The sequence below is a fragment of the Dryobates pubescens genome, chromosome 2 (genome assembly GCF_014839835.1).
Source record: "Dryobates pubescens isolate bDryPub1 chromosome 2, bDryPub1.pri, whole genome shotgun sequence".
Lineage (NCBI taxonomy): Eukaryota > Metazoa > Chordata > Aves > Piciformes > Picidae > Dryobates > Dryobates pubescens.
The window spans coordinates 2,919,035-3,206,742 of NC_071613.1; the positions used below are offsets into that span (position 1 = coordinate 2,919,035).

At 48.2% G+C, this 287,708-nt stretch overlaps 3 protein-coding genes across 4 annotated transcripts; 1 reads left to right on the plus strand and 2 right to left on the minus strand.

The window, feature by feature from the left end:
* Positions 1-7,092: 7,092 nt before the first annotated feature.
* On the minus strand, positions 7,093-118,731 carry LPGAT1 (lysophosphatidylglycerol acyltransferase 1). The gene is made up of 9 exons (XM_054169291.1): positions 118,533-118,731; positions 118,076-118,241; positions 117,385-117,652; positions 79,479-79,597; positions 68,021-68,116; positions 59,123-59,396; positions 42,293-42,419; positions 23,145-23,251; positions 7,093-7,292 (listed from the first exon to the last, which is right to left on the minus strand). The coding sequence occupies exons 3-9, from the start codon at positions 117,620-117,622 to the stop codon at positions 7,141-7,143; spliced, it is 1,113 nt and encodes a 370-aa protein (XP_054025266.1). The 5' UTR covers positions 117,623-117,652; positions 118,076-118,241; positions 118,533-118,731; the 3' UTR covers positions 7,093-7,140.
* A 43,474-nt stretch (positions 118,732-162,205) lies between these two features.
* On the minus strand, positions 162,206-201,614 carry INTS7 (integrator complex subunit 7). Its single transcript, XM_054169296.1, has 20 exons — positions 201,509-201,614; positions 201,155-201,284; positions 200,187-200,333; positions 197,250-197,387; positions 195,811-195,857; positions 195,152-195,351; positions 191,968-192,090; positions 189,706-189,823; positions 187,645-187,779; positions 186,281-186,378; positions 185,481-185,720; positions 183,661-183,798; positions 181,446-181,652; positions 174,141-174,335; positions 170,816-170,919; positions 170,404-170,472; positions 168,004-168,136; positions 166,077-166,175; positions 163,410-163,595; positions 162,206-162,531 (listed from the first exon to the last, which is right to left on the minus strand). Exons 1-20 carry the CDS (start codon positions 201,597-201,599, stop codon positions 162,244-162,246), a joined length of 2,886 nt encoding a protein of 961 aa, XP_054025271.1. The 5' UTR covers positions 201,600-201,614; the 3' UTR covers positions 162,206-162,243.
* A 377-nt stretch (positions 201,615-201,991) lies between these two features.
* Positions 201,992-236,681, plus strand: DTL (denticleless E3 ubiquitin protein ligase homolog). Of its 2 annotated transcripts, none has more exons than XM_054167972.1 (15): positions 201,992-202,046; positions 202,250-202,375; positions 204,184-204,282; positions 204,614-204,675; positions 204,768-204,888; positions 205,367-205,432; positions 206,572-206,687; positions 207,330-207,403; positions 209,470-209,573; positions 211,134-211,238; positions 214,069-214,181; positions 218,546-218,635; positions 221,240-221,378; positions 228,003-228,865; positions 236,613-236,681. In XM_054167972.1, exons 1-15 carry the CDS (start codon positions 201,992-201,994, stop codon positions 236,679-236,681), a joined length of 2,202 nt encoding a protein of 733 aa, XP_054023947.1. The 2 variants fall into 2 exon arrangements, with proteins under 2 accessions (XP_054023947.1, XP_054023953.1); XM_054167978.1 differs by having other exon boundaries at positions 201,992-202,037.
* Positions 236,682-287,708: the final 51,027 nt, after the last annotated feature.

Below are 287,708 nucleotides of genomic sequence, written 5' to 3' on the forward strand. Positions count from 1 at the left end.
TAGGAATAGGAATAGAATAAACCAGGTTGGAAAAGATCTTCGAGATCATCAAGTCCAACCTATCACCCAACACCATCTGATCAACTAAACCATGGCACCAAGTGCCTCAGCCAGGCACTTCCTAAACACCTCCAGGGATGGTGACTCCACCACCTCCCTGGGCAGCACATTCCAATGGCCAATCTCTCTTTCTGGGAGGAGTTTCTTCCTCACCTCCAGCCTAAACCTCCCCTGGCACAGCTTGAGACTGTGTCCTCTTGTTCTGGTGCTGCACATGCCTGGGAGAAGAGACCAACCCCCACCTGGCTACAACCTCCCTTCAGGGAGTTGGAGAGAGCAAGAAGGTCTCCCCTGAGCCTCCTCTTCTCCAGTCTAAGCAACCCCAGCTCCCTCAGCCTCTCCTCACAGGGCTGTGCTCCAGACCCCTCCCCAGCTTTGTTGCCCTTCTCTGGACACCTTCCAGCAACTCAACATCTTTCCTAAACTGAGGGGCCCAGGACTGGACACAGGACTCAAGGTGTGGCCTAACCAGTGCTGAGCACAGCAGCACAATGACTTCCCTACTCCTGCTGGCCACACTGTTCCTGATGCAGGCCAGGATGCCATTGGCCTTCTTGGCCACCTGGGCACACTGCATCTCCCAAGTAACTAACATAATATACCAAGCCTGATCATCTCAGGTGCCTGTTTTGCCCACATTTCAGATACCTTGTCCATTGTGAGCCCAAGACTTCTTTATAAGAAGCCTTCCATTCACAACCACCTGGAGGGTGACTGTACTCTCTCTGCTTATCCATGGGCTAAGCAGGCTATTTTATAATGCATTTGAAGCTCACAGCAGCTCTCAGAAAGGCAGGGGGAGGAGGAGGGGAAGTAACACCTGGAAAGGGGGCCATGAGGATGAGCAGAGGGCTGGAGCACCTCTCCTATGAGGACAGACTGAAGGAGTTGGGGCTGTTCAGTCTGGAGAAGAGAAGGCTCTGAGGTGACCTAATTGTGGCCTTCCAGTATCTGAAGGGGGATACAAGAAGGCTGGGGAGGGACTTCTCAGGATGTCAGGTAGTGATAGGACTAGGGGGAATGGAATGAAGCTGGAGGTGGGGAGATTCAGGCTGGAGGTGAGGAGGAAGTTCTTCCCCATGAGAGTGCTGAAGCCCTGGAACGGGTTGTCTAGGGACGTGGTTGAGGCCCTGTCCCTGGAGGTGTTTAAGCCCAGGCTGGATGAGGCTCTGTGCAGCCTGATGTAGTGTAGGGTGTCCCTGCCCATGGCAGGGGGGTTGGAGCTAGATGATCCTTGTGGTCCCTTCCATCCCTGACTGATTCTATGATATGGAACCTACCTGCAGCGATTCTCCTGTGTCCTGAGCTAACCTGCAGCAAGCCTTGCAGGAGATTTTATAGGATGAATTTTACACTCAAGAAGGGGCATTTCTTTGTACCCCAGAGCGAGCACACAGGACATTCACATCCCTTTTCTAATTTGCTGCCTCAGCTCACTTGGGGACATGTGAAAACGCAGCACATCCCCTCAGACACACTGTGCCAGTTACTAGACAGTAAAAGTACAAGGTAGGAGTCCTGAGAAATAAGAATTTATTTGTGTCTGATCAGCATGTCATGATATGGTCACAGCTCATACAGCTGACATTCTTGTAGCCAAAAGAGGGCTGGGGTTTGGTTTGAAAAATACATTTCTTTCTTTCTTTGTTTCTTTCCAGCAGGAAGGAGTTTTTTAAACCATTTCAAACCAGGCAGGAATGAAAAACAATGGCTTTTTCAGAGGGAGAACGCAGCTGCTCAGCACTGGATCTTCCACCAGTCTCTCAAGACGCAGGTTTCAACTTTTCCCGCCCACTTTCTCCCTCCCTCTCCCCAATTCCCCTCCCCACCCCGTCACAGAAAAACACCACACAGGAAAACAAGACAAAACCCAGAAGGGCAGCAGAGAGGTAGAGGTGACTACACCCACGGTGCTGCTCTGGAAACTGTGCAAGATGTGTTAACCATGCCCCCAGCAGCTCCTCCTTCCTCTATTGCATGTGGCTGTGTTGCACACCAGCGGTAAACACGACAGGCGACGGGGAGCTAAGAGCTATTGTCGGCGAGAGGTGCCAGGACCACAGAGTGAATGGTGCTGTTCCACTTGATACTGCTTTGCCTTGCTCAATTTGATGAAGTGATGACAGCCTTGCTTGCAAAACAGTTGAATTTGTGTGCTTCCAGGATGCTGGCAGCCCAGGCTCAGCGGGGTCCCAGGATCTGCTCTTGCTGTGCCCTCAGACTTTAAGAGGACTCATTGCTGTGCAGCGACCTGTGGAGAAACTCTACGGCCTACGTGCTGGCAGCTTCCAGCAGATGCTGACGTGAGTGAGGGCTGCAGAAGCTGCTTTCCCACCTCCATGCTACAGCTCCACTTCTCTCCTTACCACTTCTGGCACAGAAACACTTGTCTTGGTGTCCCTTCTGATGAGAGCTCCAAGCAGCAACATTATCTGTCCCAAATTAACACTGCTGCTGCATACCCAACCGAAGCGTTGCTGCTTGTTGTGTTCATGGCAAGCGTGACAGAGATTCTGTCCTCCAGTAGATATGAACACAATAAATACAATCAAAAGGATCTCATCTACTGAGGGTCTGAAGAACAGGAAATAACCCTGGGAAAAACCAAACAAAGCCAACTTTATTTTTGACACACACCCCCCCAAAAGGAAAAAGACACCTAGGAAGCTCTGCAGAGAAATGCTCCCTCTGGTATCTACGCTTCTGAAAGACATCTTGCCTGCTGGAAAGATTTCATTCACAACCCAGTGAAATCAGTTTGGTAAAACACTCCCAAACAGGACCAGCTCCTGGCAAACCCACTGAGTCTCCACAGGCTTCTGCATCCATCTCATCACACAAAACAACAACGCTGCTAAACACGGGAGGGAAGGAGAACACCGGAGGTGAAATTAACTACCAAACCCCCTAATTCTCATCACACCAAATGGACACCATTGTTGGAGGGTAATCTTAATAGGACAGTGGTTCAGTGACTAATTACTTCATTATCCAATGCTGAAAGGCCTAACTTTAAATGCATAGAATCCTTGTAAAGACTTCTTTTGTGTCACAGCCAGGGAGCCTACAGTTGTTGCAGAGGCAAAAACCAAGCTGCCTGCAGCGCCCATAATGTCTGCAGACATTTTTCTCTCGAGCACCTTTCCATCTCGCTCTTCCAAACTGTGCTGTCTTGAAGAGAAGGTGTGTAAAAACTAGCAAATATGCAATTTTGCAAAATAACCTTTTATTTCATATGGCTCCATTATTTCCAAGCAATACAGTATCCCAGGGGTGTCATTGTTTTGTGTGATTGCATCAGTCTCCAGCTGACTATGAGGAGAATGCACCCGACCCCAGCCTCAGGATCCAGAAATCCCAGTTTTAAGTACCTTTGGTCCCAAGAATTCTACATCAAGGCAAAGTGGAGCAGCTGAATCCTGTCACACACAGTGATTGGTATCTGTATCATCATCTTGTACAAAGAGGTGAAAAAAGTTAACAGCATTTCATGGCAGTGTCAGACAACGGAAGCTACATCGTTTGCAAAACAAGTGAGCAATGGGTAGTACCACAGTGATCCTTGTGTTCTCACTACAAGTGGATACATCTTGGTTGTGATGCAGAGGGTGAAAAAGAGAGAAGGAAACTTTCAGTTTCCCAGTTGAAATGTTGCTGTTCAAAATTTGGTGAGGGCAACTTAAAAACCAAGTCCCTCCAGCAAGACACGTCACGGCAGTAACCCGGGGCCAGGAGCTGGGAGGCAGGCGGCTCCCCAGAGGCTGCTGAAGAAAACACCTGGCTGTGAACGGGCAGAAACTCCTCACAATGGAATTCAGCAATGCTAAACCATTAGGCCTTTGGCTACTAACAACTTGTCTGTGAACAATTACACACAGGAAGGTACAGATGTTTTGTGTGCAACCCCATCTTTATCTGCAATGCACTTCCATTGCCACACTCTCACTTCTGCCAGCAAAAGCTCTCCCTTAGTGGGTTTTTTTCCTGTGAGTTTTTCATTCTCTCCCTGTTATAAATCCTTCCACCACATTCCCCCTAATACAAATGTGAAGTTATGTTAGCCCATCACTTTGTGATCCACTGCACAGCTTGTTAACAGAACTTTGTCTATCAAATGCATTTTGAACTCTTCAGAGGAGGAAGCCCAGGGGGACAGGGCAGCCGAATGCCCTCTAGCTCTGCAGCGCTGGCCAGCTGCCAGAAGGTAAAACCAAACTGCAGCTGGCATGCTAAGCTCCACCCAGGCCTCACCACCAGCATGTTATTTTTAGCACAGAATTTCCTACCTATTGTATCCATTTCATGGCTGGGGTTTTTTTTCCCTTTCCTTAATAGAAAAACTTGTATCCACTCTTCTCTCTTTCATGAAGCAGCATCCAAGTTCATGCTGGGAGGGTACTTTGGAGTTCCTGAATCACAGCTTCATTCCGCTGTCATCTACTGCAACTCAGCCACAGGGAGACACAACATCAGGTGCTCTTCACATTTTCCCAAGTGCAGGCAGGAAAGAAGCCCAAGACCTAACACTGTGTATTCACCTTACCCAAACAACAGTCAGTGCTTGAAAACAAATGTCTGTCGACAGTAAGGGACTGCTGAACAAAGAGAAAATGAACAGGACCAGGTGAACCGAATCAAACATCACTGTGCAGTGCTGATGTCTGTAGGCAGTATGTGCACACACACACACAGAGGCAGTGTGGACTGCAATCCACGCTGGGAAAAGAAAGAAAGAAAAAAAAAACAAGGGAAAAAACCAACAAACAAAACTGCATTTGAAAAAGCAACGTGTGGAGCTCACAGGGTCTACAAAGAACAATCTCTTGCTGTGAGTTACTGCTGTGCAAGCTGCTTATACTAACTTCCCTTTTTATACCATTGCCGGCTGTCCCAGCTCAAAATAAAACCAGCTGTACTACGGCCATCTCTGCAGTTGTGAGCAAACCACCTGGTGGAGGACAGAAATAAGAAGCTTGCCATCTGCATTTTGCACTTTTGAGAGGCAGCTTACACCCATGGGCAGCAGACAAAACCCACTTCCACGGTACTGGTGCTGGGCTGCCACAACCCTCTCCTGTAAAATGGCAGATTAAGTACATTCGTTCCATCAGCTGCACTGCAGCAAGAGCAGCAGAAGGGAAAAAACCAACTTTGAAGCCTGCCTCCTCATCAGGGCACACTGTTTAATGCATTTTATGTTGCACCAGAACTCAAGTGCGTGACTGTGGGTAAAGGCATGGGATTTACAAACGGTATCTTACCTAAACCATGAAGCTGTGGGCAAACGCTGTCCTTTGCCTTCCAGCTGCAGTGGCTCTTCTCAGCCCACGAGGGAACTCAGTTCAGGAGAGGCTGTTTTACAACCATCCACACTGAGCTGCTCTGAAATAAACCCACTGCTTTTGGGGGGCCAGGGAAGGCATGTTTTCCTAGGTATTTTTCCACTAAGTCAGGGAAATTGGCATCGCCTCATGTTTTGATACAATGCTCCTCACTACACCCCCCCAAAAAGGGAACACTGCCTAGGTTTTGTATTCCACACATTACCCGCTGTGATTCATGTTAGCAGGAGAGGGAGAGAGAAGGGAGATCAATACTACTTTGTTCTCAGTGAAATTGCTCTGTAAAAGGCAGTATGCCAGCATCTGAAGTTCTGGCTATCCTGCTTGTATTTAGAGAGATTAGTTGTATTTTAGGAACAGCTCTCTCAAATCTGTGTATAATCACATTGTGTTCAATGCCAGCCAGATCTGCCAGAAGCAAGACTGTACATCATCAACTGCCTTTCAAAAGTATCCTATGCCCACAGCTGAAAGTGTCTTCTGTCCCAGTCTGCCTTTAAATTCAGCTCATCCTTCCTCCAGTAAGACTTTAGCACGGTGGTGAGCTAATTAATGCTGCCCTCCAAGGAGTTATTGAGTCTTTATCAGAGCTTTTTTGTTTGCTCTTTGCCTTTTCTTTGTAAGAAAGTAGTTTTTCTTCTGTTATTCCTTAGGAAAACATTGAGCTGGTTGTTGGCATTGAATTACTTAAATTCTCCCACAATTATATTTAGCACTGCTGCTGCAACTTAGCAGGGGAGATAAAGGCCTCTATAAACCACTCAAAGGTCACCTTGGTTGGATTGCAGTGTACAAAAGACAAAGGTGGCTAAAAATCACCAGCAGCACCGGCAGACCTTCAGGAACAGCTAGCATTGCTCTGACTTCCAACTCACGACACATAAAGCTTTCCCCTGTTCCCTAAGGTTTAGGTCTTTCCTTCACTGCATTTCCACCTACAAAAGTGCATTTTGAAAGCTGATAATGATCACTGAGATGCGTTCTGAGCAAAAAGGGATCATAAACCCAGCGACTTCACGTTTCCCAAGCTTCCTCCTCACACGAGACACCGGCAGCACACAGAATCCAGAGAGCTGATGGCGAGACCACGGCAGGGATGGGCTGGTTCATCAGATGGGGACAGCTTTTAATCACACTATGATGCTGCAATGGTTTTTTTGGAGGGCTGACTCCTCACAAAACACACCTGATGCTGGATCTTATTCGGGTCTCGGTTTTAGACCCATGGGTCTAATTACAACGACTGCTGTAGCCACAGAGATGCTGCCACCAGCTCCATCAAGGACCGCTGGCCCCGGCACAGCGAGCTGCAGCAAAGTACAAGTTGTGCAAATGAGGGATCTCTACCACACCAATGCTTCACAGACTACTGAGGAGACAAGAGGCTGAAGGTTCTGAGCTCTAACTACAAGGCCAAGAGATACTCGTGGCGGCAGAATGTTTCTCGTCACAGACATTCCTCTAGGAGCTGTTATACAATTGCACCTTTTGTCCAAATGCTGAGTTGGCTTAAGTGTGGGTGAGAGAATACAGCTTTAAAAATACAGACCATTCCCAAAACAATACATCACCAGGGCACCGAGCTTCACCTTCAGCGGAGTTGAGGACTTCCCCAAAGAGAAGTAAGAGTCTGTCCAGTATTTTCCTTTACTCTTGAATATTCACATTTGCACGTACAACATGACACTTGTCTGCCAGAGCCTGGACTCCCACTCTGTCCTCAGGTCCCAGTCCGCTTTTAAAACAGGCAATGGTAAAAATAGCGCAGGATGCAGTACCACATACCGCCCGAGAGGAAGGCCAGGGACTGGATGGCAACCAGCCACAGGTTGCTGAGGGTCATCTCCCGAGAAATGGCTTTTGCTTGACCCTGCAGTGGGGGAAAAGCCCCTGAAAAAGAAGCAAAAGCACATCTAATCCTTCTGCAGCAACAAGGGAAGAATAGAAAATAGAATGGGAAGGGAAGGGAAGGGAAGGGAAGGGAAGGGAAGGGAAGGGAAGGGAAGGGAAGGGAAGGGAAGGGAAGGGAAGGGAAGGGAAGGGAAGGGAAGGGAAGGGAAGGGAAGGGAAGGGAAGGGAAGGGAAGGGAAGGGAAGGGAAGGGAAGGGAAGGGAAGGGAAGGGAAGGGAAGGGAAGGGAAGGGAAGGGAAGGGAAGGGAAGGGAAGGGAAGGGAAGGGAAGGGAAGGGGAAGAGAAGGAGAAGGGAAGGAGAAGAGGAGAAGGGAAGGAGAAGAGAAGGAGAAGAGAAGGAGAAGAGAAGGAGAAGTGAAGACTAACCAGAGTGGAAAAGACCTTTGAGACCACAGAATTATTGAATGCATAGAGTTCATCAAGTCCAACCTATCAGCCAACACCTTCTAATCAATTAAACCATGGCACCAAGTGCCTCTGTGAAGAATTTCTTCCTCACCTCCAGCCTAAACCTCCCCTGGTGCAGTTTGAGACTGTGTCCTCTTGCTCTGGTGCTGATTGCCTGGGAGAAGAGACCAACTCCCACCTGGCTACAACCTCCCTTCAGGGACTTGTAGACAGCAAGAAGGTCTCCCCTGAGCCTCCTCTTCTCCAAGCTAAGCAACCCCAGCTCCCTCAGCCTCTCCTCACAGGGCTGTGCTTCAGACCCCTCCCCAGCTTTGTTGCCCTTCTCTGGACACCTTCCAGCAACTTAATGTCTTTCCTAAACTGAGGGCCCCAGAACTGGACACAGGACTCAAGGTGTGGCCTAACCAGTGCTGAGTACAGGCCACAATGACCTCCCTGCTCCTGCTGGCCACACTCCTCCTGATCCAGACCAGGATGCCATTGGCCTTCTTGGCCACTTGGGCACACTGCTGGCTCATGTTCAGCCAGCTGTCAACCAGTACCCCCAGGTCCCTTTCTGCCTGGCTGCTCTCCAGCCACTCTGACCCCAGCCTGTAGCACTGCATGGGGTTGTTGTGGTCAATGTGCAGCACCCAGCACTTGGACTTGTTGAATGCCATCCTGTTGGACTCTGCCCGTCTGTCCAGCCTGTCAAGGTCCCTCTGCAGCGTTCTCTTACCCTCTAACAGATCAACACCTGCTCCTAATTTTGTGTCATCTGCAAATTTACTGATGATGGACTCAATCCCCTTGTCCATGTCATCAAGATACTGAACAGGCTGGGGCCCAGCACTGATCCCTGGGGCACACCACTGGTGCCTGGCTGCCAGCTGGCTGTGGCACCATTCACCACCACTCTCTGGGCTCAGCCTCCAGCCAGTTCCTAACCCAGCTCAGAGTGCTGCTGGCCAAGCCAGGGGCTGACAGCTTGGCTTGGTTACTTTGGTATGGTTCTGTTAAACTTTCCAAAGCTTCTCCAGCATTTATCAGTTACCTTCAAGAAAACAAAACACCCCAAACCCTTGAGAACAATTTTCATTTCATTTGGATAAGCATGAGCTTCAAAGCATTCCTTAAAATCAGCTATGCCTATTGTAGTCAGCATTTTGCAGGAGATCCAACTCTCAGCTCTCTCCTGTGTTATTTTTGAGAGTTATTTTAACATCTGTACAATCAAATTTAATGGAGTCCATATTAAACTTGGCAGCTCCTTGGATCTGATTTGGTATACTGGGAAGCAGCAATACACACACATTCTCAAGGCTCCTCTCGAAGATACAAACAGGCACCACTTTTATTTTCAACAGCAGCTGCACATGTTGGAACATTTGTCCCCCACAGCAAACTCCTGGCCAAGCTGTCAGCCCCTGGCTTGGACAGCAGCACTCTGAGCTGGGTTAGGAACTGGCTGGAGGCTGAGCCCGGAGAGTGGTGGTGAATGGTGCCACAGCCAGCTGGCAGCTAGGCACTAGTGGCGTCCCCCAGGGATCAGTGCTGGGCCCCAGCCTGTTCAATATCTTCATTGATGATCTGGATGAGGGCATTGAGTCAGTCATCAGTAAATTTGCTGATGACACCAAGCTGGGGGCAGGAGTTGATCTGTCAGAGGGTAGGAGAGCTCTGCAGAGGGACCTTGCCAGGCTGGGCAGATGGGCAGAGTCCAAGGGCAGGAGATTGAACACATCCAAGTGTCAGGTTCTGCACAGTGGCCACAACAACCCCAGGCAGAGCTACAGGCTGGGGTCAGAGTGGCTGGAGAGCAGCCAGGCAGAAAGGGACCTGGGGGTACTGGTTGACAGCAGCTGAACATGAGCCAGCAGTGTGCACAGGTGGCCAAGAAGGCCAATGGCATCCTGGCCTGCATCAGGAACAGTGTGGCCAGCAGGAGCAGGGAAGTCATTGTGCCCCTGTACTCTGCATTGGTTAGGCCACACCTTGAGTCCTGTGTCCAATTCTGGGCCCCTCAGTTTAGGAAGGACATCAAGACACTTGAACGTGTCCAGAGAAGGGCAATGAGGCTGGGGAGGGGTCTGGAGCACAGCCCTGTGAGGAGAGGCTGAGGGAGCTGGGGTTGCTTAGCCTGGAGAAGAGGAGACTCAGGGGAGATCTTCTTGCTGTCTGCAACTCCCTGAAGGGAGGTTGTAGCCAGGTGGGGGTTGGTCTCTTCTCCCAGGCAACCAGCACCAGAACAAGAGGACACAGTCTCCAGCTGTGCCAGGGGAAGTTTAAGTGATGGGAGGTGAGGAGAAAGTTCTTCCCAGAAAGAGTAATTGGCCATTGGGATGTGCTGCCCAGGAAGGTGGTGGAGTCACCATCCCTGGAGGTGTTCAAGAGGGGACTGGATGTGGCACTTGGTGCCATGGTTTAGTTGTCAGGAGGTGTTGGGTGACAGGTTGGACTTGCTGATCTCTGAGGCCTTTCCCAACCTTATTGATTCTATGATTCACTGGGCAGGCACTCAGTCAATCCAACTAAAGGAGCACTGTAATTTGCCACTCAGCTCTCCAGAAAGATTTTACTGAAATGCCTCTGTATAAAGCCTGGCAGGAGATTCAATTAGCACAAGTCACAAAAGCCCAAAGTTCCAGACCACTGAATTGTGTGTGCCTGAATACATCAGAGCTTGAGGATCACAAGGAAATTGTTTGCATAGATTTCCATCAGCATGTTAAATAATTTGAATGACATTTCCCTGAGATGCAGAAAGCCTAGATGGCATGAAGCACTTTGGTTGCTGTTAATCCTCCAACAGTGGCTAGAAAACCTCTAAATAGACCAGAGGAGATGATGTGCAGCACTATGGAGTCACAACTACTCATAGCAGAACAAGAAATGAATGATTCAAAGAATAAAGATACAGCAGTGTCGATTTTTTAATCCTCAGAAGGACATGATTTGGGCAATTAGATATCAGCAGTGACTTCTCTCTCAGCTTCCCATTTGCAGTCACTGCAATCAAGCATTCCAGACAAAGCTTTTCTTCAGGTATGATGCTCTTAAATAATAATGATAAAAAAAAGCTGAAACTAAAGAATACAAAATGACCCTGGGTGGAAAAGACCTTTGAGATCATCAAGTCCAACCTATCACCCAACACCATCTAACCAACTAAACTAAGTGCCTCATCCAGTCTCTTCCTAAACACCATCACCACCTCCCTGGGCAGCACATCCCAATGGCCAATCTCTCTTTCTGTGAAGAACTTCTTCCTAACACCCAGCCTAAACCTCCCCTGGCACACCTTGAGACTGTGTCCTCTTGTTCTGGTGCTGCTTGCCTGGGAGAAGAGACCAACCCCCACCTGGCCACAATCTCCCTTCAGGGAGTTGCAGACAGCAAGAAGGTCTCCCCTGAGCCTCCTCTTCTGCAGGCTAAGCAACCCCAGCTCCCTCAGCCTCTCCTCACAGGGCTGTGCTCCAGACCCCTCCCCAGCTTTGTTGCCCTTCTCTGGACACCTTCAAGAGTGTCAAATCCCTTCTTAAATTGAGGGGCCCAGAACTGGACACAGGACTCAAGGTGCAGCCTAACCAGTTCTGAGTACAGGGGCACAATGACTTCCCTGCTCCTGCTGGCCACACTATTCCTAATGCAGGCCAGGATGCCATTGGCCCTCTTGGCCACCTGGGCACACTGCTGGCTCATGTTCAGCCTACTATCAACCAGTACCCCCAGGTCCCTTTCTGCCTGCCTACTCTCCAGCCACTCTGACCCCAGCCTGTAGCACTGCATGGGGTTGCTGTGGCCAATGTGCAGAACCTGGCACTTGGATGTGTTCAATCTCCTGCCCTTGGACTCTGCCCATCTGTCCAGCCTGTCAAGGTCCCTCTGCAGAGCTCTCCTACCCTCCAACAGATCAACTCCTGCCCCCAGCTTGGTGTCACCTGCAAATTTACTGATGATGGACTCAATGCCCTCATCCAGATCATCAATAAAGATATTGATCAGGATGGGGCCCAGCACTGATCCTTGAGGGAACACTATAAAACGCTCCCCCCAGAAAATTCCCCCGATGAGTCCTGCCCTCTCCCTGATAGGTACTTGCACACATGGGCAGGTTTGCCACACCATTTATTTCTAAGTAATTCTCACTGCTAAGCTTCCATTTGTCCACCCTACCCTACCCTTTGTTCTTCCCTGGTCCATGTGCTATGCTGTACCAACTCTGACCTTCGGTTTCAGTCTTTCCTTTTCCCTTGGTACAGACAGCAACTCTCTCCTCCCCCTCTCCCAGGCCAGCTTGTGTCTTAGAAAACTAATCTTCACCTTCCTAGCTGAGCCAAGCATTTTCACTTGTCCATTGCAGACACAACTCTCCTCCCCTCAATCATCTTAGCACCCATTATCTGTCCCTCTTCCCAGTTCAAATCATCTTTCTTGAGCAGGGATGTTGGACCTATGCATGGAATTTCCAGATGAGGTTTTGGGTTTGATATGATGAGAAGTATTTCTGTAGCACCAATGAAGCCTCTCTCCTGTTGCCCTGTTGGATGATACTGGGATGTTGGTTGGATGCTGGCTGCTCTTTTAGTTACATCACAGCAGCTGGCTTATGATCAGAGGGAATGAGGAGCATCATTACTTCAGTATAGAATTTCTCATTTCCAACTGATAAGCTTTTAATTTCTAGGCTCTTAAAAATTAACTCTCCAGGTGCTTTGGTCCTGCTAAATGTAACCTCCTTTGTGTGCTCAAGGTTATCCTGCTGAAACCTTCAGAGGAATCACAGAACAGTTTCATATTCAGACTTTAAACAGATACTTTTGTTTAATTTTAAGAGGTCTAACATTTCAGGTTTTCCCCAGATCAGTTTCAGTTAATAGCTGAGGGGGGAGCAACTGATGTAGTTTGCCTGGAGCTGAGCAAAGCCTTCGACACTGTCCCACACCCAATCCTGGTCTCCAAGCTGGTGACACATGGGTTGGATGGATGGACCACTAGATGGATAAAGAGCTGGCTTGATGGCCTCACCCAAAGAGTGGCTGTCAATGGTCCATGTCCCAGTGGAGGCCAGGGACAAGCGGAGTCCCTCAGGGATCAGTCCTGGGACCAGGCTTGTTCAACATCTTTGTGGGTGCCATGGACAGTGGCATTGAGTGCACCCTCAGCAGGTTTGCTGATGACACCAAGCTGTGTGGTGCAGCAGACAGTTGGAGGGAAGGGATGGCATCCAGAGGGACCTGGACAGGCTGGAGAGGTGGGCACAAGCCAACCTCATGAGGTTCAACAAGACCAAGGGCAGGGTCCTGCTGCTGGCTCAGGGCAATCCCAGGCACAAATCCAGGCTGGGCAGGGACTGGCTGGAAAGCAGCCCTGAGGAGAGAGACTTGGGGGTGCTGGGGGACGAGAAGCTCAACAGGAGCTCTCAGTGTGCACTTGCAGAATGGAAAGCCAATCAGATCCTGGGCTGCAGCAAGAGAAGTGTGGCCAGCAGGGCAAGGGAGGTGATTCTCCCCCTCTCCTCAGCTCTGCTGAGACCCCACCTGCAGTACTGCCTCCAGGTCTGGAGCCCCTATAACAAGAGGGATCTGGAGGTGCTGGAAGGTGTCCAGAGAAGGGCCAGGAGGATGATCAGAGGGCTGGAGCACCTCTCCTGTGAGGACAGACTGAAGGAGTTGGGGCTGTTCAGTCTGGAGAAGAGAAGGCTCTGAGGTGACCTAATTGTGGCCTTCCAGTATCTGAAGGGGGCTACAAGAAGGCTGGGGAGGGACTTGTCAGGCTCTCAGGTAGTGATAGGACTAGGGGGAATGGAATGAAGCTGGAGGTGGGGAGATTCAGGCTGGAGGTGAGGAGGAAGTTCTTCCCCATGAGAGTGGTGAAGCCCTGGAATGGGTTGTCCAGGGAGGTGGTTGGGGCCCCGTCCCTGGAGGTGTTTAAGCCCAGGCTGGATGAGGCTCTGGGCAGCCTGATCTAGTGTGAGGTGTCCCTGCCCATGGCAGGGGGGTTGGAACTAGATGATCCTTGTGGTCCCTTCCAACCCTGAGTGATACTATGATACTAAGTTCCTAATACAGCAGAAAGGGAAAAGGTGGTTCAGGCTTTGTTCCTTCCTGGAAGAAGACTAACGTCACCCTTGCCCACAAAACAGGTTCCAAGAAGTACTCAGGTAATTACAGACCCATTAGCCTAACATAAATCCCTGGGAAAGTTATGGAGCAAATCCTCCTGGGGATTAATACAAATAAACTGGAAAAGGTGACAGGGAAAAGCCAACATGGATTCATCAGTGGTAGGTCATGCTTGACACACCTGATTGCCTTCTATGACAAGGTGACAGGCTCAGCTGATGCAGGGTGAGTGGTGGACAGTGTCTGTCTGGATCTCTCCAAGGCTTTTGACACATCTCCCACAGCCTCCTTGAGAACTGACATGCCATGACCTAGGCAAGTGGTCTGTGTGTTGGGTGGGGAACTGGCAGACAGGCTGCATGCAGAAGGTGGTAATAAACAGCTCTTTCTCAGACTGCCAGCCTGCCACTAGTGGGGTCCCCCAGGGGTCAATGTCCAGCCCAATGCTGTTTAATATTTTCATTAATGATTTAGATATTGGAATGAAGAGCACCCAGATTAAGTTTGCTGACAACACAAAAATAAGTGGGGCAGCTGACACCTCAGAAGGGAGAGCCACCCTCAAGAAAGATCTTGATGGGCTGGTTGAGTGGGCAAGAGGGAACTGTATGAAGGAACTGTGTGAGGCTAAATGCAGGGTCTTGAACCTGGGAACACATAACCCAGGAATGCAGCTCAGACTGGGAGCCACCTGGCTTGAGAGCAGCACTGTGGAGAGGGACCTGGGGGTCTTGGTGGGCAACAGGTTCAGTGTTGAGTTGCATTAATAAGTGTATCACCAGCAGGGATAACAATGTCATGCTCCCTCTCAGCGCTGGGCAGGCTGCACCTCGAGCACTGTGTACAGCTTTGGTCCTTACTACACAAGAAGGATGTGGACAGGCTGGAAAGCATCCAGAGAAGGGCCACAAGAATGACCATAGGACTGGAAGACCTGTCAGATGAAGGAAGGCTGAGACAACTGGGTTTGTTCAGCCTTGAGAAGGAAGGCTTAGGGGAGACCTCATAACCCTGTACAAGTACATAGGGTGGCTACCATGAGTAGGGAGACTCTCTTTCCACAAAGAATCCCATGGTGAAGACAAGGGCTGATGGGGACAAGTTGCTTCTGGGGAGATTCAGATGATGCCAAAAAAACCTTTTTTCCCCATTTGAACTATTAAACATGGGAATAACCTCCCAAGGGAGATGGTGGATTCCCCTACATCAGACAAAGCCCAGACTGACAGGGTGCTGGGCCATCTCATTTAAACTACAATCTCACCCTGAAAGGTTGGACTAGATGATCCTTGAGGGCCCATCCAATCTGTGGATCCATGAATCTCTCTTCAAATAAAAACTTGCCAGAACAATGTTTTCCTACCAATGGGATTTTCAATGCAAACTTTGAAGGTTTCACATAGCATCAAACATTACTCCAGCTCTCTGGGCCCAGTTCTGGGGCCCTCAGTTTAGGAAAGATGTTGAAATGCTGGAAGGTGTCCAGAGAAAGGCAACAAAGCTGGGGAGGGGTCTGGAGCACAGCCCTGTGAGGAGAGGCTGAGGGAGCTGGGGTTGTTTAGTGTGGTGGGTTAATGCCCATTCTGAAAACAAAGAGGGGAGGGCTTGTAGTGCTTTGCCCTCCCTGCAGGGCATTTTCCCCTGGGAAATGGAGTCTGTTCCACTCCCTGCTCCTTGCCCAGCTAGGGTATAAAAGGGGAGGCATTGGGGTTATTAGCTCTCCTTTTGGCTCCTGCCTCTCCTGGATGAGAGCTACTGCAGCTGCCCTCCTGCTCCTCTGCCACGTGGTTGGGCCTGATCCTTCTGCAATGGGTTAGGAACTGGCTGGAGGCTGAGACCAGAGAGTGGTGGTGAATGGTGCCACAGCCAGCTGGCAGCCAGGCACCAGTGGTGTGCCCCAGGCATCAGTGCTGGGCCCCATGCTCTTTAACATCTTTATTGATGATCTGGATGAGGGCATTGAGTCCATCATCAGTAAATTTGCAGATGACACCCAGCTGGGGGCAGGAGTTGATCTGCTGGAGGGTAGAGAGGCTCTGCAGAGGGACCTTGACAGGCTGGGCAGATGGGCAGAGTCCAAGGGCAGGAGATTGAACACATCCAAGTGCTGGGTTCTGCACATTGGCCACTACAACCCCATGCAGAGCTACAGGCTGGGGTCAGAGTGGCTGGAGAGCAGCCAGGCAGAGAGGGACCTGGGGGTGCTGGTTGATGGTAGGCTGAACATGAGCCTGCAGTGTGCCCAGGCAGCCAGGAGGGCCAATGGCATCCTGGCCTGCATCAGGAACAGTGTGGCCAGCAGGAGCAGGGAGGTCATTCTGCCCCTGTACACTGCACTGGTTAGGCCACACCTTGAGTCCTCTGTCCAGTTCTGGGCCCCTCAGTTTAGGAAGGAGGTTGACTTGCTGGAATGAGTCCAGAGAAGAGAAACAAAGTTGGTGAGGGGTTTGGAACATAAGCCCTACGAGGAGAGGCTGAGGGAGCTGGGGTTGCTTAGCCTGGAGAAGAGGAGACTCAGGGGTGACCTTATTGCTCTCTTCAACTACCTGAAGGGAGGTTGTAGACAGACGGATGTTGGTCTCTTCTCCCAGGCAGCCAGTACCAGAACAAGAGGACACAGTCTCAGGCTGCGCCAGGGGAGGTTCAGGCTGGATGTTAGGAAAAAGTTCTATACAGAGAGAGTGATTGCCCATTGGAATGGGCTGCCTGGGGAGGTGGTGGAGTCGCCATCACTGGAGGTTTTCAGGAGAAGACTTGATGGGGTGCTTGGTGCCGTGGGTTAGTTGTTTAGGTGGTGTTGGATTGGTTGATGGGTTGGACGCGGTGATCTTGAAGGTCTCTTCCAACCTGGTTTATTCTATGTATTCTATGTATTCTCCCTGCTGCCTCCGTGGCTCTTCGGAGAAAAGCCTGGTTTTGTATTCTTCCTATTTGTCCCCCTCCCATCCATCCTTGTTCCTTGCCCTTGTGAACCTTACCTGTTATTGATATATATATACTTTGGTTTGTTTAAAGAAAAAACTCTTTACCTCTCTACTTCCAAGCTGACTCCAAATTATTGTTCGATGGATTTGCTCCTTCCTTTTTTCCCCTCTCTGTTAGGAGGGAGGAGGGGAGAGCCGGGGAGAGAGTCTCAGCCTTGTCCCCATCTGAGCTCTTAACTCCCCGTTAAGGCTTAAACCACCACACTTAGCTTGGAGAAGAGGAGGCTCAGAGGAGACCTTATTGCTCTCTACAACTACCTGAAGGGAGGTTGTGGCCAGGTGGGGGTTGGTCTCTTCTCCCAGGCAAGCAGCACCAGAACAAGAGGACATAGTCTCAAGCTGTGCCAGGGGAGGTTTAGGCTGGAGGTTAGGAAGAAGTTCTTCCCAGCAAGAGAGATTGGCCATTGGAATGTGCTGCCCAGGGAGGTGGTGGAGTCACCATCACTGGAGGTGTTTAGGAAGAGAGTGGATGAGGCACTTGGTGCCATGGTTTAATTGATTAGATGGTGTTGGGTGATAGGTTGGACTCAATGATCTCAAAGGTCTCTTCCAATCTGGTTAATCCTATCCTATCCTATCCTATCCTATCCTATCCTATCCTATCCTATCCTATCCTATCCTATCCTATCCTATCCTATCCTATCCTATCCTATCCTGTCCCATTCCATTCCATTCCATTCCATTCCATCCCATCCCATCCCATCCCATCCCATCCCATCCCATCCCATCCCATCCCATGGAAACTAATGTCCTGGCGTGCCTCTGAAGGCAGGGAGCTGGGTGTAATAGCTCTGAAATGAGAACTGAGAGTTTTGATTTTAACTGGACCTTGGCTAATATTCCAGTCCTGGTAATTCTAGATGATCTCTCAGGTCTTTTCCAACCTGCTTAATTCTATTCTGTTCTTTATGAACAGAGACAAAATCCTAAACAGTAGGTATTTAATAAATCAATAAACAAATAATGCTGAAACAGCCCTAAGTCTTGAAAACACACCAGCTGGAGTATGTAACATGTCAATACAGGGCTGGCTCTTGAGCAGCTCCAGGGATTCCCCTCACATGAAGCCCCAGGACTGTTCCAGAGGGTTTCCAAAAACTCTCAGCAGCACTTCTGCAGTAAGTAAACAAAAGCACTGCAAGTAAGTTCTCAACTGGCACAAATGGTAGTAACTTTAAATTATGTTAATTTATGCCTAATAAGGTCCTACACCGTAGCATTTGCATTTAAAGTATGTCTTATTAATTCATACTGATTACATTGGCAAATTATAAGCAATTACCCCATTTTGGAGATGCATTTCAGTGAGTAAAACTGATTATATTCATTATACTCCCTGAAATTCTGGTCTAGTGAGATTTTTTGGGGGGTATGACTTATTTTAATAGCAACTGTGAAATGATGTCTTGATAACAAGAACTCTTCACCTTCTCCTGACTACAGGTGTAGTTTTAAAGAGATTCACAAAATGGGTTCATAGAACTGTCAGGGTTGGAAGGGACCTCAAGGGTCAGCCAGTTCCAAACCCCTGCCATTGGGCAGGGACACCTCACACTAGATCAGGTTGCTCAGAGCAACATCCAGCCTGGCCTTAAAAACCTTCAGGGATGAGGCTGCCACCACCTCCCTGGGCAACCCGTGCCAGTGTCTCACCACCCTCATGGGGAACAACTTCTTCCTAACATCCAATCTCAATCTACTCATTTCTGGTTTTGTTTCATTCCCCCTAGTCCTCTCATTACCTGACAGCCAAAAAAGCCCCTCCCCAGCTTTCCTGTAGCCCCCTTCAGATACTGGAAGGCCACAATTAGGTCTCCTCAGAGCCTTCTCTTCTCCAGACTGAATAGCCCTAACTCTCTCAGTCTGTCCTCATAGGAGAGGTGCTGCAGCCAGATAGTTATTTCCCTTCCCTCTGGTGCAGAGGCTGCTCTGAGATAACTTGGGGAGGTGGGAACACCTAGCAATCATAGAATTGTCAGGGTTGGAAGGGACCTCAAGGATCATCCAGTTCCAACCCCCCTGCCATGGGCAGGGACACCTCACACTACAGCAGGTTGCTCACAGCCACATCCAAGCCTGGCCTTAAAAACCTCCAGGGATGAGGCTTCCACCACCTCCCTGGGCAACCTGTGCCAGTCTCTCACCACCCTCATGGGGAAGAACTTCTTCCTAACATTCAACCTGAATCCTCCCATTTCTATTTTTTCCCATTCCCCCCAGGCCTGCCACTACCTGACACCCTAAGAAGTCCCTCCCTTAGCTGTCTAATCAGGTCCAGTAGGTGCATTTGGATGTGTCAGTCTTTAATGTAGTCACTCTGAAATACTGAACTTGGTTGATCTGAGAGGCCAAAGAGTTTTTCCCCACCTCAAGGTCTGTGAGACTTGCTAATGAAGAAATAACTTCTCTTCATAAAAAAGCTGCCTTGTTTCACCTCCCTACTCAGCCTATGCTGGACAAAACTCCCTTGCAAATTGAAACTGCTTGTTTTCCTCACTGGCTTCTCTTTTTCACTTTGGCACAGGACACACTTAAGTAGCAACTAGATGGAAAAACAATGTTGAGGGAACACTGCTCCAGCTCTAATTTCAAAGTATTTGCCTGATCTCTTAAGTCACACATGGCAATATCCATTCAGTACTGTTATTAATGCTGTATGTCTACTAATGCTGGAAGTGTATTAAGATAGAAGTGATCCTCAGTAACAAAGAATGACAGAATCAATAAGGTTGGAAAAGACCTCAGAGATCATCAAGTCCAACCTGTCACCCAAAACCTCATGACTAACTAAACCATGGCACCAAGTGCCACATCCAATCCCCTCTTGAACACCTCCTGGGATAGTGACTCCACCACCTCCCTGGGCAGCACATCCCAATGGCCAACAACTCTCTCTGGGAAGAACTTTCTCCTCACCTTGAGCCTAAACTTCCCCTGGCACAGCTTGAGACTGTGTCCTCTTGTTCTGGTGCTGCACATGCCTGGGAGAAGAGACCAACCCCCTCCTGGATACAAGCTCCCTTCAGGGAGTTGTAGATAGCAATAAGGTCTCCCCTGAGCCTCCTCTTCTCCAGGCTAAGCAACCCCAGCTCCCTCAGCCTCTCCTCACAGGGCTGTGCTCCAGACCCCTCCCCAGCCTTGTTGCCCCTCTCTGGACTCGTTCAAGTGTCTCGATGTCCTTCTTAAACTGGGAGGCCCAGAACTGGACACAGGACTCAAGGTGTGGCCTAACCAGTGCTGAGTAGAGGCCACAATGACTTCCCTTGCTCCTCCTGGCCACACTGGAGAAGAGAAGGATCAGGGGTGACCTCATTGCCCTCTACAACTACCTGAAAGGTGGTTGTAGCCAGGAAGGGGTTGGTCTCTTCTCCCAGGCAACCAGCACCAGAACAAGAGGACACAGTCTCAAGCTGTGCCAGGGGAGGTTTAGACTCGAGGTGAGGAAAAAGTTCTTCACTGAGCGAGTCGTTCGTCATTGGGATGTGCTGCCCAGGGAGGTGGTGGAGTCACCGTCCCTGGAGGTGTTCAAGGGGAGATTGGATGTGGCACTTGGTGCCATGGTTTAGTCATGGGGTCTGTTGGGACAGGTTGGACTTGATGATCCTTGGGGTCTCTTCCAACCTTAGTTATACTGTGATACTGTGATACTATTCCTGATGCAAGCCAGGATGCCATTGGCCTTCTTGTCCACCTGGGCACACTGCTGGCTCGTGTTCAGCCTACTATCAACCAGTACCCCCAGGTCCCTCTCTGCCTGGCTGCTCTCCAGCCACTCTGTCCCCAGCCTGTAACTCTGCATGGGGTTGTTGTGGCCAAAGTGCAGCTCCTGGCACTTGGATGTGTTCAATCTCCTGCCCTTGGACTCTGCCCATCTGTCCAGCCTGTCAAGGTCCCTCTGCAGAGCTCTCCTACCCTCTAACAGATCAACTCCTGATCCCACCTTGGTGTTGTCTGCAAATTTACTGATGACTGGTTCACTCCCCTCATCCACATCATCAACCATCCTTGCAGCAAGGAGGCCAGTACTGACAGTACAGAGCTGCAGATTAAGACTCCAGACACTTTATGCTATGTAATTCTTACAGACCCTTCCAATCATATCACCTTCCTGTTGAGCTTAGGAGAAAACAGAAGATGGCTTTGGATCAGTCCTGCAGACTACAAGTGCCAAAGGAACAGACTCAGTAACTGCACTAAGCAGACAGAATAACCTGCCTCAGGTAAGAGTCTTGTTTAACCCCTCTCAGTCAAGAACTTGTTCATTTCAAACCCCTAAGGTTTTATATCCCCTGCCAACAACAAAGTCTGAACAGTTTTATTATGCATCTCTGCATCTTGCTAAATGAATCCACTGAATGCATTCCCCTGGGCAGCAAGTTTCAGAGCTGAACTACACGATACTGAAGAGGACATCCTTAGATCAGTTTGCACAGAACTGTCAGGGTTGGAAGGGGCCTCAAGGAGCATCTAGTTCTAACCCCACTGCCATGGGCAGGGACACCTTCACCCTTCCCAGCGTTCTTGTAGGCCCCCTTCAGATACTGGAAGGCCACAATTAGGTCACCTCAGAGCCTTCTCTTCTCCAGACTGAACAGCCCCAACTCCTTCAGTCTGTCCTCTCAGGAGAGGTGCTCCAGCCCTCTGCTCATCCTCCTGGCCCTTCTCTGGACACCTTCCAGCACCTCCAGATCCCTCTTGTAATAGGGGCTCCAGACCTGGAGGCAGTACTGCAGGTGGGGTCTCAGCAGAGCTGAGGAGAGGGGGAGAATCACCTCCCTTGCCCTGCTGGCCACACTTCTCTTGATGCAGCCCAGGATGGGATTGGCTTTCTGGGCTACAAGTGCTCACTGGTCTCTCATATTGACTTCTCATCCACCAGCATCCCCAGGCCTTTTCTGCAGGGCTGCTCTCAAGCCAGTCCCTGCCCAGCCTGTATCAGTGCCTGGGATTGCCCTGACCCAGCTGCAGGACCTTGCACTTGGTCTTGTTGAACCTCATGAAGTTGGCTTGGGCCCAGCCCTGCAGCCTGTCAAGGTCCTTCTGGATGGATCCTTCCCTCCAGCTTGGTGTCATCAGCAAACCTGCTGAGGGTGCACTCAATGTCACCCACAGAGATGTTAAACAAGCCTGGTCCCAGTTCTGATCCCTGAGGGACTCCACTTGTCCCTGGCCTCCACTTGGACATGGACCATTGACAGCTACTCTTTGGGTGCAGCCACCAAGCCAGTTCTTCATCCACTGAGTGCTTCATCCAACCTATACTTTACCAGTTTGGAGATCAGGATGTCCTGTGGGGCAGTGTCAAAGGCTTTGCTCAGGTCCAGATAAATGACATCAGCTGCTCTCCCCTTGCCTATTGATGCTGTGACCTTGCCATAGAAGGCCACCAGGTTTGTCAGGCAGGATTTGCCCTTGGAGAAGCCAAGTTGGTTGTACCAAATCAACTCTTCATTATTCTTCTGCCTCAGCAGTGCCTCCAGGGGGATCTGCTCCATGATCTCACTGGGCACAGAGGTGACACTGCCTGGCCTCTAGTTCCCTGGGTTATCCTTCTTTCCCTTCTTGAAAATGGGAGTAGTTTCCCCTTTCCCAGTCAGTGGGGAACTCCCTGGACTGCCAGGACTTTTGGAATATAATAGAGAGTGGTTTAGTGACCTCCTCCCCAGTTCCCTCAGCACCCCTGGGTGTATCCTGTTGGGTCCCATGGACTTGTACACTTTCAAGTTCTTCAGGTGGTCACAAACCTGATCGTCACTCACCATGGGCAGTTCTTTCTTCCAGCCCCTGCCATTATCTTCTGTGATTTCAGGAGCATGGCTGGAGCCCTTACCAACTAAAACTGAGGTAAAGAAACCATTGAGAACCTCAGCCTTCTCCACATCACTTGTGAGCAGCTCTCCCATTTCCTTTCTGAGGGGGCCCACACCATTCCTAGTCTACCTTTTACCATTAATGTACCTATAGAAACTTCAGTTCTTCCCTTTGATCTCCCTGGCTAGATTTGACTCTAACTGAGCTTTAGCTTTTCTAACCAGGTCTCTTGCTGCTCAGAGAGCTTCCTCATATGCCTCCATTCTAGATGTCTTTTCTTCAGCTCCTTGTACAGTTTTGAATGAGCCAGCTTCCAAACACTACCCTATGCTAATGTTTTCTGGGCAATGTACCTTTCCTAGATAATTTTTCAGTCATACTTTTCTGCCACATGAAATTACTCTAAATAACTATATCTGCTGCATTCATGTTAAGAACATATATGCATTCTTACACCCATTTGAGATCCTGGTTAAGAAAAGACATGAGCAAAGCACAGCTCTCTCTGCCAGATATCATCCTACCTGTTTCATAGAAGTGTGTCAAGAGATCCTCCTTTTCAATGAATCGTTGGTACAGCCAGTGTGTAAGAGCTTCAGGCTCTGCAGGTACATCTTTAACAGGAAAAATCCTACCAGAGAAAACAAATACAAATTAAACTTCAGAAATACCTTCTGTATGTGAAGAACAATGCTCTTCCCTCCTGCTCCAAAACACAGAGGACCAGAGTTTAGCATAGATCTAGTGCAGTGTTGACTCTCTCTGATACACAGATGGCAAATATTAGAATCATAGAATCAATAAGGCTGGAAAAGACCTCAGAGATCAGCAAGTCCAACCTGTCCCCCAACACCTCATGACTACTAAACCATGGCTTAAAGTGCCATGTCCAATTCCCCCTTGAACACCTCCAGGGATGGTGACTCCACCACCTCCCTGGGCAGCACATTCCAATGGCCAGTTACTCTTTCTGGGAAGAACTTTCTCCTCACCTTCAGCCTAAACTTTCCCTGTCACAGCTTGAGACTGTGTCTTCTTTTTCTGGTGCTGGTTGCCTGGGAGAAGAGACCAACCCCCACCTGGCTACAGCCTCCTTTCAGCGAGTTGTAGAGAGCAAGAAGGTCTCCCCTGAGCCTCCTCTTCTCCAGGCTAAGCAACCCCAGCTCCCTCAGTCTCTCCTCACAGGGCTGTGCTCCAAACCCCTCCCCAGCCTCATTGCCCTTCTCTGGACACGTTCAAGAGTCTCAATATCCTTTTTAAATTGAGGAGCCCAGAACTGGACACAGGACTCAAGGTGTGGCCTAACCAGTGCTGAGTCCAGGGGCACAATGACCTCCCTGCTCCTGCTGGCCACACTGTTCCTGATGCAGGCCAGGATGCCATTGGCCTTCTTGGCCACCTGGACACAGAACTGGAATACTGCATGTTACCAGCAATGCACAGAGAAGGCAGAGGCATAACAGCTTCTGTCTGATGTTGTACTGCAGCATCTGATAAAAACATCAAAGTTGCTGGGTTGTTTTTGTGTTTGCTTCTTGTTTGTTTGTTTGTTTCTAAAATAGAATCCCACCACACCATATTGCTATCCTTAAAAAACTCACAAACCAAGGATCAACAAAGTTCATGCGCTGAAACAGAAAGAAACACAGAAAAAAAGACTGGAAAGCTTCAGCCACAATTCTGAAGCAGCCGTTCTTCAACAGGCAGAAACCACTTAATGACATCACTAAGTACCAACAGCTCTTCTGTACCCCAGAAAATGGGTCCTTTGTGCCCTTTAGAGGATACCAGCATCTTTGTCTGAAATCTTTCTAGGGCAGGTTTGACACTGAAAAGTGGCTGTGTAACTAAGTGCACTCAGATAGTGCTGCTCTATTTTTAAAACCCCAGTGGAAGAATGACCAATGTTCTGGTATTTCTGCACTGAATCTCAGGCTTGTCCAGAAAAATCAGGTACCTGGGGCAGAATTCACAGAGCACCCCCCTCCAAATAACTGATTGTATCTCACTGTGTGTTTGTTGGCTTGGTTTTTTCAAGATAGCATTTCAGGACTTGTAGGAATGGAATGGAATGGAATGGAATGGAATGGAATGGAATGGAATGGAATGGAATGGAATGGAATGGAATGGAATGGAATGGAATGGAATGGAAGAGAATAGAATAGACCAGGTTGGAAAAGACCTTTCAGATCATCAAGTCCAACCTATCACCCAACACCATCCAATCAACTAAACCATGGCACCAAGTGCTTCACCCAGGCTCTTCCTAAACACCTCCAGTGATGGTGACTCCACCACCTCCCTGGGCAGCACATTCCAATGGTAAATCTCTCTTTCTATAAAGAACTTCTTCCTAATATCCAGCCTAAACCTCCTTGATAGATGCCAAGTGCCTTTTGATATATACAAAACCTTACATACCTGTTGTGTTTCACTTGGAGGTCACTGCAAAAGAGACTTGTGTATCAAGCTACCCTGAAAAACTCATCCTCTGAGATGCACAACCTTTAAATCATCATGGAATCAATAAGGTTGGAAAAGACCTCAGAGGTCAAGTCCAACCTGTCACCCAACACCTCAGGACTAAGTGAAGCATGGCTTCAAGTCACAGAATCAGCAAGGTTGGAAGAGACCTCAAAGATCATTGAGTCCAACCTGTCACCACAGACCTCATGACTAGACCATGGCACCAAGTGCCACATCCAATCCCCTCTTGAACACCTCCAGGGATGGTGACTCCACCACCTCCCTGGGCAGCACATTCCAATGGCTAACAACTCTCTCTGTGAAGAACTTTCTCCTCACCTCCAGCCTAAACTTCCCCTGGCACAGCTTGAGACTGTGTCCTCTTGTTCTGGTGCTGGTTGCCTGGGAGAAGAGACCAACTCCCTCCTGTCTACAACCCCCCTTCAGGTAGCTGAGCCTCCTCTCCTCTAGGCTAAACAATCAAGAGGGGACTGGACGTGGCACTTGGTGCCATGGTTTAGTCATGAGGTCTGTGGTGACAGGTTGGACTCGATGATCTTTGAGGCCTCTTCCAACCTTGGTGATTCTGTGATATAAGCATCAGTATGCTCAACCTGAACACAACACCCCCAGTGGCTAGATACATCTGCCCAAAAACAGGGCCAAGAGGTAGGTGAAGGTAATAAATGAGGAGATGGAACAACTTTATCTACCAGCTATGGTACCCACATGAACTGAAGCTGCTTCTGTAACCTTTGGAGCAATTCTACCTACATGTCTCACACTGCAGAGTTCTCTGTGCTCCAGTAAAGGCAGTCTCAAAATCAGCAACTCTTAGGTAAAATACAGCCTGAAGAAAAGTCTTTGGCCAAAGACAAACATAATGAAACAGCTGGTGGTCCAGTCAAGTCCCCAGCATGGACATTAAGAACAATGACAAAGACAATATTATCTTGAAGCCCAGATGTTTTACGGTGGATTAAAATTAAGCCACGGAGAAGCAACTTGTTATGAGCCTTGCTCCCTGTCCCCAAACACAACTGAGCTGCCAGGCACTATTTTTAACTCTCTTCTATCTGCTGTGGATAGATAAAGACTCAGCAACTGAGTATTATGTTTCAGGGTGTATTTCTGAAGGACAGATGCTTGCTTACGCAAGTTTGAAGACGGCTCAGAGCTAACAGAACGTGTGTGTGGGCTCAGACCAAGAGTCTAAGATTACCTGGCTTCACAGACACTTTACACAGTTTAGAGCAGCCAAACAGAGAGGGACCTGGGAGTGCTGATTGACAGCTGCCTAAACATGAGCCAGCAGTGTGTCCAGGTGGCCAAGAAGGCCAATGGCATCCTGGCCTGCATTAGGAATAGTGTGGCCAGCAGGAGCAGGGAGGTCATTGTGCCCCTGGACTCTGCATTAGTTAGGCCACACCTTGAGTCCTGTGTCCAGTTCTGGGCTCCTCAGTTTAGGAAGGACATTGAGACACTTGAACGTGTCCAGAGAAGGGCAACAAGGCTGGGGAGAGGCCTTGAGCACAGCCCTGTGAGGAGAGGCTGAGGGAGCTGGGATGGTTTAGCCTGGAGGAGGCTCAGGGGAGACCTCATTGCTCTCCACAACTACCTGAAATGTGGTTATAGCCAGGAAGGGGTTGGTCTCTTCTCTCTAGCAAGCAGCACCAGAACAATGAGCACACAGTCTCAAGGTGCACCAGGGGAAGTTTAGGCTGGAGGTGAGGAGAAAGTTCTTCACAGAGAGAGTTGTTAGCCATTGGAATGTGCTGCCCAGGGAGGTGGTGGAGTCACCATCCCAGGAGGTGTTCAAGTGGGTATATAGACCGTGGCACTTGGTGCCATGGTCTAGCCATGAGGTCTGTGGGTGACAGGTTGGACTCGATGATCTTTGAGGTCTCTTCCAACCTTGGTGATTCTGTGATACGTTGTAAGGGCCGGAAATTCTTCAGCTCCACCTTCATGTCTCAGTTACCTAATGGGTAACAGCTCAATAACCTGGTTAAGGCTGGTATTTTTCCAAGAACACGCCTTCTAGTCTGAAAACACCATTGCAGGGTCGTATGAGATACTCATCAGAAGCAATTTATGAGTTCAATGGAGGAGCACAGCAGCATAAGTGATACCAATATGGTGAGAGGCTAATGGAACACAGAACACCACTTTCCCGCCTGAATCCACCCAGGCTCTTGTATGAATCAATACAGCACCGCAACACCTGAATCTCTGTATATAAACTCTGCTTCTTGGAACTTGAATCAGCTATCAGCGTTACACTCAGCGTGAATGAATGCCTCAATGCAGAGTGGAAACCAACTGATGTCCCCAAAATGCTATGCTAGCTGTCACAGCTGAGCTAGAGTAAGTACTAGACTATTTACAACCATTTTCAAACATAGGATAGGATGGGATAGGATAGGATAGGATAGGATAGGATAGGATAGGATAGGATAGGATAGGATAGGATAGGATGGAATAGAATAGAATGGAATAGAATGGAATAGAATAGAATAGAATAGAGTAGAATAGAATAGAGTAGACTAGACTAGACTAGACTAGAGTAGACTAGACTAGACTAGACTAGAATAGAATAGAATTAACCAGGTTGGAAAAGACCTCAGAGATGATGCACTGAGTCCAACCTATCACCCAACACCATGCAATCAACTAAACCATGGCTCCAAATGCCTCATCCAGTCTCTTCCTAAACACCTCCAGGGATGGTGACTCCACCACCTCCCTGGGCAGCACATTCCCATGGCCAGTCTCTCTTTCTGGGAAGAACTTCTTCCTAACATCCAGCCTAAACTTCCCCTGGCACAGCTTGAGACTGTGTCCTCTTGTTCTGGTGCTGGTTGCCTGGGAGAAGAGACCAACCCCCACCTGGCTACAACCTCCCTTCAGGGAGTTGTAGAGAGCAAGAAGGTCTCCCCTGAGCCTCCTCCTCTCCAGGCTAAGCAACCCCAGCTCCCTCAGCCTCTCCTCACAGGGCTGTGCTCCAAACCCCTCCCCAGCTTTGTTGCCCTTCTCTGGACACCTTCCAGCAACTCAACATCTTTCCTAAACTGAGGGGCCCAGAACTGGACACAGGACTCAAGGTGTGGCCTAGCCAGTGCTGAGTCCAGGGGCAGAATGACCTCCCTGCTCCTGCTGGCCACACTGTTCCTGATACAGGCCAGGATGCCATTGGTCCTCTTGGCCACCTGGGCACATCACTGGCTCACGTTCAGCCTACTATCTACCAGTACCCCCGTGTCCCTCTCTGCCTGGCTGCTCTCCAGCCACCCTGACCCCAGCCTGTAGCACATCTTGGGGTTGTTGTGGCCAAAGTGCACCCAGCACACAGATTATCCAGAACAACCTTTACAAGCAGAACATTCTTATTCACTAATGACTGCACTAACTTACATACGAACAGTTAAAATCCACCCTCTTTACTCTGGAAACAATCCCTTCCTATACTGGATCAGATGAAGATAACCCCCCCTGTATTTATACCAAACATACTGCCAATATCTTTGTTCTCTGCCTACCAAATGGCTCAGCTGGCATCTCAGCTTTAAAAGAACACCCTCACTGAAGAGACTGCGTTCAGGAAAGGCAACTGAGAAAGTCTACTGTTGTACTTTCTAGAGATAATCCAATACAATGGCATACAGACATTGCTCTGACTGGAGCAGGATCATCCCCAGCCATCAGCTGCAAGATCTACCAGGTCTAGTGTGGAAAGATGTATCTCTGAGATGTGCAAACAGGTGTCAGTGTGGTCACAGGAAAAGCATCATCCTGGCTCTACCCTACCTTTGGGTATCCAGCATCAGGAATGCCACTAAAAAACCCAATGTGAGGTTGTAGCCAGGTGGGGGTTGGTCTTTTCTCCCACGCAAGCAGCACCAGAACAAGAGGACACAGTCTCAAGCTGTGCCAGGGGAGGTTTAGGCTGGAGGTTAGGAAGAAGTTCTTCACAGAAAGAGAGATTGGCCATTGGAATGTGCTGCCCAGGGAGGTGGTGGAGTCACCATCACTGGAGGTGTTTAGGAAGAGAGTGGATGAGGCACTTGGTGCCATGGTTTGATTAGATGGTGTTGGGTGATAGGTTGGACTCAATGATCTCAAAGGTCTCTTCCAACCTGGTTAATCCTATCCTATCCTATCCTATCCTATCCTATCCTATCCTATCCTATCCTATCCTATCCTATTCCATCCCATCCCATTCCATCCCATCCCATCCCATCCCATCCCATCCCATCCCATCCCATCCCATGGAAACTAATGTCCTGGCGTGCCTCTGAAGGCAGGGAGCTGGGTGTAATAGCTCTGAAATGAGAACTGAGAGTTTTGATTTTAACTGGACCTTTGGCTAATATTCCAGTCCTGGTAATTCTTCAACTGGCATATCAATTTCAGGCACTTATCTTCTGGGTTGAGGGCTTCAATTGGATGCAGAGCAGTAATTCTTAGAGACCTGTTTAAGAAAGCCTCTTGACTGTGCCGGCAGGCGCAGGAAGGCAGCCTGCACACCATCCTGCAACACGTGCTGAGCAAGCGTCACAGTATCACAGTATCACAGTATAACCAAGGTTGGAAGAGACCCCAAGGATCATCAAGTCCAACCTGTCACCACAGACCTCACAACTAGACCATGGCACCAAGTGCCACGTCCAATCTCCTCTTGAACACCTCCAGGGACGGTGACTCCACCACCTCCCTGGGCAGCACATTCCAATGACGAACGACTCGCTCAGTGAAGAACTTTTCCTCACCTCGAGTCTAAACCTCCCCTGGCACAGCTTGAGACTGTGTCCTCTTGTTCTGGTGCTGGTTGCCTGGGAGAAGAGACCAACCCCTTCCTGTCTACAACCACCTTTCAGGTAGTTGTAGAGGGCAATGAGGTCACCCCTGATCCTTCTCTTCTCCAGGCTAAACAACCCCAGCTCCCTCAGCCTCTCCTCACAGGGCTGTGCTCAAGGCCTCTCCCCAGCCTCGTTGCCCTTCTCTGGACACCTGCAAGTGTCTCAATGTCCTTCTTAAACTGAGGGGCCCAGAACTGGACACAGGACTCAAGGTGTGGCCTAACCAATGCAGAGTACAGGGGCACAATGACCTCCCTGCTCCTGCTGGCCACACTATTCCTAATACAGGCCAGGATGCCATTGGCCCTCTTGGCCACCTGGGCACACTGCTGGCTCATGTTTAGGTGGGTGTCAATCAGCACCCCCAGGTCCCTCTCTGTTTGGCAGCTCTCAGCCCCTCTGACCCCAGCCTGTAGCTCTGCATGGGGTTGCCGTGGCCAAAGTGCAGCACCTGGCACTTGGACTTATTAAATGCCATCCCATTGGACTCTGCCCATCTGTCCAGTCGGTCAAGGTCCCTCTGCAGAGCCTTTCTACCCTCCAACTGACTAACATCTGTTCCCAACTTGGTGTCATCTGCAAACTCGCTGATGACTGACTCAATCCCCTCATCCAGATCATCAATGAAGATGTTAAAGAGGATGGGGCCCAGCACTGATCCCTGGGGCACACCACTGGTGCCTGGCTGCCAGCTGGCTGTGGCACCATTCACCACCACTCTCTGGGCTCAACCTGCAGCCAGTTCCTAACCCAGCACAGAGTGTTGCGGTCCAAACCACGAGCTGACAGCTTAGCCAGCGTCACATCTGGATGGCTCTTTTGGTAGGTGCTGATGGGCCTGGCCACCATGAGCTTGTCAAATGTAGTTTTTAACCTGCTGCTATTTAGGCTTTTACTGTTTCCCATGGTGTGGTGGTTTAGGCTGGGTGCTGTCCCAGATGCCACTGCGCAGGCCACACCTGGGAGGTCCCAAGGGGTGGGCCCAGCCCAGGGGGTGGTCACAGGGACCAGGTATTCCATTCCCATAATGCCCTGCTCCCCTATAAAAAGGCCATGTGGGGTCTGCACTTTCTCTTTCGTCCCCTGCTGCTGCCTGGGTAACATGGCGTGAGCCGCCTCCCTTGGGCCTGCTCAGGCCCAAGGCTGGGTTGGGGGAGGGAGGAAAGAGCCCTGGGGGGGTTTGGGTGTACCCCCAGGTGGGGATGGGATGTTCTTGGGTATGTTCTGGGATCTCTCTCTTTGTCATGGTGCTTGTGGGTACCTGTAAAACTTTCATTGTTGTTTGTTATTGTTTTCCTATTTAAACTTTCATCACTTTTGCAATCCGTTTGCCTGAGTCGTTATTTCTGCCTGTGGTGGGGAGGGGATCTGCCCCAACCCATTACACATGGTGACACAGCGTGTGACTGTTCCTGAGGGTGTCGCCAGGATCGTTTCCCTTTCTGCTTGCAGTGAGTTCTCCACCTCATGCCTTGCCCCTGTTTCCCATGTCCTGCCAGCAGTGGATGAATCATTCCTCAGTGACGCTCTCCATGACCTGTGATTTTCACAGACAGCATTTTCAGATCCTGCCTTAGCTGCTCCTCTTGCCCTCCCAGCCTGATGAGGCTTCAACTGCTCGGTGTCTCCTTACTCAGAAGCCTTAGCCTGGTATCTTGTTACTTCAGTCTGTGCCTTTTCTGTCTCTGCTCTAACTAGGGTATGAGTTGACTGACATCCTGGATTCCCCACAGTGATTTCAGGATCACTTACAAGAGTAATAATAGCTAACCTTGGAGGCTGTGCTAGTGTACATGTAGCTGTGGTCCTTTCTCCTTCCCCAGTGTTCACTGCCTTGCATACACTGGTATTTGATTTAATCTCCAACTATTCTCAGGCCCTTCTATGACTCTTCTCTGTGACTACTGGGAACAATTCTACACAGAAGAAGTCATACTGCTTCTGTATCATTTTTCCAGATTTAGCATATCATCCAGCTATGGTATGCTAAGGCTTTGCAATGTATCTGGAATTAGAGCTGCAGTTGGGTGGGTTTCACCTTCACTGGTGTGGAGAAAATTTAGTTTTAGATACTTCTGTGTAGCTTCAAAAATACTTTTCTGGTTTCCTTAAAGTATCTATTTATCCATGGCAGGATAAGCAGAGAGCAACTGAGCCATGTGTATATGTGAATTTGCTCACGTTGCATCATCCTTTTCTATTGCTTATACAGAAATTTTCCTGTTGGATTCTCTTCAGGGCATTACAGCACCTGATTTTTTTTCCCCAGATCACCTTACTCTGCTCATTAGGTCTTATATTTTTAGCCAATGTGATGTGATGTAATGTGATGTGATGTGATGTGATGTGATGTGATGTGATGTGATGTGATGTGATGTGATGTGATGTGATGTGATGTGATGTGATGTGCACCCTCTGGATTTGGAGAAGTCATGTATTGATCACAGAAATCACCAAGGTTGGAAGAGACCTCAAAGATCATCAAGTCCAACCTGTCACCACAGACCTCATGACTAGACCATGGCACCAAGCACCCCATCCAGTCTCTTCTTAAACACCTCCAGGGATGGTGACTCCACCACCTCCCTGGGCAGCACATTCGAATGGCTAACAAATCTCTCTGGGAAGAACTTTCTCCTCACCTCCAGCCTAAACTTCCCCTGGTGCAGCTTGAGACTGTGTTCTCTTGTTCTGATGATTTGAACAGAGCTGTTGGTACCAGTGAAAACCTGTGAAGGTTGAAAATATGCTTGGGAAAGTAAGGGTGGCAGACGAGGAAGAGTAGGGAGCAACCCTTCCCTCCCAGAGGATTTCTCTTGTTAATAGAAAAGTTTATGGCTCAACTCTAACTTTGTTGAGCCTTTCCAGGATTGGGAAGCCAGATAATAGACAACCAGTCAGCTGAAATCAAATTCTTACAGCTTGCTTTTTAAATCATAGGTATGGTCAGTGGGAAACTCTCTCTCAGGAGCTTTGCATGTGTGTCCTCTCTTGTCCTCCTGACACTGATGTCTCCAGCCTCTTCCTGTGTCAGATCTTAATTGGAAGTTATTATCATAGTAATATCATAGTATCAGTCAGGGTTGGAAGGGACCACAAGGATCATCTAGTTCCAACCCCATTGCCATGGGCAGGGACACCTCACACTACATCAGGCTGCCCAGAGCCTCATCCAGCCTGGGCTTAAACACCTCCAAGGACAGGGCCTCAACCACCTCCCTGGGCAACCCAGTCCAGGGCTTCACCACTCTCATGGGGAAGAACTTCCTCCTCATATCCAGCCTGAATCTCCCCACCTCCAGCTTCATTCCATTCCCCCTAGTCCTATCACTACCTGAGATCCTGACAAGTCCCTCCCCAGCCTTTTTGTAGGCCCCCTTCAGATACTGGAAGGCCACAATGAGGTCACCTCAGAGCCTTCTCTTCTCCAGACTGAACAGCCCCAACTCCTTCAGTCTGTCCTCATAGGAGAGGTGCTCCAGCCCTTGCTCTTCCTCCTGGCCCTTCTCTGGACACCTTCCAGCACCTCCAGATCCCTCTTGTAATAGGGGCTCCAGACCTGGAGGCAGTACTGCAGGTGGGGTCTCAGCAGAGCTGAGGAGAGGGGGAGAATCACCTCCCTTGCCCTGCTGGCCACACTTCTCTTGCTGCAGCCCAGGATCTGATTGGCTTTCTGGGCTGCAAGTGCACACTGAGAGCTCCTGGTGAGCTTCTCGTCCCCCAGCACCCCCAAGTCTCTCTCCTCAGGGCTGCTTTCCAGCCAGTCCCTGCCCAGCCTGGATTTGTGCCTGGGATTGCCTCAACCCAGCTGCAGGACCCTGCCCTTGGTCTTGTTGAACCTCATGAGGTTGGCTTGTGCCCACCTCTCCAGCCTGTCCAGGTCCCTCTGGATGCCATCCCTTCCCTCCAGCTGTCTGCTGCACCACACAGCTTGGTGTCATCAGCAAACCTGCTGAGGGTGCACTCAGTGCCACTGTCCATGGCACCCACAAAGATGTTGAGCAAGCCTGGTCCCAGGACTGATCCCTGAGGGACTCCGCTTGTCCCTGGCCTCCACTGGGACATGGACCCATTGACAGCCACTCTTTGGGTGTGGTCATCAAGCCAGTTCTTTATTCACCTAGTGGTGCACCCATCCAACCCATGTGTCACCAGCTTGGAGTTCTGGAAAACCACCAAAACCCTTTGTGCTGGTTAAACAGGGCCTGCTGCAAACAGCTGTACTTTGTGACCAGCTCCCTGATCCTTGTCACACAACCTCCTTCCTCCTCTCACTGGCACTTCTGTTTGGAAACGCAGAGCTACTTTCTCATGTGCTGAAAAGTGTCCTGGGAGGTTTCTGTGCAATGTGGCTCCCTGAGAGCTGGTCAAGCTGCAGGGTGGAGGATGACCCATCAGAGTTGTGCAGCTGTATGACTTGACTGAGGACACAGTCTTAAGCTGTGCCAGGGGAAGTTTAGGCTTGAGGTGAGAAGAAAGAGCAATTTGCCATTGGAATGTGCTGCCCAGGGAGGTGGTGGAGTCACCGTCCCTGGAGGTGTTCAAGAGGGGATTGGATGTGGCACTTGGTGCCATGGTTTAGTTAGTCATGAGGTGTTGGGTGATAGATTGGACTTGATGGTCTCTGAGTTCTTTTCCAACCTTATTGATTCTATGATTCTATGACTGCAGGAAACCTAAATGACTCCTTTAAGTCCATATTCCTTGCAGAGACCACAACATTACACTGATGTCAGAGCATCTGGCATTGTCATGTCAGAATGTGGTTGTGTATTCTGCAGGTCACAAATTCAAGGTGGTTTGTCAGTAATTCTTAATGTTGATCACAGTTGGTTATTGGTTACTTTTTGTCCTTAACAGTGTAGTCAAGGGTTACATCAGTGACTGAGATTTGAAGAGGGCTGTGCTGAGCCCTGAGATGTCCTATGTAAAGTGCATTTCTTTAACCCTTTGACACAAACCAATAATTACCTTCAGAATATGTCAAGAATAGTTTTGGCCAGATGCCATCTCTACTGTATGGAAGGAGAGCTGGGATTTAAACATGTTTTCCTGCTTTTGGAGGAGTCCAGAGTGAGGAATTGATGTATGACAGCAGTGAGGGGGAAGAAATACCATCTTCTGTGATACTCTATGGTACAGATTAGAGCAGAGGAGACTGTTAGAGCATCTTTTGCTCTGCTTGCTCAGTCACTCTTTCTGCTGTTTCTCTTGATCACAACCTCTCTCCTTCTGCCCTAGCAGTCTTTCAGATCTAGTGTCTTCCTTTCCTTGTAGCCTGTCCTCTTTTCATCCTCCTCAGGGAGCAACAGAGGAGTGCAGAGGACACAGCAAGCAGCTTTATGTTTTCTTTTTCAGGTGTTTTTCTACCTGATGGAAATGGTAGAGAATAATCACTTTAATTCAGCAATCTTTTTGTTTATTTGCCTGAAAGCTCAATTTTGACAATGAGTTTAATCTTGCTTTGCAAACACCAATTTTCAGGACAGATGACATGCTTTTCAGAAGTTCATAATTAGGCTAAGCTGTGGCCTGGTTTTCCTCAGGGTGTCAAAAGAAGCTTCATGGGAAAACTAAGGACAAATGGCAAGTTTCAGATTCTTCAAGACACAGAAATGTGAGAACTTAACCCTTCTAGCAATCAAATAGGTTTTTGATCCTGACAACTTGACTCAGAACTTATTTGAAAGAGCTGTAAAAACTGTGTTTCAGAAAGCAAACAGCACTGGGATCAGTGCTGGGCCCCGTGCTCATTAACGTCTTTATTGATGAGCTGGATGAGGGCATCGAGTCCATCATCAGTAAATTTGCTGACGACACCAAGCTGGGGGCAGGAGTTGATCTGCTGGAGGGGAGAGAGGCTCTGCAGAGGGACCTCGACAGGCTGGGCAGATGGGCAGAGGCCAAGGGCATGAGATTGAACACATCCAAGTGCCAGGTTCTGCACATTGGCCACAGCAACCCCATGCAGAGCTACAGGCTGGGGTCAGAGTGGCTGGAGAGCAGTCAGGCGGAGAGGGACCTGGGGGTGCTGGTTGATGGTAGGCTGAACATGAGCCTGCAGTGTGCCCAGGCAGCTAGGAGGGCCAATAGCAATCCTGGCCAGTATCAGGAACAGTGTGGCCAGCAGGAGCAGGGAGGTCATTCTGCCCCTGTGCTCAGCACTGGTTAGGCCACACCTTGAGTCCTGTGTCCAGTTCTGGGACCCTCAGTTTAGGAAGGAGGTTGACTTGCTGGAAGGTGTCCAGAGAAGGGCAACAAGGTTGGTGTGGGGCTTGAAGTACAAGCCCTATGAGGAGAGGCTGAGGGAGCTGGGGTTGCTTAGCCTGGAGAGGAGGAGACTCAGGGGAGACCTTCTTGCTCTCTACAACTCCCTGAAGGGAGGTTGTAGCCAGGTGGGGGTTGGTCTCTTCTCCCAGGCAGCCAGCACCAGAACAAGAGGACACAGTCTCAAGCTGTGCCAGGGGAGGTTTAGGCTGGATGTTAGGAAGAAGTTCTACACAGAGAGAGTGATTGCCCATTGGATTGGGCTGCCTGGGGAGGTAGTGGAGTCACCATCCCTGGAGGTGTTCAGGAGGAGACTTGATAGGGTGCTTGGTGCCATGGTTTAGTTGATTAGGTGGTGTTGGATGATAGGTTGGACTCAATGATCTTGAAGGTCTCTTCCAACCTAGTTTGTTCTATTCTATTCTATTCTATTCTATTCTATTCTATTCTATTCTATTCTCAAGGAAAATACCTAACTAACTTCTTCTAGGTCAAACAGCACTGGGATTTTGGGGGGGCACTTCAACAGTCAACCTCTCTGTTAAAGCAGTAAGCACCCAAAAACAAGGACTGGAAGGTGTAAGGCACAGTATCACAGTATCTAACTAGAGGCATGACTATGAGGCCTGACTTATAATGAGTCCATTGGAAAGGTCTGGGTTTACTTCTCAGAATGGTTTAGCTTTATATTTGGATTATTTTGTGATGTGCATTGACCATAATTCCAAACTCACAGCAGTTGTGCTCAAGACAAATAAATTCCAGTGGTTCAGTGTCTATGTAGTAAAACTGGCTACTAATCTCAGCTTCCACCATTTCCCCACAGCAAGCTGAGTTTTAGGATTATTTTCTTCTTACACCAGTTACTTCTTTAGTCTGAATGACTTGGTGTTTCTCAGCTGGTCTTCAAGTTTCTCTGGTAGTAAGAGTTCCCTTGTGCTGCTGTTCTGTTGTCAGACCCCAAGAGCTAAAACTTAAAAAGCCCTGGGAATGCAGTTTGTTCAATGCTTAGCTTCCCCTCAATCAAGAATGATGTGAGCTTGGAGCTTGGCTTTGGGGTTTTATTGCATTAACTTCCCACTGGGCCATGCCCTTCTGAGACCATGCCCTGCATTTGAACCATGTGATAGCGATTGTGTAGAGGCCCTGATGTCAGAGCCAGCTGTACTCACCCCCATGGCAGAGCTTGCTTGCCTTTGTGCTGCACAACAGTGCCATGCTATTTCCAGCTAGCTCAGCTGTCTGGGTGCCATAATGCAGATGAATTTGATGTCACCTTTCTTTCTCACACCAGTTTTTTGTCCTGTGCTGCTGCTGAAAAAAGCATTCAAGCTACTGAGGAAGCTCTTTTTTTGTGTGTCTACATTGCTAGAGATTCACTGAAATAAAGTGGACTCCTGGCTGTAAATAAGATGCTGGCTGCTGAATGACATTTGTGGAAATGTCTACAAAGGGCATCCAGTTTGACAACATAGAATCATAAAATTGTTTTGGTTGGGAAAAACCTCTAAGACCATCAAGTCCAGCCATTGACCTAAGATGACCATGGTCATTAAGCCATGTCCTGAAGTGCCATGCCTACACATTTTTGAACACCTCCCTGAACTCCCTGGGCAGCCTATTATATCTGGCCACTCTTTCAAGAAAGAAATCTTCCCTAATATCCAATCTAAACCTCCCCTAGCACTATCTGAGAACATTTTCTCTTGTTCTCTCACTTCTTAGAGAGAAGAGACCAACATGTATAGAATCATAGAATCAATAAGGTTGGAAAAGAACTCAGAGATCATCAAGTCCAACCTGTCACCCAACACCTGCTGACTACTAAACCATGGCACCAAGTGCCACGTCCAATCCCCTCTTGAACACCTCCAGGGATGGTGATTCCACCACCTCCCTGGGCAGCACATCCCAATGGCCAATCTCTCTTCCTGGGAAGAACTTTCTCCTCACCTCCAGCCTAAACCTCCCCTGGCACAGCTTGAGACTGAGCGAGTCATTCGTCTTCACTGAGCGAGTCATTCGTCATTGGAATGTGCTGCCCAGGGAGGTGGTGGAGTCACCGTCCCTGGAGGTGGACGTGGCGCTTGGTGCCATGGTCTAGTTGTGAGGTCTGTTGGGACAGGTTGGACTTGATGATCCTTGGGGTCTCTTCCAACCTTGGTTATACTGTGATACTGTGATACTGTGAGACTGTGTCCTCTTGTTCTGGTGCTGGTTGCCTGGGAGAAGAGACCAACCCCCACCTGGCTACAACCTCCCTTCAGGGAGTTGTAGAGAGCAATGAGGTCTCCCCTGAGCCTCCTCTTCTCCAGGCTAAGCAACCCCAGCTCCCTCAGCCTCTCCTCACAGGGCTGTGCTCCAAACCCCTCCCCAGCTTTGTTGCCCTTCTTTGGACACATTCAAGAGTCTCAATGTCCTGAAATTGAGGAGCCCAGAACTGGACACCCCAAAAAAACCCCAACCAAAACCAACAAATGCAAACACACACACAAAACCCAACACAAAACCTCTCAAAAAACACAAACAAAAAGAACCAAAACCAGACAAAAACCCCCATTTAACCAGTGATTGAGAGCCTCTATAAGAACACACATGAACACCCAACAATAAACAATTTCTGGGTTTTTTTAAGAATTTTAGTATTTCAGGAACTCTAACATGAAGTGAAATGCAAGGAAGGCAACATCACCTTTATGCTTGTACTTGAAAATAGGTTTTGAATATGCACACTTAGGAGAAGGAAGTTAATTCATCTTACACAAACTTTCCCTGTTTCTTAAAAAGATGTATTTCTGGAAGTACTTGAGTAAAATGCTACCTGCTAGGCCTTAGACACCATCCCCCACAGCAAACTCCTGGCCAAGCTGTCAGCCCCTGGCTTGGACAGCAGCACTCTGAGCTGGGTTAGGAACTGGCTGGAGGCTGAGCCCAGAGAGTGGTTGTGAATGGTGCCACAGCCAGCTGGCGGCCAGGCACCAGTGGTGTGCCCCAGGGATCAGTGCTGGGCCCCAGCCTGTTCAATATCTTCATTGATGATATGGATGAGGGCATTGAGTCCATCATCAGCAAATTTGCAGATGACACCAAGCTGGGAGCAGATGTTGGTCAGTTAAGAGGGCAGAAGGGCTCTGCAGAGGGACCTCGACCGACTGGACAGATGGGCAGAGTCCAACAGGATGGCATTGAACAAATCCAAGTGCCAGGTGCTGCACTTTGGCCACAGCAGCCCCATGCAGAGCTACAGGTTGGGGTCAGGGTGGCTGGAGAGCTGCCAAACAGAGAGGGACCTGGGGGTGCTGATTGACAGCTGCCTAAACATGAACCAGCAGTGTGCCCAGGTGGCCAAGAAGGCCAATGTCATCCCTTGGCCAGCAGGAGAAGGGAAGTCATTCTGCCCTGTGCTCAGCACTGGTTAGGCCACACCTTGAGTCCTGTGTTCAGTTCTGGGCCCCTCAGTTTCAGAAGGACATTGAGACACTTGAAGGTGTCCAGAGAAGGGCAACGAGGCTGGGGAGAGGCCTTGAGCACAGCCCTGTGAGGAGAGGCTGAGGGAGCTGGGGTTGCTTAGCCTGGAGAAGAGAAGGCTCAGTGGAGACCTCATTGCTCTCTACAACTACCTGATGGGAGGTTGTAGCCAGGTGGGGGTTGGTCTCTTCTCCCAGGCAACCAGCAACAGAACAAGAGGACACAGTCTCAAGCTGCACCAGGAGAAGTTTAGGCTCAAGGTGAGAGAAAGTTCTTCCCTGAGAGAGTCGTTTGCCATTGGAATGTGCTGCCCAGGGAGGTGGTGGAGTCACCATGACTGGAGGTGTTCAAGAGGGGATTGGATGTGGCACTTGGTGCCATGGTTTAGTCATGAGGTCTGTGGTGACAGGTTGGACTTGATGATCTTTGAGGTCTCTTCCAACCTTGGTGATTCTGTGAAAAGTCTAAGTATGTCCAACTTGCAGCCACCCCAGAGACCTGAGAGAGTGCTAAGGTGACCTGAATAAAGCACCACAAATACTATGCTATCTTAGATAACTGAGGGTGTGAGCATGGTCACCTTCAGGAAAACTCGAAGTCGATTTCCATAAAAAGCAGGGAGAGATTTGAACACAGCTGTGGAACGCAGCTCCAGCGAGCAGCCTGTACTCTGCATCATACAACACTGACACAGCAAGGATGATGGAGAAGGTCATTCCCAGTTAAACTGACACCCAGGGAATTCACACAAGGGTATTTGAAAGCTTACTGTAAAAGCCTCAAAGGTCTCTGCATCAGCAAAAGGGAATTAAGACAAAATAATGCAACTCGGGGATAAAATGTGACCAACTTCTTTGGCATAGGAAGTGTGTTCAAATATTTCCTGGGGATTTCAGACTCGTAATCAACTGCAGTCAAAAAGTAAAATGAAACTTCTCTCTCCATTAATTTAGGTCCTGAGACAACTGCTGAGGAGAAAAGCTTAAGGAATATCCCACCCTAGGTGCTGCAGCAGGTACTGTAATGGGTTAACCTGACTGTGTCCCCACAACACAGAGGTGAGGGAAAGTAAAACACAAGAAAACCTCTGGGTTGAGATACAGAGTTGAGATAAAAGGAGTTTAAGATAAAATAACATCATGCCCAATTACCTTAGTCAATGATTCAATGCACCTTAGCTCAGCCTATTTGCAGAAGTGGTGCAGCAAAATGCAGGACCAAAACCTGGAACGCAAAAGCAGCAACCGGGAGAGGAAGCCTCCTGTGTCCCAAGCTGAGCTTCAAGCCCCTTAACACTTTGCTCCTGCCAGCACTTTCATTTTGAAGCTGGCATGAGGCAGGATGGTTCTGAGTAGCAGCAGCAAATATTCAACTAAACCCATGACAGGTGCTAATGACATTTGCTACTATTTCCAGAGTGTTGCTCTACTCAACTATTAACAGTATGCCTTAAGGAAAAAAAAGGGAGATTTCTTTGCCAGGGACTTAAATACAACATAGAAAAATCTCTCAGAAAACCTGCCACTTAGTAACACTGATTTTCCATTTCATGCCATTATAGAAAACAACGAAACAGAACAAAAAAAAAGCAAAACCAAACACCAACACCCAAACCAACCAACAAAACAAACCACAAGTTGGTTTTACCCATCACCTTAACATTAAAGTGGAAAAGATAAGCCAGCCATTAAATATATTCCCCATAATTAGATTCAGTCACAGGACATTGGAGAGTGGAGTGGAGTGGAGTGGAGTGGAGTGGAGTGGAGTGGAGTGGAGTGGAGTGGAGTGGAGTGGAGTGGAGTGGAGTGGAGTGGAGTGGAGTGGAGTGGAGTGGAGTGGAGTGGAGTGGAGTGGAGCGGAGTGGAGCAGAGCAGAGTAGTATTAACGAGGTTGGAAAAGATCTTTGAGATCATCAAGTCCAACCTATCACCCAACACCATCTAATCAACTAAACCATGGCAACAAGCACCCCATCCAGTCTCCTCCTTAACACCTCCAGTGATGGTAGACTCCACCACCTCCCTGGGCAGCACATTCCAATGGCCAAGAGGAGGCTCAGAGGAGACCTTATTGCTGTCTACAACTGCATGAAAGGAGGTTGTAGCCAGGTGGGGGTTGGTCTCTTCTCCCAGGCAAGCAGCACCAGAACAAGAGGACACAGGCTCAAGCTGTGCCAGGGAGGTTTAGACTGGAGGTGAGGAGAAAGTTCCTGCTGGGAAGAGTAATTGGCCGTTGGAATGTGCTGCCCAGGGAGATGATGGAGTCACTGTCCTTGGAGATGTTCAAGAGGGGATTGGACATGGCACTTGAAGCCATGGTTCAGTTAGTCATGAGGTGTTGGGTGACAGGTTGGACTTGATGATCTCTTTCCAACCTCACTGATTCTGTGACATCAACAACATCAATGTAGTAAGATATGCAATGGTCACTAAACTTTGCAAAAGAGAACTGTTGTGTTTAGATAACATGAGCTACCCAGCTGTGAGAGACACACATAAAAACAACTTAGTGACTCATTCCTCAGATGCTGAGACACAATGTCACTGATTTCTGAAGACTTGTTTTTGAATATCTTAGTTCAGGGTAAGAGCAGAAGGTTTGCTTCCTACCTGTAGTGAACGTGAGTAACTGTTGGCGGTCGGTAGCCGAGGATCCAAGTTTGGATGTCTATGGGTTCACCTTTGGGATATGCAATGGTGGTGTCTATCACCCACTGGAGGCCTTTTGATTTATTCTCTAGGGAACAAAAAGAAATGTGCTTTTCAAAATAATCAGAAAGTGCATGTCACTCACTTGATAGCTTTTCCATTTTCATATTACTTCAGGGAGCATAAGGCACAAAGAAGGTAAGACAGACAAACCCCACATCCAGATTTCACTACAGAGCACAGAAATACCTTCACCAACTTCAGGTACATCAAGATTTCACTTTCACAGTTATTTTTGCTGTTCTTACATATTGTAATACACAGAACAAGTTCATTCATGGGGTATGAATAGAATAGAGTAGAATAGAATAGAATAGAATTGACCAGACCAGGTTGGAAGAGACCTTCAAGATCATCATGTCCAACCTATCAACCAATCCAACCCACCTAAACAGCTAACCCATGGCACCAAGCACCCCATCAAGTCTCCTCCTGAACACCTCCAGTGATGGTGACTCCACCACCTCCTCAGGCAGCACATTCCAATGGGCAATCACTCTCTCTGTGTAGAACTTCTTCCTAACATCCCAAACCTCCCCCGGTGCAGCTTGAGACTGTGTCCTCTTGTTCTGGTGCTGGTTGTCTGCCTGGGAGAAGAGACCAACCCCCACCTGGACCAACATCTGTCTGTCTACAACCTCCCTTCAGGGAGTTGTAGAGAGCAATGAGGTCTCCCCTGAGCCTCCTCTTCTCCAGGCTAAGCAACCCCAGCTCCCTTAACCTCTCATCACAGGGCTGTTCTCAAGGCCTCTCCCCAGCCTCATTGCCCTTCTCTGGACACCTTCCAGCAACTCAACCTCCTTCCTAAACTGAGAGGCCCAGAACTGGACACAGGACTCAAGGTGTGGCCTAACCAGTGCTGAGCACAGGGGCAGAATGACCTCCCTGCTCCTGCTGGCCACACTGTTCCTGATGCAGGCCAGGATGCCATTGGCCCTCTTGGCTGCCTGGGCACACTGCAGGCTCATGTTCAGCCTACCATCAACCAGCACCCCCAGGTCCCTCTCCACCTGGCTGCTCTCCAGCCACTCTGACCCCAGCCTGTAGCACTGCATGGGGTTGTAGTGGCCAATGTGCAGAACCTGGCACTTGGATGTGTTCAATCTCATGCCCTTGGACTCTGCCCATCTGTCCAGCCTATTGAGGTCCCTCTGCAGAGCCTCTCCACCCTCCAGCAGATCAACTCCTGCCCCCAGCTTGGTGTCATCTGCAAATTTACTGATGATGGACTCAATGCCCTCATCCAGATCATCAATAAAGATGTTAAAGAGCATGGGGCCCAGCACTGATCCTTGGGGCACATCACTAGTGACTGGCAGTCACATAACATGTTGTGGTAGTTGTAGGCTATGCCTTTAAAACTGAGCTGCAGATGTCCAGCAGAAAAGTAGAAAACCATAAATAAGTCACTGTTGGGTGTAAAAAGGGAAGCAAAAGATTGTTATAGACAAATTCATTGGATAAATGTCTGGGGTAAAAGGAGCAGTACCATTACAATTCCTCACTTGTCATCCGTTTTCTCTTCTCCTCTGATCCTGGCTGTTCTGCTTTGCCCAGGGAGAAGATAAGGTGCTGCTTCTGGCTGACCTTGAGATATGACTAACCCACTGTTTCTCTCTCAGCTCCTCTCTCTCTTGGTACAGAGGGGTCTGGGAGGTTTGGTGGGGGGACAGTGGAGCAACTTCCCTGGTCTCTGACCAGGGGGGGTTTCATGTTGTTTGCTAATTGCAAATACCTGTATAATATTGTAACTCCTGTATATTTTGTACACATCCATTGCAATCCCATTGTAGAGCTTCATTTGCTTCTGAGTTAGTCTGGTTGAAAAGTTAACGTTGGGGGGAAACTTCAACCCACCACACATGTTGGCCAAGTGTTAGGTGCTCCTCCCCAGTCAAAAGGAAAATGTCAAAGGTAAAAAAACACCTTTTCTTGGTCTGTGCTCAAGGCACATTTATAACTGACACACATTTACAACATTTACTGTGTAAGAGCTTGCAGTAGCAGAGCACCGATGAAGCAACAGCCATGCAGATCCCTTTGGACAACTAGTCTGACTACTGACTTGGGACACGTGGATGAAGGCAATTTAATTCATGTAACTTAGTTAAAAACTCATAAAAGTTGTTACATATTTATGAAGAAAATTATCTCCAAGGTTCTTAAAGATCTGAGCTATGGAATAAAGAAGACATACACCACTTTGTGCATTAAACACAAGAAAGGAAGAAAAACACAAGAAAGGAAGGGCAGGTCCTGCCTCTCCAACCTGATCTCCTTCTATGATCAGGTGACTGCCTGCTGGATGTGGGGAGGCCTCTGGATGTAGTCTATCTGGACTTCAGCAAGGCCTTTGACACCGTTCCCCATAGCAAACTCCTGGCCAAGCTGTCAGCCCCTGGCTTGGATGGGAGCACACTGCGATGGGTTAGGAACTGGCTGGAGGCTGAGCCCAGAGAGTGGTGGTGAATGGTGCCACATCCAGCTGGCAGCCAGGCACCAGTGGTGTGCCCCAGGGATCAGTACTGGGCCCCATGCTCTTTAACATCTTTATTGATGACCTGGATGAGGGCATTGAGTCCATCATCAGTAAATTTGCAGAAGACATCAAGCTTGAGGCAGGAGTTGATCTGCTGGAGGGTAGAGAGGCTCTGCAGAGGGACCTCGACAGGCTGGAGAGATGGGCAGAGGCCAAGGGCAGGAGACTGAACACATCCAAGTGCCAGGTTCTGCACATTGGCCAAAACAACCCCATGCAGAGCTACAGGCTGGGGTCAGAGTGGCTGGAGAGCAGCCAGGCAGAGAGGGACCTGGGGGTGCTGGTCGATGGTAGGCTGAACATGAGCCTGCAGTGTGCCCAGGCAGCCAAGAGGGCCAATGGCATCCTGGCCTGCATCAGGAACAGTGTAGCCAGCAGGAGCAGGGAGGTCATTCTGCCCCTGTACACTGCACTGGTTAGGCCACACCTTGAGTCCTGTGTCCAGTTCTGGGCCCCTCAGTTTAGGAAGGAGGTTGACTTGCTGGAACGAGTCCAGAGAAGGGCAACAAAGTTGGTGAGGGGAGGTTAAGGGAGCTGGGGTTGCTTAGTCTGGAGAGGAGGAGTTATACTGTTATACTGAGACTCAGGGGTGACCTTATTGCTCTCTACAACTACCTGAAGGGAGGTTGTAGACAGGCAGAGGTTGGTCTCTTCTCCCAGGCAACCAGTACCAGAACAAGAGGACATAGTCTCAGGCTGTGCCAGGGAAGGTTTAGGCTGGAGGTTAGGAGGAAGTTTTACACAGAGAGAGTGATTGCCCATTGGAATGTGCTGCCCAGGGAGGTGGTGGAGTCACCATCATTGGAGGTGTTCAGGAGGAGACTTGATGGGGTGCTTGGTTGCATGGTTTAGTTGGTTGGGTGGTGTTGGATGATAGGTTGGACACGATGACCTTGAAGGTCTCTTCCAACCTGGTTTATTCTAAAGCAATTAATAGAAGTTTTCACCATGGAGATTGTGTCCACAAGGTCCCAGAATAATTATCAGTATGTCTGCTGCTAAAGATACTTCATATGTAGACAGTTAAAAAAGGGTCAAAGGAGGTGAAAATATCTGCTGTAAAGATTGTTCAGGAGAGTCAAATTTAAATATGAACACAGGTAACTACCAGCAGTAGTCAAGGTCAGACATCAGCCCAGCCACGACCTCTCTGGCATGTCTTCAGTTCACAGGTTTGCAAAGAAGCAGAGCAGCAGATGTGGAAAGCAAAGCAGGAAGAGAGGACACATTTCCAGTGTGGCACTTTGAGTTTAGCTTGTTCATTTAAAGTCTGTTCTGTGGGAACTGGAGCTGCCTTATAGCTGAGCTCATACTACGTTTGGGCTTGTATAGTAATATGCTTACTTAATGTTTAATACATTAGTATAGTAATATGCTTACATCACAGCCAGCAATACCTTAAAGTTGGCTATCAAAAACCTGTTTGCAGAAGCATGTAAGTCTTAGTCTAAAGTACAAGACTCTTCAAGCCTGAAGCTGAGATAACTATGAAAGTAATGTGGTAGAGGCTGACAAGAACACTGTCAGCATGAAGAAAGTGCTCAGGAACAGACTGCTCATCATCTTTCTCAGTACAAGAATAGACATATTCAAAATGAAGCCAGGAGGCAAAGCTTTCAGAGCAAACAGAGAGGAATCATTCTTTGGGCAGAGAGAAAGAAACAGCCTGGAACCCCTTGCTGAAGAATGTCAGGGATCCTGAGAGTTAGGTTCAAGAGAACTGGACAAGTATGCAGAAGAAATTTCTTGAAGGTTAACATCAAGAATAGTGTGGCCAGCAGGAGCAGGGAAGTCATTCTGCCCTGTGCTCAGCACTGATTAGGCCACACCTGGAGTCCTGTGTCCAGTTCTGGGCCTCTCAGTTTAAGAAGGACATTGAGACACTTGAATGTGTCCAGAGAAGGGTAACGAGGCTGGGGAGGGGTTTGGAGCACAGCCCTGTGAGGAGAGGCTGAGGGAGCTGGGGTTGCTTAGCCTGGAGAAGAGGAGGCTCAGGGGAGACCTTCTTGCTGTCTACAAATACCTGAAGGGAGGTTGTAGCCAGGTGGGGGTTGGTCTCTTCTCTCAGGCAACCAGCACCAGAACAAGAGGACACAGTCTCAAGCTGTGCCAGGGGAGGTTTAGGCTGGAGGTGAGGAGAAAGTTCTTCACTGAGAGAGCTGTTAGCCATTGGAATGTGCTGCCCAGGGAGGTGGTGGAGTCACCGTCCCTGGAGGTGTTCAAGAGGGGATTGGATGTGGCACTTGGTGCCATGGTTTAGTCCTGGGGTCTGTGGAGACAGGTTGGACTTGATGATCTTCGAGGTCTTCCCACCTTGGTGATTCTGTGATTCTGAACAAGCAGAAACTCCTGCCTGGCTTGGGAAACCTACCACACCAGACGCAGAGGCTATGAGATTATGTGGGAAAAGTATGATCCGTTTGATGTGTTCATGCTTGTGCTCTCATACCCACTTGCAAGCCATGGACAAGAGGTTGGGCCAGACAGATGTTTGGTCTTGCCCAAAATTGCCACTCAAATTTTACAGAAGAGAGACCACACATGCAGTAATCTGCGAAGCAGTCTGAGGCGCACGCTACCAGCCACAGCCCCTGCTGCCAACCAGGACCTGCATGCAAGGACTGACTCAGGAGTTTCTGCCTGCATTTCATGTATGTTGCATTTCATTTAATGTGCACCCAATTTAATGAAGTATGAGAAGGTGATTAGAGCCACACTATCACAAATGGTGTCCCCCAGGGATCAGTGCTGGGCCCCATGCTCTTTAACATCTTTATTGATAACCTGGATGAGGGCATTGAGTCCATCCTCAGTACATTTGCAGATGACACCAAGCTGGGGGCAGGAGTTGATCTGCTGGAGGGTAGAGAGGCTCTGCAGAGGGACCTTGACAGGCTGCACAGATGGGCAGAGTCCAAGGACAGGAGATTGAACACATCCAAGTGCCAGGTTCTGCACATTGGCCACAGCAACCCCATGCAGAGCTACAGGCTGGAGTCAGAATGGCTGCAGAGCAGCCAGGCAGAGAGGGACCTGGGGGTGCTGGTCGATGGTAGGCTGAACATGAGCCAGCAGTGTGCCCGGGTGGCCAAGAAGGGCAATGGCATCCTGGCCTGTATCAGGAACAGTGTGGCCAGCAGGAGCAGGGAGGTCATTCTGCCCTGTACTCAACACTGGTTAGGCCACACCTTGAGTCCTGTGTCCAGTTCTGGGCCCCTCAGTTTAGGAAAGATGTTGAGTTGCTGGAAGGTGTCCAGAGAAGGGCAACAAAGCTGGGGAGGGGTTTGGAGCACAGCCCTGTGAGGAGAGGCTGAGGGAGCTGGGGTTGCTTAGCCTGGAGAAGAGAAGACTCAGAGGAAACCTTATTGCTGTTTACAACTCCCTGAAGGGAGCTTGTAGCCAGGTGGGGGTTGGTCTCTTCTCCCAGGCAGCCAGCACCAGAACAAGAGGACACAGTCTCAAGCTGTGCCAGGGGAGATTTAGGCTGGATGTGAGGAAGAAGTTCTTTGCAGAAAAAGTGATTGGCCATTGGATTGTGCTGCCCAGGGAGGTGGTGGAGTCCCCATCCCTGGAGGTGTTTAGGAAGAGACTGGATGGGGCACTTGGTGCCATGGTTTAGTTGATTAGATGGTGTTGGGTGATAGGTTGGACTCGATCTCAAAGGTCTTTTCCAACCTGGTTAATTCTATTCTATTCTATTCTAAATATCTACCAATTATTTTAAGAAGCAGCTAGTGTTGTCATCATCATGCCTGCTCAACAATGGGCTTGTACTGCTTCATTACAGATCACACACACTGCCTGATTTAGGCCAGACACTATTTCCTAATTGTAGTAGCAGCAGCATCCTTCCAATTTGACCAGGGGCAAATGCCACAGGTCAAGCTGAAACACTCTGTTACCCTCTGGAAACACAGTCTTTAAAACCCCTGAGAAACAGGAGAAATGAAAACAGAAGGTCCCATGAGATGCTCCAGGGTTGCCAGCATGATGACAGAATGATTGTCAAGCCTCTCCTATGAAAAGCAGCAACTGCAGAAGCCTTGATTTCAGAGGTAGCAATGGATGAGGGAACAACCAATGGGAAATTAATAGCAATTCCACAGAAGTATTCATTTAAAATGCATTTCAAAACAAGTCCATTCCCTTTATTTTTTTTCCCTAGGCATGAAGTAAAAATGGATAAAGACAAGTAAATGGTGTAAGCACACATCATTAATTGCAATTAAAAATATGCCTGATGAATCTGGGCACTTTATCTTATCATTTACTGTAAAATGCTTCCAAATATTTTACTAAGTATTTAGCTAATATTTCCAAGTGTTCTTTCAGCAGATAATGGTGCAAATTTCATTACAGTAAGACTCCTGCAGTCCTTTTCTATGCTAATTTTTAACCTCCTGCTTTTGTGGAGTAGAGCTGGTGCATGGATTCCTCAGCCCAGCTCTAAACTCACCTCCATCCCCTTCCAGGGCAGGGTGAAAAGAAAAACCTGCCTGTGACAGCCAAGCAGGAACCACTGGCTAGGCAAAAATAAATTCATTCTTCAGTTATCAGGCTCCACAGACCCTCCTTTAGAGAAAGCACTGATACCTCCATGTGCAAGTACCAAGACATGCTACCAAATCAGTCCCAGGCATATTTCTGCACGCTCTGCTTTAAAATAAGCCTTACATAATCATCCCAAGATCTCCCAGTGCCAAAAAAAGCCTTTAGTCACCAAGGATTTAAGAAAAGAAATGTTGAAATCAATCTTGGTGGTAACTTTTGTGGAGGGCTATTTTACTATGTTGTCCCCTGCTGCTGAGCATATTTATCTTAAAGTCAATTAAAAATGTGAAGAGACAACTGCACACACCCCAAGGAGGCAGGACCTCAGCATGCCCAAGGATGTTACTTTCAAGCCTAAGCAGACTTTAGAACAAAACCCAAACCCTGCTATTTTTCAAATGGAGCACCCTCACAGGACCTCAGAATGGAAAGATTGTCCCATGAATGGCATTCAACAAATCCAAGTGCCAGGTGCTGCACTTTGGCCACTACAACCCCATGCAGAGCTACAGGCTGGGGTCAGAGTGGCTGAGAGCTGCCAAACAGAGAGGGACCTGGGGGTGCTGATTGACAGCCGCCTAAACATGAGCCAGCAGTGTGCCCAGGTGGCCAAGAAGGCCAATGGCATCCTGGCCTGCATCAAGAAAAGTGTGGCCAGCAGGAGCAGGGAGGTCATTCTGCCCTGTGCTCAGCACTGGTTAGGCCACACCTTGAGTCCTGTGTCCAGTTCTGAGCCCCTCAGTTTAAGTAAGACATAGAGACACTTGAATGTGTCCAGAGAAGGGCAACAAAGCTGGGGAGGGGTTTGGAGCACAGCCCTGTGAGGAGAGGCTGAGGGAGCTGGGGTTGCTTAGCCTGGAGAAGAGGAGGCTCAGGGGTGACCTCATTGCTCTCTACAACTCCCTGAAGGGAGGTTGTAGCCAGGTGGGTGTTGGTCTCTTCTCCCAGGCAGCCAGCACCAGAACAAGAGGACACAGTCTCAAGCTGTGCCAGGGGAGGTTTAGGCTGGAAGAAATTGTTCCCAGAAAGAGAGACTGGCCATTGGAATGTACTGCCCAGGGAGGTGGTGGAGTCATCATGGCTGAAGGTGTTCAGGAGGAGACTTGATAGGGTGCTTGGTTGCATGGTTTAGTTGATTAGGTGGTGTTGGATGATAGGTTGGACTCAATGATCTTGAAGGTCTCTTCCAACCTAGTTTGTTCTATTCTAGTCTAGTCTAGTCTATTCCTATTACTATTTCTATTTCTATTCTCCCTTCCTCCTGGGACAGACAGCTGACCTTCAAATTGATTCTTTTCCCAAAGATTATTTCTCAGACATATTCATTACCCCAAGATCTCTCCATAAGAAATTACCTGGAATAAAACAAAAAGCCTCTTTTTTTCAGCATAAAGAAGAAACCCTTCCCACATGTTATTCAAGTCACATTCCTTACAGAGCAGTGAATCAAAAAGTTTGATTAAAAAGAGGGAGGGGAAAAGGAAGGGAAATCAATTGCGAAGTCCAGCGCCCAGCTCTGCAAAGGGAAAATTGAATTTCTCAGAGAAAAAGCATCAGAACTAAATGTACTGTGCTGCATTTAAAAACAGCATGATAAGATTTCAATATGCCTCTGACCAAGCTCATAGCAACCTCTTATCAGACAAAAAAAAGTATTGCTGCATGGTAAGATCCAGCAGTATGAAAAAATCCCCAATGTACCAGAGCAAAGCTGACCCAAAGTATCGCAGAATCACCAAGGTTGCAAAAGACCTCAAAGATCATCAAGTCCCACCTGTCACCACAGACCTCATGACTAGAGCATGGCACCAAGTGCCACATCCAATCCTCTCTTGAACACCTCCAGGGATGGTGACTCCACCACCTCCCTGGGCAGCACATTCCAATGGCTAACAACTCCCTCTGGGAAGAACTTTCTCCTGACTTCCCCTGGCGCAGCTTGAGACTGTGTCCTCTTGTTCTGGTGCTGGTTGCCTGAGAGAAGAGACCAACTCCCTCCTGGCTACAACCTCCCTTCAGGTAGTTGTAGAGATCAAGGAGGTCTCCCCTGAGCCTCCTCTTCTCCAGGCTAAACAACCCCAGCTCCCTCAGCCCCTCCCCGTAGTAAGCTCTGGAACATGTCTCTTCAGTGAGCAATTGCTCCCAACCCCTTTGAATTGCCAGCTCTTTAACACTTAGAACACTTTGCAAGCTTTTATACCTACAGAAGACTGATTCTTAGCATGTGGTGGGTTTTAGGCTGTGCCTTTAAAATTTAGTTGCAGGTTTTGAGCAGAAAAGGGGAAAAATATCAATAAATGACTATTGGGTGTGAAAAGGAAAACAGAAGATTATTCTAAACAAATTCCTTGGGTAAATACCTGGAATAAGAGGAGCTGTGCCACAACAATTCTTCCCCTTTTTTCCCTATTCCATTCTGATCTCTGGCTGTTTTGCTTCACTCAGGAGAGATAACCTGCTTGTTGGCTGGCTTTGCCTAAGTCTAACTTCTCTGCTCCTTTCTCTTGCCCCTTTTGTACAGGGGGGTAAGGGGCAAGCAGGGAGGAAGAAACTAGTAGCTTCCCCTGGTCCTTGGCCGGGGAGGGTCCTTGTGCTGTTTATAACTGTAAATATCTGTGTAATACTGTAACTCCTGTCTATTTTGTACACATTCATTGCATTGCACTGTAGAGTGTAGGTTTTGCTTGTAAATACAGCTGCATTTGCTTCTAACTGAGTTGGTCTGGCAAAGTTAACGTTGGGGAGGGGGGAAACTTCCCCCCCACCACATAGCTGAAGAAACACTGTACTCCCAGCTGGGTCAGAGACTAAGCATTCTGTTAAAACATTCAGCAAATGAGCAAAACCCAACCCTAAAACAACCCCCTCCACACACACATTAGTACCTGCAGGGTTAAGGGGATGATGGTTATGCATCAAGTGCTTTTATGCTGCCCCTACTTCTCTTCTGCTCTAAAACCTTCTCCTGGAAGGCAGGTGCTGGCAGCAGTGCTCTATTTCGGGGTGCACAGCACATCTGCCTAGAGGGACACTTTCATCAGACACCAGAATCAATTTATACCCTCTTTCCAGGCACAGACACCACTTAACTACATTGTCTGTACTTTCTAGACACCACTTAAGTACATTGTCTGTACTTTCCAGCTTCACAGTCACTTGAGCCATCAACTGAGAGTAGTGCCTCTCCTGTGTGTTTCTCCATCCTTCTATATTTAGGAATATTTGCCATGTTTCATTAAAGCTGAAGGATAGGATAGGATAGGATAGGATAGGATAGGATAGGATAGGATAGGATAGGATAGGATAGGATAGGAAAGGATAGGATAGGATAGGAAAGGATAGGATAGGATAGGAAAGGATAGGATAGGAAAGGATAGGATAGGAAAGGATAGGATAGGAAAGGATAGGATAGGAAAGGATAGGATAGGAAAGGATAGGATAGGAAAGGATAGGATAGGAAAGGATAGGATAGGAAAGGATAGGAAAGGATAGACCAGGTTGAAAGAGACCTTTGAGATCATCAAGTTCCACCCATCATCCAACACCATCTAACCAACTAAACAATTGTTTAATCAAGTCTAACCAACTGAACAGGTGTTTGAAAACCCAGGAAGAGCAACAACTGTTTTAATGATTTCATTCAGTATTTGCCAGCAAGAAATGAAATCTCACCCTGATGTTTGTGACTTCAAATATGAAAGGCAGCCTGGAAACCTGTTAGAAGGAAGCTAAGAAAACAGGAGCTTCTTGTCTTTGGAAAGCAACTGATAAAGCACTGATCAGTTTGACTATTGATATTGATTATCTAGCTCAGGGACAGCTGTTCCTCCCCTCACTTTACAGAGGAAGAATCAGGTAACAAAATGTGAGACATTCATAATTAAAATGACAAAGGGATTGGCTATTAAGAATATAATAATGAAGACTAATGACATTTTGGGCAGGCCTCTGACCTTTGCACTTCACTGCATAAGCAGATCTCTACCCAAGCAACGACAGCAATCAGATTAGAGACCTTATCAAAGCAGGACAGGTGATGTAGAATCCAAACACTGTTGCACAATTCTTGAACTATTATTTGAAGGCTGTAACCTCAGTGACAGTCAACACACAAAAGCAAGCTGGGGAGAGAGATGGGTAACATGATGAAACCACTGTATGCAACCTGGTTTGTACCAAACGAGGGAGCAGTTTAGCATATAAAGAACAAAACACCTTTTGCTTTTGTCATGTTTCCTTCTTTCACCCAGTACTATACAGCACACCAGCTGAGAAGGTGGAATGGTGTAAGAACTGAAAGGACAACTTTAACTTGGCCCATACTAGTGAAACAACAGTACTAAAGAACACTGCAACTGTGCATCATGACCCAGTGTTAACTGCCCAGGAAACTCAACAAGAAAGGACATAGTTTTTGATAAGGAGTTACTCCATCTATAAGCCAATTAAACTAAAACTGGATTGAGGAGGGAAGTGAACTCCCATCATTACCAGTAAAGCTCGTCAGCAACAAAAAGATTGGAAGAATGATAAGTTATGGAGAAGGCGGCTTTTTATGGTGAGGTCAATTACTTGGTAACCCGAGCCACCAGGAACTATTTAAATAAGAAAACAGGGGGGAGAAGGGGGGAGAAGGGGGGAGAAGGGGGGAATTAACCAGGTTGGAAAAGACCTTTGAGATCATCAAGTCCAACCTATCACCCAGCACCATCTAATCAACTAAACCATGGCACCAAGTGCCTCAGCCAGTCTCTTCTTAAACACCTCCAGGGATGGTGACTCCACCACCTCCCTGGGCAGCCCATTCCAAGAAGTAGTGCACAGGCAAACTGTGACTCACGAAGCTCAAGTGTGATGCTAATGAAAAATAAGCCACTTCCCAAACAAAGGAGCGCAGCAATAACGTGCAAAGAGTTTGCACACAATCTCTGTGTAAGACAGTGGCAAAGCCCTATAGGTGCTACATCTGGTTCTCGCACCCACAAGCCAGCAATGGTAACCCAAAGACACAAGACAGCTGGATTTCACTGAGCCACTTTTTTCATGCTAAAAAAAGGAAAAGATAAAAGAGAGAAAGAAATACAGATGATCACTAACTGGTTCAGCTTCTAACTTTATAATATAACCCAGAGTGCAGTGAAATCATTTGGAAGGCAGACAGTTAAAGGAAGACATAGAGGAAGAATTAACCTTTTGTACTTCTCTGAAAGGAAAGTTTTACCATGCTATAAACATTATAGTGAGCTTAAGAGTATCTCAGCTTGAAGTACCTCATCTTCCTATCTATGAAATACCAGGCTCCCCTGGCACAGGAAAAATTTGCTTCTCTCTTTCATGCCTTTTATTACATTTTCCTGTCCATGAATATAAAAGAATGATAGCTAAACCCAAACATTTCTTTCCCATTCTTGCCTACTAATGTTTCCTTCTGTACTTTGAGTAGGATGGACAGGGTGTGGTTCCACTGTACTCTGAGACAACTCCTGTACCTCAGTTCACAGTTAGGTCAACTACTATCAAATGCTCATTTCCCCAGAGTCTGAATCAAGCCGCTAAAAACTAACCAACCCACCCACCCACCCTCACCCCACCTAAACCAAAAAACCCCAACCAACAACAGCAAACCAACCAAAGACACAACAACAACAAAAATAACCAACCCCCAAATCCACAGCAAGCTAAGCTGACAGCAAGCCATGTATGCAAAGATGTTAAAGACCCAGCACTGATCCTTGGGGCACACCACTAGTGCCTGGCTGCCAGCTGGCTGTGGCACCATTCACCACCACTCTCTGGGCTCAGACTCCAGCCAGTTCCTAACCCAGCTCAGAGTGCTGCTGGCCAAGCCAGGGACTGACAGCTTGGCCAGGAGTTTGCTGTGGGGGATGGTGTCAAAGGCCTTGCTGAAGTCCAGGCAGACTACATCCACAGCCTGCCCCACATCCAGCAGGCAGTCACCTGGGCATAGAAGGAGATCAGGTTGGTGAGGCAGGACCTGCCCTTCCTAAATCCATGCTGGCTGGGCCTGATCCCTTGGCCATCCTGTAAGTGCTGTGTGATTGCACTCAAGATGCCCTGTTCCATGATCTTGCCTGGCACTGAGGTCAGGCTGACAGGCCTGGAATTCCCTGGCTCATCCAACCGGCCCTTCTTGTGGATGGGCACCACGTTGGCAGCTTCCAGTCCTCTGGGATCTGTTCTGTGAGCCAGGACTGCTGAAAAATGGAGAGTGGCTTGGCCAACTCATCTGCCAGCTCTCTCAGCACCCTAGGATGGATCCCATCCAGTCCCATGGACTTGTGGCGATCCAAGCGGCTGAGGAGAGCTCCAACTACCCTGCTCCTGGAACACAGGGAAACTATGCAGCTCCCTGGCTCCAGCTGCCAGCTCTGCAGGCCTAAAACTCAGTATTTAACAAGTGCTTCTGGTCCCCTTCCAGAAGTAGAAGGCCTGCAATTCACATTTGGGGAACTTCTTACTTTTCATAACTTTTTTCCCACAGAGACAAGAATAAATAGAACAGGAAGAGGCCAAACTTTTTCTCCTTCGAAAAATAACTTTGAACAAGGACTAGAGTATTCTGTTTCTCTTTCATACCTAAAATACTCTAAGACAAGGAGGGCTCTTTTGCAGCCTTGCTTTTCTGAATGCATTCTGAAAGAAAAGAATTCTAGTGTGCTCCACAGCTTGATTTTTCACTTCATTTAAAATCTTCCCCCCCCCCCACTCTCCTGAAAGAATATCATTTCCCTTCATTTCCTTAGGATGACAAGATTAACTTCAGCACTAAAAATCTGGGAGCAATTTCTGTGTGAGGTTTCCTGCTAACCCTGGAATTTCACCTTTGGCACTGAACAAACCCCAAGTCACCTGCGTGTGTTGCTCCACAAGGATTGCTTTTTGCCTATTTTTTGTATGATACTTTGGCTATGGAAACACCAGCACTGCCCATCAGTACAAAATCACCATTAACCCCTAACACATTGTCTCTACAATAAGTAATAGAAATGTTTAGAATAAACCAGGTTGGAAGAGACATTCAAGACCATCAAGTCCAATCTATCATCCAACACCACCTAATCAACTAAACCATGCAGCCAAGCATCCTAACAAGTCTCCTCCTGAACACCTCCAGGGATGGTGACTCCACCACCTCCTTGGGCAGCCCATTCCAATGGGCAATCACTCTCTCTGTGTAGAACTTCTTTCTAAGCTCCAGCCTAAACCTCCCCTGGCACAGCTTGAGACTGTGTCCTCTTGTTCTGGTGCTGGTTTTAAATAAGAAAACATGAGCAGAGGGGAGGAGGAGGGAGAAGAGGAGGAGGGAGAAGAGGAGGAGGGAGAAGAGGAGGAGGGAGAAGAGGAGGAGGGAGAAGAGGAGGAGGGAGAAGAGGAGGAGGGAGAAGAGGAGGAGGGAGAAGAGGAGGAGGGAGAAGAGGAGGAGGGAGAAGAGGAGGAGGGAGAAGAGGAGGAGGGAGAAGAGGAGGAGGGAGAAGAGGAGGAGGGAGAAGAGGAGGAGGGAGAAGAGGAGGAGGGAGAAGAGGAGGAGGGAGAAGAGGAGGAGGGAGAAGAGGAGGAGGGAGAAGAGGAGGAGGGAGCAGGGGAGGAGGGAGCAGGGGAGGAGGGACACGATGAGGAGGGAGCAGGGGAGGAGGGACACGATGAGGAGGGAGCAGGGGAGGAGGGACACGATGAGGAGGGAGCAGGGGAGGAGGGAGAAGGGGAGGAGGGGGGAGGAGGGGGGAGGAGGGGGGAGGAGGGGGGAGGAGGGGGGAGGAGGGGGGAGGAGGGGGGAGGAGGGGGGAGGAGGGGGGAGGAGGGGGGAGGAGGGGGGAGGAGGGGGGAGGAGGGGGGAGGAGGGGGGAGGAGGGGGGAGGAGGGGGGAGGAGGGGGGAGGAGGGGGGAGGAGGGGGGAGGAGGGGGGAGGAGGGGGAGGAGGGGGGAGGAGGGGGAGGAGGGGGGAGGAGGGGGGAGGAGGGGGGAGGAGGGGGGAGGAGGGGGGAGGAGGGGGGAGGAGGGGGGAGAAGGAGGGAGAAGGAGGAGGAGGGAGAAGGAGGAGGAGGGAGAAGAAGGAGGGAGAAGGAGGGAGAAGGAGGAGGAGGAGGGAGAAGGAGGAGGAGGGAGAAGGAGGAGGAGGGAGAAGGAGGGAGAAGGAGGGAGAAGGAGGGAGAAGGAGGGAGAAGGAGGGAGAAGGTTAAGTAAGATCTAACCTAACTCTCTGATCATGCCAAGAGGTTCATTAAAAAAACTGAGAAACTAAAAGCATTAAGTCCCACAACTGCAGGTATGAATTATATCCCTACCATATTCCCCCTTACAGCCCAGACATCTGAGAACAACAATGCTGCAAGAATATTCTTATTGCCTTGTAACTGTTCTAACGTAAGTCAGCCAAAATGACCTTTCAAATTTAGTCATCAGTGACTCCCAACAAAAAGGGGAAAGTCATCACAAAGAGAAACGGAGACATTGAACTCAGTGGAAAATAGTTCAAGAGAAGGAATCCAACAGGATGGCATTCAACAAATCCAAGTGCCAGGAGCTGCACATTGGCCACAGCAACCCCATGCAGAGCTACAGGCTGGGGTCAGAGTGGCTGGAGAACAGCCAGGCAGAAAGGGACCTGGGGGTGCTGATTGACAGCTGCCTAAACATGAGCCAGCAGTGTGCCCAGGTGGCCAAGAAGGCCAATGGTATCCTGGCCTGTATTAGGAATAGTGTGGCCAGCAGGAGCAGGGAGGTCATTCTGCCCTGTACTCAGCACTGGTTAGGCCACACCTTGAGTCCTGTGTCCAGTTCTGGGCTCCACAGTTTAAGAAGGACATTGAGACACTTGAATGTGTCCAGAGAAGGGCAACAAGGCTGGGGAGAGGCCTTGACCACAGCCCTGTGAGGAGAAGCTGAGGGAGCTGGGATTGTTTAGCCTGGAGAGCAGAAGGCTCAGGGGAGACCTACAACTACAACTACCTGAAGTGGGGTTGTTACCAGGAAGGGGTTGGTCTCTTCTCTAGCAACCAGCACCAGAACAAGAGGACACAGTCTCAAGCTGCACCAGGGGAATTTTAGGCTGGAGGTGAGGAGAAAGTTCTTCACAGAGAGAGTTATTGGCCATTGGAATGTGCTGCCCAGGGAGGTGGTGGAGTCACCATCCCTGGAGGTGTTCAAGAGGGGATTGGATGTGGCACTTGGTGCCATGGTCTAGTCATGAGGTCTGTGGGTGACAGGTTGGACTCGATGATCTTTGAGGTCTCTTCCAACCTTGGTGATTCGGTGACACTGTGAATGAAGTGTGCAGTGCTGGATGCAAAGAAACAACATTTTTAAACTAGGAATAAAAATAAGAAGAGGTTGCATATGCCAGAAATACTTTTTCTGTATTTCCATGCTATGGCAAGCCAGTGCAAAACAATTGTGCTGAAACAAGCAGCCCACTGTCTTGCCCACTCAGGCCGCTCATCTCCGCATAAAAAAAGTAAACTTAGTGGAACTAAAAGCAAATATGAAAACGTTTACACAATGCAATGATGCATTAGGGATGTATTTAACATCCAAAGACAGCAGTCCAAGATGAAGTGCTTTGCTTAGCTCAACCCTGAGACATTCAGCTTGCTGGTTATCCGAGAGAGCGAAGCGGTCTTTACCTTGCATCACAGTGTCTCTCCCTGCCGGCGTCCCATTCTCCTGAGGCGCTACAAGCGTCCTCATGATCACTTGTGTCGCCCCGGTTCTCGGCAGGGTGACGTGCTGAAGAAATGGCAAGTTGTTTTTCTTGGCAAATTCCTGGCTTGTTTCTCTCCTTTTCCTCAGAAAGCCTCCCTCTGGAAACAGCACAATCCATTTCCGGTCACGGCTCCGGTAGTATTTCTCTAGATGCTCCTTCAGCAAGACGAGCTGCTGCTCACGGTGTGCTTTTCCCTACAAGGAGAAAACACAGCCTGAATAAATGCTCAGGAGAGATAACATTAAGACAATTATTACATTTCTATGATTGTTTATCCTCTCTTTTCAAGCATCCAAACAATCCTCTGTGCCAACGAAACACAATGTTCCCCAACTACCTGAGTTAATGCCTCTGAAATGAAAGCCCTTGAAACTGAGGAGGAAGCTCCCAGTTTCATGATTAGTCTGCCAGAGCAGAACGGTGGTGCACAGTGACATGATATATAGTGTATATGATATATAGTGACATGATATATAGTGCAGTGCTACAGGCTGGGGTCAGAGCGGCTGAGAGCAGCCAGGCAGAGAGGGACCTAGGGGTACTGGTTGATGGTAGGCTGAACATGAGCCTGCAGTGTGCCCAGGCAGCCAAGAGGGCCAATGGCATCCTGGCCTGCATCAGGAACAGTGTGGCCAGCATGAGCAGGGAGGTCATTCTGCCCCTGTACACTGCACTGGTTAGGCCGCACCTTGAGCCTGTGTCCAGTTCTGGGCCCCTCAGTTTAGGAAGTAAGTTGAGTTGCTGGAGTGTGTCCAGAGAAGGGCAACAAAGTTGGTGAGGGGTTTGGAACACAGCCCTGTGAGGAGAGACTGAGGGAGCTGGGGTTGCTTAGCCTGGAGAAGAGGAGGCTCAGGGGAGACCTTATTGCTCTCTACAACTCCCTGAAGGGAGGTTGTATCCAGGAGGGGGTTGGTCTCTTCTCCCAGGCAACCAGCACCAGAACAAGAGGACACAGTCTCAAGCTGTGCCAGGGGAAGTTTAGGCTCAAGGTGAGGAGAAAGTTCTTCCCAGAGAGAGTTGTTGGCCATTGGAATGTGCTGCCCAGGGAGGTGGTGGAGTCACCATCCCTGGAGGTGTTCAAGAGGGGATTGGATGTGGCACTTGGTGCCATGGTTTAGTTAGTCATGAGGTGTTGGGTGACAGGTTGGACTTGATGATCTCTGAGGTCTTTTCCAACCTTATTGATTCTGTCATTCTTTGTTACTGAGGATCACTTCTATCTTAATACACTTCCAGCATTAATAGACAGAGAGCATTAATAACAGTACTGAATGGATATTGCCATGTGTGACTTAAGAGATCAGGCAAATACTTTGAAATTAGAGCTGGAGCAGTGTTCCCTCAACATTGTTTTTCCATCTAGTTGCTACTTAAGTGTGTCCTGTGCCAAAGTGAAAAAGAGAAGCCAGTGAGGAAAACAAGCAGTTTCAATTTGCAAGGGAGTTTTGTCCAGCATAGGCTGAGTAGGGAGGTGAAACAAGGCAGCTTTTTTATGAAGAGAAGTTATTTCTTCATTAGCAAGTCTCACAGACCTTGAGGTGGGGAAAAACTCTTTGGCCTCTCAAATCAACCAAGTTCAGTGTTTCAGAGTGACTACATTAAAGACTGACACATCCAAATGCACCTACTGGACCTGATTAGACAGCTAAGGGAGGAACTTCTCAGGGTGTCAGGTAGTGGCAGGCCTGGGGGGAATGGAAAAAAATAGAAATGGGAGGAGGTTGTAGCCAGGTGGGGGTTGGTCTCTTCTCCCAGGCAAGCAGCACCAGAACAAGAGGACACAGTCTCAAGCTGTGCCAGGGGAGGTTTAGGCTGGAGGTTAGGAGGAAGTTCTACACAGAGAGAGTGATTGCCTATTGGAATGTGCTGCCCAGGGAGGTGGTGGAGTCACCATCACTGGAGGTGTTCAGGAGGAGACTGGATAGGGTGCTTGGTGCCGTGGGTTAGTTGATTAGGTGGTGTTGGATGATAGGTTGGACACGATGATCTTGAAGGTCTCTTCCAACCTGGTCTGGTCTGGTCTGGTCTATTGTATTCTATAGTAGTGGCTTAGCAGTAGTGCTGGGATTGTGACCTCTAGGTAAGTGATTGGACATGATGATCTCTCTTCCAACCTCAACAGATCTATGATCCAGAGTTCCATGAGAATTTGATTTAACAGGAGGATGTATTAACAGCATTCCCCCTAGTTGTTACTGTGTCCCAGGTTGAATTTGCTAAGCCAAATTCAGACAAAGACAATCTCCAGGTGAAGCTATGATTTGGAGGTGCATGTATCATCAGTAATTTCTCCAAGCCAAACAGTATCTTTGCTTGCCTATCTTCTGCACACCTCTCCCTGTGTCCTGTATTAGAATAGCAGAGGTACCACAAGACACAGCTGGACCTCAAGATGAGGCCTGAATTCAGTAACCACAGCAGAACTGCAAACTTCTTCCAAACCTGTGCTGCTTGGATGCTTAGTCTCAAACGAAAGCAGTACTCTGATGGAAACACTGTTTGAGAGGAGGGACAAATATGCACAAAAAAAAACCCCACCCCCCCCCCCAAAAAAAAAACCCAACCCCACAGCAAAACCAAACAGAACCCCTTCCAAACAAACAGAGTACTGGGCCCTGGTGTTGGCAGGTTTTATTTCCTTTAGGAGAAACTGTTGAGTAGAGTGGAATAGAATGGAATAAACCAGGCTGGAAGAGACCTTCAAGATCATCAAGTCCAACCTATCATCCAACACCATCTAATCAACTCAACCATGGCACCAAGCACCCTATCAAGTCTCCTCCTGAACACCTCCAGTGACAGCGACTCCACCACCTCCTTGGGCAGCCCATTCCAATGGGCAATCACTCTCTCTGTGTAGAACTTCCTCCTAACCTCCAGCCTAAACCTCCCCTGGCACAGCTTGAGACTGTGTCCTCTTGTTCTGGTGCTGCTTGCCTGGGAGAAGAGACCAACCTCTGCCTGTCTACAACCTCCCTTCAGGTAGTTGTAGACAGCAAGAAGGTCTCCCCTGAGCCTCCTCTTCTCCAGGCTAAGCAACCCCAGCTCCCTCAGCCTCTCCTCACAGGGCTGTGTTCCAAACCCCTCCCCAACTTTGTTGCCCTTCTCTGGACAGGCTCCAGCAAGTCAACCTCCTTCCTAAACTGAGGGGCCCAGAACTGGACACAGTACTCGAGGTGCAGCCTAACCAGTGCAGTGTACAGGGGCAGAATGGCCTCCCTGCTCCTGCTGGCCATCTTGCTCCTGATGCAGGCCAAGATGCCATTGGCCCTCCTGGCTGCCTGGGCACACTACAAGCTCATGTTCAGTCTACTATCAACCAGCATCCCCAGGTCCCTTTCTGCCTGGCTGCTCTCCAGCCACTCTGCCCCCAGCCTGTAGCACTGCATGGGGTTGTTGTGGCCAATGTGCAGAAGTAGGAAGTGATGTTCAGAAGTAGGAAGTGATTCTACTTGTGTGAACTTACAGAAAGCCTGCAACAATAAAAATGTGATACCCTGGCCAACGAGCTTCTAGGTTAATAATAATCTGCATATAGGATATAGAGAAGTGATAATTAAACCTGAAGGACCAATGTGAAGAGAAGAAAAAAACCAACAAAACCCAAGCCAATCTGCATTCAGAATTCATGTCAGAATAGAATAGACTATGCTGGAAAAGACACCCAGGCTCTTCTTAAACATCTCCAGTGATGGTGACTCCACCACCTCCCTGGGCAGCACATTCCAATGGCCAATCTCCCTCTAGGAAGAACTTTCTCCTCACCTCCAGCCTAAACCTCCCCTGGCACAGCTTGAGACTGTGTCCTCTTGTTCTGGTGCTGGTTGCCTGGGAGAAGAGATCAACCCCCACCTGGCTACAACCTCCCTTCAAGTAGTTGTAGACAGCAAGAAGGTCTCCCCTGAGCCTCTTCTTCTCCAGGCTAAGCAACCCCAGCTCCCTCAGCCTCTCCTTATAGGGAGATCATTATGTACCATTACTTTAACATTCATTTCATTAGCACAACTTTCCCACTTCAGACAGTAAGATTTGTCCTTAATTACTGTAGAAATATCTTCAATAACCTTTTCTCTTTCCACTTTCACACGCAGCAAGAGCAAGCTGCACAAATTTCCACAGGAATTTAGACCAATTGCCATTTCTGAGTGCTCCAAAGTGGCTTGACTTTGCCAAATCACTCAGAGCAGAGTCCAAAATTCAAGCTCCCTGCAGCAGAGGTCATTTTACTTCTTTGAAATGTCAACAAAACTGTCACAAACCTTCCACCCTTTGCTGAGTGGCTTTTGGTTTGGTTCTGGGGGTTTTGTTATGGTGTGGAAGATGAAGAAGTGGGGTAGAGGGAAAGAGAGCAAAAAGCAATATTCTCCTGCAGACAAGTTCTGTGCAAGTGTTACATCCTAAGATTTTGAAATCTGATTATTATAATTACTTCCAATTTACCTCACTAAAGGAAAAAAAGTCTGCTGCTTGTATCAGTGCAATTAAAGAGCAGTATAAGAGCTCCTCAGTTGTAACAGTCCTTTCCCACCAGATCACAGGACTCCAGGATAGGACAGGAGTTAATATGAACCCAGAAGTGAACAATATGAAGTTTTCACACATCAGACATGACAATGCTCTAAAAACCTAACCAAACCTAACACACACAACTGGTGGATAAACTGATGCTTAGCAAACATTGTGATAGCAAATATTAGCTGCTGTGATACAGAAAGAGCTACTGGACTAACAGGAAAGAGAGGAGTGTTCAGAGGTATCATAGTATCAGTCAGGGTTGGAAGGGACCACAAGGATCATCCAGTTCCAACCCCCCTGCCATGGGCAGGGACACCCCACACTACATCAGGCTGGCCAGAGCCTCATCCAGCCTGGGCTTAAACACCTCCAGGGATGGGGCCTCAACCACCTCCCTGGGCAACCCATTCCAGGGCTTCACCACTCTCATGGGGAAGAACTTCCTCCTCACCTCCAGCCTGAATCTCCCCACCTCCAGCTTCATCCCATTCCCCCTAGTCCTATCACTACCTGACAGCCTAAAAAGCCTTCTTGTAGGCCCCCTTCAGATACTGGAAGGCCAAAAGAAGGTCACCTCGGAGCCTTCTCTTCTCCAGACTGAACAGCCCCAACTCCTTCAGTCTGTCCTCACAGGAGAGGTGCTCCAGCCCTCTGCTCATCCTCCTGGCCCTTCTCTGGACACCTTCCAGCACCTCCAGATCCCTCTTGTAATAGGGGCTCCAGACCTGGAGGCAGTACTCCAGGTGGGGTCTCAGCAGAGCTGAGCAGAGAGGGACAATCCCCTCCCTTGCCCTGCTGGCCACACTTCTCTTGATGCAGCCCAGGATCTGATTTCCGTGCTGCAAGTGCACACTGAGAGCTCCTGTTGAGCTTCTCGTCCCCCAGCACCCCCAAGTCTCTCTCCTCAGGGCTGCTTTCCAGACAGTCCCTGCCCAGCCTGGATTTGTGCCTGGGATTGCCTCGACCCAGCTGCAGGACCCTGCCCTTGGTCTTGTTGAACCTCATGAGGTTGGCTTGTGCCCACCTCTCCAGCCTGTCCAGGTCCCTCTGGCTGGCATCCCTTCCCTCCAGCTGTCTGCTGCACCACACAGCTTGGTGCCATCAGCAAACTTGCTGAGGGTGCACTCAGTGCCACTGTCCATGGCGCTCACAAAGATGTTGAACAAGCCTGGTCCCAGGAGTGATCCCTGAGGGACTCCACTTGTCCCTGGCCTCCACTGGGACATGGACCCATTGACAGCCACTCCTGACGAACATAATACTGAAGAGTGCTGGGAGATAAGATGCCATTAACACTGTCCAGATAGAAGAGAAAGGAAGCCATACAGTAGCAGAGGCAGCTCCTTAATATAACCAGTTCTTAAGCCCATGGCTAGTTATCACCATCACAGGGAACAGGCTCAGCCTTCTTTAGAGGAAAGAAAACAAGTAGCAGCAGCCTGCTGTCAAAACTACAGCAAGGCAAGTTATTGACAGTCTTGATTTCCAGGAAGTTTTCCCCTGGAGAAAACACTGATCAACTTCCAGTAAATCTCTGAAGCATTCCTAAAGTTGCCATCTGTGCTGCTCATGAAAATAAGGCTAATGTAAAGTTTTAATAACTAAAATAGAGGACACAGTCTCAAGTTGTGCCAGGGGAAGCTGAGGCTGGAGGTGAGGAGAAAGTTCCTCCCAGACAGAGTTGTTAGCTGTTAGAATGTGCTGCCCAGGGAGGTGGTGGAGTCACTACCCCTGGAGGTGTTCAAGAGGGGATTGGATGTGGCACTTGGTGCCATGGTTTAGTGGTCATGAGGTGTTGGGTGACAGGTAGGACTTGATGATCTCTGAGGTCTCTTCCAACCTTATTGATTCTCTGATTCTATTTTACAGGGTAAAAAGCCCAACAACTATTAGGTCATTCAAATACTACTAGGTCCTTTCTGTAGATCACCACAGGATCATTACTCACTCCCCTTAAGCATTTTTGCTACAGCTAATTAACAGTCATGGAACAGATTCTTTTTAATTAGCTTGTATGTAGACTCAAGATAGTGATTTCATTTATGATGCTGGCTGTCTCAGGCACTGCAGCAAAATGAGGAAAAGCCTTAGGTTTGCTTTTACAACTGAAATGGCAATGCCACATTCAGAAATCACAGTGAGCAAGCTGACAGCCAAGTGCACCTCCAAATGTCTACCTTGTGCATTTTAAGTACTGAAGTAGAAATGTTTTACTAAGTGTCAAACTCCCTGCCTTTCCATAGTCTCACAGTACACAGCTGGATATCTCTAAAGGTCTTTATTATCTAATTCTGCCTGAAGTTTTCCAGCCCTGCCTCTAGTCATGGTGAGAAATCTCACTATAGCTGTGTACAGCTGTGATTAAGTGTTTATTTCGTTCTGAGTAATTAGTTACTCCTCCTCTGCCCACACATTGCAAGTCCAGGCAAACAAAAACAAGGAAAGGGAAGAAACCTATGTGCTGGATGTTGCAGTTCATTTAACTGGCAGCAGGTTCATACACAGCAAGAGTGATTGGCCACTGAAGCGGGCTGCCCAGGCAGGTGGTGGAGTCACCATCGCTGGAGGTGATGGGGCACTTGGTGCCATGGTTTAGCTGATTAGATCATTGTTGGGTGATAGGTTGGACTTGATGATCTCAAAGGCCTTTTCCAACCTGGTTGGAACTGCTTTGGCTGGAAGAGACCTTTAAGATCTTCAAGTCCAACTCTTAGCCCAGCACTGCCAGGGCACCACCAAGCCATGGCCCTCAGCACCACATCTACAGGGCTCTGAAACTCCTCCAGGGATGGGGACTCCACCACTGCCCTGGGCAGCCTGGGCCAGGCCTTGACAACCCTTTTGGGGAAGAAATTGTTCCTCATGTCCAACCTAAACCTCCTCTGGGGCAACTTGAGGCCTTTCCTCTTGTCCTATTGCTTGCTCCTTGGGAGAAGACACCAACCCTCACCTCACTCCAACCTCCTTTCAGGGAGTAAGGTCTCCACTGAGCCTCCTTTTCTCCAGACTGAACACCCCCAGTCTCCTCAGCTCTCCTCTGCTCCTCCCCAGCCCTGTTCTCCCTTCATCCTCAGCCTTGTTGCCTTTTTCTGGACCTGCTCCAGCACCTGAACATCTTTCTTGGAGAGAAAGGCCCAAAACTGAACCTAGTATTCAAGGTGTGGCCTCATCAGGGCCAAATACAGAAGGATAATCCCTGCCCCAGTCCTGCTGGCCACACCATTGCTAATCCAGGCCAGGATGCTGGTGGCCTTCTTGGCCACCTGGGCACACAGTGGCTCGTCTTCAGCTGCTGCTGCCTAACACCCCCAGGTCCTTTTTTGCTGGGCAGTTTCCAAGCACTCTGCCCCAAGCCTGGAGCATCCATGGGGTTGTTGTGACCTAGGTGTAGGACCCAGCCCTTGGCCTTGTCGAACCTCAGCCCACCACTGGCCTTGGCTTGTTGGTCCATCCAGGTCCCTCTGTAGAGCCTCTACCACCCTGTAGCAGATGAACAGTCTCACTGCATGTGTGGTGTGCAGTGCTGCACTGATGGTAGGAAGAAGGCACCTCAGAAGAGTCACTGCCCTGAGCAGTCCTTTCACACACCAGCTCCCCTCTCTGCAGCAAACTGGATCAGGGCCCTGCTGCTTCCCAAGCAGCAGCCAAGCCTTGGCCATACTATTAATGGTTAATTCATACTATTAATGGTTAATTCTATTCACATCAATTTACTTCTACATTTCTGCTTTAGAGTGCAGTTTAATCAACAGCTAACACACAAAAAAAGCCCTGAAACAAAACAAAAGTGTAAAAAACAATCCAAGCTTTTCACTCCTTAACATCTGCAATGCTGAGCTCAACACCTTCAAGAATCAATTAATTACTATTTATGCAGGTCCTCCACCACCACCTTAAACTAGTTTGCTACACCACCATCAAATGGGATGGTCCTGCCTTTCCTTACCTGGAACTCTGATAGTCAAAAGACCTAGCCAGACTCAGTGCTCAGCTTGAAGGTCAGTCACAAAAGAAGAGAGGCATTAACAATGGGCAGGCAGAAGCAGAGAGAGGAAAAGAGCTGCCTGTGTCCTTTGCTTGCACACCTTGCTCATAAAAGGCTCCTATCTTAATTGGATTCCATGAACATTTGTATCTGGACAAACAATAAAATGAGCTTGGGAAGAAAGCTCTATGCAAACATACACATCGCAGCGCAGTTACTTCATCCTGCAAAGCATCTAGGAGGTACTGAGCAAGTCCCACACCACCACAATGTTCCAGCTATAAGGACAAATCAAAGCACTGTTATGTTTCCACTCACCTGCCTTATGAAGAAGTCTCCATGGATTAGAGACACGATGCCGAAGTTTGTGTACTTAAAAATGTGATCCATCAGCCACATCATCTGACGGACAACCTGAAAAGGGAGGCAAACAAAACCTTTACTAAACAGCAAGGGCAAACAGCTATGTAAATGCTGCTCACATTCTTGTCACCCTCAGAACAGCAACAGAACTAGAAAATAGAAGGAACAAAGCCTTTTGGGTTTGGTTTTTTTGCCCCAAGGTATAACACAGCAGAGGTGCTGCCCTTCTCCTTTAACTCTTAGCCATATGCTAGAGTAACGTGTCCAGAGAAGGGCAATGAGGCTGGGGAGAGGCCTTGAGCACAGCCCTGTGAGGAGAGGCTGAGGGAGCTGGGGTTGTTTAGCCTGCAGAAGAGGAGGCTCAGGGGAGACTTTCTTGCTCTCTACAACTACTGAAGGAAGGCTGTAGACAGGTGGGGGTTGGTCTCTTCTCACCCTTTTCAACACTTTCAGGGATGGTGACTCCACCACCTCCCTGGGCAGCACATTCCAATGGCCAATTACTCTTTCTGGGAAGAATTTTCTCCTCACCTCCAGCCTAAACCTCCCCTGGCACTGTTTCAGACCGGGTCCTCTTGTTCTGGTGCTGGTTGGCTGGGAGAAGAGACCAACCCCCTCCATGCTACTCTCCAAACACCAGAGGTTTGCACAGTAACTGAAATACTTCAATATCTTCATTGATGATCTGGATGAGGGGATTGAGACAATCATCAGCAAATATGCAGATGACACCAAGCTGGGAGTAGATGTTAGTCAGTTAGAGGGCAGAAGGGCTCTGCAGAGGGACCTTGACCGACTGGACAGATGGGCAGAGTCCAACAGGATGGCATTCAACAAATCCAAGTGCCAAGTGCTGCACATTGGCCACAGCAACCCCATACAGAGCTACAGGCTGGGGTCAGAGTGGCTGGAGAGCTCCCAAACAGAGAGGGACCTGGGGGTGCTGATTGACACCCGCCTAAACATGAGCCAGCAGTGTGCCCAGGTGGCCAAGAAGGCCAATGGCATCCTGGCCTGCATCAGGAATAGTGTGGCCAGCAGGAGCAGGGAGGTCATTGTGCCCCTGTACTCTGCACTGCTTAGGCCACACCTTGAGTCCTGTGTCCAGTTCTGGGCCCCTCAGTTTAGGAAGGCCATTGAGACACTTGAACGTGTCCAGAGAAGGGCAACGAGGCTGGGGAGAGGCCTTGAGCACAGCCCTGTGAGGAGAGGCTGAGGGAGCTGGGGTTGCTTAGCCTGGAGAAGAGGAGGCTCAGGGGAGACCTCATTGCTCTCTACAACTACCTGAAGGGAGGTTGTAGCCAGGAAGGGGTCAGTCTCTTCTCTCTAGCAACCAGCACCAGAACAAGAGGACACAGTCTCAAGCTGCACCAGGGGAAGTTTAGGGTGGAGGTGAGGAGAAAGTTCTTCCCAGAGAGAGTTATTCGTCATAATGTGCTGCCCAGGAAGGTGGTGGAGTCACCATCCCTGGAGCTGTTCAAGAGGGGATTGGATGTGACACTTGGTGCCATGGTCTAGTCATGAGGTCTGTGGTGACAGGTTGGACTTGATCTTTGAGGTCTCCTCCAACCTTGGTGATTCTGTGATACTCAGAATCCACATCCATGCCTTCAACGCTGCTTCTAACAAAACAGTCTGATGCAGTGAAAGATGGTGGCTGTTACCTCTTTACTCATCTTGATGAATGTGTGGAATATGTAGAACGAAGCAGATCATATTTCATGCAGGAACTGTGTTTTGCAAAAGCAGCTTGGTAATTTCCAACTGGCATCTCAAATTGCATGCACCAGGAAGCCTTCCTTCTAAAGAAATCTAATTATTTCTTGAAGCGCTCTGATTACCTCTATTATCCCTTCTGACCACAGAAGCTATGAATGGATCCTAGGTTCTGTGTCTATATCCTTAAGCTGTGGCTGAATGCTCAAAGTGAAGTTTTTACACTCTTGCAAGGACATGTTTGCCAAAGAACATTTAAAATAGAATAATAGAATAGAATAGAATAGAATAGAATAGAATAGAATAGAATAGAATAGAATAGAATAGAATAGAATAGAACAGAACAGAACAGAACAGGTTGAAAGAGACCTTCAAGATCATCGTGTCCAACCTATCAGCCAATCCAACCCACCTAAACAACTAAACCATGGCACCAAGCACCCCATCAAGCTTCCTCTTGAACACCTCCAGTGATGGTGACTCCACCACCTCCCCAGGCAGCCCATTCCAATGGGCAATCACTCTCTCTGTGTAGAACTTCTTCCTAACCTCCAGCCTAAACCTCCCCTGGCACGGCCTGAGACTGTGTCCTCTTGTTCTGGTACTGGCTGCCTTAACAAAGTTGGAAAAGACCTCAGAGGTCATCAAGTCCAACCTCTCACCCAACACCATCTAATCAACTAAACCATGGCACCAACTGCCTCATCCAGTCTCTTCTTAAACCCTTCCAGTGATGGTGACTCCACCACCTCCCTGGGCAGCACATTCCAATGGCCAATCTCTCTTTCTGGGAAGAACTTCTTCCTAACATCCATCCTAAACCTCCCCTGGTGCAGCTGGAGACTGTGTCCTCTTGTTCTGGTGCTGGTTGCCTGGGAGAAGACCAACCCCCACCTGGCTACAACCTCCTTTCAGGTAGTTGTAGACAGCAATAAGGTCTGCCCCGAGTCTCCTCTCCTCCAGGCTAAGCAACCCCAGCTCCGTCAGCCTCTCCTCATAAGGCTCTACTGCTGATCTCCCAGCCAATTCTGATTGTCATGTTTCAAAGCTAGCTGTCCTTGCACAAGAGCACATTAAGAATCCCTCAACTTCTGTGGGGTTTTTTTTGTTGTTGTATTTTGGTTTGTTTTATTTTAATACTAGCAAACCTACTATCTTAATATCTTGGATTATGCAAACCCAGCCATTTCTGGACCTTCCAGCATGACTAGAAGTGGAAAAGAAGACCATGTTTAAGAGAAAAGAAGTGCTCTCAAAGATATGAAGGGTTTTGCTTTGGAAACAAACATCCATTTATTCTCTGTGACATGCTAGAATTATCTTCCCTGTCTGCCAGGGATGCTTACTAGCTGCTACACATCCAAGAGGACAAAGCTATATGCTAGTTATTTATGAGTGATAAAAGAACAAATGAGTTATCAGCTATAGCTCCTCACTTAAGACCAATATTGGTGACATGTTTTCTCACACAGCTATCCCCAGGCCTGTGTTAAATAAGATATCTTAAAGCAAAAATTGTTCTCTGCAGAGATTCACATTCTTTCCATTTCAATGAGTTAAAAGGCCTTAGGGAGGGAAAAGAGAAGAAGAAGAAAAAAGAATGGAAAGGTGCACCCTAAGGACAAGAGTTTAAAAAAGCATGACTGAGAAGTCTTATTCCTCTTCAAGGCACAACAATATCCCAAGTTCATGTCTGCACACCAGCCCAAAGATTGACAGACTGGTGTAGGGAACCATGTCCTTTGATAAAATTACCACCAGAATTCCACTGAAAACAATTTAGCCTGCAGCAGTACCTGTATGACTGTGAGCATTCATCTGCTAGAATAGAAGAGAATTAACCAGGTTGGAAAAGACCTTTGAGATCATCAAGTCCAACCTATCACCCAACACCATCTAATCAAATAAACCATGGCACCAAGTGCCTCATCCAGTCTGCTCCAGTGATGGCAACTGGGCAGCACATTCCCATGGCCAATTACTCTTTCTGGGAAGAACATCTTCCTAACAGCCTGAACCTCCCCTGGTGCAGTTTGAGACTGTGTCCTCTTGCTCTGGTGCTGGTTGCCTGGCAGAAGAGACCAAGCCCCACCTGGCTACAACCTCCCTTCAGGGAGTTGTAGAGAGCAAGAAGGTCTCCCCTGAGCCTCCTCTTCTCCAGGCTAAGCAACCCCAGCTCCCTCAGCCTCTCCTCACAGGGCTGTGCTCCAGACCCCTCCCCAGCTTTGTTGCCCTTCTCTGGACACCTTCCAGCAACTCAACATCTTTGCTACTTGGCACTTTGACAATTATTGTTCTATTCTATCAAGCAGAAGTTAACCCTACATAATAGATTTTAATGGAGGAGACAAGGAAACTTAATCTGCTTCCCTGAAAAGAAAAGGTCTTTTGAGGAGTCGTCACTGGTCACTGGATGTTCTGTTGCAATCCTTAAGGAGTAACTCTTGCCCAGCAGTGCTTGTGATTCTCTCCTTCCATATAACTTTTTATTGGGATCATACAATCAATAAGGTTGGAAAAGACCTCTGAGATCATCAAGTCCAACCTGTCACCCAACACCTCATGACTGCTAAACCATGGCACCAAGTGCCACGTCCAATCCCCTCCTGAACCCTTCCAGGGATGGGGACTCCACCACCTCCCTGGGCCACACATTCCAATGGCTAAAAACTCTCTCTGGGAAGAACTTCTTCCTAACATCTAACAACTAGCTAGTTTAGGCTAACATCTAGCCTAAACCTCCCCTGGCACAACTTGAGACTGTGTCCTCTTGTTCTGCTACTGATTGCCTGGGAAAAGAGACCAACCTCCTCCTGGCTACAACCTCCCTTCAGGGAGTTGTAGAGAGCAATGAGGTCTCCCCTGAGCCTCCTCTTCTCCAGGCTAAGCAACCCCAGCTCCCTCAGCCTCTCCTCACAGGGCTGTGCTCGAGGCCTCTCCCCAGCCTCATTATCATTGCTTTCCAGAATCCAAAGTCTGTCTGACCAGGTTTTAGGTGGCACAGGGCTTCTAACTAACACCCCTGAACTTCCTCACTCTCTCTGAGAAGTGAGGTGATTGTGTCAAAGCTCACTGTGACACATGCATACAGCCTGTTTGCTGCAAGGGGGCTACAAAGAGGAACTCTCCAGAGCTCAGCCATTACAAACCTGCCTGTAACCCTAGGTAGTGCTAAGAAATACCAAGAAGCAGCATTTTTGTGTATGAATTAATGAATATATGCACACTCTCATATCCATCAAACAAAAAAGGAGTTCAAAGCATAGGACACAATTATCTTGTTTGCAATTACAAACAACTAGATTAATGGATATTCATTCTGTTCCTCTACCAAGGGCAGAAGAGAAGACACTGCAAGATACTGGTGCTGGCTCTTCCATTTAATATCCCCAGGAACAAAAATGCTTATCAGATGAGTCTCTTATCACTTGCATTTCAAGGAGGGTAAGCAAAGACATTCAGAAGTGCTTTGAGCACACATTCATAGTTGCTTGTGGATTTAAAGAGCTTTTGGATGCTATTTCCAGTCTTTTTTGCTTCATCACTCCCTCAGTTCAGAATGCAGCAAAAGCTTCTATCAATTGTATAAAACACCTAGGTGCCTCCCAGCCATGAGCTCATTTTCATTTCACTCTACATAGGTTTTGGAAGAAAGCAACCTGAACAGATTGACTTTCACCTTTCAGGCACCTCTAACTTACTGAAACCTGGGAATACACATCTGGAGACTCTGCAAGTAGCTACAAGTTCAACTTTTTCTCTTTCCTGCTTTAAACCAGAAAAAAATAGCCACATCTGTAACTTGTGATCTAGTCAGAAGGCACTAATAGCAGCTTTTCAACCTATTTCTCTTACCTCAATATTTAGGAGACCTCAATTAATTTACTAAGCTTGTTTTAACACTTACTTCCACAAACAAATTGAACTACACAGAAAGTGTAATTAGGTCACTTGATTCAGCTGAAATCTTACTCTAAATGGCTTGTCTTATGGCAATGTATATTAGTCATAGAAGCATAGAATCAATAAGGTTGGAAAAGACGTCAGAGATCACCAAGTACAACCTGCACCCAACACCTCATGACTACTAAACCATGGCACCAAGTGCCACATCCAATCCCCTCTTGAACACCTCCAGGGATGGTGACTCCACCACCTCCCTGGGCAGCACATTATGATGAATAACACTCTCTGGGAAGAACTTTCTCCTCACCTCCAGCCTAAACTTCCCCTGGTGCAGCTTGAGACTGTGTCCTCTTGTTCTGGTGCTGGTTAGTTGAGAGAAGAGACCAACCCCCACCTGGCTACAACCACCCTTCAGGTAGTTGTAGAGAGCAATGAGGTCTCCCCTGAGCCTCCTCTTCTCCAGGCTAAGCAACCCCAGCTCCAAACAATATTAATCAAGTCCTACCACTAACATTTTAACTTCAGGTAAATTCCACCTCTCTATTCAGAGATCATGTTTTCCTTATTAACAGGAGTGAAAGAGAAGAAACATCTTTACCCATGCATTTTAGCTCACTACTTAGATGAGATAAAATTTGCTTAGAAGAGATAAGATAGACTAACACATAAGAATTCTAAAATACAAGGAAAAAAAATATACCTTCACAGTTCCTGACACAGCCCTTAGGAAATACTGTCAAGTTGCATGGATGTTTCAGAGTTCTACCTCATTACACAGAAAAACATAGAACTTACAACTCATACAATTCTGATGGCTTCATGATTTTTTTTTAAAGCAGCATTACTGTGCCCAGTTCTGGGCCCCTCAGTTTAGGAAAGATGTTGAGTTGCTGGAAGGTGTCCAGAGAAGGGCAACAAAGCTGGGGAGGGGTCTGGAGCACAGCCCTGTGAGGAGAGGCTGAGGGAGCTGGGGTTGCTTAGCCTGGAGAAGAGGAGGCTCAGGGGAGACCTTATTGCTCTCTACAGCTCCCTGAAGGGAGGCTGTAGCCAGAGGGAGGTTGGTCTCTTCTCCCAGGCAAGCAGCACCAGAACAAGAGGACACAGTCTCAAGCTGTGCCAGGGGAGGTTTAGGCTGGATGTTAGGAAGAAGTTCTACACATAGAGAGATTGGCCTTTGGAATGGGCTACCCAGGGAGGAGGTGGAGTCACTGGAGGTGTTTAAGAAGAGACTGGATGGGCACCATGGTTTAGTTGAGTAGATGGTGTTGGGTGATAAGTTGGATAGATGGGCAGAGTCCAACAGGATGGCATTTAACAAGTCCAAGTGCCAGGTGCTGCACTTTGGCCACGGCAACCCCATGCAGAGCTACAGGCTGGGGTCAGAGTGGCTGGAGAGATCCCAGAGAGGGACATGGGGGGGCTGGTTGACAGCTGTCTAAACATGAGCCAGCAGTGTGCCCAGGTGGCCAGGAGGGCCAATGGCATCCTGGCCTGTATTAGGAATAGTGTGGCCAGCAGGAGCAGGGAGGTCATTGTGCCCCTGTACTCTGCATTGGTTAGGCTGCACCTTGAGTCCTGTGTCCAGTTCTGGGCCCCTCAGTTTAGGAAGGACATTGAGACACTTGAACGTGTCCAGAGAAGGGCAACAAGGCTGGGGAGAGGCCTTGAGCACAGCCCTGTGAGGAGAGGCTGAGGGAGCTGGGGTTGCTTAGCCTGCAGAAGAGAAGGATCAGGGGTGACCTCATTGTCCTCTACAACTACCTGAAAGGTGGTTGTAGACAGGAAGGGGTTGGTCTCTTCTCCCAGGCAACCAGCACCAGAACAAGGGGACACAGTCTCAAGCTGCACCAGGGGAGGTTCAGGCTGGATGTTAGGAAAAAGTTCTTCCCTCGAGGTGAGGAGAAAGTTCTTCACTGAGCGAGTCGTTCGTCATTGGAATGTGCTGCCCAGGGAGGTGGTGGAGTCACCATCCCTGGAGGTGTTCAAGGGGAGATTGGACGTGGCACTTGGTGCCATGGTCTAGTTGTGAGGTCTGTCGAGACAGGTTGGACTTGATGATCCTTGGGGTCTCTTCCAACCTTAGTTATACTGTGATACTGTGACTCAATCTCAAAGGTCTCTTCCAACCTGGTTAATTCAATTCTAGTCTATTAAACAGGAAATGCTCACAGATTACCTCTGGTTTCAGTCAGTATTGACTGGCAAAAGCAAGCAAAAGAAAGTTTGGAGTGGCACTGGAGAAAGGTCTTCCTAGTTCTGCCACTGCACCATCGCTGCTGAGAGGCCACCTTTGGGAAGCTGTTTACTTCTTGTTTTGTCCTTCTGTATGAAATGGGAGTGAGCCTTTCACCCTCACAAAACACTGAGAGCTAAACCTGGTTTTGAGTGGTAAAGTGCTTAGGAATTACTGGAGCTTAAACATCCTAAATGAAATCAAAACCATCCTGGGTTTACTGTCTTGTTACTACCAGAGGGGTATCAAGGTTGTGAAGGATTCCATATTTAAGTTTAAACTGTATTTAAAGGAAAATGCCCAATTTGAACAACTGCCTATTGTATCAGGATTCCTTTTTGGGGTTTTTTTTTATTCCTCCAGTGGTCTCACAGTAACTCAAGGTAAAGACAATTCTCTTCAGAAATATCATAGTATCAGTCAGGGTTGGAAGGGACCACAAGGATCATCTAGTTCCAATCCCCCTGCCATGGGCAGGGACACCCCACACTACATCAGGCTGGCCACAGCCTCATCCAGCCTGGGCTTAAACACCTCCAGGGATGGGGCCTCAACCACCTCCCTGGACAACCCGTTCCAGGGCTTCACCACTCCCATGGTAAAGAACTTCCTCCTCACCTCCAGCCTGAATCTCCCTACCTCCAGCTTCATTCCATTCCCCCTAGTCCTAAATATGAAGAATACTATTTAAAAATGCCTGATTCAGCAAGTTTTGTCAAGGATAAACTGTCATGTTCTCATTATTTTTAGCCACTGGAACTACTCATGCTGTATTTTCAGCATACATTGAAGCTTGTACATCATAACTAGATAAAAATATTAAAGCCATACTGGGGTCTGGGGATGTACATTCCAAGAACAAGGGCTGCAATTATTTCACTGAAAAAATAGTGATTTTAAGGATGTTTTGCCTTTCTGAAAAGCTGCAACCCAAACAGTTTCCCTGGTGGAGATTATTTGACATCCCAGCACCTTCCTCCAGTTTTAAGACCTACATTCACTGAAACTTACTATTGTCTTAACTGAAGCTTTTTAGCTATGGAGTCACACAGGGTAATTATGGCTTAGAGTTATATAAGTACATATGCATCAGTCAGTGAAGCTCTATGATACTTAAAACACCTGAGATAGCAATATCAAGATTATTGAGATATTTGAATGTGTCCAGAGAAGGGCAACGAGGCTGGGGAGAGGTCTTGAGCACAAACCCCCTGGCCAGGGAGAAAGGGACCTGGGGGTGCTGATTGACAGCTGCCTAAACATGAGCCAGCAGTGTGCCCAGGTGGCCAAGAAGGCCAATGGCATCCTGGCCTGTATCAGGAACAGTGTGGCCAGCAGGAGCAGGGAAGTCATTGTGCCCTGTACTCAGCACTGCTTAGGCCACACCTCGAGTCCTGTGTCCAGTTCTGGGACCCTCAATTTAAGAAGGATATTGAGACACTTGAAGGTGTCCAGAGAAGGGCAACAAGGCTGGGGAGAGGCCTTGAGCACAGCCCTGTGAGGAGAGGCTGAGGGAGCTGGGGTTGCTTAGCCTGGAGAAGAGGAGGCCCAGGGGAGACCTTATTGCCCTCTACAACTCCCTGAAGGGAGGCTGTAGCCAGGTGGGGGTTGGTCTCTTCTCCCAGGCAACCAGCACCAGAACAAGAGGACACAGTCTCAAGCTGTGCCAGGGGAAGTTTAAGCTTGAGGTGAGGAGAAAGTTCTTCACAGAGAGAGTTGTTAGCCTTTGGAATGTGCTGCACAGGGAGGTGGTGGAGTCACCATCCCTGGAGGTGTTTAGGAAGAGACTGGATGGGGTGCTTGGTGCCATGGTTTAGTTGATCAGATGGTGCTGGGTGATAGATTGGACTTGGTGATCTCTTTCACAGAGTGCTTCTTTTCACAGAATCACCAAGGTTGGAAGAGACCTCAAAGATCATCAAATCCAACCTGTCTCGAAGGTCTTTTCCAACCTGGTTAATTCTATTCTATTTTACTTTGATTTTGGTTTGAGTGTGGGTTTTCTGGGGGGGGAGGGAGGGTGGTTTCTTGGGTCTTTTTAATCAGCTCTGCTGTCATAGGCAAGATCTGGGGAAATTCCTAAAAAAAAGTGCAACCTCACTGGTAAGAGAGAGAGAGCAAATAAACCATCTCCATTCATGTACACAAAGACAAACTGTCAGTTCCAAGCTGCACAGATGCAACACAAAGCAGTTGTGGTTGTCCTTGATTATTCACATGAAACTCACAAGAAGATGACAACACTGAGACACAGGTGATCCACGCCTTCAGCTTGCCAGGTATGTCTTCCACCCTTGGTAGCCTAACCATACATATCCCCTTCCCTTCTGATTTGCATACAGATGTAACTTCCCCTGTAGACCTCACACTCTCGTTATCAGCACTGCACTCCCTAGACCTGAATTCTATGAACAGCAATGAATAAAACAATTGACTGAAGTTGTGCTTCTGCCCAAGAAATGCTTAAGAGTTTGTGCAATTAAGAGTTCAAGCAATTCTGCCCTTGGCTAGCTCGTTGAGCGTGGACGTGCCCTCAGAGGGAAGTCACGTTCAGCCTTTGAGCTCTTGCCAAAATCCCACACACGACTTGCTTCTGTCTTTGAGAAGAATTCCATGCTGGAGCAAAGCTGTAACCCAGAAACTAGGCCTGTGCTGGTTTGAGCAAAGCTGGCATGGGTTGCATAAGGGCAGAAGGTGAGAGGAAAAAGTCAAGTACATGATTATCTGCAACATTTGTTTCCATCTGTGCTGGCCTACAGTGGATGCTCCCTGACGCAGCTTGTATTTGACCTTCTTCAAAGGCAACTGTTCTGGTGTAAAACCTGCTCCAGGCTACTGGCTGTCACATTAAACCAAACTTAACCAAATAGAATAGAATAGAATAGAATAGAATAGAATAGAATAGAATAGAATAGAATAGAATAGAATAGAATAGAATAGAATAGACCAGACCAGACCAGACCAGACCAGACCAGGTTGGAAGAGACCTTCAAGATCATCGTGTCCAACCTATCATCCAACACCACCTAATCAACTAGACCATGCAACCAAGCACCCTATCAAGTCTCCTCCTGAACACCCCCAGTGATGGTTACTCCACCACCTCCTCAGGCAGCCCACTCCAATGGGCAATCACTCTCTCTGTGTAGAACTTCCTCCTAACCTCCAGCCTAAACCTCCTCTGGCACACCTTGAGACTGTGTCCTCTTGTTCTGGTGTTGGTTGCCTAGGAGAAGAGACCAACCTCTGCCTGTCTACAACCTCCCTTCAGGTAGTTGTAGAGAGCAAGAAGGTCTCCCCTGAGCCTTCTCTTCTCCAGGCTAAGCAACCCCAGCTCCCTCAGCCTCTCCTCATAGGGCTTGTGTTCCAAGCCCCTCACCAACTTTGTTGCCCTTCTCTGGACAGGCTCCAGCAAAAGCTTCCTATTCAGGGCCTTGAGATTATTTGGTGGATCAATACACAAAAGTCATCCATCAGTGTTGCACACAGAAGCAAGCATACCCAAGATCACAAGTCACACACACACAGAAACTCTTCCACTCTCCAGTTGTTGCCTACCGTGCCTTTGTCTTGGAGGCACATCATCAGAGTGCAGACATCGCCTGTTGCTTGATGGTTCACCAGCACCATGGCTTCATCTTCTGATACTGCTTTAACATCATCACCCCATTCCACTACTATTAAAACAATAAAAAAAAAAAACACAGGGGTAAATTTTACAGTCACCACATGGAAACTTTATTATCAACAAACCCAAACCTCAAAGCTCCCACAGCTTGATAGTTACAACAAAGAAACCTACAGGTCAATTTAAACTGGCACACAGCATAAGATAGGAATATCAGCAAGACAGCACAGGGTATCCAGCTCAGTGTTAAATGGCATGCACAGAATAAGAACAAAACAAAACAATACTCTACCAGAACATCTGCACAGAGATTGATCTTTTTGGGTCATTATACCATTCTATATTTAGGGTCTAAACATTACATAAGCTTTTGACCCAGCTTTCAAATTCAACTGCCTCACCTCATGAGAGTAAAGAAGAAAATACCATGGTGTCAAAAAAAGGTGGGGGGGGTTGTTGTTTGGTTGGGTTGGAGTGTTTTAACTTAGCACAGTCTGTTTCATTTGAACACCTACTGTTATTGAACTCCAGGGAAAGCAGAACAAAAAGTAGTTGAATCAGGAGGTTTAAGAATGCTACATTAAACAAATTCGGTGATTCAAATCTGCACAAGTTAGCTATAGGCAAGAAAATGGGTTCAGAAAATGCTGCTCAGGTGACAGAAGCAGGCAGATGCTGTTTTGCAGACCACACAACAGATTACTCCACTGGCAGGAAAAGATGGTTGGAGGAAGCTACAGCTGTTGATCATCCAGCATTTACACTGACTAGCAAAAACATGCTGAGGTAAGGAAAAGGAGTTAAAATTGCTAGCTCCACCATCACAAAGTAACTAGAGAAAGATGACTGCCTCCCAGAGAAGGCTGCAGGATGGAAAACTAGAAAAAGCCTGCTGTAAATTACAGACCAGAATATGTCTAATGCTCTTACTGGGGCACAGAGACAAGTGGGCAGAACCTGACCCCCTCCAGTAAAAGAGACTGTTACTGCAACACAAGTTAAAGGGAAAGGATGGGCAGACAGAGCTGCTGTATGAAGTTCAACAGGAGAAGCAAGATGCATTACCTGTGCATGTAGGACATGATTATTTGATTGTGTTCATTCAGTATCTTAAGTGGTTCTTACTGACTATGTTCATTTCTGACCAAGGAAACATTTTGCCTCCACTACTTTAGTCATGCTTACTGCCTCAAGACCTGTTAATAACAAGCCTCATCATGGGACAATTGATCACCTTACTATTACCTGTCTAACTGATGCAAAAGCAAGAGGCTACATGCTGAAGACAAGAAATAATCCATGCACAGACCCTTGGTCCTTCCAGAAATCCAAATTTGAAACTTTCCACTTCTACTACTTTCTAGCAGCTTCCAAATTAGTCTTGAATTGACACTTGAACACAAAATAAAAACAATAAAATGCTGTATTAGGTCACAAATAGATAGGCTGGATATATGAAGGTAGGAAGTACTATTCATCATGTTCAACCTCCTCTCCCTGGGCAAGCCAAGTACAGATCCTTTCTTGCTTTTCTCAGCATGAACTTTGAAGATCCCCCTTTAGTCCTCTCCTCCTCCAATACATGCAAATTCCCTCCAGTGTCCTCCCTAACTCCATGGAAACTGGGAAATACCTGGATATGGCAGTCAGTGAACCATGCACCTTTCTTTGTAAGTACTTCACACATCTGCCTATGGCAATACTCCACAGGGCAAGAAAAGAAGATGAAGTGAGAATGCTTTGAAAGGAACACAACTGACAACAAAAGAAAACTTAGGAAGATTCATTTGGTAGAAAAAAAAAGTAAATTTTCAGCATAGCAGGTGAAGCCCAATGTCTAACTTAGCAACTTTTAGATAGGCCTCAGCCAAAGAAAAGCAGGATGAATAGGATAGGATAGGATAGGATAGGATAGGATAGGATAGGATAGGATAGGATAGGATAGGATAGGATAGGATAGGATAGACCAGACCAGACCAGGTTGGAAGAGACCTTAGAGATCATTAAGTCCAACCTACCATCCAGCACCATCTCATCAACTAAACCATGGCACCAAGCACCCCATCCAGTCTCTTCCTAAACACCTCCAGTGATGGTGACTCCACCACCTCCCTGGGCAGCACATTCCAAAGGCCAATCTCTCTTTCTGTGAAGAATTTCTTCCTAACCTCCAGCCTAAGCCTCCCCTGGCACAGCTTGAGACTGTGTCCTCTTGTTCTGGTGCTGGTTTTTCTGCTGTTACCTAGAGTATTTTACCTACTCTTGCTAAATACCGTAGAAGGCAAAACCAAACAGCATGCACTAACAAGTTTCAGCTGGCAAGTAATATAAAAATGGGCTCTGTTATCTCACTCCAAATGCAAGGTTTAAAAAGAGAGCTTGATTCAATTCTTTAATTGATTTACTCAATTCATTCTATCAAATGGTCAGGCTAATAGCTCAGCTTCTTCAGCTCAGCTATTAAATCACAGTGATTCAACTGGACATCCCTTCGTTTCTTTACCCTCTCTAATTTCTCCTCAGGCACTCCAGTTGTCTCTTATACATAACAAGGAGACAAGAATCATTCTGTGCAAGTCCTTCACAGAGCATTTCTGGACTGGAAGCAGAGCAATAAACACAAAAGTGTGCAGAGAAACACTGCCATTGCCACCATTTTCAAAAGAAGGAAAAATCCCCTCAAATATCTATCCAAGCTCACAGGGTCCCTTTTAAACTCAGTGGGGGGAATAAATGCTCATCTTTATCTTTCTCATATGAAAGTTTGCCAAAGGAGCAACTTTGGCTTCAAGAAACTCTTGTGCAATTACAGTCCTCCATTGCAGGAGGACTCAGCTAAATGGCAGCTCCACTGCCAGGTCTCGCTCCGCTGTAGCAAGACGAGAAACAGTTAGAAGGAAGGGCATTAGTTTGACATCATGGGACACTCAATGCCAAGAGAATCTGGCAATCCTGAGCAGCAATGGCACCTTTTACCCACAAGATTGAGACAAAAGGATTTAGCTGTAAGAGATCTTTATTTGTCACTGATTTACATACATAGAATACATACATACATAGAATAAACCATGTTGGAAGAGACCTTCAAGATCATCGCGTCCAACCCATCAACCAATCCAACACCGCCCAAACAACTAACCCACGGCACCAAGCACCCCATCAAGTCTCCTCCTGAAAACCTCCAGTGATGGCGACTCCACCACCTCCCCAGGCAGCCCATTCCAATGGGCAATCACTCTCTCTGTATAGAACTTTTTCCTAACATCTAGCCTGAACTTCCAGGCTTCTCCTGGAAGGAATGAAGAGGAATTCACTCGCAATCGCATGGGCTATAAACCCAACATTCTTTTCTTTCCCATGCTCCTTAACATCTTTATTGATGATCTGATGAGGGGATTGAGTCCATCATCAGTACATTTGCAGATGATACCAAGCTGGGGGCAGGAGTTGATCTGCTGGAGGGTAGAGAGGCTCTGCAGAGGGACTTTGACAGGTTGCACAGATGGGCAGAGTCCAAGGGCAGGAGATTGAACACATCTAAGTGCCAGGTTCTGCACATTGGCCACAGCAACCCCATGCAGAGCTACAGGCTGGGGTCAGAGTGGCTGGAGAGCAGTCAGGCAGAGAGGGACCTAGGGGTGCTGGTTGATGGTAGGCTGAACATGAGCCTGCAGTGTGCCCAGGCAGCTAGGAGGGCCAATAGCAATCCTGGCCAGTATCAGGAACAGTGTGGCCAGCAGGAGCAGGGAGGTCATTCTGCCCCTGTGCTCAGCACTGGTTAGGCCACACCTTGAGTCCTGTGTCCAGTTCTGGGCCCCTCAGTTTAGGAAAGATGTTGACTTGCTGGAAGGTGTCCAGAAAAGGGCAACAAGGTTGGTGAGGGGTCTGGAGCACAGCCCTGTGAGGAGAGGCTGAGGGAGCTGGGGTTGCTTAGCCTGGAGAAGAGGAGGCTCAGGGGAGACCTTCTTGCTGTCTACAACTCCCTGAAGGGAGTTTGTAGCCAGGAGGGGGTTGGTCTCTTCTCCCAGGCACCCAGCACCAGAACAAGAGGACACAGTCTCAAGCTGTGACAGAGTTGTTAGGCATTGGAATGTGCAGCCCAGGGAGGTGGAGGAGTCACCATCCCTGCAGGTGTTCAAAAAGGATTGGATGTGGTACTTGAAGCCATGGTTTAGTTAGTCATTGAGGTGTTAGGTGGACTTGATGATCACTGAGTTCTTTTCCAACCTTATTGATTCTATGAAAAGTTTCCTCATAGCCCTTAGCTGCTCTGATCAGTTGTAATCCCTTCCACCCATGAGGAAACACTTCACAAAAAGCTACCACAAGAAGTTATATCTGAGCAACACTTAGCCTTGGGCAGTACCACTTTTTGCCAGTTACTTGGTAAACTTCAGTAACAAATAAATGGCAGTGTTAATGGACAGCTTCCTCTGCTTCCTCAAAAGCCATCCTGCTTTCTAAAACTTCTTGTTAGGCATTCAGCAGTGACTAACTCATGAAAAGCAGGTTTCCATGTTTTGAATTTTCTTCCTTGCTCAGGCATTTGCCTGGCAAACTGCAACCCTGCCCTCCTGCTATTCACAATGGCTCATTAAAGCATGTTACAGCTAGAGCACAATTGTTGAACTCATTTGTCTCTCCTTTATAGATGGAATTCTTTGATAACTAGCATTAAGAAATCCCAGAATGGAAGCCAGAAGGATAAATATGTACTTCAAGTGTTTTTTCTCCCTTAAGAAAAAGGTTAAAGCTATTTGTCTCTGCAAACGGCTTGCCTGCAGTGAAAACACAAAACCAAACAACGGAGTAAGCAAAGCAGCACACAGTTAGCTTTTTGCATTTATTAAGCATGTCATTTAAAGCTTAGAAGGGATTTTAAAACACCTTACAAAAGTCAGACATAATATTGCAAAGAGAAAAATAAATCTTTCTATCCTGCCCATTCCTTCAAGTATTGCCAGTATTGCCAACAAAACCTGCATTTTTTGTCTCAAGTACACACCAGTCTCAGAAGTGATCAATGAAATTACAAGCCAGAGAAGGAGGAAAGAACATGCATACACCATCCCATCTTGTTAAACACAGCTTGCTACACTTAACATGTTGTCTTTCTTTTCCTATTAAAAAATGTAAACCTACCCACCAAAGTATTGTCAGGTTCCATGCTAATAGAATAGAATTAACCAGGTTGGAAGAGACTTTGAGATCGAGTCCAACCTATCACCCAACACCATCTAATCAACTAAACCATGCAACCAAGCACCCCATCTAGTCTCTTCCTAAATACCTCCAGTGATGGTGACTCCACCACCTCCCTGGGCAGCCCATTCCAAAGGCCAATCTCTCTACGTGTAGAACTTCTTCCTAACATCCAGCCTAAACCTCCCCTGCTGCAGCTTGAGACTGTGTCCTCTTGTTCTGGTGCTGGTTGCCTGGGAGAAGAGACCAACCCCCACCTGGCTACAACCTCCCTTCAGGGAGTTGTAGAGAGCAAGAAGGTCTCCCCTGAGCCTCCTCTTCTCCAGGCTAAGCAACCCCAGCTCCCTCAGCCTCCCCTCACAGGGCTGTGCTCCAAACCCCTCCCCAGCTTTGTTGCCCTTCTCTGGACACCTTCCAGCAACTCAACATCTTTCCTAAACTGAGGGGCCCAGAACTGGACACAGGACTCAAGGTGTGGCCTAACCAGTGCAGAGTACAGGGCACAATGACCTCCCTGCTCCTGCTGGCCACACTATTCCTGATGCAGGCCAGGATGCCACTGGCCTTCTTGACCACCTGGGCACACTGCTGGCTCATGTTCAGCATACACAACTTAAGGTTGGAATAAGATTTTGATACTACAATAAAGTCATCTTTCAGAGCTAACTTGGTGCAGACTTTTATGATGACGATAATAAACCAACCTGCACTGACAACTTTTTCCTTTTATCTCCATTAAGAAAAATGCTTATCACAGAGAGGTCAGAGAAGCAGCAGCAACTGGGACGGAGAAGCCTGCAAATAAAGGGTGATTGTTCCTACAGTACATGATAATTAACCAAGGCTAGGTTTAAAGCCACTGGACACCATCTTCCTTTTTCTGTGGCAAAACATTTTGCACACTTCTGTATTTCATTGCGGGAAACAAAGCATGTTTTCTTTTGCTTTCAGTTCTATTCTGTTTACAGACAGATCTTTATCACAGTATCACCAAGGTTGGAAGAGACATCAAAGATCATGAAGTCCAACCTGTCACCACAGACCTCACGACTAGACCATGGCACCAAGTGCCACATCCAATCCCCTCTTGAACACCTCCAGGGACGGTGACTCCACCACCTCCCTGGGCAGCACATCCCAATGACGAACGACTCTCTCTGGAAAGAACTTTCTCCTCACCTCCAGCCTAAACTTCCCCTGGCACAGCTTGAGACTGTGTCCCCTTGTTCTGGTGCTGGTTGCCTGGGACAAGAGACCAACCCCCACCTGGCTACAACCTCCCTTCAGATAGCGATGAGGTCTCCCCTGAGCCTCCTCTTCTCCAGGCTAAGCAACCCCAGCTCCCTCAGCCTCTCCTCACAGGGCTGTGCTCAAGGCCTCTCCCCAGCCTTGTTGCCCTTCTCTGGACACGTTCAAGTGTCTCGATGTCCTTCTGAAACTGAGGGGCCCAGAACTGGACACAGGACTCAAGGTGTGGCCTAACCAACGCAGAGTCCAGGGGCACAACGACTTCCCTGCTCCTGCTGGCCACACTATTCCTAATGCAGGCCAGGATGCCATTGGCCTTCTTGGCCACCTGGGCACACTGCTGGCTCATGTTTAGGTGGCTGTCAATCAGCACCCCCAGGTCCCTCTCTGCCTGGCTGCTCTCCAGCCACTCTGACCCCAGCCTGTAGCTCTGCATGGGGTTGCTGTGGCCAAAGTGCAGGACCCGGCACTTGGACATGAAGAAGAGGACTGTAGCAGGCACAATATTTACGCCTCAAGTCAACCCCCACTCTTACTTCAGTTAACTGACACAAGAGGTGTTAAAACCAGGAGACCATTACAACAGAGACACCCTGGCTCTTTCAGCTTTTAAACACTTCTCTTAAAGCACAGCCATTCCTCTTGGAAGCAGGCCCTAGCTATGACTGCTTCTGAAGATCGACTTCATTTTTCTGGAGCGCACATTCAAGATCTCAGGGGCACAGTTTGCTTGAGCTCCATGATTCACTGGCACAAGAGATGATGCTTGTGGCTGAAGAGAGGGCTCCTTTCACCCATATGTGACTGAGAATCAATAAAACCAAAACCTTAGCTCATCTTCAGTGAAGGAAATTTCTTCCACTGCCTTCAGTATAGGAAATATTTCAAGAGCTTTGCTTCCTTGCAATCATAGAATCAATAAAGTTGGAAAAGACCTCAGAGATCATTAAGTCCAACCTATCACCCAACACCTCATGACTACTGAACCATGGCACCAAGTGCCACATCCAATCCCCTCTTGAACACCTCCAGGGATGGTGACTCCACCACCTCCCTGGGCAGCACATTCCAATGGCTAACAACTCTCTCTGGGAAGAACTTTCTCCTCACCTCCAGCCTAAACTTCCCCTGGCACAGCTTGAGACTGTGTCCTCTTGTTCTGGTGCTGCTTGCCTGGGAAATTCATAATTCCTTAGAATCAACAAGGTTGGAAAAGACCTCAAAGATCATCAAGCCCAACCTGTCACCCAAGAACTCATGACTACTAGACCACGGCTTCAAGTGCCACGTCCAGTCCCCTCTTGAAGACCTCCAGGGATGGCGACTCCACCACCTCTAGGCAAGCAGTTTACACATGAAGGAAATCTTTAAAGTTCACAAATTCTGTCAGGGTACACAAGCTATGCTCACTATAGATATTTAAGGAATACTTTTACTGTATCTTCTGTCTTAAAAGACCAGATTTTTCACCAGACAGACCCTCTACATTTTGCTGGACGTCTCCAAGAGCTGCCATACGCTGCTCCCATGACACTGCTTGAATTGTCAAGGCACCAAAGCCTCACAGCTCATTGCTGTACTCATCCACAGTGGAACCCCAGTTGCAGGATGAGGTTACTGATTCCAAGGAGCAGTACAAGAGATGCAGTGCTTGTAGCTACACAGGTAAATGTTAGCTGTGAAACATGAAGACTGTGACTGATTTCAGCTTTCATGACTACACTGGTAATGAACTGTAGCAGTCAAGAAGTAACTCCACTGTCTGCCTTGCTGATTCTATTATTAGAAAAGCTACTGCAAGCCTGAAGAATGGGATGGAGTGCTGAAATCCCTTTGAAATACCTTGTGCTCATGAGTCAGACCACTTGCAGGAGGAGTGAGCTGTACAGCACATTCCTCCCCAGTGACAGATAAAATACATTAAGTATTAACTACCCAGAGGAGCATCAATGCATTCATAAACCAATAGCCTAATGCTCTCATACCTTACATACTGCAGAAGTTACAGTGGCCAGAACAAAAGTAACTCCATTTTTGAAGCCTAGAAGCAGCAAAACAATGGAGCCATCTCACCATTTTTTTCCTCACCATGGGAAAAATACCTCTGTACATTTGAAACACACAGGAAATAAAATGTCAGGACAGGTAAAGGTTACCAGGGGATCATGAAAATCAAATAGCCAGACTTGAAAGTTAAAATCCAATCTAAGAAGTTTCAAAGTACATGCAAAAAATTATCTGGTTAGAACGGCACGGTCACCAAGGTCCTAAAAACAGTAGAATCTGAACTACCAGTAAATACAGCAGGAGCAGGGAAGTCATTCTGCCCTGTACTCAGCACTACTTAGGCCACACCTTGAGTCCTGTGTCCAGTTCTGGGCTCCTCAGTTTAAGAAGGACATTGAGACACTTGAACGAATCTAGAGAAGGGCAACGAGGCTGGGGAGAGGCCTTGAGCACAGCCCTGTGAGGAGAGGCTGAGGGAGCTGGGGTTGCTTAGCCTGGAGAAGAGGAGGCTCAGGGGAGACCTTCTTGCTCTCTACAACTACCTGAAGGGAGGTTGTAGCCAGGCAGATGTTGGTCTCTTCTCCCAGGCAACCAGCAACAGAACAAGAGGACACAGTCTCAAGCTGTGCCAGGGGAGGTTTAGGCTGGAGGTGAGGAGAAAGTTCTTCACAGAGAGAGTTGTTAGCCATTGGAATGTGCTGCCCAGGGAGGTGGTGGAGTCCCCTTCCTTCCCTGGAGGTGCTCAAGAGGGGATTGGACGTGGCACTTGGAGCCATGGTTTAGTTAGTCATGAGGTGTTGGGTGACAGGTTGGACTTGATGATCTCTGAGTTCTTTTCCAACCTTATTGATTTTATGATTCTACACTTCAGACTAACTGCTGTCACTTCAGTTCATATTTAAAGGTGATACTCAGCAACATTGTGGTCACTGGCTATATTGTGTAAAGAAAAACTGTATTTTATGGTCAACAATGTTTATTTCCAATGTGAAAGTAAGACAAAATTTACAGCACTGTCTTCAAGATGACCATAAACCAAAAAGAGATATATACACTGAAGATGGAACTTTTGCTGGTTGAAAGCTTCCAGCACTCTGGAGATGAGCAAAATTCTGTAACCCCACAAGAGAGAGAAGCAAAGAAACACATTTCCATAAAACAAGCACTGAAGAGACTAAACAGAAGAATATCAGCTAAGCTGTTAACACAGAGCAAGGGCAAGACTGGCAGCTTACAAAACCTGCAGTTTTATTGTGGGGAGAACCCTCCTTTGATAAGAATCACAGAATCACCAAGGTTGGAAGAGACCTCAAAGATCATCAAGTCCAACCTGTCACCACAGACCTCATGACTAAACCATGGCACCAAGTGCCACATCCAATCCCCTCCTGAACACCTCCAGGGATGGTGACTCCACCACTTCCCTGAGCAGCACATTCCAATGGCCCACAGCTCTCTCTGGGAAGAACTTTCTCCTCACCTCCAGCCTAAACCTCCCTGGGCACAGCTTGAGACTGTGTCCCCTTGTTCTGGTGCTGGCTGCCTGGGACAAGAGACCAACGCCCACCTGGCTACAACCTCTCTTCAGATAGCAATGAGGTCTCCCCTGAGCCTCCTCTTCTCCAGGCTAAACAACCCCAGCTCCCTCAGCCTCTCCTCACAGGGCTGTGCTCAAGGCCTCTCCCCAGCCTTGTTGCCCTTCTCTGGACACGTTCAAGTGTCTCAATGTCCTTCTTAAACTGAGGGGCCCAGAACTGGACACAGGACTCAAGGTGTGGCCTAACCAATGCAGAGTCCAGGGGCACAATGACTTCCCTGCTCCTGCTGGCCACACTATTCCTAATGCAGGCCAGGATGCCATTGGCCCTCTTGGCCACCTGGGCACACTGCTGGCTCATGTTTAGGCAGCTGTCAATCAGCACCCCCAGGTCCCTTTCTGTTTGGCAGCCCTCCAGCCACTCTGACCCCAGCCTGTAGCTCTGCATGGGGTTGTTGTGGCCAAAGTGCAGCACCCAGCACTTGGATTTGTTGAATGTCATCCTGTTGGACTCTCCTCATCTGTCCAGCTGGTCAAGGTCCCTCTGCAGAGCCCTTCTGCTCTCTAACAGATCAACATCTGCTCCCAACTTGGTGTCATCTGCAAATTTTCTCTGTTCAAAAGACATACCAGGGCAGCTGGGTTACAGAAAAATGCTACAAATCCTGAGCTTGCTGTTATTGTTACTCTTATCAACCCTGCAAGCAGAGAACAGATGGCAGCAGCTCTCTATTTTTAATAACTTGAACCCAGCAGGCTACTACAGGACCTCACCCACAGTCCCATCACCACTGCTGTGCAGGAACTGAGCTGACAAGCAGGGTTTGCCACATGGAACACTGAGAGACAGGAGCCATTGAGTACAAGTGCTATGGTGTTCTTAATTCTCCCTGTAAAAAATCAGAGGTAGCTTAAAAAATGTAAAAAATAAGTAAATCCTATTTGCTGCATGAGCTGAAGAACTTATTGTCTCCTGGATTCAAGTCAGGAAAAAGTCAGAGGCAGACCTTCCCTCCAGACAGACCTGAAAAGAATAAGAAAAACAGCAAAAGAAAAGGGAAACACTCATTTAGAGCAAGAGAAAAAGGGGGGAGTGAAACTCAGAAATTCAGTGTGCTAACCCTGGAACTTCAGCTTTAAGAGGAAAGGTGTAGCACAGAAAATCATCACCCCCAGCTGCAAGCCACTCACTTGGGTTGTAGGCTGGGGTTGATAACTGGAACTGGGACTGGAGAGGAGACAACTCAGGGGTGACCTTATTGCTCTCTACAACTACCTGAAGGGGGGTTGCAGTGAGGCAGAGGTTGGTCTCTTCTCCCAGGCAACCAGCACCAGAACAAGAGGGCACAGTCTCAGGCTGCGTCAGGGGAGGTTTAGGCTGGAGGTTAGGAGGAAGTTTTACACAGAGAGAGTGATTGCCCACTGGAATGGGCTGCCTGAGGAGGTGGTGGGGTCGCCGTCGCTGGGGGTGTTCAGGGTGAGGCTTGACAGGATGCTTGGTGCCATGGTTTGGTTGATTAGATGGTGTTGGATGATAGGTTGGACATGATGATCTCGAAGGTCTCTTCCAACCTGGTTTGTTCTATTCTATTCTATATTGAACCAGTACTGTTTAACATCCTCATTTGCAGCCTGAATAATAGGACAGAGTGCACCCTCTGAAAGTTCACAGCAATCCTGCAGAAGCAGGAGGGGAGGCTGAAGCGCCATATGGTCGTGCTGCCATACAGATGGATAAGGACAGGCCGAAAAAATGAGCCAACAGGAAATTCAGGGAGTTCAACAAGGAGTGCAGAGTCTCACACCTGGGAAGAGGCTTTGCAGAAAATGCCCTGGGGTCCTGGTGGACAAGCTGACTCTGAGCCAGAAACGCATTGTCATAGCAAGGTGAACACTAGGAAAAGCACTGCCAAGATGTGGAGGGAAGTCGTCCTTTCCTTCTGCTCAGCACTGCAGAGACCACACCTGGAGCACTGGGTCCAGTTCAATACAAGAATTCAAACCTACTGGTGCAAGTCCCACAAAAGACTGCTAAGATGATTCAGGGGCCAGAGCATCTTCCATGTGAGGAAAGACGCCTTGAGCACAGCCCTGTGAGGAGAGGCTGAGGGAGCTGGGGTTGCTTAGCCTGGAGAAGAGGAGGCTCAGGGGAGACCTCCTTGCTCTCTACAACTACCTGAAAGGAGGTTGTAGCCAAGAGGGGGTTGGTCTCTTCTCCCAAGCAGCCAGCACCAGAACAAGAGGACACAGTCTCAAGCTGTGCCAGGAGAAGTTTAGGCTGGAGGTGAGGAGAAAGTTCTTCCCAGCGTAATTGGCCATTGGAATGTGCTGCCCAGGGAGTCACAGTATCACAGTATAACCAAGGTTGGAAGAGACCCTAAGGATCATCAAGTCCAACCTGTCACCACAGACCTCATGATTAGACCATGGCACCAAGTGCCACGTCCAATCTCCTCTTGAACACCTCCAGGGACGGTGACTCCACCACCTCCCTGGGCAGCACATTCCAATGACGAACGACTCGCTCAGTGAAGAACTTTCTCCTCACCTCCAGCCTAAACCTCCCCTGGCACAGCTTGAGATTGTGTCCTCTTGTTCTGGTGCTACTTGCCTGGCAGAAGAGACCACCCGCCTCCTGTCTACAATTACCTTTCAGGTAGTTGTAGAGGGCAATGAGGTCACCCCTGATCCTTCTCTTCTCCAGGCTAAACAACCCCAGCTCCCTCAGCCTCTCCTCACAGGGCTGTGCTCAAGGCCTCTCCCCAGCCTTGTTGCCCTTCTCTGGACACATTCAAGTGTCTCAATGTCCTTCTGAAACTGAGGGGCCCAGAACTGGACACAGGACTCAAGGTGTGGCCTAACCAGTGCTGAGTATAGGGCACAATGACTTCCCTGCTCCTGCTGGCCACACTATTCCTAATACAGGCCAGGATGCCATTGGCCTTCTTGGCCACCTGGGCACACTGCTGGCTCATGTTTAGGCAGCTGTCTTTCAGAACCCCCAGGTCCCTCTCTGTTTGGCAGCTCTCCAGCCACTCTGCCCCCAACCTGTAGCTCTGCATGGGGTTGCTGTGGCCAAAGTGCAGCACCCAGCACTTGGACTTGTTGAATGCCAATAACAATACAAACTTGAGGTTCCAAGACCTTTTTTATCTGTATCTTTAGCTTTCTTATGAAATATTATGGCAAACTAACCTATTGAGACTGCTTTGTCTGCGTGTCAAACACAAAGCATGCAAGGAGCTATATTTAAATGGGAGATACTTTTAATTACTCAAACATCAAATGAGTACTTAACACTGACATAGCAACTGACACCTACTTAAACACGACTTGTAGATCACAGCAGTAAGAAGTAAACAAAAATTCCCCAACATCTGAAGTGGAAAGGCCTCAATAATAATAATAAATCAGGTTGGAAGAGACCTTCAAGATCATCGTGTCCAACCCATCAACCAATCCAACACCACCTAAACAACTAACCCACGGCACCAAGCACCCCATCAAGTCTCCTCCTGAACACCTCCACTGATGGTGACTCCACCACCTCCTCAGGCAGCCCATTCCAATGGGCAATCACTCTCTCTATGGAGAACTTCTTCCTAACATACAGCCTAAATCTCCCCTGGTGCAGCCTGAGACTGTGTCCTCTTGTTCTGGTGCTGGTTGCCTGGGAGAAGAGACCAACATCCGTCTGTCTACAACCTCCCCTCAGGTAGTTGTAGAGAGTAATAAGGTCACCCCTGAGTCTCCTCTTCTCCAGGCTAAGCAACCCCAGCTCCCTCAGCCTCTCCTCATAGGGCTTGTGCTTCAAGAATGACCTCCCTGCTCCTGCTGGCCACACTCTTCCTGATGCAGGCCAGGATGCCATTGGCCCTCTTGGCTTCCTGGGCACACTGCAGGCTCATGTTCAGTCTACCGTCAACCAGCACCCCCAGGTCCCTCTCTGCCTGGCCACTCTCCAGCCACTCTGACCCCAGCCTGTAGCTCTGCATGGGGTTGCTGTGGCCAGTGTGCAGAACCTGGCACTTGGATGTGTTCAATCTCATGCCCTTGGACTCTGCCCATCTGCCCAGCCTGTCAAGGTCCCTCTGCAGAGCCTCTCTCCCCTCCAGCAGATCAACTCCTGCCCCCAGCTTGGTGTCATCTGCAAATTTCCTGATGATGGACTCCTTACTTACACTACTATCTTTATCTAAGGTATTGCTAATTTTTCCTATTTTAAGCAAGCTGCTCTAATATTTGAGAAGCAAAAAGAGAGCCCCTGGAACATCATGTGAGCATCTGTGAGGGTAAAATCAAACCAACAAAAGCAAGAACAAAGAACAAGCCAACAAACAGAGCTACCAGAAGATGGGATGATTGGGCAGCAAGCACCAGTTGAACCAGAATGAATCCTTATGGAACTTGGGTCTGGTACACTGGGAGACCTGCTGGGCAGGTCTGTGTGGCCCAACATGCAAAGCATCAGCAGCCACCTAAGTCACCTTTGAAACTGCTGTGACTTTGTTTCTAAAACAAACTTGTTAGGCATCTTATGGTTGTTAGTGCATAGTAAGCAGAGTTTTGTTCTTTTAAAGAATGCTAGAACACATTAAGGAACACATGACCCCCACTGCTCTCCTTTTCCTTGCAAGCTGAAGTACAGAAGAGAAAGAGACACATACACCCTTGTCACAAAGCTTGTAGCCAAGAGCCAGAGGCACTACAGCACCACTGTTTAGGCAGGGACAAGGTGACAGCTATCTGACTTTTAGTGAACTTTGGATCTGTTTGGGAAAAACAAATTTAAGAAGATATTTTCTCCCTAGGAGAGCAGTCTAAGCACTGCAACAACAGCCTGAGCTGTCTTTGCAGAGTCAGCTATCTAGGCAACAGAATCTACCCATGGGCAGTATCACAAACTACAGCACTACTACTATGGTTTCCTTCTGAGTCACTGGCATGCATTACTCACTCAATCCTGTTGCTTGCCTTTCCAGATGTGAAACTCCTTGTGATGCCAAGGAGTCATTCATAAAGTACTTCACTTCCCTCACATGTTAGGCTGCTCAAGAAGTACAGCTATAATATTGTACAGTCTTAAAGAGATAGAGGAGAAGAGACCAGGCTGGAAGAGAGGAGAAGAGACCAGGCTGGAAGAGAGGAGAAGAGACCAGGCTGGAAGAGAGGAGAAGAGACCAGGCTGGAAGAGAGGAGAAGAGACCAGGCTGGAAGAGACCTTTGAGATCATCACATCCAACCCATCATCCAACACCATCTAATCAACTAAAGAAACAGGAAAAGGACAAAAGCAGATCTTCCCAGTCAGACTCCAGGGGAGACAATGCCCAGAGGATACACTCAGCTTTATGGCCCTATGTAAAGGGAACTCTTCAGGTTGTGCAATCAACACCAGACCCCAGTACCTCCACACCAACAGTGTGAAAAATCCCATTAGGCTAATGCTCTGTGAAAAGCAAATGACTTATGAAATAGCAGCCTAGTTTCCTCCAGAGAAAGGACTCATAAAGCAGGGAGAACAGCTGGAACCCGCTTTGCAGATGTTAACTCTGAGGATCTTGACCAAAAGACAGACAGAAGAAAGGCAAGATGCAAACTAACTGGTCCAGTGCAAGCTGGCCAGAACAAACTAACAATCAACAAGCCACCACACAGGACCACAGCACTCCCAGAGTTTCCATTCAACTGTGTGGCTGCTTGTGCAGAGCTGTGCACTGCAACACCTTTCTTCTCTGTGTGACAGAAATAAAAGTCCACACAGCATAGCCCAGAAAAACATGAACACAGAAGAAGCTGGGAAAAAGTGAATCCACAAGACAGAAGCAACCCTTCAAATAAATAACTGGGGCAAAACTGTAATTATGTTTCAAGAATCATAGAATCAATAAGGTTGGAAAAGACCTCAAAGATCATCAGGTCCAACCTGTCACCCAACACCTCATGACTACCAGACAATGGCACCAAGTGCCACATCCAGTCCTTTCTTGAGCACCTCCAGGGATGGTGGCTCCACCACCTCCCTGGGCAGCACATTCAATGGGCAACAACTCTCTCAGGGAAGAACTTTATACTCACCTCGAGTCTAAACGTCCCCTGGTGCAGCTTGGGACTGTGTCCTCTTGTTCTGGTGCTGGTTGCCTGGGAGAAGAGACCAAGCCCCTCCTGGCTACAACCAGGAAGAAAAGACACTAACAGGCTCTGATGGCAATAAATAAATGTAAGATAATCTGTTACCATAACCAGGTGGATGTCACCCACACAAGATTTTTGCCTTTTGCTTTCAAAGGGGACAGGTTTTGAGTCCTCACTGCTTCTGGAGAGCGGGACACAAAACTTGAAGGAACCTGTTACAGAAAGTTGCAGCACATTCTCTGGTAGCTGCCCAAAATGAACTCCTGATAGAGACTGCACAAAATTTTCACTGTTGTTTAAGAAGCAGACAGCTCCACTTCAAAGCTCTGCAAAAACACCTGCCCTTTAGCTCTTTCACAAAAGAAACGTGAGGTATCTGTGTGCTCCCTTGTCAGCTTTTCCCACTGGGAAATCTTAAACCACAAGTGTTAATTTAACAAGCTCTGAAAAGCACCCTGGACAGAAATTTGACTGCTGGATAGTAGCAGTATTTTTCATCTTACATAGAGTTAGGCTGGAGGTTAGGAAGAAGTTCTACACAGAGAGAGTGATTGCCCATTGGAATGGGCTGCCTGGGGAGGTGGTGGAGTCACCATCATTGGAGGTGTTCAGGAGGAGACTTGATAGGGTGCTTGGTGCCATGGTTTAGTTGATTAGGTGGTGTTGGATGATAGGTTGGATGTGATGATCTTGAAGGTCTTTTCCAACCTGGTCTGGTCCATTCCATTCCATTCTCCATCCATTAGTGTTTAGTCCAGCTATTGCTTTTAATTCTCTCTGGGTTTTGTACATGCTTATCTTTCAGGTCTAATGCCTGACCTCCTTTTGTCTCCAGTTTATAAAGCCAATGAAATTAATCTACAAAATGACTAACAGGGTGAATTTTAAGAGTAAAATAGCTCTGCACCTATGTAACAGCTAGTACCCACATTTTTGTCCCATAACTTCTGCAGAATGGGTCTGCCCTCGGAATTTAGGGTGTGTATATGCAACTGGGACAGTTCTAGGGTATGTAGAATTCACTGGAAAATACTCAGACTTAGAGGACACAGTCTCAGGCTGTGACAGGGGAAGTTTAGGCTGGAGGTGAGGAGGAAGTTCTTCGCTGAGAGTCATTAGCCATTGGAATGTGCTGCCCAGGGAGGTGGTGGAGTCACCGTCCCTGGAGGTGTTCAAAAGGGGATTGGACATGGCACTTGGTGCCATGGTCTAATCATGAGGTCTGTGGTGACAGGTTGGATTTGATGATCTTTGAGGTCTCTTCCAACCTTGGTGATTCTGAGATTCTGTTAGACAGAAGGACTCCTTCACAGAAGGAGTTGTTGGCCATTGGAATGTGCAGCCCAGGGAGGTGGTGGAGTCACCATCGCTGGAGGTGCTCAAAAAGGGATTGGCTGTGCACTTGAAGCCATGGTTTAGTAGTCATGAGGTGTTGGGTGACAGGTTGGACTTGATGACCTTTGAGGTCTTTTCCAACCTTATTGATTCTGTGATTTGGAAAGGCACAGTTCTAGCCATATAGAAGATTCTGCTCCTATTTAGTCTACGTTTCCAAGTCAGTCAGGTTGAAAATAGATCTTCAGAGAGCAAGTTAACTGGTGACATACAGCAATGAACTCACCCAGGAAGAGATGGCTGCTTCCTCTCCTTTTAAGATTCATAGACTGTAAGTTTCCTTGAAGCATCTAGAAGCTTTTTGAATGTTACAACAAACCAACCAAAACAAACAACACACACACACACCCAGCTGCAGAAATAACATGACCAATTTGGCAGTCTTACAACCAACATCCCAAGGCCACAGACTATCAAGTCTTTCTAGGGACAGCAGAAGAACTCAACAGAATTTAGTTATTACCTGCTGCATAAGGTACTGGAGAGGCTAGCTAGCAATGAAAATGCTTTAGTTGGAAGTCTCAGGACCATTTTTAATTGCAAGTTTTAAGTTGCAATTAATTAATTAATGGGGACCAAAAACTCTTCAGACATGCAAAAGGTAGAGAACTGACACTGGACTGCAGAAAGCAGGAGAGCAGTATCTCCCAGTAAGCTGAAAAAGTACATTATTTCAGTGCACTTATATTACACCTAGAGATGTAACTAATCCAGGGTTTTCTGGTACCCATGGAATCCTCTGAAGTGCCTTAAGGATTATCAAATACAGAAACCAGCACTCTGTAATAGGGCGGAAAGTGAGCAAACATCACTTTTTCTTTAAACAGGATTAGAATAGAATAGACCAAACCAGACCAGGTTGGAAGACACCCTCAAGAACATCACATCCAACCTATCATCCAACACCACCTAATCAACTAAACCATGCAGCCAAGCACCCTATCAAGTCTCCTCCTGAACACCTCCACTGATGGTGACTCCACCACCTCCTCAGGCAGCCCATTCCAATGGTGTAGAACTTCTTCCTAACCTCCAGCCTAAACTTCCCCTGGTACAGCCTGAGACTGTGTCCTCTTGTTCTGGTGCTGGCTGTCTGGGAGCAGAGACCAAATTCCACCTGGCTACAACCTCCCTTAAGGTAGTTGTAGAGAGCAAGAAGATCTCCCCTGAGTCTCCTCTTCTCCAGGCTAAGCAACCCCAGCTCCCTCAGCCTCTCCCCGTAAGGCTTGTGTTCCATACTCCTCCCCAACTTTGTTGCCCTTCCACCAAGTCAACATCTTTCCTAACCTGAGTGGCCCAAAACTGGACACAGTACTCAAGGTGTGGCCTAACCAGTGCTAAGCACAGGGCAGAATGACCTCCCTGATACTGGCCAGGATGCCATTGGCCCTCCTGGCTGCCTGGGCACACTGCAGGCTCATGTTCAGCCCACCATCGACCCCAGGTCCCTTTCTGCCTGGCTGCTCTCAGCCACTCTGACCCCAGCCTGTAGCTCTGCATGGGGTTGCTGTGGCCAATGTGCAGAACCCGGCACTTGGATGTGTTCAATCTCCTGCCCTTGGACTCTGCCCATCTGTCCAGCCTGTCGAGGTCCCTCTGCAGAGCCTCTCTACCCTCCAGCAGATCAACTCCTGCCCCCAGCTTGGTGTCATCTGCAAATTTACTGATGATGAACTCAATCCCCTCATCCAGATCATCAGTAAAGATGTTAGAGCATGGGGCCCAGCACTGATCCCTGGGGCACACCACTAGTGCCTGGCCACCAGCTGGATGTGGCACCATTCACCACCACTCTCTGGGCTCAGCCTCCAGCCAGTTCCTAACCCAGCTCAGAGAGCTGCTGTCCAAGCCAGAGGCTGACAGCTTGGCCAGCATTTGCTGTGGGGGACGGTGTCAAAGGCCTTGCTGAAGTCCAGGTAGACCACATCCACAGGCCTCTTGTCTAAAACTACAAGTGAGAGTTTGCATTCATCTCTCCCTGCACGTGAAGCCTTATTAGATCACACCATGGAAAGGTATGATCAGCCCTCAAGCACTCAACTGAGCTCTAAGCTGTACCACCAGGACTAGGCACAGGCAGGGGTTACAGCCAAAAGGGTATGTACCAAGGAAAGCTGCCAGAGTGAGATATAAAGCTATGCTTTTGAGAAGATGTGCTAGGTTAAAAAAAGTCATAATTACACTAGAGAGCAAGGAAACTCTTTTCCCAGCATTCAAACCTGAGATCAGAATAACAAACTTTTGTACTTGTCCTTTAAATAACTCAGATTGATTAAAACTAAATATACAATTTCAAAATCAGATCATCATTTTCCCCACCTGAAGAAATCAGACTGCATTACTTTAACCATTGGTTGAAGGTTCAAGTCAAGAGAACAATCAATACCATTACTGCAAAACAAGATTCTGAATGGGGCAAGACCAGCCTTGATAAAGGCTCTGGTCCCTCACTACCTTCTGCCATCTCCCTACAGCAACCCCCAAACTGAGAAGCTTGTCCACCTGAAGGACACTGACCACATGTATCTCTTAACTCATTCAAACTGGACAGAATAAGAATAAACCAGGTTGGAAGAGACCTTCAAGATCATCGCAACCAACCCATCAACCAATCCAACCCCACCCAAACAACTAACCCACGGCACCAAGCACCCCATCAAGTCTTCTCCTGAAAACCTCCAATGATGGTGACTCCACCACCTCCCCAGGCAGCCCATTCCAATGGGCAATCACTCTCTCTGTATAGAACTTTTTCCTAACATCCAGCCTAAACCTCCCCTGGCACAGCCTGAGACTGTGTCCTCTTGTTCTGGTGCTGGCTGCCTGGGAGAAGAGACCAACATCCATCTGCCTACAACCTCCCTTCAGGTAGTTGTAGAGAGTAATAAGGTCACCCCTGAGTCTCCTCTTCTCCAGGCTAAGCAACCCCAGCTCCCTCAGCCTCTCCTCACATGGCTTGTGTTCCAAACCCCTCCCCAACTGTTGTCCAGTTCAGTTCTGATTAAAGCTCAGCTGTTAATGAAATTGTTTTGATTTGATTTCAGTTTGCACTAATGAAGCTGTTGACCCTCTTAGAAAAATACAGAGCTACTGAGCCCCTGATGATCTGCACAATCAAAGGATTTTTCTGCTGGAATATGTAATAAAATCAGTGAGATGATTCAAGGTCTGGCCACCCCTGTGGACTTGAAGTTGAAGTTGATCCCTATTCTGCAGCACATGCATCATGATGCTAGCCTGGCCTCCAGCTCCCGGCAGCTGCTGCAGCAGCTGCTAACATCTTATCCTTCCACCAAGATGGTCATTGTTACTCTGCACACCTTTACTCTGTTGGCTGCTTCTTCTCTGGTTGACCTAAACAGGTAATTCTTCCTAATTCATTCCTGCAACATAGAGAGTACAAAGTATATTTAGAAGCCATCAGATTCCAGCAGATGGATGTGCTGGGATGGTTGCTCTTACATGCTGTAGGATACCTGAAAGCAGCTGCTGCTTTCAGACTTTTTGTCCTCTGGAGAGGCTGAGGGAGCTGGGGTTACTTAGCCTGGAGAAGAGGAGGCTCAGGGGAGACCTTCTTGCTGTCTACAACTCCATGAAGGGAGGTTGTAGCCAGGTGGGGGTTGGTCTCTTCTCCCAGGCAACCAGGACCAGAACAAGAGGACACAGTCTCAAGGTGTGCCAGGGGAGGTTTAGGCTGGAGGTTAGGAAGAAGTTCTTCCCAGAAAGAGAGATTGGCCATTGGAATGTGCTGCCCAGGGAGGTGGTGGAGTCCCCATCACTGGAGGTGTTTAGGAAGAGACTGGATGGGGTGCTTGGTGCCATGGTTTAGTTGATTAGATGGTGTTGGGTGAAAGGGTGGACTCGATGATCTCAAAGGTCTTTCCAACCTGGTTAATTCTATTCTAACCCATGAAATATTCTACTCTAATCATAAGAACAGAAAGAGATGTTCAAACAGTGCATTGAGACTGCACTAGTAGCATAGCTAAAAATCAGTATCCTCAAGCAATAAAACTGGCTGCTAATCAAACAGCTACAGCATTGTTTTGTACAGTCTCTATCAGGAGTTCAGCCCCACCATGAGTCCAGTTCTGGGCCCCTTGCTACAAGACAGACATTGAGGGGTCTGGAGCATGTCTGGAGAAGGACAACAAAGCTGGTGAAGGGTCTTTTACACAAGCGCTATGATGAACAGCTGAGGATGTGGGTTGTTCAGTCTGGAGAAGAGGAGACTGAGGGAAGACCTCACTGCTCTCTACAAGTCCCTGAAAGGAAGTTGGAGTGAGGTGGGTTCTAGCCTCTTCCCTCAGGTGAGAAGTGATAGGATGAGAGAAAATAGTGTGTGGTGACAGGTTGGACTTGATGATCTTTGAGGTCTCTTCCAACCTTAGTGATACTGTGATTTTGGGCAGCTACCACAGAACATCAACCCCATGCAGAGCTACAGGCTGGGGTCAGAGTGGCTGGAGAGCAGCCAGGCAGAGAGGGACCTGGGGGTGCTGGTCGACGGTAGACTGAACATGAGCCTGCAGTGTGCCCAGGCAGCTAAGAGGGCCAATGGCATCCTGGCCTGCATCAGGAACAGTGTGGCCAGCAGGAGCAGGGAGGTCATTCTGCCCCTGTACACTGCACTGGTTAGGCCACACCTCGAGTCCTGTGTCCAGTTCTGGGCCCCTCAGTTTAGGAAGGAGGTTGACTTGCTGGAGCGAGTCCAGAGAAGGGCAACAAAGTTGGTGAGGGGTTTGGAACATAAGCCCTACGAGGAGAGGCTGAGGGAGCTGGGGTTGCTTAGCCTGGAGAAGAGGAGACTCAGGGGTGACCTTATTACTCTCTACAACTACCTGAAGGGAGGTTGTAGACAGACGGATGTTGGTCTCTTCTCCCAGGCAGCCAGTACCAGAACAAGAGGACACAGTCTCAGGCTGTGCCAGGGGAGGGTCAGGCTGGATGTTAGGAAAAAGTTCTATACAGAGAGAGTGATTGCCCATTGGAATGGGCTGCCTGGGGAGGTGGTGGAGTCACCATCACTGGAGGTTTTCAGGAGGAGACTTGATGGGGTGCTTGGTGCCGTGGGTTAGTTGTTTGGGTGGTGTTGGATTGGTTGATGGGTTGGATGCGGTGATCTTGAAGGTCTCTTCCAACCTGGTTTATTATTGCTATGTATTCTAACATGCTGCAACTTTCTGTAACAGGTTCCCTCAAGTTTTGTGTCCTGCTCTCCAGAAGCAGTAAGGACTCAAAACCTGTCCCCTTTGAAAGCAAAAGGCAAAAATCTTGTGTGGGTGACATCCACCTGGTTATGGTAACAGATTATCTTACATTTATTTATTGCCATCAGAGCCTGTTAGTGTCTTTTCTTCCTGGTTGTAGCCAGGAGGGGCTTGGTCTCTTCTCCCAGGAAACCAGCACCAGAACAAGAGGACACAGTCTCAAGCTGGGGAAGTTTAGACTTGAGGTGAGGAGAAAGTTCTTCCCTGAGAGAGTTGTTAGGCACTGGAATGTGCTGCCCAGGGAGGTGGTGGAGTCACCATCCCTGGAGGTGCTCAAGAAAGGATTGGATGTGGCACTTGGTGCCACTGTCTGGTAGTCATGAGGTGCTGGGTGACAGGTTGGACCTGATGATCTTTAAGGCCTTTTCCAACCTTATTGATTCTATGATTATTGTCTCCTTCAGTCACAGACTTCTGTGCCATCCTCCAGTTAGAGAGGGTTAACAGAATCAAGTCATCAGACATTCCCAAGTTGCCTCTCTCACTAGACTGTTCCAGCTGCTACACCTCAAAGCAGCAGCAGAAAGTTTACTGTTCCTAATTTTAATAAGTTTAGCTCTCCAGCATCTGTTACTGTTATAGAACAAATAATCCTCTTACACCTGCTGACAGCTGCAGAAAATACCTTGGATTTGTGGCTGACAGTCTAGCTGGGAGTTTCAGGAGCACTTTTTTACTGACATAAAATGGTCAGACTTGATGCATTTGTTAGTACATACTGAAGGGCTGATTCCAACCCCTACCCTTCATCCTCAGGGCACACACTAATGCTCAATGCACCTTTCACTGAAATACCCAGGTCCCAGTTTTTACCTATGTTGCTGCAATGACAATAATTGAAGCTTTTTCCTCCTCTTTCCCCCATCCTCACCTCAGATCCAAAAGTTCTTCTGTGCTTTGGCACAATGGCAGCAAATAAATGTTGGGTCAACAAACCAAACCAAATGAACCAAAAAAGAAGAGACTTCAGAATCCTTGAATTAAAACCAGGGCTTCACTGCAGAGCAGTTGCTCAGGATAACACCCCTACAGGAGCTGAACAACAGAGCTGAGAAAGTCTGTGGAAATAGCCTCCTACATTTTAAGGACAGAAACTATGCCATAAATGCAAGAAGGTATTACAGATCTCAAAATTTCACTGTACAATAAAATGATTATTGTGAACACTCCTAAGTCTGTGGGTACCAACATGCACTGTAAGCACTTCACAGGCAACTTAAGTTAATTAACCAGGTTGGACCTTTGAGATCATCGAGTCCAACCTATCACCCAACACCACCTAATCAACTAAACCATGGCACCAAGCACCCCATCCAGTCTCTTCCTAAACACCTCCAGGGATGGGGACTCCACCACCTCCCTGGGCAGCACATTCCAATGGCCAATCTCTCTTTCTATGAAGAATTTCTTCCTGACACCCAGCCTAAACCTCCCCTGGCACAGCTTGAGACTGTGTCCTCTTGTTCTAGTGCTGGTTGCCTGGGAGAAGAGACCAACCCCCACCTGGCTACAACCTCCCTTCAGGGAGTTGCAGAAAGCAAGGTGGTCTCCCCTGAGCCTCCTCTTCTCCAGGCTAAGCAACCCCAGCTCCCTCAGCCTCTCCTCACAGGGCTGTGCTCCAAAGCCCTCACCAGCTTGTCATGATCTGCAGCTACATGTGCCTTGGCTTACTCAAGAAGCACTTGCTAGAAAGGTTACCAATTACTCTTTACTAATGCAAAAGAACACTAGACAAAACCCAAATTGATTCAGGCTACCCAAGTCTAGCACTCTCACAGAGTTAAGAGCTTGGGTCAACATCCTTCAAATATGCAATTTTCCCTGTCTAGTGAAACCCTCCATAGCTTGCTCCAAGAAATCCTGCATCAGAACAAACCCAATGAGCAGCAACACACTCAGATTTAGGGCCCTGGTTTTGCCAGGTATTGGGAAAGGGTGGTAATAGGTCTGGAAAAGGAAAGAGCAGGCCACATGCTATGGCTCTTTCTTCACAACAGCAGCCACCCACTTAACCCTTAGCCTTCCTACAGTGACAATGCATGATGACACCACTTGTGCTTGCATGAACTCAGCTCTGCATTTGAGCTTTCAGAGTTTAGTCAGCTGTTAAAACATTCGTAGGGAATGTAAGCAACAAAAGGGGAGGAAAAACATTTCAGTATTTTCTCCCACTGAAACAGATGAAGGATGAAAGTGCTTGTCCAGCCTGCAGAAATCCTGTCAAACTCCAGAAGCCCAAGATGGGCATCAAACCATCTTTAAACATAACCAAAACAACAGAATTACCTGGGCAAAGGCCTTGCTGTTGTCCTATCCCTCACCTACACCACTATGTTAAAAGACAGGCTGGAGAGGTGGGCACAAGCCAACCTCATGAGGTTCAACAAGACCAAGGGCAGGGTCCTGCTGCTGGGTCAGGGCAATCCCAGGCACAAATCCAGACTGGGCAGGGACTGGCTGGAAAGCAGCCCTGAGGCTTGGGGGTGCTGGGGGACGAGAAGCTCAACAGGAGCTCTCAGTGTGCACTTGCAGCCCGGAAAGCCAATCAGATCCTGGGCTGCAGCAAGAGAAGTGTGGCCAGCAGGGCAAGGGAGGTGATTCTCCTCCTCTGCTCAGCTCTGCTGAGACCCCACCTGCAGTACTGCCTCCAGGTCTGGAGCCCCTATTACAAGAGGGATCTGGAGGTGCTGGAAGGTGTCCAGAGAAGGGCCACGAGGATGAGCAGAGGGCTGGAGCACCTCTCCTGTGAGGACAGACTGAAGGAGTTGGGGCTGTTCAGTCTGGAGAAGAGAAGGCTCTGAGGTGACCTAATTGTGGCCTTCCAGTATCTGAAGGGGGCCTACAAGAAGGCTGGGGAGGGACTTGTCAGGATCTCAGGTAGTGATAGGACTAGGGGGAATGGAATGAAGCTGGAGGTGGGGAGATTCAGGCTGGAGGTGAGGAGGAAGTTCTTCCCCATGAGAGTGGTGAAGCCCTGGAATGGGTTGTCCAGGGAGGTGGTTGAGGCCCCGTCCCTGGAGGTGTTTAAGCCCAGGCTGGATGAGGCTCTGGCCAGGCTGATCTAGTGTGGGGTGTCCCTGCCCATGGCAGGGGGGTTGGAACTAGATGATCCTTGTGGTCCCTTCCAACCCTGACTGATACTATGATACTATAAGGTTTGATGACACATCAAATAAGAAAAGCCAAATTCCTCTGGTTTCATACAACCCACTGCATGCAAGAAACTTAACAGATATTTTTGATTAATTCTACCTCCATCTGAAAGTGGTTTTAAAAATCCAAACTGAACTGAACACCTCTTTCATGCCACCTTAGTGTACACACAGCCCCCAGTCAGATTCATTTCCAAGTAAAGCTGTTGCTAGGAGGAACAAAAGCTGAATTTTATTACAGAGACAAGAATCAGAAATCCAAATGGATATGAAAGAAGAATGCATTTGGAAAGGAAGCCAGCAGTTAGCAGAGCTGGCAGTTTGCCAGGCCATCTGTATTTATGGATACCAAAAGAGACCAGGCACAGAAACAACGCAAGAGGTCACCTTTCCAGTGCAATGCCTTCATCCACGCTTCTTGACCCTCCTCACACCCATGTTGTTGCTCTCTCTTAGTTCTCCCCAAATACATGCAAACACCCCTCAAGCATCATCTTTCTACATGTCCCTGGGTCAGATCCAGAACTGAGTTTCTCTTTGGTTATGTACTGTTTACAGTAATATGAGCATCACCATTCTTGAAAGCTTCAGTCAGGTTGCTGCCCTTTCAGTCCCACTTCTAGGAGTCTACACCAACTTGTGTTTTATATACAGAATATAAACTCTTAAAAACACCATACTTTAAGTTCTTTACCCACCTTATCCTTTTCATTAAGACTGTCTGATTATCTTTTGATCCAAAAGGCTATGATGAGCCAGCTGGATTAAACATCACTTGAAGGAAAGGATAATGTTTCATACACTATCTGCCACTGCCAGATTAACACACTGCTCCAGAAGCAATGGTTTCCCAATCACAGAATCACCAAGGTTGGAAGAGACATCAAAGATCATCAAGTCCCACTGGTCACCACAGACCCCATGACTAGACCATGGCACCAAGTGCCACATCCAATCCCCTCCTGAACCCCTCCAGGGATGGGGACTCCACCACCTCCCTGGGCAGCACATTCCAGTGACGAATGACTCTCCATGAAGAACTTTCTCCTCACCTCCAGCCTAAACTTCCCCTGGTGCAGCTTGAGACTGTGTCCTCTTGTTCTGGTGCAGGTTGCTAGAGAGAAGAGACCAACCCCTTCCTGGCTACAACCTCCCTTCAGGTAGTTGTAGAGAGCAATGAGGTCTCCCCTGAGCCTCCTCTTCTCCAGGCTAAGCAACCCCAGCTCCCTCAGCCTCTCCTCACAGGGCTGTGCTCAAGGCCTCTCCCCAGCCTTGTTGCCCTTCTCTGGACACATTCAAGTGTCTCGATGTCCTTCTTAAACTGAGGGGCCCAGAACTGGACACAGGACTCAAGGTGTGGCCTAACTAATGCAGAGTACAGGGGCACAATGACTTCCCTGCTCCTGCTGGCCACACTATTCCTAATGCAGGCCAGAAAAGAACTTGTTTAACCTCCTGCTCCTCAAGGGGCTGGACAAGACATACTGGTGCTGTGGCAAACCCAAAGCTAGTGCTGCAGCAGCTGTCAAACGACATGAAATGGCCAAATCTGCCTGTGCTACCCTCAGCTGAGGCACTAATTTGGGTGTCTCTCTCTCTCTCTCCTCTGCTCAGCCAGTTTCCACAGAGCTCATGGGAACACCATTATGTCTGAAATCTGAACCATCTGGTCAATTGCAGAGAGATTTGCAAAGAAGCAAATAAGAAATGTGGGAGAAGAGAGAGAAAGAATAGCTGCAAACCAAGTATCTTAATCCCATCAGGAAAGTCTGCTTAAAACACAGTCACATCTATCTACATAGATAATAAAACCCCCAAGACACTAAATTACATTAAAAGGGTGTTGAATGGCCCATCCTAAGCACCACACTCAAACACAAGTGATGCTTAAAGTAATCCCAAACGTGCATTCTTAATGCTTAACTTTTCAGAACTTGGGGGTGGGGGGTGAAACATAGCACAGACACTACAGACTTTCACAGAAACTGCACAGGGGTACAACTCACTGAGAGAGTCCTTAGCCATTGGGATGTGCTGCCCAGGGAGGTGGTGGAGTCACCATCCCTGGAGGGGTTCAAGAGGGGATTGGATGTGGCACTTGGTGCCATGGTTTAGTCATGAGGTCTGTGGGGACAGGTTGGACTTGGTGATCTTTGAGGTCTCTTCCAACCTTGGTGATTCTGTGAAAACAAATTTAACTAAAAACCCCCAACCCTCACATAAAACCTTTTTGCCACAAAAAAAAAACCCCACATCCACAAGCACTCATTCCATTGTCCTAAAGATTCAATTTGCCAGAACCCATGCCTTCCCAAACAGAAGTAGTGCTGGCCCTTGCACTTGGAGCACCAGCACTTAGAGCACTTCCAGTTCTACATAAGTGAGAAGCAGTAATAAAGTTATTAATCTTTGCTGCCCCCCCTTTACTTAAATTACAAAACTGAGGTGAATCTCCAAGCCAGTTTCAACTACCAGACTCCTTAAGTAGGGACAATTCCTTACCTTTTGGACCTGTAACATTTAACAGTTACAAGTTTTTAGTTTATACTTAGAATAGAATAAACCAGGTTGGAAAAGACCTTCAAGATCATCCAGTCCAACCTATCACCCACCACCATCTGATCAACTAAACCCTGGCACCAAGTGCCTCATCAAGTCACATTCCCATGGCCAATCTCTTTCTGTGAAGAACTTCCTCCTTACATCCAGCCTAAACCTCCCCTGATGCAGCTTGAGCCTGTGTCTCTTGTTCTGGTGCTGGGTGCCTGGGAGGAGACCAACCCCCTCCTGGCTACAACCTCCCTTCAGGGAGTTGTAGATGGCATTAGGGTCACCCCTGAGCCTCCTCTTCTCCAGGCTAAGCAACCCCAGCTCCCTCAGCCTCTCCTCACAGGGCTGTGCTCCAAACCCCTCCCCAGCTTTGCTGCCCTTCTCTGGACATGTTCCAGCAACTCAACATCTTTCCTAAGCTGAGGAGCCCAGAACTGGACACAGGACTCAAGGTATGACTCAAAAGCAGCAGCATCATTGGCATGCTTGTGTAAACATTTGTGAAACAACAGATGAAAGTATTTATGAAGGTTTTCTTTGTTGTTTTTGTTTTTTTTCTTTTCCTCAAACACTGCTGCCTTATTACTTCTTAAAAGAGTTTTACTTTCTACCTTCCAATGACACTAAAAGTCCTCTTCTTCACATAAAGTGAGACTGCAGACCTCTTCTCTTCTACTCTGCCCAGGAAAAAGAATCACTGAGTTATAGAATAATAGAATAAACCAGGTTGGAAGAGACCTTCAAGATCATCATGTCCAACCCATCAACCAATCCAACACCACCTAAACAACTAAACCATGCAAACAAGCACCCTATCAAGTCTCCTCCTGAACACCTCCAGTGATGGCGACTCCACCACCTCCCTGGGCAGCACATTCCAATGGCCAATCTCTCTTTCTGGGAAGAACTTCTTCCTAACATCCAGCCTAAACCTCCCCTGGCACAGCCTGAGACTGTGCCTTCTTGTTCTGGTGCTGGCTGCCTGGCAGAAGAGACCAACATCCGTCTGTCTACAACCTCCCTTCAGGTAGTTGTAGAGAGCAGTAAGGTCACCCCCGAGTCTCCTCCTCTCCAGGCTAAGCAACCCCAGCTCCCTCAGCCTCTCCTCACATGGCTTATGTTCCAAACCCCTCACCAACTGTTGTCCAGTTCAGTTCTGATTAAAGCTCAGCTGTTAATGAAATTGTTTTGATTTGATTTCAGTTTGCACTAATGAAGCTGTTGACCCTCTTAGAACCTCCCTTCTTAGTTTTTCAACAGCTTCCCTAGTATCAGTCAAGGTTGGAAGGGACCACAAGGATCATCCAGTTCCAACCCCCCTGCCATGGGCAGGGACACCCCACGCTACATCAGGCTGCCCAGAGCCTCATCCAGCCTGGTCTTAAACACCTCCAGGGACGAGGCCTCAACCACCTCCCTGGACAGCCCATTCCAGGGCTTCACCACTCTCATGGGGAAGAACTTCCTCCACTGAGACAAAACCAGCTAAGTGTGAGTTGAATCACTGGTATTTTTAATACTATAAAATACATAAGAACACGAATAGATAGTTGTGCACTGAGCCAAAACTTACCCTGAGCTCTCCACCATACTAATCTCTCTCCAAACCTGTTACTTCAATGTTTATTCCTTTGGACTGTTCAGTGCTGAACAACTTCTGCAACAACTACTTTTTCAGCTCAAATGTCTCTACAGCAGACAAACTCAAGCAGTACACACAGAAAAGTCCAGAGGAACACCACTGACAAGCTTTCATCAAAATGAACATTTGTCTTTTTAATCAGTTTTCAGTTTTTGATAAACCCATTGGTCCCAGCCTATGCTTAGATTTCTTCTCTTAAAGAAACTTTGCAGAAGGCCCTTCTCCAGCCTAAAGAACACTAACCACTTAACAAAATAGTAAAACAAGGTGAAGAAGTCTACTTCAGTGACATTCACACACTAGAGAATCTATAGGACTGCTCTCTGGAACCGAGGTCAAAAGCAGTAGTTCAATACACACGTTAAAGCTGGTACCATCTCCAATAGATGCAGTTCCTTTCTCTTTCCCTCTGCTACTTGTACCCACCTTCTTCTTTCACTGCACCCACAAAACAAACTGGGTTAGGAACTATGCTTTGTAAGTCACCCAGCAAAGAAAAAAAAGAGAGGGTGGGCAGTTTTAGTGTGGAACAGGGCCATGATCCAAACCACCACACAATCATTAAAGTATTTGGGCAGTAAGACTAAAGCAGCAGTGGTAAGAAGAGTCTGAAAAGCTGGGACCAGCTTCCTTCAGCAGCACTGCTTGTGGGGAAGAAAGAGGGTGGGAGGAATCCCACCTCCAAACACCATGTCCATCCCTAAAACCCACACTCACCTGCCCCAAGCCTCACATGCAGAATCTCTCAGTGGTGTCACAGAATGTTTTTAGGAATGCAAACATATTAGCCTTATTTATCTCAGTAACATACACAAATGACTGGACTACTATCTCAACTGTAGTGATCACAACAGCAGTGCAATTACATACCTACACCATCCCACATATGACATGCCATTTTAAGCATTAAAGTTCATATTCCACTATAATAAATCCAAGCAGGTTACATATCTTGGAGCTGTATTTCAGCTCAGTTCACACTGGAAAGTTACACCACTAAGTTTATATTCCATAAAAGATTTACTAACTAACCTGCCTAATTAAGGTTGCAGAACCCTTCCATTTCTAAGATCCTGTCTTCAGTGCTTAAAACCAGCAACCAGCTGGTTTCAGGCAACCAGCACCACAACAAGAGGACACAGTCTCAAGCTGCGCTAGGGGAGGTTTAGGCTGGAGGTTAGGAAGAAGTTCTACACAGAGAGTGATTGCCCATTGGAATGGGCTGCACCCAGGGAGGTGGTGGAGTCACCATCATTGGAGGTGTTCAGGAGGAGGCTTGATAGGGTGCTTGGTGCCATGGGTTAGTTGATTAGGTGGTGTTGGATGATAGGTTGGACACAATGATCTCGAAGGTCTCTTCCAACCTGGTCTATTCTAAACCTTGCCAAACTAACCTTTGGCAAGACTTCTCTGTCCCTCACACACACCCAAAGTGATATATTCTGTTCATCTGTTGGAGTGTCAGTCTAAAAACCTCATTTCCCAAAAAAAAAAAAAAGAAAGAAAAACAAAGAGCAAATGTGTTTTATCCACATTAAACACACAATTTTTGTCTCCAGGTTTTTTGAAAAGCTCTAAAATGTCTCTGCTTTAGACTAGTTACACTGAATGAGAAACTGCATCTCTGACATAAAGACATCACCTCTGGCATACTCCAATACAGATGTGATCACACTGCTGGAGTGAAAAAAGTTCCTCCCTCACACACTCTGCTAAGAATTTGTGGACAAAGAATTTAACTCCCTAAAGATTTTGCTTCTGCAAATCAGAGCTGGCAAAAGTTTTCCAGTAAGTATTTCATATGGCTTCTAGAAGCCTACCATCAAGGAAAAGAAGAAAGGATACAGAGAACAGAGACACGTCGCTCAGGTATTCTTAGTCACATCCTTTCAGGCACTCAACCAACAACAAAGGGAGAAGTAAGATGACTAGTCTGAATTCATAGACTGAAAAAAATGACCCAGGAGAACCAGGAGGGATGAAAGCATATCTTACAGAAGAACTAGGAGGGATGAAAGCATATCCTAAAACCTTTCTGCATAGGTATTCCTCAATAATTTCATCTTTACTGTCCTTAGGCAAATGTGACAGATTTTATATGCTTGAAATAGCTTTTGTATTATCCAAAGTAGGTGAAACAGGGGCAGAGACTAATCCACTCTAAAAGCAAACAAACCAACCAACCAACAAAAAAACCCTTAAATAATCACAAGCACCAAAAATATTACTAACATATATAACAAACAAAACCAACCAACCCACCCCAAACAAACAAACCAAGACAACCCCCCCCCACCCCCACCCCCCCACCAAAACCTGTGTGGCTTTACTCTTAAGTTTTGTGCCAGAAGGCAGCAGACTTCTGTAGACAAAATTCAGAGGGCACTTCAATACCTCATCTTTTGAAATGATCCTTTAAAGCTAAATGTTACAACAGGGTAATTAAATGTAAGCTTTACTGCTTTTGACATATTGCTGAAACTGGATGAACTACGCAGAAGTCTGGTAAAGGCTGCAGCTCCTGTTCCAAAAAGGAGAGACAGGAATTTCCTGGTGTGATTTTTGTACCATTAAAATAGGAAAAGGGTCACTGTACAGCACTCTTTACAGATACATCACTTGCACAAAGAAGCTGACACTAAGCTCACAGTACTGCTTACCCCCTCTTACACAAAGGCAAAATGAACCTTTGCTCTGAGGCTACGGTAACAAAACCGTTCCAATGTCCCCAACTCATTCAACACTGACCTTTTCTTATCAAGACAGCTCAAAAATTACACACAAACTTCCTCTTACAAACTGCAAAATAAATTCAAAGATCCCTGCTTGACCTCAGTTTAACCCACACATCAGAGATCTCAACACACAGCCCTAGCATGAACTACAAGTTCATGTGGTACGTTGCTATCCAAATCTACTAAGTCACATCAGGTACTTTTGCACCTTCAAACCAAACAAGGACAACTTTTGTTTCTCCATTTCACACACTACCTGGTCCCAAACCCACAAAAGCTGTTTCCCCCATATCCCTCCCTGTTCAGTCCTCAGAGTAGTGACCAGTCCAAACCCAAAACACTATCAGTTAAATTTAAAAACAACAACGACAGCAACTCACACTGCAAGAACACAATAAAAACACACTGTAAGAGGAGGTTAAAAACCAATAGTAGGGTTAGAAACATAGATATGTATCCTGAAATAACATCTCCTCCCTTATCTGGGACCAAAAAAAATGTACTTGATCTCATCTGTTGCTCTCCAGCTTCTGCTGCACTTCCTGCCTGAGGAGAGTGACCAGCTTGTCATATGGAGCACAGGCACAGCATGCTGTTCTCACATGTTGTCACAGCAACTCCACCTGTGTCTTTTACAGTTCTAGAAGACAAAAGTACTCACATTCTTAGAAGACTTGAGAAGTTGAGGCTGTGGACTGAGGAAATGGAAACAAAAAGTTTTGAGTTAAGGAAATGAGATGAAGAAAGGGGAATTTTCCTCACTTGACAAAACCAGAACCTTCTTACATGCCCTACTTTCCTAGTGGACACAGAACAGCAACAGACAATACCATAGGATTGGATTACTTTCTATTAAGCACTGCATTGTTCTAACAGGAAGACTTTTGGAGCATGAAATACTTCAAGCACAACTCTCAAGGAAACCCCTTCCCAAGATGCACATAAGCCTGCTGACCACCACATAAGCCTGCAACACCTCTCCCCTCTGGTGGTCTGACAGGCAGATGAGCACTGACTGCTGCTGTGGACAGAGGGACTCATTCTCCACCAGCTCCTCCTCATCCCCAGCCAGAGGTACAGGCTGGGCACATATCACCTCTCTCTACAGTGGGAGCAAGCTGTGTGGAGCAGAGTGAAACACAAGATTAGCATCAGGAGCGTTGAGACTGCATTGTTAACCAACTACTCAGCTGTCCAATAGACTTGTGATTGCAATATTGCAACAACACTACCACAGGCTAATGTCAGCTTCTGCATTTAGACAGCAGGAAAAGACAACAGAACAGTTTGCCTAAGTGCATTTAAGCAAAGCAAGCTTTTCTCTAGCAGCCCTATTTTTAGCTATTTGATTAGATACAGGGATATTAAACTTGAGTCTGCAATAGTTACTTGCCCAAGGAAGTCTGAATACAGAAGACTGCTGCTTTAAAACTAGCTTTGTAGGTGAGCAGATGATCAGAAATTCACCACCACAGATCAGCTGCGTCTCTCTCCCATTACATGTACTGCATTACTTACATTAAATGACAAATTAAGAGTGTAGGGAGAAAAAGGTACTTGCCAACAAAGTATCAAGCACTCTCAAGTTTGCTTTCTTTAGAAGGCATCTTCCAACAAATGCAGGAAAATATTTAGAAGTGTTATCCAAAGGTGCCTTTCAGATCACACTAACATGCAGATCCCAAGTGTCCTAATTGAACAGCTCCTATGACAAGAGCAATACACTTGCACAAAAAGCCTCAGAACAGGAAAAAGGCTTAGAAGTCATAAAAAGGCCTTTCAGAAAGTACATAGAAATAAAGTAATATTGCCAGGCTATTGCATGCTCTTCACAAAAAGACAGTCAGTTTTCCTTTTCATAAGAAACACCCCAGAGTTCAAGAGAACAATGCAGATATTTATCATACTCTGCCCTTTAAAAATCAAAGGCAACCAATTATACCCACGCTCTCTTTCATACTCACATCTTAAGAAGAAAAAGATTAGGGGAAAGGAGAGTAACCTTTACAATTTCTTTTCCTGTTCCTGCCTTTATTTGCTTTGTCCAGTTATATGCTATCTCTCTGTGTAACATCAAGAGCATCTGCAAACAGAAACACCTACATTCATCAAAAGGCACAGATTGGAACTGCTGATACAGGCACCAATCATGTAATTTTTGTGACAAACCCTCTAGGATTCTAGCACAAAAACACAGGTTTATGTGGGGGTGTGGAGAAGAGCAGACCTAGTTCAGTTTTCCTCTGTTCCTCCAGCTTTATTCAATAAAATACACCAACAATTATGCAACAGCAGCTAAAGCCATATTTCCTACATTTGGTGGTGAGCTCTCTCCTACACAGCACACACAAACTTGCAGGGGGAAAAAAAAAAGCCTGCCCTGAATCTACTTTGCAGGCTGAGTTTAAGTGCCTAATTACAAATGGTTTATGTCACTTCTCAACCAGCAAGTGACCCAAGCTCAGAAGGGGAAAAGTCAATACATTAAAAAAACCCAAAAACACATCTTCAGCAGAACTGAAGCAGGACACCACCTCCAATTAAGAGACAAGTAAACTGATTTACCTGCTTACTTTCTCAATCAAGGACAAAGTAAAACCCCCAAACAAAAAGTAATCCAAAAACCTTCACTCCTGTACTCAACAGGAAAGGAAAAAGCCTTCCTCTTCTCAAGGAACCCATACATACCTATTATCTTGCATGTACTTTTGCAAAGCCTCTGTTTGACTTAGTTTTTGGAACTGAAAACAGAAGAATTCAAGAGCAATGTCTCTTTCCGACGCACCACTGCAAGTCTTAGACACCAGCTCTAATACAGTAGTACTTCAGATCTGACTTAGTTGCGTTGTGCTCTATAAAAAGAGGGGACCTAGCAACAGTCTTTTATGAAATTTATCGATCTGGAAACACACATAAATTACTCTAGGCACACTGAAGCTAGACAAATAGAGGTTTTCCAGGCTTGTTCTGCAGTGGTGATGAGAGTAAAGACAGACTGGACAAAGAAACAAGCTATTCTTGTTACTTATACCTTTCAGTATAAAACATGTATATGTTTTCATACATAAAGAAAACACTTCTAAATGGAAATAAGAACAAGTGTTTGCTTAAAATCCTCCCCAAAACAAATTCCATGCTTTATAGTGAAAAGCAAAAAGAAGGGCCTCCTTACCCATACACCATCCCAGAAAACACTTCAGTGTAGCTGTTTGCAAGTGACACTTCAAACAAACATACTAAGACATTTTGAGACTGTAAAACAAAGGATTTCAAATTGTCAAGATACATCAGCAACGCCAATCAACAGATGCTTCAGGAAGACTCCAGGATATGCAGATCATGCTAAGACCACTTTCCAAGCAAGGGGCAAAAGAAACCACACAGTTCTGCAGTCAGCAGTCACACTATCTCAGAGAAATTACCTCCCAAAACTGACAACCATATTGTCATGGGACAGTGGCTTGAATTTTAACTAGCACATTCAATACACACAGCAAATCCCCAGGGTCATGTGTTTTATGACTTTAACATTACCATTAGGCCCATAAACTTTCCCATTTCCAATTAACGACACACATGACACCTTGGAAGTCAATTCACCCTTCTGGAAGGACTTTGTGCTTCGAGGCATAAAGCAGACTTCCAAAAATACACCTGCCACTGCAAATACTATGTGGACTTCTTTTAATAAGCAGATATAAAGTTTTTCGGAACAGCATAGCTGGAAAAGCTTGAGCTGTATCAGGCAAAGCAGTTTTGAAGCAGTGCAACGTTGCAACGGTTCTAACCCAACAGACCAGAACCTAGCTTGCTGCTGCACTATCTCCTTAAGAAGAACTGGAAGCTCACCTATAGCATCCACAGAAACTTTCTGGGTCTTGGAAAGGCACATGACAGGGTACCCAAAAGTGCATTATCGAAGAGGCTTCAGCTCTTGCAGCCTAACAAAAAGAGTACTCCACATCTGGGTCAGCGCTGACTTTGACTAACCGGGAGTCTGATCAGACTCCAGACCTGTGTACTGCCATTCCTCTTTAGCCTTGCTTACATGGGTTAAGACCTGCCAATGCAGCCTGGGCAGAAGAGAGGGAAAGAATTTTAGGAGGACGGTTTGTATTTCGTACAGAGTAACTTCAATTACTCCCCTTTTCAAGGTCTAAGCACATACAAAGAATCGATGGTTGCTCTCTTGCACAAATCAGTGCATTTGAAGACAAGACTAGGGTCTTTCTTAGTACTTCAGCTCAGTCCATCACCTTGATGAACCTATGAATGCTTGTGAAGCAAAAATAAGTTCAGTCATAACTGCAAAGCAAGCATGCAGAGGGGAGAAGCCCTACAGATTCTGTAATTAGCTCTGCTAACAATTAATGAAAAGACATACAGTCGAGAAATACTGGGCATCACTATGTGTGTGGAAGAGGCTCTCTCTGTTTCCCTCCATTCTGAAGCAGCAGAAAAGACAGTTGCTGTTGCAAGGAATAGAAGACCTACTCTTCTGATACGGCTTTGTGTCAAACTTCATAGTCTTGTGCCCTGAGAATTTTAAGCGGAGATGACTTAGAGATGCAAGATTTGACAAAGAAAAGCTTGGCTCTATCAGCCACACACACACAGCACAAACTAATTCCCTCTTGAGCAACGTACCTTTTCCGTGTAACACTAAAACAAAGAGACAGTGGTGTCTGGGAAAAAACTGTATTCACAATTATGCCAAGATAACATACTGACTGAAAAATCCTTACTTAACCCATCAGAAGTTTGTATGCACAATGTGGAAAAACGTTTCAGCATCTCAGCCCAGAAATACAACATATCTGCACAGGAAACCTGGAAGAAAAACATCCCACACATCCACTACATTTAGATATTCCCCTAGACATTCCCATGCCAAAACATGCGTGTTTTAACACTTATTTACATCTTTAGTTACATGTATTTTAGATTAATAAGGCATTCTTACCTGTATATCCTGCCCACCAGCCCCAGGAAGACACCATAGCTAATAGCCACTTAAATAATACTCCTTCGATATACCAGAAGCTTTTACTATCCAACACTCGTAGAGGCTGCAGCATAATTAAATACAAGACGTAGGACGGAATAGCAACCAGGTTATTGGCGACCATAAAAGCGAACCTGAGGAGTGCTTTCAAACAGGTATAGCCCACCCGCCGGGCCTGCTCTAGAGTCACGGCCATTCTTTTCAGAGCGGAGAGCGCGGGACCGTCCTAAGGGGTGAAGAAAAAACAAGGCACAGGTAGCGCTTTCCGAGCGAGGCGAGGCGAAGGTACCCGCCCCAGACCCAACCCGCTCCTACAAGCTGCCCGCACCTGCCTCCTCCGTTAGTCACCGGGGAAGCTGCTACCCCCGCTCCAGGGGACAGGAAGGCAGGGACACTACCCTCCACCCGCCGTGGCAGCGAGCGGCCGCTCCCTTCACCTTAGCTCACCGGGCTGCGGGAGACCCCATCCCGCAGCTCTCCTCAGGAGGGCACACGCACGGTCCCAGCCGGCCTTCATCTCCCGCCCCCCAAAAGGTCGCGGGCGCTAATGTAGCTACCAGCGGCCTCTCCCCCCGCTGCTGACAGGACCCCGGGACCGCCGGCGGCGCTGAGGGGCGCAAGCGGCAGCGGCCCCGGCCGCGGCACTCACCTACGGCAGGGCGGCAGAGTAGCGGCGGCGGAAGCGGCAGCAAGGCTGGGGGAGCTGGGCCCGGCGACGGAGGCAGCAGTCTCGGCTGGCGGCGGCAGCTGGCGGTAGCTCATGAACCCGGAGGTGGCTGGACCGGCCGCAGCAGCGCTACTCGCCCTGCGGCTCCCTGTGGAGAGAGGGGGGCGGGCGGCGTGAGCGCGGGGGCCGGCAGCCGAGGAGGCGGGAGCGCCGGGCCGGGCGGGCAAGCGCAGACCGCGGGTTCACCTCGGTTCCACCGCCCCGGCGGCCGCGCCGGGCCTGGCGCCCCTTCCCTTCTCCGCCCCTTCCTTTACCCTCCCTCCCCGCCTGCCTGGGACCCCACCGAGCCCCTGCTCCGCAAAGACATGCCGGTGCCGCGGGAAAGGGAACGACCCTGCACCTGTTGGGAACGGGGGCCGAGTCCGCGCAGGGTCCGTACCTCGACCCCACCGCGGGCAGCAGGGGCTGCCCGGGGTTCATGCCGGCCGCTGGGGGCACGCTCCCCGCCCCCGCCGGCTGCGTGTCCGCCGTGACTGCCCGCCCGGCCGGCCGCCCGCTTGCAGCCGAGCAGCAGGGCTGGCGCAGCAGCGAGCGCCGCCCCCGCCGGGGAGCGCGGGCGACGGCGCCCCCCGCCCCCTCACACACACACGCGCTCACGTTCGGCGGCGCGGAGCGCGGTGGGCCTTGCCGCCCGGTTCACCGCTTTGCCCGCCTTAGGAGCGCCTCCTGCAGCGGACCGCAAGCCAGCCTCGGCTCTGCCGGGCGGGCATAGGTAGGGGCTGCTGTTCCTGCCTAGGGACGAGCGGGAAGCTGCAGGACCTGGCCTCACGCTGCCCTCTTCGTGACCTTCTGCTTTCACCCCCCTCTGCTGCCGTTTTGCCTGATTTCAGTAATCGGGGAAAGTGGAAGATGGGACACGTCACAGGTCCCATCAGCACCATCAGCAAGACTCTTCTGGCCCGGGCAGCAACAAGATGTTTTCTTTGTTCCCGTAGTCCCTTTTTTTTCTAGTGTTTTCCTTTTCTCTCATCCCAATCCTGCAGCCACAAACACCATCATCTGCTTTCAGAAAACCTCTGCAGGGATCTGTGATCCAGAGACACTTGACCTCGGCCCAGCAGCAGCTGAGGCAGGGCCATCACAGCCTCCTCCACACAAGCTGCACCCTTACAGAGCCACTCTGGGGTGGAAATCTTTTGCCTTGTGGGTAACTGCATCACCCTTTGTGGAAACACAGTTCATCGCCGTGCCTGTCAGACAAGTTTGTTTCTGCTTTCCTGGTAACCCCTGTACAGGGCAGGGAAGAGCACTATCGGACCTCCTTCAGTCCTCCAGACTGCATTGGTTTCTCAGCCTAGTTCAACTATTGCAATGTGTACACTGAGTGCAAGTGCTTATGCAAGTGACTTTTGACACCTTAAGAACACACGAAGGACTTCTGTGCTGAAAAATACAACATTTTAAGTTTCCTAACTGTTCGACTGGAAAAGAGAACTGCTCTTGCATGCAGATCGTGACACGTGGAAAGCTGGCCCCCTGTTTCCAGGACAATGAGGCTTCGGCGGTGACTGTACCATAACAAACCAAATCTCATCCTCCAGGCCAGGAAGAAAACAAAGTTCTCACTGCAGATAAATTTCATCTGAGAATTTTAAAATCTAAACAACCCAATGCCACCACGTTCAGTTAGAGCAAAACAAAACCTGAGGACCTGCTCGACCAGCAGGATGCATCTTACATAAATGTTTCCAAGTCTGGGTGTTTTTCTGTCTGTGTTATTTTTATTACGAGGTTAAATTTAACAGTTGCACTCTGTAATCATTATGGAATCAGCTGGAGCCGTTCTGAAGTGTTACCAGATTTGGTAAGGCTTGGGGTTTGGTCATTTGTTTGTTGGTGGGTGGTTTTTCTTTTCAATCTCATGCAGACATCTCTAGGCATACACTTGGCCTTAGAGTTACATTTTTGCATCCCAAGAGCAACATGAAGGCTTGTTTATGTGTTGCTGCTCCCAAGTTGGAAAACATTAAAATCATTTTTCCTAACATTTGGCACCCCTGAAAAAATTTTTACTCCAAATATTAGCCTGTGAAAAATGCTCTCAAATCGGATGCATCAAAAGGAGGGACTGCAGGAACTGTCAGGCAGCTAATGAGTAAGGCAATTTATATTGCAGGAATTGCACATGGGGAAGCGGGCATACAAAGCATTCTTTGTCAGAGTGACTGCCTTAGAGCTTAGGAAGCTGTGGTTTAGCACTTTGCTGAATGATCTAATAGCAAAGACCCACCCCTGTTCTTCATTTCCTGGCCTTCACATGGACAACCCGAGTCAGAGGGAGCATGCACAGTAAAATACCCCTCATGAGTCTTGAGATGCTTGCTGTGTGTCATTCAGACTGGGCCTCTGAAGAATCATTTCTAGAATAAAGTGACACATATGGATATATGTGAGCCATTACTAAACTAAACAGCCATTACCAAACTGAAACAAACAAGCAGTAAGCTGGAGGGGTTTTGGTAGTGGGGGGTGGTGGTGTGCCTGCTGCCAGCACTGCCCCCAGCACGGGCAGGGGGCCGGGCAGGAGAGCTGCCAGGTGGAAAGGCACCCTGGGGAGGGTGGTTGACAGCAGCTGAACATGAGCCAGCAGTGTACCCAGGTGGCCAAGAATGGCATCCTGGCCTGGATCAGGAACAGTGAGGCCAGCAGGAGCAGGGAGGCCATTCGGCCCCTGTACACTGCACTGGTTAGGCCACACCTGGAGTCCTGTGTTCAGTTCTGGGGCCCTCAGATTAAGAAAGATGTTGAGTTGCTGGAAGGTGTCCAGAGAAGGGCAACAAAGCTGGGGAGGGGTCTGGAGCACAGCCCTGTGAGGAGAGGCTGAGGGAGCTGGGGTTGCTTAGCCTGGAGAAGAGGAGGCTCAGGGGAGACCTTCTTGCCATCTACAACTACCTAAGAGGACATTGTAGCCAGGTGGGGGTTGGTCTCTTCTCCTAGGCAACTAGCACCAGAACAAGAGGACACAGTCTCAAGCTGTGCCAGGGGAGGTTCAGGCTGGATGTTAGGAAGAAATTCTTCCAGACAGAGAGATTTGCCATTGGAATGTGCTGTCTGGGGAGGTGGTGGAGTCACCGTCACTGGAAGTGTTTATAATAAGCCTGGCTGAGGCACTTGGTGCCATGGTTTAGTTGTTGAGATGGTGTTGGGTGACAGGTTGGACTCGATGATCTCAAAGGTCTTTTCCAACCTGGTTAATTCTGTATTCTGTGTTTATTTATTTTCATTTGGTCTGTAACTTAATGCTGAACCCCAGAAGTTTCACAAACTATTTTTTTGCTCTGATAGCCTTTGGTTTTTTAATTCCAACTTCCAGATGCAATTCCTCAGAGCTTCATAATCTTTCAGTTACACTGTTTGTCATTTTACTATCATAAATGCAAGAAAAGCAAAACACTAAAATAGGTAGCTCTGAATTGGTGGCCTTTTAAACCATTTCTCTACAGTTTGCATATGTTTTGATTGAATTCCCCTTGGCAATTGTCTTCTCAGGCTCATGGAAAGACTGCCAGGATGTCACTACTGATCAGTGTGGAAATAAAATGTAAGAAGTCATTATTAACTGGTAGATACAGATACTACCACTGGTAGTATTAAGTGATTAACTGATATCAAGGATTGCTGGAGTAGATAATTAGTACTGGAGCCGTCTCCTGCTCACCTCCAGAAGAAGCCACAGGCCAAAACCACAGAAAAAAAAGTTAGATTTGTTCAGGCCTCCATGAAGGAAAACCACACTACTACTGAGGTGGGGATGTTACACCATCGTACACAAACACTTCTATTACACTCAGTTACTTAAAGTCATCATAAGTAATATACAGGTTCCTCCAAGGGAGCTGCAAAGTCTGAAAGACTGGATTTATCACTTACCTGGCTACAGGATTCAAGTTTTAGTGATAAAATCTTTGAGAGACCTGTGAAGAAGGTAACATTTTTTTGCCTCTAAGTATACTTCAAGAAGGGATAAACCGCCCTCACTCTCATACACCACCCTTCAGTGGAACATATTTGCATTCCAATTTTGCCATAGCATTAGAGCTGCCTGCAAGCACAGCTGTGAGGAGGGAATGCATTGCAGACCTTCAAGTAATCCACAAGTCACAGAGGCATAATGAAATCCAGGTTCAAAGCTGTAAACACCAAGCCAGCTAAAGGATTTGTTTCTGGAGTCCAGAAACAGCAATGCTCAGAATGCTTTTGAACCACTGTGTCCAAGATAAGGAAATAAAAAGCTGCTCATCTGACCCAAACAGAGTCAATCAGTTGGTATCATAGTATCAGTCAGGGTTGGAAGGGACTACAGGGATCATCTAGTTCCAACCCCCCTGCCAGCAGCAGGGACACCCCACACTAGATCAGCCTGCCCAGAGCCTCATCCAGCCTGGGCTTAAACACCTCCAGGGACGGGGCCTCAACCACCTCCCTGGACAACCCAGTCCAGGGCTTCACCACTCTCATGGGGAAGAACTTCCTCCTCACCTCCAGCCTGAATCTCCCCACCTCCAGCTTCATTCCATTCCCCCTAGTCCTATCACTACCTGAGATCCTGACAAGTCCCTCCCCAGCCTTCTTGTAGGCCCCCTTCAGATACTGGAAGGCCACAATGAGGTCACCTCAGAGCCTTCTCTTCTCCAGACTGAACAGCCCCAACTCCTTCAGTCTGTCCTCACAGGAGAGGTGCTCCAGCCCTCTGATCATCCTCATGGCCCTTCTCTGGACACCTTCCAGCACCTCCAGATCCCTCTTGCAATAGGGGCTCCAGACCTGGAGGCAGTACTGCAGGTGGGGTCTCAGCAGAGCTGAGCAGAGGGGGAGAATCCCCTCCCTTGCCCTGCTGGCCACACTTCTTTTGCTGCAGCCCAGGATCTGATTGGCTTTCTGGGCTGCAAGTGCACACTGAGAGCTCCTGTTGAGCTTCTTGTCCCCCAGCACCCCCAAGGCTCTCTCCTCAGGGCTGCTTTCCAGCCAGTCCCTGCCCAGCCTGGATTTGTTCCTGGGATTGCCCTGACCCAGCTGCAGGACCCTGCCCTTGGTCTTGTTGAACCTCATGAGGTTGGCTTGTGCCCACCTCTCCAGCCTGTCAAGGTCCCTCTGGATGGCATCCCTTCCCTCCAGCATGTCTGCTGCACTACACAGCTTGGTGTCATCAACAAACTTGCTTCCTGTTTGCTTTCCTTCTAGAGAACTTAAGTCAGACATCATGTGGTTGGAGGGGAAAAAGAAAACCAAACCAAACAACAACCTGGTTAGGAGGATGCACTTGTGTGCTGATGATACTAAAACCAAAGGCCTGTCATACAGAGAGCAAAGATGAGGAAATAACCTGAGAAGTTTCAGATTCTACAGAGCAGGAAACAACTACTCTTTCCAACCTCTCAAAGCAACTTTCTACTTGGGGAACTGTATAAAATCTTGTTTAAGAAAAAAAAAAGGCATGATAGAAAGGATGAAAGCAGACAAAACCACCACAAGGAACTACCAAGATGGGAGCATGTGCAAAGCAGAGACTGCTGGAAGATGCACAACATGAAATAGGGAGTCATGAATCACAGAAACACTCAGGTTGGAAAAGACTCTCAGGATCACCAAGTCCAACCCAGAACCCTACTCTACAAGGGTCACCCCTAAACCATCTCCCCAAGCACCACATCCAAACCATCCAGGCTTGGGGACTCCACCACCTCCCTGGGCAGCTCATTCCAATCCCGGACCACTCTTGCCATGAAAAAATGTTTCCTGCTGTCCAGTCTAACCCTACCCAGTGCTCAAGGGAATATAAACCCAGAAAGCATCTCAAGTGAATTCAGTAGTCAGCATTAGATTTTTTTTTGGGGGGGGGGAAGTTTAAAGAAGCACCAAGAAAGAAATTAACCATGCTTTCTATTGGCTGCAAAGAATAATGTAGGGGAAAACTGTTAAGAAACAAAACCCAGGAGGAAGACAGGAAACATACTTGTTAAACTCCCTTGATCTCCAGTGGCAAGCTCTTCTCACATCCTTTCTCTTTGTCACTGAAAAGCAGATCATGCTTTTCAAAGGCTCTACTTCCAGTAATCTTAGATACACAAGTTCCTTTTGAAGGCTCACATCCATTTATCACTCACAGAATGCAAAACCCAGGCCATTTTCCTTCTCTCGTTTTTTCTTCAGAAGGAAATGTTATCAGGGCTATTTGACCCTTAAGTCAATGATGCTTTTATATGCATCTTAATTCTTCTTAAGGACACTTCAGGGCAAAATGAAGGAGCCATTAAACTGGAAGCAAATCGTAGCACTGAATTTAATGCTTGTTGCATTCCTGCATCGATGTCAAAAGGCTTTAACTAACCTGACACACGGCTCAGCCCCTAACAAGCTCCTCCCGCCAGATCCCACATGCAGTTTCCCTCCCCACGATCAGTCTGCTGCAGGAAAGCTATCCTTGGCAGTTCCTATGGTTCTAGCACAGAGGTGTCATTTTTGCTCATTTTCTCTAATATTTTAAGATCTTGGGTGAGAGCCTAAGTTTTCTCACACTCCAAAATTATAGGCCTCAGAGAAAATATGTCATAAGCATGCCCCAAAACTTCAGGCTCACGATAAACGTTTCTAGCGAGTCGTTCGTCATTGGGATGTGCTGCCCAGGGAGGTGGTGGAGTCACCATCCCTGGAGGGGTTCAAGAGGGGATTGGACGTGGCACTTGGTGCCATGGTCTAGCCATGAGGTCTGTGGAGACAGGTTGGACTTGATGGTCCTCGAGGTCTCTTCCAACCTTAGTGATACTGTGATACTGTGATACATACCCCTCCTCCTAGCTTCAATTGATATCAGACCTCAGTGTTAGTTCCAACAAGGCTGCAGGATGATAAATTAATCCCTAGAGTCGTTTTAGTGTCATTTCTTTTCCTGGGAGAAGGTGGCAAAGGAAGTTTCCTGCTTTACAACAATCTCTGCATAAAACACAGCAAATAAACCAAAGAAACAAAGAAGTCTTTGCTAGGATTAGAGAAGCTAAACAAACACAAGGTGTTTCTTCCAAGTCAATAAGAACAGCATTGAAATACCAGAGCCATGTTGCTTGACTCCAGCATGTTTTGGTTTTCTTTAGTCAGGAGCCATTAAATATTATGCAAGTTGGATTGTTGTGTAGCTTTTTGAGCTAATATTTCATTCCAGAGTTTTTGCAAGTCTAACCACCTATTATTGCATCTGTAATTTTGCTCAAGGGAATTGTGTAGAGCTAGACAGACAGAAGGGCAAACTCTGGCTCCAGTGAGGAAACATCCCATCACATTCTACTCCAGTGCAATGCCGGAGAATCCCTCCAATGTAAAGTAAAAATTAAAGTTGGGGACACAGCTCCTGGGAAGGGCAAGCTGAGGCATGGCCAAAGAGGCCACAAGGCATGGAAGACACCAGCTACACTAAGTCTATGTAGCATGGGCAAATTTTCAAGTGTGCTTCTGGGGAAGAGAGAAGACCACTCACATGTAATGCTGGGGCTGGCTACAGCCTTATCACTGTAAGCCCAGTAAATTTGCTGACGACACCAAGCTGGGGGCAGGAGTTGATCTGCTGGAGGGTAGAGAGGCTCTGCAGAGGGACCTCGACAGGCTGGGCAGATGGGCAGAGTCCAAGGGCAGGAGATTGAACACATCCAAGTGCCGGGTTCTGCACATTGGCCACAACAACCCCATGCAGAGATACAGGCTGGGGTCAGAGTGGCTGGAGAGCAGTCAGGCTGAGAGGGACCTGGGGGTGCTGGTTGACGGTAGACTGAACATGAGCCTGCAGTGTGCCCAGGCAGCTAAGAGGGCCAATGGCATCCTGGCCTGCATCAGGAACAGTGTGGCCAGCAGGAGCAGGGAGGTCATTCTGCCCCTGTACACTGCACTGGTTAGGCTGCACCTCGAGTCCTGTGTCCAGTTCTGGGCCCCTCAGTTTAGGAAAGATGTTGACTTGCTGGAACGAGTCCAGAGAAGACCAACAAAGTTGGTGAGGGGTTTGGAACATAAGCCCTACAAGGAGAGGCTGAGGGAGCTGGGGTTGCTTAGCCTGGAGAAGAGGAGACTCAGGGGTGACCTTATTACTCTCTACAACTACCTGAGGGGAGGTTGTAGACAGACGGATGTTGGTCTCTTCTCCCAGGCAAGCAGTACCAGAACAAGAGGACACAGTCTCAGGCTGCGCCAGGGGAGGTTCAGGCTGGATGTTAGGAAAAAGTTCTATACAGAGAGAGTGATTGCCCATTGGAATGGGCTGCCTGGGGAGGTGGTGGAGTCGCCATCATTGGAGGTTTTCAGGAGAAGACTTGATGGGGTGCTTGGTGCCGTGGGTTAGTTGTTTAGGTGGTGTTGGATTGGTTGATAGGTTGGACTCGATGATCTTGAAGGTCTCTTCCAACCTGGTTTATTCTATGTATTATAAACTGTATCTTTATACAGTGGGAAGCATGAAGAACACATGTGCTGCACTCTCCCTGCTCTGCACTTCACATCCAGCCCATCTGCTGGCTCACTGCTGCTCAATTTAATTGGCCAGCATATATGGGGCTCTCTGTGGGAATGCTCCATTTGATAGCTAATGCTTCTTTATCATGTGTTTCCTGAGGCTGAGGCTGAGCAGTGTCAGGATAGATTTGCTCTGTATGGACACACAAAGTGATAGCAGATAAACTTTGTCAGGTGTAGAATGTCTTCTAAAATTTAGAAGTACTCTGATTCATCAAGGGCTTGCTCTTAACTGTTTCTGGACACATTTCTTTCCTTTGGGACCAAAGTGATGTGATAGCCATTGTTTGTACTACTTTCACCATAAAGAATCTAGAGAGATTCCAAGTATAAGCTGCAGAGCAGGGCAAGACATATGATGCTTCTGTCAAGGCTATCCTGATCTCCCACAACAATCTGAGCAGATTTATGTCTCAATGTACTTACTCTTTCTACAGCATAGCACGTCCAAGCCAGGGAACTTTACAGCTAGATAACAAGAGCACGCTCATCTTCGTTCATGACCTTCACCATTTGCAAGGGAGGTGAACAAGCACACATTGGAACAAATTTTCCACTTAGTCAAGACTAGCAGGTGAGGCAGATGTAACTGTCCCTCCCTGTGTTCTACCAGCTGCATGCAAATCTTACCATTTTCTGTGGGAAGAGGGTTGTGTTTGGATAGCTCTGGAAGGCTATGAAGATTTGCCTTTGCTCGAACTAGAGCTCAGGCAGAGCTTGTTAGCCTCTGCAACAATACCCCTCTTAGATTTTCTATCTCCATCTGTTCTACATAAAATATACACACAATTTTTTTTGTTGTTGTGGCATTTGGCCTAGCATCTCAGGAACAGAAGCCCTCTTGTTGCACCCACATGCTCTCTAACTCATGTGCAGATCCAACAAGATCACTTGTAATGCATTTCACAGTTGTCAAAATCAGCATTACCCTCAACAACTGGAAGGTTAGTTCTAAACAAAAGTTAGTTTAAGAACATAAAAAACAATCCAAAAGCTTAAAAAGAGATGTCAGTATTCTGAAAGAAGCAGAAGTTAACTTGAGGTTCCCTTTTCTGGCTACCAATTTTCATAAGGGTACAGAGATAAGCAGGAACTTAGTATTCACCACAGATGGAGAATGCTTTGTCTCATATTTGTGACTTTGTCTCAGCAAAATACATGTTTTGATGTGACTCTTAACAATGGCAGTAACCTAATACATACATCACCCAAGAAGGAAACCCTGTTGTTCCTGCTATTACAATGCCATGGTACACTAGGCTAAGTTTTCCCATACCGATGCCTGCAACCACGAGCTGAGTGATTCAGATGTTTTGAGGTGTTTAGTTTCTCATTAAAACTAAACCAAAGACTGTGACAGACACCACTTATTAAAGATGGATAACAGGTAGGCCACAATGCAACCAGATGGGCAGCAAGCAAGACTTTCATTTCTTAGTGCACATAATGTGCTTCTGCTGTGCTGTGTGTTGTCAATCAATGAGTGGCTTAAGTAGAGCACGAAGCTGGGTGTCATCTCACTTACAGGGCTGTTTTTCACCTACTGACACCAAGGTAAGTTCCAGGTGAGAGTTTGCTTCTGAGTTGTCTGGGTCTTCTCTAGGTTGTTTTTTTTAATGAAGAACAAACAAAACAGACAAACAAAATCAACCATTCAGCAGTTACTCTTTAACCTCTGTGCTAGCTTGGTTAGGAAATTGTTCATCCATGACATCATAAAATCATAGAATCAGTAAGGTTGGGAAAGACCTGAAAGATCATCAAGTCCAACCTATCACCCAACACCTCATGACTACTAAACCATGGCACCAAGTGCCACATCCAATCCCTTTTTCAACACCTCCAGGGATGGTAACTCCACCACCTCCCTGGGAAGCCCATTCCAATGGCTAACAACTCTCTGTGAAGAACTTTCTCCTCACCTCAAGCCTAAACTTCCCCTGGTGCAGCTTGTGACTGTGTCCTCTTGTTCTGGTGCTGGTTGCCTGGGAGAAGAGACCAACCACCACCTGGCTACAACCTCCCTTCAGGGAGTTGTAGAGAGCAGGAAGGTCTCCCCTGAGCCTCCTCTTCTCCAGGCTAAGCAACCCCAGCTCCCTCAGCCTCTCCTCACAGGGCTGTGCTCCAGACCCCTCCCCAGCTTTGTTGCCCTTCTCTGGACACCTTCCAGCAACTCAACATCTTTCCTGAACTAAGAGGCCCAGAACTGGACACAGGACTCCAGGTGTGGCCTAACCAGTGCTGAGCACAGGAGCACAATGACTTCCCTGCTCCTGCTGGCCACACTGTTCCTGATCCAGGCCAGGATGCCACTGGCCCTCTTGGCCATCCGGGCACACTGCTGGCTCATGTTCAGCTGCTGTCAACCAGTACCCCCAGGTCCCTTTCTGCCTGGCTGCTCTCCAGCCACTCTGTCCCCAGCCTGTAGCTCTGCATGGGGTTGTTGTGGCCAAAGTGCAGCACAACTTAGTTGAATCCTATCTGCAGAATCATATTGCTTCAAGCAATTGTGACATATAAGTTTGCACTTTGCAAGACTTTGGGAAGGTCAAAAAGTCTGCACATGAAAGCATGGGTATGAACCCAAAGATGAAACCCACCTGCTTTAGGGGGGTGGGACTTCTAAGATTTTCTAGCTACCACCCTGCTTTGTGGTTAGTCATTTTAAGAAAAGAATGTAGCAAACCCAGGAACCTGACTGCTAACCTCTAATATTTTTCTCCATCTGCATTGGCAAATTCAGTTCTCCTTTGCATGGACCTCATTATAAAGATCATAGGATTCCTGACCTGAGAGTATGTGAGGACACTATTTCCTTCAAACTCATCCAAGTTCATTTCAAGTCCACATCTATCAGCCCGACTTGGGATTTGGTGAGCTCTTGTCAACATCCAGTCCATGTTTGTAGATCAAACAGCCAGTGGGAGAGAACTAAGCAAATACTTATTGCTGTTATTAAGAGGATTCTCACACTTAATCCCTAGTGAGTAGCTTGTTATAAAACCAAAGAACTATTCACACTACTTCATCCCTCTTATGTTTGTTGGATTCCACATCAAATTAATGCTGATGTTTCTGAAAAGTGGTGGGTTTTCCTGGTTGAAAAAGAAAGTAAGGAGTCCAATGTAACTACAGCAGCCTCCTGCCTGGGGGAGTCTGTTTGTGCCAAATTCCAGCAGCTTCAAACAGCACTGTGCAAAGTGCAAAGATCCATCCCATTTGAACTGCCTGAAGAGATGGAGACAAACTTATCAGGTCTGACCCAAGGTCCACTGAGCATTTCTGGGAAATGAGTATTGTAAAATAAACACTATCACTGAAACTTGATGGGGACGAAGGTCTCCTTTGAAGCAAAACAAAACAAAAGCAGCTTCATCTTCCCTCCCCCCCAGGTCGAGTACAGCATGCAACCTCCTGGTCTTACAATGCCATAAACAGCTTTGCAGCTCTCTTGTGTAGCTTCCTCAAGACTGTGTTTAACTTAGTTACCAAAAGAAGGTAATGACAAATATGTCGATGCTGCAAGCAAGTTACAGTTTTTGCATCAGCTGAAGCTGACTGAAGAAACAGCTCAACACTGGGAAACACAGCAGCAGGGGTCACATCGTTACTGGCATTGAAGTTACACTCACCCCCAACCTCTACAGTCTCACTAGCTGCTTGTTTCATGGCTGAAAACCAATATTCATAGTACCATAGTACCAGTCAGGGTTGGAAGGGACCACAAGGATCATCTAGTTCCAACCCCCCTGCCATGGGCAGGGACACCCCACACTAGATCAGGCTGCCCAGAGCCTCATCCAGCCTGGGCTTAAACACCTCCAGGGACGGGGCCTCAACCACCTCCCTGGACAACCCATTCCAGGGCTTTACCACTCTCATGGGGAAGAACTTCCTCCTCACCTCCAACCTGAATCTCCCCACCTCCAGCTTCATTCCATTCCCCCTAGTCCTATCACTACCTGAGAGCCTGACAAGTCCCTCCCCAGCCTTCTTGTAGCCCCCTTCAGATACTGGAAGGCCACAATAAGGTCACCTCAGAGCCTTCTCTTCTCCAGACTGAACAGCCCCAACTCCTTCAGTCTGTCCTCACAGGAGACCTGCTCCAGCCCTCTGAACATCCTCCTGGCCCTTCTCTGGACACCTTCCAGCACCTCCAGATCCCTCTTGTTATAGGGGCTCCAGACCTGGAGGCAGTACTGCAGGTGGGGTCTCAGCAGAGCTGAGGAGAGGGGGAGAATCCCCTCCCTTGCCCTGCTGGCCACACTTCTCTTGCTGCAGCCCAGGATCTGCTATTGCTAATTATTTGCTGAATATAGTAGTATATTGCTGTCTACTGCTAACAACAATTCCTCATTTCCTTGGGAAAAGTTCAGTTAAAACTGCTGTTGGCATCAGTCTGTGCCATAGCCGAAACACTTTGGCCACAACAACCCCATGCGGTGCTACAGGCTGGGGTCAGAGTGGCTGGAGAGCAGCCAGGCAGAGAGGGACTTGGGGGTGCTGGTTGATAGCAGCTGAACATGAGCCAGCAGTGTGCCCAGGTGGCCAAGAAGGCCAATGGCATCCTGGCCTGCATCAGGAATAGTGTGGCCAGCAGGAGCAGGGAAGTCATTGTGCCCTGTGCTCAGCACTGGTTAGGCCACACCTTGAGTCCTGTGTCCAGTTCTGGGCCCCTCAGTTTAGGAAAGATGCTGAGTTGCTGGAAGGTGTCCAGAGAAGGGCAACAGAGCTGGGGAGGGGTCTGGAGCACAGCCCTGTGAGGAGAGGCTGTGGGAGCTGGGGTTGTTTAGCCTGGGGAAGAGGAGGCTCAGGGAAGACCTTCTTGCTCTCTACAACTATGTGCCGAAAGATGAGCCAAGGGGATGGCTCTGGGCCTGGATGAGCAAGCAGCTCCTGGAGGATTTAAGGGGAAAAAAGAGGCTGTATCACCTTTGGAAGGAGGGGAAGGCTTCTCGAGGTATGTTCAAGGAAGTGGTTAGATTACGTAGGAATAAAATTAGAGAGGCAAAGGCCCAGTTGGAACTGAAACTGAACACCTCTGTGAAAGACAATAAAAAGCATTTTTACAAATACATCAACACTAAAAAGAAGGGCAAGAAGAACCTGCACTCCTTATTGGGCCTGGAGGGGAACACTGTGACCGAAGATGAGGAAAAGGCTGAGGTCCTGAACGCCTTCTTTGCCTCAATGTTTAACAGCAAGGTAGGAGTCCAGGATGAGTGGCCTCCTGAGCTGGGCAATGGGGTCAGGGAGCAGTGTGATGCCCTGGAAATCCATGAGGAATTAGTTGAGGACCTGCTGAGCCACTTGGACACTCCCAAGTCCATGGGACCGGATGGGATCCATTCTAGGGTGCTGAGAGAGCTGGCAGCTGAGCTGCCAAGCCGCTCTCCATCATTTTCCTCCAGTCCTGGCTCACTGGAGAGGTCCCAGATGACTGGAAACTGGCCAATGTGGTCCCCATCCACAAGAAGGGTCAGATGGAGGAACCTGGAAACTTCAGGTCTGGCAGCCTGACCTCAGTGCCAGGGAAAGTGATGGAGCAGATTATCCTGGGGGCAATAACTGTACCTGAAGGATGGCCAAGGGCTCAGGTCCAGCCAACATGGATTTAGGAAGGGCAGATCCTGCCTCTCCAACCTGATCTCCTTCTATGATCAGGTGACTGCCTGGTGGATGTGGGGCAGGCTGTGGATGTGGTCTACCTGGACTTCAGCAAGGCCTTTGACACTGTCCCCCACAGCAAACTGCTGGCTAAGCTGTCAGCTCGTGGCTTGGCCAGCAGCACTCTGAGCTGGGTTAGGAACCGGCTGGAGGCTGAGCCCAGAGAGTGGTGGTGAATGGTGCCACAGCCAGCTGGCAGCCAGGCACCAGTGGTGTGCCCCAGGGATCAGTGCTGGGCCCCATCCTCTTTAACATCTTCATTGATGATCTGGATGAGGGGATTGAGTCAGTCATCAGCAAGTTTGCAGATGACACCAAGTTGGGAGCAGATGTTGGTCAGTTAGAGGCCAGAAGGGCTCTGCAGAGGGACCTCGACCGACTGGACAGATGGGCAGAGTCCAACAGGATGGCATTCAACAAGTCCAAGTGCCAGGTGCTGCACTTTGGCCACAACAACCCCATGCAGAGCTACAGGCTGGGGTCAGAGTGGCTGGAGGGCTGCCAAACAGAGAGGGACCTAGGGGTGCTGATTGACAGCTGCCTAAACATGAGCCAGCAGTGTGCCCAGGTGGCCAAGAAGGCCAATGGCATCCTGGCCTGTATTAGGAATAGTGTGGCCAGCAGGAGCAGGGAAGTCATTGTGCCCTGTACTCTGCATTGGTTAGGCCACACCTTGAGTCCTGTGTCCAGTTCTGGGCTCCTCAGTTTAAGAAGGACATTGAGACACTTGAAGGTGTCCAGAGAAGGGCAACAAGGCTGGGGAGAGGCCTTGAGCACAGCCCTGTGAGGAGAGGCTGAGGAAGCTGGGGTTGTTTAGCCTGCAGAAGAGGAGGCTCAGGGGAGACCTCATTACCCTCTATAACTACCTGAAAGGTGGTTGTAGCCAAGAAGGGGTTGGTCTCTTGTCCCAGGCAGCCAGCACCAGAACAAGAGGACACAGTCTCAAGCTGCACCAGGGGAAGTTTAGGCTGGAGGTGAGGAGAAAGTTCTTCACTGAGCGAGTTGTTCGTCATTGGAATGTGCTGCCCAGGGAGGTGGTGGAGTCACCATCCCTGGAGGTGTTCAAGAGGAGATTGGATGTGGCACTTGGAGCCATGGTCTAGTTGTGAGGTCTGTGGTGACAGGTTGGACTTGATGATCTTTGAGGTCTCTTCCAACCTTGGTGATGCTGTGATACTGTCAGATACTGTGATACTACCTGAAGGGAGGTTGTAGCCAGGTGGGGGTTGGTCTCTTCTCCCAGGCAACCACCAACAGAACAAGAGGACACAGTCTCAAGCTGTGCCAGGGGAGGTTTAGGCTGGATGTTAGGAAGAAATTCTTCCCAGAAAGAGAGATTGGCCTTTGGAATGTGCTGCCCAGGGAGGTGGTGGAGTTGCCATCATTGGAGGTGTTTAGGAGGAGACCTGATGGGGTGCTTGGTGCCATGCTTTAGTTGATTAGATGGTGTTGGGTGAGAGGTTGGACTCGATCTTGAAGGTCTCTTCCAACCTGGTCTATTCTATTCTAAAGGTACTTGTAAGGAATACAAATACTCTGTATTTTCGTGCCACGGAGCAAAGTGCTGCCCAAAAGCTCTGCAGGTTGGCATGTTCTGTAAGTGCTGGAAAGTGTTCTTCCTAGAATACCACAATTGTTTATCATTAGTACTATTGATGCATTTCAACTTAATAAAATGTTATAAAAGCCATTACACTGTTGTTAACTGTGGCTAAGAAAAACAATCCTAATGGCATGGATGAATCCAACCAGACCACAAGGGATTACATAGCTTGATTTGCCCAGCCTAAGTCTCACAACAAAAAAAAGGCAGAGGGAAACAGAACTACAGTTCCAAGGTTATCAAGGCATAAGTGTAATGCTGCTTTTCCTTAGATTTATCAATCCACAATATCTTCAAGAAAAAAAAATACTAAAGAACATAAAACCACAACAGAACCTCCCTTTTACTACAGAGAAGTGAGGCATGGGGAAAAGTAACAAACTCTCCAAACACCTGCTGAACTGTCATCCTTTTTTCCTCCATGTACAAATAATTTGCTCTCTGCCCCTTTGGATACAGACACATACTCATGTTGATCCCACTTGCTCCAGGCCGTGGCTGATGCAGCCAAGCAGTGTTTTATGCCTGGTGGCTCTCACTGTCTCAAATGCAACAGTGTCCATAAGGTCTCAGCTTTCACCTCCTGGCACTCAGGAGTGCTACAGGCTGGGGTCAGAGTGGCTGGAGAGCAGCCAGGCAGAGAGGGGACCTGGGGGTTACTGGTTAATAGTAGGCTGAACATGAGCCTGCAGTGTGCCCAGGCAGCCAGGAGGGCCAATGGCATCCTGGCCTGCATCAGGAAGAGTGTGGCCAGCAGGAGCAGGGAGGTCATTCTGCCCCTGTGCTCAGCACTGGTCAGGCCACACCTTGAGTCCTGTGTCCAGTTCTGGGCCCCTCAGTTTAGGAAAGATGTTGAGTTGCTGGAAGATGTCCAGAGAAAGGCAACAAAGTTGGTGAGGGGCTTGGAACACAGCCCTGTGAGGAGAGGCTGAGGGAGCTGGGGTTGCTTAGCCTGGAGAGGAGGAGACTCAGGGGTGACCTTATTGCTCTCTACAACTACCTGAAGAGAGGTTGTAGACAGGAAGGGGTTGGTCTCTTCTCCCAGGCAACCAACACCAGAACAAGAGGACACAGTCTCAGGCTGTGCCAGTGGAGGTTTAGGCTGGAGGTTAGGAGGAAGTTTTACACAGAGAGAGTGATTGCCCATTGGAATGTGCTGCCCAGGAAGGTGGTGGAGTCACCATCACTGGAGGTGTTCAGGAGGAGACTTGATGGGGTGCTTGGTGCCATGGGTTAGTTGATTAGGTGGTGTTGGATGATAGGTTGCACACGATGGTCTTGGAGGTCTCTTCCAACCTGGTCTGGTCTATTCTATTCTATTCTATTCTATTCTATTCTATTCTATTCTATTCTATTCTATTCTATTCTATTCTAAATGGAAGCTGGGGCTAAAAGAGACCAAAGGAGGAGGAGACAGAAGAAATACACAGGTCTGACAGTGTATTTAAGTAGGACACAGCACATGCAGCGTACTTACCCCAGGCCACTCACCACATTGTTCAGATGGGGATGCATCCCTGTCTTTGAAGAATATAAAGTGGTACTTAAAGTTGTGAGATTGATAAATGAAGTCTGGTTATTGGTGTAAGTCAGGTCTTTCCACTTGATTCCCTCTGCTCTGCTGAGACCCCACCTGAAGTACTGCATCCAGTTCTGGAGCCCCTATTACAGGAAGGATCTGGAGGTGCTGGAAGGTGTCCAGAGAAGGGCCACAAGGATGAGCAGAGGGCTGGAGCACCTCTCCTATGGAGACAGACTGTGAGAATTGGGAGACCTTACTGTGGCCTTCCAGTATCTGAAGGAGGCCTACAAGAAAACTGGTGAGGGACATTTTAGGGTGTCAGGTAATGACAGGACTGGGGGGAATGGAACAAAACTAGAAATGGGTAGATTGAGATTGGATGTGAGGAAGAAGTTCTTCACCTTGAGGATGGTGAGACACTAGAATGGGTTGCCCAGGAAGGTGGTAGGGGGCCCATCTCTGGAGGTTTAAGGCCAGGCTGGATGTGGCTGTGAGCAACCTGCTGTAGTGTGAGGTGTCCCTGCCCATGCAGGAGGGTTGGAACTGGATGGTCCTTGAGGTCCCTTCCAACCCTGACAAAGCTGTGGTTCTAGAATAGTCAAGACTGACAGACAGCAATGAAGGTCACCACAAACAGATTTTGAGGCAAGGGAGGGAAGAGGGAAGAGGCTGATGTGTTGAGCTTCTGAAAAAGTATCAAACAAGATGTGCCTTGTGTTAATGCTGAGTGGCAAAATTAAACATCACAGCAAATTCAGTATCATAGAGCTATAACTGCTTATCACACTGAGCTGGGAGAACTTTGTATTGACCTAATTGAGGTCATGATTTCATTGCATATCTTTTTTCAGATAACATTTTTAAATGGCAGCATCTGTCTAAAGGGAAGACATAAGTTCCAACCTTTTAGACCAGAACCAGAAAGTTCCCAGCAGAGCAGGAAGAATAATAAAAAAGTAAGTTATCTTGTCACAAAAAGCATTGGTTGGCAAACTAAGTAAGGATAAAACCAGTAATATCCTGGAGAAATAGCTAGATATAGCAAAGGGTAGGCTTGTAGGCTTAGATATTGAGATACATAGAATACATAGAATAAACCAGGTTGGAAGAGACCTTCAAGATCATCGCGTCCAACCCATCAACCAATCCAACACCACCCAAACAACTAACCCACGGCACCAAGCACCCCATCAAGTCTTCTTCTGAACACCTCCAATGATGGTGACTCCACCACCTCCCCAGGCAGCCCATTCCAATGGGCAATCACTCTCTCTGTATAGAACTTTTTCCTAACATCTAGCCTGAATCTCCCCTGGCGCAGCCTGAGACTGTGTCCTCTTGTTCTGGTACTGGCTGCCTGGGAGAAGAGACCAACATCCATCTGTCTACAACCTCCCCTCAGGTAGTTGTGGAGAGTAATAAGGTCACCCCTGAGTCTCCTCTTCTCCAGGCTAAGCAACCCCAGCTCCCTCAGCCTCTCCTCGTAGGGCTTGTGTTCCAAACCCCTCACCAACTTTGTTGCTCTTCTCTGGACTCATTCCAGCAAGTCAACCTCCTTCCTAAACTGAGGGGCCCATTTAACCAATATTCAATGCATTAAGGGTACTGGTTGATATCAGCTGAACATGAGCCAGCAGTGTGCCCAGGTGGCCAAGAAGGCAAATGGCATCCTGGCCTGCATCAGGAATAGTGTGGCCAGCAGGAGCAGGGAAGTCATTGTGCCCCTGTACTCTGCACTGGTTAGGCCACACCTTGAGTCCTGTGTCCAGTTCTGGGCCCCTCAGTTTAAGAAGGACATTGAGACTCTTGAAGGTGTCCAGAGAAGGGCAGCAAGGCTGGGGAGAGGCCTTGAGCACAGCCCTGTGAGGAGAGGCTGAGGGAGCTGGGGTTGTTTAGCCTGGAGAAGAGGAGGCTCAGGGGAGACCTCATTGCTCTCTACAACTACCTGAAAGGTGGTTGTAGCCAGGAGGGAGTTGGTCTCTTCTCTCAGGCAACCAGCACCAGAAAAAGAGGACACAGTCTCAAGCTGTGTCAGGGGAGGTTTAGGCTCGAGGTGAGGAGAAAGTTCTTCACGGAGAGAGTTGTTCATCATTGGAATGTGCTGCCCAGGGAGGTGGTGGAGTCACCATCCCTGCAAGGGTTCAAGAGGGGATTGGATGTGGCACTTGGTGCCATGGTTTAGTCATGAGGTCTGTGGTGACAGGTTGGACTTGATGATCTTTGAGGTCTCTTCCAACCTTGGTGATACTGTGAGACTGTGTGGCCGTTTGACGCTGTGCCTTTAAGAAAGGGGCACACTGGCTAAATGTTTGTAAAATATTTTGGTATTCTAAACGAATTTCATTGGCCAAGGATTGTGGGAGGTCAGATTGGACCCGGGGGGAGCTGGGAACTTTCTCTCAGTCTTCCTTCCTTCACTGTCCCTCTCGGCTGGATCTGCTTCTGGGATTCTGGCCAACTAAGATAAGAACTAACTCCCTGTGCATAGGCCTCTGTCTGTTGTGCTAACTCCCTTTTCGTCTCTTCTTCTACCTCTTTTGGGGGAGAGGGGAGGTAGGGGGGTGAAGAGGGCACAGGGGGAAGCCCCCTCTGTGGGGAGTCTGGTTTCTGGTTGAGTTTATTTGCTGTATATTCCTGTATATATTGTAAAATCCCTGTATTTGTTGTGTTACATCTAATCTGTTTCCTTGTAAAATATACTCTCACTTCTCCGACTGGGTTTAGCCGCGGTCTCTCTCTCAGTGGGGGAGGGAAAGCAGAGCCTTTCCTTTCAAACCACCACACTCCTTTTTTATTGGCGCCCAACGTGGGGCGCCAAAATGTAATGGGTTGGGGCAGATCCCCTCCCCACCACAGGCAGAAATAACGACTCAGGCAAACGGATTGCAAAAGTGATGAAAGTTTAAATAGAAAGCAGTGAATGTTACAGAACACCCAAAGCGCAGTGACAAAGAAAGATCCCATCCCCACCTGAGGGTGCATGCAAAACCCCCAGGGCTCCTTCTTCCCCCTCCCTCTGCTGGGCTAGTCTCAGCTGGCCAGGCCTGAGACTGCCCATCCCCCTGTGGCCTTGGGCCCAATCAGGCCCATGGCCAGGAGATCTCTCCCCCAGTTACCAAGTCTCGGAGAGGGAAGGAAAGAGGAAGTGCCAGACCCCACCGCAAAATTTATAGTGGTGCAAGGGATTATGGTAGAAATACCTAACTTCCTGAGTCCACTCACTGGGATGGACTTCTGGACACAGGAAGCACCCCTGTAGCAGAGGGCACCCAGCCCAAACTACAACATACTGTGATGTTCTTTTCTCTGTACTTGTATATTCCATGGGATTCTTGCCTCCTGAAATCAGCCTAGCATCCTCTGTTAATACTCAGTGATGACTGAAGCTAGACCCTTCTTAAAGCAAAGCTACTAAAGGAAAAAAAACCCAGCAGCTGAAATACAAATTGTATTGGTTACAGCTTGCATACAGCAGCTTGAGTGGTGAAGAAACAGGACACACAATGGGGTAGTACTTGAATTCCAATCTATTTTGGTGCCCAAGATCACCAGCTGACAGCCTAGTAGGAAGCAACCCTAGCTAGAGCAATGTCTTAGATGCAGGAATCTGCAGGAGGATCTACCATGCCCAGCTATGAACTGCTGCTTTTCCTGAAGGCAGGGAGGAGTGGAAACAGAGGCTTGACACCTTCTAGCCCCACATCAGCTATGGCCATCTCAGGCTGGGGTGGAGGCCAGCAATTTGGAGCACACAAATTACATTGCACATTCCACTCCACACAACACACACTCTCATTGTGGTAATCTCTGTCTCCAAGTGGAGGTAGTATATGAGTTGTTACATACCTTAAATATTTATCATCTCTCCCCTAAGGATGGGGTACACATTAACAACAAACAAAAACCCACCCAAAACAACCAACCCCCAAAAAACAGTCATTAGATGAGGCCACAAAAACACATTCCTCAGGCTCCACTCTCATAGATGGCAGAGGCAGTATCTGGAAGTGCAAGAAAGTGTTGGTTATGCATGTTCCAATCTATAGCAGAAGGCTCACATTCCAGGTTAGGAAATGTGCTTAGGTGTCTGCTGTCCTGCAGAACCACTTCAACACTTGCTCCTGGCCACTGAATTTTCAAAGCAGATTGTAGGGGGAAAAATTAATCAAGTGTCTATGTAAGACCTGATGATCTCTGAGGTCTTTTCCATCCTTGTTGATTCTATGATTGTCTTTTTATTTGGACTTCTCTGCTGTGGGTGTTGAAATCCCCTGTGGCTGAGTGACTGATGGGGTCCAATGGCTTTAGAAAGGGGATCACCACTGGCTGAACTTTCTGCAGGCTCAGGCTCTTTGGCTTTTTCACTGGAGCAGGCTTTATGGATAATGTAGGCTATTTCCACTTTTTATGTTCCTTTATTTGAAACTCTGAATAGTGTTTCCTGAGTCTCATTTCTGAGCAGTCACTTACTTGGGTGACTTGGGACTGCAATGACATTGTTGGATGTTCAAATGACACTCAGATGAAGAGTTTCATGAGGGACTTTTTAGGGTGCCAGGTAATGACAGGACTAGGGGGAATGGAACAAAACTAGAAATGGATAGACTCAGATTGGATGTTAGGAAGAAGTTCTTCACCATGGGGGTGGTGAGACTCCTCCTCCACTGAGGAGGAGACTCAGGGGTGACCTTATTGCTCTCTACAACTACCTGAAGAGAGCTTGTAACCAGGTGGGGGTTGGTCTCTTCTCCCAGGCAAGCAGCACCAGAACAAGAGGACACAGTCTCAAGCTGTGCCAGGGGAGGTTTAGGCTGGAGGTTAGGAAGAAGTTCTTCCCAGAAAGAGTAATTTGCCATTGGAATGTGCTGCCCAGGGAGGTGGTGGAGTCACCATCACTGGGGGTGTTTAGGAAGAGACTGGATGAGGCACTTGGTGCCATGATTTAGTTGATCAGATGGTGTTGGGTGAGAGGTTGGACTCGATCTCAAAGGTCTTTTCCAACCTGGTTAATTCTGTATTCTGTATTTGTCCAATTTCTCTTTTCTCTTCCACTCCCCTTCAGAGCAGCACTTGCCTCCACACACAATGATACACTCTTGAAGAAAAGGTAGATGCTTTCCTGCTTCTCCAACATACTTCAGTAAGTGGAATGCCCACTCAACTGTAGCTCCTTCTGCTGCCAGACAGTGAAAATATTTCAAGCAGTGACATCAATCCCAAGTAGCCCTCTTTGCAGGGACTGGATTCTTTGCCATTGCCTGAATAACACAGGTAAATATTTCACTGTATGAGGCTGTGTGCCCTGCCAGGCTTGTAATTGAAGTGGCCTGGATGTTTTAATATTTTAGAATGGCACAAATGAGTCATGGTCTCAGTTGTCTCTGCTGAGCATGAATTACATACCTTGTTTCAACAGAAGTCCAACACAGAACTACAGCAGAGATTCTGAGCTCCGTGTCAACCCTACTAGAGCAGCAAAAGGACTTTTCCTACACTAAAGGAAACTTCTGTCTGCATTCTGGTTAGAAGTTTCATTCCTGTGAATGGCTTGTGAACCCAGCTAGACTGGTGAATAATCATGTCTCTGGTAGATTGCTGCTCTCTGGTTGGAAAAGGCCCTTCCCAGCTCTGTTCTGCAACTTCAGCCATCAGTTTTCATTGCAAACACCACAAGTAGTTCTAAGCACACATCCAAATGGATCACTGCTCAAAGCACTGAACTGCTGTGTCTAACCCAGACTCCACAGTTTCTGTAGAAAACTGGCCAGAGTCTTTCCCTGAAGGTGCTGGACAAAATAAGTTATATTTCCAATGACCTCAAAATTCCAAAACTCCCTGGTTTACTGAATATGTAACTGTGCTGGGTTACAGCCATCTGGGGGAGGGCTGCAAGAGCCCTGCTTCCCCAGGGGACACAAGAAACCTGATCCAGGGGAACAGAGAGGGACTTGGCTTCCCCCTCCCAGGAGGAGGGGTCCCCCAGGTCGAAGGTGGTCTATTCCACTCCCCCTTCCTGTCCAGCAAGCCTGGAAAAAGGAAGACCCTGCAGCCACTTTCCCTCCTTGCCCCTGCCGCCCCCTTTCCCTCCTTGCCCCTGCAGCCCCTTTCCCTCCTTGCCCCTGCAGCCCCTTTCCCTCTTTGCCCCTGCAGCCCCTTTCCCTCCTTGCCCCTGCAGCACCTTTCCCTCCTTGCCCCTGCAGCCACTTTCCCTCCTTGCCCCTGCAGCCCCTTTCCCTCCTTGCCCCTGCAGCCACTTTCCCTCCTTGCCCCTGCCGCAAATTTCCCTCCTTGCCCCTGCCGCAACTTTCCCTCCTTGCCCCTGCAGCCCCTTTCCCTCCTTGCCCCTGCAGCCACTTTCCCTCCTTGCCCCTGCCGCCCCCTTTCCCTCCTTGCCCCTGCCGCCCCCTTTCCCTCCTTGCCCCTGCCGCCCCCTTTCCCTCCTTGCCCCTGCCGCCCCCTTTCCCTCCTTGCCCCTGCAGCCCCTTTCCCTCCTTGCCCCTGCAGCCCCTTTCCCTCTTTGCCCCTGCAGCCCCTTTCCCTCCTTGCCCCTGCCGCCCCCTTTCCCTCCTTGCCCCTGCCGCCCCCTTTCCCTCCTTGCCCCTGCCGCCCCCTTTCCCTCCTTGCCCCTGCCGCCCCCTTTCCCTCCTTGCCCCTGCAGCCACTTTCCCTCCTTGCCCCTGCAGCCACTTTCCCTCCTTGCCCCTGCAGCACCTTTCCCTCTTTGCCCCTGCAGCCACTTTCCCTCCTTGCCCCTGCAGCCACTTTCCCTCCTTGCCCCTGCAGCCCCTTTCCCTCCTTGCCCCTGCAGCACCTTTCCCTCTTTGCCCCTGCAGCCACTTTCCCTCCTTGCCCCTGCCGCCCCCTTTCCCTCCTTGCCCCTGCCGCCCCCTTTCCCTCCTTGCCCCTGCAGCCACTTTCCCTCCTTGCCCCTGCAGCACCTTTCCCTCTTTGCCCCTGCAGCCACTTTCCCTCCTTGCCCCTGCCGCAACTTTCCCTCCTTGCCCCTGCCGCCCCTTTCCCTCCTTGCCCCTGCAGCCCCTTTCCCTCTTTGCCCCTGCAGCCCCTTTCCCTCTTTGCCCCTGCAGCCCCTTTCCCTCCTTGCCCCTGCAGCCCCTTCCCCTCCTTGCCCCTGCAGCCACTTTCCCTCCTTGCCCCTGCCTCGCCTATTCCACAGCACCAACAGCCGCTGCCAGCCTGCTGGTTCTGCCACGGGGTCAGGCCTCATCCTCTCCCTGCCGCATCCAGGCTTCCCTAAAGGACTGAAATCCACACACATCCAGGGAGATACAAGGCCATCCACGTTTGGCTTTGTGTATTTTCCTCTTCATCCTTATTCCTTACCCTTGTAAACCCTTCCTCTTACTGCTAGAGATGAGTTTTGTTTATAAATTTACTTCTCCTACTTCCAAACTGACTCCAGGTTATTTTTTGGTAGATTTACCTCCAGTCTCTTCAGGGGCAGGGGGAAAAATTCTCAGGGCTTTTCTTTTGCTACCATCTGAGCTCAAACTCCAGTTAAGGCTCAAACCACTACAGTAACTGTACTAATTGTGAAAGAATCATAGAATCAGTAAGGTTGGAAAAGACCTCAAAGATAGAATAGAATTAACCAGGTTGGAAAAGACCTTTGCGATCATTGAGTCCAACCTATCACCCAGTCCCTAATTGCTTTTATCAATCAGAAGTTGCAAGGACTTCTTGAATACTGGGGGAATAGGAATGTGTGACTCACTATCCAGTGCAGGGTGGTGGAAGGGAGGTGACTAAGACTGTGAAGAGGCTGTGGTCCAAGTTTTATTTCTACACAACAGAACTGCAATACCTACTGGGTCACTGGTTCAGCACTGATACAAACAAAAATCAGCTTTTCACTAGTTAGGTGTCCAGAAGGCTAAGAGATGGCCACAGGCTCTTTCCAGCCTGAGAAGGGTTTTTATCGATCATAGAATCAATAAGGTTGGAAAAGACCTCAAAGATTATCAAGTCCAACCTGTCACCCAACACCTCAGGACTAACTAAACCATGGCACCAAGTGCCATGTCCAATGCCCTCTTGAACACCTCCAGGGGTAGTGACTCCACCACCTCCCTGGCAGCACATTCCAATGGCCAATCACTCTCTCTATGAAGAATTTCTTCCTCAACTCCAGCCTAAACCTCCCCTGGCACAGCTTGAGACTGTGTCCTCTTGTTCTGGTGCTGGCTGCCTGGGAGAAGAGACCAACCCCCTCCTGGCTACAACCTCCCTTCAGGGAGTTGTAGACAGCAAGGTCTCCCCTGAGCCTCCTCTTCTCCAGGCTAAAAACACAATCTGAGGGTGCTGAGTTCCTCTTCTGAAGGGTGGAGATAAGGAAATGCAGCAAGTAATGACTGCAGGAATCCATTTTGAAATGGTTAACTTGCAACCAATTTTTGTCAGCTTGCCAGTCTCACACAGGTGCTCCCTTACCTCCTGCCCACACTTCCTTTTCTGCAGGTTTGAGAAGACAGCACTTGTCTTGTAAAACTTTGCTCAAACTTTTATTCTGCTGCTCCTTTGAATGATCCAAATGTGTCGAGCACAGCCCAGCAAGACCGGGCCTTTGAAGGCCAAATCAAAGGTAACTGCACCATGTAACAACACTGTCAAAGGAAGAGATTTCATTGAACATTTGGCTCTCTGTATTTTTTAATACTCTTTTTTTTTTTAAGGCACAGTTCCTGGAGTCAAGGACTAAAAATAAGAATGAGGAAGGAGATTATGCAAAACATGATTTATGGCTATCAGGACTGAGGAGAAGCAGCTACCAGTAAGAATTCCAGCGATGAGAAAGGGTCACCTTAAAAAATTTATTCATGTTACATAGCAGAGCGTTTGAGGTGGCTAGTGCCAGCTTCACCCTGAGCTGCCTTGCAACTGCTGGAAGCAGCCCAAAACTTACAGCAGGAAGAGAGCATCAGGCTCCCAGCAGCTTTTCTTATCAAAGAACATTCTCATTTTCACCAGCAGGATCGAAGCTGCCAAAGGTGACAACTCATGGTTCAGAAAAACTGCCTTACATCATAGGCAAATGGTAGTTGACCTGCTAATAGATTATTGGGATGTGAATCATAGAATCATTGGGGTTGGAAAAGACCTCAGAGATCAGCAAGTCCAACCTGTCACCACAGACCTCATGACTACTAAACCATGGCACCAAGTGCCACATCCAATCTCTTTTTGAACACCTCCAGGGATGGTGACTCCACCACCTCCCTGGGCAGCACATTCCAATGGCCAATTACTCTTCCTGGGAAGAACTTCTTCCTAACCTCCAGCCTAAACTTCCCCTGGCACAGCTTGAGACTGTGTCCTCTTGTTTTGGTTGCCTGGGAGAAGAGACCAACCCCCACCTGGCTACAACCTCCCTTCAGGTAGTTGTAGACAGCAAGAAGGTCTCCCCTGAGCCTCCTCCAGGCTAAGCAACCCAAGCTCCCTCAGCCTCTCCTCACAGGGCTGTGCTCAAGGCCTCTCCCAACCTCATTGCCCTTCTCTGGACACATTCAAGTGTTTCAATGTCCTTCTTAAACTGAGGGGCCCAGTACTGGACAATGTATTAGGCATGGCTATAAGGGCAGCACCCAGAAAGCACTAAGCCCAAGAGATGGAGAAAGGCACATTTCAGGTGATTAGACATCACAGAAGGCTCTCACATCTCTCTTGTCACAGCAAAACCTCACTATGTTTATGTGTGGTGGGTTAAAGTTTCACCCCCAACATTAACTTTTGCCAGACCAACTCAGTTAGAAGCAAATGAAGCTGCATTTACAAGCAAAACCTACACTCTAAAGTGCAATGAATATGTAGGAAAGAGACAGGATTTACCATATTTACAGATACTTACAATTAGTAAACAGCACAAGGACCCTCCCCTGGCCAAGGACCAGGGAAGCTAACAGCTTCTCCCCACCCTGCCTCTCTTACCCCCCTGTACAAAAGGGACAAGAGAGAGGAGCAGAGGAGTTAGACTTAGCCAAAGCCAGCTGACAAGAAGGGTTCTCTCTCCTGAGTGAAGCATAACAGCCAGAGATCAGAAGGGAAGAGAAAAGGGAAGAATTGTTAAGGACACAGCTCCTCTTATTCCAGATCTATACCCAAAGAATTTGTTTAGAATGACCTCTTGTTTGCCTTGTTACACCCAATAGTGATTTATTTATGTTTTCCTACTTCTCTGCTCAAAACCTGCAACTAAATATTAAAGGCACAGCCTAAACCCCACCACATGATACCCCTGAAGGGGCTTCACTGAAAACAAGTTACCATAGCCCTCCTGGTAACTTGTTTTTCTGCTGGAGTAGTGCTTTCAGTGAATCACCAGCATTCCCACCTGCCATTCAGCACACTCATGTCATTAACAGGCAGAGCTGAACACGGGGATCTGATCTGAAACACTGATTCCTGTGGAAAGCAGTTGAAATAAAAAGGAGGAAAGGAAAAAAAAAAGAAGGAAAAAAAAGATTGATTCATCAGCATGGCCTTTAAAGATGGTTTGCCCTCAAAAGCATCATTACCATGCAAGCTCTGCAATGGTTTTGTTACCTTGCCAAGTTGAACTACTATAGATACTGCAACACACTTAGTGCTCATGGGTTGGGATCTCCTCTTTTTCCTGTTAAAAAAAATAAGGCCCTCCCACAAAACAACAGCACAGTAGAACAGAATGGAACAGAATGGAACAGAATAGGTTGGAAGAGATCTTTGAGATCATCAAGTCCAACCTCTCACCCAACACCATCTGATCAACATGGCACCAAGCACCCCATCCAGTCTCTTCCTAAACACCTCCAGGGATGGTGACTCCACCACCTCCCTGGGCAGCACATTCCAATGGCCAATCTCTCTTTCTGGGAAGAACTTCTTCCTAACATCCAGACTAAACCTCCCCTGGTGCAGCTTGAGACTGTGTCCTCTTGTTCTGGTGCTGCTTGCCTGGGAGAAGAGACCAACCCCCACCTGGCTACAACTTCCCTTCAGGGAGTTGCAGACAGCAAGAAGGTCTGCCCTGAGCCTCCTCTTCTCCAGGCTAAGCAACCCCAGCTCCCTCAGCCTCTCCTCATAGGGCAGAATAGAACAGAACAGAACAGGTTGGAAAAGACCTTTGAGATCATCGAGTCCAACCTCTCACCCAACACCATCTAATCAACTAAACCATGGCACCAAGTGTCCCATCCAGTCTCTTCCAATGACTTTCTAACAATTTGAACAGCAGTGTATAATAAATTACAGGTTTGATCAGGCTTTTTGCTTAAATGGGAAAACCAACACACAATAACTAGGTACTTTCCGTAGGGTCAGGAAGAAAACTAAGCTTACAGCCTTCAAGCTACCGTTGTGTTTGGTTTAGTTGAACATGAGCCAGCAGTGTGCTCAATGGCATCCTGGCCTGGATCAGGAATCGAGTGGGCAGCAGGAGCAGGGAAGTCATTATGGCCTGTACTCACAGTATCACAGTCTCACAGTATAACTAAAGTTGGAAGACAATTTTCAAAGTATGCTGCTTCCATCTCTGGTTTTCATGCTTCCCCTGAGACTCTCAGGCAGTAGGTCACAGTCTCACAGTATAACTAAGGTTGGAAGAGACCCCAAGGATCATCAAGTCCAACCTGTCCCAACAGACCTCACAACTAGACCATGGCACCAAGTGCCACGTCCAATCTCCCCTTGAACACCTCCAGGGACGGTGACTCCACCACCTCCCTGGGCAGCACATTCCAATGACGAACGACTCGCTCAGTGAAGAACTTTCTCCTCACTTCAAGTCTAAACCTCCCCTGGCACAGCTTGAGACTGTGTCCCCTTGTTCTGGTGCTGGTTGCCTGGGAGAAGAGACCAACCCCCTCCTGTCTACAACCACCTTTCAGGTAGTTGTAGAGGGCAATGAGGTCACCTCTGATCCTTCTCTTCTCCAGGCTAAATCCCAGCTCCCTCAGCCTCTCCTCACAGGGCTGTGCTCAAGGCCTCTCCCCAGCCTTGTTGCCCTTCTCTGGACACATTCAAGTGTCTCAATGTCCTTCTTAAACTGAGGGGCCCAGAACTGGACACAGGACTCAAGGTGTGGCCTAACCAATGCAGAGTACAGGGGCACAATGACCTCCCTGCTCCTGCTGGCCAGCACTACTAACTCAGCACTAGTTAGGCCACACCTTGAGTCCTGTGTCCAGTTCTGGGCCCCTCAGTTTAGGAAAGATGTTGAGTTGCTGGAAGGTGTCCAGAGAAGGGCAATGAGGCTGGGGAGGGGTCTGGAGCACAGCCCTGTGAGGAGAGGCTGAGGGAGCTGGGGTTGCTTAGCCTGGAGAAGAGGATGCTCAGGGGAGACCTTCTTGCTCTCTACAACTCCCTGAAGGGAGGTTGTAGCCAGGTGGGGGTTGGTCTCTTCTCCCAGGCAACCAGCACCAGAACAAGAGGACACAGTCTGAAGCTGTGCCAGGGGAGGTTTAGGCTGGATGTTAGGAAGAAGTTCTTCATAGAAAGAGATATTGGCCATTGGAATGTGCTGCCCAGGGAGGTGGTGGAGTCACCATCACTGGAAGTGTTTAGGAAGAGACTGGATTTGGCACTTGGTGCCATGGTTTAGTTGATCAGACGGTGTTGGGTGAGAGGTTGGACTTGAGCTCAAAGGTCTTTTCCAATCTGGTTAATTCTATTCTAAAAAAGCCTTCTGATAACATTTTACAATTTCCTGTCTGCAGTGGATGAGTAGCTCTGAGCCATCTCCAGGTGTGCTTTCTTAGGAGCAGTGATCTAGTTTGAACATTGGCATTTGCACAGACCAGTTTCTGCAAACATGTACCTCAAACTAGTGCCAGGGCAGGTAAGGTTAGGTGATAAAAGCCTGGCTTTAGCCAACATTTGCAAGAGTTCATGTCAGAATATCAGTATAGCTGAAAAGCTGTGTGACATCAGGACCTTGACATCTGCACACTTTAGGACCCTGTGAAAGAAGGCCAGTCAGACAGCTGTCCTGGCTCACAACTGTTAGCTAATGCCCATGTGCAATGGCTGGCAAATCATGGCACATTCAATCAGACCTCACTGCAGAGCAAACACTGCCAACTCACTACAGACTTGACCTCATCCACTGCTCCACAAGGCATTTCTTCCCTTCTGCTGCTTCACTGGTGGGTGGTGACTCACAGCAGATGGGGAGGCCAGACAGCTGGCTGGTAACTACGGCAGTGATCTCTGCCCTCTCAAACCGGCCATGCAGAAATGCCACAGCTCAGATGTACGTGAACAGATTGTTCCCTCCAGCCTTGTGTTAAGGACAGAAATACACCACAGATCCTCAGTCACTCCAACAGTTGATTACCTCTAGGATACACCACACATCTTCCCCAGCACTTCCCTTGGACTGCCTCTGTTGAGCAAGCTGCTGCTCCATCAGCCAGGACAAGCCTGCTAATTCAGTCATAAAAGCAAACAAGACAAACATCACGCTCCAGCCAAAGGAAACTGTTGTAGCTGGCTAAGGTTGAGATCTGATGCAATGAGCAAAGACTGAGCAGAAATAACCAGCTGAGAGAGTCCCTTTCAGCAACACCTCACACCTAGACAGTGTTAAGTGAAGCATGAAACTGTAGCCTGAAGATTCACCCAGCACCTTTGACATCCACATACCATTCACTTTATATTCATCACAGACAGTCTCTTCTTCTTCAACTGCTAGTAATTTTTTCCCCCTCTGTAGTTAAAAGCTGTGTGTGAAGCATGAACAGCTCTTAATTGAAATTACCTGCACTCCTAAATTTATTACATCTAGTACAGAAGTGGTGGTGAATGGTGCCACAGCCAGCTGGCAGCCAGGCACAAGTGGTGACCCCCCCGGGAACAGTGCTGGGCCCCATGCTCTTTAACATCTTTATTGATGGTCTGGATGAGGGCATTGAGTCAGTCATCAGTAAATTTGCAGATGACACCAAGCTGGGGGCAGGAGTTGATCTGTTAGAGGGTAAAAGGGCTTTGCAGAGGGACCTCGACAGGCTGGACAGATGGGCAGAGTCCAAGGGCATGAGATTGAACACATCCAAGTGCCAGGTTCTGCACGTTGGCCACAACAACCCCATGCAGTGCTACAGGCTGGGGTCAGAGTGGCTGGAGAGCAGTCAGGCAGAGAGGGACCTGGGGGTACTGGTCAATAGCAAGCTGAACATGAGTCAGCAGTGTGCCCAGGTGGCCAAGAAGGCCAATGGCATCCTGGCCTGCATCAGGAACAGTGTGGGCAGCAGGAGCAGGGAAGTCATTCTGCCCCTGCACTCAGCACTGGTTAGGCCACACTTTGAATCCTGTGTCCAGTTCTGGGCCCCTCAGTTTAGGAAAGATGTTGAGTTGCTGGAAGGTGTCCAGAGAAGGGCAGCAAAGCTGGGGAGGGGTCTGGAGCACAGCCCTGTGAGGAGAGGCTGAGGGAGCTGGGGTTGCTTAGCCTGGAGAAGGTTCATGGGAGACCTTCTTGCTCTCTACAACTCCCTGAAGGGAGGTTGTAGCCAGGTGGGGGTTGGTCTCTTCTCCCAGGCAAGCAGCACCAGAACAAGAGGACACAGTCTCAAGCTGTGCCAGGGGAGGTTTAGGCTGGATGTTAGGATGAAGTTCTTCCCAGAAAGAGAAATTGGCCTTTGGAATGTGCTGCCCAGGGAGGTGGTGGAGTCACCATCACTGGAGGTGTTTAGGAGGAGACTGGATGAGGCACTTGGTGCCATGGTTTAGTTGATCAGATGGTGTTGGGTGATGGGTTGGATGCGACGATCTCAAAGCTCTCTTCCAACCTGGTTCATTCTATTCATAAGATGGACTGCCAGCATACTTAAACCTTGCTGAGCCAAGGTATTTTAATAAGTCAACTCACAGAAGCTTCTATTTTCTCTTCATTGGCGCTTTGTATTCACCACTGATAGCCATAACCTCCAAACAATTTAGAATAGAATTAACCAGGTTGGAAAAGACCTTTGCGACCATCGAGTCCAACCTATCACCCAGTCCCTAATTGCTTTTATCAATCAGAATTTGCAAGGACTTCTTGAATACTGGGGGAATAGGAATGTGTGACTCACTATCCAGTGCAGGGTGGTGGAAGGGAGGTGATTAGGACTGTGAAGAGCTGTGGTCCAGGTTATATTTTTACACAACAGAACTGGACGCGATGATCTTGAAGGTCTCATCCAACCTGGTTGTTTATGATGATGATGATGATGATGATGATGTGCAATACCTACTGGGTCACTGGTTCAGCACTGATACAAACAAAAATCAGCTTTTCACTAGTTAGGTGTCCAGAAGACTAAGAGATGGCCACAGGCTCTTTCCAGCCTGAGAAAGATTTTTCTTGATCATATAATCAATAAGGTTGGAAAAGACCTCAGAGATCATCAAGTCCAACCTGTCACCCAACACCTCCTGACTAACTAAACCATGGCACCAAGTGCCACATCCAATCCTTTTTTCAACACCTCCAGTGATGGTGACTCCACCACCTCCCTGAGCAGCACATTCCAATGGTCAGTCTCTCTTTCTGGGAAGAATTTCTTCCTAACCTCCAGCCTAAACCTCCCCTGGCACAGCTTGAGACTGTGTCCTCTTGTTCTGGTGCTGGATGCCTGGGAGAAGAGACCAACCCCCACTGGGCTACAACCTCCCTTCAGGGAGTTGTAGAGAGCAAGGTGGTCTCCCCTGAGCCTCCTCTTCTCCAGGCTAAACGACTCCAGCTCCCTCAGCCTCTCCTCACAGGGCTGTGCTCAAGGCCTCTCCCCAGCCTCATTGCCCTTCTCTGGACACATTCAAGTGTCTCAATGTCCTTAAATTGAGGGGCCCAGAACTTTACTTCTTACCATGTCCAAGGTCCTTGGATCAGGAGGTTGAGGCTAACTGGAAACTTCATTAGCATGAAGACAAGCTACCCTGGATTTCAACTGCACTGCTTTGAGGTGGGCAAGTGGCAGATGAAGACTTTATGCTAAAAATGAGAAAACCAGAAAGATTGTATTTCACAGTATCACTAAGGTTGGAAGAGACCTCAAAGATCATCAGCCTGTCACCACAGACCTCCTGACTAGACCATGGCACCAAGTGCCACATCCAATCCCCTCTTGAACACCTCCAGGGATGGTGACTCCCCCACCTCCCTGGGCAGCACATTCCAATGGCAAATGACATTCTCGGTGAACAACTTTCTCCTCACCTCCAGCTTAAACTTCCCCTGTCACAGCTTGAGACTGTGTCCTCTTGTTCTGTTGCTGGTTGTCTGGGAGAAGAGACCAACACCATGCTCACAATTAGCAGAGCAGAGCAACTCTGGAGTGTGGTAAGCAACTGGGATGACTGCTGCTGTATGTTAAGGGAGATCAAGAGTTGATTGGTATGAGCACAAAGACAAGACCTCCAGAGGCTAAAGAGTCCCAGGACGATGGGCAGTCTGTCCCAGGATAGTGTAATCTGTTGTTCTATTTCATTTCCCAGTATTTCTGTCTTTAAGGGAGTGTACAGCCACAAATCTCTTCCTCCTCTCTGGTTGGGATGTGTGCCCTGTTATCTTATGGTTTGTGGGGGAGAGCTTTTCCCTTGGCCTTGGCTGGCAGGGAATGTCCAGCTACGCTGGAATGCCCCAGTGTGGAGCATTGATTATTGCCCTCATGGCAAGGGGGAAAATATCTTTTCTGTCCTTTCACCCTGGGCAGCTCATGGCTCAAACCTGAGACAACTGCTCACTGAAATACATCTACACTGTCATTTCAAAAGCAAGTTTGAGCAGCTGCTCTTTTTCAGAGAGATGCTCCTTGGACTACAAAGAGCTCGGGAGGTATCGAGGGTCAGCACTAATAGAGGCTTGTTTCCCAGTAACACAGAGCAGCACCTGGCTTAAAAAGTCACATGGGGAGGAGGTAACTGCAACACTGCATAGGATAGCTTGTAAGAAAAGTAATGTAACACTTGGTCTCCCTTGGTTTGCAGAACCTGCTTTGGTCTCCATCATTCTGCTTCAGAGTTGAACAGGCCAAGGTTCTGGGTAAGTCTCCTCCTGCTTAGCATCTAAGCTTGTGTCCTTGGAGACATCTATGTGGCTGAAGCAAGAGCAGCTCTAGCAGTGCTGGACACTGGATTATAGCAGTCAAGCAGAGAGAACTACCAGTTCCTGGGTGCTACTCAACTCAGAAGTGCTTTGTGAACTGCCAGGGCTCTTAAATAGCTGCCTCTATCATCCCTCACGTTTTCTCCCTCTTGCTTTGAGCAACACAGATACCAGACCACACATGCTCTGCCACAAAAGGAACAGATGGTTTGGAGAGGCTGCTGCCAAGATTGAAAAGGGCAAATATACTGACCAAGGAGACAGAACAGCACTGTAAGGCCAGCAGAAAGATAACAGAGTGGCTGGAGAGCAGCCAGGCAGAAAGGGACCTGGGGGTACTGGTTAATAGCAAGCTGAACATGAGCCAGCAGTCTGCCCAGGCAGCCAAGAAGGCCAATGGCGTCCTGGCCTGGATCAGGAATAGAGTGGGCAGCAGGAGCAGGGAAGTCATTGTGCCCTGTACTCAGCACTGGTTAGGCCACACCTTGAGTCCTGTGTCCAGTTCTGGGCCCCTCAGGTTAGGAAAGATGTTGAGTTGCTGGAAGGTGTCCAGAGAAGGGCAACAAAGCTGGGGAGGGGTGTGGAGCACAGCCCTGTGAGGAGAGGCTGAGGGAGCTGAGGTTGCTTAGCCTGGAGAAGAGGAGGCTCAGGGGAGATCTTATTGCTCTCTACAGCTACCTGAAGGGAGGTTTGTAGCCAGGTGGGGGTTGGTCTCTTCTCCCAGGCAACCAGCACCAGAACAAGAGGACACAGTCTCAAGCTGTGCCAGGGGAGGTTCAGGCTGGAGGTGGGGAAGAAGTTCTTCATAGAACGAGAGATTGGCCATTGGAATGTGCTGCCCAGGGAGGTGGTTGAACCACCTGGATGGGGCACTTGGTGCCATGGTTTAGTTCATTAGATGGTGTTGGATGATAGGTTGGACTCGATGATCTCAAAGGTCTCTTCCAACCTGGTTAATTCTATTCTATTCTAACAGCAACAGCTACTTCAAAAGCAAGATGCTTCCATACTGCATTGTATGAGAGCTCTCTTTCCCTGTATGCAGACCCACAGACATCAAACATCATTCAGAAGAGATTGTAGGAATGCAACACAGTTATTGAAGGAACTGTTAGGATCTGAATTAAGTTTGGGTCTTCTGTTTTTGGTGGTTTTTTTCAAACTGAAATTGTGACATCACAGAAGAAAATTTCAGCTGATGTTCAGTTCAGTGTATGCTGAAAAGACCACTGGATTTGCTTCCAGACCTGCCCATTTTCAGAGGATTCAAGTCAAAGATACACATACACCAATTACCAGATACAGAAATCCTGGCTGAATTCAGGCATTGCAGTCCTCAGGTAAAACAGGTGCACTTGCAAGGAAACAAAAAGAGGAAGAAAGGAAAGTCGATGATGACATTAATACCCATGGTAAGTGCAACTTCAGGGGATCACTTATGAAACACTTAAATGACCTTAGCTGGAGATTACACTCTAAATTCCAAAGGAGGGCAGCACAGAATAGAATTAACCAGGGTGGGAAAGACCTTCAAGATCATCAAGTCCAGCCTATCACCCAACACCATCTGATCAACTAAACCATGGCACCAAGCACCCCATCCAGTCTCTTCCTAAACACCTCCAGTGATGGTGACTCCACCACCTCCCTGGGCAGCAATGGCCAATCTCTCTTTCTGGGAAGAACTTCTTCCCAACATCCAGCCTAAACCTCCCCTGGTGCAGCTTGAGACTGTGTCCTCTTGTTCTGGTGCTGGTTGCCTGGGAGAAGAGACGAACCCCCACCTGGCTACAACCTCCCTTCAGGGAGTTGTAGAGAGCAAGAAGGTCTCCCCTGAGCCTCCTCTTCTGCAGGCTAAGCAACCCCAGCTCCTTCAGCCTCTCCTCACAGGGCAGAATAGAACAGAACAGGTTGGAAAAGACCTTTGAGATCATCAAGTCCAACCTATCACCCAACACCATCTAATCAACTAAACCATGGCACCAAGTGCCCCATCCAGTCTCTTCCTAAACACCTCCAGTGATGGTGACTCCACCACCTCCCTGGGCAGCACATTCCAATGGCCAATCTCTCTTTCTGGGAAGAATTTCTTCCTAACATCCAGCCTAAACCTCCCCCAGCACAGCTTGAGCCTATGGAATGTGACAGAGGAAAGTCCTTCTCTACCCTTGGTCAAGTTCCACATAGCCTTGAGCAAGAGATCAGCCAGGAATTCCAAAGTGACACTTTGTGATATGTTCAAGCACAGGTTCACAAGGATGTAAGTAGCTAAGTACATCCAAGAGAAAGTGGCTACATCATCCATGAAGAAGTCAGGTCAAATTCTAGTGCCTGAGCACTAATTACTACTGGTTTAATGTAGAACTGCATGTATTATGAACACTTCCAGTCATCTTAATTTGATCACCTCCACCCTTCAACAGCATTTATCAATGCTAGATGAAAGCTCATCTTCATCATTAAAGACTAGATAATGAGGCAGCTGCTTGCACAAGCCCCTTCATTTGAATTTGTAGCAGCAGCCTCAAGACCAATGTCTAGTCATGGAATATCTTCTTTCTTTTGCCAGGAAGTGAAAGGGATCTGAACATTCTTCCCTTATTAGTCTGCAGTTACACACAGTGAGCAAAGCTGCTGCCCTGTTCATGGAGAAACACTCAGGGGATTTACAGATTCACAGACTGCATCAGGTTGGAAGGGACTCTCGAAGGTGAGCCACTTAATCAGGCTGCTCAGGGCCACACCAAGTCTGATCTTGAATGTCTTCAAGGGTGGGGCCTCAGCCACATCCCTGGGAAACCTGAGCCAGTATTTTACTGCTCTTGGGGCAAAGACCTTCTTCCTTATGTCCACCCTAAATCTACCATGTTCCAGTTTAAAACCATTGTCCCTTCTTCTATTGCTACAAGCCCTTCTAAGCAATCCCTCCCCAGCCTTCCTGTAGGTCCCCTTCAGATATTGAAACATAGTTTTAAGGTCTCCCCAGAGCCTTCTTCAGGCTGAACAGCCTGATTCTTTCAGCCTGTCTTTGCAGGAGAGGTGCTCCAGCCCTCTGATCACCTTTGTGGACCTCCTCTGGACCAGGGGAAGTTTAGACTCAAGGTGAGTCTGGACTTCAGCAAGGCCTTTGACACCGTTCCCCATAGCAAACTCCTGGCCAAGCTGTCAGCCCCTGGCTTGGATGGGAGCACACTGCGATGGGTTAGGAACTGGCTGGAGGCTGAGCCCAGAGAGTGGTGGTGAATGGTGCCACAGCCAGCTGGCAGCCAGGCACCAGTGGTGTGCCCCAGGGATCAGTGCTGGGCACCATGCTCTTTAACATCTTCATTGATGATCTGGATGAGGGCATTGAGTCCATCATCAGTAAATTTGCTGACGACACCAAGCTGGGGGCAGGAGTTGATCTGCTGGAGGGTAGAGAGGCTCTGCAGAGGGACCTCGACAGGCTGGGCAGATGGGCAGAGTCCAAGGGCAGGAGATTGAACACATCCAAGTGCCAGGTTCTGCACATTGGGCACAACAACCCCATGCAGAGCTACAGGCTGGGGTCAGAGTGGCTGGAGAGCAGTCAGGCAGAGAGGGACCTGGGGGTGCTGGTTGATGGTAGGCTGAACATGAGCCTGCAGTGTGCCCAGGCAGCCAAGAGGGCCAATGGCATCCTGGCCTGCATCAGGAACAGTGTGGCCAGCAGGAGCAGGGAGGTCATTCTGCCCCTGTACACTGCACTGGTTAAGTCACACCTTGAGTCCTGTGTCCAGTTCTGGGCCCCTCAGTTTAGGAAGGAGGTTGACTTGCTGGAACGAGTCCAGAGAAGAGCAACAAAGTTGTTGAGGGGTTTGGAACATAAGCCCTACGAGGAGAGGCTGAGGGAGCTGGGGTTGCTTAGCCTGGAGAAGAGGAGACTCAGGGGTGACCTTATTACTCTCTACAACTACCTGAAGGGAGGTTGTAGACAGACGGATGTTGGTCTCTTCTCCCAGGCAAGCAGTACCAGAACAAGAGGACACAGTCTCAGGCTGTGCCAGGGGAGGTTCAGGTTGGATGTTAGGAGGAAGTTCTACACAGAGAGAGTGATTGCACATTGGAATGGGCTGCCTGGGGAGGTGGTGGAGTCGTCATCACTGGAGGTGTTCAGGAGGAGACTTGATGGGGTGCTTGGTGCCGTGGGTTAGTTGTTTAGGTGGTGTTGGATTGGTTGATGGGTTGGACTTGATGATCTTGAAGGTCTCTTCCAACCTGGTTTATTCTATGTATTCTATGTGAGGAGAAAGTTCTTCACTGCGCGAGTCATTCGCCATTGGAATGTGCTGCCCAGGGAGGTGGTGGAGTCACCATCCCAGGAGGGGTTCAAGAGGGGATTGGAAGTGGCACTTGGTGCCATGGTCTAGTCATGAGTTCTGTGGTGACAGGTTGGACTTGATGATCTTTGAGGTCTTTTCCAACCTTATTGATTCTAGCAGGTTATATCCCTTGTGTGTTGGGGGTCCCTTAAGTGGACACAGTACTCCACATGAGGTCTCAGCAGAGCAGAGTGCAGTGGCAGAATCACCTCACTTGCTGGACCCCTATCATAGAACTATTTTCTAGATTCTTTGCTGGACATCTTCAACTACATGCACCAGAAACAGAACACAGGATTCAAGCAAGAATCTCTCTGCTTCTATTAATAGCCAGGGATTGCATCCATTACTGATAGCTCCAACAGCAGCTTGCTGCGAATTGCTGTAACTGAAACGCTTCCTCACTTCTCTTAAGGCACTTCAATAGCCAGTGAAAAGCTCAGTTCCTGTTGGCCAAGTGCTTTTTCACACTGGCTTAGGAATAAAACTCCACTGTGTTTTAAAACAAGATGAACACCAGAATAACCTCACCACAAATCCCATGCAATGCAGATCACCCTGCTTATGTAAAGGGACAATTTAGTAACAGATGCTGGGTCTTTCCTGATCAGCACACACAACTAACCTGCCAATCAGCCAGCATGATAAAAGAAATCTTTCAGGACTTGTTAGAAATTCAGGTACTTCCCTGTCAAGCTACCTAACACACCCAAGTGCTGGGTTCTGCACATTGGCCACAGCAACCCCATGCAGAGCTACAGGCTGGGCTCAGAGTGGCTGGAGAGAGCCAGGCAGAGGGGGACCTGGGGGTGCTGGTCGACGGTAGACTGAACATGAGCCTGCAATGTGTCCAGGCAGCCAGGAGGGCCAATGACATCCTGGCCTGCATCAGGAACAGTGTGGCCAGCAGGAGCAGGGAGGGCATTTTGCCCCCTGTACGCTGCACTGGTTAGGCCACACCTTGAGTCCTGTGTCCAGTTCTGGGCCCCTCAGTTTAGGAAGGAGGTTGACTTGCTGGAGCATGTCCAGAGAAGGGCAACAAGGTTGGGGAGGGGTTTGGAACATGAGCCCTGTGAGGAGAGGCTGAGGGAGCTGGGGTTGCTTAGCCTGGAGAAGAGGAGGCTCAGGGGAGACCTTATTGCCCTCTACAACTCCCCGAAGGGAGGTTGTAGCCAGGTGGGGGTTGGTCTCTTCTCCCAGGCAACCAGCACCAGAACAAGAGGACACAGTCTCAAGCTGCACCAGGGGAGGTTTAGGCTGGAGGTTAGGAGGAAGTTCTACACAGAGTGATTGCCCATTGGAATGGGCTGCCTGGGGAGGTGGTGGAGTCACCATCACTGGAGTTGTTCAGGAGGAGACTTGATGGGGTGCTTGGTGCCTTGGTTTAGTTGATTAGGTGGTGTTGGATGATAGGTTGGACACGATGATCTTGAAGGTCTCTTCCAACCTAGTCTGGTGTATTCTGTTCTACTCTATTCTACTCTACTCTTCCTACACAAGCTGATTTCCAATAAATCCTGTTTGCCACTTCCCCATTCATTTCCCCTCACCCCACTCCCATACCTACAGCCAGATTTTCAGACTGCAATTATTTCCCTGGCTCCAACACTGATGCAAGTTCCTGATGCAAGAGGCTTCTCAGATCAGGTGGACAAACTTGCTTGGAGCAGGAACAAACTTTTTTCAGCTGCAGCAGACTTAACCTTACTGGCTCACAGAGAATTAAGTCTCAGGCCAAGTCAGGGCTTCCCCTGGATAAGTTATTTTTCCTACTGTGCTTCTCAGTTTTATCTACAGACAGTGAGCACCATGTGACTTACAAGAAAAGTCTGCCCTGCAATGTGAAACTCTTTCATTTTCCAGTTGTTTTGCAATGCCATCAGAACAGGCTGCCAGCAACCTATTTGTCACTAACAGAAACATATTCATTATGCAGGATGAATTAAAAACTGTTTGACCTCTTAGTCTTGTTTTTGGCATTCAAATAAGGAGGAGTTTGTGGTTAGGACACTGTTCTACGATGAAAACACACAGCCAACCACAAACAGTTCAGATCTTCAGTCAGACAAAGCACAACACTAGGTGAATCATTTCCTGAAGGGAGGTTGCAGCCAGGTGGGGGTTGGTCTCTTCTCCCAGGCAAGCAGCACCAGAACAAGAGGACACAGTCTCAAGCTGCGCCAGGGGAGGTTTAGGCTGGAGGTGAGGAAGAAATTCTTCCCAGGGAGATTAGCCATTGGAATGTGCTGCCCAGGGAGGTGGTGGAGTCACCATCACTGGAGGTGTTCAAGAAGAGACTGGATGGGGTGCTTGGTTGCATGGTTTAGTTGATTAGGTGGTGTTGGATAATAGGTTGGACACAATGATCTTGGAGGTCTCTTCCAACCTGGTTTAGTCTATTCCAGCCATACATAGCTGTATGCATACACCCACAACACTAAGTGTAGAACCACAGGAGTGGGGACAGAAACTACTTTCCTCAGCCAGCTTGAAGGGCAGAAAACCAAACAAGAATCAGATTTAAGAAAGATGGTGTTGAATTTCTCCCCCCTGTTTTGCTATGTCTTCTTTCACCACTGCATCTCAATTGTCTTATCAAGATATTGTGAAATCTTCCATGAGCACTTCAATATTTCTGTCTGTTTGTTTTATTAGTGTCAAGCCAAGAGGAAGAAAGTTGCTTTCTTAAGCAACTATTATGGGAAAGCAGTGGAAACACTTCTTCATCCTGCCAAAGAAATCCAGACTTAGAAAACTCTCTCTGCACATAAAGCAAGCAGAATCTGCAAGGCCCAGTCAGCTTGAACAGTGAAATCAACTTTGAGAAGTAACAGCATCGTTTCACTGAGAAAACAGCAGTTACAGTTTCTGCTCCAATGAGGGGGATGAAACCATTTACAAACTGAGGTCTGTAAGAAGCCAGCTTTTCTCCTCCACATTCACAGGGGTACCTGAATCTACTTTCCTGCAGAGTGATGAGCAGACATTATTTGTAAGGCCCAGGTGAAGGACATGTTACATGACCTGCAGAGGGACCTCGACCGACTGGACAGATGGGCAGAGTCCAATGGGATGGCATTTAACAAGTCCAAGTGCCAGGTGCTGCACTTTGGCCACAGCAACCCCATGCAGAGCTACAGGCTGGGGTCAGAGTGGCTGAGAGCTGCCAAACAGAGAGGGACCTGGGGGTGCTGATTGACAGCCGCCTAAACATGAGCCAGCAGTGTGCCCAGGTGGCCAAGAGGGCCAATGGCATCCTGGCCTGCATTAGGAATAGTGTGGCCAGCAGGAGCAGGGAAGTCATTGTGCCCTGTACTCTGCATTGGTTAGGCCACACCTTGAGTCCTGTGTCCAGTTCTGGGCCCCTCAGTTTAAGAAGGACATTGAGACACTTGAATGTGTCCAGAGAAGGGCAACAAGGCTGGGGAGAGGCCTTGAGCACAGCCCTGTGAGGAGAGGCTGAGGGAGCTGGGGTTGTTTAGCCTGGAGAAGAGAAGGATCAGGGGTGATCTCATAGCCCTCTACAACTACCTGAAAGGTGGTTGTAGCCAGGAGGGGGTTGGTTTCTTCTCCCAGGCAAGCAGCACCAGAACAAGGGGACACAGTCTCAAGCTGTGCCAGGGGAGGTTTAGACTCAAGGTGAGGAGAAAGTTCTTCACTGAGAGTCGTTCGTCATTGGGATGTGCTGCCCAGGGAGGTGGTGGAGTCACCGTCCCTGGAGGTGTTCAAGGGGAGATTGGACGTGGCACTTGGTGCCATGGTCTAGTCATGAGGTCTGTGGAGACAGGTTGGACTCGATGATCCTTGGGGTCTCTTCCAACCTTAGTTATACTGTGATACTGTGACCTACTGCCTGAGAGTCTCAGGGGAAGCATGAAAACCAGAGATGGAAGCAGCATACTTTGAAAATTGTTTTGAATCTGTTTCTAGTGTAGGCATGTCCTGGTTTGAGGCCAGGCAGATCCTCTCTTGCCCCCTGAGTGGGGCAAAAGAATGACACTCATCACACAAATGGATTGCAGAAGTGATGGAAGTTTAAATGGAAAGCAGGAAGTGTTTTACAGAAGCTACAAAGCACAGTGACAAAGATGCCCCAAAGCATACACAGGCCCTTCCAGCACACCCAAAGGTCCCCAACATTTCCCATCTCCCCACCTGAGGGTATACCCAAACCCCCCAGGGTTCTTTCTTCCCCTCCCCCAACTGCTAGGCTAGTCTCAGGCTGGCCAGGTCTGAGACTGCCTCCCCCCTTCTCCTCCTGGCATTAAGCATAGCCAGGTCTAAGAGGCCTTGAGATACTCCCCCACCATTACCTGATAGGGAGCATCTCCCATGGGAGCAGAGAGGGAAGAAAGAGTTAGTGAAAGACTTTGCAGATGGATTTATAGTGAGCAGGATATTATGGGTATGAAACAAGCTGTTTCCTGTGCCCACCTACCCGGCTGGACCCTCAGGACACTGGAGGTGTAACTTACCTGGCAGGAACAGGAGGCACCCAGCCTGAACTGCCACGTGGCAGCATTCCACTAACACCAGTAACATTTAGCATTACTAAATTGGTCACAGAGTACACAAGTTTACACAGCTTTGGGAAATAAAATTCCTTTTCTTTTTGTTAAAAAAAAAAAAGGCACTTACAACAACTTGCAACTTAATCTCCCTCTTAAACAACAGAAGCCCAACAAAACCAAAGCCTTCCAAAATACAGACACACTAGGGCTTAAAAACAACAACTGGAATCTTTCCTGCAGCATCCAAGAACCAGTTATTGTTCCTGCCTGCAAAAATTCTGCCTCCTGGCCAGACTCCCTGGAGCAGTCTCCTCCCTCTCCAGTAAGTGGGTATGAGAAGGGAGGTGTAACTTTTCCTTTCAGTTTCATGCAGTCAGTGGTGCTGGGGAATTGCAGGAACACAGACAAGCCAGCCGAATGCTGTGAGCTGTCAAAACACCAACCAACCAAAAAAGCCTCTGGATATTCCTGACAGTGCCCTTCACATTAGAAGACACAGAGTTAGCATTACGCTCAGTTCTGCCTAACTAGCCAAAATCTTTACCCATGTCCAGGAAGCCTAGCATCAAAACCTGTGTGCTCCAACAAAAAGACAGCACAGAAAAGGACTAGTCAGAGAGCTCTGGGGGTCCTCTGCCAGCAAAGTCTGTGAGGCCTGCTGCAACAGGTTTGTGAACAGAAGTGATCAGGTAGAAGTTCAATTAAAAACACAGCTCCAAATTCGAACAGTTGCCTCTGCCAGGGAATTCCAAACTCCACAAACTGGCACCAGACTTTCTAGGAGAAAGCTGAAGTGGTAGCTCTTTCAGGAAAAAAATGGTTTCCAAGGAGAAAAAACCACCAAGTGTAACACCCTTGATCAAGATCAAGTCACCTCTGGGAGCTAAAAGCGTGAGTACGCTGTCCTCTGCTGCTGCTGCTGCGACGGCGCCTGCCCCTGCTGCTGCTGCAGACGAACCTGCTGGGAGTAGGGATCTTCAAGAGACTTCACAAAAATAGTGGTTTTGGGCCCAGTTTTCCAGACAATACCATTGGAATCTATCACAGAGGACTCTACTGTGATGTTGTGGGTGCCCAGGATCACACAGTTCAGCAGAAACTGAGTGCTGAAGTAGTCGTTGTGCGGTTCCACCCTCTGCTCCATTTCATTGCTCATGTTGTCAATAGGGATCTGAGAATACATGGAAGGGTAAAATGCCATTTGATGTAAACCTGTTACAATAAAGGTTTCTGCTCTCTGTTTCAAGGAGAAGAAGAAGAAAAATATTTGCCCTCAGTTCTTCTAAACCTGTGCATAAAGCATGTTTGAGCCAGCTTCACAAGCTTCAGTGGAAGAGCTGCTTTTTACACACTATTCAGAAAGCAAGACAGTTCACAAGACTTTTTCTCCCTGAGGTCCCAATTTTCCAGACTAATAAAAACAAGACAACCATTACACACTTCCCAGTCCTGTTGTTCTTTCAGAAGCAACTGGCTTTTTTGCCTCCCTTTTCCCACTCTCAAAAACCCCCAACCAACAGGCAAGCCTTGATAAAACTACTGACTTCACTTCAGCAATGTATCTATCCCCCCAGCTGCTGTTTCATTTGGACAGCCTGCCCTCCCAATTTCCACAAACAAACCACAACCCCTCCCAAACCTCACCCTTAAAGTAAGGATAAGAACTTCTAGACTATGTGGTGGAGAATAATCTCCTGCCATTCCCCACCCCCAACACCCCCATGGAGTTTTATATGGTATAAATTTAGGTTGAATTTTTCTCATCACAAGCAAGATTCATAAAGACTTGTTCAGACCATCACAAAGTCTCTCTTGATTGGAGGAGCAGTTAGTATTAAACAGGTATCACCATACTGTAGCCTTGAAAGTCCCAGCTGCCTTCTATGCAGCATACCTGGCTCTGGTCAGTGCTTGAATGTCAGGAGTGCAAGAATGAGAGAACTACCCATTCATGTCAAACAGACAATTCTGTGACCCAGAGCCAAACAAAAGACCAGAAGAATACAGCAAGACAGCTTAAGGCTCCCCCTGGCTCTATTCCTTCCATACCTTATAATCTTGTCCAGATTTGCTCTGCAGCACTGAGGAGACATTTAGGCAGACAGATTGGATTTTACGGAAGAGGCCAGGCTTAGAGCCGTGCTGAACAACTCCTTCCACCTTCAGGGCCAACTGCTGATTGTTCTGCACTGCAATAGGTTCTGCTGGGTTCCTTGGGGATGGGGACAGAGCAAGCTGAAACACAAGAAACGGACCAAAATGTAATTTTATGCCACCAAAAAAGGAAACAGAACCCCTCCTCACTGAAAAATTTCCAAGGAAAGGTTTGGTAGGGAAAACAGGAATAGAACAGGGCAGAGCAGAACAGGGCAGAGCAGAACAGGGCAGAGCAGAACAGGGCAGAGCAGAACAGGGCAGAGCAGAGTAGGAGACCTTTGAGATCATCAAGTCCAACCCAACACCATCTGATCAACTAAACCATGGCACCGAGCACCCCATCCAGTCTCGTCCTAAACACCTCCAGGGATGGTGACTCCACCACCTCCCTGGGCAGCACATCCCAATGGCCAATCTCTCTCTCTATGAAGAATTTCTTCCTAACATCCAGCCTAAACCTTCCCTGGCACAGCTTGAGACTGTGTCCTCTTGTTCTGGTGCTGGTTGCCTGGGAGAAGAGACCAACCCCCGCCTGGCTACAACCTTCCTTCAGGGAGTTGTAGAGAGCAATGAGGTCTCCCCTGAGCCTCCTCTTCTCCAGGCTAAGCAACCCCAGCTCCCTCAGCCTCTCCTCACAGGGCTGTGCTCCAGACCACTCCCCAGCCTCGTTGCCCTTCTCTGGACTCGTTCAAGTGTCTCGATGTCCTTAAATTTAGGGGGCCCAGGACTGGACACAGGACTCAAGGTGTGGCCTAACCAGTGCTGAGCACAGAGCACAATGACCTCCCTGCTCCTGCTGGCCACACTATTCCTGATGCAGGCCAGGATGCCACTGCCACTCTTGGCCACCTGGGCACACTGCAGGCTCATGTTCAGCCTACTATCAACCAGTATGCCCAGGTCCCTTTCTGCCTGGCTGCTCTCAGCCACTCTATCCCCAGCCTGTAGCACTGCATGGGGTTGTTGTGGCCAATGTGCAGAACTCAGATGTGTTCAATCTCCTGCCCTTGGACTCTGCCCATCTGTCCAGCCTGGCAAGGTCCCTCTGCAGAGCTCTCCTACCCTCCAACAGATCAACTCCTGCCCCCAGCTTGGTGTCATCTGCAAATTTACTGATGATGGGCTCAATCCCCTCCTCCAGATCATCAATAGAGATACTGAACAGCATGGGGCCCAGGACTGATCCCTGGGGCACACCACTAGTGCCTGGCTGCCAGAAACATAGAATTTATTTACATATTCACAGATTGCCTTGGACTGGAAAAGACCCTCAAAGGTCATCTTGTCCAACCCCCCCCCCCAGTGATCAGGGACACCTCCAACTAGATCAGGTTACCCACGGCAGCATCAAGTCTGATCCAGTATTTTACCACTCTCATTGCAAAGAACTTCCTCCTTATGTCTGACCTAAATCTACCCTGCTCCAGTTCAAAACCATTGCCCCTTAATTTAGTGCTACAAGCCCTCCTTAATGGTCCTTTCCCCAGCTTTCAGGTAGGTCACCTTCAGCTATTGAAATATGGTCTTTATATCAGTTTTGTTAATTGTACTTCAAAAGGAGTGGGAAAAATATCTTCTACAAAATAGACACAAGTATTGAGCTGACCAAAGAAAGAAAATGGACTTAAAATCTTAAGGTTTTCAGTTTGCACAGATAAAAGGAGCACATGAGGGGGGGAAAAAAGCAAAGCAGTGCATGTCACATACCACCACTCTTACTCAGCTGATAAATGTAGCTAAAAAAAAATCACAAGTTTATAAAAGCTGCATTCCTGGTACTCTGCAATCAAAGAGCTGAATCCTACTTGCCTAAGCAGCACCATACTGTGACTTAATGATTGTGCTCTCCTCTCCCTCTCCTCTGCCCTGGGGAGACCTCATCCTGAGTCCTGCATTCAGGTTTGGGCTCCCCAGTTCAAGAGGGACAGGGATCTGCTAAGGAGGGTCCAGCAAAGGGCTGTGACAATGATTAGGGGACTGGAGCACTGCCTGGTGAGGAGAGGATGAGGGACCTGGGGCTGTTTAGTCTGGAAAAGAGAAGACTTAGAGGGGATTTAATAAATGTTTATAACTATCTGAGGGCTGGGGGTCAGGAGGGAGGGGACAGGCTCTGCTCACTTGCTCCCTGGGATAGGACAAGGAGCAATGGATGTAAGCTGCAGCACAGGAGGTACCACCACAACAGAAGGGGGGAACTTCTTCACTGTAAGGGTCACAGAGCACTGGAAGAGGCTCCCCAGAGAGGTTGTGGAGTCTCCTTCCATGAAGGCTTTCAAGGCCCATCTGGATGTGTTCCTGTGTGACCTGAGCTAGATTGTATGGTCCTGCTCTGGCAGGGGGGCACTGAACTCAATGATCTCTTTTGGTCCCTTCCAACCCCTGACATCCTATGATCCTATGGTCCTGTATATGTCACTTTATTCCTAACAGATAAACCCAAATGCTACTTGCAGTTAAGGACCTTCATGTGAAACGTTGGAAGCTCTGTGCCTTCAGTATGACTTGTCTCTTTGTGAAGTCTTCATGAGAAATGCTAGGCCACACTTGAGCAGTACTCACCTTAATGCTTGTAGACTGCAGCTTTTGAAAGAAGTATCTTTGAAATGAAAGAGGGACCTTCAACAATGCTATGACAGCATTGCACAGACAAGCTGTATGCTGCAATAGAGAGAACCAAACCAACATGGATCATTCAAAGCACAGGAAAGCAAACATGCACTCAAGGTACTAAAATTGGAGCAGCTCCCAATAGAAGTCCAGAAACACACTGATGCACTCACAGGACAACAGTCACTGTGATGAGAGTAACCACATGCTGCCCTATATCAAAAGAGGTGTTCTGATATGGAAAGAACAAAGACGACAGAGAAACCACCCAAGTAATTTCAGTCCTAGTGTTAAGAGTCAGCAGAGCAAGATAGGATTGAAACTCACATACAAAACCCTCACACAAACTCCCCCTCCTGCAAACAAGAGGGGCATGTATCACAGCTTAATTAGATTTTAAGCCTCTTGTTTACTCTCCCCTTCCCCACTGCACTACAGCATCTTTCTGGCTCCTGAGCCAAGGCAGCGCTGCTGAAGTCACCAAGCTGCATCACTGCGGAGTGAGTGACAACCAAGTGTGCAGAGTTTACCTTGGATACCTTTCACACAACTCATTTTCTATTCTAATTGGAATCATAAGGGCCTGCTGCAAATAGAAGCAAGGCAAGGAGATGCCAGCCACGACAACTGAATGACTGGGTTCCAATCAACATAAATTTCAGCTTTATTTAGTCATGAGGTCTGTGGTGACAGGTTGGACTTGATGATCTTTGAGGTCTCCTCCAACCTTGGTGATTCTGTGATTCCCTAACAGTAAAAGGTGAAACCATACTAGCCCTGTAAAGAAGCAGGTTATCAGCTGACTGTTTGCATTCAGTACAGTTTACACTGTGTTCCCTGATGACCTGCACTGATAAAAGAAATGCTATACTCACAAAACACAGCACTACCTGCCAGCAGCTCAGTGACCTAAGCTAGGCCAGTGCTAGACCTTCCAGCACTGTGCATGGTAGAAGGAAAAACTCTTGCATGGTGGCAGCATGAGCAAAGGCGACATGGTGCAGAAAACTGACAGACAACATGACTTTCAGGTAGCTTATCAATATCTGCTATGTTCTTAGTATCAGAACATTTACAATACATTTTCACTCAGACCAGGAAGGTTACAGATGGCTTAGGAAAACCTTTTTTGAAGTAGTAAGACTCCTTAGAGAACACTTGTAATTAAGAGGTTATATTAATTAAGCAAGTGTGCTCTTCAGCTTCTTGACCACCACACACACACAGTGTGGCCAGCAGGAGCAGGGAGGTCATTGTGCCCCTGTACTCTGCATTGGTTAGGCCACACCTTGAGTCCTGTGTCCAGTTCTGGGCCCCTCAGTTTAGGAAGGACATCGAGACACTTGAACGTGTCCAGAGAAGGGCAACAAGGCTGGGGAGAGGCCTTGAGCACAAGCCCTATGAGGAGAGGCTGAGGGAGCTGGGATTGTTTAGCCTGGAGAAGAGAAGGATCAGAGGCGACCTCATTGCCCTCTACAACTACCTGAAGGGTGGTTGTAGCCAGGTGGGGGTTGGTCTCTTCTCCCAGGCAACCAGCACCAGAACAAGGGGACACAGTCTCAAGTTGTGTCAGGGGAGGTTTAGACTCGAGGTGAGGAGAAAGTTCTTCACTGAGCGAGTCGTTCGTCATTGGAATGGGCTGCCCAGGGAGGTGGTGGAGTCGCCGTCCCTGGAGGTGTTCAAGGGGAGATTGGATGTGGCACTTGGTGCTATGATCTAGTTGTGAGGTCTGTTGGAACAGGTTGGACTTGATGATCCTTGGGGTCTCTTCCAACCTTAGTTACTGTGATACTGTGTGATACTGTGATACACACACACACAGAGTGGCCAAGTTTGTGGAGCTTTACCTACAGAACATACATTCAAAACTGTTACTTGCCAAGTAAGACACTGGAGTGTACTTCCTGTTGAGAGATTCCACTTCTTCCAGTACATGATTAAAAACAGACATCATTCTTCTCTCATATTCACTCTCAACATGTGCTGTGCCATTGGAGCTGTACTCCTGGAAACTGAAAAACAAAGCTTCTCATTGTACTCCTGAAGGCTTCCTCCCAGACAGGCCCAATGAGACCACCCTCTGGGACCATCTGAAGTCCATTAAAAACCCCAAGCTATGCCTTTCAACCCATATTCTCAGTTCCTTTATTAATTTTCTACTAGAAGGCTTGCCCTCTACACTTAAACCCTTTAACTACAGCTTATCCACTGCTTTCTGTCCCCACCCTCTCACTTGAAGCAGCTCTAACAGACTCAGCATGCATAACCCCTCTAGCTTTAATTTAATCCTGCAGTGTTCAATGTTTCTAGAAGTTCCACAACTCAAGGAAAAATAAGAATGCCAGAGTTAAGACTACATCTGGAAGTTTGTAATCCTGTGCTTTGAATAAAATTCCATCACCTACACATTTAATGTTTTGAAGTCCACAGCTTTGAGCCAGGAGTGTGCCCAGGTGGCCAAGAAGGCCAATGGCATCCTGGCCTGCATCAGGAACAGTGTGGCCAGCAGGACTAGGGAGGTCATTCTGCCCTGTACACTGCACTGGTTAGGCCACACCTCGAGTCCTGTGTCCAGTTCTGGGCCCCTCAGTTTAGGAAAGATGTTGAGTTGCTGGAAGGTGTCCAGAGAAGGGCAACAAAGCTGGGGAGGGGTTTGGAGCACAGCCCTGTGAGGAGAGGCTGAGGGAGCTGGGGTTGCTTAGCCTGGAGAAGAGGAAGCTCAGGGCAGACCTTATTGCTGTCTACAACGCCCTGAAGGGAGACTGTAGCCAGGAGGGGGTTGGTCTCTTCTCCCAGGCAACCAGCACCAGAACAAGAGGACACAGTCTCAAGCTGTGCCAGGGGAGGTTTAGGCTGGATGTTAGGAGGAAGTTCTTCCCAGAGAGAGAGATTGGCCATTGGAATGTGCTGCCCAGGGAGGTGGTGGAGTCACCATCCCTGGAGGTGTTTAGGACGAGACTGGATGGGGGGCTTGGTGCCATGGTTTAGTTGATCAGATGATGTTGGGTGATAGGCTGGACTTATCTCAAAGGTCTTTTCCAACCTGGTTAATTCTATTCACACTGTTTACAAGTACAACGAATGCATCTTTGAAGCAATGCTTAATTCATGAGTAGCACAGTCACTTAGGATGTTCGTTTCTCTTTACATTTATAAAAGCCCATTTTAGAAGATGTTTATTCACATTTAGTCTCAGCCTGGGAGCTTGAAAGAGCTCAGTTCATAGGTGCTTCTATGTAATTTTCTAGTGGGTATAATTTCATTGTTAAAAAAAAAAAGAATCAGAAGTGATGGATTTATATTTAGACATGTAAACTAATTTAGTGCCTCTATTTGCATGACTCTGAAGGGAACTAATGGCTGGAAAGCAGCCCTGAGGAGAGAGACTTGGGGGTGCTGGGGGACGAGAAGCTCAACAGGAGCTCTCAGTGTGCACTTGCAGCCCAGAAAGCCAATCAGATCCTGGGCTGCAGCAAGAGAAGTGTGGCCAGCAGGGCAAGGGAGGCGATTCTCCCCCTCTCCTCAGCTCTGGTGAGACCCCACCTGCAGTACTGCCTCCAGGTCTGGAGCCCCTATTACAAGAGGGATCTGGAGGTGCTGGAAGGCGTCCAGAGAAGGGCCAGGAGGATGAGCAGAGGGCTGGAGCACCTCTCCTGTGAGGACAGACTGAAGGAGTTGGGGCTGTTCAGTCTGGAGAAGAGAAGGCTCTGAGGTGACCTAATTGTGGCCTTCCAGTATCTGAAGGGGGCCTACAAGAAGGCTGGGGAGGGACTTGTCAGGCTCTCAGGTAGTGATAGGACTAGGGGGAATGGAATGAAGCTGGAGGTGGGGAGATTCAGGCTGGAGGTGAGGAGGAAGTTCTTCCCCATGAGAGTGGTGAAGCCCTGGAATGGGTTGTCCAGGGAGGTGGTTGGGGCCCCGTCCCTGGAGGTGTTTAAGCCCAGGCTGGATGAGGCTCTGGGCAGCCTGATCTAGTGTGGGGTGTCCCTGTCCATGGCAGTGGGGTTGGAACTGGATGATCCTTGTGGTCCCTTCCAACCCTGACTGATACTATGATATTAATGTGTGCTTACAAGTGCAAACAGTAGGTACATGGGCTGAATCACTGCCTCTAGCCTACCAGGTATAGCACAGCAGTAACAGGTCCTCAAGTCTGCCCAGAGTAGAAACAGAAAGGTCTACTGAGAGACTTCAACATTCTTTGAATTCCTCTCCTTAAAACCCCCCAGGGATTTAGTAATGAGTAACAAAGGAATAGAAAGTTAACTATCAAACATACTTTGCAGATTCTGGATCCAAAATCAGAGCTTCAATTGCATGTGAAATCAACAGGCAGCTCTGCTGTTGTCTGGTAGCAATACTAAGGAGTTAAAAAGGTGTACAGAGTTGGCACCTCAAACAAGACATGCAGTATAGTTACCAGCACTTTTCCTATTTTCCTCTAGTTTTTGTGAAGCAATTCTACAGTCACTAATCCTTTAGTAAACACAGAACTGTGAGACTCTCAAGTTCTATGCTGTGGCAGCTTCTGCGTTACAGCAACGTTTACTTCCCCACAGCTTTTAAGCAACTGGTGCCCAGTTTGTGCTGCTGAGTGCTGAGAAATGGCTTTGTGCCTGTGGTGACAGAAAGAAGGACCATTAAGCTTCACGATGCCCATGTGGGCAAATGGTAAAACTCTCCAAGGATACAGTTCTACATTCCTTAGAGTTGCAGAGTCTGCATCAAAAGATGCTTGATACAGGTCGGCGTACCGCGTCGCCAGGCTGCGGAACTCCTCCATCGAGTGCTTCATCTGCAGAGACACCAGATCAAGTCAAACCAGGCCAAAACCAACCAGCCCCACACCCCCACAAAACCACTATGCTGCAACACTGCTCAGGCAGTGATAGGACTAGGGGGAATGGAATGAAGCTGGAGGTGGGGAGGAAGTTCTTCCCCATGAGAGTGGTGAAGCCCTGGGATGGGTTGTCCAGGGAGGTGGCTGGGGCACTGTCCCTGGAGGTGTTTAAGCCCAGGCTGGATGAGGCTCTGGCCAGCCTGATCTAGTGTGGGGTGTCCCTGCCCATGGCAGGGGGGTTGGAACTGGATGATCCTTGTGGTCCCTTCCAACCCTGACTGATACTATGAACATCCAGCACTGAAGGAGCAAGCCAACAGCCTGGCAAAATACATCAAGTTCTCATTTCTTTAAGGAAATAAGAATCACTCTACAGAGAGATTATTACCCACACATTAAACAGGTGTTGTTCCCATAACACAGCATTAACATTCCCTCCTTGGGATAAAAACCAGAAAGACAACTCACCAAAACAACCACCAACCATCTCCCTCATCCCTGGAGGATAAATCCAAGTGCTCTCTCTCAGAGACTATCTACTGATTCATTAGCTGTCAGCCCCTGGCTTGGACAGCAGCACTCTGCTCTGGGTTAGGAACTGGCTGGAGGCTGAGCCCAGAGAGTGGTGGTGAATGGTGCCACAGCCAGCTGGCAGCCAGGCACTAGTGGTGTCCCCCCGGGATCAGTGCTGGGCCCCAGCCTGTACAACATCTTTACTGATGATCTGGATGAAGGCATTGAGTCCATCATCAGTAAATTTGCAGATGACACCAAGCTGGGGGCAGGAGTTGATCTGTTAGAGGGTTGGAGAGCTCTGCAGAGGGACCTCGACAGGCTGGACAGATGGGCAGAGTCCAAGGGCATGAGATTGAACACATCCAAGTGCCAGGTTCTGCACATTGGCCACAACAACCCCATGCAGAGCTACAGGCTGGGGTCAGAGTGGCTGAGAGCAGCCAGGCAGAGAGGGACGTGGGGGTGCTGGTAGATGGTAGGCTGAACATGAGCCAGCAGTGTGCCCAGATGGCCAAGAAGGCCAATGGCATCCTGGCCTGCATCAGGAACAGTGTGGCCAGCAGGAGCAGGGAAGTCATTGTGCCCTGTACTCAGCACTGGTTAGGCCACACCTTGAGTCCTGTGTCCAGTTCTGGGCCCCTCAGTTCAGGAAAGATGTTGAGCTGCTGGAAGGTGTCCAGAGAAGGGCAACAAAGCTGGGGAGGGGTCTGGAGCACAGCCCTGTGAGGAGAGGCTGAGGGAGCTGGGGTTGCTTAGCCTGGAGAAGAGGAGGCTCAGGGGAGACCTTCTTGCTGTCTACAACTCCCTGACAGGAAGTTGTAGCCAGGTGGGGGTTGGTCTCTTCTCCCAGGCAACCAGCACCAGAACAAGAGGACACAGTCTCAAGCTGTGCCAGGGGAGGTTTAGGCTGGATGTTAGGAAGAAGTTCTTCCCAGAAGGAGAGACTGGCCATTGGAATGTGCTGCCCAGGGAGGTGGTGGAGTGACCATCTCTGGAGGTGTTTAGAGAGCTACTGGGTGGGGTGCTTGGTGCCACGGTTTAGTTGATCAGATGGTGTTGGGTGATAGGTTGGACTCGATCTCAAAGGTCATTTCCAACCTGGCTAATTCTATTCTATTATTTCAGAGCAGAATAGAATAGAATAAACCAGGTTGGAAGAGACCGTCGAGATCATCATGTCCAACCTATCATCCAACACCACCTAATCAACTAAACCATGGCACCAAGCATCCTGTCAAGCCTCGCCCTGAACACCCCCAGTGACGGCGACCCCAACACCTCCTTGGGCAGCCCATTCCAATGGGCAATCACTCTCTCTGGGTAAAACTTCCTCCTAACCTCCAGCCTAAACCTCCCCTGGCACAGCCTGAGACTGTGTCCTCTTGTTCTGGTGCTGGCTGCCTGGGAGACCAACCTCTGCCTGTCTACAACCTCCCTTCAGGTAGTCGTAGATAGCAATAAGGTCACCCCTGAGTCTCCTCTTCTCCAGGCTAAGCGACCCCAGCTCCCTCAGCCTCTCTTCATAGGGCTTATGTTCCAAGCCCCTCACCAACTTTGTTGCCCTTCTCTGGACTCGTTCCAGCAAGTCAACCTCCTTCCTAAACTGAGGGGCCCAGAACTGGACACAGGACTCAAGGTGTGGCCTAACCAGTGCTGAGTACAGGGCAGAATGACCTCCCTGCTCCTGCTGGCCACACTGTTCCTGATGCAGGCCAGGATGCCATTGGCCTTCTTGGCCACCTGGGCACACTGCAGGCTCATGTTCAGCCTACCATCAACCAGCACCCCCAGGTCCCTTTCCACCTGACTGCTCTCCAGCCACTCTGACCCCAGCCTGTAGCACTGCATGGGGTTGTTGTGGCCAATGTGCAGAACCTGGCACTTGGATGTGTTCAATCTCCTGCCCTTGGACTCTGCCCATCTGTCCAGCCTGTCGAGGTCCCTCTGCAGAGCCTCTCTACCCTCCAGCAGATCTTCTCCTGCCCCCATCCTGGTGTCATCAGCAAATATACTGATGATGGACTCAATGCCCTCATCCAGATCATCAATAAAGATGTTAAAGAGCATGGGGCCCAGCACTGATCCCTGGGGCACACCACTACTGCCTGGCTGCCAGCTGGCTGTGGCACCATTCACCACCACTCTCTGGGCTCAGCCTCCAGCCAGTTCCTAACCCATCGCAGTGTGCTCCCATCCAAGCCAGGGGCTGACAGCTTGGCCAGGAGCCTGCCATGGGGGACGGTGTCCATGCACTGTACATGTCTGTCTCGGTGATCTGTACAGTAGCAATTCAGTCACCAACACTCACCAAAAGGAGTCAAAGTGCAGTCCTAAAGTATGTGTTCTTCAATAGCTGAGGCATTTCAAAACAAGGTGTGAAAGGTCTTGCTGCATTTTGAGTGCACTGAGTGGCTTACTGCGTGCATGTCCTTGGAAGCTGCGTGTGTGAATGGGTAAGCGAACACACATACATGCTCAGCTGTAAAACACTGCCTGCTGCAGGCAGACATTTCTATAGCTACAGGTGGAAACCAAGGCCCACTATTGAACTGAACTCTTCACTGCCACTGTCCATTGCTTTCATCAGATGTTTGCTGAGAGGCAAAAGTCATACCAGAGTCATAAATGTAGCTGCAAAAGAGAGGAAGAAGAGCACGTGCCTGGTTGGAGATGCGCCCACACCTCTGGAGATCATTTCCTGATGTCATAGCAATGGTTGTGGCAATAGCTGGTGGTGGACTTGTTTTCAGGCTGTTGCAGGTACAGATAAGTTGGGAAAAAGCTTGCAGAAGGTCAATCCTCAGTTTCACAAATCCACACTGAAAGCTCAGAGGATTAAGTGGCGTACTAGCGGCCTGAAACACAGCAACAGGAATGTTGGCAACCTTGGCCATAGGCAATCATGACAAAATAGCCTTGCAATGACAACTGAATCCTTCAATCCCAAACCCCTGCTTTCTGAAAGCTGCATTTAACAGATTTGCTCACTTTAAACCATACTGACCGAAAACAACGCAGGAGTTAGGCAATTTCTAAGCTGCATTTCAAGCCTGACCCTCCTGTAAGAAATGTGACTTAGCTGTGACAGCTCTGTTCGGGCACCTATTTGCTCTTTGTCCAAGCTCAAGCCATTAGGCTCCATAGAACATTAGCCCAGACAGTCCTTACCATAAAAGAAAGCATACTGAGTTGTAAGGCAAACCATGCTAGTTTAACACAGCCTTTCCCTTACAATACAGAAGTGAGGGAAGAGCGACACAAAACCCCCTCCAGGTTGAGATAAGAGTTAAGGAGATAACTGAATCAAGGAGGCAACAACAACAATGCACAATTGCCTTAGCATATCTGCAGAAAAAGCACAGCAGAAAGCAGCAGCAAGCAAGCTAAAAACCCAAGCCAGGGAGCTACTCCCCCTTCCCTCCCTGTCCCACTGCCATCTCAGCAGAAGAGAACCAACACCCAGAAACCCCAGAATCCAAAAGCAGCAACCATAACAAACTTCTCATGCTGCAGTCTGAAGCCCCACAATACTCTGCTTCAGCCAGCACTTTCATTTGAAGCTGGCATGAGGCAGGATGGTATGAACAGCAGCAGACTGAAACTCAATCTGTGGCACAAACAAACACAAAGGACGGCAAAAGCGATTCCCTGCATCAGGCAGAAGAGCAAGAACTGGCTGAAGTTACTGGCACCAAGAGGAAGGGGTCAAAGCCTTTGACTTTTACTATGCTTTTGTAAATTGTGAAACAGACAGGAGCATAAGGCAGGCAGTGAACCACCTGATGAATGCTCAGAGACAACTTGGAACACAAGCCCTATGAGGAGAGGCTGAGGGAGCTGGGGTTGCTTAGCCTGGAGAAGAGGAGGCTCAGGGGAGATCTCATTGCCCTCTACAACTACCTGAAGGGAGGTTGTAGACAGGCAGAGGTTGGTCTCTGCTCCCAGGCAGCCAGCACCAGAACAAGAGGACACAGTCTCAAGCTGCACCAGGGGAGGTTTAGGCTGGAAGTTAGGAGGAAGTTCTACAGAGAGAGAGTGATTGCCCATTGGGGAGTGGGCTGCCTGAGGAGGTGGTGGAGTCACCATCACTGAAGGTGTTCAGGAGGAGACTTGATAGGGTGCTTGGTGCCATGGTTTAGTTGATTAGGTGGTGTTGGGTAATGGGTTGGACACAATGATCTTGAAGGACTCTTTTGGTCTGGTCTATTCTATTCTATGAACAGTAAGTAACAGAACTGCAGGAGGGCAGACTGCTGCTGTTCAGAAAATACAGTTCTGTGAAACATGGCTCCCTAAGAGCTTATCTGACTTGTAGAAGCATCTGTGCCAGCTTAGGACACCCACGAGGGGGTGAACTGCAGGACTCAAGATCTGATACTATTCAAGCCACAAATCCACTACTTATTTTTCTTACACTGCTGGATTAATAAGAGTACAATTTTGGGGGGCTTGGGGTAGAAGCCATCTGCAGAACAAAGCACTAGGACCTTCCTCTTACTCAGAGAATGGAAGCACGTTAAACTCATGCACGCCTTCCCCAAGGCTACTTATTCCTCAACACAAGAAGTCACTTCTGGCAGCAAGAAGTTACAACCCATCCCAAAACACTGCTGCAAACCACTTCTTTGCCAGCAGGAAAGCAGCAAATCAGTTTGCCACAAGCCATCCCTATTCTCTGAGAGCTGCTCCACTATTGATTAAAGAGAGGAAACATCAGGCAACTGCCAGCACTTTGAACTGCTGTGCTAGATTACAACCCAAGAAACCAGATTATTTCGTCACTTGAGCCATTCAGCCCCACTTTGCTTTGCCTTGAAGGGCATTAAAGTGTCCCTTTTGAACTGAAGGAGTTTAGTTGATGTGCAAGGGTGGTTTCAGAAAACCCTCAGTGCACTGTAATTGGTCTACAGAGACTCCATGCTTTTATAGCAAGTACTGGTATGATCAGAAACTGCAGACATTCTCAGCAGACCAAATTGGACTCAGTTCTTGTGAACTGAAATACAAGCTTGTCTCATTGACCCTGGAAATTTACTTCATCATTCATGCAGCCATCAGCAATAGATGAGTTAAAAATCCCTTTTTCAAAGAGGTCTTTGGCTCAGACAAATTCTTCAAAGATCATACATTATCAACACATTTGGACTTAGTGCTACTTAATCACTGGTTTTGTTAATGCTTTAAGGTCTGGACTCTTCCCTAGATTACCCACAGTGAAAAACATGTGCAAAGGCTTCCAGTGAGATGCCCTCTCTCTGCCAGAACAAGCAGATTCTATTCAAAATCATGGTTAGCTATACAAGCAAGTACAGAGCAAGACAGATGAGGATTGTGGCCAATACAGTCTATGAGTCTTGAGTCCTGTGTCCAGTTCTGGGCCCCTCAGTTTCAGAAGGACATCGAGACACTTGAACGTGTCCAGAGAAGGGCAACGAGGCTGGGGAGAGGCCTTGAGCACAGCCCTGTGAGCAGAGGCTGAGGGAGCTGGGGTTGCTTAGCCTGGAGAAGAGGAGACTCAGGGGAGACCTCATTGCCCTCTACAACTACCTGAAGGGAGGCTGTAGCCAGGTGGGGGTTGGTCTCTTCTCCCAGGCAACCAGCACCAGAACAAGAGGACACAGTCTCAAGCTGCGCCAGGGGAAGTTTAGGCTTGAGGTGAGGAGAAAGTTCTTCCCACAGAAAGTTGTTAGCCATTGGAATGTGCTGCCCAGGGAGGTGGTGGAGTCACCATCCCTGGAGGTGTTCAGGAGGGGATTGGATGTGGCACTTGGTGCCATGGTTTAGTCATGAGGTCTGTGGTGACAGGTTGGACTTGATGATCTTTGAGGTCTCTTCCAACCTGGGTGATACTGTGATAAGTTCCTGCCCTTCCTCTCTCACCTGTCATCCCTATAGCAATGGGAATTTCTTCCTCAAGTGGACTAACTCCCATGGAAGAGCATCTGGCATGCAGCAAATGCTGTATGCAGTTGTATGCATATTAGAAAGGAATTGGGAAATTTTATGACATGAGACACTGAACCATTGCTGAACTGGGCTGACTGAACACCTGGAACAGATTTACTGGCACAGTGTCTTCTACCTACAAAACTGACAGCTACACAGGGCTCATCATACACACTAATGCTCTACAGCACCAACAGTGCTGAGTCATAATCTACAGTGAAACAGCAGCAACAGTAAAGCTTAAACCAGAAGGAAAAGACAGCAAAAGGCTTCCTCAGTTAAGACTACCACTTTATGGCACTTTACTCCCCTTTGAGATACTGCATTCTGTGGATGCAAGGAGGGAGGGGCTCCTTTAACAACTGATACACTCAAGTATGGATAGGAATTTGTCCTGAGTGATGCAACAAGTCACCAACAGCCAGCAATAAAAAATAGTTTCCTCTGCCCTAGCCCTTCAAAACCTGTACTTAGTCCTCTGGACCACAACCCCACAAGGTAGCTATTGCACCCAGAAAAGTGCAATGTGCCACACAGGAAGTTCAGTCAGCAGAGGATATCAAGAGAGGAATTCTTCAGCAGCAAAAAAATAACCTCTAAGGAAAGGCTAATTGCATTACTGAATCACAGAATGACCTGTTGAAGCAAGTTACCCTCCTGCCTGGCAACAAAGCTGGGGAGGGGTTTGGAGCACAGCCCTGTGAGGAGAGGCTGAGGGAGCTGGGGTTGCTTAGCCTGGAGAAGAGGAGGCTCAGGGGAGACCTCATTGCCCTCTACAACTACCTAAGGGAGGTTGTAGCCAGGTGGGGGTTGGTCTCTTCTCCCAAGCAACCAGCACAAGAACAAGAGGACACAGTCTCAAGCTGCACCAGGGGAGGTTTAGGCTGGATGTTAGGAAGAAGTTCCTCCCAGGAAGAGTAATAGGCCATTGGAATGTGCTCCCCAGGGAGGTGGTGGAGTCACCATCACTGGAGGTGTTTAAGAGGGGACTGGATGAGGCACTTGGTGCCATGGTTTAGTTGATCAGATGGTGTTGGGTGATAGGTTGGACTTGATGATCTCGTAGGTCTTCTCCAACCTGGTTAATTCTATCCCGAATACTAGCATCCAATTAGATGAGGTCTCCCTCTCAACTTCTAGATGTTAGAGAAACCTTCAAATGCTGAAGTAAAAGCCTTATACACACAGCCAACAAGTTAAAGAAACACTTCAGGATCATACAGCTCTCTTAGAGGACAAAGGTGTAAAATTCACATCCTTCCTGCTTATCCAGGGACAGCTCATTAAACAGCATCCAAATTGTCACAACACTGGACAGTTCCAGTAACCTGAAGAAAAATTGTTTCCCTTCAAAAGACAGAGAAGTATGTAAAGATTTTGGCACAGAAACTGAAGTGTCAAAGTATGTTTTGTAGGCTGGATCATCCTATGTTAAGAAGCTACTTCACCTCATTGTTTTTTATGTTCACAGACATCACAGAATACAACTACCTGAAGGGAGGTTGTAGACAGACAGATGTTGGTCTCTTCTCCCAGGCAGCCAGTACCAGAACAAGAGGACACAGTCTCAGGCTGCACCAGGGGAGGTTCAGGCTAGATGTTAGGAAAAAGTTCTACCCAGAGAGAGTGATTGCCCATTGGAATGGGCTGCCTGGGGAGGTGGTGGAGTCGCCATCACTGGAGGTTTTCAGGAGAAGACTTGATGGGGTGCTTCGTGCCATGGGTTAGTTGTTTGGGTGGTGTTGGATTGGTTGATGGGTTGGACACGGTGATCTTGAAGGTCTCTTCCAACCTGGTTTATTCTATGTAATTTGTAAGTTTGGAACAGACCTCAAAGATCATCAAGTCCAACCTATCACCCAACACCTCATAACTACTAAACCATGGCTTCAAGTGCCACATCCGATCCTTTTTTGAACACCTCCAGGGATGGCGACTCCACCACCTCCCTGGGCAGCACATTCCAATGGCTAATCTCTCTTTCTATGAAGAACTTCTTCCTAACATCCAGCCTAAACCTCCCCTGGAGCAGCTTGTGACTGTGTCCTCTTGTTCTGGTGCTGGTTGCCTGGCAGAAGAGACCAACCACCAGATGGCCACAACCTCCCTTCAGGGAATTAGGACAGCAAGAAGGTCTCCCCTGAGCCTCCTCTTCTCCAGGCTATGCAACCCCAGCTCCCTCAGCCTCTCCTCACAGGGCTGTGCTCCAAATTCCTCCCCAGCTTTGTTGCCCTTCTCTGGACACCTTCCAACAACTCAACATCTTTCCTAAACTGAGGGGCCCAGAACTGGACACAGGGCTCAGGGTGTGGCCTAACCAGTGCTGAGCACAGGGCAGAATGACCTTCCTGCTCCTGGCCACACTGTTCCTGATACAGGCCAGGATGCCTCTCCTCACAGGGCTATGCTCAAGACCCCTCCCCAGCCTCGTTGCCCTTCTCTGGATACATTCAAGAGTCTCAATGTCCTTAAATCATCATACAGCTTCCTGCTATTTGCAGTTCAGAGGGGAGAAAATATTTTCATAAAGTCTGAATTATGTCTGATGAGAGGGATTTGTTCTCCCTCCTCTCACTATCCTGATGTTGCCTTGCAGTTAGGATTCCTTAGGAGCATGTTGTAAAATACAAGGCAAGGAGAACCCAGCAGGAGGGAGGAAGAAAACTCAATTCTTCTCCACATTACAAGTTAGCAGCCAACTTAGACAAATTCCCAGGGTTGAATATTACAATGGTGGGATTTTTTCAGCCAAAACATGGAGTGGGAAATTTCAAGTATTGTAATTTGAAAAACTGATTTGATCAAGGCAGGGAGTGAGGGGTGGGGGAGGAAAGAGAAATCCAACTCATCTTCCTTAGCTGAGCTACAGAAGTCTCTAAAGATGCAGCTTGTTACAACTGGCTCTTGTGTGCATTTCTCTCTGAAAATATAATTTTATAGAACAGAATAGAATAAACCAAGTTGGAAGAGACCTTCAAGATCATCATGTCCAACCCACCAACCAATCCAACACCACCTAATCAACTAAACCATGGGACCAAGCACCCTATCAAGTCTCCTCCTGAACACCTCCAATGACGGTAACTCCACCACCTCCCTGGGCAGCACATCCCAATGTGCAATCACTCTCTCTATGAAGAACTTCTTCCTAACCTCCAGCCTAAACCTCTCCCGGTGCAGCCTGAGACTGTGTCCTCTTGTTCTGGTGCTGGCTGCCTGGGAGAAGAGACCAACCCCCACCTGGCTACAACCTCCCTTCAGGGAGTTGTAGAGAGCAAGAAGGTCTCCCATGAGCCTCCTCCTTTCTAGGCTAAGCAGCCCCAGCTCCCTCAGCCTCTCCTCACAGGGCTGTGTTCCGAACACCTCACCAATTTTGTTGCCTTTCTCTGGACTTGTTCCAGCAAGTCAACCTCCTTCCTAAACTGAGGGGCCCAGAACTGGACACAGGACTCAAGGTGTGGCCTAACCAGTGCTGAGTACAGGGGCAGAATGACCTCCCTGCTCCTGCTGGCCACACTGTTCCTGATGCAGGCCAGGATGCCATTGGCCCTCTTGGCTGCCTGGGCACACTGCAGGCTCATGTTCAGCCTACCATCAACCAGCACCCCCAGGTCCCTCTCTGCCTGGCTGCTCTCCAGCCACTCTGACCCCAGCCTGTAGCTCTGCATGGGGTTGCTGTGGCCAGTGTGCAGAACCTGGCACTTGGATGTGTTCAATCTCATGCCCTTGGACTCTGCCCATCTGCCCAGCCTGTCGAGGTCCCTCTGCAGAGCCTCTCTACCCTCCAGCAGATCAACTCCTGCCCCCAGCTTGGCGTCATCTGCAAATTTACTGATGATGGACTCAATGCCCTCATCCACATCATCAATAAAGATGTTAAAGAGCATGGGGCCCAGGACTCTAAGAGTCTGGCAGATATCAGACGTATTTAAAAGCTTTTCAGAGGTTTGAGGACAGAAACCAAGCAGGCCTGGTACAGCACACAGAAATAGCAGCAGGTGAAGCAGGTCAGTGCTAACCGTCAGCGAGGCTATCCCCTTGTGATAGGATTTTAACGCTTCCGCAATGCAAGAGAGTGCTGAGCTGTAGTTGTCCTCCTGCAAACCTGTCAGGCACTGTTCTGCATGGGAGAACTCCTTCAAGCTGTTCAGCCAGAAGTAGAAGTGCTCTGAAGCCACCTGAGTCAGCAGACTTTGATAGAGTTCTCTGGCCATGTCATGGTTGCCCTGCAAGGACAAGAACATTCCTAAGAGAGGGCAGGAAAGAGGCAGTTGTGTTTGTTTCACAGAAAGCAACAAAGAAACAGTAACACCTACAGAACTACTCTTAAATAGGGAATCACAGAATCACCAAGGTTGGAAGAGACCTCAAAGATCATCAAGTCCAACCTGTCACCACAGACCTCATGACTAGACCATGGCATCAAGTGCCACATCCAGTCCCCTCTTGAAACCCTCCCGGGATGGTGACTCCACCACCTCCCTGGGCAGCACATTCCTATGGCAAACAACTCTCTGTGAAGAACTATCTCCTCAACTCCAGCCTAATCTTCCCCTGGCAGAGCTAGAGACTGTGTCCTCTAGTTCTGGGGCTGGCTGCCTGGGAGAAGAGACCAACCCCCACCTGGCTACAACCTCCCTTCAGGGAGTTGGAGACAGCAGGAAGGTCTCCCCTGAGCCTCCTCTACTCAGCAACCCCAGTTCCCTCAGCCTCTCCTCACAGGGCTGTGCTCCAGACCCCTCCCCAGCTTTGTTGCCCTTCTCTGGACACATTCAAGTGTCTCAATGTCCTTCTTAAATTGAAAGACTGAAACTTCTTTTAACCATTTTACCTTGACAATCCTAACCATGAATAAAAGCACAAATGCTCATATTATATAAGATTTGCCTGTATAAAGTGTAGTACATATATACAGGAAAATACAAGATGAGAAAAAAAAGCCCCACACCACAATTTACTTTTATTGCAGCATCTGAGGCTGGAGAGATGGGCAGAGTCCAACAGGATGGCATTTAACAAGTCCAAGGGCTGGATGCTGCACTTTGGTCACAACCACCCCAAGCAGTGCTACAGGCTGGGGTCAGAGTGGCTGGAGAGCAGCCAGGCAGAAAGGGACCTGAGGGTACTGGTTGATAGCAGCTGAACATGGGCCAGCAGTGTGCCCAGGTGGCCAAGAAGGCCAGTGATATCCTGGGCTGTATGAGGAACAGTGTGGCCAGCAGGAGCAGGGAAGTTATTCTGCCCCTGTGCTCAGCACTGGTTAGGCCACACCCTGAGTTCTGAGTCCAGTTCTGGGCCCCTCAGTTTAAGAAGGACGGACACGATCTTGAAGGTGTCTTCCAACCTGGTTTATTCTATGTATTGAGACTCTGCAATGTGTCCAGAGGAGGGCAATGAAGCTGGGGAGAGGCCTTGAGCACAGCCCTGTGAGGAGAGGCTGAGGGAGCTGGGGTTGCTTAGCCTGGAGGAGGCTCAGGGGAGACCTCATTGCTGTCTACAGCTACCTGAAGCCAGGTGGGGTTTGGTCTCTTCTCCCAGGCAACCAGCACCAGAACAAGAAGACACAGTCTCAAGCTGTGCCAGGGGAGGTTTAGGCTGGATGTTAAGAAGAAATTCTTCCCAGAAAGAGTAATTGGCCATTGCAATGTGCTGCCCAGGGAGGTGGTGGAGTCACCATCCCTGGAGGTGTTCAAGAGGGGACTGGATGTGGCACTTGGTGCCACGGTTTAGTAGTCATGAAGTGTTGGGTGATAAGTTGGACTTGATGATCTCTGAGGTCTTTTCCAACCACGCTGATTCTATGATTCTATCTCCATACTAGAGTTTCTCCTAATTGTAACCCCAGCTGTGACTTCACTGAAGAGAAAGGACAAACAGTCTCTTTTTCTTCCTTTCTTCACATGGAAAAAGCAGCAGCATGCATCAGGGTGACAGCACACACCACGAACAGCTAGGCAGCACAGATTAGGCATGTGCTCAAGCAAGTACTAGGTCATTACTTCTCAAATACTTCAAAAAGGGAAGTGGAAAACCATCCAGAAGTCTGGCATAAATTGAATGTATGTGAATCAGTGGGAATTAAGAGGGAAAGGTAATTTTTTTGTGTGCCCCCCCAATTCATTTCCTCCTCTCAAGTCCTCTCATTTCCCCTTCCTTTCTTCCTCCAGTTCAAAGAAACCACTAGCATCCTCCCAGCCACACCAAACCACCTTCCCCCAGGTAATTTTCACTCACCATCCTGGAAGCCTGCCTGGCTATCCTGTAGGCTGTCCATCCATTAGAGGCATTCTCAAGCTGCTGTTTGATCACAGTTTTGATTTCTGAAGATAAAGCTTTCTGACTGGAAACAAATATCACTGTGGCAAGGGAAACCTAATGCAGAGCGACAGGGTGAAGAAGGAGATTACATTTCAGGAACTAAATGAAACAAGTGAAGAAAATGGAAACAGGCAATTGTGTCCCAAAGTAGCAGAAACAATCTGCTTGATTCTGGACCCCAAACACTCCATAGAAGATTACATACACATTTTAAGTGAGAATCTTTGAAGCAGTTACAGCAACTCAAGTATTTCTTGGGGATGAAAGTCACCTTCACTTAAAGAACCTTTACTGTGGCTTTTAAGAGATATTTCAATTGTTCCAAATGGATTAATAGGAAGCACACATTTTCTTCTTAAAATTCAAACTCATTTGCAGATAGATGTGCTGAAGGCATTTGTCTGTCTTACAATATATTACAAGGCATGTGCAGCAGAGCACCCTACATAAATTGAGCTAACCTCGGTTTTGGTTTTCTACAACCATTGTTCTACAGTCACCAGAGGTGTCCCCCAGGGATCAGTGCTGGGCCCCAGCCTGTTCAATATCTTTATGGACAACATGGATGAGGATATTGAGTCCATCATCAGTAAGTTTGCAGATGACACCAAGCTGGGGGCAGGAGTTGATCTGTTAGGGATGGAGAGCTCTCCAGAGGGACCTTGACAGGCTGCACAGACGGGCAGAGTCTAAGCGCAGGAGACCGAACACATCCAAGTGCCAGGTTCTGCACATTGGCCACAGCAACCCCATGCAGAGCTACAGGCTGGGGTCAGAGTGGCTGGAGAGAGCCAGGCAGAGAGGGACCTGGGGACACTGGTTGATGGTAGGCTGAACATGAGCCAGCAGTGTACCCAGGTGGCCAAGAAGGCCAATGGCATCCTGGCCTGCATCAGGAACAGTGTGGCCAGCAGGAGCAGGGAAGTCATTGTGCCCTGTGCTCAGCACTGGTTAGGCCACACCTTGAGTCCTGTGTCCAGTTCTGGGCCCCTCAGGTTAGGAAAGATGTTGAGTTGCTGGAAGGTGTCCAGAGAAGGGCAACAAAGCTGGGGAGGGGTTTGGAGCACAGCCCTGTGAGGAGAGGCTGAGGGAGCTGGGGTTGCTTAGCCTGGAGAAGAGGAGGCTCAGGGTAGACCTCATTGCTCTCTACAACTCCCTGAAGGGAGGTTGTAGCCAGGTGGGGGTTGGTCTCTTCTGCCAGGCAACCAGCACCAGAACAAGAGGACACAGTCTCAAGCTGCACCAGGGGAGGTTTAGGCTGGATGTTAGGAAGAAATTCTTCCCAGGAAGAGAGATTGGCCTTTGGAATGTGCTGCCCAGGGAGGTGGAGTCACCTTCCCTGGACGTGTTTAAGAAGAGCCTGGATGGGATGCTTGGTGCCATGGTTTAGTTGATCAGATGGTGTTGGGTGATAGGTTGGACTCTATGATCTCAAAGGTCTTTTCCAACCTGGCTAATTCTATTCTATTCTACAGACACCCCAATAATTTCAGCAGCAGCTTTGTCTAAGCAGTGCCACCTGGTGGAAAACATCATGGGATGCACTGGGACAGTTCAGCACCATCTATGAAGTGTTTTGACACTGAACATGGTTAAAAGCACTGGAAACAGTGGGTACAGCCTGGCACATCAACTCAGACATAACAAAATGGCTTAGCTGCCTTATTAAATAAAGTCCATGCACAGCACATCATCCAAGCTTCATCCCTCACAGGCTGTGTATCAAGAGGTCTTACCAGCAGCTCCTGTTTTTTGTCTGTAGCAGACCGTCCAATCAATTTATACAGGTCCATGAGGTCTTCCAGTATCCCATCTGCCAACACAGGCAGCTGCATGGCAATGGCTGCTAAGCAGTGGCACATGAGAATCCTAGCAGCATCCTGGGCACTGTGCAGCTGGGTCAGCAGGCATTCAACTACTGACTGGCTCAGGTGAGGACGGCACTTGACCAGCTTCACCATGCAGGTTAAGGTGATCTGCAATTCACACAACCCACAGGGCAAAACAAACACCGTGACCAAGAGGCACAATAAACACAGTGTCTACTTAAAAACAGCCAGACATGCACCTGAAAGTATGACTGCAGAAATCCAGAACTGGTATTTTCAGAACCATGTACTCCACAAGCTATGTTTTCCTAAGAGTTTCAGCCTCTGTCTGTGAGCTCACAGCATAGAGATGTATCACAGACTCGAGAAGCTATGCTCTCTCTCATACCACCAGCACTGACAGATCAATGACTTCATAAAGTTATTGGCAGCAGCTTATGAAGCAGGAATGTTAAAACAGTTCATGGAAGTGTTGCAGTCATGAACATTCCATCTTCCCAAATCAGCTCCTCCCCAAGATTCTCTTCATCCTCCAGAGATACCTTCATCCTATGACCATGGTCATGTTGTAATACAGCTGTTCCTCTGAGAGGAGTGCTGTGGGGGTTGTCTCCCCTGTAACAGCCATCTTACTCTAGAGCTGAAAGATGCTGCAAGGTATTACTCTAACATACAGCTGTGCTAGGGGAAGACAACAATAATGTCACCTTTAAGGTTGCCTGAGCTCCTGGGCTGTCATCTTGACTACAAAGAACAAGGAGAGCTTCCAAGCCAAAGACTGCATCTTGCTCCAAAGGCAGAAGATCTAAGAGAAAGAGAGTCAGTTAGTTTCCTGTTATGTTTTCTGCCTGTAATTTGTGTAATGTCTGCACTGGTGTTGGAGTCATGGTAATCAAATACCTTCCCAATACTTTTGCCTTATCTTATTTTGATAGGAAACAATTTGCCATTCTGTGGAGCTGTTCAGCAGTCACAACAACTGTGGCATTGAGAAAGCATCCATAAACCTCTCAACTAAAACTTCTAACTGCACTGCTACCCCTTTGCCAACAGGCTTTGTGCAAACAGTTTTCCAAAGGTTGACAAACAACTCATTAGTTTTATAGCACAGACAATGCAAACATATCATGAATGCCACTGTGGCCAGGAATTTCATCTAAATGGAACAAAGATGGACTCTTCCACAACCATTCATAAACTCATACAGAAAATTATCCTACTAGGTTGTAGCCCCCATTCTCCCTAAAAAGCCTGAAGGGTCAGACAGATTTAGAGTAGAGTAGACCAGGCTGGAAGAGACCTCAAAGATCATCAAGTCCAACCTATCACCTAACACCATCTGATCAACTAAACCATGGCACCAAGTGCTTCATCCAGTCTCTTCCTAAACACCTCCAGTGATGGTGACTCCACCACCTCCCTGGGCAGCACATCCCAACAGCCAATCTTTCCTTCTAGGAAGAACCTCTTCCTAACATCCAGCCTAAACCTCCCCTGGCACAGCTTGAGACTGTGTCCTCTTGTTCGGGTGCTGGTTGCCTGGGAGAAGAGACCAACCCCCACCTGGCTATAACCTCCCTTCAGGGAGTTGGAGACAGCAAGAAGGTCTCCCCTGAGCCTCCTCCAGGCTAAGCAACCCCAGCTCCCTCAGCCTCTCCTCACAGGGCTGTGCTCCAGACCCCTCCCCAGCTTTGTTGCCCTTCTCTGGACACCTTCCAGCAACTCAACATCTTTCCTAAACTGAGGGGCCCAGAACTGGACACAGGACTCAAGGTGTGGCCTAACCAGTGCTGAGCACAGGGCACAATGACTTCCCTGCTCCTGCTAGCCACACTGTTCCTGATGCAGGCCAGGATGCCATTGACCTGGGCACACTGCTGGCTCATGTTCAGCCTGCTATCAACCAGTACCCCCAGGTCCCTCTCTGCCTGGCTGCTCTCCAGCCACTCTGCCTGTAGCACTGCATGGGGTTGCTGTGGCCAATGCGTCCAGAGACAAGACCAGCTTGTATGTGCTAAGTACATAAACTTAACTTGAAACAGCACATTCCATTGTCCTTGCTTTCATTTACCTTTATCCTGACAAGAGGATGATATATTAGTCAGAATTCTCACACCATGAGCTGCAATGCCTCTGTTATTATGGTAACAGCACTCCTGGGCTAGCTTCACCAAATCAAACGACTTTGCAGTTGTTGCTGCTGCTCCTAAACAAAGACAAAGCAAAGAGGACACAAACCAGCACAGGCCACAGTTACATCATAGAGCTTTTTAATGAAAAGTATCCATAATAAAACCACAAACACAAACTTATACTGATCTTGTATGTTTAAAAGGATAAGATGAAAACATCTTTCTTTTCTCCACACACAGGGCTATATGATTTAGACATACATGATTTGGGTCTGAGGGCTGGTGTTCCAGGGACTTGAAGCAATATTCATAGTATCAGTCAGGGTTGGAAGGGACCACAAGGATCATCTAGTTCCAGCCCCCCTGCCATGGGCAGGGACACCCCACACTAGATCAGGCTGGCCAGAGCCTCATCCAGCCTGGGCTTAAACACCTCCAGGGACGGGGCCTCAACCACCTCCCTGGACAACCCATTCCAGGGCTTCACCACTCTCATGGGGAAGAACTTCCTCCTCACCTCCAGCCTGAATCTCCCCACCTCCAGCTTCATTCCATTCCCCCTAGTCCTATCACTACCTGACATCCTGACAAGTCCCTCCCCAGCCTGCTTGTAGGCCCCCTTCAGATACTGGAAGGCCACAATGAGGTCACCTCAGAGCCTTCTCTTCTCCAGACTGAACAGCCCCAACTCCTGCAGTCTGTCCTCATAGGAGAGGTGCTCCAGCCCTCTGCTCATCCTCCTGGCCCTTCTCTGGACACCTTCCAGCACCTCCAGATCCCTCTTGTAATAGGGGCTCCAGACCTGGAGGCAGTACTGCAGGTGGGGTCTCAGCAGAGCTGAGCAGAGGGGGAGAATCACCTCCCTTGCCCTGCTGGCCACACTTCTCTTGCTGCAGCCCAGGATCTGATTGGCTTTCTGGGCTGCAAGTGCACACTGAGAGCTCCTGTTGAGCTTCTTGTCCCCCAGCACCCCCAAGTCTCTCTCCTCAGGGCTGCTTTCCAGCCAGTTCCTGCCCAGCCTGGATTTGTGCCTGGAATTACCTCGACCCAGCTGCAGGACCTTGCCCTTGGTCTTGTTGAACCTCATGAGGTTGGCTTGTGCCCACCTCTCCAGCCTGTCCAGGTCCCTCTGGATGGCATCCCTTCCCTCCAGCTGTCTGCTGCACCACACAGCTTGGTGTCATCAGCAAACTTGCTGAGGGTGCACTCAGTGCCACTGTCCATGGCACCCACAAAGATGTTGAACAAGCCTGGTCCCAGGACTGATTCCTGAGGGACTCTGCTTGTCCCTGGCCTCCACTGGGACATGGACCATTGATATTACATTAAGAAATATTCTACCTTATTTAAAAAGCTAGCAGGTATATTAATTGTTAAGACATGCCAGCATGACTGAAGAGGATATAGTATTTTTCCCCATTTCTGCAGCCCATGTAGGTGGGTTTGCAATATTCATGAGAACTGTGTGGATTACAGGAAGGAAAACCAAAGGAACAGAGTAGGATCACCATGTGAAGAAGAAAATACCTTGAGTCACTTCATACCATCTGCTCTGGTTTTCCATTCAGAAGGCAGAGAAGTTCAGCTGGCACTGAAGCAGGCCTTTCCCACAAGAGTGGCATAGCTTCCCTGTGCCAGAGCAACACACCAGCCCTCTCTCACATCACTAAGTCTCTGTGCTACTCAAAACACTAAGCAAGTCCATGGTTTCAAAGCACCTTCAGAGGAGTGCAGGTCAGCCATCTGAGAGGCATTGCATATTCTCATTTTATGAAGAAAATCTTAAGATCCAAAGGTTAAAAAAACCTCTTTCATATAGATATTACCCACAAAACCCAGACCAAAATCTTAGACATAAGAACAGTGATGACAACTGTCTCTCAGCTAGTGTTCTACAGTTCAAGTATAGCCTCAACACTGTGAGGCATGCTTTTAAACTATCAGTAGATCACCAGCCCCTTAGAAATGCCAGAGATAATTGTCTAATCTACTTTCCTTACCTGGAGCACTGCTGAAGTACTGTTTGATGGCAATGGTCCCTGATAATGTGGAAAGAACAGACAGCATGCCCAGTTTCAAGCTGTCATAAGGAGTGTGAAGAGCAGATTCACAGAGTGCCTACGGATTAGCAGAAGAAAAGAGACAGGGGAAAAGTGGTGTGATGAGCTATCTGTGTTAAACATTTAATTGCACTTGTCTAGGAAAAGTTTTCAGTCAGGATTTGTCCACAGAAAATACTGAAATCAAGAAGTCATGTACCAAAGTACCTGTTTCAGTACAGGTACTAAGGATGTGGCTTGCAGGAAAGCAACAGCAGGCCTCATGCCAGGCAACACTAAGTACAAGCCACTGACCAACTGAAAAACAGCAGCAAAAATGCTGCAAACACTTGCAAAAGATTTTCATAGAATCAATAAGGTTGGAAAAGACCTCAGAGATCATCAAGTCCAACCTTCAAGTCCAGGACTAACTAAACCATGGCCCCAAGTGCCACGTCCAATCCCCTCTTGAACATCTCCAGGGATGGGGACTCCACCACCTCCCTGGGCAGCACATTCCAAAGGCTAATAACTCCCTCTGGGAAGAACTTTCTCCTCATCTCCAGCCTAAAGACAGTTTTAAGACAGTTCCCCAGTGCTAGAGGTATATTGATTATTTTGCCTTGTAATAATGTGCAGGGGTTATTTAAGTATGCATCTCTGAAGAGGACATTCAAGTACCATTTCCTCCAACAGCCCTGGCATCCAACAGAAAACAATTGAAGTCTCTTGATAAATCTCTTAAAGCATATTTTATTCTTTAACTCATTTGTAGCAGAGCTCCTATCACACTTCTGTGCCTTTTGCCAGAGCTAATCAGGCCTTAGTTAACAACTAGATTGGAGCAACTCTTAAAAGCCAGGCTGTTCTCACATTCATCATGCCAACACTGTCCACAATTTAGTCCTTCATTGCTTTTAGAGGCTTTGTTTAGTCAACATGAGAGAAAGCATGAGACAAATGGAAAATGCAACCCAGCTTTGACACTCTGAATGATAACATCCAGTAACTCAAAGACAACACAGAATTAGTTCACCAGAATGAATAAAAGCCTCAACTAGTGTTCTTATCAGGCATCTGTATGTTCTTGTAAGGTTCTAAGTAAATCTGTCATTTATAGCCAGGGAGTATTTCACTAATCCATTGATGAGTATGGCACAAAAAGAAGACACAATGATCAGGGTTGATGAAGGGTGTTGATGTCTCCTAATAGTGCTGTTAGATTACCATCCAGAGCATACTTGAAACAGCAGCTTTTCCATTCATCTACTCTGAAGTTATTTTCTTTAGTGGTTTATGCCAGGAAACAGCAAAGACAAGGAGGGAAAAAAAAGGCAAGTGTCATTTAAAGAGAGCAGTAATACTATCTACAGCATAATAATTGTTAGGCAATTGTTAGGCCACACCTTGAGTCCTGTGTCCAGTTCTGGGCCCCTCAGGTTAGGAAGGACATTGAGACACTTGAACGTGTCCAGAGAAGGGCAACGAGGCTGGGGAGAGGCCTTGAGCACAGCCCTGTGAGGAGAGGCTGAGGGAGCTGGGGTTGTTTAGCCTGGAGAAGAGGAGGCTCAGGGGAGACCTTGCTGTCTACAACTCCCTGAAGGGAGGTTGTAGCCAGGTGGGGGTTGGTCTGTTCTCCCAAGCAACCACCAACAGAACAAGAGGACACAGTCTCAAGCTGTGCCAGGGGAAGTTTAGGCTGGAGGTGAGGAGAAAGTTCTTCCCAGAGAGAGTTGTTGGCCATTGGAATGTGCTGCCCAGGGAGGTGGTGGAGTCACCGTCCCTGGAGGTGTTCAAGAGGGGATTGGACGTGGCACTTGGTGCCATGGTTTGGTTAATCCTGAGGTGTTGGGTGACTGGTTGGACTTGATGATCTCTGAGGTCTTTTCCAACCTTATTGATTTTGTGATTCTATAAATTAGAATAGAATTAACCAGGTTGGAAGAGACATCAAGATCATCAAGCCCAACCTATCACCCAACACCATCTACCATCTAATTGTTTCCCTAAATAACACAGATGCATTAGAAACACCTCCTAGGGGCTCATCAATACAACAGGAGTCACAAGGTTACTATTCCTACTGAAAAGTAGCAGTTAATCCAGAGAAAGGGAAGAGTAACCTAAGGATATGGAGATGCATGTCCTTCCTTTCTTAACCTTCCAAACTGTTCTTCTGGAACTAATTCCACAACTACATGCAAAGCTCAAAAAGGCACACACCTGAATGTTTTCTCTGTTCCATGTATGTGGTGTTTTATTGGCCAGCAACTTCAGATCTTGGATTGCAAGCCTCTTCACAGCCTTCCTCGGATCATTCTTCAAGTACTGCAACAAAAGCTGGATCTGCAACAAAGACAATTCCTTGTTTAAAAAGAGATGACACTAGAAGTCTTTTCAAAAGTACTTTGTGGCCAGCAGGAGCAGGGAAGTCATTGTGCCCCTGTACTCAGCACTGCTTAGGCCACACCTTGAGTCCTGTGTCCAGTTCTGGGGCCCTCAGTTTAAGAAGGACATTGAGGCACTTGAATGTGTCCAGAGAAGGGCAACGAGGCTGGGGAGAGGCCTTGAGCACAGCCCTGTGAGGAGAGGCTGAGGGAGCTGGGGTTGCTTAGCCTGGAGAGGAGGAGACTCAGGGGAGACCTTCTTGCTGTCTACAACTACTTGAAGGGAGGTTGTAGCCAGGTGGGGGTTGGTCTCTTCTCCCAGGCAACCAGCACTAGAACAAGAGGACACAGTCTCAAGCTGCACCAGGGGAGGTTTAGGCTGGAGGTCAGGAGAAAGTTCTTCACAGAAAGAGAGACTGGCCATTGGAATGTGCTGCCCAGGGAGGTGGTGGAGTCACCATCCCTGGAGGAGTTCAAAAAGAGACTGGACGTGGCACTTGGTGCCATGGTTTAGTAGTCATGAGGTGTTGAGTGACAGGTTGGACTTGATGATATTTGAGGTCTTTTCCAACCTTATTGATTTTGATTCCATGATTCTGTTAGGGAGGAAGAGAGCATACTGGCCCAAAACTAACTTGCCTTATGTGCTTGCTACATGGAAAACAAAAACCCCTGGCTAGGCTGTGATGCCATGACAAGCCAGAACAATCTGACAGCTGACTTCCACCACCCCACCCTCTGTGTTCACATATCCTTCTCTACACCACCTTTCATACCTGAGAAGACTCAAGACCTATTTCAGCACTCTCAGAAATACCATAAAGCATCCCCCAACAACTCAGTCAATAGCATCACATCCCAGAAAAAGATAATTCAGGTATCTGCACGATCTGCTTTCAACAGGTAACACCACAGGCACCCTCCTACACCTTGGCACTTGCCAAAACCCAATGCCAAAACCCAATGCCAAAACCTCCAGATAAACAAAAACAACCCTTACCTCTCTCTCCCATCCCTCACCTCGAAGCATTTATCTCCAATTAATTGACACTTGTATTCATTTCCTGCAAATATACAGAGCAGGAATAGCTACCACATGGAAAAGCAAGGCCATGACAGCCACGGTTTGGCTCTCCATCCCTATCCTGTCCACATCACTTCTAAGCAGCACTGACTTTTGTGTTGCAGAAACACAGCCTAAATCACAGTGCTTACCAGCATAAAAAAAACAACCAACCAAAGCCCCAAACCTACAACCCAAACCACCACAACAACCCAGCACAAAAAACAGCCAAACAAAAAACCCCATGCCAAACACCGCATCAAGTGTGGTAATGTTCATGGTATCATAGTATCAGTCAGGGTTGGCAGGGACCACAAGGATCATCCAGTTCCAACCCCTCTGCCATTGGCAGGGACACCTCACACTAGATCAGGCTGCCCAGAGCCTCATCCAGCCTGGGCTTAAACACCTCCAGGGATGAGGCCTCAACCACCTCTCTGGACAACCCAGTCCAGAGCTTCACCACTCTCATGGGGAAGAACTTCCTCCTCACCTCCAGCCTGAATCTCCCCACCTCCAGCTTCATTCCATTCCCCCTAGTCCTGTCACTACCTGAGATCCTGAGCAGTCCCTCCCCAGCCTTCTTGTAGGCCCCCTTCAGATACTGGAAGGCCACAATGAGGTCACCTCAGAGCCTTCTCTTCTCCAGACTGAACAGCCCCAACTCCTTCAGTCTGTCCTCATAGGAGAGGTGCTCCAGCCCTCTGATCATCCTCCTGGCCCTTCTCTGGATGCCTTCCAGCACCTCCAGATCCCTCTTGTAAGAGGGGCTCCAGACCTGGAGGCAGTACTGCAGGTGGGGTCTCACCAGAGCTGAGCAGAGGGGGAGAATCACCTCCCTTGCCCTGCTGGCCACACTTCTCTTGCTGCAGCCCAGGATCTGATTGGCTTTCTGGGCTGCAAGTGCACACTGAGAGCTCCTGTTGAGCTTCTCCTCCCCCAGCACCCCCAAGTCTCTCTCCTCAGGGCTGCTTTCCAGCCAGTCCCTGCCCAGCCTGGATTTGTGCCTGGGATTGCCTCGACCCAGCTGCAGGACCCTGCCCTTGGTCTTGTTGAACCTCATGAGGTTAGCTTGTGCCCACCTCTCCAGCCTGTCAAGGTTTGGTTGACTTAGATTCAGTACTATCTAGAAGCATCCTCTCAAATAAAGCAATCAGCCACACCAAAAAAGGAGTTTGAGACAGATCAATGCTATCAGTCTAACAGGAACAGACACCAGCCTTTCATAGCTGTACAAACCCAAAGATTTTCCTGACTGCTTGATGAGGATTAGTTAGATGAATCTCAAATGTCAGGAGATTCAGATTTGCTATAGAAATCAAATACACCAAGCACATTTTTGGAGCCTAAAAGCATGGTGTTTTTCTGTCTCTGCTTGCCCACAACTTGGCTTAGAGCCCCAAACAGAATAGAATAGAATAAACCAGGTTGGAAGAGACCTTCAAGATCATCGTGTCCAACCTATCAACCAATCCAACCCACCTAAACAACTAACCCATGGCACCAAGCACCATACCAAGTCTCCTCCTAAACACCTCCAGGGATGGTGACTCCACCACCTCCCTGGGCAGCACATCCCAATGGGCAATCACTCTCTCTGTGTAGAATTCCTTCCTAACATCCAACCTAAACCTCCCCTGGCACAGCTTGAGACTGTGTCCTCTTGTTCTGGTGCTGGTTGCTTGAGAGAAGAGACCAACCCTCACCTGGCTACAACCTCCCTTCAGGGAGTTGTAGACAGCAAGAAGGTCTCCCCTGAGCCTCCTCTTCTCCAGGCTAAGCAACCCCAGCTCCCTCAGCCTCTCCAGAGGACAAAAAGTCTGAAAGCAGCAGCTGCTTTCAGGTATCCTACAGCATGTAAGAGCAACCATCCCAGCACATCCATCTGCTGGAATCTGATGGCTTCTAAATATACTTTGTACTCTCTATGTTGCAGGAATGAATTAGGAAGAATTACCTGTTTAGGAATGTCAACCAGAGAAGAAGCAGCCAGCAGAGTAAAGGTGTGCAGAGTAACAATGACCATCTTGGTGGAAGGATAAGATGTTACCAGCTGCTGCAGCAGCTGCCGGGAGCTGGAGGCCAGGCTAGCATCATGATGCATGTGCTGCAGAATAGGGATCAACTTCAACTTCAAGTCCACAGGGGTGGCCAGACCTGCAACAAGAGGAACACAGGCAGACTGTTAGTCCCCTTGCACTGGCTTTTGGCACACAGTATGCTACTATTACTGCTGAACAGAGATTGTGCAGGCATCTGCATTAGCATCAAATAATTCATCTACTAGTTAGCAGCATAATGAGAGCAGTGTCAAGCACCTGCATGGTCCTTGGAGAAGGTTGCTCCTTGCTCCATTGCAGGTAACACACATTGACTCATCTGAAGCAACCTGTGAGGTGCTGGGTAAGTTTATTCAGTCTTTACCAAACATATTTTGAGCACTTAGATTTTAAGTGGGCACAAGAGACTGACTGGCTAGCCACTGGGAATCACTGGAGGACAAGGGCAACAGTGCTCTGATACCTGGTATTTACACATGGGCAACAAAAGTGGATTATCAGAGATTCTCAGATGAATTAGAGCTTTTCCTTTTTATCATTCAATATACATAAGTACCTTGGATCATCTCACTGATTTTGTTACATATTCCAGCAGCAAAATCCCTGTAGAAAAAAAAATAGAAAGTACTCAGTGAAATGGAAAATCAATAACTTTTCATAAAGGCAGCTGAACTATCAAACACTCTGTTCACAGCAGGGCTTGCCAAGACCTGTGTCATTTTGGAACCTCTGCACAACTCTGTCAAAGTGACAAGCAGCACCACCTTTTGTTCCCCAATATATGGCTCCGAGGTGACCTAATTGTGGCCTTCCAGTATCTGAAGGGGGCTACAAGAAGGCTGGGGAGGGACTTGTCAGGCTCTCAGGTAGTGATAGGACTAGGGGGAATGGAATGAAGCTGGAGGTGGGGAGATTCAGGCTGGAGGTGAGGAGGAAGTTCTTCCCCATGAGAGTGGTGAAGCCCTGGAATGGGTTGTCCAGGGAGGTGGTTGGGGCCCCGTCCCTGGAGGTGTTTAAGCCCAGGCTGGCTGAGGCTCTGGGCAGCCTGATGTAGTGTGACTCCCCATGGCAGGGGGGTTGGAACTAGATGATCCTTGTGGTCCCTTCCAACCCTGACTGATTCTGTGATTTCTGTATAACACTCCTCAATTACAGCTTCTGTTCAACTTTGTATTCCCATATTATTGAGCTTCCCATTCAAAGAAAAAAACTCTGTTAAACTTGCATTCAGGATTTCTTTACAACACTGTTATTGCAAATAATCAAATGTAATGTTTTACTATAAATGACAATACCAAAGAAGGGAATAGAATAGAATAAAGCAGGTTGGAAGAAACCTTCAAGATCATCACATCCAACTTATCATCCAACACCATCTAATCAACTAAACCATGGCACCAAGCACCCCATCCAGGCTCCTAAACACCTCCAGTGATGGTGACTCCACCACCACCCAAGGCAGTCCATTCCAATGGGCAATCACTCTCTCTATGAAGAATTTCTTCCTAACATCCAGTCTAAACCTCCCCAGGCACAGCTTGAGACTGTGTCCTCTTGTTCTGGTGCTGGTTGCCTGGGAGAAGAGACCAACCCCCACCTGGCTACAACCTTCCTTCAGGGAGCTGTAGACAGCAAGGTCTCCCCTGAGCCTCCTCTTCTCCAGGCTAAACAACCCCAGCTCCCTCAGCCTCTCCTCACAGGGCTGTGCTCCAGACCCCTCCCCAGCTTTGTTGCCCTTCTCTGGACACCTTCCAGCAACTCAACATCTTTCCTAACCTGAGGGGCCCAGAACTGGACACAGGACTCAAGGTGTGGCCTAACCAGAGCAGTGTACAGGGGCAGAACGACCTCCCTGCTCCTGCTGGCCACACTGTTCCTGCTCCAGGCCAGGATGCCATTGGCCTTCTTGGGCACCAGTGTCAATACAATTCCCACTTTCTGTAATATGAAAAAGTAACCAAAAAAAAAATAAAAATCCATACAACTACATCTCACTTGGATTGTGCAGAAAAATTGGCAGCAGCAAATATAGCAGCTTCAACTTCCACGTTGTCGTGGGAATCCAAGCTCTGGCGAATGCTGTGATGTGCATTCTTCCTCTCTGGAATAATGGATGCCATGCTGCCCAGCATCCTACAGAAACAAATCACAGCAGAATCAGGAACAACAACGATCATGAGCAAGATGAAACCAAATGGAAATGTAAAAGGTCCACTTAAAAGATTACTTTTATGTAAGTATGCGCTCTTTCACATCCACTACAGAACAACTCACACCAGAAGGAGACACATAATGAAGGGGTAACAGATTTTGTTCAGTGGATTACATCAGTAAATCACAATTGTTTTGGTTAGAAGGTACACCCTTCACTAGGCCAGGCTGCTGAAGGCCTCATCCAGCCTGGCCTTCAACACCTCCAGGGAAGGGGCAGCATTGACCTCCCTGGGAAACCTGTTCCAGGGCCTCACCACCCATACTTAAAGAATTTCCTTGTAGTAGAATAGAATAAACCAGGTTGGAAGAGACCTTCAAGATCATCGTGTCATCAACCAATCCAACACCACCTAAACAACTAACCCACGGCACCAAGCACCCCATCAAGTCTCCTCCTGAGCACATCCAACACCAGCGACTGCACCACCTCCCCAGGCAGCCCATTCCAATGGGCAATCACTCTCTCTGTGTAGAACTTCTTCCTAACCTCCAGCCTGAACCTCCCCTGGCACAGCCTGAAACTGTGCCCTCTTGTTCTGGTGCTGGTTGCCTGGGAGAAGAGACCAACCTCTGCCTGTCTACAACCTCCCTTCAGGTAGCTGTAGAGAGCAATAAGGTCACCCCTGAGTCTTCCCTCCAGGCTAAGCAACCCCAGCTCCCTCAGCCTCTCCAATCTGCCCTCCTCAATCCATTCTCTCTTTTCCTACCACAACAAGCCCTGTGGAAAGTCAGTAACTCATGAGAGGCTAAGCAGTCATCTTCTAGGGCAATGATAAATAAGTTTTGGTTACAAGTTAACAAAAAAATAGGTTGATATGCAAGGAAGCATTTTCCTTTTGGTCCTAGACTAATTACACCATAGAGTCACCAACATTGGATGTGCTCAGGAGGAGACTTGATGGGGTGCTTGGTGCCATGGTTTAGTTGATTAGGTGGTGTTGGATTGGTTGATAGGTTGGACACAATGATCTTGAAGGTCTCTTCCAACCTGGTTTATTCTATCCTATAGGCAACATATGACATATAGAGTTTGAGTTCACAGAATCATAGAATCAATAAGGTTGGAAAAGACCTCAGAGATCATCAAGTCCAACCTGTCACCCAACACCTCATGCCTAATTAAACCATGGCTCCAAGTGCCACATCCAATCCCCCCTTGAACACCTCCAGGGATGGTGACTTCACCACCTCCCTGGGCAGCACATTCCAATGGCCAATTACTCTTCCTGGGAAGAACTTTCTCCTCACCTCCAGCCTAAACTTCCCCTGGCACAGCTTGAGACTGTGTCCTCTTGTTCTGGTTGCCTGGGAGAAGAGACCAACCCCCACCTGTCCCCAACAGTTGATAAAGTTGTCACGATCTATACCTGCTTACAATTATCTTCATGGATGCAGAATCTGTCTTTGGCCACTAAAATGAGGTCATAAAGTTTATGCCACACATTGAAGACTGACCTCTCTAGCAATGTTTCTTCCTAAACAATCTAAATTCCCTACACTGCTACTTTCTGGGTTATGCACACAAGTTCATTTTTCCTCTCAAGTACAGAGAATTTCAACACCATAAAGTGTTTTGCCCAGAGCAAGCCAGAAAATACTCATCAACATAAATGGTTAATAACATTGCTCTCTGGTCACTGATCCTTAGAGTTCACCCTCTCTAAAGGCATATCTGTGCTTTTAACTCTATGAGCAATATATAAGACACCTCTTACATTTATCTTACATTAAGATTCCCTTCATGGTAGCTGCAGATTTTGTTATTCGATTTGAGTCCATCATCAGCAAGTTTGCAGATGACACCAAGCTGGGGGCAGGAGTTGATCTGTTAGAGGGCTGGAGAGCTCTCCAGAGGGACAGATAGGCAGAGGCCAAGGGCATGAGAGTTAACACATCCAAGTACTAGGTTCTACACATTGGCCACAGCAACCCCATGCAGTGCTACAGGCTGGGGACAGAGTGGCTGGAGAGCAGCCAGGCAGAGAGGGACCTGGGGGTACTGGTTGACAGCAGCTGAACATGAGCCAGCAGTGTGCCCAGTGGGCCAAGAAGGCCAATGGCATCCTGGCCTGCATCAGGAATAGTGTGGCCAGCAGGAGCAGGGAGGTCATTCTGCCCCTGTACTCAGCACTGGTTAGGCCACACCTTAAGTCCTGTGTCCAGTTCTGGGCCTCTCCATTTAAAAAGGACATTGAGACACTTGAACGTGTCCAGAGAAGGGCAACGAGGCTGGGGAGAGACCTTGAGCGCAGCCCTGTGAGGAGAGGCTGAGGGAGCTGGGGTTGCTTAGCCTGGAGAGAGAAGGCTCAGGGGGAGATCTCCTTGCTCTCTACAACTCCCTGAAAGAAGGTTGTAGCCAGGTGGGGGTTGGTCTCTTCTCCCAGGCAATCAGCACCACAACAAGAGGACACAGTCTCAAGCTGTGCCAGGGGAGGCTTAGGCTGGATGTTAGGAGGAAACTCTTCATAGAGATTGGCCATTGGAATGTGCTGCCCAGGGAGGTGGTGGAGTCACCATCACTGGAAGTGCTTAGGAAGAGACTGGATGGGGTGCTTGGTGCCATGGTTTAGTTGATTAGATGGTGTTGGGTGATAGGTTGGCCTTGATCTTGAAGGTCTTTTCCAAGCTGGTTAAATCTATTCTATTGCATTCCAGAGCAGCACACTGACAATGAGGCAGAGGTTTGAAACCAGAGAGGTTTGCTTCCGCCGTACATACCGCAGGGTGATAGCCCGAGCCACTGGGTCGTTACTGTGAATTACTGAGAACACTCTTTTGACAAACTCATCCACATTGAGGATCTTCTCCAGGTGCTTTTCACTCTGCTGGGTAACTTTCAGTACACACAGCCTCAGGAAGTTGTTTCTGGTGGAAGACACATTTCTTAATCAGGCTATTCTATCATGAAAATTCCAGCACTTTAAACACAAGGTTGCTTTAAGAAAGCTCCCAGAAGCAAATTACAACAAGGGAAGGCCCACGCATTTTATTTAAGGAGGCTAAGAGTGTTTTAAAAAAACCCCAAAATACAAAAACCCCAACAAAATACTCTTGGGTTTTAATTACTATTATTACAGGTAGTGTCAAATTTAGGCCAATTTCCAGGAGAATGAACTTGCTGACACCTGTGAAGAATATAAGCCAAAGCCTGCTGGACAAGCACGCCCAGGACTAAGACAGAGAAGTCTAATTGCCACTGCCAGGTGAGGGAATTGCCTTTCCTGGAGCCAACAGTGAAGATTCCACAACAGCAACAGGTAACTTCCTAAGCTATTCAAAAGTAGCTCCAATTCCATCAAATCAACCATTTGGACATTAGACACTTGGAAAAGCTTTTTTTCTGTTAATCCTCCAGAGGTGGAATTTGCACATATGATCATTCACCTACACATTGTTCATTCGAACATGCCCATGGAGCAGCCGTGGCGCCAGCCAGGTGCAAGCCATCAGCAGGTGAGTACTCAGAACAGATGGAAAGGAACGGTTTGGTTGAACACCTATAGCCCCCTAAGCCCACTAACGATGGGGACAGCAAACTGCAATAAAGCAGAACTTGTCCTCAATGGACTCAGTTCCACGGTGGTACTATCAGGAAAGCAGAAAAGCCCCATGAGGGCCCATGCAGCAGCACGCCACTCCGGATCAGGGATGTTGCTCGACAGAAATGAACGGATGCTGCTACTTACCCTACTCTGAAAACGTCAGCCAGCTTTAGGAAAGCCGAATTAATGAGAATAGGGAAAGGATACTTCTGGAAGAGCCTGGGGAAACGAACGACCGCTTCGCACTGCTCCCCGAGCTTGCCAGACCTGAGGCCTAAACGAGACAACAGGAATTGCTGCAGATAGGTTACTCCTTCACAATCGGGTCCTTCCTCCGCTCCCCGCCCTTGGTAAAGCTCCTAGCCGCCAAGAACCGAAGGACGGCACCGCCCCTTACAGCGCGGCGGCGGGCGGAGAGCCGGCGGCGGGCGGAGAACCGGCACCGGCGCCAGCCTCACTGCCCAAGCCAGCCCCAACCCCGCACCCGCCTAGCCTCACCTTTATCCAGCTCCATCAGGGCGGAGTTGGCATCCAACTCCTGCTCGCCGTAGCCCGCATCGGCCAGGAAAGACTTGGCGCTGCCGGCCATATCGAGCCCCTCACCGCCGCCTCAGCCCCTACACCCGCTCCGCTCCGCTCCGCTCCGGGCCACCGCGCATGCGCAGTCACGCCATCGCCTCAGCCCGGGGAACGGCTGCGGCCTCCCCGCGCGATTTGTGCGCAGGCGCCAAGCCGAGGCGCGTGCGCGCCCCTGTCACTCCACCGGACACGCCCCCCTCGCAACGGCAGCCGCGCGGTGAGTTGCCGGCGGGCGGGTGTGGCCTGGAGGCCCTGCCCCTCTCTGTCACCCAATCAGAGGGAGAGGCCGCGGCGCGGCTCTCGCCTGCTGCCCAATGAGGAGCCGAGGCGCCTTTGGCGGGTTCGTCGGTGGCAGGAGTTGGCGCCACGAGCCGGGTTCGCGCGCTCCGGTTGTTCTCAGCCATGCTGTGCCGTGCGCTACTCCACCGCGCTTCGGGCGCGCCGATCGGTGAGTACCGCCGCCCTATTGCTCGCCCCTTCCATGGGAAGTGGGACCGCAGCAGCGTAAGCCCAGCCTAGCAGTGGTCTCGGAGCCCCCGGGTTTAGACCCCGTCCAACGGCGGGAGTGGGGGGCTCGGGTTATCTCTAAAGCCGCAGAGGGAGCCTCGGAGCTCCTCGCGTTGTGTCTGGTGCGGTTACGGTTTGCCCATCTCTTTGTAGGTAAGTCCTCACCGCTTGCCCTGCAGTATCTCTTAGATAGCTACCAGTGCAGCCAGGAAGATGACCACCTGTCTTACGGGGAAACGGGAACTCCAGTCCCTCCTTTCGGCTGCACCTTTTCCTCAGGTAAAGTCACCTTCCAAAAGGGCCTTTTAGGGGCCGGGTTGTAGGCACTGCTGTCAAGGGTTGTTTTTTTTTGCTTGTGTTTTTCTGTTTAAATGTGTCTCATACGTCGTGGGTGAGCCACTGGAATAGTTGTGTATGCCCCCTCCTTAGAAGTGTCCAAGGCCAGGCTGAATGGCACTTTGAGCATCCTGGTCTAGTGGGAAGTGTCCCATGGGCAGGGGCCCATGGCCAGACACACTGGAACTAGATTATCTTTGAGGTCTCTTCCAACCCAAGCCATTCCATGATTTGCTTTCAGAATTTCTTGTTTTAAAGTGTCCTGATAATGGCCCACTTGCACCGAGATGCAATATAAACTGGGTCGTGGTGTTCTTAGATATACTGGTGGAAAATATTCCCTTGAAGAAAAAACTACAAAGCATTTCTTTTAATGTCTCTTTGTTTCAGCTTTGTTTCAAGGCATGTGCTCTTGGTGAGAGTGCTAGGCTACATGGTGGAAAATGAGGGCTTTGTTCACAATACATAAAAGATAAACCAGCATGGAGAATAGTATATAGAAATTGAAGAAATGGATGGCTGTTGCATGCAGCATTTCCCCATGATCATTCACGATGAATGAAGTAAGCATGGAAACTCCTGGATCTTTAGGGCAAATCTCTTATTTGCAGTACTCTCATTTTGGTATGAGCTTCTTTTTTGCCAAGGCAGCTTCCTGCTTTTCAGGCTCAGATACACAGAAAGTACTATACAGGTACAGGAAACTATAACTAAGAAACTCTTATAGCTGGTGAAAGAGGTCATTATCTCATAACTTGCTTCTGGAGCCCTTCAATTGGCCACAGAGGGTAATTCCTGAATGGAACATCTAGGAAAAAAAGGCAGTGTTTCTGCATTTTGAACATTTCATGTAAATACTGTTTATTGCACAGCTATCTGTTTGCTGTGGACCCTGTTTAAAGTGTTTGTGGCCCTCCACAAAGAGCAGGGGCATGATTATGAATCACAGAATCAGCCAGGTTGGAAGAGACCTCCAAGGTCATCAAGTCCAACCCTAACTAATCAACCAGACCACGGCACTAAGTGCCTCATCCAGGCTTTTGTTAAACACCTCCAGGGACATCGACCCCCCTCTCCTCCCTGGGCAACCCATTCCAATGGGCAATCTCTTTTTCTGTGAAGAACTTCTTTCTGAGGTCATTCATAGAATACATAGAATACATAGAATAAACCAGGTTGGAAGAGACCTTCAAGATCATCGCGTCCAACCCATCAACCAATCCAACACTGCCCAAGCAACTAACCCACGGCACCAAGCACCCCGTCAAGTCTTCTCCTAAAAACCTCCAGTGATGGCGACTCCACCACCTCCCCAGGCAGCCCATTCCAATGTGCAATCACTCTCTCTGTATAGAACTTTTTTCTAACATCCAGCCTGAACCTCCCCTGGCGCAGCCTGAGACTGTGTCCTCTTGTTCTGGTACTGCTTGCCTGGGAGAAGAGACCAACATCCGTCTGTCTACAACCTCCCTTCAGGTAGTTGTAGAGAGTAATAAGGTCACCCCTGAGTCTCCTCTTCTCCAGGCTAAGCAACCCCAGCTCCCTCAGCCTCTCCTCGTAGGGCTTGTGTTCCAAACCCCTCACCAACTTTGTTGCTCTTCTCTGGACTCGTTCCAGCAAGTCAACATCCTTCCTAAACTGAGGGGCCCAGAACTGGACACAGTACTCGAGGTGCAGCCTAACCAGTGCAGTGCAGTGCAGTGCAGTGTTCAATTCCATAACACACCAATATGTCCCAATTGCTTTTTCAGCCCCGAATTTGCAGCATGTGCTGGCAGTTGCAAATGAAGAAGGATTTGTTAGACTGTATGATACTGAGGCTCAGACTACCAGCAAGCTTATCTTTAAAGGTAAATGTTATACAGAATCTGATAGGCATATTGTGTGACAAGTACCTGATTTACTGGATTCAGAGAAAGCTTTTTCTAAGTCTTCTAAATATCTATGTGGAAATATAGATAGAGAGATAGATATCTTCTTTATCATACCATGCTGAGTCTTTACAAAGCAGCAGGATGGGCATGCTCTTACAACAGCAGTAGTAGGTAAATTGCTCTGGGTTGTTTTTCACACCTAAGGCAAGCAGATGACAAGCTTTCTGCTTTCTATGTCTGATATTCTTTAGTCTTCTGCAAATGCTGCAATGCACTGAACTAACCTTGGCTTTTGTTTCCTTGTTAGAATGGCAGGCTCACTCAAATGCTGTGTTTGACCTTGCCTGGGTACCAGGGGAACACAAGATTGTAAGTGTTTTTTTGCTGTCTAACTTTATGTTTAATGCTTTTATCAATTGTGTGCAGAAAATGGCTAAAGCTTTTTACTTTTCCCTCTGAAGGTCACTGCATCAGGAGATCAGACAGCCAAGGTGTGGGATGTGAGAGCTGGTGAGCTTCTTGGCATATGCAAAGGTCACCAGTGTAGCCTCAAGTCAGTTGCCTTTTCTAGATTTGAGAAAGGTAAATGCTGATATTTGCTGTTGTCTGGTTTCTCATCCTTCTTTCTCCCCTGGCACATCAGAACTTTCAGGGCTAAAGAGGGGCTTTGGAAACTGACAGTTACAGATACCACAGGGCCCACTGAGCAGTGACCCACTTGGTGAGGCAAAATTGACTTGTTCAAACTTCACGGTGATCTGATGCTAATACCTGCACATTTCTGACCTCAGGCAAGTTTGAGATATGATACCTCTGCCATACAGAAGTGTGTAAATACTCTTTTTACAAGAGCAGTTGTGGAAAAAAAAATAATAGGAAGAGCAAGGAAACCAGTGAAAAAAGCATGGCAGAACAATGGCCTGATTGTGGTATTTCTAGGACTAGCATCCCAAGTGCTGAGTCAGGAGAGCCAGAGGAACACAGACAGCGTTGTGCTGCATTTGCTTAATTAAAGTAACACTTTTGGAAGCTAATGGCTCTCTTTTTTTTTCTCTCTCAGCTGTCTTCTGTACTGGAGGCAGAGATGGAAACATCATGGTTTGGGATACCAGATGCAACAAGAAAGGTAACTGGCCTTTCAGCTGTGTATCAAGAAAGCTTGGTATCTTGTGTAAAGACAGTTGTACCTGTTGGGCCAATGCTTTTGATTGTGATGCAGGCAATGCTTCAGTAAGAAGAGGAGGAGATAACAGCCTCCTGTGTTAGTACAATAAAAAATGGGGACAGCTATTCTATGTATAAAACATTTTTCCACTTTATAACAGTCTCCTATTTGCAGTATGATAGAAATGCTGGCCTGATAATACCCAGTGTACTGGTAAGGAAGTTAGGGGGTAAAAATACATCCCTGTGTGAGACAGCACAAAAATATGTGGGCTGAGTGAGAGTGCTTAGATCAGAGCCATCCCAAGGGATGAAGCAAAGCTGGGAAGGCTTCTGCCAGAATAGGAAGGAAGGCAGGAAGTGCAGGAGCAGAGTGCTGGGAGCGACTGAGTATGTTGTGGGAATACCTACTAAAGGCAGGGTGAGCTCATTCTGCTCTCCTTCTGTTTCCTGGAGCCTTTCCTCCCCTAGTCAGGTCATGCTCTTATGCCTCTTACCAGTTCCTTGCTCTGTCCCAGCAGTTTCCTGGCCTGTGCTGCCAGCACTTGTCTCACTCTTCCATATGCACAAAATTCCTTAGCTCTTTGAACTGACAAGTAGAGGAAAGGGGAGGCTCCACATGACTGAAGTAGAAGGTATAGGTAAGAAAAGCAGATAAATGCCTTTACTCTAGTGAAGGTAGTAAGTTTCATGAAGTGAGAAGTAGCAGACATAAGGCTAAATGAAACACTCTGAAATAGGGTGAAAAAGCACTGGAAACCCTCCTGTGAGTGCCATTCTTTTCAGGATGAGATGGGATGAATGCTGCAGGCCAGGATGCATCATGAAGACCAGATCAAAAGCTAATGGTTATCAAAAGCTAATGGTTTGCAAAAGCAGCCTGCCTAGACCCTTTACCTCTGCAATTTTTTGCAGTATATGCTCCTGTTTCCTGCTCTGTGCTTCTCATCAGTTTCATATGTAACTAGCAGAATACATTAGTGATTTTAAAGGTTTGCCTTAGCTGCTTTGTAGGACTTAATCCAAGCCAGTGCCTGTTCTATTAACCTGGTTACAAAATTGTGTAGGAGCTATTAATTGAGGTGGCTTTACTTCTTTCAGATGGCTTTTACAGGCAGGTGAATCAAATCAGTGGAGCACACAACGTGGTTGACAAGCAAACTCCTTCCAAACCAAAGAAGAAGAGGCAGAACCTAAGAGGATTTGCTCCTTTGGTGGTAGGTCTCTGCAGGACAAAAATGTAGGTTTGGCTTGAATAGGATAAATTACTTCCATTTCTCTTTGCAGAGGCAGGTTTCTGTGCTCTGGTCACTCACTGTGGCTCATTTCAGACATTGCTTAGTTGTCTTATAATCCTGGTGCCGTTAAAGCCATCTTTGTGCAAATACTATGTGAAAATACATGGCCAGCATTCCTTTTTCAGGGGGAAAATAGGATAGGATAGAATAGACTAGACTAGACCAGGAAGGCTTGTAAAATTTTTTCCCCTTTCTTTTTATCCCCACTAATTTGACCACACAAATTACTGTCCAACTGGGATCAGACTGGGTCATACTTAATCTATTATACTTTGTCATGAAGGCAGCTCTCTGACCTGAGAGGTTTAACCTCCAACTGCTGCCCAAACACTTCCTGCTCAGCAGTGTTTTCACTGGTGGGAGTGTTTGAAGGACTGTTGTGTCTTCTGTTTATTTTTCTGTTATTGTGGCCTCTGTTATTTCCAGTTTCTCCTGGCTGGCTAGCAGGAGTTTTTCTTCAACATTTGCTTGGCCTTGAAGTAAGCATCAAGGTCTTGCTGACCTTGAAAGTAATGAAGTGTTTTTTTCTTCCCCCCCCCCCCCCATTCTGTTCTTCTTAAGGATTTCCAGCAGAGTGTAACTGTGGTGCTGCTTCAGGATGAGCATACTCTTATCTCTGCAGGAGCTGTTGATGGGTAAGGAGGGAGGATGCCTTCTTTTTTGTCTGTTCTGTGTATTCCTATTGGCACAAAAAAAAAAGGGAGAGTTTTCTTCTAAGATCACTCAATGGCCCAGAGTTGCCATTAGGCTGGAGTTGCCTTTAGGCTCGAGCTGCCATTAGGCAGAGCCAGGAGATGTATGTATGCCAGCTTGCACTGATGAAGCTGAATGTCACTTTTCTTCCTTACTGCAGATTGCAGCACTGGGACAAATTGTGCATAAGTGGTAAATGCTCACTTTAGTGGCCTTAGCTGTGTGGCAGAATGAGAGCAGTTCTTATCATCTCTCTCTGTTCTCATGGATCTATGGGACCACACATAAACAGACTATTGTTAGTGAGCTGTTTTGGAATTCAGGTGGGTGGTTAGTGCCTGGATATGTGTAGGCATGCTTGAGAAAATGTTGCCTTGAGGTACAAAAGATCTGTTCTTTTGGGTGCCAGATCCATTGCGGCATCCTGGCCTGCATCAGGAATAGTGTGGCCAGCAGGAGCAGGGAAGTCATTGTGCCCTGTGCTCAGCACTGGTTAGGCCACACCTTGAGTCCTGTGTCCAGTTCTGGGGCCCTCAGTTTAAGAAGGATATTGAGACACTTGAATGTGTCCAGAGAAGGGCAATGAAGCTGCGGAGAGGCCTTGAGCACAGCCCTGTGAGGAGAGGCTGAGGGAGCTGGGGTTGCTTAGCCTGGAGAAGAGGAGGCTCAGGGGAGACCTCATTGCTCTCTACAACTACCTGAAGCCAGGTGGGGGTTGATCTCTTCTCCCAGGCAACCAGCACCAGAAAAAGAGGACACAGTCTCAAGCTGTGCCAGGGGAGGTTTAGGCTGGAGGTGAGGAGAAAGTTCTTCCCAGAAAGAGTAACTGGCCATTGGAATGTGCTGCCCGGGGAGGTGGTGGAGTCACTGTCCCTGGAGGTGTTTAAGAGGGGATTGGACGTGGCACTTAGAATCATAGAATCAGTCAGGGTTGGAAGGGACCACAAGGATCATCTAGTTCCAACCCCTCTGCCATGGGCAGGGACACCCCACACTACATCAGGCTGGCCAGAGCCTCATCCAGCCTGGGCTTAAACACCTCCAGGGATGGGGCCTCAACCACCTCCCTGGACAACCCATTCCAGGGCTTCACCACTCTCATGGGGAAGAACTTCCTCCTCACCTCCAGCCTGAATCTCCCCACCTCCAGCTTCATTCCATTCCCCCTAGTCCTGTCACTACCTGAGAGCCTGACAAGTCCCTCCCCAGCCTTCTTGTAGCCCCCTTCAGATACTGGAAGGCCACAATTAGGTCACCTCAGAGCCTTCTCTTCTCCAGACTGAACAGCCCCAACTCCTTCAGTCTGTCCTCATAGGAGAGGTGCTCCAGCCCTCTGCTCATCCTCATGGCCCTTCTCTGGACACCTTCCAGTACCTCCAGATCCCTCTTGTAATAGGGGCTCCAGACCTGGCGGCAGTACTGCAGGTGGGGTCTCACCAGAGCTGAGTAGAGCCATGGTTTAGTTAGTCATGAGGTCTTGGGTGAGAGGTTGGACTTGATAACCTTTCAGGTCTTTTCCAACCTTATTGATTTTATGATCTTGGAGCTTGAGTGAACTGCCTCATTGATTAGCATGGAGAATTACCCTTCCAGGACTCAATTATTTAGCAGGCTCCATGTGGCCAGAGCCTTTCTGAGGCAGGGAAGATTGACTTTCCTGCCTATGGCTCATGAGAGAGACTTGCTCCTGGAGAGCAAGTGGAAAAAGGACTTGCACTTTTTAAGTCAGGAGCAAAAAGGCATCCTTGTATTTCCTTTTCCTAGTTGAAGAAAGGTGACTTGCAGGCTCTTACTTTACTTTGTATTAGTTACAGAGGGCAGTGCTGCTTCCCCATCCATACCCAGTTTTGCTTTCAACACATCTCAGCTCTGCTTCTTCTCAGTTGTGCTCCTTACCATCGGACACTGCTCGGTAATGGTCAGCCTGTCTTCCTGTGCTCCTGGAAGGCTCTACCAACGCTGCAAGAGTCATTTTGAGGTTGCAGACACTTGTGCTTTTCTGTTTCAGTGTGATTAAGGTCTGGGATTTGCGCAAGAACTATGCTGCCTATCGTCAGGAGCCAGTGCCTTGCAAGGCTTTCTGCTACCCTGGGACCAGCACTCGCAGACTTGGTAAGCTCTTGGAGGATGCATTTGTCTAAGTGCAAAGGGAATTGGAGGAGTGCTGTGTGGTGGGTTGAAGTTTCCCCCCAGCATTAAGTTTTGCCAGACAAACTGAGTTAGAAGCAAATGAAGCCATATTTATAAGCAAAACCTACACTCTGTGATGGAATGCAATGAATATGACAGAAAGGGACCTAGGGGTATTGATGACAACCAGCTGAACATGAGGCAGCAGTGTGCCCAGCTGGCCAAGAAGGCCAATGGCATCCTGACCTGCATTAGGAATAATGTGGCCAGCAGGAGCAGGGAAGTCATTGTGCCACTGTACTCTGCATTGGTTAGGCCACACCTTGAGTCCTGTGTCCAGTTCTGGGCCCCTCAGTTTAGGAAGGACATTGAGAGACTTGAATGTGTCCAGAGAAGGGCAACAAGGCTGGGGAGAGGCCTTGAGCACAGCCCTGTGAGGAGAGGCTGAGGGAGCTGGGGTTGTTTAGCCTGGAGAAGAGGAGGCTCAGGGGAGACCTCATTGCTCTCTACAACTACCTGAAGGGAGGTTGTAGCCAGGAGGGGGTTGGTCTCTTCTCCCAGGCAACCAAGAAATATCTGTATAATATTTGTAAATATCTGTGTAATATTGTGAGTAGTGGATATTTTTGGATATACTCATAGAATCAATACAGTTGGAAAAGACCTCAGAGATCATCAAGTCCAATCTGTCACCCAGCACCTCATGACTAAACCATGGCTCCAAGTGCCACATCCAATCCGCTCTTAAACACTTTCAGGGGTGGTGACTCCACCACCTCCCTGGGCAGCACACTCCAATGGCCAGTCTCTCTCTCTGGGAAGAACTTTCTCCTCACCTCCAGCCTAAACCTCCCCTGGCACAGTCTGAGACTGTGTCCTCTTGATCTGGTTGCCTGGGAGAAGAGGCCAACCCCCACCTGGCTACAACCTCCCTTCAGGTAGTTGCAGAGAGCAATGAGGTCTCCCCTGAGCCTCCTCTTCTCCAGGCTAAGCAACCCCAGCTCCCTCAGCCTCTCCTCACAGGGCTGTGCTCCAAACCCCTCCCCAGCTTTGTTGCCCTTCTCTGGACACCTTCCAGCAACTCAACATCTTTCCTAAACTGAAGGGCCCAGAACTGGACAACAGGACTCAAGGTGTGGCCTAACCAGTACTGAGCACAGGGGCAGAAAGACCTCCCTGCTCCTGCTGGCCACACTGTTCCTGATGCAGAGATCAAAAGCATGAGGTTTTCTATTTGTTTTTAATCTCTGCTTCTACATCTAGTTGTTCCTGCTATCCATTTGAAACTCCTGCCTGCTGTGAAGTCGATGGTTCTCTCTTAAGTATCACTCTGAATCCTCATGAGAAAAATGTAGATGTTATTCTAGGAACCTTTTATTCTCCTGCAAGTGCTCTGTCAAGCAAGCTTTCCAGTCACTATCTCATACATCATAGAGATCCTTTCCAAATGTCCCTCTCTAGGCATTTCTTTGAGACTGCCTTTTTTTCCCAAATATGTTTGTGGAGTCATTTCTTCAGAAGAGCTTCTCTCTTTACCTGTAGGCTATTCGAGCCTGGTGTTGGATTCCACTGGCACTAATTTATTTGCTAACTGCACTGATGACAGTATCTACATGTTCAGTATGACAAGTCTAAAGACTGCTCCAGGTAAGCATGGAAACAGCTGCCAAAAATAGATGATACAGAGCACGGAGAGAGGATTTTCTCCCTGTGACTCAGAGCAACAGAGACCACCTTCTAAGCTTAGGAAACCTGTTCGATGCTCTTATATCTAAACCTACCCAGGAGAGAAGGCACAGGTAAGAAGGGCAGTTCATGCTTTGTGTTAAGCCATCCACATAAAAGTCATAGCACAGAAGCTTACTAAGTGCAGTTCCTGGTTCACCCAGACAGAGACAAACGGTAGTTTGCATGTTGACTCTAGATACCAGGTGAGGAATGGCTGGTGTCTAGCTGCTACCCACCAGAAGCAAGTTTGAGTCTTTTGCTTACTGGCAGTCACTGGTTTTTCAGACTCAGATATGAGCTGATGTGAAGTGATCACTTGATGTGTTGCATTTAGGTGTCTTTTACATTTGGGTTCTACTCTTAAGTTCCTGGGAGAAAGAATCCTCAGCATATTGTGGAGCTGCTTCAGCTTTACATCTGTGATCTCTGTGTGACAAGATGCCCCGCAGCCTGTGGCTGCACTGCTCCTCAGAAGGTGGCAAAGCTTGTCAGATGCCTTCCAGCCAGGCACATGGTTTAGTTCCCATTGCCAAATTTTCTCAGTCTCTCAGTTAATTGAAATTAAACAAATGTGTCCTCCTGTCTGCACTTCAGCAGGGCAGTCTGGTGGGTGGGAGTGCTTCCAGCATCAAGAAGCAGCAAATATCAATAGGTCAGTTGTTGAGGTTAACGCTGGGCGTCGGCGCTGAGCTGCGGGAATATGCTCACCAGCCTGTCTCCCTGGCAGGAGAGACAGGGCTCTCTCCACAGCACAGGGGATCCCACCCTCAGCCTCCTCGTGGAGCTCTTGTCTTTTGTGTGCAGCCAGTAAAACGTGGGGAGTAGCCTGGATTCGTCCAGCTGGATGAAGCTGGTGCAGCCGTTGCTCCCGCAGAGGGCAGTGCCTGCCCGTGTGTCACTGCCTCTCTCCTGACTCGCCAGCCTGCCTCTGCTCTTGCTGAGTGCTGAGGTAGCTTTAGCTGGCAGGGTGCTGTGAGGGAATCCTCCTGGGGAATTGCTGGTAGGACTGGCTTAGGAAGGAGTTTGCTGCAGAGGGACCTTGACAAGCTGGATGGATAGGCAGAGTCCAAGGGCATGAGATTTAACACATCCAAGTGCTGGGTGCTGCAATTTGGCCACAACAACCCCATGCAGTGCTTACAGGCTGGGGTCAGAGTGGCTGGAGAGCAGCCAGGCAGAAAGGGACCTGGGGGTGCTGGTTGATAGTAGGCTGAACATGAGCCTGCAGTGTGCCCAGGCAGCCAAGAGGGCCAATGGCATCCTGACCTGCATTAGGAAGAGTGTGGCCAGCAGGAGCAGGGAGGTCATTCTGCCCCTGTACTTAGCACTGGTTAGGCCGCACCTTGAGTCCTGTGTCCAGTTCTGGGGCCCTCAGTTTAGGAAAGATGTTGAGTTGCTGGAAGGTGTCCAGGGAAGGGCAACAAAGCTGGGGAGGGGTCTGGAGCACAGCCCTGTGAGGAGAGGCTGAGGAAGCTGGGGTTGCTTAGCCTGGAGAAGAGGAGGCTCAGGGGAGACCTTCTTGCTGTCTACAACTCCCTGAAGGGAGGCCGTAGCCAGGTGGGGGTTGGTCTCTTCTCCCAGGCAACCAACACCAGAACAAGAGGACACAGTCTCAAGCTGTGCCAAGGGAGGTTTAGGCTGGATGTTAGGAAGAAATTCTTCCCAGAAAGAGTGATTGGCCATTGGAATGTGCTGCCCAGGGAGGTGGTGGAGTCACCATCACTGGAAGGGTTTAAGAAGAGCCTGGATGAGGCACTTGGTGCCATGGTTTAGTTGATTAGAGGGTGTTGGGTGATAGGTTGGACTTGATGAGCTCTGAGGTCTTTTCCAGCCTGGTTAATTCTAGCTCTAACTGCTGTGCTGACAGAGCTGTGGTTAAAAATTCAGGGATATTCTGCAGTTTGCAACTTCTGAAAGGCAGCCATGAGAGGCAGCCATGTGTCCTCTGGTCTGTGGGTTGCCTCTTTTGCCAAAACTGCTATTAAACCAGCATGGTAGAGAGGGTGCCAGCTCTGCCTGGTGCTACCTCAGGAAATTCACTCTTTTTGCCCCAATGAGAGGGCAGGATCTGTTGTGGCCAAGTGCTCTGGATCCACACTCAGCTCTTGTGCTGGCTGCTGGCTCTTCAGCTCCTCACTATAGTAGGGACAGCACCACAGTCAGGGCAATGGTTTCAAGGCTTTAGCAAACCCCACTGAGGCTTTATGTATAGGCTGACAGGGAGTGTGGCTGACACAGTGCAGGTTTTGTTGATGAAATGAAGATGCTGGCAGCAAGAGGATGAAGCAGCAAGTGCCTTTGTTACTGTCAGGGTGGAAGAAGGCCCTCCCCATGTATTCTGTGTGCCTGTCCTTGTTAATGTAGCAGGGCTGGTGATGGCATCTGTGGGAGGAAGAGACAAGGAACCTTCACCAGAGTAGTGGGGTGGCCCAGGTGATTTCTCGGCCCGCTGATGATATAGGTCAAGGCTATAGCTTTAAGGAAACAGCTACCACTTCCTAATGCTGTGGAGAGAGCTGTTGCTTCTTTTGGGAAGCCTGAAAGGCTCCAGTTGAATAATGAAATCTTTCTGCCACTGGAGCCTGGAGCCCCAGAGGGAGGGAGCAGTGCAACCACTTTCTCTGGAGGATATGTGGCCAGGCAGGAAAAGCCTGTAAGATTGGCCCCCCTTGCGCAACTGACTGCACTGCTGTGCTTCCACTGGGGCTTTCCTTTATTTTCTTTTCTTTTTCTCCTTTTCTCTTCACAGTGGCTGCTTTCTGTGGGCACCAGAATTCAACCTTTTACATCAAATCCAGCACCAGCCCCGACGACCAGTTCCTGGTCAGCGGCTCGAGTGACTGCAATGCGTACATCTGGAAGGTGAGGTGGCTGGGAGAGGAGCAAGCATGCAGCCTGGAGCTGCTTCACTCTGATGTCATTTGATTTTCATGTTCACATAGGACACTCCCTGCCTCCCACTCCTACTCAAAGCAGTGCTAGCCAGGGGTTAGCTCCTGGCACGTTGTGCCCAGAGCGTGTTTGTTGCTTTCAAGGCTAGACGTATCTGCTTCACATTAACCAGAGCTAACCTCCTGCCATCAATATGTCTCTCATCACTGCTGCTTATTGCAAGTTGCTGATCTCTAATCTTGTTTAAAGGGGCATTAGAATTGTCTTGCAATCCTGGGGACTCAGCCAGCTCTGACAAGGAGACAGACATATTGGTTCACATCTAGCGTTGGAGTACATTAGCAGAAACCTAACAATTTAATTGCTTTGAAGGGCGCTCTTCTTCCCCCACCTTCCCTTTGTCCAGTCCTTGCTTCACACAGCTTTTTCTCATGCCTCATTTACAGTAGTTGAAGCCTTTGTATTACAGCAAGGGCTCAACCAGAGCCTTCAACAAAATTCCAAAGCACCATCCAACAGCCAAGAGGCTTTGTCACTTGGTGTCTTGCACTGACACGTAGAAAATGCAAACAACACCAAGTTGATGGCAGGGGCCTCAGAGTAAGGCATGCTTCAAGTTCTGTTCTCCTTACTTGACAGCCATATGGGAACAGAGTAAACTTCCCATTGAAGTACAACAGTCAGAAACCACAGGTGCCTGCCTGTTTCAGGTTTGGGCTAATTTTGAGGGAATGCTGACTTGTTTACCCCTTTCACAATGAGTTTGAAAGCGAAACACCAACCTTTCAGAGCAGGCAAAGAGTCATCCTGCTGAAGCTGTGGTTTGAGCATGCAGTCTCTTTGATTTGGTGACCACTTCTAATGAGCCAGGTTGCTTACTCAGTAGTAGCAGGAGTGTGTGACAGATCATATCACACATTTATTAAATAAATCATTAAATAATTACCTTTAATCCCATAGCAATGTTAGAAAGAGCTAAAAAACTGTCCCTTGAGAGATCTGCCACATCCAGAGGCTTGGCAGATTTTACTGACTCTGAAATACACATATCTTTTCCTGAGATGATGATTTACTGTGCTGGGGGAAAAAACCAACATGGTTTAGGTATTGCATGAGCAGGTACCAGGTTGGAATCATCTTAACGAAGAGAGCTGGCTTTCCATATGCAGAGAGGAATGAAGGGCAGAGGAAGGCCTTGTCCACCCAGATTATTTCTTTGAGAAGCTTGGCAGCTGTACTCCAGAAACATTGTGGCTAAAAGTTTTTGCTGACAAGGATGTTTTTGCAGGCTGTTTTCATACATAGAACACTTCCAGGCAATGAAGGCTTGCTGTAGTGCCTTGTGCTCAGGTTTGGTAATTGCTAATCCGTGGGTTAATGACCTGACTGTTAAACAACTTGAAGACTATAAAAGCCAGAGAGGTTTCTCTTGACAGAGATGGTACCTAGCTGAGATACCTTCTTGGTAGTAAAAGAACTATCCTTTATACACATATAGAATAGAAGAGAATAGAAGAGAATAGAAGAGAATAGAAGAGAATAGAATTTACCAGGTTGAGCTCCTCAAGTCCAACCTATCACCCCACACCATCTAATCAACTAAACCATGGCACCAAGCACCCCATCCTGTCTCTTCCTAAACACCTCCAGTGATGGTGACTCCACCACCTCCCTGGGCAGCACATTCCATTCACTCTCTCTGTGAAGAATTTCTTCCTAACATCCAGCCTAAACCTGCCCTGGTGCAGCTTGAGACTGTGTCCTCTTGTTCTTCCATTGTCTTTTGAATCTTTTCAAGCTGTGCCAGGGGAGGTTTAGGCTGGGTGTTAGGAAGAAGTTCTTCACAGAATTAGAGACTGGCCATTGGAATGTGCTGCCCAGGGAGGTGGTGGGGTCACCATCATTGGAAGTGTTTAGGAAGAGACTACTGGATGGGGTGCTTGGTGCCATGGTTTAGTTGATTAGATGGTGTTGGGTGAGAGGTTGGACTTGATGATCTCAAAGGTCTCTTCCAACCTTGTCTATTCTGTTCTATTCTATTCTATTTTGGTGCAGCCTACTCAGGTGACCATATGAAGTTACCCTTTGGTCTGTCCCAGCACTGGAATTCAAGTGCTTCTGTGTTGTCTGGTGCATCAAACTACACACACCATTTCATGCTGATTCCTGAAGATGGATACAACAGCTGTTGTAGTGAATAAAGCAACTAATAAAGTCTCATTTCCTAGGCTTCTCCCTTTAACCTTTCCACAACAGCTCTAACTTCCCCACCAATATCCTGTCAAATCAGGCAAAAAACATCATGTGCTGTGTCTAATCCTGGCTTAACATGCCCAGACTGGCCCACTGTCTTCTGCCAAACACAGTGGACACAGCTAGACCTATGCATCCTCCTCCAGGTCACCTTAGGTTGACTGTACTTGATTTAATGTACACTAGTATTTAATTTACACTAGTGTGAAATCAGTGTGTCCCAGTAAGAGCAATACTCTTGCCCTGCTTTTCTTTCAGCCATCAGTGTCTAGTGGGCCACTGTTGTGTCTGTTATATGTGTATAGCAAGGCTACTATTAAATGTAAATGAAGGTGTTCTCTGCACCCAGATCTCCTAGTGCTTATCCCCAAAAAGGGAGATTTTGTTTCCATGGTATTGCACATTTTGGCAGAGAAGGGAATGCTCTGACCAAGGCATTTAGTGGTTATTTAGTCAAGTGATTGCCTCTGCTCTGCCAGGAAAAGAGAAGTGGCCTGTTAAGATGGATAAATTCAAGGTATTCAGTTGCAGTTTTACAGGCTGCTGTAGGAGGTGATCCACAAGAGAAAATCAGCAGCTTTCCTTGGTGTTTTGCCTCTTCCTTTGAAATCCATGTGTAATGTCTGCTCCTTTTCCCACACAGTAAAGGATCTGTTCATTCACTTACTCATTTATGCAAATCCCCTTGACAAATTCCCCTTGCAATGTCACATCAATAATGGTGACTCATGACTCCAGAAAGCACTGCCTGCTGAAAGCATGCAAAGCTTGGATGTAATCTCCCTCTGTGTGTGTAGGCCTGTGTGTTTATTTCCTTAGGCCACTTAATGCTGGCTTCAGCTGTGTCTGTCACTTCCATGAGCTCTATTCCAAGATTAATAGTTACACTGCAGAACAGGAAGAAGATTTTTCTTTGAGGGTATAAGAGAAATGTAGATGAGTTTCGTGAGCAGGAGTGATTTGGTGAGCTGCTGAACAAACTGTTAAGAGGGTCTCTGGTCCAGCTGGTTGGTGCAGGCAACACAACAACTTGGCAGTTGCACAAATGCCAGTTCTGAAGCCAGTGAAAGTTCACCCCTAGAATTTTGGTGGTAGTGGTGGTTAGGTCTCTTTAAGAAATCATTGGCCTGTGATTGGGACGTTTGTAAAACAGCAGCAGAATGCATTTGTCTGTTGAGACTCTTAAGTATGACCTTGCCAAACTTTTAAGCATTTGACCTAGAACAAACAGGTAGAGGTACTTAATATAGTAAAATCACAGTATCACCAAGGTTGGAAGAGACCTCAAAGAGCATGGAGTCCAACCTGCCCCCACAGACCTCATGACTAAACCATGGCACCAAGTGCCACATCCAATCCCCTCTTGAACACCTCCAGATGCATGTGTGTTTAGAGCTGACAACTAGAGGCAGAAATCTCATGCAGCAGGAGTTGGACACGTGCTTCCAAGCAAGTCAGAACATCTCAGTGCTGAACAGCTGTTTCACCTTGAGAAACAAAACATGGGCTGATTCTTAAGGTTCTATCAGTTGTTGTCTCACAATGCAGGCAGAGCGTATGAGGAGAGGCTGAGGGAGCTGGGGTTGCTTAGCCTGGAGAAGAGGAGGCTCAGAGGAGACCTCATTACCCTCTACAACTACCTGAAGGGAGGTTGTAGCCAGGAGGGGGCTGGTCTCTTCTCCCAGGCAACCTGCACCAGAACAAGAGGACACAGACTCAAGCTGTGCCAGGGGAGGTTTAGGCTGGATGTTAGGAGGAAATTCTTCACAGAAAGAGAGATTGGCCTTTGGAATGTGCTGCCCAGGGAGGTGGTGGAGTCACCAACACTGGAGGTGTTTAAGAGGAGCCTGGATGAGGCACTTGGTGCCATGGTTTAGTTGGTTAGAGGTGTTGGGTGATAGGTTGGACTCGATGATCTCCAAGGTCTTTTCCAACCTGCTTAATTCTTTTCTATTTATCCATCTTGTACTTGAAAGATGAAAGTATTGACATGCTTCACAGGAAGGCTTTGGGGTCTTAATAATGTATGTTAGGCTGGGAGGCTTCTGATTGTATGCTTGTTTTTCTGTGGATTTTTCAAGGTTTCTGAGCCCAGCCTTCCTCCACGGATCCTCCATGGCCACTCTCAAGAAGTTACCTCCATCACTTGGTGTCCTTCAGACTTCACTAAGGTTTGTTGCAGTGTGCCCAGGCAGCCAAGAGGGCCAATGGCATCCTGGCCTGCATCAGGAACAGTGTGGCCAGCAGGAGCAGGGAGGTCATTCTGCCCTGTACTCAGCACTGGTTAGGCCACACCTCGAGTCCTGTGTCCAGTTCTGGGCCCCTCAGTTTAGGAAAGATGTTGAGTTGCTGGAAGGTGTCCAGAGAAGGGCAACAAAGCTGGGGAGGGGTGTGGAGCACAGCCCTGTGAGGAGAGGCTGAGGGAGCTGGGGTTGCTTAGCCTGGAGAAGAGGAGGCTCAGGGGAGACCTTATTGCTCTCTACAACTACCTGAGGGGAGGTTGTAGCCAGGTTGGGTTGGTCTCTTGTCCCAGGCAACCAGCACCAGACCAAGAGGACACAGTCTCAAGCTGCACCAGGGGAGGTTTAGGCTGGATGTTAGGAAGAAGTTCCTCCCAGGAAGAGTAATAGGCCATTGGAATGGGCTGCCCAGGGAGGTGGTGGAGTCACCATCCCTGCAGGTGTTTAGGAAGAGACTGGATGGGGTGCTTGGTGCCATGGTTTAGTTGATTAGGTGGTGTTGGATGATAGGTTGGACTTGATGATCTCAAAGGTCTTTTCCAACCTGGTTAATTCTTTTCTATTCTATTCTAATAATAGCCAGTTTCTTTCACCCCACTGTATTAAGCAAGTCAGCCACTTTCCCTTGGTTGTACTATAGTACCAGGTCTTCAGGAAAGTGTGGCAGTGTAGGAGGCTGGGAGTCTTGCAGGCAAACAGGATGAATTATTCTAGTTGTATGAGGCATACAAAGCCATAAGAATTAGCATTTTAGATGAACTCTCTGATCAAGAAGTAATCCAGCACCCTGAGCACGGTGTGTGGAAATGCAGACCACTACAGCCTCTACCCACACAGGTAAGAAATAGTCAGAGATTGTACAGGAGCCACAGCATGAAGAAAAGTGGAAAATGTGGTGCTGAGACAGGTCAGGAAGCTGCTTGGAATGATTTGTGAGGCAAAATTGCTTTTTGTAGGGATAATATTGGTGTCACAGAGGTCAGAGTAAAGGCATTTCCCCATCCATAATTACTATGAACTTTGGCCACAATATTTCCCTTCTCTTGCTGCTCACTCCCATGTGAGTTACCAGCTAATCTGTTTCAGAGAGGCATAAAATGTGGGCTAGGTGAGTTCTGCTGCTTCTGTGGGTGGCATTCCACAGGTCCTTTTGCAGTGCACAGTGATGTGGTGCAAATCTAGACCAATGTTTCTAGCACAGTTGGTTTCTCTGCCAGATATTGCTGACACCTGCCTGGACAGACAGTGCTTAAGGCTAGTGCAACAGCCTTCCAGTGTCACCTGCATTTGTGCCCAAGCAGAAAAGGTCCTGAGCAATAGAGACAGACCTAGATGCAGGTGCAAAAAGCATCATGGCTGCTTCTCTCTACTGTATGGATCAGCGCTGGGCCCCATCCTGTTCAACATCTTTATGGATGATCTGGATGAGTCAGTCATCAGTTTGGGAGCAGGTGTTGATCTGTTAAAGTATAGGAGAGCTCTGAGGAGGGACCTTGACAGGCTGGACAGATGGGCAGAGTCCAACAGGATGGCATTCAACAAGTCCAAGAACCAGGTGCTGCACTTTGGCCACAACAACCCCATGCAGTGCTACAGGCTGGGGTCAGAGTGGCTGGAGAGCTGCCAGGCAGAAAGGGACCTGGGGGTGCTGGTTGACAGCAGCTGAACATGAGCCAGCAGTGTGCCCAGGGGGCCAACAAGGCCAATGACATCCTGGCCTGCATCAAGAATAGTGTGGCCAGCAGGAGCAGGGAAGTCATTGTGTCCCTGTACTCAGCACTGGTTAGGCCACACCTTGAGTCCTGTGTCCAGTTCTGGACCCCTCAGTTTAAGAAGGACATTGAGACACTTGAATGTGTCCAGAGAAGGGCAATAAGGCTGGGGAGAGGCCTTGAGCACAGCCCTGTGAGGAGAGGCTGAGGGAGCTGGGGTTGCTTAGCCTGGAGAAGAGGAGGCTCAGGGGAGACCTCCTTGCTGTCTACAGCAGCTGATATTGCTGTCTTATACAGTAACAAAACAGAGCTGGAGTGTTTGCTGCCTTTTGTGGGCAAATCACAGAATCACCAAGGTTGGAAGAGACCTCAAAGATCATCAAGTCCAACCTGTCACCACAGACCTCATGACTAAACCATGGCACCAAGTGCCATGTCCAATCCCCTCTTGAACACCTCCAGGGATGGGGACTCCACCACCTCCTTGGGCAGCACATTCCAGTGGCTAACAACTCTTTCTGGGAAGAACTTTCTCCTCACCTCCAGCCTAAACTTCCCCTGGTGCAACTCGAGACTGTGTCCTCTTGTTCTGGTGCTGCTTGCCTGGGAGAAGAGACAACCCCCACCTGGCTACAGCCTGCCTTCAGGGAGCTGTAGAGAGCAAGAAGGTCTCCCCTGAGCCTTCTCTTCTCCACGCTAAACAACCCCAGCCTCTCCTCACAGGGCTTGTGCTCGAGCATGTTGGGCCTAGCTGCTCTAATTCACTCAGCCAGTCATACCTGGGACGTGCCTCATTGCTCTAGCAAACTGATTTCTCCTGTAGATTGCCACCTGCTCTGACGACAACACCGTGAGGATTTGGCGCTTGCAACGTCACCCCGAGGAGAAGAGATCAGCGCTCAACAAGATCAACTTGGTGGGCTGGGTCATGCAGAAGAGACCAGCAGAACAGCATGGAGCAGGTAAGGTCTCTGAGCTGAGGCATCTTGCTGTGCAGCATGGCTTCTGGATTTGGGCTGCTTTTCTTCACCCTAGCTTTTGGCTTGTTTCATTTGTTTTCTATCTTTTGCTTACTAGGCAACAATTCATAGAGCCAGAGCGACGCTTCCGCTTTGAAATGCTTCTGCCAACAACCAGACAAGCTGGTTGAAACAGCATGCCAAAGTCTGTATGACCAGACAGCAAAGCAAATATTCATTAGTGCAGCTTGTCAGGTAGCCAGATCTTCAGTGGGTTCAATAATTGAACAGCCAAAGGAGAGGTCATGTTTGCATGCACTGTAGCAGTAAGTCACACATGTGGATGTATTCCTCAGAAGAGAAGAGGAAAGGGGAAGAATTGTCATGCTACAGCTCCTCTTGGTCTAGATATTTCCCCAATGAATTTGTTTATAGGGTAATCTTCTGTTTTCCTTTTTACACCCCATAGTGCTTTTCTGCTCCAAATCTGTATCTAAATTTTCAAAGGCACAGCCTAAAACCACCACAGTTTCAAACAGTCACAGAGAGCAGTAACATCTCGGTGGACATCCCGGCGGAGTCCAACGGGATGGCATTCAACGAGTCCAAGTGCCAGGTGCTGCACTTTGGCCACAACAACCCCATGCAGAGCTACAGGTTGGGGTCAGAGTGGCTGGAGAGCTCCCAAACAGAGAGGGACCTGGGGGTGCTGATTGACAGCCGCCTAAACATGAGCCAGCAGTGTGCCCAGGTGGCCAAGAAGGCCAATGGCATCCTGGCCTGCATCAGGAACAGTGTGGCCAGCAGGAGCAGGGAAGTCATTGTGCCCCTGTACTCTGCATTGGTTAGGCCACACCTTGAGTCCTGTGTCCAGTTCTGGGCTCCTCAGTTTCGGAAAGATGTTGACTTGCTGGAAGGTGTCCAGAGAAGGGCAACAAAGCTGGGGAGAGGCCTTGAGCACAGCCCTGTGAGGAGAGGCTGAGGGAGCTGGGGTTGCTTAGCCTGGAAAAGAGGAGGCTCAGGGGAGACCTCATTGCTCTCTACAGCTCCCTGAAGGGAGGTTGTAGCCAGGAAGGGGTTGGTCTCTTGTCCCAGGCAACCAGCACCAGAACAAGAGGACACAGTCTCAAGCTGCACCAGGGGAAGTTTAGGCTTGAGGTGAGGAGAAAGTTCTTCACTGAGCGAGTTGTTTGCCATTGGAATGTGCTGCCCAGGGAGGTGGTGGAGTCACCATCCCTGGAGGTGTTCAAGAGGGGATTGGATGTGGCACTTGGTGCCATGGTCTAGTCATAAGGTCTGTGGTGACAGGTTGGACTTGATGATCTTTGAGGTCTCTTCCAACCTTAGTGATACTGTGATACTGTGACCTTGTGCTTTGGCCAGCTTGCTAGTTTACCCAGTAATGGGCTGACAGCACATATACAGCCTTGGAACTCTGGAATGTTTCCTCCTGCCCAGGGGTTGAATTATGCCAAGATTTTGCTGCTGCCACTATCAATATCACATCTCTCTCTTCAGCTTCATACAGTGGCACTGACTATCTATACAGGCAAATGCTGTGTAGTGAAAGGACTTTACAAATGCATGTAGACAATCCTGATGTGATCATAATGCTCCAGAGTCAATCAGCAGTGTTCATCTATTACACATGTTAAGGCTAGGTAAGAATTGCAGTACATTTCTACAAAGCCTAGGCAATAGACAAGCTATGAAGCATGCTCTCACAGCTAGCAAGCAGGTCTGGGCTCTACAGAGAAGCTACTCACTGATCAGTGCCCTAGAGCAGAAGAAAGAAGCCCTGGATCATAGCATTACTTTGACTTGTCTAAAACTTGCATTTTATTGCAGTAAAGTAGATGAATTGGCCAAGAGGGCCAATGGCATCCTGGCCTGTATTAGGCCAGTGTGGCCAGCAGGAGCAGGGAAGTCATTGTGCCCCTGGACTCTGCATTGGTTAGGCCACACCTAGAGTCCTGTGTCCAATTCTGGGCCCCTCAGTTTAAGAAGGACATTGAAACACTTGAAGGTGTCCAGAGAAGGGCAACAAGGCTGGGGAGAGGCCTTGAGCACAGCCCTGTGAGGAGAGGCTGAGGGAGCTGGGGTTGCTTAGCCTGGAGAAGAGGAGGCTCAGAGGTGACCTCATTGCTCTCTACAACTACCTGAAGGGTGGTTGTAGACAGGCAGGGGTTGGTCTCTTCTCCCAGGCAACCAGCACCAGAACAATGGGACACAGTCTCAAGCTGTGCTAGGGGAGGTTTAGACTCAAGGTGAGGAGAAAGTTCTTCACTGAGCGAGTTGTTCATCATTGGGATGTGCTGCCCAGGGAGGTGGTGGAGTCACCATCCCTGGAGGTGTTCAAGGGGAGATTGGATGTGGCGCTTGGTGCCATGGTCTAGTCGTGAGGTCTGTTGGGACAGGTTGGACTAGATGATCCTTGGGGTCTCTTCCAACCTTAGTTATACTGTGATACTGTGAAAGGAGAATGACCTCCCCTAAAATGAAAGCAGATTCTCTCAGTAGAGTAGCTCTGAAACTAAGAATACAGTGGCTTACCAGAAGCTGCTGGTGTGACTTCCTGTGTACCCCCTAGCTTTCCTAGCCATCTTCCAAATCAATTTCACCTTGGCTGACACAAATAAACACTGAAGGTTCCAAATCCCCCTAATGGGATAACATTACCTCTAACCTTTTTCCAGGGAGTAAGTCTTGCAGGAAGTCTGCAGGACAATAGAAGGGAGAGTGCCAGCTCTGATCTGGGGCTGCACAATGCTTTGTGAGTGCACACACTCTGCTTCAGGGAGGGCTCAACACTCGCTTTGTCTACTACTTGCAGCAAAAGAGAACTAGGTCTAGGCTAGTCCAGAAGCCTGAAACCTAAAGTAGCTTGTACACTAAAGCTTTAGAAGTCAGGTTTGGCAGTGATACTAGAAAAATAGCTTATTTCTCCTTGCACTTGCTGTGTTAAAGTGGCTCAAGAGGGAAGAGGAAGTACACAGACACAGCAAGAACAACAGCAGCCTTCCTGCTGACCTTGGCTCTGGAACACAGAGCACGTGCTGTTAGAATGTAGGAGTTATCTGCAGAGACTGATTCAGAGCTGGCAAGATAAGTACTATTTCAGACCTACTGGGATGGGATCTGGGTAGCTCCCCACCCATTTATGTGGAACAAATTGTGAGGCTGAGGTTGTGTATTGACTGTTGACCTATATCATGCAGTGCAGCAAGGAGTGTTTCCTTTTCTCTAGAACTTGTCTCTAAGGCTTCCCCAAGCTTCTCTGTGCTTTTCACAGTATCACAGTATCACCAAGGTTGGAAGAGACCTCAAAGATCATCGAGTCCAACCTGTCACCACAGACCTTATGACTAGACCGTGGCACCAAGTGCCACATCCAGTCCCCTCTTGAACACCTCCAGGGACAGTGACTCCACCACCTCCCTGGGCCGCACATTCCAATGGCTAACAACTCTCTCTGGGAAGAACTTTCTCCTCACCTCCAGCCTAAACTTCCCCTGGTGCAGCTTGAGACTGTGTCCTCTTGTTCTGATGCTGGTTGCTAGAGAGGAGAGACCAACCACCTCCTGGCTACAATCACCTTTCAGGTATTTGTAGAGAGCAATGAGGTCACCCTGGGCCTCCTCTTCTCCAGGCTAAACAATCTCAGCTCCCTCAGCCTCTCCTCACAGGGCTGTGCTTGAGATCTCTCCCCAGCCTCATTTCCCTTCTCTGGACATGTTCAAGAGTCTCAATGTCCTTCCTAAACTGAGGGGCCCAGAACTAGACACAGGACTCAAGGTGTGGCCTAACCAATGCAGAGTACAGGGCACAATGACCTCCCTGCTCCTGCTGGCCACACTATTCCTAATACAGGCCAGGATGCCATTGGCCCTCTTGGCCACCTGTGCACACTGCTGGCTCATGTTTAGGCAGCTGTCAGTCAGCACCCCCAGGTCCTTCTCTGTTTGGCAGCTCTCCAGCCACTCTGACCCCAGCCTGTAGCTCTGCATGGGGTTGTTGTGGCCAAAGTGCAGCACCTGGCACTTGGACTCATTGGCCAATGTGTGTGTAACCAAACTTCTGGAGCAGGCTTGTGCATGGACAATTTGTGATTCCTAAGCCTGGAGATTGATAATGGAAGTCTAAAAGATTTGTGGCAGAGCAGATAGGAAATATTTGAGGTCAGCTGGTTTAGTGTTCTGCAGCTTGACTGCAGGTATTCACAGCGTTGTGCTGTGTGCAGTGGCAGCATAGATGGAAACAGCTTGGAAGTGGCTCTAGCAGGAACCTGAATGCATTTGTGCAAACAAGCCTGATCATCATGTTCTTTATCTCAGGTTTAGAGATATTGCTCAGGTTTGGGTTTGCTTCTTGCTGTGACACCCATCTAACTCTCAGGATGGGTTGGGTTTTGTCCTTATCCAGTGTCTCCATGGTATAACTTTCAGGCAAGTTGGGACTGAGAGCGCTCATACCCAGCTAGTCATATAATATTTCTGCTGATTGAACTCATAGATGATCATTAGGGATCAAGAGTTGCTGGGCTTACTACTTCTCTTCTACCTCTAGGAGCTTAGATTTTTAAGTGTGATTAATTGCCCAGCTGAGATACTATTGCCTTGTAAGTGCTCATTAAAGCAAAAATGAGGAGAACCTGTTACTTTGGCAGTTACTTTCTCTCAGTCTGGGCTGAGGTTAGGAAGGAGCACATTTTATCAGGAAAGGAGCCATTAACTCTGTTTTGTGTGTTAGAGTGATTTGTAGTGGGATCCATTAATAGAGGATCCTATTTGCTTTTGCTCTGACAGCTCAGTACTTGTATTTTGGATACTAGATAATACAATGCAAGGCAGGCTCAAATGAGGCTTAGTATGGTATAGAGTCAGTCATGTAGGTGCTCACTTGACATGTGATTTGTGAGACAGCCTAGCATCCTCAGGAAACTGGCAGGCTGTTCACACCAGACTTCTCACTGTCATAATGAAGTGCTAGTGCTGAGAATTAGGAGTGCAGACTAAACCCCGGGTATACAGAAAACATTTGGAGCTCTTGTGCTCAGCAGTGGGAAAGCATGGAGTAATTCAGAGACTCGTAGGATCAATGAGGCTGGAAAAGACCTCAGAGATCATCAAGTCCAACCTATCACCCAACACCTCATGACTAACCAAACCACAGCCTCAAGTGCCACATCCAAAGCCCTCTTGAACACCTCCAGGGACGGAGACTCCACCACCTCCCTGGGCAGCACATTCCAATGGCTAACAACTCTCTCAGGGAAGAACTTTCTCCTCGCCTCCAGCCTAAACCTCCCCTGGTGCAGCTTGAGACTGTGTCCTCTTGTTCTGGTGCTGGTTGCCTGGGACAAGAGACCAACCCCCACCTGGCTACAACCTCCCTTCAGGTAGTTGTAGACAGCAAGAAGGTCTCCCCTGAGTCTCCTCTTCTCCAGGCTAAACAACCCCAGCTCCCTCAGCCTCTCCTCACAGGGCTGTGCTCAAGGCCTCTCCCCAGCCTCATTGCCCTTCTCTGGACACATTCAAGTGCCTCAATGTCCTTCTTAAATTGAGGGGCCCAGAACTGGACACAGGACTCAAGGTGTAGCCTAGCCAGTGCTCTCCTATCTAATTGCATCACCAGGTGTATGAGAAAGCAGGCATCTAACAAACCTGCTAATCTGTTCTCTGTTGGAGGGTTCCAGAAATAATTTAAGTAAACAAATAAACCTCTCTAATGTTTCTTCAGATCAAGATCTTTGCTATATATGTTTTCCACTGTTACTAGCTGGGTCCCTATTGCCCCAACCTATGACTACTGGTTTAGGAATCTCTTTGTTAAAAGCAGGGGGCTTTATATCTGGGCTAGCAAGCTCTAAAGCATCACAAAACAGCTGTTTGGGAAGCATGTGTTTGAAAGGCATGACTTCTACAGTGACAGGTTGTATTTTCTGTGGAATTTAAGTCCTTCTTCAGGAGGTGAAGAACTTCTCACATTTCCCTGGGGGTGGTAATTAATCACCATCTTCATCCCAACATAGCACTGCAGAAAATCCTCTGTCAGAAAGACAAGAGGATGGAAGTATGCCCTTTCCTCTGCTCCCTTTTGTTTTAATCTTTGAAATATGCAGCTATTAAACACCTAACTAGGATATGGTAGGGCATTATAGTGAAAGGCTCCCTTGGTATTGTAATTAGCTGTGGGACCTGCTTACAGTAGCTCTGTCCCTCGACTCAGCTTTGGTAGTATGGGTGGAACCAGCCTTCCCTTCAGGCAACACCCCAGCACAGAGCTGTCTGGACTGAGCCACTGCAAGGAAAACTTAGAAGATTCAAGATCTCTCTTGTTTGTCCATCAGTCCCCTGGCTGTAGCTCACTTAAGAGTGCTCATTCCACGAGGAACAGCTGTCAGGCATTAAACATATTGTATTATACTTACCAATGTGATACAGAATTTGACACAGGAGTTAAACCAAAATCAGAGAGAATTGTGTCATCTCTTAATTCAAAAGGGTACATTGGGTAGAAGGGTTGGTGCTGAATTCATCTCCTGGTTGGAAGGGATGTTTATAAAAGGGCTGTCCTTAATCTGCTGTTCCTTGTTCCTCATCAGACTACTTATTTCTCCCCTATCAGGACCACCAGCCAGTCTACACACCACTCCTGCCAAGGCCTTCACAGCGGGCAGCCTGTGCGTTTCCTCGCCACAGCTGGCTGCCTGCGCTCCCACTCATTCTGGAGACCTTCCCCTGTCTACAAACACTCCAACAGGCACTCCTAAAACCCAGACAGCCACAGCCTGCACCCCAGCCCCAGAGAGTAAAGCCAGCCCATGCGCTTCTCCCAGACTGGTCCCTTCCTCCAAAATGTCCATTAAGCATTGGGTTACAAGGACTCCATGCTCTTCTCCTCCAGAAGTGAGTAAAAAGGCTCCTTCTCCTAGAAAAGCCCTGGTAGAAGTTACCCAAGGTCTCCTGGAAGCTTCTTCCCCTCCTAAAGCCCAACACTCGCAGTGTGAAAAGCGTGCCAAGAGAAGGCTTGACTGCAGCAAGGAGGACAATGCAGCACAAAAGTGTCTGCAGGCCTGTAGCTGTGTGACTGAACTGGACCATGTGGTCAAAAACTCCAGACTGAATTTATGCCACTTGGGTGCAGAGCAAAAAGCACGTGATGAAGGCTCTGTCAGCCTGGCTGACTTGGATAACAACTGTGAAAGCTCCAGCTGCAGCCCAAAAGAGCCTGCCTTGCCTGGAAGCCCTGTCGAGCCATTGGGTGCTCAAACTCCTCCTCATCTCTTCAGATCTCCATGTGGGAAAGACACTGAGGTAGGAGATAAAGAGAACAGCTCACCTGAAAGAAAAAACTGGCTGTCTGCTCTGGGGGAGAAGCTACGGACCGGCAGAGGCGGTAGTCAGAGCGCATCGAGCAGCCCCCCGCCGTCCGTCAGCCCTGCTGCCAAACGACAAGAGGCTGTGGCAGCAGCCACTTCACTGAGAGCTGTAAGTAGGATGACCAGTGACAGTGGTCTTGAAAGAAATCATTCCTGTCTGCCACCCTCCCTTTGTTTGTTCTCTCCTGTTCAGGCACTGAAAGAATTGTCTGATTCCTTTGATTATTAGGGACAAAAGTGATGATTCCTAGCCTAGTAAGGCAGATGCATGAATGCTGGTATCTACTAATCCCTTCTGTACAGCAGCAGAATTTGCTAAATGGTGGCTTCACCCATTTCAAAAGCACGTAGAGCACAGAGGAGCTCAGAGATCCTCACAGGTCCCAGCTGGATAGTCAAAGGACATAGCTGTCATTTGAAATACAGCTCCACTCTGAAAAGCACAATAATGACAGCACCTTTCCTGGCAGATCTGCTGGGTTTGTGTCACCATCACATATCACAGTATCACAGTATCACTAAGGTTGGAAGAGACCTCAAAGATCATCAAGTCCAACCTGTCACCACAGACCTCATGACTAGACCATGGCACCAAGTGCCACATCCAAAGCCCTCTTGAACACCTCCAGGGATGGTGAATCCACCACCTCCCTGGGCAGCACATTCCAAAGGCTAACAACTCTCTCTGGGAAGAACTTTCTCCTCACCTCCAGCCTAAACTTCCCCTGGTGCAGCTTGAGACTGTCCTCTTGTTCTGGTGCTGGTTGCTAGAGAGAAGAGACCAACTCCTTCCTGGCTACAACCACCTTTCAGGTAGTTGTAGACAGCAATGAGGTCCTCCCTGAGCCTCCTCTCCAGGCTAAGCAACCCCAGCTCCCTCAGCCTCTCCTCACAGGGCTGTGCTCAAGGCCTCTCCCCAGCCTTGTTGCCCTTCTCTGGACACGTTCAAGTGTCTCGATGTCCTTCCTAAACTGAGGGGCCCAGAACTGGACACAGGACTCAAGGTGTGGCCTAACCAGTGCAGAGTACAGGGGCACAATGACCTCCTTGCTCCTGCTGGCCACACTATTCCTGATGCAGGCCAGGATGCCATTGGCCCTCTTGGCCACCTGGGCACACTGCTGGCTCAAGTTTAGGCGGCTTTCAACCAGCACCCCCAGGTCCCTTTCTGTTTGGCAGCTCTCCAGCCACTCTGACCCCAGCCTGTAGCACTGCATGGGATTGCTGTGGCCAAAGTGCAGCACCTGGCACTTGGACTTGTTGAATGCCATCCTGTTGGACTCTGCCCATCTGTCCAGTTGGTCGAGGTCCCTCTGCAGAGCCCTTCTGCCCTCTAAACTGATCAACACCTGCTCCCAACTTGGTGTCATCTGCACATTTGCTGATGACTCTCTCAAGCCCCTAGAGACAGTCATCAGCAAATATGCCTGTTTATGTTACTGGGAAGCCACTTTAGCTTTGGAAGAAAGAGCTAAATTCTCTTCTAGCCCAGGTAACCCAAGAATTGTTTACCCCCTGTTGAAACCGTGGGGCTAAATAATGCCTTCAATTCCTTCCACTGAACACTAGCAGAAAACAAAGGAACTGTGAAAGAGTCAGAGTGCAGGATCTGCCCCACTTAATCCTGCTTTTGATGTACAGGGAGCCTGGCACAGGGCTCATCCTAGGATCTGAAAGTTAAGCTTATAAAGCAGCTAAAGGAGCTGGCATGAGGGTTTGACATGCAAACTGAGAAATGATAATTTGATAATTACATGGTGTGGTGGTTTGAAAGGAAAGGCTCTGCTTTCCCTCCCCCACTGAGAAAGAGACCACGGCTAAACCCAGTCGGAGAAATGAGATTCTATTTTACAAGGAAACAGATTATATGTAACACAACAAATACAGGTATTTTACAGTATATACAGGAATATACAGCCAATGAACTCAACCAGAAACCAGACCCCCCACAGAGGGGGCTTCCCCCTGTGCCCCCTTCAACCCCCTACCTCCCTTCTCCCCCAAAGGAGGTAGAAGAAGAGACGAGGATGGTTAGCAGGGCAGGAAAGGAAGAAAGGCCTTGCACAGGAGTTAGTATCTTATCTTAGTTGGCCAGAATCCCAGAAGCAGATCCAGACGAGAGGGACAGCGAAGGAAGGAAGACTGAGAGAAAGTTCCCAACTCCCCTGGGTCCAATCTCTCCTCCCACAATCCTACCAATGAAATTCGTTTAGAAAACCAAAATATTTTACAAACATTTAGCCAGTATGCCCCTTCCTTAAAGGCACAGCGTCAAACGGCCACAATCCACCCCTTCTAAACAATTTCATTGGTCGTTCGCACTGTCCATCCAATCGGACACAATATTTACAGTTCGTGAGCAAAGTTCATAGTCCGTTCCGGCTATACTCCGATGTAGATGATTCAGAAGTCCTAAAAAAGTCAGGAAATAAGAAAATGGAAACCAGCTTGTCTCTCCGCAGACGAAGTGAAGAAAAGGCAAACAGGAACACAGGGACTCTCAGTTGACTCAGGGCTCTCAGGGTTCGTGCACTGTAGATTCCTCAGGGATTCTTCCTTTGGGCGCGTTGTAGCTGTACAACAGTCTGAAATTAAACTCTTTCAGCTAAAGTTAAATTTCTTTGTGGAATACACTGAATTTGACCATTCTCCTGCATTACCCAATAAGTGTGACCCGGACCTTCTGCTGAAACCACCCCTCGGACAGGTTTAGCCTCTCCTGAGGGCGAAAATACCCAAACAGTTTTACCTAACAGATTCTTTTCCCTAACAACAGGAACTCTATCACCTTCTACTTTCTGTAGCAGATCAGAATGTGCAGGTCCAGCTCGGTTCACTGAACCTCTACTGTTCACCAGCCAGGTTGCTTGTGCTAAATGTTTCTCCCAGTTTTTCAAAGATCCACCTCCCATGGCTTTGAGAGTGGTCTTCAACAAACCGTTGTAGCGTTCAATCTTCCCTGCAGCCGGTGCATAGTAAGGAATGTGGAAAATCCACTCAATGCCGTGCTCTTTTGCCCAGCTCTTTACAAGGTTGTTCTTGAAGTGAGTTCCGTTGTCTGACTCAATCCTCTCTGGAGTTCCGTGTCTCCACAGGATCTGTCTCTCCAGACCCAGAATGGTGTTGCGTGCAGTTGCATGTGGAACTGCATAAGTTTCCAGCCATCCAGTGTTTGCCTCTACCATAGTAAGCACATATTGCTTACCAGAACGAGAACGTGGTAGAGTGATGTAGTCAATCTGCCAGGCTTCACCATACCTGTACTTGGACCATCTGTCACCATACCACAAGGGTTTAATTCTCTTTGCCTGCTTAATAGCAGCACAAATGTCACAGTCATGGATGACTTGTGTGATAGCATCCATGGAAATGTCTATGGATCTGTCACGAGCCCACTGGTATGTTGCATCTCTGCCTTGATGTCCTGATGAATCGTGAGCCCACCGAGCTAAGAATATCTCACCTCGGTGTTTCCAGTCGAGATCAAGTTCAGAGTCCTTGTCTACTTGAGAAACTCTTGCAGCTAGATCTGCCTGATGGTTGTGCTGCTGTTCCTCAGTAGCTTTGCTCTTAGGAATGTGAGCATCAATGTGTCTCACTTTCACTGGAATTCTCTCGATTCGATCAGCAATGTCTTGCCACAGGTCGGCTGCCCAGATGGGTTTTCCTTTCCTCTGCCAACCATTCTTCTTCCAGTTCTTTAGCCAACCCCATAGAGCATTGGCTACCATCCATGAGTCGGTGTAGAGATAAAGCTTTGGCCATCTCTCACGTTCAGCTACGTCGAGAGCTAGCTGGACAGCTTTTACCTCTGCAAACTGACTGGATTCTCCTTCTCCATCCTTCGCCTCTGCAACTCGGCGTGTTGGACTCCACACTGCAGACTTCCACCTTCGCTTGTTCCCGACGAGACAACAGGAACCGTCTGTGAACAAAGCATACTTCTTCTCATCATCAGAAAGGTCATTGTAAGGAGGAGCTTCCTCAGCACGAGTTACTCTCTCCTCTGGAGGTTTAGCACAGTTGGTACCTTCAGGCCAACTTGAGATCACCTCCACCAGACCAGGTCTTTCAAGATTTCCCATTCGAGCTCTCTGTGTTATCAGAGCCATCCACTTGGACCAGGTGGAATCTGTAGCATGATGTGGTGTGGAACCCTTGCCTTTGAACATCCAATTCAAAACTGGCAATCTGGGAGCTAAGAGAAGTTGTGACTCAGTTCCAATTACTTCAGAAGCTGCTTTCACTCCTTCATAGGCAGCTAGAATCTCTTTCTCTGTTGGAGTGTAATTAGCCTCTGAACCTCTGTAACCTCGACTCCAGAAACCAAGAGGTCGTCCACGTGTCTCACCTGGAGCTTTTTGCCACAAGCACCAGGTTGGACCATTGTCACCTGCAGCCGTGTACAAAATGTTCTTAATGTCTGGACCATCTCGCACAGGTCCCAGACCCACTGCTTGTACCACTTCTTGCTTTATCTGGTCAAAGGCTGCTTGTTGTTCAGGTCCCCAGTGGAAACTGTTCCTCTTTCGAGTCACATCATACAGAGGTTTCACAATCTGACTGTATCCAGGAATGTGTAGTCTCCAAAATCCCACTATCCCCAAGAAACGTAGAGTTTCTTGCTTGTTCGTGGGATTTGCCATGGTAGAGACTCTATTTACCACATCCACTGGAATGTGTCGGCGTCCATCCTGCCACTGCACTCCCAGAAACTGGATCTCAATAACTCAGCTATATCTCTAAGACAAATCTTCTCCTCATCTTCAGCAGGCACTTTCCTAGCAGAGGTTCCCTCACCAGGATCAGTCTCCTGCTCTTCTCCTCCATTAGCTCCACTAGCTCCTGGATCAGCTTTGGCCTTTCCACCTCTGGTCTTTAAGACTGCTACTTGTTTAACTGGAGCTGTGTTTGAATTTACAGCCATCCTGATAGAAGCTGACAGGTCCTGATCTAAATCAGCCGCCGTGGGGGCCCCTTCCGGTCCTGTCATGGCGGACGGAAATGACCTTGCCTCACTACCGGTCGCCATCTTGGGAATGGGAGCCGCCCCTGGCTGCTTGCCAAAGTCATAGAGCGGAGCATTTAACGCAGCTTTTCCAATAGGTTTTGCTATTTTTCTAACTGACGCAGCCCCTTCCTCGTCACTCGAGGACTCTGGGGCAGATTTAGAGGAACGCCTACGCTTCCTAGATTTTTGCTTAATCACAAAACATGGTCGAGAAACCTTTTTCTCTATATATAGAGCCCACAGCAGACACACAATAATTATCAGCAACAGCAGGATTACACCTGTCAAATAAATCACCTTAAGATCCCAGCCAGCACTTAAAGTTACTCTTTGACCTCCTGAAGTGTTAAACTCCCTTATCTCGATCGGCAAAGTGGAAGACGTTCTATTGCCGTAATTAGTGAGCCGAAAAAAACCCAAACAGTGTTTATACAGCAGCTGGATCCTATGCATAAACCACAAATAGATTTTACGCATTAAATATTTACCTATCTGGTCTAACATCAACCCGATGCAGTACCGGTAGACCAACATGCCACAGACCGAGAAGAATAAACGTTCTAAAACCCAGAGCACCTTCATTTCGTTTCTCCGGCTGAGACAAGCAATAAATCAACTTAATTACTTAATTGCCCGGCCCCACGTTGGGCGCCAATAATAAGAGTGTGGTGGTTTGAAAGGAAAGGCTCTGCTTTCCCTCCCCCACTGAGAAAGAGACCACGGCTAAACCCAGTCGGAGAAATGAGATTCTATTTTACAAGGAAACAGATTATATGTAACACAACAAATACAGGTATTTTACAGTATATACAGGAATATACAGCCAATGAACTCAACCAGAAACCAGACCCCCCACAGAGGGGGCTTCCCCCTGTGCCCCCTTCAACCCCCTACCTCCCTTCTCCCCCAAAGGAGGTAGAAGAAGAGACGAGGACAGTTAACAGGGCAGGAAAGGAAGAAAGGCCTTGCACAGGAGTTAGTATCTTATCTTAGTTGGCCAGAATCCCAGAAGCAGATCCAGACGAGAGGGACAGCGAAGGAAGGAAGACTGAGAGAAAGTTCCCAACTCCCCTGGGTCCAATCTCTCCTCCCACAATCCTACCAATGAAATTCGTTTAGAAAACCAAAATATTTTACAAACATTTAGCCAGTATGCCCCTTCCTTAAAGGCACAGCGTCAAACGGCCACACATGGGTTTTTTAAACAAACCCAACTTGACTCATCTCTGAACCTGGACTCTGAGTCCCAAAGTGTCTTCAAGTGAGTTTTATTTCAGTAAATGTTACATAGATTTTCAATCATCACATTTCAGTTGTACTCTGTTGAATATAGAATAGAATTAACCGGGTTGGAAAAGACCTCAGAGATCATCGAGTCCAACCTATCACCCAACACCATCTAATCAATTAAACCATGGCACCAAGTGCCTCATCCAGGCTCTTCCTAAACACCTCCAGGGATGGTGACTCCACCACCTCCCTGGGCAGCACATTCCAATGGCCAATCTCTCTTTCTGGGAAGAACTTCTTCCTAACCTCCAGCCTAAACCTCCCCTGGTGCAGCTTGAGACTGTGTCCTCTTGTTCTGGTGCTGGTTGCCTGGGAGAAAAGACCAACCCCCACCCGGCTATGTGATGCTAGAAGCTGTTGCCATCATTAAGGCTTATTTTGGTATCTCATTTCTTACCCAGTTTCACCTCATCCTGCATTGCTATCAGCTGTGCAGTGGGCAAACCAGCACTCCTTATGATATGCACAGGGCCTGAATGCTTCATACTGTGGCTGAACCAAGAAATCTTGGGTTGTAGGAAGCCTACAGCTACTTGTGCTTTATATTCTATGTGTTTTGAACACAAGACAGGGATTTGCCCTGGAGAGACATTACTGTGGAACAATTACCTTTCCTGCCTGGTATGCCCCAGTTCAGATTTTAGGATGCTCCTCTGTACTCCAAGTCCAAGGAGGTACCTGGAATACCAGCAGCATTCACAGTATCAGAGTATCAAAGATCATCTAGTCCAACCTGTCACCACAGACCTCATGACTAGACCATGGCACCAAGTGCCACATCCAATCCCCTCTTGAACACCTCCAGGGATGGTGACTCCACCACCTCCCTGGGCAGCACATTCCAATGACGAACGATTCTCTCCGTGAAGAACTTTCTCCTCACCTCAAGTCTAAACCTCCCCTGGCACAGCTTGAGACTGTGTCCTCTTGTTCTGGTGCTGGTTGCCTGGGAGAAGAGACCAACCTCCTCCTGGCTACAACCACCTTTCAGGTAGTTGTAGAGCGCAATGAGGTCTCCCCTGATCCTCCTCTTCTCCAGGCTAAGCAACCCCAGCCCCCTCAGCCTCTCCTCACAGGGCTGTGCTCAAGGCCTCTCCCCAGCCTTGTTGCCCTTCTCTGGACACGTTCAAGTCTCTCAATGTCCTTCTTAAACTGAGGGGCCCAGAACTGGACACAGGACTCAAGGTGTGGCCTAACCAGTGCTGAGCACAGGGCACAATGACTTCCCTGCTCCTGCTGGCCACACTATTTGTTGATCTGCTACATCTTTGAAACTTGCAGCTCTCTTATCTGCTGTAGGGAAGCTGAAACTGCAGCCAGAGTGCTTTTCTCATGGCAGTGTGACAACCCCAGGCTTTAGCCAGTGTTTCCTGTAGGTAGTAAGCCTCTTATCCATGAGACAAACAGATTGTAGTATAGACCCTTTCATTTACTGTCTTAGTTGGGAAGCTGAACAAGCCGCAGCAATGATGGAGGGGAGATTTCAGACTCTTGCAGCATATGAACTGTTAACCAAGAAATATTTCTTGTTTGTTTTGGGTTTATTTCTTCCTAGGCTGCAACCACTTCAGTTTCCATGAGGAAGATCTGCACATACTTCCACAGAAAGCCACAGAATGACTGAAGTGGCATGTGGCTCCTGGTGGCACCTGATGGATGTTGACGCTGCGGTATCCAGACCAGATTTAGCAACGTGGCAATGGTGTACCAGGGTTTCAGTTTGTTGTCAGACAGTCACAAACTTGAGGGGCTGTTTTTAAAGCTGTTAGCAGCTGAAGTCAGCTGAGTATGGAGCATCTGCACAACGCTTACTTGTAGTCTCTTAGTGACTTCAGCTGATGGATTTTACTGTTTTTTAATAAAGAAACCCAGAGTATTTTATACATGGCAGCTGTTGGAGTCCACAGACAGAACAGCTCTGCTGCATTGTTGACAGGCACATGAAGCTTGTCAGTTACTAATGTTACTAATCTGCTGTTGAAACTTCCTCTACTTAAGCATAATGTGTAAATCATTACACCCTCCTGAAAAGCAAGTGTTGGAATGTGTGTAGAGGAACTCATGGGAGACAGATCTGAGCCTCTTCAATGCTGAATGACATTTCTACAGTTATTCCTCTAGTGCCTCCAAGACCACCTGCTTCCAGCTAGGAAGTTATCAGTGCATTAAGTAAATACAAAAGAAATTTAAATACCCTTTGTCCATCCAATAATGATTATAATCTAAGAGGAGACAAAGTATAATCAGGTACTTCATGCCTGTACTCCTCTTGCCGTCTCCTTTCTTCTGCCATGCTGAAAATATCTGTTTACTCATTCAGCTGACTTATGAACCAGCAGTGCCACAGCTGTTGAGGCCAGCAGATTGAAATGAAATACTGGCAAGGTGCATGAGAACAATTATTTTGATCTACCTATCCCAAATAGGCATCCCCTTGGTCACTGTTACTGATTCAGCCAGCAGCAAAGGCATCAATCAATCAAAGGCTTATAACTTCATAACACTTTTACAATACAGTATCTATAAGCCAATAATCTGTAAACTGGGGGAGGGCACTTGAGATTTTGGGAAGCACTTGGCAGAGTTTACATAGTAGTATTAAGTGCTTTGCCATTGTAAGTTGTCTCTGATGCTGACAGAACAAGGTCACAGAAATGAGATCGCTGTCCGGCTTGCTAATGATACCGGTTCGTCAGTCACCCCAGAGGGAAACAGTAGAAGATCCTTACCTTAGGTTGGAGTTTACTCTGTCTTCTGGCATAAGAGTTCCTGCAAACTTCAAAACCAAAACCACTGAATCCCCATGAAGTTTTTCTGCTGCAAAAGAATTGAGGTATTTGAAGGGGCTGTGATCCAACTGCTGCACATTTTTCATCTGAGATTTTCACACCTACTTCACAGCGGCGGCGAAGAGTACAGCAGTTGAAAGGGATGGGAGGAAAACCTGCTGGTTTGTAGCTTGCTGTATTTTGCAAGGGAATAAATTACTGGAGAGAAGCTGGCTTTGGGGGGGAAGGTCTCTTGCCACTAAAAAGCAGAAGTGAACGTGTGGTGTGCTTTCTGATCAGAAAGAAAAGCAGTCATCACCAAGTTGCATCTTTTAGCAGCAGCACTCAGCTACGTAGAGGGGCCAGAAAATTTTTCTCCTGTTAACTGAATTACAGGCTTTGAGGAGATGCAATTAGGGAAGAGGGAAAGGTCATGTAATGCTTCAGGCCATTTTTTCTAGTTCTTGGGGTTTTTTTAAACATTTCAAAGAAGTAACTCTCAGACTAGATCTAGTGAAACAAGACTACCAAAAAATCTGTTAGTTTGATTTTAACCTACTTCTGGATGTTGAGGTAGAAGGCACTACTAGGAATAGAACCTAAAAATAAGTAGGTTTGGGATTGAGTTCTGCCTTCATTTTAATTATTAGAGCAACTGTGGAGGGTACAACCTGCCTTGCCTACAGCCTTTTTTCCAAGCAGGACTTTTCCATGCATTTCCCATGCCTTATCCAGGCAGTTTGTAATCACCAGGTTGTAGAGTAAGGCGACGTGGACCCTACTGAAGTGCATGAGAGTCATCAGACATCTCAGCAACAGGGTTTCATTTCCTATGCTTCTTTAACAATCTTCTCCTCCTCCAGAAATGTTCTGCACCCAAACCATTATCTCCTGTGTCTTGTAAATGCCTGCCTAGAGATGATTTACACTAAGGGGTTACCATTTGGATGAATCCTGTGTGGGAATGTGAGATTTTTCTCCCTTCAACTAGTGCTTGTTTAGTGGAACAATTTGGTTTACGGACTACCAGGCATAATTTCTTTCCTCTTAAGCTGATGTCAGCCTCATTCAGAACCTAGGAGAATTTAAGTGAAATTTAGATTCTTTCATGTGCAGCTGCCTTGACCTGAGTGATAGAACAGTGATTGCAGACGTGTGGAGAACTGCTGAGGTTGAAGGTAACCAGCGCTGCCTTTACCTGAGGCATCCAAAGAACTGAGCTCTGATTCTGTGCCAGCAAGTTACATCTCTGAATTACCTCTCCTTCTAAAGGATTTACAGAAACTTTGTGCTACATGTTTCATAATCAGATTAAGCCTTTTGAGATAGGTAAACCCCACCTTGGATATCTTGCAGGTTTTTTCATGCAGATGTTACTGCTCACTGATGTCTTTTCTCTGTCCTCAGTGCTTCCCCTCTAACTGCCAAGTGGGACTTGGGAATGACCACAGCAGTTTATGATGGTACTGCTTCCAATAGTTAGTGCTGCTTTGTTGGAAGTTGTGCCTCACTACAGCTATGAGCAACCAGCCAGTTTAGTTTAACAGCAGTTTAACAGTGACTTGAGATAACCTGGCTTGACAAAAATGAAGAGGCACCCCCAGGACCTGTACAGATGCATAGTCAGCAAGGCTTGGCAAGTGTTTCTTCTGGTAACAACTCTGACTTAATTCTCTGGGGAAGCTAACTACAAAGAAAAGAAATTAATTGCCTCAGTTCCCTGACTCATCAGCTAGTTACACTGAACCACTGAGGGGACAGAAGTGAGGTCTGAGGACAGCACTGCCACTGAGCAGATTGTTCTGTTAAACTGTGCCTTGGTGGATAGAGTTGGTAGCTTCTCGTTGGTCAGAGATAGCTAAAGTTTTCCTGTGACACCATTGTTTCTGAGGCCATTGAAGATGGCTGAAACATGGATGATTCATCTTACCTGTGGGTGTTCACACCACCCTATAAACTGACCTACAGAGGCTGAAGATAAACACACTGTTGTGCAATCAAGAACATATTCTAGGTGCTCTCCATACAAGGTATGTAATTTTTTAACAAGATTTGCTTAGAAATGGATCCTTCCCAGCCAGGGATTTGCCAGAAGCAGTTGGTAGCTGGCTAGAGTATCACCTTATCCAAGGGTTTACACATGGACTTTGCATCCAGAATGCATCCTAAAGAGGTTCCTCAATGTTTTTCATAGCTAATACTGATTTGACAGTAAATGGGAAACCGTTCATTTTCATGCCAATCACAATCAAAGTTTATGCTTTCTGTCCTAAACCTGCCCTGAAGAGTTTTCTATGAGAGTGGAAATTACCCTCTGCATCTCTGCACAGAAAAACAGGAGCCAATGGATTGCATTTCCGCCTCTCTGATTCGTGTATGATCCAGTCTACAATAAAGAAAATGCACTCTACTACTATCCAGTGTCCACACATCATCCTTTGATCATAACCAAGTGCTTTCCATCTGCACTGCATGAAGTACCAAATACACTGGAAAGCAAGGATAAGGAGAAAGAAAACATGAAGGAGCTCAGACATAATTGCTTTCAAAACTACTTAAGAATAGACTTTTAATGTCAATTGTTTTATAGAAATATAGAATCATAGGATCAATAAGATTGGAAAATACCTCAGAGATCATCAAGTCCAACCTGTCACCCAACACCTCAGGACTAACTAAACCATGGCACCAAGTGCCACGTCCAATCCTGTTTTGAACACCTCCAGGGATGGTGACTCCACCACCTCCCTGGGCAGCACATTCCAAGGGCTAACAACTCTCTCTGGGAAGAACTTTCTCCTCACCTCCAGCCTGAACTTCCCCTGGTGCAGCTTGAACATGTCCAGAGAAGGGCAATGAGCCTGGGGAGAGGCCTTGAGCACAGCCCTGTGAGGAGAGGCTGAGGGAGCTGGGGTTGTTTAGCCTGGAGAAGAGGAGGCTCAGGGGTGACCTCATTGCTCTCTACAACTACCTGAAAGGTGGTTGTAGCCAGGTGGGGGTTGGTCTCTTCTCTGTAGCAACCAGCCCCAGAACAAGAGGACACAGTCTCAAGCTGTGCCAGGGGAAGTTTAGGCTGGAGGCGAGGAGAAAGTTCTTCCCAGAAAGATTAATTGGCCATTGGAATGTGCTGCCCAGGGAGGTGGTGGAGTCACCGTCCCTGGAGGTGTTCAAAAAAGGATTGGATGTGGCACTTGGTGCCATGGTTTAGTTAGTCCTGAGGTGTTGGGTGACAGGTTGGACTTGATGATCTCTGAGGTCTTTTCCAACCTCATTGATTGTATGATTCTATGACAAGCCTGCTGGGTGAGTGCTGTGCATACAACCACGGCTACACTCAAGCGTAAAGGCAGAAGAAAACACTTCTGCATGACAATTAATTTTCTTGTCTTGGCACCCCCAGCCATATCAGCGAGAAAAGAGTGACACAGAGCATTCCCAGGGGTGTGTTAACACAGCATGTGGTTTGGCTTTCGACATGCTACTGCCCGTCCAAGGTTGAAAGAGCAGCTGCTGCCTGGTGGCAGAGCCCTCACCTTCCTGATGGGTGAGAAAGACTTCTGCTCACTTCCACATTTGTATACAACTGTGCTGCTGCACCGTCCCACTGCATGACAGCACAGTAGCAGGGGGTATTCCCTACAGTACCCACATCCCCAGCCCCTGTGGGTCTCTCAGGCTGTGAATGCATCCCTACAGCTCCAGCAGTCTCAGCAGCCCCTGCATCTCTTCACCTCCTGTGCCAGTCACAACCCCACAGCCCCTGGGGGAGGGTGTGCGGCTCCCTTGCTGTGCTCACACAGACCAACTGCTTGAAAAACCTTGTTCTGGCTGTGCTTTTGTCTGCTTGCTGCACACCCAGCAGGGCCACCACCTTGGGGGCAGAACGTGTGTGCAGCCTCCTTTTTCATTTTCTCCCTGGGAGGTGGAGAAGAGTGAGTTTTAAATACAATGCTGCGAGCTCAGTGCTGCTAAGCAGAGCTTGTCTGACTGCAGATGCAGTTGGAGCTCTGGCTTAGCCCCAGCACAAATGAGTTAAGCACAAAAGGCCTTTGCTGCCCTTATGCAAAGAGACAATTCCTATGGCAGCTGAGGGCAGCATTAGCATTCATGCCTTGGCTGGCCTGGCAGCAAGGTGGCTAACTTGGTATTGACTGTGGCACAATGACTGAGTTTTATGGGCTTTGCCTTAATGTAGACCACAGTTAGCCAACCAAGTGGCTCTTTAGCCTGGTTTTCTTAGGGCTCCTGCTCTCCTACCCATTCCAGCAATGGGCCTTAAGCTTTTCTTGCAATGGGGATGGTTTATTAAGAGCCACAGGCAGGTTTCCTGCTTGGCTCATTTGTTGTCATGTTGAAATCCTGTATTGGTTTATTTTTTAGCTGACCAAAGTTCCTCTTAAACTCAAGTGATTTCTGTTTACAAATACTTTATTGTGTAATAGGCTAAAGCTTTTTCCCAGTGTTTGAGCTGGGCAACAGATTTGCAGCTGAGACATTTCCACACCATATACATTAGAAAAGTGCTGCCCTAAATGACTAATGGAAATTATTTCTGCTCCAGGAAGCCAGCTGATGGTGAGTGAAAGGGAGAAGAGTGTTTGGGTGGAAAAAAGTCTATTCGCCTTCGCACAAGCCCGCCAAAACGCTCCCTTCCCTTCCCCCTTGTGTGTCTCACCACAGCACAAGAGTGTGCCAGAACATATTCCCACAACCTTTCAACCCATTCAGCACAGCCTGAAACTTTCCTGGCTATTTTTGTGTATTCCCCTCAGTGATTAAGTTCTGAGGACTGTGCTAATACATCCTTTCACCATGGGCACCCAGCAGAACGCAGGCTCAGCTGCTCACACTCTGCTTTTAGAATAGAAGAAGAGAAGAGAAGAGAAGAGAAGAGAAGAGAAGAGAAGAGAAGAGAAGAGAAGAGAAGAGAAGAGAAGAGAAGAGAAGAGAAGAGAAGAGAAGAGAGAAGAGAAGAGAGAAGAGAAGAGAGAAGAGAAGAGAAGAGAAGAGAAGAGAAGAGAAGAGAAGAGAAGAGAAGAGAAGAGAAGAGAAGAGAAGAGAAGAGAAGAGAAGAGAAGAGAAGAGAAGAGAAGAGAAGAGAAGAGAAGAGAAGAGAAGAGAAGAGAGAACTAACCAGGTTGGAAGAGACTTTTGAGATCATCGTGTCCACCCTATCATCCAACACCATCTAATCAACTAAACCATGACACCAAGCACCCCGTCCAGTCTCTTCCTAAACACCTCCAGGGATGGTGACTCCACCACCTCCCTGGGCAGCACATTCCAATGGCAAACCATTCCTTCTATGAAGATCTTCTTCCTAACATCCAGCCTAAACCTCCCCTGGCGCAGCATGAGACTGTGTCCTCTTGTTCTGGTGCTGGTTGCCTGGGGGAAGAGACCAACCCCCACCTGGCTACAACCACCTTTCAGGTAGTTGTAGAGGGCAATGAGGTCTCCCCTGATCCTTCTCTTCTCCAGGCTAAACAACTCCAGCTCCCTCAGCCTCTCCTCACAGGGCTGTGCTCAAGGCCTCTCCCCAGCTTTGTTGCCCTTCTCTGGACACCTTCCAGCACCTCAACATCTTTCCTAATCTGAGTGGCTCAGAACTGGACACAGGACTCAAGGTGGCCTAAGCAGTGCTGAGTACAGGGGCATTGAAAAGAAACATCAAGTTCAGGCAGGATCTGAATCCCTAATGACAGACAAGACAGAAGGGAAAAACTAAGTGGACTTAATAGATAAGGCAGACTGACTCTGGTCCAGCCTTGGAAAGCATCATGAATGCAACTAAAGAATTACACAGAGTTGCCAGAGAATAATTCCAGTTATTCTTCCTAAATAATAATACCAAAAAGGATTATCAATAGATTATCCTTCTGCTTGTAAGGGCATAAACTTGAAGATGTGCTGTTCCAGGCCAGGACTCCCGCTCTTAGTAATCAAGTATTATTCTTGTTCCCCACATTCTGCTTCTAACCAAAGCCATTCACAGGCTGCCTTTGCCTGCGTTACAGTGGCTCATCTGGTGCTGAGGATTAACCACCTCTGGGTTGAAACAGGGCAGCTCTTTAATTATACAAAGCTAAAGCATGCAGTGCTTTGCAGAACACCTCCAGCTGTATAGCAGTATTTTAGCTTTGCTTCAACCTCCCAGCCTGTTTACCAAATATTCTGTTAACCTTGCTAGTGATTTACCCTTTGTAGAAGAGCCTCTTTCTGCTCTGACATTTGCCAGTTCTTCCACTGCTCTCCAGCAATGGGTGCTGCAAACCCCACCAGCGTAGCAAGATTAATTCAATCTCATGTTGACCAGGCATCAGAGTCACCATCAATCTCTTCAGCTCAACAAACATGTCAACACCAGAACAGACTCTCCCATTGAGAGTTGAGGTGCTGTGGTACAGTACAAATAAACCATCACAATTGCTCCTGCCAGATCGACTCCCAGCGCTCAAGGCACAACACATCCATCATGACTTGCAAACAGCCCACTGATGGCTCACAACCCAAATCACCTCTGGTTCACATTGTAAACTGGGAGGGGGAAGGGGGTGGCTGACATCCCATCAGGCTATGCAGCCATCCAAAGTGACCTGGACAGGCTGAGAGCTGGGTGCAGGCAAACTTCATGAAGTTCAGCAAGGACAAGTACAGGGTCCTGCATCTGGGCGGGAATAATAACAGGCACCAGTAAAGGTTAGGAGCTGCCCTGCTGGGAAGCAGCTCCACAGAGAAAGACCTTGGAGTCCTAGTGGACAGCAAGTTCTCCATGGGACAACAATTTGCCCTTGTGGCCAAGAGAGTCAATGGTATCCTGGGGTGCCTCAAGAAAAGTGTGTCCAGCAGGGCTAGGGAGGTTCTTCTTCCCTTCTACTCTGCCCTGTTGGACACTCCTGGAATACTGTGCCCAGTTTTGGACTCCCCAGTTCAAGAGAGACAGAGACCTGCTGGAGAGAATGCAACAGAGAGCCATGAGGGTGATTAGGAGACTTGAGCATCTCCCCTATGAAGAGAGCCTGAGAGCTCTGGGGCTGTTTAGTCTTGAGAAGAGAAGGCTGAGAGGGGATCTCATCAACGTGTATAAATACATGAGAGGTGGGTGTCAAATGGAGGGGGCCAAGCTCTTTTTGGTGGTGTGCACTACTAAGACAAGAAACAGCAGGTTCAAGCTTGAACATAAAAGATTTCACCTCAACATGAGGAGAAACTTCTTTACAGTGAGGGTGATGGAGCACTGGAACAGGATCAAGCTGTGGAGCCTCCTTCTCTGGACACATTCAAAACTACTCTGGATGTATTCCTGTGTGCACTACCCTGGGTGATCCTCCTATGGCAGGGGGGGTGGACCCCATGATCTCTGGAGGTCCTTCCAACCTCTAACATACTGTGATACTGTGAACTAAAAGAAGCAACCAAACACAACAAAATGATAGCATTACCATGATAAAGCAGGGGAGCATCAGCCCCTGCAACATTGGCAGGATGTGACATCATCAGAAACCACAGCTTTTGGTTCCCACCTTCTCGCTCATCTTTGAGCCCCCTGAATGTCTGAGGATCCTTTAAGCTTCCAGACAGGCTCTGCAGCAATGGCTGAAAGCAGGAGCTCGTCCTCCAAGGACCTTTGGCAGCAGTGAACATTTCAACATCAAGGCCTCACTCACTAAATAGAGCATGGGTAATTGCAGGAAGACAATATGGGGATCTGGCCCTGCACAGACCTGCAGAAACAAGCAACTTTTCATGCCAAGGTGACCTGCTAGGAACAGAGTCAGGCAGGAGGGGAAAGTGCTCCCCTGATGGGTTAGCATGAGTCTGCCAAACATATCCATTGAATCCCACAGGGCAGCCAAGGGAAAGCCTCTATCCAGGAGCAGAAAATGAGGCTGTTTAGGGACCTGGCAGCCACAGCTGCTGGGAGCTGCACAAAGGGCCAGGCTCCTGCAGATACAAACCAGCCAGGCTCCACCACACTGCAGTGCTGCTTGTTCACACTGACAGAAAGTGCTGCCCACCATATCCCAGGTGTTAGATCCTAACCTACAGCCACTCTCCACCCTACTGCAAAGCACATCACACTCATTGGCAGACTCTTGCCTGACATGGGCATTGCATTATGTCTCTGTTTCCTTTGTAAAAAGCAAAAGCAGAATCTTAACTTAGTCCTTACAAGTGATGGTGTGAAAATGCATGCCAGAGCTGTGCTGTGAACAGCCCTGAAATGCTAAAAATAGATTGGCATTCGAATAGCTGTTGAAAGGGGAAGCACCTCCAACCAAACCTGCCATGGTCAAAGCTCTTTGCTTTCCATGCACTTATTTCCAAACAGGTCCAGCACATGAAGATATAATTTCCTCCTCCCAACCTGATCTCCTTCTATGCCCAGGTGACTGCCTGGTGGATGTGGGGCAGGCTGTGGATGTAGTCTGCCTGGACTTCAGCAAGGCCTTTGACACTGTCCCCCACAGCAAACTCCTGGCCAAGCTGTCAGCCCCTGGCTCGGACAGCAGCACTCCCAGCTGGGTTAGGAACTGGCTGGAGGCTGAGCTGAGAGTGGTGGTGAATGGTGCCACAGCCAGCTGGCAGCCAGGCACCAGTGGTGTCCCCAAGGGATCAGTGCTGGGCCCCACCCTGTTCAATATCTTTATTGATGAGAGGATTGAGTCCACCATTAGTAAGTTTGCCCACAACACCAAGTTGGGAGCAGATGTTGATCTGTTAGACATTAGGAGAGCTCTACAGAGGGACCTTGCCAGGCTGGACCAATGGGCAGAGTCCAACATGATGGCATTCAACAAGTCCAAGTGCTGGGTGCTGCGCTTTGGCCACAACAGCCCCAGGCAGTGCTACAGGCTGGGGTCAGAGTGGCTGGAGAGCAGCCAGGCAGAAAGGGACCTGGGGGTGCTGATTGATAGTAGGCTGAACATGAGCCAGCAGTGTGCCCAGGTGGCCAAGAAGGCCAATGCCATCCTGGCCTGCATCAAGAATAGTGTGGCCAGCAGGAGCAGGGAAGTCATTGTGCCCTGTACTCAGCACTGGTTAGGCCACACCTTGAGTCCTGTGTCCAGTTCTGGGCCCCTCAGGATAGGAAAGATGTTGAGTTGCTGGAAGGTGTCCAGAGGGGTGGGGAGGGGTTTGGAGCACAGCCCTGTGAGGAGAGGCTGAGGGAGCTGGGGTTGCTTAGCCTGGAGATGAGGAGGCTCAGGGGAGACCTTATTGCTCTCTACAGCTCCCTGAAGGGAGGCTGTAGCCAGAGGGAGGTTGGTCTCTTTCCCAGGCAACCAGCACCAGAACAAGAGGACACAGTCTCAGACTGTGCCAGGGGAAGTTTAGGCTGGAGGTGAGGAGAAAGTTCGTCCCAGAAAGAGTAATTGGGATGTGCTGCCCAGGGAGGTGGTTGAGTCACCGTCCCTGGAGGTGTTCAAAAAAGGATTGGATGTGGCACTTGGGGCCATGGTTTAGTAGTCCTGAGGTGTTGGGTGACAGGTTGGACTTGCTGATCTCTGAGGTCTTTTCCAGCCTTATTGATTCTATGATTCTTTGTAAGTCCAGGTACCATGGATGGTAGCTGGGTGTGGTGGTGAGAGAAAGTTCAGTTCTCCCCCCACACAAAGAAACCATGGCTAACTCAGTCAGAGAAGCAGAAATGAATATGAGCTATATTTGGAAGCAGGTATAAATGCAGATGATTATATACACAATATACTGTATTTACAATATATACAGACATACACAGAAAAGAATGTAATACAGAAAACAACTTTCCCTCCTCCAGCCAGGAGGAGGGTCCCCCCCTTTTCCCCCCTCTCTCCCCCTACCTCCCTTTTTTCCCCAGAAAGGGTTAGAGAGAGAGAAAAGGTAATTATTAAGGAGGAAATTCTGTCAGCTCAAAGCATATGCAAGAATTAGTTTCTTACCTGTCAGTTCAAGGTTAACTCCGTCCTGCACAGCTGTTGCTCAGAGAGAGACTGAAACAGACAGGCTGAAAAAGACAGACAGGACTGAGCTGACAGAGATTCAAACTGAACTAAAAGTTGCATTCTACCAATCTACCAATGAAATTCGTTTGGAGTACCTTGTTTTCATTATTTCACCAAAAACATTCAGCCAGAGTGTTCCAGCAGCTGTTCCTTTTCTTAAAGGCACAACCTAAAAGGGTCACACTGGGTTTCCACTGCCTTCCTGGACAGGCTTCCAGTCCAGGCATCGGTGTCATCAACCTGGAAACTTATTCCACCGAAGGAAACTATGAAGGTTGAGTTAATGAGAACAAAAATCTCACCTCAGAGAAGATTAACATCTTCAAATGGAAGCCTCTGAAACCTTCCTGTAGTATTTTAAAGGCAGAACTTGCTGGTTTATCAGATGACAGATCAATGCATGAGAACATTGCTGCTTTCTCGGTGCTCTGTGTTGATGCACTTGCACATTGCTCATTTTCCATCACTGAAGTCACGGTCTCACAGTATCACTAAGGTTGGAAGAGACCTCAAAGATCATCAAGTCCAACCTGTCACCACAGACCTCATGACTACACCATGGCACCAAGTGCCACATCCAATCTCCTCTTAAACACCTCCAGGGATGGGGACTCCACCACCTCCCTGGGCAGCACATTTCAATGGCTAACAACTGTCTCAACTTTCTCCTCACCTCAAGCCTAAACTTCCCCTGGCACAGCTTGAGACTGTGTCCTCTTGTTCTGGTACTGGTTGCTACAGAGAAGAGACCAACTCCTTCCTGGCTACAACCTCCCTTCAGGTAGTTGTAGACAGCAATGAGGTCTCCCCTGAGCCTCCTCTTCTCCAGGCTAAACAACCCCAGCTCCCTCAGCCTCTCCTCACAGGGCTGTGCTCAAGGCCTCTCCCCAGCCTTGTTGCCCTTCTCTGGACACCTTCAAGTGTTTCAATGTCCTTCTTAAACTGAGGGGCCCAGAACTGGACACAGGACTCAAGGTGTGGCCTAACCAATGCAGAGTCCAGGGGCACAATGACTTCCCTGCTCCTGCTGGCCACACTATTCCTAATGCAGGCCAGGATGCCACTGGCCTTCTTGGCCACCTGTGCACACTGCTGGCTCATGTTTAGGCAGCTGTCAATCAGCACCCCCAGGTCCCTCTCTGTTTGGCAGCTCTTAGCCACTCTGACCCCAACCTGTAGCTCTGCATGGGGTTGTTGTGGCCAAAGTGCAGCACCCGGCATTTGGATTTGTTGAATGCCATCCTGTTGAACTCTGCCCATCTGTCCAGTTGGTTGAGGTCCCTCTGCAGAGCCCTTCTGCCCTCCAACTGATCAACATCTGCTCCCAGCTTGGTGTCATCTGCAGATTTGCTGATGACTGACTCAACCCCCTCATCCAGATCATCAATGAAGATATTAACGAGGACGGGGTCTGTGGTAAATCACACACCAATATGGAAGCCTGCACAGTAGATCTTTCCAGCTCCGCTGTAAGTAACAACATGTTTTTTATACCTCTCCAAGCAATATTTACCTTTAATATATGAGACCCACAGCCCTTCTTATAAAAGCATTTCAAAGGGGCAGAGCAATGGGGGGAGGAGGCCCATGTTACAGACAGCTGGTGCCAGGAGCGGTGAAGACAGTGTTGTGTGAAGCCAACAGAAAGGCAGAGAAGCGGGAGCTAGCTATTATATTACTCTTGTCTGATTTAAGCCTGCAACCATTTGTAAGACATCATTAGCAAGGCAGTGCTGCCAGCAGAGCTTGAACATCCTCTGTGGTATCTTTCGTGGCCGTATTTGCCTTCACGTTCCTACATAAAGCCTCCTCTGCAGCAGGCTGCTACAGTCAGCTTCACACTTGTTCGGGGAGAAAAGCTTCACCTTTGTTCTTTCTTGCCAGTATGCCTCATTTAAATTGAGCCTGGCGTTTTGATGACTGCCTGAGGTGGTTCCTCTGTGTGCTGGAAGAATGATTTCAAAAGGCTTACTTGTTCTAAAGTGCACCAGAGGAATGTGAGGAAGTGCGCTGCCAAGGGAAAAGATAAACAGTGCAAAGAGAAAGAGCAGTTTTCATCTTGCTCAGCTGCATCTCAGCTGCAGCTCTGCTTTCCCTGAGCAGCTTTGGCATAATCATGATGCGAGTGGCCAGCTAGGAAGCGCAGTTTGCAGTAGCAACCAGATCCACAATGAAACAGAAAGACAGAAACATCCCCAGAAAAAGACAAAGGCTCCTCACTGGGCCACGTTACAACACTCAGTTTTCCTGTACTATCCTGTTGCAGTCTGCTGGTAGCCTCTTACCTCTATTGCATATAGCAGGGAGCTATGGTCTGCACTAAGACTTACCACAGATAATGATTTTGGCTTAGTAAGCCTGCAGATGAGTCACAGGGTCCAGCAGTCCAAGCACTGTGAACTGTTTCAGGCCAGGCACACCCCGAAGAGCCAAGGCCACAAACCTCTGGATGCCCACAGACCAAGCAGCTTGAGCTGAACCATGTTCTGGTCACCAGCAAGTTCTCTGCTCATTATTTGACATCTTTGCCCTTGTTTCTCCTCCTTTGCAGTGAGATGATTTCTTTCTGTTTCAGAGCTGGGGGTAACCAAACAAATGCTTCACAGTAAATGCCTCTTTCTGGCATCTTGGTGTGGGTGAGGGGAAGGCAAACACAGGGAAGCATCACTACAGCAGGGCCTTTAGATAACATTTCATCCAATCAACATCTTAGGGCAAGAAAAGGGAGCTTCTTCACAGTGTTTCTTTATGATGGACATTTTACTACACTGCCTCAGGTTTGCTAAAGGTACCCAGAAAAATTCATAACCATCCAAATGAACAAGTGCTTAATCACTAGGAAAACCTTTTTTGTTCTCTGCAGGTTCTTGTGGTGCTGCCACAAGTCACCCCCCCAAAATAAAGTAAGCTAGAGCTAGGAAATCCCTCCCCACAGCCCTCATCCACAGCAAACCCTGCCCCAGTGTTTCTGGGAGGCCCTCTGCTCTTGCAGGGTCGCTGCAGGTTGCCAAGCAGCAGGGTGAGCACTGCTGTGCCTTCACATCGGGCTCTGTTTGTATTCTCACTGCTATTACACTTCAACCCGAAGAGGAGGAGAGGAGGTTTCCTTCCTCCAGCATGGTGGCTTGGGAAAACGTGGACTTATTTCAGATAAAGCCCCAAAGAGGTGAATGCTTTGAGGTGTGTCACAGCTGATTAGTACAAATCCTTAAGTAAGAACAAGCTCCCCTTTGAGCTACTTTGAAATAACCTTTAGCACAAAATGTCTTTCCAAGCTCAGGATATCTGAATGCAAAGCAGACGGGTCCCAAGGGCACTTTCCCCTGCTCTCTTACACCTCCTCTGTATCTTTTTTGTCATGATGTATTTGCATTTAAAAGTAACAAAGGGAGAAAAATTACACCTTGTAGGAAGTTTAACTCTGTTCACATGAGCTGCCTGCTTTTTTTAGCATAATGCTTCCTGTATGCTTGGGGACGTCAGTCACTGGTTCTGGCAAGCACGCTGCCAGCAGAGCAGGGCATGCAGGAGAGACTGGAGTGCAGGACAGGCAGTTTTTGTGAAGGTAGCTAAGTAGTCCCTACCAGCACAAGAGAAGATATGGATTTGAAGGGGAGGTTATTTTCATGCAGAAATGCCCCTTCCTTCTGCCCTCCTGAGAAGCTGGCAGCGCAAGCACAGCATCTCTCACCACAAAACCCTGCCTCAGAGATGTTCTTCTTGATTGCAAGTGTGAGGGTGAAAGGGAGGCTGCGGCTGCTGTGGCCTGCTACCTTCGGCTGTGATGGTCCTGCTGGAGAGAGCAGCACTTCAGGCCAGCTGGCCTCGCCTCTTTCTGGAGACGAAGCTCCAGGTGGTGCCCTCTTGCACCCAACAACACCCCAGGGGTGGGGGAAGAGAAACACTGGGGAGCAGCAGAGCCCACTGCCCTGCACAGCTCCATGCCCCACATGGCATTTGGGTTCAGCAGCCTTTTGCCACTTCCCCAGATTCAGGTGGGAGAGGAGAGCACATCCCTTCTTCCCCCTTCACCATGAGGTGTGTTTTGGTTCCTCAATGTGCAGACCAGGCTGGAAGCCACTCCTGCTGAGGAGGCCTCCTGCCTGCACTGCCATTAGTGGCCGAGGTCATTCTTTCCATGTGATAAATATGGCAACAGAGTTTGCATGAGGTCAGAGCTGGGAATAAATTCCATTGCTCAAATAGGAGAGAGCTAAGTTTCATTCACTTGCCCCTGTTCCAGCTCAGTGTCAACACCGTTTAAGGGTGACCTATTATGGGTGACCTAGAGGCTGCCCTGGAAACCAAATTCACTTACTATCTCTCCTGCAAGCTTGCAAAAGCACAGCCAGTGCCCAAGCATGCTGGCTGTGTGTGCTCCCAGCCAGGCTGGTGGTGCTTCCACAGGCTACATCTTTTGGGCAGCAGCAAAGACAGAAAGAAGAAGGCCAGGCATAGCACATGGCAGCCAGGCACCAGTGGTGTCCCCCAGGGATCAGTGCTGGGCCCCCAGCCTGTTCAGTATCTTTACTGATGATCTGGAGGAGGGGATTGAGTCCATCATGAGTAAATTTGCAGATGACACCAAGCTGGGGGCAGGAGTTGATCTGTTAGAGGGTAGGAGAGCTCTGCAGAGGGACCTTGCCAGGCTGGGCAGATGGGCAGAGTCCAAGGGCAGGAGATTGAACACATCCAAGTGCCAGGTTCTACACATTGGCCACAGCAACCCCAGGCAGTGCTACAGGCTGGGGTCAGAGTGGCTGAGAGCAGCCAGGTGGAGAGGGACCTGGGGGTACTGGTTGATAGTAGGCTGAACATGAGCCAGCAGTGTGCCCCGGTGGCCAAGAAGGCCAATGCCATCCTGGCCTGTATCAGGAATAGTGTGGCCAGCAGGAGCAGGGAGGTCATTGTGCCCTGTACTCAGCACTGGTTAGGCCACACCTTGAATACTGTGTCCAGTTCTGGGCTCCTCAGTTTAAGAAGGACATTGAGACACCTGAAGGTGTTCAGAGAAGGGCAACAAGGCTGGGGAGAGGCCTTGAGCACAGCCCTGTGAGGAGAGGCTGAGGGAGCTGGGGTTGCTTAGCCTGGAGAAGAGGAGGCTCAGGGGAGACCTTCTTGCTCTCTACAGCTCCCTGAAGGGAGGTTGTAGCCAGGTGGGGGTTGGTCTCTTCTCCCAGGCAACCAGCACCAGAACAAGAGGACACAGTCTCAAGCTGTGCCAGGGGAGGTTTAGGCTGGATGTTAGGAAGAAATTCTTCACAGAGAGATTGGCCATTGGAATGTGCTGCCCAGGGAGGTGGTGGAGTCATCATCACTGGAGGTGTTTAAGAGGGCACTGGATGGGGTGCTTGGTTCCATGGTTTAGTTGATTGGATGGTGTTAGGTGGTAGGTTGGACTTAATGATCTTGAAGGTCTTTTCCAACCTGGCTAATTGTATTCTCTTCTACTCTTAGGAGCTGTAGGATGACTGGCAATGCATGGTGGTATGGACCCAACTGAGGTGGCACAGCTAACTTTTCTGCATCCAGAGGTCTACCACTTGAAACCAGCACTTTTCCCCAGGCCAAGCAATGCCAGGAACCCAGCACCATCACGTGGTGGCTGCATAGCCCCAGCAGCATATGCCTCATTCCTGAAAGGCTCATCTTGGCTGCTCATCTGGATGCTGCAAATAGGTGCAATCACTTGCCAAAAACTAGCAGTTGGAGACTGTGTTAACAGAGGCACAAAAAGACAGAATTATACACTACAGGCAGGGGGGTTTGAATCTGGCATTTCAACAGCCCTGAACACTTGCCTTTGTGACGTAAAAAGGGAGTCAAAGGACAATAAATGTGGTGTAGATTAAATATGACAACTGAACACTGAAGACCATTAATCTCTGTCTGCTACCCATTTTTCCCACATCACATAGAAAAGACTTACTAAGACTGAGGGGTTTGGAACATGAGCCCTATGAGGAGAGGCTGAGGGAGCTGGGGTTGCTTAGCCTGGAGAAGAGGAGGCTCAGGGGAGACCTTATTGCTTTCTACAACTCCCTGAAGGGAGGCTGTAGCCAGGTGGGGGTTGGTCTCTTCTCCCAGGCAACCAGCACCAGAACAAGAGGACACAGTCTCAAGCTGTGCCAGGGGAAGTTTAGGCTGGAGGTGAGGAGAAAGTTCTTCCCAGAGAGAGTTGTTAGCCACTGGAATGTGCTGCCCAGGGAGGTGGTGGAGTCCCCATCCCTGGAGGTGTTCAAGAGGGGATTGGATGTGGCACTTGGTGCCACGGTCTAGCCATGAGGTCTGTGGTGACAGGTTGGACTCGATTATCTTTGAGGTCTCTTCCAACTTTGGTGATTCTGTGGTTTATTTTCATTGTAGGCTGCCTCAGTGACCACATCATTTGTTCACTGAGAGCACACTTGAAAGGCTCTATGGCTCTGGTTGTTTTTACTTACTGGCTATCCAAGACGGTTTCAGATGCCAAGCAGATAAGCATCACAGCAGGCTTGCAGGGCTCACCCCAGCTGAAGGTAGAGGAGAGGTGCTCAGGCTGTCTTGGGAGAGTGTAAACAAAGCTATCTTCAGCAGGAGTAAACAGACCCATCTCTTGGCACAGAAGAAGGTGGGCAATTATGGATGAATTAACTTTCTCTGCATCACTACATACTTAATGTGTTTATAGAATGACTTTAAAGAGACGTTCAGATGTTTACAAAGATCTTCCTTCTGGTTTCTATTCTAAATACACTCTCTTTTGAAACACTGAGCCTCAAGCCAAATGCTTAAGTCTTTAATGAGAATTGTGCCTAAGTAATAAAATGAATTATGGCTTCAGGTTTTGGCCATGGATGAAAACAAATGTTCTTCCTGTGACAGAGAAAAATAATCCGTTGATATGAAGAATCTAAGTGGCCACTGACACAATAAATCGTTCCACAAATCCCTGACCACTCTCAAATGCTTTGTAGTTTGGAACGGACATGCTGCATGCTTTAGAAAATCCTTAGTTATTCCCTTTTCCCAGCAGAAGTCTTCTTGCCTCTCGTGCAACTGATATTGGGTTTGAGACAAAGCCTTGAGGGGGAGTGAGGTTTGCTGGCCTGCAGCATGATGGCTCTCTTCTGGGCAGATGTGCTTCACAAGCCAACGGCACTTTTGACAAACCCATCCAGAGGCAGCAGCAGCTTGGCTCTCCTCTCTGGGTAATAGCACCAAAACACGCCTGTTGCGTTACTTACCTCAATAAATCATCCTGTCCCTCGTGACAGATTGGGTGATATTACTGCATTTATATAGAAGGCAGCCAGGAGGGCCAATGGCATCCTGGCCTGCATCAGGAACAGTGTGGCCAGCAGGAGCAGGGAGGTCATTCTGCCCCTGTACACTGCACTGGTTAGGCCACACCTTGAGTCCTGTGTCCAGTTCTGGGCCCCTCAGTTTAGGAAGGAGGTTGACTTGCTGGAACGAGTCCAGAGAAGGGCAACAAAGTTGGTGAGGGGTTTGGAACATAAGCCCAACGAGGAGAGGCTGAGGGAGCTGGGGTTGCTTAGCCTGGAGAAGAGGAGACTCAGGGGTGACCTTATTGCTCTCTACAACTACCTGAAGGGAGGTTGTAGGCAGACGGATATTGGTCTCTTCTCCCAGGCGGCCAGCACCAGAACAAGAGGACACAGTCTCAAGCTGTGCCAGGGGAGGTTTAGGCTGGAGGTTAGGAGGAAGTTCTACACAGAGGGAGTGATTGCCCATTGGAATGGGCTGCCTGGGGAGGTGGTGGAGTCACCATCATTGAAGGTGTTCAGGAGGAGACTTGATGGGGTGCTTGGTGCCATGGGTTAGTTGATTAGGTGGTGTTGGATTGGTTGACAGGTTGGACACAATGATCTTGAAAGTCTCTTCCAACCTGGTTTATTCTATAATGAGTGTGCTGACTCAAGCAATTCCCTCTTTGGTGCAGCAGAAGGATATCCTTACAGTTCTCAGGACCTGGCCCATGCACACTATTGAAAGTTCAACATCCACAAGAACCTAGAGTACTACACTGCAACTTCTGCCAATGACTGCTTCTATCTTGTCTGCTGTGCTCTTCCACAAACCTCTTCAGTGGAGAGTTAGAGAGTTTTCTTCTCCTCCTGGATGCTGTACACCTGCACAAATACAAATGGCCATCAGAGGAGATCCCAGAGGACAAAACCCAAAATCCCAGATAATCTGCTGAATTAGATTACTGAACTTGTTACCCTTCACCTGATTTGCTTGGACATTTCTGCACTATGACAGAATTACTTCCCCTGGGTGGGTGAGGTAGAACAAGTACCTAAACATTTCCTGAAGGATATGGAGTGAGATGCTGTGGTGGGCTGAAGCTTCCCCCAGCATTAACTTTAGCCAGACTAACTCAGTTAGAAGCAAGTGAAGCTGTATTTACAAGCAAAAGCTACACTCTACAATGGACTGCAATGAATGTGTACAAAATATACAGGAGTTACAATATCATACAGATGTTTACAATTAGCAAGTAACACAGAAACCTTCCTGGTGAAAAAGACCGGGGAAGCTGCTCCACTGCCCTGCCTCCAAACCTCCCAGACTCCCCTGTACCAGAGAGAAAGAGGTTGAGAGAAGGCAGTGTTAGTCTTATCTCCAAGGCCAGCCAGAAGCACCCTTAGCTCCTGGGCAAAGCAAAACAGCCAAGGTCAGAAGAGAAGAGAAAAGCAATGGGAATGGAAGTGAAATGTGAAGAATTGTTATGAACAGCTCCTTTTACCCCAGACAGTGGTCAAATGAATTTGTTTAGAGCAATCTTTTGTTTTCCTCTTTACACCCAACAGTGATTCATTGAGATATTTTTCTACTTTCCTGCTCGAAATCTGCAGCTAAATTTTAAAGGCATAGCTGAAAAGTGCCCCCAAATGCACAGTATGGAACAAGCCCATGAATCTCCTGAATAGCTCTGTATTTGTCACCTCAGTGGCACATCATCTGGACAGGAGTATGTGGCACTATTTCAGAAACCTCTATGAACCAATGGGAGATATAAACAGGACAACACATTGGGACTGGCCAAGTTATGCAACATACTTCCCTTGCTCAAATAGCTCCGAGAGAGTCCACTGGGTGTTACCAAGGAAGACAACCAAGCATTTCAAAAGTCTAAAATCTCTCCTTTTTTAAATCACATTATGGAAGGAAAAGACAGATTTGAGTGTATCCTCCTCAGACAGGACTGAATCATCATCATCATCATCATCATCATCATCATCATAATACAAGCTGGGGTCAGAGTGGCTGGAGAGCAGTCAGGCTGAGAGGGACCTGGGGGTGCTGGTTGACGGTAGACTGAACATGAGCCTGCAGTGTGCCCAGGCAGCCAAGAGGGCCAATGGCATCCTGGCCTGCATCAGGAACAGTGTGGCCAGCAGGAGCAGGGAGGTCATTCTGCCCCTGTACACTGCACTGGTTAGGCCACACCTTGAGTCCTGTGTCCAGTTCTGGGCCCCTCAGTTTAGGAAGGAGGTTGACTTGCTGGAACAAGTCCAGAGAAGAGCAACAAAGTTGGTGAGGGGTTTGGAACACAGCCCTGTGAGGAGAGGCTGAGGGAGCTGGGGCTGCTTAGCCTGGAGAAGAGGAGACTCAGGGGTGACCTTATTACTCTCTACAACTACCTGAAGGGAGGTTGTAGACAAACGGATGTTGGTCTCTTCTCCCAGGCGGCCAGTACCAGAACAAGAGGACACAGTCTCAGGCTGCACCAGGGGAGGTTCAGGCTGGATGTTAGGAAAAAGTTCTATACAGAGAGAGTGATTGCCCATTGGAATGGGCTGCCTGGGGAGGTGGTGGAGTCACCATCATTGGAGGTTTTTAGGAGAAGACTTGATGGGGTGCTTGGTGCCGTGGGTTAGTTGTTTGGGTGGTGTTGGATTGGTTGATGGGTTGGACGCGATGATCTTGAAGGTCTCTTCCAACCTGGTTTATTCTATGTATAGGTATATGTATTCTATGTATAAACTCAATGCATTCCTAAGGATGAGCTTTTAACAAGCAGTACCTGCTGTCCATAAGCCAGCCCATAAGCTCTGTGTAGGGTGTAGAATGTTAGTAACAAAGCATTTTTCTGACCAGGATAACTAAGCTGAGTTTTAAACAAATCTGGAGGAAGCAAAAAAGGTGGTGAGATGGTTTAACCCACACACATCGACACAAGCTCAGCTGAACCCAGTTGTTGAAGTGAATGAAGCTGTATTTTACCAGCAATAATGGAATGCAATGAATATGTACAGAGTATTTCATAGTATCATAGTATCAGTCAGGGTTGGAAGGGACCACAAGGATCATCTAGTTCAACCCCCCTGCCATGGGCAGGGACACCCCACACTAGATCAGCCTGGCCAGAGCCACATCCAGCCTGGGCTTAAACACCTCCAGGGACAGGGCCTCAACCACCTCCCTGGACAACCCATTCCAGGGCTTCACCACTCTCATGGGGAAGAATTCCTCTTCACATCCAGCCTGAATCTCCCCACCTCCAGCTTCATCCCATTCCCCCTAGTCCTATCACTACCTGAGATCCTGACAAGTCCCTCCCCAGCCTTCTTGTAGCCCCCTTCAGATACTGGAAGGCCACAATTAGGTCACCTCAGAGCCTTCTCTTCTCCAGACTGAACAGCCCCCAACTCCTTCAGTCTGTTCTCACAGGAGAGGTGCTCCAGCCCTCTGCTCATCCTCGTGGCCCTTCTCTGGACACCTTCCAGCACGTCCATATCCCTCTTGCTGATAAGTGGTCTCTGTTCAGGACAGCATGCATGCCAGCAGAAAAAGAGATGGCATAAGACTGAGAGAAAAGAATGTGAGAGAGATTGCTATGGTACATCTCACCTCTGACCAAGGAAATTGGCTTAGGATAATCTTTGTTTTCCTTTTTATACCCAACTGTAGATTTGCTCAGAACTTTTTTAAAGGCACAGCCTAAACTGTCACAGGTGGGTAGCAACCCTTATGGGGGTTGGACTCGATGATCTCTCAGGGTCCATTCCAACCCCTGACATCCTGTGATCCTGTGATTTAGAATCTGGAAAAGTAACGGTTCTTAAATTTCCCCCATTGTTCACTGAGGTGTTTCTCTCTGCCCCATCTATTGTGTAAAGGAACAAAGCTCTTATCTTGGATGGTTTAAATCCCACAAACCCACCAAAAATGCAGTGCTTAGCCCTGTGATTTGTGAACTCCTGGCATGGCTCAAACCTCTTGTTGCTGAGATGCATTTTACTACAGAGCAGCCACTACTGAAGTTGCAAAAAATCCCAGTATTATGATGGGTTGTGTTTTTACATCACTACTGAAATTTGCTCTTCTAAACTTCATCCCAAGACAAACTGTGAGAGGTACATGTGGGACAGGCTATACCTCCCCTCGTGAGGCTCAGCACTTCACACCATCTGTGTCTGCTCTGCAGCATCCATACAAATATGCTGATCTCTACAGCAGAACTGAAGACTAATTCATAGAATCATAGAATCAATAAGGCTGGAAAAGACCTCAGAGATCATCAAGTCCAACCTGTCACCCAACACCTCATGACTAACTAAACCATAGCCTCAAGTGCCACATCCAAAGCCCTCTTGAACACCTCCAGGGACAGGGACTCCACCACCTCCCTGGGCAGCACATTCCAATGGCCAATCTCTCTTTCTGTGAAGAACTTTCTCCTGACCTCCAGCCTAAATCACCCCTGGTGCAGCTTGAGACTGTGTCCTCTTGTTCTGGTGCTGGTTGCCTGGGAGAAGAGACCAACCCCCACCTGGCTACAACCTCCCTTCAGGGAGTTGTAGACAGCAAGAAGGTCTCCCCTGAGCCTCCTCTTCTCCAGGCTAAGCAACCCCAGCTCCCTCAGCCTCTCCTCACAGGGCTGTGCTCAAAACCTCTCCTCAGCTTTGTTGCCCTTCTCTGGACATTTTCAAGTATCTCAATGTCCTTATATTGAGGGGCCCAGAACTGGACACAGGTCTCAAGGTGTGGCCTAACCAGTACTGAGTATAGGGCAGAATGACTTCCTGGCTCCTGCTGGCCACACCGTTCCTAATGCAGGCCAGGATGCCATTGGCCTTCTTGGCCTCCTGGGCAGACTGCAATTATGTTATGTTGGGGTAGGAGCCTGATAGTGCCTTTAAAAAGGACTTTAAAAAGTGTGTGTTATTTTTTCATCTATGTTGGTGACCACAGCTGTATGCAAGAGGGGCAGGAAGGAAGTGAGGAAAACGGGTTGTCATGCTTTCTTAGGTAAGAGCAGCTCCTCACGCCAGCGAGAAGCTGATCTCTAGCAAGCTGTGATAGGCAAGCACTGTGTGTACCAAAGACACTGAGTGCAATATTAACCATATCTCAGGGCATCTCTTTGTCTTTCTCATTCAGACCCTATATGCAAATGTCAGAACACAGACAAATAAATACATGATGCATCAGTGCCCTGACTGTTGTTTCCAAATGGGATGAAGCCAGATAGGACTTTGCCAAGTAGCTGCCCAAAGTTATGTTTGGTTTAAGAGCAGGTTTTAGCTGTACCCAACTCACATTGCTACAACACTTACTGTATGCCACAGATAAATTAATTGTTTGGGCTTATCAGCTACCTAGTTTGTAGCCCTGTTTCTCCTGACACTTATTGTCAGAGGGGAGCTGATGCACAGATGGCATTTTCTTCATCAGTGTGTCTATTCCTTGAAGGGAAAGTAGTCTATTTTTGTACAAAGAAATCCTAATGCTGCCTGGTTTTCCACACACTTCTTTTGCAGCCTCCCACACGCTTTTATGGCTCTAGGACAGGTGTCACTTCATCAGACCCTTCACACCTAAACCCCATCTGTGGGTAAGTGCTCTCTTTTCCACAAAGGGATTTAATTCCATTCTAAAAGCTAATCAGGTTCTGGCTTCCAATTAAACACCCAAGCTTCCACTTTCAAGTGTTTTCACCTTGTGCTGCAAACTCCACTTTTCTTTGCTGCCAGCACTGTTAGTCCCAGAATGGTACCTGCCAGCTCCTTGGTAGTCCTGATGGAGAAGAAAGAAATGGTGAGATAGTTGTGAGGGTCCCCCTATCACTGGGTGCATTTCAGCTGTTCCCATTTATAGTTCAAAGCCTTCTACATGGCAGCTGAATGGGAGGCTTTCCAAAATCTACAGGAGGCTGGGAAGGAATCCAGCATCACAATGAGTATCTTAATGGAAACAGAAGAACTGGCAAATAAGCACATGTGAAATGTACCCCTTTTTTGTCACAACCACAGGCACTGTTTTCCCAACAAACACCCTACCCACTTGGACAAGAACAGTCACTTACCTGTCCCTGTGGCTATCAGCCCTGCTGCTCAAAGCAAGCAATCACTCCTCCCTATACCTTATCCCGCTCCTACCTTTTGCTCCCCTTTTTTTCTTGCTACCCATTTTTTAGCAGAAGGTATTGCTCTAGGATCCTGGACCTACAAACTGTAACAGCATCATGCAAGTGGGTTCATTAGCAGGGGTAAAGACTCACACAAGGACAAGTTTTACCAGACTGGGCCTTCTAGTTATTTGTGTAGTCTTGGCAATTATTTCTCATCTGCCAAATCCCTTTCTGTCTAGATTTTGCTCTTACATTCAGACTCCATTTCCTGTGGCTTTGGTTTGGCTGGGGTTTGCACTTTTTTTTTCCCCCCTCTTTCTTTTTCTTTTCTTTCTTAATCCCTCAATTTTCTTTTGTATTCTTTTTGCCTCTTAAGCTCACAATAGTATTCCTGTAATCAGACTTCTCCTGCACAGCACTTAAAAGGCAGCACTGTAGGTCTGTCTCAGAGAATGAGTTTGCAAACATGGGAAAAAAAAGGCAGAGAAAACCCCTCTGTGTCTAAATCCCACTGCTTAAATTGTTTGTTTGTTTAAGAGTGATGACATCTCAAGTGCCATACACAGTTCAGGCACAAACTTTTTAAGTCACAGATTTGTGCTAATAGCAATTCCTGCTCAACATCATAAGCAGAGAGGCTAACTCTTTCCTGGCTTGCCCTTCCCCTTCTCCTGTGGCTTTGATATTGCCAGCAGTGACTCAGAGGAGCAAGAGACTCCTGCTTTGTATATATCAGCAAAAAGCCAAAGGACAGAGCAAGCCACAGTTTCTGGCAGCACAGCCCCATGCTAATTAAATAGCCCTGGTTACACATCCATGGGTGCAGGAATGGCATACTTTCCTGGTGAGCTGGCAAGGGCAGATAATGAAGCTTGCATGCTTACACGTCCATTATGAACAGACCGATTAAAAGCCTCTCCTCCCAAAGGAATGTTGTAGTATACATGGAAATGAGGCTGTGGTCACCCAGCATCTCACAGGTACCCAGCTGCACACTCAGCAGACACTGAGCATGCAAAGCTGCACTGCACCTCCCAGGCAGAAGGCAAATACTCTTGCTGAGAGACGCTGGATCCTTTTACTTCAAGCAGTGTGAGAGTCCCTTCACTTTTACCAGTGTTTGGACCACAGAACAAAACCCTTTCTCATTCCCTTCAAAGAAAAGCAGTTACACATGTCCATATAAGCCCCTGAAGACTTTTTTGTCTCTACTTCCTGATTACTTTATAGCAAGTTTGCAGATGACACCAAGTTGGGAACAGATGTTAGTCAGTTAGAGGGCAGAAGGGCTCTGCAGAGGGACCTCGGCCAACTAGACAGATGGGCAGAGTCCAACAGGATGGCATTCAACAAGTCCAAGTGCCAGGTGCTGCACTTTGGCCACAACAACCCCATGCAGAGCTACAGGCTGGGGTCAGAGTGGCTGGAGAGCTGCCAAACAGAGAGGGACCTGGGGGTGCTGATTGACAGCCACCTAAACATGAGCCAGCAGTGTGCCCAGGTGGCCAAGAAGGCCAATGACATCCTGGCCTGCATTAGGAATAATGTGGCCAGCAGGAGCAGGGAAGTCATTGTGCCCCTGTACTCTGCACTGGTTAGGCCACACTTTGAGTCCTGTGTCCAGTTCTGGGCCCCTCAGTTTAGCAAGGACATTGAGACACTTGAACGTGTCCAGAGAAGGGCAACGAGGCTGGGGAGAGGCCTTGAGCACAGCCCTGTGAGGAGAGGCTGAGGGAGCTGGAGTTGTTTAGCCTGGAAAAGAGAAGGCTCAGGGGAAACCTCATTGCTGTCTACAGCTACCTGAAGGGAGGTTGTAGCCAGGTGAGGGTTGGTCTCTTCACTCAAGCAACCAGCATCAGAACAAGAGGACGCAGTCTCAAGCTGCACCAGGGGAAGTTTAGGCTGGAGGTGAGGAGAAAGTTCTTCCCAGAGAGAGTTGTCAGCCATTGGAATGTGCTGTCCAGGGAGGTGGTGGAGTCACCATCCCTGGAGGTGTTCAAGAGGGGATTGGATGTGGCACTTGGTGCCACGGTCTAGGCATGAGGTCTGTGGTGACAGGTTGGACTCGATGATCTTTGAGGTCTCTTCCAACCTTGGTGATACTGTGATACTTCACAACTTTTTTAGCTGATATCTCACTGATTACTGCTGCTGTAATTCCTCCTTAACAGACAAAATCTCTCAAATACTTCAGAGAAATGTCCCCTCTCTGCTCTGACGTGTGTAGAAATGCCTCTCATGCTTTGTGGATCTAGCTTATCTTTCCCAAGGGCTGAGCCATGACGATCTGTCGCTATTCTTTTCCCTGGTATTTGGAACAGTGTTTCTGCCTTTCTCAAAGGATGAATGAGGGAAGAATCTTTCCCCCCCCCCCCCCATTTTGTTAAAGTTACAGTATTTCAGACAGGTTGTTAATGTCATTGTTTCAGAACACATTCTTACACACCTTATAATATTTATGGGCTTTATGGTGAATCACCTAACTGCTCTTTTCAGGCACACTTCCTTTGAAGCAGCAGGTATAAATGCAGAGCCCAAATGAAATCTCAGAAGCTGATAGGCTTTAGGATGCATGTGATGATTAGTATTTCCTTCAGGAACTTCATGCTTCTGGGATATTCTTAACATTGAACTCTCATATCCGTTGTACACTCAGAACTCCCCGGGGACCGAGGGAAGTTACAGTCCATCCAAGTCCACTTATTCCCACAGTTTGCTTTCCACACCTCATTAAGAGAGAGATGCAGGATCCCTCTTCAAGGCTTCAGCAGTTCTGTGCACTAAAAAAAAGAAGAAACTTTTCAGAAACAAACCAGCATACCCTGTTCAGTGCATGCAGTACTCTGAGAGGGATTATATGGCAGTAAGAGGGACCTCGACAGGCTGGGCAGATGGGCAGAGTCCAAGGGCAGGAGACTGAACACATCCAAGTGCCAGGTTCTACACATTGGCCACAGCAACCCCAGGCAGTGCTACAGGCTGGGGTCAGAGTGGCTGGAGAGCTGCCAGGCAGAGAGGGACCTGGGGGTGCTGGTTGATAATAGGCTGAACAGGAGCCTGCAGTGTGCCCAGGTGGCCAGGAGGGCCAATGGCATCCTGGCCTGCATCAGGAACAGTGTGGCCAGCAGGAGCAGGGAGGTCATTCTGTCCCTGTACACTGCACTGGTTAGGCCACACCTTGAGTCCTGTGTCCAGTTCTGGGCCCCTCAGTTTAGGAAGGAGGTTGACTTGCTGGAGCGAGTCCAGAGAAGGGCAACAAGGTTGGTGAGGGGCTTGGAACATAAGCCCTCTGAGGAGAGGCTGAGGGAGCTGGGGTTGCTTAGCCTGGAGAAGAGGAGACTCAGGGGTGACCTTATTGCTCTCTACAACTACCTGAAGGGAGGTTGTAGCCAGGTGGGGGTTGGTCTCTTCTCCCAGGCAACCAGCACCAGAACAAGAGGACACAGTCTCAAGCTGCACCAGGGGAGGTTTAGGCTGGAGGTTAGGAGGAAGTTCTACACAGAGAGAGTGATTGCCCACTGGAATGGGCTGCCTGGGGAGGTGGTTGGAGTCACCATCACTGGAGGTGTTCAGGAGGAGACTTGATAGGGTGCTAGGTTGCATGGTTTAGTTGATTAGGTGGTGTTGGGTGATAGGTTGGACTCGATGATCTCAAAGGTCTCTTCCAACCTGGTTAGTTCTATTCTATTCTATCCTATCCTATCCTATCCTATTCTATTCTATTCTATCCTATTCTATTCTATTCTATTCTATTCTATTCTATTCTATTCTATTCTATTCTATTCTATTCTAAGGAAATTCTTGTTAGTAAAAACCAGACCAGGCAAAAACACATTTAGAAAGCAATGCAATGTGAATGAGACAAGCAGCTCTGCCTGACTCCAAACAGGACTCCAAGGCCTTCAAGGATTCACATATGCTTACCAGTTCTGCTACTTTAATTATGCTAACATATAGCAGCAGCAGCATGCCTTTCTGGCACAGCAGCAATTATACTGGTAAGGTTTAGTCCAGTTACACACAGCAAAACAGGATATACTGGCACACATTTTTTCATAGCTCTGTATGCAGAGTGCAGTTTTTCTGGAGAGATATATATATATGCATATATATGTGTGTGTATCTACATATACATACATACATACATTATATATATATATAGAGAGAGAGAGAAATCTTATTGTTGTTAGTAAAACATCAGTACCAGGTAGGTATAAATCCCAGCCAGTCATCTTTACTTGAACTCACTAATTTCCCTCCCATTTCTTCCAGGATTTTCCCTCTGGGATCTCTTAACCACAACTCCCCTTTGTCATTCCTGCTGTGCTTCCAAACCTCTTCCCAGTTTGATTCCAGGCTGGACTCCTGCCAATCCTCTTGCAGCCCAGAGAGTGGTGGTGAATGGTGCCACATCCAGCTGGCAGCCAGTCACTAGTGGTATGCCCCAAGGATCAGTGCTGGGCCCCATGCTCTTCAACATCTTTATTGAAGATCTGGATGAGGGCATTGAGTCCATCATCAGTAAATTTGCTGATGACACCAAGCTGGGGGCAGGAGTTGATCTGCTGGAGGGTAGAGAGGCTCTGCAGAGGGACCTCGACAGGCTGGGCAGATGGGCAGAGTCCAAGGGCATGAGATTGAACACATCCAAGGGCCAGGTTCTGCACACTGGCCACAACAACCCCATGCAGTGCTACAGGCTGGGGTCAGAGTGGCTGGAGAGCAGTCAGGTGGAAAGGGACCTGGGGGTGCTGGTTGATGGTAGGCTGAACATGAGCCTGCAATGTGCCCAGGCATCCAGGAAGGCCAATGGCATCCTGGCCTGCATCAGGAACAGTGTGGCCAGCAGGAGCAGGGAGGTCATTCTGCCCCTGTGCTCAGCACTGGTTAGGCCACACCTTGAGTCCTGTGTCCAGTTCTGGGCCCCTCAGTTTAGGAAGGAGGATGACTTGCTGGAGCGTGTCCAGAGAAGGGCAACAAGGTTGGTGAGGGGCTTGGAGCACAGCCCTGTGAGGAGAGGCTGAGGGAGCTGGGGTTGCTTAGCCTGGAGAAGAGGAGACTCAGGGGTGACCTTATTGCTCTCTACAACTACCTGAAGGGGGGTTGTAGTGAGGCAGAGGTTGGTCTCTTCTCCCAGGCAACCAGCACCAGAACAAGAGGACACAGTCTCAGGCTGCGCCAGGGGAGGTTTAGGCTGGAGGTTAGGAGGAAGTTTTACACAGAGAGAGCAATTGCCCACTGGAATGGGCTGCCTGAGGAGGTGGTGGTGTCGCCGTCGCTGGGGGTGTTCAGGGCGAGGCTTGACAGGATGCTTGGTGCCATGGTTTAGTTGATTAGGTGGTGTTGGATGATAGGTTGGACATGATGATCTCGAAGGTCTCTTCCAACCTGGTTTGTTCTATTCTATTCTATTACACACAGCACTTTCAGATCAAACCCACAGGTATGATCATCTCAACCCCAGTTTCCTTCCAACAAGTCGCTTCCTCTTCTGCCCTATCATATGGGTTAACGAACCAGCTGCAGCAGAAGGCCAACGTGCAGCCAGCAATTCCAGCAGGACAGGTAAGGGTTAGGCAATACTGTTACCTGCTTAATCCTGCATTTTCATACAGGAAGACAGGAGATTAATACAATTTCAGAGAGGTATAATTTTCCTTCTTACCCTCAGACTGCCTCACCAGTCTATTTTCCATTGCAAAGAGGTTTCCTGAAGTTCAGACCTTATTTTTCCCCACACAAGTTCTCTCTGAGGCTCCTGCACATTTGAATTTATCAGATATTTGAATCAGAAATTAACAACAAGCCCACAAAACTGGTTAAGGTACCCTTTTGAGTACAGCTATCTTCCCCACTGCTTCTCTAGTAGCAGTAATATAGTTTACTCCTGACCACATGAAATCACTACTGGAATAACTGCTCCAAGCTCCCTGAAAGGAGTCAACATCCCTTCACCCCCTGTAAAGACATTAACATGTCCTCCTCTGAGGCAAGCACAAGCTGGAGGCAAAAAGGAGAATTTTCCGTATGAAGTGATGACCACCACCACCTCTGGTTACCTATCATAGTATCCTAGTATCAGTCAGGGTTGGAAGGGACCACAAGGATCATCTAGTTCCAACCCCACTGCCATGGGCAGGGACACCCCACACGAGATCTGGCTGCCCACAGCCTCATCCAGCCTGGGCTTAAACACCTCCAGGGACGGGGCCCCAACCACCTCCCTGGACAACCCATTCCAGGGCTTCACCACTCTCATGGGGAAGAACTTCCTCCTCACCTCCAGCCTCAATCTCCCCACCTCCAGCTTCATTCCATTCCCCCTAGTCCTATCACTACCTGAGATCCTAACAAGTCCCTCCCCAGCCTTCTTGGAGCCCCCTTCAGACACTGGAAGGCCACAATTAGGTCACCTCAGAGCCTTCTCTTCTCCAGAGTGAACAGCCCCAACTCCTGCAGTCTGTCCTCACAGGAGAGGTGCTCCAGCCCTCTGAACATCCTCATGGCCCTTCTCTGGACACCTTCCAGCACCTCCAGATCCCTCTTGTAATAGGGGCTCCAGAACTGGAGGCAGTACTCCAGGTGGGGTCTCAGCAGAGCTGAGCAGAGGGGGAGAATCACCTCCCTTGACCTGCTGGCCACACTTCTCTTGCTGCAGCCCAGGATCTGATTGGCTTTCTGGGCTGCAAGTGCACACTGAGAGCTCCTGTTGAGCTTCTCCTCCCCCAGCACCCCCGAATCTCTCTCCTCAGGGCTGCTTTCCAGCCAGTCCCTGCCCAGCCTGGATTTGTGCCTGGGATTGCCTCGAGCCAGCTGCAGGACCCTGCCCTTGGTCTTGTTGAACCTCATGAGGTTGGCTTGTGCCCACCTCTCCAGCCTGTCATGGTCCCTCTGGATGGCATCCCTTCCCTCCAGCTGTCTGCTGCACCACACAGCTTGGTGTCATCAGCAAACTTGCTGAGGGTGCACTCAGTGCCACTGTCCATGGCACCCACAAAGATGTTGAACAAGCCTGGTTCAATATCTTCATGCCTCTGTTGGCACTGATTGAAGAGGGGTCTGAGAGCCCAGGGTTGTCCATTTAAAGTAAGTAAGAGCAACTGTCTGCTTATGTTCACTACAGTATGACTGTCCATGGAGATGCCCTGCAACTGTGGGCTGGTGAGACTGAGGATTATGCCTCTGCTGCTTGTGTCAGCTGCAGAACCAGTTGGATTTTCAGAGGGGAAGCATGCGAATGACATTGAAGAGCTGCGGCACTTCACCTGATGTTCCCCTTGGGATGGGGTAGGTACCGTGCTGCTGCAGAACACCTGTCACAGAGTTAATCCACAGCCCCAGCCAAGGGAACTCACTTTTGTCTAAAATAGTTTCAAGCTTTTCTCTCTGAGGGCTGGGGAAGCAAAGCAATGCACAGCACCGAGTACAGTAGGGTTTTGATCTCTGATTACTTCATGTTAGTCGTTTCAACACTTAGTGACCAGCCAAGGCCAAAAACCTAACTGACCTGGCTATTAAAGAAAAAAGAGCCAAGCTTCAAAACTGCATTTACTTGGCTCAAGCAGGAACAGGCAAACTACAAAACACACAGTGATAGAATAGGAAACTGAAACTCCCCTTCTGACTTAACCATTAGCCTGAATCCCACGATGACCTAGATTGCAAAGATTAAAAGCACCACAATCCTTCAACTAATGAAGTAGGTAAGTGGCTAGAACTTAATGCAGGTTGAAGTGCTTGGGTTACAGCGCACATATTGCAATAAAGATGCCCTGGTTTGAGGCCAGAACAGATCCTCTCTTGCCCCCTACAGCACACACAAAGGCCCCCCAACGCTTCCCTTCTCCCCACCTGAGGATATACCCAAAACCCCCAGGGCTCATTCTTCCCCCCCCACACTGTTATGCTAGTCTCAGCTGGCCAGGTCTGAGACTGCCCAAACCCCTTCTCCTCCTGGCATTAGGCATAGCCAGGCCTAAGAGGCCTTGAGATGCTCCCCTGCCATTACCCAATAGGGAGCAACTCCCACGGGAGCAGAGAGGGAAGGAAGAGGAAGTGAAAGACTTTGCAGATGGGTTTATAGGGCACAAGATTTATGGGTAGAAATAGGCTGCTTCTTGTGTCCACCTTATTGGGTTGGACACTCAGGATACCAGAGGTTAACCTATGTGGCAGTAACAGGAGGCACCCAGCCTAAACTGCCACAATAAAGAAACTCTTTGGCTAACTGATGAATTTATTTTTCCCTTTTTTTTTTCTCAACCTGACTAGAACCAGAACTTGCACTCTTGTAGCATCTTGATCCTGCTAAGGATTCTGAGAGGGAGGCTAAATGCTACTAGCCTCAGAAACACAGCAGTACAGAAATGGCTTAACTTTCTCCGATCAGCTGCCCTTTACTACTCTTTACACTGTAAGCTTTTTAACTAGGGCAGGGACAACTTGTTTTTATGGATAGAATAGAATAGAATAGAATAGAATAGAATAGAATAGAATAGAATAGAATAGAATAGAATAAAATAGAATAGAATAGAATAGAATAGAATAGAATAGAGTTGAATTGAGTTGAATTGAGTTGAATTGAGTTGAATTGCATTGAATTGAATTGAATTGAATTGAACTGAGTTGAGTTGAGTTGAGTTGAGTTGAGTTGAATTGACCAGCTTGGAAAAGACCTTTGAGATCATCAAGTGCAACCTATCACCCAACACTATCTAATCAACTAAACCATGGCACCAAGTGCTTCATCCAGTCTTTTCTTAAACACCTCCAGTGATGGTGACTCCACCACCTTCCTGGGCAGCACATCCCAATGGGCAATCACTCTCTCAGTGAAGAACTTTCTCCACACCTCCAGCCTAAACCTCCCCTGCTACAGCTTGAGACTGTGTCCTCTTGTTCTGGTGCTGGTTGCCTGGGAGAAGAGACCAACCCCCACCTGGCTACAACCTCCCTTCAGGGAGTTGTAGACAGCAAGAAGGTCTCCCCTGAGTCTCCTCTTCTCCAGGCTAAGCAACCCCAGCTCCCTCAGCCTCTCCTCACAGGGCTGTGCTCCAGACCCCTCCCCAGCTTTGTTGCCCTTCTCTGGACACCTTCCAGCAACTCAACATCTTTCCTAATCTGAGGGGCCCAGAACTGGCCACAGGACTCCCCTGAGGACAGGGGAAATTGGCATGGAGGCTTCAAACTACAGCTCCTCTATTTCACTGGGACCATTAGCTGCTGCTATAAAAAAAGTAAAATGAACAAAAAAATCATACAGGCATGTGCAGTAAGATCTAATGGCTACTGAAATACCCCTACCTATAGAAAGAGCAGTAGTCTAATCATAGGTGGCATCTAGTACAGTTGCATGACAGTGATAGTGGTAGCAAACAAGGTTCTAATGGCTTCAATAAGCAGTTATCACAGCAGATGTGGGTGAATGTGAACTCTGCACCTCTACCACACTGCTTTCATAACATGTCACTGAGCTACCAAACTGCTGCATAAAGGTGATACAAGCAAGTGAGGCATTGTTCAAAGTAACTTCAGACAGCCTCAAATATACCACAGTTTCTAAACCCACAGCTAGGCAAGCACCATGGGTTAGGGCTTGGGGCAATGGCTTTGTGAAGTACTCAGATACCTCAGGGGGAGGGCTGCCATAGGTGCTTAGGAAATATTTCATAGATGGTGGCCACTATGGCACTCTCCTTCCATTTTCATTGAAGTGGGAACAGTCTACAAGGGACATCATGCAGTGAGAGAGTCTGTTTATCAAAGTTAGAGACCATTAAAGAGCAAGAAAAGAGGAAACTGTTATTTTCACTTCTGTTTAAGCAACAGATCATAGAATACGACATGTTACAGCAGGGCTGCCTGCCCCTTGGGAGACCAGACAGCAGTTTGGGACTGATTCTTTGGACCAGCTCTGACATCTCTCAACCCTGTGTGCACAGAAGTTGGCATGACTCAGGGTCCATCCATGCACAGGGGCACTAGGAAGCCTTGGGCTACAGCTTGGTAGTTGGGTATCCATCCCTTCTAACTTTCCTTACAGACTAAATACCTGGGAGATCCCTCTAAGCACTGCAGGAAAGTACATAAAACCTAGGCATTAATGTGGCTGCCAGCCTTGCACATACTGCTGTTTTGTAATCAAAGAGGTGAAGACTGCAATTAATTGTCCATCTTTCAAGCCTTTATTTTGCAGAAGGTAACACTCCCAGCTACAACTGAACTGATTAAGACAGCAGAGACTGCAGAGCAGATGAGAGTACATAATAACCATCTGACTCATTTCCTACCTCAGAGATGTCTGGAAACTGAAATCTGCAAGGCACTGAGCAAAAGGTTTCATCTTCCAGCAATTTCACCTTTTTCTTGTAGATGGAGAGAAAATTTGGCAGGGCCTGGCCCTTGCAACAGTGTCTTGTCAAGGTCATTTGTGAAGGAACCTGCACTGCATGATATTTAGAAGTGCACTGTGCCTTAAAGCACAGTGCATGGCCAGAGGGTCTGCAATGTATCTTCCCGAGCTGCTGCTCTCTATTTCCAGGCTCTTCTTAATCTTCCAGCTGCAAGTCACCAGTGATTAGGGTTGTTATCTACAACAGTCAGATGGAACAGGATTGATTTTAAACCAAAATTGCCTTGCTAGAAGGAAGGCTGAGGTTTAAAGAGTGACTAGGGCCTGAATTAGAAGAAACTACAAACTAAGGGACCTCTGCTTATGGCTGGTCTCCACAGTATCACAGTATCACAGTATAACTAAGGTTGGAAGAGACCCCAAGGATCATCAAGTCCAACCTGTCCCAACAGACCTCACGACTAAACCATGGCACCAAGTGCCACATCTAATCCCCTCTTGAACACCTCCAGGGATGGTGACTCCACCACCTCCCTGGGCAGCACATTCCAATGGCGAACGACTCGCTCGGTGAAGAACTTTCTCCTCACCTCCAGCCTAAACCTCCCCTGGTGCAGCTTGAGACTGTGTCCTCTTGTTCTGGTGCTGGTTGCCTGGGAGAAGAGACCAACCCCTTCCTGGCTACAACCACCCTTCAGGTAGTTGTAGAGGGCAATGAGGTCTCCCCTGATCCTTCTCTTCTCCAGGCTAAACAACCCCAGCTCCCTCAGCCTCTCCTCACAGGGCTGTGCTCAAGGCCTCTCCCCAGCCTTGTTGCCCTTCTCTGGACACCTTCAAGTGTCTCCATGTCCTTCCTAAACTGAGGGGCCCAGAACTGGACACAGGACTCAAGGTGTGGCCTAACCAATGCAGAGTACAGGGGCACAATGACTTCCCTGCTCCTGCTGGCCACACTATTCCTAATACAGGCCAGGATGCCATTGGCCTTCTTGGCCACCTGGGCACACTGCTGGCTCATGTTTAGGCAGCTGTCAATCAGCACCCCCAGGTCCCTGTCTGTTTGGGAGCTCTCCAGACACTCTGACCCCAGCCTGTAGCTCTGCATGGGGTTGCTGTGGTCAAAGTGTAGCACCCAGTACTTGGATTTGTTGAATGCCATCCTGTTGGACTCTGCCCATCTGTCCAGTCGGTCGAGGTCCCTCTGCAGAGCCCTTCTGCCCTCTAACTGACCAACATCTGCTCCCAACTTGGTGTCATCTGCAAACTTGCTGATGACTGACTCAACCCCCTCATCCAGATCATCAATGAAGATGTTAAAGAGGATGGGGCCCAGCACTGATCCCTGGGGGACACCACTAGTGCCTGGCTGCCAGCTGGCTGTGGCACCATTCACCACCACTCTCTGGGCTCAGCCTCCAGCCAGTTCCTAACCCAGCTCAGAGTGCTGCTGGCCAAACCACGAGCTGACAGCTTAGCCAGCAGTTTACTGTGGGGGATGGTGTCAAAGGCCTTGCTGAAGTCCAGGCAGACCACATCCACAGCCCTCCCCACATCCACCAGGCAGTCACCTGATCATAGAAGGAGATCAGGCTGGAGAGGCAGGACCTGCCCTTCCTAAATCCATGTTGGCTGGACCTGAGCCCTTGGCCATCCTTCAGGTGCGCAGTTATTGCCGCCAGGATAATCTGCTCCATCACTTTCCCTGGCACTGAGCTCAGGCTGCCAGGCCTGGAGTTTCCAGGTTCCTCCATCCGACCCTTCTTGTGGATGGGGACCACATTGGCCAGTTTCCAGTCATCTGGGACCTCTCCAGTGAGCCAGGACTGGAGAAGAATGATGGAGAGCAGCTTGGCCAGCTCATCTGCCAGCTCTCTCAGCACCCTAGGATGGATCCCATCCGGTCCCATGGACTTGGGAGTGTCCAAGTGGCTCAGCAGGTCCCCAACTAATTCCACCAGCTGCTGCTGACACCAGCCTGCTCTTCTTTGCAAATATGTTGGTTTGCAAATGGACCTCAAAGGAACTAAACAGAATAGAATAGAATAGAATAGAATAGAATAGAATAGAATAGAATAGAATAGAATAGAATAGAATGTTGGAAGATACCTTCAAGATCATCCACCACTCTTTGCAAATCCTATGTCTCCCTTAAGCTGCAATGAAGCCTCATTTTGGGGGTGGCACTTGGAGGGCTATATATGATGTGTGTGTAGTATTATGTAGGGTTTGTGCTCACCCCTGAGCAGGAGAAATTTTATTCCAGTATTTAACCTGACCTGGGATTCTAGAGGGAAATCTCAGTTCGGATGTACTCACAGAAAACACATGATATAAAAATAATCTACCTCACCTTGACAACTTGCAACCTGGATTTTGGAGGCTAAGAGGTGAAATGTTAAGGCAGACATAGAATCATAGAATTGTCAGGGTTGGAAGGGACCTCAAGGATCATCTAGCTCAAACCCCCCTGCCATGGGCAGGGACACCTCACACTACAGCAGGTTGCTCATGGCCACATCCAGCCTGGCCTTAAAAACCTCCAAGGATGAGGCCTCCACCACCTCCCTGGGCAACCTGTGCCAGTGTCTGACCATCCCCATAGTGAAGAACTTCTTCCTAACATCCAATCTGAGTCTATCCATTTCTAGTTTTGTTCCATTCCCCCTAGTCCTGTCATTACCTGGCACCCTAAAAAGTCCCTCATGAAACTCTTCATCCGAGTGTCATTTGAACTATGTCATTGCAGTCCCAAGTCACCCAAGTAAGTGACTGCTCAGAAATGAGACTCAGGAAACACTATTCAGAGTTTCAAATAAAGGAACATAAAAAGTGGAAATAGCCTACATTATCCATAAAGCCTGCTCCAGTGAAAAAGCCAAAGAGCCTGAGCCTGCAGAAAGTTCAGCCAGTGGTGATCCCCTTTCTAAAGCCATTGGACCCCATCAGTCACTCAGCCACAGGGGATTTCAACACCCACAGCAGAGAAGTCCAAATAAAAAGACAATCATGGAATCAACAAGGTTGGAAAAGACCTCAGAGATCATCATCAAGGGGAAGGGGAAGGGGAAGGGGAAGGGGAAGGGGAAGGGGAAGGGGAAGGGGAAGGGGAAGGGGAAGGGGAAGGGGAAGGGGAAGGGGAAGGGGAAGGGGAAGGGGAAGGGGAAGGGGAAGGGGAAGGGGAAGGGGAAGGGGAAGGGGAAGGGGAAGGGGAAGGGGAAGGGGAAGGGGAAGGGGAGAGGAGAGGTTCAGAGAGGAGATGTTCACAGAGGAGAGGAGAGGTTCAGAGAGGAGAGGAGAGGTTCAGAATGGAGAGGAGAGGTTCAGAGAGGAGAGGTTCAGAGAGGAGAGGAGAGGTTCGGAGGGAAGGGAAGGTTTGGGAAAGTTTGGGAAGGTTTGGGAAGGGAAGGTTTGGGAAGGTTTGGGAAGGGAAGGTTTGGGAAGGGAAGGTTTGGGAAGGGAAGGTTTGGGAAGGTTTGGGAAGGGAAGGTTTGGGAAGGTTTGGGAAGGGAAAGGGGGAAGGGGGAAGGGGGAAGGGAAAGAGTAATGGAAGTGAAATGTGAAGAATTGTTATGATACAGCTCCTTTTACCCCAGACATTTATCCAATGAATTTGTTTAGAACAAACATTTGATTAGACTTTCATCTGTATTTTATCTGGGCCTTGGAAACACATCTGTGGTGTTTTTTTTTCCCCTGAGTGGTTATTCCTGTACACTAATTCAGCTGAAGGATTTTGTTGTTTGTTTAAAACCTGCTTGCACTGTGAGCTTTCGAGACTCACACTTCTCTAGAGCTGCTGAAGCAAGGCTCCGGGATGACGTGTCACGAAAGAGAGGCCAACTGCTTTCCAGGAGAGAGACATCACGAAATAAAAGAACTGACAAATCAAAACTGGCCAATGTCAAAGCAAAGGGAAAATAGTGCAAGGTGCTAATGTGACCAAGCAAAAAAAAAAAAAACCAACAAGTGGAAGAAACCAAAAATCTACAAGAGCTCACAGCACTCCTTCAATCCACAAAAGCACTCAGATAAGGGCAGCAGTATTCAGTGGAAACCACACAACAGCACCATCACCTAGCTGCTGTATTCTTCACTTATAAAAGTGAATCTAATATTAAACACTGCAGCTCCTTGTTGGAACACCAAGAACTGGTGCTGTTCACACACTAGGAATTACAGTGAGTTTCTATCTGTACTTAAATTTTCAGGGCTTTGAGCAAACTGACTTAATGCTAAAAAAGGAATCTGGTTTCCATTTTCCACATCCCATTTCTGCCCACCCCAGCAGTTCAGGACCAGTAACGGCTCGCTGTGAAGGTATCGAGAGATGTGATGCAAGCTCTAGTCTCAGGCTGTGCCAGGGGAGGTTTAGGCTGGATGTTAGGAAGAAATTCTATACAGAGAGAGTGATTGCCCATTGGAATGGGCTGCCTGGGGAGGTGGTGGAGTCACTATCATTGGAGGGGTTTAGGAAGAGACTGGATAGGGAGCTTGGTGCCATGGTTTAGTGGATTAGATGGTGTTGGATGATAGGTTGGACTTGATGATCTCAAAGGTCTTTTCCAACCTGGTTAATTCTATTCTATTCTATTCTATTCTATTCTATGCTATGCTATGCTATTCTTCTATCCATTAGCATGATCTAGAATAAGTCAGCCATGCCTCTATGGACTAAAACTGGAAGATATCTTTTACCTACATTCCCCTCTTTTTCTGAACACTTGACCTTGCACAGTGGAAAAGCAGGTGTAGCTTTCACAGCAGGACACTTGACACATGGTGCAGCACAGATGTTGACATGGACAGAATAAAAGCACACTACACAGAAATTCAGGGCACAGCAACACTACTTAAAAAACCTCCTGTCACTTAGCAAACTTACCAGTGAAGCTTCTGAACAAATGTAAAAGTCAGAGTAACCATTCCTAGGCCAGAGAGAAGCAACAAGGTCTGTGCAGCATCATCTATTTCTTTCAACTCCCACTGCTGAAATAACAGCACAGAGTTTTTAGAGATCAGCGAAGATCCTGTTTTGCCAAGGATTATGGTGAAAGAACATCTTATCATTTTTCTGCATTTTCTTTCCCACACTGTTTATCAAGTATCAGCTCAGGTGCACTGATGCCATTTTTAATCTACAAGGCAATCCATGTCCAAACCCAGTTATGGCTTTCCTTGATAGTCTTAATTTATCAGTCATGAAATGCTCAAACAACAAGGCTGGGGAGGGGTCTGGAGCACAGCAGTGCAGATTCTAAACAAAGTTTTTGGGGGGATCCAATCCAAGCCATACCAGTCCCTTTTCAAACATCAAAGTAACTAGTAGGTTATTTCACACTTTCAAGAGACCCCATCTTCCCTGAGTGAGAGCTGTTGCTGTGAAATGAACTGCTGTCAGTGACACCTACAGCATCCTTCGAGATGAGCTGTACAAGTGCTGTTTCATGTTCAGCTGTAACATATGTTTTCAATTCTCATTTGTATTACTATGCAAGAGTTTTCAGATTCTAACTCTGACCATCTTTCAAATTTAAATTAGCTAAACTCTAATTAGCCAGCAATGATCAGAACAGATTGCAATGATTACGTATGCTACACTAGTCTGTCTGTTAGTTAAAAAGCTTCCAGCTTTTAAGGAGAGAAAATAATTCAAACTGTGTCTCAACAGACCTCAGAATTTTCTGAGGTGAAGCAGAATGGCACTTGAATGTGTCCAGAGAAGGGCAACGAGGCTGGTGAGAAGTCTCAAGAACAAGTCCTATGAGGAGGGGCTGAGGGAGCTGGGGTTGCTTAGCCTGGAGAAGAGGAGGCTCAGGGGAGACCTTGCTGTCTACAACTCCCTGAAGGGAGGTTGTAGCCAGGTGGGGGTTGGTCTCTTCTCCCAGGCAACCAGCACCAGAACAAGAGGACACAGTCTCAAGTTGCACCAGGGGAGGTTTAGGCTGGAGGTGAGGAGAAAGTTCTTCCCAGGAAGAGTAATTGTCCATTGGAATGTGCTGCCCAGGGAGGTGGTGGAGTCCCCATCCCTGGAGGTGTTCAAGAAGGAATTGGATGAAGCACTTGGTGCCATGGTTTAGTTGATTAGATGGTGTTGGGTGATTGGTTGGACTCCATCTCGAAGGTCTTTTCCAACCTGGTTAATTCTATTCCATTATATTCTATTCTACAGCAACATTTCAGACTGGTGCCTACCACACATACTGAGATCAATTAGTTTTCCACTGTTAAAAATGTTATATCTTAAAAATATATAGTTGGCTAATCTTTGAAGGATACTCAAACGTATTTATTATTCCTGACATTTGGCTGCCTGTTTGCATTCACAAAGCTCTTTCTTGAAAGTGAAAAATATATCACTATTTTCTTGGTAATGTTCAACTTTCTGTTTCTTAAACAGTGAAGCAGTACTGCTATTTGGATTGCAAGAACAGAAAGAACATTTGCTCTGTTTAAATCTTCCCTTTCTGAACACATTGCTTATTTATTTATAATATGTGGAAGCACATTTGAAAAAGAGAAGTAAAAGAAGTATAAAAGTATCAAATCACAGAAACATAGAATCAATAAGGTTGGAAAAGACCTCAGAGATCATCAAGTCCAACCTGTCACCCAACACCTCGTGACTAACTAAACCATGGCTCCAAGTGCCACCTCCAATCCCTTCTTGAACACCTCCAGGGACTGTGACTCCACCAGAGTTATGAACTGAAATTACCATAACTACATGAAAAGGCAAATACTCAGAGGTTTAAACATATTATGTTCATAACTGGTAATTCAGGATGGAATGGATCTCTTCAAAAAATGGCAAGGACACATCCTTTTGAATCACCTTCATACTACATGAATTGTTATTTATCTCAAAATCTTTGTCTTTTTAGTTGGTGTTGATCTAAGACATTGAAAATGTCTTTAAAAATTTGAGCTGGGGTGTTAGCCTGGAGAGGAGGAGGCTCAGGGGTGACCTTGCTCTCTACAGCTACCTGAAGGGAGGTTGGAGCCAGGTGGCAGTTGGTCTCTTCTCCCAGGCAACTTGTGACAGAACGAGGGGAAACAGTCTCAAGTTGTGCCAGGGGAGGTTCAGGCTGGATGTTAGGGAGAAAATCTTCACAGAAAGAGAGATTGGCCTTTGGAATGTGCTGCCCAGGGAGGTGGTGGAGTCACCATCACTGGAGGTGTTTAGGAAGAGACTGGATGGGGTGCTTGGTGCCATGGTTTAGTTGATTAGATGGTGTTGGGCGAGAGGTTGGACTCGATGATCTCAATGGTCTTTTCCAACCTGGTTAATTCTGTATTCTGTAAAATGATTGCAATCTACAGCAACAAGGAGGGGGTGGGGGGTGGGGGGGAATCTGTTGTTAAACATGTCTGACTCTTAGAGCTAATTCAAATGGAAAAAAAAATCCAGGTCATTGGCCTTTTAAAACAGACCCCCGGCAATATTTACTCCTCCCTAAATAGCACAGTCACATGAAATAAAACTGTGTTCAGTAAAGCCTGCAAAACAAAAGAACAATTTACAGACTGAAATGCAAACTGTGGCTCATGTGTTCACTGGGTAGGATTAAGAGGGCTTGCTGCACGGTCTGTGCTTAGTGAGTTGCGGTGTCAGACCCGCTGGAAGGAGAGCAAGTCAGGTCACGGAGGGTGCTCCATCCCTCAGCAAGAGCAGGGAGATGCTGGGATCCCGCTCTAGTCAGTGACCTGTGAGAGCGAGCTTTGGCTATAATGTCACACTTCTGCCACAATGAAACACGGGCTCCAGGCTTTACCATCATGACTAAGGGCATATCTGCACAAGGGGAAAATCACAGGCATCACTGTGCTGCTCTAGCTCAACCACTGAGGCTCTATTTCTACAGGGAAGGCAGTACAACCCCCCCAGAGCAGACAAGTCCTAACATGGAGGCACATACTTCTTCAATATCAGTAAGACCATTTATTTCATCTGCTGGAAAAAAATAAACACATCTTTTTGGATGTTACCAACAACAAGACAAATGATTACATTACTACACACATTGCTTACATCTCTCTAAAGCTCACGTCAAGATCGTCTAAGTGCTCTCTCACATTTAGGACTTTATCTCAAGTCTTACTTTTTGATTCCCCCTCCCCCCACCCCCCCGCAGTTCTGGGGATCATGCTATTGCATAAGAACCCCAGCTGTCTCTTGTCTCTTTTGCAGCTCTCAAAAGAGCTGAGAAAAGCTTGAAAACATGAAACAACCGCACACATAAGCTGCACAAACTATGACAAATTAGTAGCATGCACAGGTTCACGTGGCTCGACTTCATTCATTAACCAGGCAGAGAAAGGATTGATTAGAATTGATAGTATCATAGAATCAGTCAGGGTTGGAAGGGACCAAAAGGATCATCTAGCTCCAACCCCCCTGCCATGGGCAGGGACACCTCACACTACATCAGCCTGGCCAGACCCTCATCCAGCCTGGGCTTAAACACCTCCAGGGATGGGGCCCCAACCACCTCCCTGGACAACCCAGTCCAGGGCTTCACCACTCTCATGGGGAAGAACTTCCTCCTCACCTCCAGCCTGAATCTCCCCACCTCCAGCTTCATTCCATTCCCCCTAGTCCTATCACTACCTGAGATCCTGAGCAGTCCCTCCCCAGCCTTCTTGTAGCCCCCTTCAGATACTGGAAGGCCACAATTAGGTCACCTCAGAGCCTTCTCTTCTCCAGACTGAACAGCCCCAACTCCTTCAGTCTGTCCTCATAGGAGAGGTGCTCCAGCCCTCTGATCATCCTCGTGGCCCTTCTCTGGACACTTTCCAGCACCTCCAGATCCCTCTTGTAATAGGGGCTCCAGAACTGGAGGCAGTACTGCAGGTGGGGTCTCAGCAGAGCTGAGGAGAGGGGGAGAATCACCTCCCTTGCCCTGCTGGCCACACTTCTCCTGCTGCAGCCCAGGCTCTGCTTGGCTTTCTGGGCTGCAAGTGCACACTGAGAGCTCCTGTTGAGCTTCTCGTCCCCCAGCACCCCCAAGTCTCTCTCCTCAGGGCTGCTTTCCAGCCAGTCCCTGCCCAGCCTGGATTTGTTGCTGGGATTGCCCTGAGCCAGCTGCAGGACCCTGCCCTTGGTCTTGTTGAACCTCATGAGGTTGGCTTGTGCCCAGCTCTGCAGCCTGTCCAGGTCCCTCTGGATGCCATCCCTTCCCTCCAGCTGTCTGCTGCACCACACAGCTTGGTGTCATCAGCAAACCTGCTGAGGGTGCACTCAGTGCCACTGTCCATGGCACCCACAAAGATGTTGAACAAGCCTGGTCCCAGGACTGATCCCTGAGGGACTCTGCTTGTCCCTGGCCTCCACTGGGACATGGACCCATTGACAGCCAGTCTTTGGGTGAGGCCATCAAGCCAGCTCTTTATCCATCTAGTGGTGCACCCATCCAACCCATGTGTCACCAGCTTGGAGACCAGGATGTGGTGCAGGACAGTGTCGAAGGCTTTGCTCAGCTCCAGGTAAACGACATCAGTGGCTCCCCCCTCAGCTATTAATGTTGTCACCTGTGCAGAGAAGGCCACCAGGTTGGTCAGGCAGGATTTGCCCTTGGCGATATTTGCCCTTGAACAATATTTAAGGCCTCTTCTTACTAATAGCACTCAATCTGTATTTGCAAAAAATAAACAATGTCCCTGAGGAGGTACAATGTGAAACTAAGCCTGGCTAGAGAGGACAAATTTGCAGACAATGGGTGGCAGCCCACTTTCTAGCAGGCTACATAGAACTGGCTGTTCTACAGACTTGGCTCTTTGTTTCCAGTTGCTAAATGGCAGCACAGGCAGATGAAAACAAAAAAAAGAACTTTTCTGCTGTTATTCTCCAAGGAGGATTACAAGGGAATGGAAGGACAATTTGAGGTGCAAAATCACTTCCAGACAGAAGGCATCTTAACACTGACAGTGCTTGGAAATCCTGGTACAGCAAACTATTTCCACCTTGGACTTACAGACAGACTTCCCAGCATGCCTTATTTCTCTTCGTGACAACCTATACAACTGGTTTACATCTCTTAATCACATTTTGTACTTTTCTGGCTGCCCCATTCATTAAGTCTCCGAGAGCAGCTGATTCTTACCATGCAGTAATTCTTGTTAGCCTGCTGAGAGGCTGACAGAATAAATCTTGCTGTTTAATTCCCTTCATTGGGCTCCAAGAATTATTGCTGAAAGAACTCAAGCTTCCAGGTGTTCACAGTATCACAGTACCACTAAGGTTGGAAGAGACCTCAAAGATCATCGAGTCCAACCTGTCACCACAGACCTCATGACTAAACCATGGCACCAAGTGCCACGTTCAATCCCCTCTTGAACACCTCCAGGTATGGTGACTCCACCACCTCCCTGGGCAGCACATTCCAATGGCTAACAACTCTCTCTGGGAAGAACTTTCTCCTCACCTCAAGCCTAAACTTCCCCTGGCGCAGCTTGAGACTGTGTCCTCTTGTTCTGGTGCTGGTTGCCTGGGAGAAGAGACCAACCCCTTCCTGGCTACAACCTCCTTTCAGGTAGTTGTAGAGGGCAATGAGGTCTCCCCTGAGCCTCCTCTTCTCCAGGCTAAGCAACCCCAGCTCCCTCAGCCTCTCCTCATAGGGCTGTGCTCAAGGCCTCTCCCCAGCCTCGTTGCCCTTCTCTGGACACGTTCAAGTGTCTCGATGTCCTTCTTAAATTGAGGGGCCCAGAACTGGACACAGGACTCAAGGTGTGGCCTAACCAGTGCAGAGTCCAGGGGCACAATGACCTCCCTGCTCCTGCTGGCCACACTATTCCTAATGCAGGCCAGGATGCCGTTAGCCTTCTTGGCCACATGGGCACACTGCTGGCTCATGTTTAGGCAGCTGTCAATCAGCACCCCCAGGTCCCTCTCAGCCTGGCTGCTCTCCAGCCACTCTGACCCCAGCCTGTAGCTCTGCATGGGGTTGTTGTGGCCAAAGTGCAGCACCTGGCTCTTGGATTTGTTGAATGCCATCCTGTTGGACTCTGCCCATCTGTCCAGTCGGTCGAGGTCCCTCTGCAGAGCCCTTCTGCCCTCTTAACTGACCAACATCTTCACTTTCACATGTCAATATTTCATAACACAAAGAGATCCATTTTCTTTTCTAAATGCCATATTGGACAATCTTTGCAGAAGACTGTAACCCTGTGGATGGTGCTTGTTGCCATTTACAAAAGTCTGGTTTGCCACAGACAAAAGCATTTAGAAAGTGCCAGAGGGGAGGCTGCACTCTTGGGTTTTTTTTGCATTTCAGTGAATACAACTGCCATTTGCTACATTTTAAAGGATCACAAATCCACTCCTCTTGCTGAAGATCTTTCCCCACTTTATACATAAAATGCAAACAAATCTTCAGCACAAAGAACAGATTAATAAATACACATGTGCTCTGTAGCTTTTTGCTAAGGAAATGTCATTATTGCTCCTTACTGGTCCTTATTGCTCTCTACATCTCCCTGAAGGGAGGTTGTAGCCAGGTGGGGGTTGGTCTCTTCCCCCAGGCAACCAGCACCAGAACAAGAGGACACAGTCTCAAGCTGCACCAGGGGAGGTTTAGGCTGGATGTTAGGAAGAAGTTCTTCCCAGAAAGAGAGATTGGCCATTGGAATGTGCTGCCCAGGGAGGTGGTGGAGTCACCATCACTGGGGGTATTTAGGCGGAGACTTGATGGGGTGCTTGGTGCCATGGTTTAGTTGATTAGATGGTGTTGGGTGATAGGTTGGACTTGATGATCTTGAAGGTCTCTTCCAACCTGGTCTATTCTATTCTGGCAAAGATGCTAACTGACTTCAAAAGCTTAGCCGCAAACCTATGTCCCTAAGGGAGGCTTTGCATCTTACTGAGCCAGAAAGACTTCTGCCAAGTTCTCAGATAGCACTTTTTCCACCCAAAATGGCAGTTCAAGACACAGGTGGAATTCAGCAGTTAAAAATCAGGATACATGTTACCAGCTTTGATACTCAGTGTAGGTGTGCGTGTGTGCCTGTGCACACAAACTTCTTAAGAGTTGATCTGCAACACAACCACATTGGATTGTCTGAGACAACATTTTATTATAAGGTTTTCAAAATAACAACATGAATCAGAGCTAGTTCAAACAATCCATTGCCTGCACATGTCCACACACAAAGCTTTGCCTGGAAAGACTGGAATGATGCATTCATAGCTATGGCAAAGGAACTTGAACTCAGAGCCCATACAAAGAAGGGCTCACCAACTACTCTCCAACTTGCAGAATTTCAGATCCTGCTCTGTGAGGAATCTGTCACATGGTCCTTGAAATAAACAATGCTAGATTATCTAAGGATTTATAGAGCAGAAGACCAGGGAGAGCTTCTGCTAGATAGCAACTAGCCAGCGCAGACCACCTAACGTGTAAACATCCAGTTTAACCTGAAATGTGTGAATAGGTCACTTGGTTTTACTAGGACAGTCTAAGAGTTTAAACTTAATTCCATGCATGCCTGAAAGCACACAGCCCTAGCCCAACAAGTAATTTAAGTTAGTTGAAACACAAAGAAACCCCGTTGAGGTGGTATGGTAGTAAAGTCAGCATGGCTGCAGCCAACAGGGCTTTTCCTTAAAGAAAATAAAAGCTTCCATAACCTTCCTCCACAAACCTTCCTAGCTGAGGGTTCCCCCACTTAGGGCATCCTCTTTGCTTAAAAAGATTCCTTCTACTGTCCCTGAGAAGAGCTAGATTTCTTGCAGCTTGGCCCCTAAACATCTGCAAAGAAGAACGGGAAAGCAGAGATATACTTAACTGGTCATCTGCTGGTAACCAATCAACTTCCCGCAGCAAAACCTCAGTGGCGAGCTGGTACTCAAAGCAGTATGCTTCCAAGTTGGTTAGGATTTTGCAAGTCAGTGGTACATCATGTTCTCATTCACTTTGCTAAAGGGCATGCTCCTGAGCAAATGAGATGCTAAGAAGGTGCAGGATATGAGGCTGTATGATTTAATGAAAAGGACTGCAAATGTGACTTTCAGTTAAATGTTGCTTCTCTGCTTTGAATAATGATCATGAGTGCTAATAAGCTTTCTTCCAAGTCAAATTTGCAACATGTGAGGTTTTGCAGAATCAATGCCTCAGTGCCTATTGAGGCCTCCAGTTTAAGAATGGAAATAATCTGGCATAAAATTACTATTAGCAACGTTCTCTGTGGACATCTCAGGCTTTTATGAATTTAATTTGAAGCCAACAGCTCATAAACTGGCACATCACTGTGTGCCTTTAAATACACTCTAAAACCAGAGAGTTCAGAGGCTGACTCAGAGTAGCTCTGACAGCTGTAGGAAGCTGTATGTGCAGAAAGCAGGGAAGGGCAATCTTCAGCCTTCTCAAACACAACTATTTCAGATTACCAGTCAGAGCTCTCACTTTCCCCTTCCCCCCCTCAAATACCCCTGTTCCACAGGCCTGTACATTCCAATGGTTTAATGCATCCATGTAATTTCACTGACTTCCAGTGTACATCGATTCAAACGTTAACCATTTCAGTTCGGCAAATTGCCGCTGGTCTACAGAGCTGCTGCTGATTCTTTTCTGAAACAGAAGAGTTACATAAAAAAAGACAAAAGAAACCCCAACAGCTAAAAATACTTCTCATTTACTTGACAGAATGAAACAGTTTCTTTTTGTTTGCCTGACTCAGATTTCCCACCGTTTCTTTGAGGAGTGACACGTGAAGATATGGGTCTGAAAATACCTTTCAGTGCAACTGACATGAAAATCCCATCATGGCAAGATTACACCTATTATTACTGAGATCTTTGCATTATGAATTTCATCTGCCAACAGACTTTTACAACAGTTTTATGCAGCACTGCAGTCATTAGAAAGACTAGTAGCCTTAAAAATACTATGAAGTCTCAAAAAGATAAGTTTTACATTACTTGGACCTTACACAAGGCTTTCCATCCACAAATTCCCAAGTATTAAACTGATGAAACTTTAAGTTAGAATCTTTCACACTGGGAACAGGCAGCAAGGCTTGAGCTGCCAATAAACAGTTGTAAAGAACACACTGGGCAGTGTTACATTCTAAAAATGGGTGCAGAGGAAAATGACAGCTGTGGGAGGGCAGGCAGGCGAAGCCTGGGCCTTAGCACTCTTTCAGCAGGAGCAGTGGCCATGAAGGGAAATGTGAATTAGCCACATCAGGAACTCAAGACTTTCCTTTACTGCAATGAATATGAGTTGGTACTTTAAAGAAGTGCATAAAGACTGCCATTTTGTCTGTAAAATGGATTTTGTAATATATTTCTAAAATTAAAAGCCTACATGTCCACAAGAAAGGTAACAGCATGTTACACTTGTCCCCTAACATCTCTAGATGTGCTGTATCCAGAATGGAATCTAAACTATACAGCAAAGCATTCTCTTACTCTCCATCTATTTCCAAACATTAATTTCACCAAAAGCAAAACAGACAGGACGTGCACAAGCAAGGGAACAAGCATGACAGAAGGAAACAGACAGTTTCTATTGAGTAGGCCTCATCTTAGCCTTCTTTTATCATTGAATTGTTTTGGTTGGAAAAGACCTTTAAGATCACTGACTCCGACCATGACCTAACTCTACCAATTCTGGTGCTAAACCATGCCCTTTAGCACCACATCTATGCATCACATTATGTTCACATAAAGCTATAATGTATACTTGGCTTTTGATTTATGGTTTACACATTTAAGATTAAACTCTAACTCATGAAGGCATTTACCAAGCATGTGGTTACCTTATAGTATTTATGCCCTACCACTGCTACCGAAACCTGAGTGTGCACTTAAAATACTACAAATACTTATTTGCTGAATTGGTACCTAAAACTATGTAGTAAGAAGAAATGTGCTGATGCGCATAAAACTTACCTCTACGTGAGTGACTATAAACTAAGGCATCCCACGCTTGCAATTCAAGAGGAGCCACTCATATATGGAAACAGGACCAAGCAAAAGTCACTTTAATGCAGCCGTGCACCGCACACACAACCACGATTTTCACATGCTGCAGCAGTCACATTTCTTATAGCCTAACTTTTGCCTGAGCTACACCAATTGCACAAACCAGAATGATTACCCTATAAATAGTCACTCCTTCAAAGTCAGACACGTGCTTGTTTCAGGCACTTTTGTACCTTCAACCTGCAAAATGAGGCTGTGACTCAGTGCGAAAAAGTGAACATCATGGAAACACAGGCTCCCAAGAGTCAAATTAATCCGAGGATGTGAAGAAGACAAGAAACACTGAGGTGCCAAGAGGATGGAAAAAAAAACAACCAAGAAGCCAGAAGCACCTGGAGGATGACAAAACGCATTCATTCGCGGGCTGCCCTGGCTCCCAGCGCGCTCCGCTCACGGAACCTTTCTTCCCCTCCGTAAGGAGCATCCCGCTGCTAACGGCTTGCTGAAAGCACGGAGCACGACCGCAGCTCTTCCACTACCAGGCAAGCCCTGTCCTGCAGCCCTCAGCCCACATGGGACACCGGAGCCGGGACTGCTCCGCTCCCTCAGCGTGCCCACTGTCCGGCCCCAAGGGCGGAGCGCGCCTCGGGACCCGGGGAGCTCCCAGCTGGGACACCTGCCCTCTCTTCAGGCACGTTCTTCTTTTCGACAACCCCCTCGCCCCTCAACTCAAACGCGGGTAAAGCAGGGCGACTGCGGCGGGAAGAAAGCCTCGGTCCCGGCTGCGCCTCCTCCCGCCCGCCGGTCCCCCTGATGGCTCGTGCCTCCACAGAAGGAACAGCGAGCGAGCTTTGGGCTCAGCAAGGACGAAAGTCTTCGTCCCCAACGACGGCCACTGCGGGCTGGAACGGCTCGGTAACAATGCGGTTGCACGCCTAACATCCCCGCTCTGCCGCTTATCGCTTCCTCTACCGATCCCGTCACCGTCCCCGCCCCCCCACCCCGACTGGCCCATGCTCACCCCACCCACCACCAGTACCCCTTCCCCTTCCCGCGTGCTGTATGTCGGCCAGGAAAACCCCACCCACCTCAGCTCCAGTTCTCTCGGTTGGAGAGGCACGTTGTCAATCATGCGTTCCCGGCGCGCGTCTCAACTCCCGCGTCCCCTCCAGAGCTCTGCGCGGAGGAGGGCGAGGGGATGTTCTCTAATCTTCCCTTTTCATTGGCTACGCCGTGCCGTCAATCATCTAGCGCAAACAGCAACGG

Bases quoted from the DNA above. Each gene is read 5' to 3' on its own strand.
- DTL (XM_054167972.1), top strand. From the start codon at position 201,992: ATGCTGTGCCGTGCGCTACTCCACCGCGCTTCGGGCGCGCCGATCGGT. The intron at 205,433-206,571 runs GTAACTGGCCTT...TACTTCTTTCAG, and splicing joins TACCAGATGCAACAAGAAAG to ATGGCTTTTACAGGCAGGTG. The intron at 218,636-221,239 runs GTTTGTTGCAGT...TTTCTCCTGTAG, and splicing joins GTCCTTCAGACTTCACTAAG to ATTGCCACCTGCTCTGACGA.
- LPGAT1 (XM_054169291.1), bottom strand. From the start codon at position 117,622: ATGGCCGTGACTCTAGAGCAGGCCCGGCGGGTGGGCTATACCTGTTTG. The intron at 68,117-79,478 runs GTAGGCAACAAC...CTCCCTTTTCAG, and splicing joins GCCTCCAAGACAAAGGCACG to GTTGTCCGTCAGATGATGTG. The intron at 59,397-68,020 runs GTGAGTGGAAAC...TTCTCCTTGTAG, and splicing joins GAGACTTCTTCATAAGGCAG to GGAAAAGCACACCGTGAGCA.
- INTS7 (XM_054169296.1), bottom strand. From the start codon at position 201,599: ATGGCCGGCAGCGCCAAGTCTTTCCTGGCCGATGCGGGCTACGGCGAG. The intron at 197,388-200,186 runs GTATGTACGGCG...TTGTTTCTGTAG, and splicing joins GCTCGGGCTATCACCCTGCG to GATGCTGGGCAGCATGGCAT. The intron at 195,858-197,249 runs GTGAGATGTAGT...TTTTTTCTACAG, and splicing joins AATTTTTCTGCACAATCCAA to GGATTTTGCTGCTGGAATAT.